The 288,358-nt window shown below is 40.0% G+C and overlaps 1 protein-coding gene and 1 pseudogene across 2 annotated transcripts; one reads left to right on the top strand and one right to left on the bottom strand.

Annotated features, from left to right (window-relative positions):
• Positions 63,288-193,030, top strand: ADGRA3 (adhesion G protein-coupled receptor A3). Of its 2 annotated transcripts, XM_018049336.1 has the most exons (19): positions 63,288-63,817; positions 98,708-98,779; positions 109,524-109,595; positions 114,342-114,413; positions 120,790-120,861; positions 123,665-123,825; positions 125,453-125,666; positions 130,466-130,630; positions 133,189-133,390; positions 134,599-134,754; positions 146,597-146,758; positions 149,300-149,503; positions 162,261-162,474; positions 162,682-162,890; positions 176,651-176,775; positions 177,835-177,958; positions 187,083-187,228; positions 191,219-191,314; positions 191,456-193,030. In XM_018049336.1, the coding sequence occupies exons 1-19, from the start codon at positions 63,579-63,581 to the stop codon at positions 192,696-192,698; spliced, it is 3,948 nt and encodes a 1,315-aa protein (XP_017904825.1). In that variant the 5' UTR covers positions 63,288-63,578; the 3' UTR covers positions 192,699-193,030. The 2 variants fall into 2 exon arrangements, with proteins under 2 accessions (XP_017904825.1, XP_017904826.1); XM_018049337.1 differs by lacking the exon at positions 98,708-98,779 and having other exon boundaries at positions 63,564-63,817; positions 191,456-193,026.
• On the bottom strand, positions 111,419-114,266 carry LOC102191687 (annotated as a pseudogene).

Genomic DNA, 288,358 nt, shown 5'->3' with positions numbered 1-288,358 from the left:
TTTACAGAATGATTGTAATAACGTGGTTCTAGGTATCAGTTCAGTTCAGTTCAGTCCCTCAGTCATGTCCGACTCTTTGCGACCCCATGAATCGCAGCATCCCAGGCCTCCCTGTCCATCACCAACTCCCGGAGTTCACTCAGACTCAGGTTCATCGAGTCGGTGATGCCATCCAGCCATCTCATCCTCTGTCGTCCCCCTCTCCTCCTGCCCGCAATCCCTACCAGCATCAGAGTCTTTTCCAATGAGTCGACTTTTCGCATGAGGTGGCCAAAGTATTGGAGTTTCAGCTTTAGCATCATAACTTCCAAAGAAATCCCAGGGCTCACCTCCTTTAGAATGGACTGGTTGGATCTCCTTGCAGTCCAAGGGACTCTCAAGAGTCTTCTCCAACACCACAGTTCAAAAGCATCAATTCTTTGGCGCTCACCTTTCTTCACAGTCCAACTCTCACATCCATACATAACTACTGGAAAAACCATAGTCTTGACTAGATGGACCTTTGTTGGCAAAGTAATGTCTCTGCTTTTGAATATGCTATCTAGGTTGGTCATAACTTTTCTTCCAAGGAGTAAGCGTCTTTTAATTTCATGGCTGCAGTCACCATCTGCAGTGATTTTGGAGCCCCCAAAAATAAACTCTGACAATGTTTCCACTGTTTCCCCATCTATTTGCCATGAAGTGATGGGACCAGATGCCATGATCTTCATTTTCTGAATGTTGAGCTTTAAGCCAACTTTTTCACTCTCCACTTTCACTTTCATCAAGAGGCTTTCAGGTTCTAGGTATAGGAAGAAGCAAAAAGGGAAAATATCTGCTGGGTCATAATTTAATAAGACAGAGGGTCCAGAGAACCTTTAATTAGCAACAGGGCTTGATCCAGAAACTGGCACCTGGAGTGGCATATCAACAAGAATTTTTGCTTGATCTGGGGAGAGACTCTTGGCACCGAGGGACAAAAATTAGTCATGAACTATCTCCCAAACACTGGTCAAATTTTGGACCAAGAAAAGGAACTGAGAAATAAAATAGTGCCCAGCATATCAGTAAGCAAAGGACGTTACAGTCAGCAATTGCAGCCCTCCAGTGTTCAGCCAGTGAGCCCTAAGGGAATCCTTGAAGGAAACAAAGAATACCTGCCATTTGGCAGCCATCAGACTACAGCCACTCTCAGCAGTGAGTCTTGAGGAGACTCAGGATATGAAAACACAGGATACAGCCCTGAAGAGCTGAGACACATACCAAAGGAATGATTTGCGTGAGCCCAGACTCGCATCTTCCCACACATAGAAAAGTGCTAAATTCTTTTATCTGGGATATTGTTTTCTTTTCTTAAAAGTAATCTTTTGTTCCTACTACCTGCACTTTGTTGCAAAACTCCTATATATTCTAGGTCTCCTCTTGCCTCCTCAAAGCAGTTTTCTCAGGGGTTACTTGAAATGCTGCTTCCTGGGCCTAAAGTCCTCAGTGGCGGTGGTGGTGGTGGAGACTGCATTGCAGGCAGTCTCCTGCATAGCATGTCTGCCAAATAAAACATAAGTCTCAAAAAGAAATGCAGAAACTAATAGAAGACACACACACCCACACACAAATGCCCTAATTCGGATGTCAGAGTAGATAATTTTAGCTATATAAAAGGTAAGACAATAAACATCCAATAACATAAGTTATGTATGCTCTAATAACTTAAAAGTGGATTGAGGATCTTTGAGAGCCTATAACCTAGAAAAGCATCCTTGCTCTATTTACATCAACATATTTTTGTGAAGATGAAAAATAATTAGCTAATGGTGGCTCCGATGGTAAAGAGTCTGCCTGCAATGCAGGAGACCGGGATCTGATCCCTAGGTTGGGAGGATCCCCTGGAGAAGTGAATGGCCACTCACTCCAGTATTCTTACTTGGAGAATCCTATGGACAGAGGAGCCTGGCAGGCTACAGTCCATGGGGTTACAGAGTTGGACAGGACTGAGCAGCTCAGCACACACAGACACAAAACACATCCAAACATTGTATGTCTTCCTTTATCCCCCGTACTCCAGCAAGAAGCACTAATTTGTAACTGGACATTCTTCTATGCCTCTAAGAAGGGAGAAAAAAAAGAAAGAAAAATTAATTTCATGGTCTACAAGATTTATTGCACAGAAAATTTGAGTCAAATTGTGAGCTTACAAAATTATAATAAGGTTCATAACCCTACTATTATCCTGAGTAATTGCCCTGAGCCTCAAATTTTATTTTTTAAAAATCTGTGAGGTATGAGGAATATTTTTAGGAATAATCTTACTTTGTTTATAATTTTTAAATATGTATATTGTACATATCCTAACTTTACCTGTTGATTTGTAAATTAGTTTTTATACATTCCAAAATGTGCACGTCCTAAGGGCTGACCTTAACACTTTGATCTTTGTGAACCTCTGAATGTATCATTTTCAATAGAGATTTTCTTTTAAATAAATGCATGATTTTCTATTATGAACAAGTAATGCCAATGTCCAAAAATGACAAGAAGAAAAAAAACTCAATGCATCTATTTAAAGCCAAGTCTGAGAATATGTCGTTTCAAAGTCATTTCATGTAGCTAGTAACTACAATTCTAAAATTAAGTAAATTTACATAGTCTAACACATTTTCCCTCTTTAAAAGAGTTATACAAAGAAATTGACTCTTTGGAAAATGTCATGCTTTGAACAATCATTTAAATTAATGTTCCATAAATCACAATCTTATTTAGCATATTAGTTCAGATAATTAGTTTATATACACATGATTGAAACAATAAAATGTTCTGAGTTATATAATTGTTCATAATTAGAATATTAAGTTACTGCCCTAGTTTTTAAATTTTCAAACAAATTGTCTCATCATTATTTGGTATTTATTTAGTTTGTGTTTTTATTGCTAAACTTGAGTTTCTACTTGGCAAGCTCAAATATAATTTGTTTAATGGAGTGAAGAAGATAAAACATTTAGGTAAATGTCAGTATAGCTGAATATGCAAATTTTAGAAATAGATGCAAAAGATTTGACTCCTTTCTGACAGCATCCTAAAATACAAAAAGGAAAAAATATATATGTATACATATATACATATCATTTTAAAAGGCTTATCCATGCTGAACACAGACTTATTACAGTTTTGTTTGAATCTGACTTTAAAATCTATGGTAATTCTATATCATTTGTCTCTGACAGTCATATCACTAGGGAAGAATTAATCTATCTGAGTTGCTGTCTGTTTCTCTTCTTTCTCTCCTCTATCTGCTGCTATTATTCTTTCTCCTCTCTTACTTTCCACTCTCTTTTTATCCTTTTCTTTCCTAATGCCAAAAAAGCTTATTTAATTAAGCCACAACTACCATGCCTGACCTCCTAGAATTCCATAATTAAAAGCTTTATCTTCATAGAAATAATGTGCCTAAGAACATATGGTAGATCTAATCTAGAATGTTTCTAGCATCCAATAAGAATAATCAAATAACAGAATTAGTCATATTTCAACTTTATTCCATGAATAAGAATTAAATACTGAAAACATGGAGATGTCATTTTTAGGGTCCATTTTAAGGCTCTACATGAAAGCTTTAGAAAACAATTTGATTCACTCTCAGAAGGTAGCTATTATGGATTCAGTTGTGTCCTCCCACAAATTCATATACTGAAGTCCTAACTCACAGTCCTTCAAAATGTGACCTTATCTGAAGACAGGGTCTTTATTGAGGTGCTCAAGTTAAGTGACATTAGGATGAGCCCTATTCTAACACAACTGATAAAAAGGAGAAATTTGGAGACAGATGCCACATTCACAAGGAACCCCCTGAATAGCAACACAGAGATCAGGGCGATATACCTATAAGCTAAAGAACCCTAGAGATTGCCAAGCAAACCACCAGAAGCTCAAGGACAGATATGGAACTGATTCTTCCTCAAAACTCCCAGAAGGGAAAAACCTTGCCAAAGCCTTGATCCTGAGATTCTGGCCTACAGAACCATGAGACAATAAATGTCTGTTATTTAAGCCTCAGTTTGTGGTATTTTCTCATGGTAGCCCTAGAAAACTAATAGAGTCTCTAACTTTTGTTATTTCCACGTGGTAACTTTGTGGCTCTAATTCTGACATGTTTTCATTTGCATTGAAGACTCATTATACCAGAAAAGAAAAAAATCAGAATGATAGGAAAAGTGAAAGTGTTAGTTGCTCAGTTGGCTCTGACTCTGCGACCCCATGCAGCCTGCCAGGCTCCTCTATCCATGGAATTCTCCAGGCAAGAATACTGGAGTGGTTTGCCATGCCCTCCTCTAGGGGATCTTCCTAACCCAGGGGTTGAACCTGGGTTTCCTGCATTGCAGGCAAATTCTTCACCATCAAGCGAATCTCAATTCATAGTTGGATTATCAAATATATCCTACATTCAGACTGGAAAGGCTCAACAATCCATGCATTATAGAAAAAGTTATACTACATTATTACAGCAGCTGGTATTACTGATGTTTCAGCATTATAGTGTCAAAAAAACATAGGTTCAGAACTTTAAAACAAGACTTGCCCCAGGTTGCAAGGTTTATGTAACATCCAAAACTTAGATAATGTAATATAGTCTTTCAATATAATTAAGGACAAAAACCAAGCAGGCATCTCCATAGACATAGAAACGTCATTTGACAAAAATCAGCAATTTCCCATAAGGACAACCAACAAACTAGGAAGAGAGGGTAACTCCCTTAACTAAGTAAAGGGTCCTACAATAAAATCACAAATAACATCGTACTTAATGATGGTATATCAAATCATCACACTCACAATTCCTAATTTCAAACTTATTATGAAACTATGGTAATCAAGACACTGTTCTAATGTCACAGTAGACATGTATGTTCTTGGAATAGAATAGAAAGTCAAAATAAATGAACGTCCATATTAGTGGTCAATTGATTTCTAACAAGGGTGCCAAGACAATTCAGTGGACAGTGAACTGGATACCCAAATGTAAATGAATGAGGTTGGAACCATTCTTTACACCATATACAAAAATTAACTCAAAACAGACCACAGTCCTAAATGTAAGAGCTAAACTATAAAATTACTAAAATATAATATAGGACCTTGAGTTAGGAAAAGTCTTCTTAAATATGACATCAAAATCACAAACAATGAAAAAAGAAATTAATTAAACTGCATTACTCAGGATTGTCTGGAGAAATATAACTGACAGGATATATACACATATAGAAAGATATTTCTATACATATATAGAAAGAGAAAAACATTGGCTCATGAAATTATAAAGACTAAGGGGTCTCAAGATCTTCAGTCAGCAAACCAGAGAATCTGGAGAATAGATGAGTTAAGTTCCAATAGCTCATATGCTTGAGACCCCAGAACAATGCTATTTTGGTTAGAGTCCAAAGGCAGAGAAAGATTAATGGGCCAGCACAAACAGTTAGGCAAGAGGACTTCATTTTACTCAATGGAGGGTCAGGTTTTTTGTTCTACTTAGGTCTTCAGCTGGTTAGATGAGGCCCACCCACAGTAAAGCTTTTCCCTGATAGCTCAGTTTGTAAAGAATCCGCCTGCAATGCAGGAGACCCTGGTTTGATTCCTGGGTTGGCAAGATCTGCTGGAGAAGGGATAGGCTACGCACTCCAGTATTCTTGGGCTTCCCCTGTGGCTCAGCTGGTAAAGAATCTGCCTGCAAATGTGAGAGACCTGGTTCAATCCCTGGGATGGGAAGATCCCCTGGAGAAGGGAAAGGCTACCCACTCCAGTATTCTGGCCTGGAGGATTCCATGGACTATACCTGGGATCACAAAGAGCCAGACATGACTGAGCAACTTTCACTTTCACTCACAGTAAAGAGGGTAATCTGCTTTGATCAGTCTCAGAATGTTTGACCAAATATCTGGGCAACCCCTCCACCATGACCTAGTTAAGTCGATATGGTATTAACCATAGACTTTACTGAAATTTAAAATTTTTGTGCTATAAACATTAAATTAAGAAAGTAAAAGATGAGAGAAATGAAAGAAAATTAGAGAAAACATTTGCAAATCATATCTCTGATAAAGGTCTATAAATCCATAAAGAACTCTATTAATGCAATAATAAAAAACAAGATTAAAAATAGACAAAGTATCTGAACAGATAGTTTTCCAAATAAGATATACAAGCGTCCAGTCAGCACATGAAAAGATGATCAACAACATTAGCCATTAGGGAAAATGCAAATCAAAACTACAATGAGATATTTTATAGCTACTTTTGTTGTTCAGTTGCTAAGTCATGTCCATCGCTTTTGTAACCCCCATGTCAGGCTCTTCTGTCCATGGGATTCCCCATGCAAGAATACTGGAGTGGGGTGCCATTTCCTTCTCCAAGGCATCTTCCTGACCCAGAAATCAAAGCGGCGTCACCTGCATTGGCAAGTGGGTTCTTTACCACTGAACCATTTACACCTGCTAGGATGGCTATAAAAAAGTAAAAAGAAAAGAATAAAAATAAAAACAAGATTTGGAGAGGATGTGAAGAATTTGGAACTTTCATAAATTGCTATGAAAGTGAAGTTGCTCAGCTGTGTCCAACTCCTTGCGACCCCATGGACCATGCAGTCCGTGGAATTCTCCAGTGCAGAATACTGGAGTGTGTACCCTTTCCCTTCTCTGGGGGATCTTCCCAACCCAGGGATCGAACCCAGGTCTCCCACATTGCAGACAGACTCTTTACCAGCTGAGCCACAATGGAAGCCCTCATGGGAGTGCAAAATGATGCAGTTTGGCATTTCTCAAATTTTAAATATAGAGTTATACCAGGTGACCCAGAAATTCCATTCCCAAATACATTCACACAAATGTCTATGGCAGCATTATTCATAAGAACAATAAATGGAAACAACTCTAATTTACATCAACTGATGAATGGATAAATGAAATAAATGCATCTATATGATAAAAGAGTATTCAGAAATAAAAAGGACCAGAATACTGACGCATGCTACAACAGAGGAATCTTGAAAACATGTTAAGTGAAAAGAATCAGTATCAAAAGACACTTATTGCACAATTCCATTTATATGAGATGTTCAGAACAGGCAAATCTATAGACAGAAGGTAGACCAATGATTGCCTAGGGCAGAGGTGGGTTGGAAGGGAATGGGAAGTGATTGCTATAGGGAAGGAATTTCTTTCTAGGAAGACAAAACATTCCAAAATTGATTCTGGGAATGATTTCCCAACTCTGTGAACATAATAAAAGCCACTTCATTTTGCACATTAAATGTATGAATTGTATAATCTGTAAATTATATCTCAATAAAGCTGTTAAAAATTAAAATAAAATTTTAAGACATTTGCAATTGATTTGTCCCATTTCCAAGAATAGCATTGAAGAAGGAAAATGCTCATCCATGACCATCTCCTAGTTTTTGAACACACCAAAATTATAAAATTTTTTTTAGTACCTTAGTATGTCCAAGACCCTCTTCAATATCTGTCCTGTACTCTGCAAGAGAGAGGGTCTCTGAGATACTCTGATGTTTATCAGTGGAAGGGAAAGTTAGTCGTATCCTCAAATATTATCTGATTTCAAAAGGATGATTTTAACATAGATTTGAAAGAAGTCACAGGATTGGTCCAGAGAAGTAAAATTGTCACTCTTTTTGATGTTTGAGATTTTTCAAATATTCTACTTGTAACTCTGTTGTTTATGAAAGTTCTGATAACCCTGTCAGTCTCCCCGCTGGAAGTGTACAGATACACATATTTTACCATATATTCTTTTATTCTATATATTCTTTAATTATAAATATGTCTTTCAAAGCACTGTTGTTTCTCACTATAATTTTAAATGTAACTTGAGGAAATTGGGCATGGCAAGAGGTGGTGGGGGGAATGTTTCTGTAGGGAGCAGCAAACTTCAAATGCAAGCAAGGTAAAGACACGTCATGACATCTCTAGTGGTTTTCTAAAGTAGTTGTAGGGAGCTTCTCTGGTGGTGCAGTGGATAGGAATCCACCTGCCAATGCAGGAGACACAGGTTTGATCCCTGATCCAGAAAGATCCCTCATGCCGCAGGGGAACTAAGCCCTTGCACCCCAACTACTGAACCTGCGGCTCTCGAGTCTGGGAGCCGCAACTTCTGAGCCCATGTACCACAGCCCCTGAAGCCCATACACCCTGGAGCCCATGCCCCGAAACAAGAGAAGCCACTGCAGTGAGAAGCCTGCACACCACAGCTAGAAAGCAGCCCCTACTCTCCGCAGCTAGAGAAAAGCCCAGGAGGGAAAGAAGACCCAGCACAGCCAAACATAGATACATGCAATAAAGATTTTAAAAATTAAGATTGAAAAAATCAATAAAGTAGTTCTGAGGTCAATTCTGCTTCATCAACAGGTAGGTCTTTGAAAGCTGGGGTAACCACCTGGCAGCCTTTCTTCAAGGCTAGAGCTATGTGCTACACAGAAGTGAAAATGTGGGGATTGGCCTTAGGCCGGGGCAGTAGGACCCTTGCCCTCTGTTTCACGGTTTAGAAGATGACTATAAAACACTCCAACCCCTAAAAGAATGAAAGAGAACTTGGGTCCTGCCTCACTTAGAACTTACTACTGCTAGATGCTCAGCAGCCTCTCTTGTGAGTAACACTGCTCAGGGCCCAGGAAAATACTTTTCGGTACTTCTTCCTTTGTGTTCTTGGTGGTAGGGATAAGGGTGAAAATTTGTGATTGTAAAGCTGATGATATTGAAGACAGACAATGCTTCAGTGTGCAGGAAGGATTCCCTCTCAGGGAATCAAATTAATCTATCAGATTCTTCCTCTCAGTGTGAATGCCATAGATGCTCCCATAGCAAAATACAATTTCCAATCAGTGTTCCAATATGTGCTTCAGGAACTACCCAGGAATTAATTAGCGTAGTATTTGCAACATTGCACAAGGCAGCTGATGGACATTTTGTAGTAGTGATTAATACTGCTCTCAAAATTGCATTATATAATTTGAGACTCAAATGTGTGAAGCTTGACAACTTTATGTTAGAAATTTGATGGACAGTGAACACAAGGAATGTGAATAGTTTTATTTTTATAAATGTATTTAACATGATTATATTTTCAAAAGTTAATACATTTCAACTTTAGTAATTCTGAGTTAAAATATTGATGCTTATTATTCTTTGGATTTGGATTTTGGTTTTAAATAATCTAAGCCTAAAGCAACTTTTTCAAAACTTATGAAAATTATTGAAAATATTTGATATTTATTTTTTATTAATATGAAAATATATTGAAATGTATCCATTTTGGATACAATGAAAGTGAAAGTAACTCAGTCATGTATGACTTTTTGTGACCCCATGAACTGTATCCAGGCCAGAATACTGGAGTGAGTAGCCTATCTCTTCTCCAGCAGACTTTCCCAACCCAGGAATCAAAGTGGGGTCTCCTGCACTGCAGGTGGATTCTTTACCAACTGAACTATCAGGGTACAATAGAATTTTTTAATTTTTTATTTAACTGCTATTAATAGACTATAATTCAAAGGAGAAATAATGATTATAATAACATAATTATTGATGTTGCTGAAATGGAGGCAAGAGAAAGAAATTTCATGGAAGAAGTATATAATAATTTATAAGTTTTAATTTATTCAGTCATCCAAAATCACCATTCAATCAGCATAACACCTAGACACATACAATTAATAGTTAAATTGAGTTGTCTTCGTCTTTGGCTAAAATCATATAAAAACTATAGTTTTACACATATATTTGCTTCTTATTATAAAAGTGTAGTTGTCAAGATAGGCAATTAGAACGTGTTTTACATAATATAGCTGGTTGGCTTAATTTAGGACTTTTAATTCTTTAAACTACCTATGGTTCGGTTCAGTTCAGTTCAGTTCAGTTGCTCAATTGTGTCCAACTCTTTGTGACTCCATGAATTGCAACATGCCAGGCCTCCCTGTCCATCACCAACCCCTGGAGTTCACTCAGACTCACATCCATCGAGTCGGTGATGCCATCCAGCCATCTCATCCTCTGTTGTCCCCTTCTCCTCCTGCCCCTAATCCCTCCCAGCATCAGGGTCTTTTCCAATCAGTCAACTCTTCACATGAGGTGGCCAAAGTATTGGAGTTTCAGCTTTAGCATCATCACTTCCAAAGAAATCCCAGGGCTGATCTCCTTTAGAATGGACTGGTTGGATCTCCTTGCAGTCCAAGGGACTCTCAAGAGTCTTCTCCAACACCACAGTTCAAAAGCATCAATTCTTCGGCGCTCAGCTTTCATCACAGTCCAACTCTCACATCCATACATGACCACTGGAAAAACCATAGCCTTGACTAGATGGACCTTTGTTAGCAAAGTAATGTCTCTGCTTTTGAATATGCTATCTAGGTTGGTCATAACTTTTCTTCCAAGGAGTAAGCGTCTTTTAATTTCATGGCTGCAGTCACCATCTGCAGTGATTTTGGAGCCCCAAAAACATAAAGTCTGACACTGTTTCCCCATCTATTTCCCATGAAGTGATGAACTAAAATTGTGCCTCTGGACCAGGGTCCCAAAATGTTAGGGGCAAAACAATTCCCTTCTAAAGTTTGGAGGTCATAAAAGTTACTTTTTATTTGCACATTGTTTTGGTGATAGTTGTAACACGTGTATGTGTGCTTAGTCGCTCAGTCGTGTCTGACTCTTTGCGAACCCATGGACTGTAGCCCGCCAGGCTCCTTTGTCCATGGAATTCTTCAGGCAAGAATACTGGAGAGGGTTGCCATGCCCTTCTCCAGGGGATCTTCCCAACCCAGGGACTAATCCCAGGTCTCCCATGTTGCAGGTGGAATATTTACCATCTGAGCCATTAAGGGAAGCCCAGTAGTGGTAACATAATTTGCCTCAATTTCCATGACTTTCTTGCTCATTACACCAAGCAGACTTTCAGTGAAATTTATGCATCCACAGGCATGATCAACTACACTATATAGTTCTGGAAGTTCACAGGGCCCAGCTAACCCAGGGCAAGGCAGATATATCTCTGGAATTTTTGTTGACATAGACCTTGGCTGCAGACTTGTGTCAATTTGGAGTTCAGAGTTGGCCCACCCACTCACATGCTGAAAATGAACTTAGAATGACAATGCATGTTTGACAGGGGCCACAACCTGCCAGACAGTTGTTGGAGGGAAATAGTGGGAACACATGCTGAGGCCCATCTGGTGATGATTTCATATAGTCTGAGGCCCATAGTCCCTTGAATTGCATTTCCCATGTTCACCATGTTAGTTGAAATTACTTCAAGCCTTTTACAGTCTGGTTTTGTGGGGTTTTTTTTGTTTTTTGTTTTTTTTTTTGCAAAGTTACTTTGTTTCCTATGGTTGCTGTCATAATTTTGCAACAGACTGTGTCATACAGCAGAAATTTCTCTCTTATGGCTCTGGAGGCCAGCAGTTCGAAATCAGTTGCACTGGACCAAAATCAAAGTACCTTCAGGGGCCTCTTCCCTCCAGAAGCTAGAGGAGAGATCTGTTCTTGTCTCTTTTGGTTTCTGGTACCTGCCAGTACACCTTGTCTTGAATCACATGACCAGCTTTATGGCCAACATCTTCAATGCCCTCTCTGCTTTGATCATACAGCTTTGTTCTGTGTGTAATAAAGTCTCCATCTGCCTCCTTCTTCCATGGGTACACATGATTGTATTTAGAGTCCACCTGGATAATCCAGGATTCTCTCTCCTCAACATTCTTCATATCATCCCATTGACACAGACTTTGATATAATAAGTAACATTTATAGGTTTTAGGCGGAGAAGGAAATGGCAACCTACTCCAGTGTTCTTGCCTGGAGAATCCGAGGGATGGCAGAGCCTGGTGGGCTGCCGTCTGTGGGGTCTCACAGAGTCGGACATGACTGAAGTGACTTAGCAGCAGCAGCAGCATAGGTTACAGGAATCAAGACCTGATATATTTGAAGAAAACATTTTAAATCAACAACAAGTACACAGTCCTTTCTTAATGTCATTGTTTCTCTATTCTACTTTATCAGAGTTTTTAGGGTAGTATGAGGTTCAGTTCAATTCAGTCGCTCAGTCGAGTCTGATCTTTGCGACCCCATGCACCGTAGCACGCCAGGCCTCCCTGTCCATCACCAACTCCTGGAGTCCACTCAAACCCATGTCCATTGAGTCGGTTATGCCATCCAACCATCTCATCCTCTGTCTTCCCCTTCTCCTCCTGCCTTCAATTTTTGCCAGCATCAGGGTCTTTTCAAATGAGTCAGCTCTCCACATCAGGTGGCCAAAGTATTGGAGTTTCAGCTTCAACATCAGTCCTACCAATGAACACCCAGGACTGATCTCCTTTAGAATGGACTGGTTGGATCTCCTTGCAGTCCAAGGGACTCTCAAGTGTCTTCTCCAACACCACAGTTCAAAAGCATCAATTCTTTGACACTCACCTTTCTTTATAGTCCAACTCTCACATCCATAAGTGACCACTGGAAAAATCATAGCATTGACAAGACGGACATTTTCTGGACAAAGTGATATTTCTGCTTTTTAATATGCTGTCTAGTTTGGTCATAACTTTCCTTCCAAGGAGAAAGCATCTTTTAATTTCATGGCTGCAATCATCACTTGCAGTGATTTTGGAGCCCCCAAAATAAAGTCTGACACTGTTTCCACTGTTTCCCCATCTATTTCCCATGAAGTGATGGGACCGGATGCCATGATCTTCGTTTTCTGAATGTTGAGCTTTAAGCCAACTTTTTCGCTCTCCTCTTTCACTTTCATCAAGAGGCCCTTTAGTTCTTCTTCACTTTCTGCCATAAGGTGGTGTCATCTGCATATCTGAAATTATTGATATTTCTCCCAGAAATCTTGATTCCAGTTTGTGGTTCATCCAGCCCAGCGTTTCTCATGATGTACTCTGCATAGACGTTAAATAAGCAGGGTGACAATATACAGCCTTGACATACTCCTCTTGTTTGGAAACAGTCTGTTGTTCCATGTCCGGTTCTAACCGTTACTTCCTGATCTGCATACAGGTTTCTCAAGAGGCAGGTCAGGTCGTCTGGTATTCCCATCTCTCGATAAATTTTCCACAGTTTATTGTGATCCACACAGTCAAAGGCTTTGGCATAGTCAATAAAGCAAAAATAGATGTTTTTCTGGAACTCTCTTGCTTTTTCCATGATCCAGCAGATGTTGGCAATTTGATCTCTGCTTCCTCTGCCTTTTCTAAAACCAGCTTGAACATCTGGAAGTTCATGGTCCATATATTGCTGAAGTCTGGCTTGGAGAATTTTGAGCATTACTTTACTAGCATGTGAGATGAGTGCAATTGTGTGGTAGTTTGAGCATTCTTTGGCATTGCCTTTCTTTGGGACTGGAATGAAAACTGACCTTTTCCAGTCCTGTGGCCACTGCTGAGTTTTCCAAACGTGCTGGCATATTGAGTGCAGCACTTTCACAGCATCATCTTTCAGGATTTGAAATAGCTCAACTGGAATTCCATCACCTCCACTAGCTTTGTTCATAGTGATGTTTCCTAAGGCCCACTTGACTTCACATTCCAGGATGTCTGGCTCTAGATGAGTGATCACACCATTGTGATTATCTGGGTCATGAAGCTCTTTATTGTACAGTTCTTCTGTGTATTCTTGCCACCTCTTCTTAATATCTTCTGCTTCTGTTAGGTCCATACCATTTCTGTCCTTTATTGAGCCCATCATTGCATGAAATGTTCCCTGTATCTCTAATTTTCTTGAAGAGATCTCTAGTCTTTCCCATTCTGTTGTTTTCCTCTATTTTCTTTGCATTGATCACTGAGGAAGGCTTTCTTATCTCTCCTTGCTATTCTTTGGAACTCTGCATTCAAATGGGTATATCTTTCCTTTTCTCCTTTGCTTTTTGCTTCTCTTCTTTTCACAGCTATTAGTAAGGCCTCCCCAGACAGCCATTTTGCTTTTTTGCATTTCTTTTCCATGGGGATTGTCTGGATTCCTGTCTCCTGTGTAATGTCACAAACCTCCGTCCATAGTTCATCAGGCACTCTGTCTATCAGATCTAGTCCCTTAAATCTATTTCTCACTTCCATTGTATAGTCATAAGGGATTTGATTTAGGTCATTCCTGAATGGTCTAGTGGTTTTCCCTACTTTCTTCAATTTCAGTCTAAATTTGGCAATAAGGAGCTCATGATCTGAGCCACAGTCAGCTACCGGTCTTGTTTTTGCTGACAGTATAGAGCTTCTCCATCTTTGGCTGCAAAGAATATAATCAATCTGATTTCAGTGTTGGCCATCTGGTGATGTCCATGTATAGAGTCTTCGTTTGTGTTGTTGGAAGAGGCTGTTTGCTATGACCAGTGCGTTCTCTTGGAAGAACTCTATTAGCCTTTGCCCTGTTTCATTCCGTATTCCAAGGCCAAGTTTGCCTGTTACTCCAGGTGTTTCTTGACTTCCTACTTTTGCATTCCAGTCCCCTCGAGTGAAAAGGACATCTTTCTTAGGTGTTAGTTCTAGAAGGTCTTGTAGATCTTCACAGAACCATTCAGCTTCAGCCTCTTCAGCGTTACTGGTCTGGGCAGAGACTTGGATTACTGTGTTATTGAATGGTTTGCCTTGGAGATAAACAGAGATCATTCTCATAGTTTAAAATTATCTTTTGGGTCTATGTGCATAGTTATGGAAAATTTACTATCAAAATGAGAATCTTGGTCTTGGACTATGTTATAAGAAACTCTCCAGCAAGTATTCTTGGAGTTGTTTTTGTTTTTGTTTTTTTTTTCCCCTCCTACACTAAGGCATTTGCTTTTTGACAGGAAAATTCCTGTGGCCACTCAGAGAACAGGTGCGTGATAACTAGGACATGGGAATATCCAGCCTACTGGGGAATAATAGTCAAGTTAGTCTGTAGGTGGATAAGGAATCCTACCTACTTTCCCAGTGGTTTCTGCATAAGCTTTGGTCTGGTTTCTCTGAGTTACACACAGCAAAAGTAGGGTAGCATGCACATATATCGGAAAAGCCAGGCCTGGATCAGTCACCTTCTCCTCTTCTATTGTCTTATCTCTGCCTATGGGTGCCACTAGCTTGAATGTCCGGGTGAGGACAGGAATGACGGTCTGGGAAGTCATGGAAAGACCACGTGGGAATAGCCAGACATCTGAAAGGTAGACGAAGCTGGCCTCAGACATCCAGGCAGCATTTATAAATCAGTGTCCATTTCATTCAGTTATTGAGTGTTGGTTTGTCTGGGCTGATAAAACACATTCTGTAGTAACTGTACTTACCACTAGGGCACCAATAAATTTCCCAATATTTTAAATCAGATTTTGAAATATTAATATAAAACATATTTTTCCAAGAATCCAAAGTTGAAGTACTAGTTGTAGAAAATAAAAGAGTTTTAAAAATGAGTCATTTAACCAAAAAGAAAGTTGGTTTGATTCAACACGCCCCTTTCTCCACCTTTCATTCTAAAATCTGGACTTTTTGCTATTAGGTAGGAGCTGAAGAACCCGCTCCAGTGTTCTTGCCTGGAGAATCCCAGGGATGGGGGAGCCTGTAGGTTGCCATCTATGGGGTCGCACAGAGTTGGACACGACTGAAGTGACTTAGCAGCAGTAGCAGCAGCATGAACTGAAGATGATTTTCTCTCTCTTTTTTTTTTTTTCATTTTTTTGTGGTAAAATACACATAACATGAAATTTACCATCTCAATCTAGACAAGATTTTAAAGCATCATTTTTTTCATTCCATTTGTGACCCTGACTTTCAGTCAAACCTTTTATCCATTAGTTACTGTATGGTTTATTTTTAGCTGCCAAAAGTTAAATTTGTCATGTTTGAATTTAAAATTCTGTGATAAAAATAGAATACTGTTTTTAAAACAGTTTATTTCCTATTGATTTAGTATCAGAGAAACAGCATCTTACCATGTGTATACCTCAATTCACATCCCAGTTTAACACTTCAAAGCTAAATTATTTTTGTTTGTTTAGTTTTGGGGATTTTTCTAATACCCAATGTAGTCAAGAAGTCCCACTCCCTTTTAGATCTGCCTTGTAATCAGCAGAGGAGGAGACCTGTGCCCCTCAGAAAGTTGAGATTTTGTGGCATTCAGCAAGAGATGGGGAAAGAACTTACTGTCATGAGCGCTTTTAAACTTCAAAAGACCATTTGAAAGGAGTGATGGCATATATTTGGAAAACTGTATAATACTTATTAAGTAAAACAGGATCTGTAAATGGATTATAGTATTTGCCCACTGAAATAAAATATTGAAGATTTAGGAGTTGCATGACTGTCCAGGGAGCAAATAATTAAGGATCTCTTTATTCTCTGTGTTTTTTAAATTTTAGAATATGTGACACCAAGTTTTTTGATTATAGAGTGGTTGATTTTCTCTTGAGTGTTGTCTGTTGAGTTTCACTTCTGCCATGTTAATTGTAACCTACTTAAAAGTCTTTGAACCCAAAGGCTTCCAACATGGAATATTAAAACCAACAAATGCAGGAGTATTCAAACAATGTATAACTTACATCTGATTCATGTGATATATTAGGTACTCAAATACTACATTAAATGGGGTCCATGAAAATACTTAGGGTCTTAGAATAAAAAATAATCTGGCTTCCCTCTTGAGGAGTCCAACTCCTGGTTAAAAATCAATGTGTGATTTTTCAGTTCTCATCATAGCCAATTATAAGGTCCTACCTGGCAGGTCTCATGGGGGAGAGCTGCCTGCCCCACTCCAGACTCGGTGCACAGCCAGTGCACTGCCATTTTTCAAAGGAGTTACAGTCAGAAACTCAGGCACCCTCTGGTTGGTCATGCTCTTATGTTTATCTGCATTCTTAGACCAGGCTCCTATATTCCTAGGCTTCTTTGTTTGAAGCCTTGGGCTATGGTCCTTTTAGGGTGCCTCTTCCAAGGTCTTCTTATGGAGTGAAAAGGCAAGCCTTGAAGACATTTTATTTACTCTTAGTATTGAATAATTTCCCCCCTGAGGTCTATAAAAACAATAGAGCCTTTTTGTTCAGGGCTTCCTTAAAAGTTGTCCCTTCCACTCGGCTCTGGACCATCGCACCAATTCATAGGGAAAATGGAACAGGAGAAGTCGGCAATTTCTCTGATTTTAGCCTCTTTGCTTACATTATCTCAGTAACTGGTTAAAGACTTAACTCTTGTATCTTTCCTTGCTGCCTTAAATTGGTTACTCTGAAACCTATGAGTTCAGCTCTCTTTTTCCCAGCTCAGCTGAGCTGCTGATATCCCTTTGGGACATTCAGGTTATTAGATAACATAAGCAACATTATTAAATCAACTTGAACATCCTTTACTTGAGTTTGTCAAGGGTGATTCTTCCTAATAAAGAAACCAGAATGGACATGGAGCAAGAGCTTATGATGTGCAAACCTGGCCACATAGTCTACGGAGTTGGGATTTCCTAGTGTGGCTTTATTATTTATCTTGCAATACTATGGATCAAACACATTTGTATTCAAACATAAATACCAAGACATATTTCTTGTAGTCACAGAATCTTACGTTCTCTGCCACACATTAATATGAATATATCAGAATGGTTTTTGTCTCAAGTTAAAGAAAACGCAGGGATTTCCCTGACTGTCCAGTGGTTCACACTCTGTGTTCCATTGCAGGGAGTGCCAGCTCAATCCACATGCTGCTTTTGCGGTACAGGCAAAACACACACACACACAAAGTGACCAAAGTAATATGGAAATTTTTTGACTGCTCTAAATGACAGACCATCAGATTTGCAGCCTGGAATATACAAGCCTGGACTAAAATTTCAGACAAACTAAGAGTAAAAGCATGACTGAGTTCTTGACTGCAACTCCCTTCGCAGAGTGCTATGGCCGTGCACCAAGTCTGCTGTGTGGAGGGCAGCTCTCCCCCTGTGAGACCCGCTAAGTAGGACCTCTGTAATTGGCTTATGGTCAGGCATGAAAAATCACACATTGATTTTTAACCAGGAGCTGGGCTTCCGGTCTGTCATTTAGAGTAGTTACGGTTTGATTAAAATGTTATCCGTCTATATCTCAGTCTTACTGTGATTCCTTTACCCTTTCTTTCTCTGTACATCCTTCTTTACTGTAGATCGGCACAGAATCTTTACTAAGGAAACAATATGGCTTTCAGAATTGTAGACTTTGTATCTGTGGGTCGTTCCATCCAAAGGAAAAGAAAGTCTTAGTTTTACCAGCATTCTCTCTCTTTAATTATATTATCTTTGGTCATATGCCAACTCCTGAGCCAACCTTGGTGGTGAGGGGAGTGCATTATTCCAACTGTCTTGGTCAAGGTGGTGTGCTCTATTCTTAAAGCTGATGGATGGAGTTATCATCTTTCCTAAAACTGCATGGAATCCCAAACAGAAATCAGGAGTTACTAAGAAAAGGTGAATAGGTACTGGAGAGGCAGCTGCAACTATCAAATAAATTGGGTAATAAAGAATTGACTGCACTTTCTAATTTGGTCCAGAAATTAGCATAATAATCACAAATTCTCATAATACTTCTAGCTTGCTTAATTAGTACAATGCATTTTGCACAATCACTATTTCAGAGCCATAATTAAAGTAATGTACATCAAAACTCTTTTTAAGGAAAATGTCTTTGCCATCAACAAATTACAAAACACATCATCATTGTCATTACTTTCGGGGGGAAAAAATCTTTAAATTGCTAAAGTATTATTGGATAAATTAATGTAAATAGGATTATAGCAACTTCAAAAGTATCTGTTGCTTCCATTGCTGAAAATAAGTTGGTGATGAGAGATGACTTGAAATAGTCAATAGATGACAGTGTCAATTGTATGTGGATTAATCTATGTACAGATTTGAACAAAAATAAGTAGCATATGATATGTTTGCAGTATGTAAGGCAAGAAAAATTAAAGGAAGAGCTTCAAGACCTCCATAACGTTTTTATTAGCTTGCCCTGAACACTGAGTACTGGCATCTCCTGCATCAGCAGGGAGTTCTTTACCACTAGCGCCCCCTGGGAAGCCCCATATGTAGATCTGTTGCTGCTAAGCAGCTTCAGTCGTGGCCTACCCTGTGCGACCCCATAGACAGCAGCCCACCAGGCTGCCCCGCCCCTGGGATTCTCCAGGCAAGAACACTGGAGTGGGTTGCCGTTTCCTCCTCCAATGCACGAAAGTGAAAAGTGAAAGGGAAGTCGCTCAGCCGTGTCTGACTCTTCGCGACCCCATGGACCACAGTCTACCAGGCTCCTCTGTCCATGGGATTTTCCAGGCAAGAGTACTGGAGTGGGGTGCCATCGCCTTCTTCCAATAAATGATGTTACTAGCTACTTCTTCCAGTTAATGCTGATGGCATAACATTTAAACAATTTTAAGTTGTCCTTGGTATAAAATATATAACCAAATTATTATTCTTATTCAATCTATCTAATTCAAAGATTTTCACCTCATAAAAAGTTTCAAAATATACTTAACATGTCAATAAACAAGGATAAGTAATGACATCCTTAATGAAACTGAAAAAATATTGTCAACATGTAGCCCCCTTTCATATAGCAAGGGTTCACCTGTATATTTTTTTTAATCTGAATCAGCCATATGAATGATTTTATCATCTGTAAAAGCAGGTATTTATAAAATATCTCAATGCAGTAACACTGGGAATACAAAGATAAACAAGGCAGTTTCTGTGTTTAAAATTCTTATAATCTACTTTTAGAAGCAGAGATGTGAGCAAAAATTAGTCCCAAGAGCCCAGGAGATGAAAAGACTAGTTTTACCTAAATTTATAAAAGCCACACAGAGGAGGTAACACTTGAATTAGGTCTTAAAGTATAGGTAAGACTTTTACAGTAAGAAGGGAGAAGGAAGGCAGGGAATTCATTATAAGAAGAAAGACAAACGCAGGCAAAGAAAAGGGGAAGTCTGGAATTTCTGCAGCAAAGGATCTCTGGAGATTTCTGAACACTGAATTATGTTGGAGTCTGAAAAAGACAGTTCAATCGCTCAGTCGTGTCCAACTCTTAGCAACTCCATGGACTGCAGCATGCCAGGCTTTCCTGTTCATCATTAACTCCCAGAGCTAACTCAAACTCAGGTCCATCGAGTCGGTAATGCCATCCAACAATCTCATCCTCTGTATCCCCTTCTCCTGCCTTCAATCTTTCCCAGCATCAGGGTCTTTTCCAGTGAGTCAATTTGCATCATGTGGTCAAAGAATTGGAGTTTCACCTTTAGCATCAGTCTGCCCAATAAATATTTAGAACTGATTTCCTTTACGATGGGCTGGTTTGATCTCCTTCCAGTCCAAGGGACTCTCAAGAGTTTTCTCCAACACCACAGTTCAAAAACATCAATTCTTTGGCACTCAGCTTTCTTTGTAATCCAACTCTCACATCCATACATGAATATTATGACTAATTTTGACTAGATGGACTTTTTTGGCAAAGTAATGTCTCTGCTTTTGAATATGCTGTCTAGGTTGGTCACAACTTCTCTTCCAAGGAGCAAGCATCTTTTAATTTCATAGCTGCAGTCATCATCTGCAGTGGTTTGGGAGCCCCCAAAAATAGTCTCTCACTGTTTCCATTGTTTCCCCAACTATATGCTATGAAGTGATAGGACTGGATGCCATGATCTTAGTTTTCTGAATGTTGAGTTTTAAGCCAGCTTTTTCATTCTCTCTCTCTTTCATCAAGAGGCTCTTTAGTTCTTCTTCGCTTTCTGCCATAAGGGTAGTGTCATCTGCATATCTGAGGTTATTGATTGATATTTCTCCCAGCACTCTTGATTCCAGCTTGTGCTTCATCCAGCCCAGCATTTTGTATGATGTACTCTGCATATAAGTTAAATAAGCAGGATGACAATACACAGTCTTGACATACTCTTTTCCCAATTTGGAACCAGTCTGTTGTTCCATGTCCAGTTCTAACTGTTGCTTCCTGACCTGCATACAGGTTTCCCAAGAGGCAGGTCAGGTGGTCTGGTATTCCCATCTCTTTAGAATTTTCCGTAGTTTGTTGTGATTGACACAGTGAACAGCTTTGGCTGAGTCAATAAAGCAGTAGATGTTTCTCTGGAACTCTCTTGCTTTTTCAATGGTCCAACAGATGTTGGCAATTTGATATCTGGTTCCTCTGCCTTTTCTAAATCTGGAAGTTCACAGTTCAGGTACTGTTGAAGCCTGGCTTGGAGAATTTTGAGCATTACTTTATTAGCATGTGAGGTGAGTGCAACTGTGCAGTAGTTTGAACATTGTTTTGCATTGCCATTCTTTGGGGTTGGAATGAAAACTGACCTTTTCCAGTCCTGTGGCCACTGCTGAGTTTTCCATATTTCCTGGCATATTGAGGGCAGCACTTTCACAGCATCATCTTTTAGGATTTGAAATAGCTCAACTGGAATTCCATCACCTCCACTAGCTTTGTTCATGGTGATGCTTCCTAAGACCCACTTGACTTCACATTCCAGGATGTCTGGCTTTAGGTGAATGATCATACCATCGTAATTATTTGGGTCATGAAGATCTTTTCTGTACAAGAAAAAAAAAGAAATCGAGTGTCAAAACATTAAAGCTTGAGACTTGATTTTACATGCAGTGAGGGGTAATAAAGTATTTAAGAAGGAAATGGTACAATAGTTTTGCTTTTAAGGATGACCCCAGTAGAGTGTGACTGTCAACTGTAGTAAGAATGGAAACCAGCCAGGGCCAACTTTTAAAATTTAGGTGAGAGATCAGCTAGTTCTGCATTAAGTCCACGGCAGAGTTCAGTAAAGGGAGATTAGAAAGCAGAGATGCTTCTGAATTTACAGCTAATAAGACTTGGTAAATGAATGAAGAAGGAACATTGAGTAGGAAAAAAGAACACTAGATTTGCAGCCTAGGAGACCTGGGTTGACTTCAGGTTCTGCCATTAATTTGTTTTTTGATCTCATAAATTATTTTACCCTTCTTACTTATAAGATAGATATAACCATACCTCTCAATGGCTTACTGTGATAATTAGATACAATATTTATAAATCTCCTCCATATCATTAGTTTTATTAATCATAGTATGAGAGAGAAGGAAATTCTGGGATGCCTTCTAGGTTTTTGACAGAAGAATGGATGATAAAGTCAAGAATTTAAAAAGTGATAGAACAAGTTCTTGAAAATAAGACTGAATTATTTCCATTCTCTGTAGGACTCCAGATTGAGGTGCCCAGGCATAGTTATTAACATGGGCCAGAAACTTGGGAAAGAAAGCATGAGATTTAAAATACTATTTCTAAAATTTATCAGTGTGTACATAAGGTTTGAAGTGGAAGTAGTGGATGAAGGTGGTCAAAGAAAGAAGAAATAGCTAGAAGGAAGTATTTTGTGAACTAAGCTTATGTTGTATGACCTTGTGTCCCACCCTCTCCAAAAATTATCTATGAAGTTCTTTAAGAAAGGTTTGTCACTTCAAAACTTCATTTTATACTAGCATAGGCTTGCTTTTTCCTTTAGGGAATCCAGACTTTCAGTTTGGGTAACTACTAGCTAGAAAAAATGCAAAAGTGGAGGCAAAGCCCTGTTCTGGTAGTTCAGGCCCTTGAGAAGCCAGGCTGAACTGTGTAATGTAAAAAGTTGTCCTAGTTGGGTGCAAAGAGATGACTGCAGAGATAAATAGAGTGCCACATGGTCTTTTCCTTCAGAGGTCCACAGTGGTCCTAAGTTGCAAATCAGTCGCCTGACCTGGATATAGTGGCAAAAGACTAGTGAAACCATCTAGTATCTGGTTCCCTCTGAAGTCTCCCTCAGGATAGCTGGCGCTCTCGCATGAACCATGCAGTTTATCTAATTAAGCAAATGATTAGAGATCTTGGGGCCCAAACAATCTCAACCTATTCTAAAACTTTAAATGGGTAAGAAGCCCAGCTCACTGGCATGGAGTTGGGCATGGAATGCAAATGCCTAGTGGACCACTCTTGGTCTTGGAGGACTCTTCTCATCAACTGAGTCTTCTCGATATTCAAAGAGCCTGATATGCCACTGAACTGAAAAAGAAGAGTCTCTCTTTGCCCGGCGAGTCTTACCTCTGGATGTAGGTGACGTGGCCAGTCAGGCCTTCTTTCACAGTGAGCTGTCTAGTGCTTTACAATCTTTCGGATAGTTTGGAGACACTACCTCCCCCCCTCAAGTGGAATGAAAGGTGGGAAGTCTTGTTGACTTAGAATGCACTTTGAGATAGGGTACAGAGAGCCCCTGAAACAGCTCAAGTGAAACTGAGCCTCACAGGAAATGGACTGAATCCAGTATCGAGGAGATGTCCAAACTGACCTTCATGCCAAGGCCGCAACAACAGCTTCTTGAAAGATGATTACTGGGGGAAGGGAGCGCATGTGCATCAAGTCCGTTCTGTCCTTTCAACAGTCAACAAATGGTCGGGACTATGGGAGGTTCCAATATGGCTGCTGGGCCAGCCACTCAGGTGGCCTCCATTTTTCTCAGCCAACTCTCTCCCCACCCACCCTCGCACCCAGCCACTCCTCCCTGCCTTCCTTCACTTTCATCAGACATGGTGCTTTAAGATGACTCTGATTGTAAATAGGCATTAACAGGAAGATTTCTTCAGTCTGACCTGTCATTCCTGTAACCTGGGGTGGGGAGGGGATTATTTTTGTCCCCAAAGGCCTCAGACCTCCTCTTTCTCTGGACCCTCTGAACCCTGGCCACTGGACTTCATTCAGCTGCCATTTAGAAAGGGGGTCATTCAAACAGTCTTGGTATGGTAGGTATGCTTTCTGTGTGGGTTGAAGCCTTCCCGCACTCATTGTAAGCTTTAAAAACCAAATAAACAGACAATAAGAACAAAAACTAAAAGGCAACAGTGTTTGCCACTTGGGGTATACCTTCTGCAGTCTCCAGTGATCAAGACACCCACTTCACTGGGCAAATCCTAGGAGCCTTCTCTTGCAAAATTCTTTGGAACCATCACTCTTCCAATTACCCTCAATCATAAGACGACGTGTACAGAACCGATGGAAAAATTGGACTCCAAGAACGAGGATGACTTCCATGGGGTTGGATGAACTGATAAGTAGGATGATAAAATGTATGATTTTTTGTCTAAAATAGAATTGAGTGTGAAAGTAGCAGCAGGGAGGCAAATTTAGGAGGTTGGGATGAACATATATACATAACGATACATAAAATAGATAATCAACAAGCACCTACTATATAGCACAGGAAAGTATACTTAGTACTTTGCATTAACCTGTAAGGGAAAAGAATCTGGAAACCTGAAACTAACATGATTCTGTAAATCAACTCTACTTCATTTTTTTTTTAATTCAAAAAAATGAGAATTCAAAAGGCCCCTTCATTTTTTTTTTTTTTTTAACTAGTACTCTTGCCTAGAAAATCCCATGGATGGAGGAGCCGGGTGGGCTACAGTCCATGGGGGTCGCACAGAGTTGGACACGACTGAGCGACTTCACTTTTACTTTTCACTGTCATGCATTGGAGAAGGAAATGGCAACCCACTCCAGTGTTCTTGCCTGGAGAATCCCAGGGACAGGGGAGCCTGATGGGCTGCTGTCTATGGGGTCTCACGGAGTCGGACACGACTGAAGCAACTTAGCAGCAGCAGCAGCAACCTGAGTGAAAAGCGAGAGAGGGACAGACAGACAGAAGAAAAAGAAAATAGGATCTACTGTTAAATCTTTTGCTTTCCAGGTACAAGGAAAAACAAACAAACAACCAAAAGAACACAACTTTTAAATTTTTAATTTTGAAAGATGGACATCCATTTGGTCACTTAATACCCTGGCAGCAGAATGGAATCATTTATCTTTTTCTCCCTACCTGGTCCTTCCAGACTTCAGAAACTCTCAGTGAAGATTCTCATCTCCTTGGCAATAGTTATTTTTATACATTCCTTAGGGGCCCAAATGATGTTTCCATGAAACAGGGATACACACTTCTGAATAGGAGATTCTGGTGCTATTTGCTTTCCTTTGTGTGTTGTTCTTAACCTGAAAGCAGGAATGGATCTTGAAGTTTTCCAAGTTGCTTCCAATATCTGGATACAACCCTCTCCATGCACATTTACCATTTTCTCTTACCCTTCTGATTTGGCATCACTGAGAACTCAAAAGGCCCCGTACCTAAAGCCCTGGAAGTAGAAACTAGAGGACCTGGTGAAAATTTCTGAAAGAGCTTCCCTGGTGGCTTACACAGTAGAGTCTGACTGCAATGCAGGAGACCCAGGTTTGAACCCTGGTTCGGGAAGATCTCCTGGAGAAGGAAATGGCAATTCACTCCAGTATTCTTGCCTGGAGAATCCTATGGACAGGAGAGCCTGGCGAGCCCCAGTCCATGGGGTCACAAGGAGTCGGACATGACTGAGCGACTCACACTTCACTTTTGGTCTTTTTCATCTGTGAATTTATCATAAAAATGTTTTTCCCTAGGTTAGCACAGTCTACAGAACTTCCGGCACACACTCTCACTTAGTGATCACACCTAGTATCATGGCTTTGAATACAATGTAAATAGTGATGACTTTCAAATTTTTATTTACAGTCCAAACTTCTACATAAGCTCCAGACTCCTATATCCCACTGCCAAATCAACACCTCACTTGGATGTCAAAGAGGGATCTCAGAGTCAACATATCCAAAACCTACCTCCTGATTCCTTCCTCCTTCTTCAAACTCTTCTTGCAGAGTCTTTTCCATTAATAATTCAGAAAATGATAAGTCCATCTTCACAGTGGCTCATACTAAAAACACCATCCTTGATTTATCTTTCTCTCACAATCCATAGCCAATGCCTCAGTAAATATTATCAGTTTGAATTTCAAAATAAATTCAAACTCTGCATGAGAAGTAGAGCTTTGGGAACTATTTAGCACCCCACACCATAAACTGCAGAAATCTCACTAGCCATTAACAATGTACCAGTAACATCCTAACTGAACTCCTTGTACCTGTCTCTCCTATGACAGCAGCTGCTGCTTTGCTCCGAATGATCCCACTTTCTGATAGCCACGCCCACAAGTAATCCCCTTCCCTTGATTGGGAACTGGACCTGCCGGAGTGCCCCAACCACAATAGAAGCAATGGGATGGAATGTTCCTTCTGTGACTAGGTCACAAAGACTCTGACTTCCACTTGGCTGAGATTTCTGCCTCTGGCTCTTCGTGCTTGCTTGCTCTAATGGAGAGGACTACCTGGCAAGGAAGTGAGGATGGCCTCTGGCCATCAGCCGGGAAGTGACCCAGGCACTCATTCCAACAGCCCATGAGGATCTCAACTCTCCTCACAGCCACTGAATGAGCTTGGAAGTATATCCTCACCCAGTTGATCTTGAGATTACTGAAACCCTGGCAACACCTCGACCACAAGCATGGGAGACCCTAAAGCAGAGGCCCCACCCAGCTAAGCTGTGTCTAAATTTCTGGCCCCTAGAATCTATGTGATAACAAATGGGTGTTGTTTTAAGTTGCTAAGTTTTGAGCAAATTTGTTACACAGCTAACAAATCTCAGTGAAGTCAATTCTGAAACAGCAGCCAAACTGACTATTGTGAAAATCACATCAAGGCACTCCTCCACTTAAAATCATTCAGTGGCCAGAGATGAATCCACACACCTACGGACACCTTGTCTTTGACAAAGGAGGAAAAAATATTCAATGGAGAAAAGACAATCTCTTTAGCAAGTGGTGCTGGCTGTTTACAATAGCCAGGACATGGAAGCAACCTAGATGTCCATCGGCAGAAGGATGGATAAGAAAGCTGTGGTACGTATACACAATGGAATATTATTCAGCTATTAAAAAGAATGCATTTGAATCAGTTCTAACGAGGTGGATAAAACTGGAGCCTATTATACAGAGCAAAGTAAGTCAGAAAGAAAAACACCAATACAGTATATTAATGCATATATATGGAATTTAGAAAGATACTAATGATGATCTTATGTGCAAGACAGCAAAAGAGACACAGATATAGAGAACAGATTTTTGCATTCTGTGGGAGAAGCCAGGGTGGGATGATGTGAGAGAATAGAATTGAAACATGCATATTAGCATATGTGAAATAGATGACCAGAGCAAGTACAATGCATGAAACAGGGCACTCAAAGCCGGTACTCTGGGACAACCCAGGGGGATGGGATGGGGTGGAAGGTAGCCGATTCATGTCAATGTATGGCAAAACCCACAATATTAAAATTAGCCTCCAATTAAAATTAATTAATAAAAAAATAAAATAAAAATGAAAAAAATAAATCATTCAATGGCTTCCAATCTCGCTTGGGATAAAAGCCAACATTCTGCAATAGCCAATAGGATCCTACCTGATGAGGCCTGATTCTACCTGATCCTCCTTCCTTAACAGTCTTGGTTTTCTCTGACTGTATCTGTGACTGCATCTCCTATGAGTCTTTCTCTCTCTTGTCTTTGCTTCACACTGACCTCCTGGCTATTTTTGAACAGGCAAGCATCCACACTTTTTCAGAGTATGTGCGCTTGTAGTTTTATCTGCTTGGAAGACTTTTCAAATATCCACACGCTTCTCCTCTTCAGTCTTCTCAGTCTCTATTCCAAGGTCTCCTTACCCAATAAAGCCTTCCCTGATGACCTACCAAGTATCAGCCCTGATGACCCTCCCCTGGCATGTTCTACTTTTCCCCCATACTTTTAAAAAAGCATTTTTACTGTGGTAAGGTCACATAATATAGAACATAGCATTTTAACCATATTTAACTGTACAGTTCAGTGGTACTAAGTACATTCACATTGCTGCGCAATTCTCACCACCCTCTATCTCCTGAATTTTTCACCTTCCTAAACTGAAACTCTGTCCTCATTAAACACCATGTCCCCATTCCTATTACCAACCCCTCACCTCTATACTGTTTGTCTACCTATTTATAACATGTAACCTATATCTTTTGGGAAGATCCCCTGGAGAAGGAAATGGCAACCTACTCCAGTATTCTTGCCTGCGAAATCCCATGGACAGAGGAGCCTGGCAAGCTATAGTCCATGCAGTTGCAAAGAGTTGGAGATAACTTAGCAACTAAACGACAACAACAGCCTACACCTTTATTTGTATATGAGTATATCGTCCATCTACCCTTACTAAAATAAAAGCTCTAGGAATAAAAGAACTGATTTATTCACTGCCATATCCCCAGCACTAGAACAAGACTTAATGCACAGTTAGCACTCAATTTGCTGAAAAACCTTCTCGTCCTTCTGCAGTAGAGTTGGTACATTTGAAAGTTGTAAATGTTTAATGGGAGAAACACGAGGATGGCACAGGGCTCTACTCAGGACCTGCCTAGCAAACAATATGTAAATAGCCATAGGAACATGAATTGCTATGGACAACATATCACTCATTAGGATACAAAAAGAAAGAAAGTGTCAGTCGCTTATTCGTGTCTGACTCTTTGCGATCCCATGGACTATAGCCCACCAGGCTCCTCTGTCTTTGGGATTTCCCAGACAAGAACACTGGAGTGGGTTGCCATTCCCTTTTCCAGGGGAATTCTCAACTCAGGGATCGAACCTGTGTCTCCCGCCTTGCAGGCAGATTCTTTACCTCTGTGCCGCTATAGGCATTAATTTAATGCTATTACAAGCAAGTAATTTTTCACAAAAAGAAAAAAAATTGGTTCCATAATCACAGACTGTACCCCTAACCTTGGCTAATCATCTTGCAAATGCCTGTGATTAGTCACAATGGGTAATGTGAAGGGGAGTGCCTGAGGCTCAGGCAGCACCATCCATCACCAACACAGGGGACATAACTCACATATCGCGTCCTACTAATGGCAGGTCAGTTAGCATCAATTTTGTACTTGAAGGGCAATTCAAACCAAATTCCTTAAATGCAGCAAAATTTTGATAAGTATTCTCTGCTAATACTAACATTATCTAGCAAAACTTTAACATGGGAAGAATTTGTAGCTGTTGGGAAAGCAACTGAATTAAAAGTATAAAAACAAATCATGCAAGGCAATCTTGCTAGTTGTTTTGATGGAACGTCAAAATGTAATGGCTATTTAAGGGAACAGCATTTTATCAAAATGTCAGAAAATCTTACTCTTTTTTTTTTTATGGATACTAACAATTTGATTCAAATTGCCCTTCAATACAAATACCGTATATCGAAAATGGGTCAAAAGGTATGATATTTATCCCTGTGTAGAATTACCATTGTATCTACCTTAGGATGTAACATTTTAAGGCTGGAGAATGAATATAAAAGAGTAAGAACACCCTCTAAGAATACTCAACAAGGTAGAAAACGAAGTGAATCAGGGTATCTACAGACATTAAAAATGACAGAAAGGAAGTTTTCAATTGTTGAGAGCAAGAAGTAATGATGGGATGGCCGACTGTTTAAAGAATATAATGTTAACAGGTGATAGAACACTAAAAGATTTCTATTCAGCCTCCTTCGAGTTGGAAAGGTCCAATTTAAAGAAAGAAATTATAGCTCAAGATAGTTGAAAAGATAGTAAAAAGGGCACATAGGCACTTCAAGTGAATTTAAGTTTCTAAGACCAAGCAAATTACATCCTCAGAAGCTAAAGGAATTTGTAAATGGAATCTCAGGACCACTCTTTGACATGAAGAAAGGGGTAGAACCCAGACAATTGAAGGCAGCTCTATGTTGCTCTGTTTTCTAAAAAATGAGAAATATACACATATATGTATAGACATATATTTAAGTGGTAGACAGAGACACAGACTGTGGGCAAAATCCAAGAGTGGATTTATTAAGTACGGCCATGTTAAACCTTTAGAACCTAATGCAGTGATAGATGTGCTGTGGCCAGAATTTATAAACACATGGTCTAACTGAAGTGGCTTGCATTATTGTTTTGCCTTTTTTTTTTTTTTTTTCAGAAGTTTCAGGTTTGCTAGAAAGAGTTTCAGAGGCGGGGAGCTGATCATGGATATAAATGCTGGTTCTACCACTGTCTTCCTGGGAGCTCTTGGGGAGTTCTCTTCACTCTCTCTGAGTCTTGTTTACTTATAATATTGCCTCAAAGAGCTATTATGAAGGTCTTCAGGCTATCTATTGCACCTTGCATAGATGACTTAGTGTTATGTGTTAGTACAAATCCTCCATTTCTGTGCTTCTCTATTTCCCTGGAGAGAGACCAGCTATTGCAACTTTCCTTGCCTCTCTCATCCTGTCCTTATTCCCCTTATTTTCATACATGGGAGAAGGAAGTGGGCCTGTCCAGTTCAGACACTTCTTTTTCTCTTTTGGAATCAGAATATTGAAGGACACATGCATTCTGGTCGCCTTTTCTGCCAAGAAGAAAGATTATTCAGGCAGGTTTGGTTTGTACAAAGGGGAGGCAGGTGATTACCCAACCATGCCTGTGACTAGGTGGGTACCATGACCTATTGTAGAGATTAGAAGCCCTGGTGGCCGCAGATTAAAACACACTCTTTGGTTCAGTTTTTCCAACAATAAAGTTGATATTCTGATCTCCATCCGAGTCTGATTCTTGTATCTCTGTCATTGAGGGAAATTTTTAAGGTTGGAGATGGAGAAAAAAGTGTTAGTTAGCATCCCCCTAGAACCTCAGCAAGATGATGGCAACAATGGTGATAAAGCAAGTCAGCTGGGACACTGTAATCCTTAGGGAGTTTAGACTTGCATCCCTATTCCTTAAATGACAAAATCACCTGCCGCATTTTGATGAAGCAAATTGTTAAATGTCTGTCAACTAGATAAGTAATACTTCCACAATACCAAGGAGGATTGATTAATAATACAGAATAGTTCCTTAGCATTTAAGGAACCCTAGAGACTAAGTTCTTCACATGTACCATCTAATTCCTCTCTGCAGTCACATGAAGCAAATATAATACCGCATTTTATAGGTGAAGAAAGGAGAGTTCAATGGTTAAATGATTTGTCTAAGGTCATGCAGTTAACAAGGAGAAAAATAGGATATAAACTCAGATCTAATTTCCGAGTTCATATACTGATCCAGGGCTTGGCAAAACCCTGCATCCTGCACGCCAAACTCAGCCAAAACCATTTGTTACAGATTGTTTATGACTATTTTTGCACTATGATGACAGAGTTGAGCAGTTGTGACAAAAAAACATATGGCCTGTAAAGCAGAAAATATTTACTATCTGCACCTTAATAGAAAAAGTTTGGGCCTTCTGCTCTAGTATAAACCATTGTGCAACATTCTTTCAGTTTAAAATCTTGAGGGTTCCCATCGCATGCCAAAAACATGCTGTGAATGGTCCTTCACTTAACACTGGGAGACAAGGTAAAATTTGAGACTCTCTGAGAGATAAGAAAGTCTTCCTCAGCAATCAATGCAAAGAAATAGAGGAAAACAACAGAATGGGAAAGACTAGAGATCTCTTCAAGAAAATTAGAGATACCAAGGGAACATTTCATGCAAAGATTGGCTTGATAAAGGACAGAAATGGTATGGACCTAACAGAAGCAGAAGATATAAAGAAGAGGTGGCAAGAATACACAGAAGAACTGTACAATAAAGAGCTTCACCACCCAGAAAATCACAACGGTGTGATCACTCACCTAGAGCCAGACATCCTGGAATGTGAAGTCAAGTGGGCCTTAGGAAGCATCACTATGAACAAAGCTAGTGGAGGTGATGGAATTCCAGTAGAGCTATTTCAAATCCTGAAAGATCATGCTGTGAAAGTGCTCTGCTCAATATACCAGCACATTTGGAAAACTCAGCAGTGGCCACAGGACTGGAAAAGGTCAGTTTTCATTCCAGTCCCAAAGAAAGGCAATGCCAAAGAATGCTCAAACTACTGCACAATTGTACTCATCTCACACGCTAGTAAAGTAATGCTCAAAATTCTCCAAGCCACGCTTCAGCAGTACATGAACCATGAATTTCCAGATGTTCAAGCTGGTTTTAGAAAAGGCAGAGGAACTAGAGATCAAATTGCCAACATCTACTGGATCATCAAAAAAGCACGAGAGTTCCAGAAAAACATCTGCTGCTGCTGCTGCTGCTAAGTCGCTTCAGTCGTGTCCGACTCTGTGCGACCCCATAGACGGCAGCCCACCAGGCTCCCCCATCCGTGGGATTCCCCAGGCAAGAACACTGGAGTGGGTTGCCATTTCCTTCTCCAATGCATGAAAGTGAAAAGTGAAAGTTAAGTTGCTCAGTCATGTCTGACTCTTTGCGACCCCATGGACTGCAGCCTACCAGGCTCCTCCATCCATGGGATTTTCCAGGCAAGAGTGCTGGAGTGGGGTATCACTGCTTTCTCAGCGATAAACATCTACTTCTGCTTTATTGACTATGCCAAAGCCTTTGACTGTGTGGATCACAATAAACTGCGGAAAATTCTTCAAGAGATGGGAATACCAGACCACCTAACCTGCCTCTTGAGAAATCTGTATGCAGGTCAAGAAGCAACAGTTAGAACTGGACATGGAACAACAGACTGGTTCCAAATAGGAAAAGGAGTACGTCAAGGCTGTATATTGTCACCCTGCTTATTTTACTTCTATGCAGAGTACATCATGAGAAATGCTGGGCTGGAAGAAGCACAAGTTGGAATCATGATTGCCGGAAGAAATATCAATAACCTCAGATATGCAGATGACACCACCCTTATGGCAGAAAGTGAAGAGGAACTAAAAAGCCTCTTGATGAAAGTGAAAGAGGAGAGTGAAAAAGTTGGCTTAAAGCTCAACATCCAGAAAACGAAGACCAAGTGATGGCATCTGTTCCCATCACTTCATGGGAAATAGATGGGGAAACAGTGGAAACAGTGTCAGACTTTATTTTGGGGGGCTCCAAAATCACTGCAGATGGTGACTGCAGCCATGAAACTAAAAGATGCTTACTCCTTGGAAGGAAAGTTATGACCAACCTAGATAGCATATTCAAAAGCAGAGACATTACTTTGCCAACAAAGGTCCATCTAGTCAAGGCTATGGTTTTTCCAGTGGTCATGTATGGATGTGAGAGTTGGACTGTGAAGAAAGCTGAGCACCGAAGAATTGATGTCTTTGAACTGTGGTGTTGGAGAAGACACTTGAGAGTCCTTTGGACTGCAAGGAGATCCAACCAGTCCACTCTAAAGGAGATCAGTCCTGGGTGTTCTTTGGAAGGAATGATGCTAAAGCTGAAACTCCAGTACTTTGGCCATCTCATGCGAAGAGTTGACTCATTGGAAAAGACTCTGAAGCTGGGAGGGATTGGGGCAGGAAGAGAAGGGGACGACCAAGGATGAGATGGCTGGATGGCATCACCGACTCGATGGACATGAGTTTGGGTGAACTCTGGGAGTTGTTGATGGACAGGGAGGCCTGGTGTGCTGCAATTCATGGGGTCGGAAAGAGTCGGACACAACTGAGCGACTGAATTGAACTGAACTGAGGTATACTTTTCTATTCAGAAACATTAATTTAACAAAAAATTCAATGGTCCTATAACATTTTAACTTTTTCTCCCTAGAGCCTCAGCATTGTTCTTAAATTCCAATAAATCTCTTAGCAATACCTCTTGATTATACCAGACTTTACTTTTTCAACAAACTAAGATAATTCCTAAACAGTACAGCTGTTAGGAACAGCTTTCAAGTAGCAGGTAGAGTTTTATCTACTTTATATTATAAAAGTTTTCAGATATATACAAAAGTAGAGAGAACAGTACTATTGTTCCTTGTATCTATCACTCAGCTTCAAATTACCATCTTCAAGGCTAATTTTATTTCACCTATAAATCCTTCCTCCTCCCCAACTCCCACCAGACCATTTAAAACAAATTGCAGACATCATATCATTTCAGCCACAAATGCTAAAAATGGTTTTCAACACAGAGGCAGGGAAAATATGCTAATAGGATACCAGCACATAGAACCATATAATCCTTATATGGTTATATATATAATTATAATTCTGCTCAAGTTGAGAGTTTATACTAATTCTTTGCTTATAGGCACAATGTTTACTACATATTTTGGTCAAAACAAGATAACCTGCTATTCAAACTCCATTAAGGAAAGGAGTTCAGGAACCATGATAGCAGTTTATGTCATATGGCCTCAGGTGATCTCAGTCATTCACCCAGCAGTGAATCTTCAGAGGGTCATCAATAAGACAGAGTCCATGTAATAAATGAACATCAGGGCAAGAAAGATGTCAACCCTGGTCATGGTATGCCAACAAAAATAATAAATATACTGCCTGCCATATATTCTTGAAAGATCCTGTACCAAGGTTACTGAAACCATTCATTATATATTTTCAAGATTACAATAATGCAACTGTTGCTGTTGGAAGCTGGCTTTTAAGTATGTAGGGAGAAGCTATACTCTATTGTTTAAAGAGGTCAGCACAAGTCGGTCATTTACAAATGTTCTTGAAAGCTACAGGTGTGATCTTACTCTATGCAAAACAACAGAAAAGAACTTGGTCAATGCTGGTTTCGCCAGTGTCCCCAAATACAATTTGTGAGTAGGAAAAGCTAAGTATTTTGTTTAACATATTAATAGAAAACAATCCTCCATGAAGTTTTGGTTAAGTCTCAGTAGGGGAACAAAGTCAGAATTAATCAAGAATTGAGAACTGGAAGTTTATTTCTTTAGTTTAGGTTTTTCAGTGCAACAGGATTTGGCAAGAACGGTGAAAGGAGTAAGATGTAACAGTCCAGTACTGTTGAAACCAGGAAGGCAAGGATTTTTGAGGTATGACATTGAGAGCATCTTAGAGTACAAACGGTCTGTTGATACTTTCTATTGTAGAATGGATGGGTCTTTTGAAGGTCATGCTAATGAAGGCAATGGAATAGTAAGGCCATTTTAAAGTAAACAGCTGTAAGGAGCGTAGAGAGTAAGCATTTTAATTCCTCAACATCCAACTATGGGTAAAAGTTGGTATTTCCAGTTCTCAACTTTCATCTTCAAATTAGAAGTGTGCATGCGTGCACACTCAGTCATGTCCAACTCTGTGACACCATGGACTGTAGCCCGCCAGGCTCCCCTGTGAATGGAATTTTCCAGGCAAGAGTACTGGAGCAGGTTGCCATTTCCTTCTCCAGGGGATCTTCCCGACTCAGGGATCGAACCCGGGTCTCTTGTGTCTCCCGCATTGGCAGGCAGATTCTTTGCCAGCTGAGCCACAGGAGATATAGATAGTAGATAAGCTACGTAATGAGAGATGAATCGAGAGACTCTATATATACATATTTGTTTTAATATACTGAAGTCCATGTAGTGTTTTGTCTACCATCTCTTTAAGATGCCAGTAAAGAGACTCTGACTATGATTCATTAGGGATCTTTCTTCTTTATTTTGGAGTTCTGCCAATCATTTTTTGCCTGTGTGTCTCCAAGGGTGTAGCCATCAATATCCTTCATCAGAGGTTTCTTGCCAGTTGGGAAGAACACCCAGTATTGACAGAAAACGTTCAGTCTCTGCATCTGTACTTGCTCAAAGTTCAGATGTTAATGGAGATGCATCATCAACTGTAACAAAAGGTTGGATCTTTAATTTAATTCTTTCCTTCTAAAGTTTGCTCCTAGTACCTGAAAGGTCGGGCAGGGTCGGGCATGTTGAGGCATGCCCGGACATGTTGAGGCTTGCCCGGCCGTGTTGAGGCATGCCCCGAAAAAGTGCCGCAGACAAGTCCCGGAGGCGGGCCGACAACCAAGCCGTCCAATTAGGTGCCGACCTGGAGCCCTTGGACACCAATCACCGCTGAGCCCGCGCTTTCTTCCTTATATGGGAGCCCGGCCCTGGCTATAAAACCCTTCCTCACCCCTCATACCTCACAGACTCCCTTCGCTTCCTTGCTCACCCGCCCCCAGGAGTCCTGCCCGAGAGCGACCGCCCAATAAAGGCCCTGATCAATGGTCCATAGGGGTGGCTCTTTCTTCCCGTGGCGTTTCTTATAGTACCCAGAACCCAGAAATGTATTTTTATTCCTTTGTGCTACACAGCATCTCTGAGATGTCACGGATATTAACACTATTAAACATTGTGCATAAACACAGCAGTTTAAGGCTTAGAACTCGGTGCTTCTGTTTAATGTTGAGCCCATATTTCTTCACTGAATTTCTGGTATTAACAGATGACAAATTACAGACACATTTGAGAGATCCTAAATCATTTTGGCATATCAGTTATGAGTGGGAAATTTTTTTTTTTTTAATTTCCAGGGTCACTTCCTTTAGCTAATGTTCACCCTTATTCAAGATTCATGCAATGTATATTCCACCTACCTTTGAAATGAGAAAATTCCAAACTTTCCTTAAATTGTTAGCATTTTGGCTTCAAGTCCAGTTCATTGGCTTCAAGTCCCATTCAGCTGGAGGATTCAGACTCTTCAATCATGAGACAACTAACTCCTGAAGTGGGACTTCTACTGATTTCTGAACCAACTCACTGTACAGCCTCCAGTAAAGGAAGGTACTGGTTACTGTGAATGCCTCCCACAGCAGCCCCTTTCAATTGCCTTACCTGACTAACCCAGCTTCTAGCTTGACACTCTTACCCCCATTAACAGGTCATACCTGCCTAGTTATCATGTTCTGTATTTATCCTGTACAGCCTCTCAGTATTCCTAATACTCAGATCATGCTTCCAAATCAGTAACTTTTCCTTACTGATTGAATGGTTGGTCTTGACTTTCCTTAAAAGAGGAAAAAAAAAAAACAAAACCCAATTCTCCATGTAAGGAGCCACAAACTCTATTCTTTTCTTGTGTAAGGAAACCATTTTTATTTGTAATGAAATTCAAATTCAGCTAACCTCAAATTATTGATTTGGGAATAATATTTGATGAGGCGAGACAGCCATATCTCAGAGACCCAAATCTTGTTCTTGGAGATTTCTCATTAATTTCTCCTGCCACTTAATGAGAATGCTGCTCCCTCTTTGACATTTTCTTCCAGGATGGAATATAAGACTCATCCCTTAATTCTCCATAGCACAGCAAGAACCATGTTGAAAGATTAAAAATAATTGACTGAGTACTAAACAGGTATAGAAATACCAAAAGTAACTTGGTACAAAATAATCAATATTCCACTATATAATCTATCTATTTTCTACTAGGGCTTTCTTATAGAAATTAGTCCTTTACTCATTCCTAGTCCCTGTCTAGCCCTAGATTTGCCTCAAGGGAACAAAGGTAAGTTTCTCCTTGTTTGTCTTGTTAAGTCGCTAAGTCGTATCAGACTCTTTTGCAACCCCATGGACTGTAGCCCTCCAGGCTCTTCTGTCCATGGGATTTCCCAGGTAAGAATACTGGAGTGGATTGCCACTTCCTTCTCCTTGAGATCTTCCTGACCCAGGGATTGAACCAGCGTCTCCTGCATTGGCAAGCAGGTTCTTAACTACTGAGCCACAAAAGAAGCCAAATTTTCTTCCTACTGCTTGGAAAGATAATTCTAATGCATGACTAGATTCTTTGGAGACCAAAGCCAAAGAAAGGTGAAATGCTCCTTCACACTTGTCTGCTGCTACTGCTGCTAAGTCGCTTCAGTCGTGTCCGACTCTGTGCGACCCCACAGACAGCAGCCCACCAGGCTCCACCATCCCTGGGATTCTCCAGGCAAGAACACTGGAGTGGGTTGCCATTTCCTTCTCCAATGCATAAAAGTGAAAAGTGAAAGTGAAGTCACTGAGTCGTGTCCAACTCTCAGCAACCCCATGGACTGCAGCCTACCAGGCTCCTCTGTCCACGGGATTTTCCAGGCAAGAGTACTGGAGTTGGGTGCCATTGCCTTCTCCTCACACTTTTCTAAGACCTGTCAAAGACAAAAACTGGACAAGCATGGAGATTGATTTTATCCATACTATTGCAACAGGGAGAACAACCAGATCTGAAGATCAGAGCTTCTCATCAGGAGTAGTATACAAGTATCGGAAGGTCATTTACAGTTGAAATTGTTTTATAGTCAAGGAAAGTCAATCAGCTGAATAGGGAAAGGTTTCTTGTCTAGTTAGTTTCAGAGGATATATATATATTTTTTTTAATTGTCAATTTTTTTTAGAATATTTTTATTTAATGTATTTACTTGCCTGTGCTGGATCTCAAATGCAGCACAAAGCATCTTCGACCTCCATTGCAGCATGCAGGATATTTAGTGGCAGCATGTGGGATCTAGTTTCCTAACCAAGGATTGAACCCAGGCCCCCTGCACTGGCAATGCAGAATCTTATTCCCTGGACCACCAGGGAAGCAGAGGATACATAGTTTTAATCTTAGCTAATCACTCATGAGACAAAGAATGGGAAGTTGGCAAAGGGGGAAAGGTCTGTGTCTGGCCTTGTTAGCAAGTCCAGACAATAGGGGAAAGTTATGTTTGGCCTTGCCACACTTCTTTCCCTTCTTGTTGAAGACAGCCATAGGTTGTCCTTAAATAGTTACATCTGGAAACAAGGGGATGAGGGATGTCTAGCTCTATACCATTGTCAGTTCAGTTTCGATCCTGATGTGTAACAACTATCAGTTGAAACTCAGCTTCTGCATGAGAAGTCAGTTGAAAATGGAGTTGTTTTTAACTCTGATAGATCATAATACACTGCTGAATTTTGTTTCAAGATGATGGCTGCGCGATAGTGTTAGAACTTAGGACTCTGAACAAGACTCATCACCCAACTGCAAGGCATAAGATTACAAGCAAAAAGACTGATAATCTTTGCAATATACCTCAAAGCCAAGATCCTGCTTTCCATTTCCTGTCCAGGAGAACACGTCCTATTGGGCATTTGGCTCAACCTTAGAGAATCAAGTAGCCTTGTCATTCAGTCTAGTAATTGATGACTCGACTTGGTCTGTGACATTAATCCAAGTGTAGCAGGAAGTGTTGGCCATGAAGCAGGCACCTCACAAACTAGAAAGGAGAAAGCCCAGTGCTGTGTCATTGTCCACAACACTGGCCAATGAGTTTAGGCTTATCGGCAGTGCTTCCATCTGCGGTCCTGTCTGGCTTAACGAGAGAGTTCTAACCACCTTTTCAAACTGTGTAATTCCCAGAGTGGGCACCATGACCCTCACAGCACACATAAAGAGAGAATTGACGTTTCCTAGGAGTTTTCCTGAATACCCTGTAGTTTTCTCATCTGGAAATAATCATTTAAATCTCCAGAGGGACACATGATCAACAGGTGGGCTGGTGATTTTGAATAAATGGAAGTCCTAGAAGAGAGCTCCCATATAAGGTAATGACATAGGAAAAACGGGTATATGTGGGAAAGGCAGGGGTAGTCTTGCTGACAAATAGTAATATCTCGGGAGGAGGTGCCCACAAACAGCTTGGGGGGATAGAAATTATTAATAATACCTGGGGTTAACCATGGGGTATATCCCTCAGGAAGGCAGAGTCTTGCTTAGAATTAAGCAAAATTTGTAAGCCTGGCTGAAATGCGGTGGAGGAAAAAATGGTTATTAGGGATAAAAAAAAAAAGTGTGTTTTTTCCTACATCCTGAGGAATTAAAGCTGTGAAGCTTGGAGACTTCAAGAAAAGTATTAATTACACTGGGAATTAAGTTTCAGTTAGCATCTACTGAGAGGTTGAGGTTGGTGATATGGGCGTAGTTGAAATGCCAATATGATCATTAAGGGGAAAGTCTCCCTGAGACGTGTTGAAGGGAATGACAATTGGGTGTTCATCCTGGTGTCAGGTGGGGGGATGAGTGGAGAATGTAGGGATAGTTTGAAAAAATTGAGCCGACTTAACAAAGGAGTTTGCCCTTCCTGTGATGAGGATGCAAAGGAGGGAAAGGACAGAGCAAAGAAGGGCAAAGTCATTGGTTTGTATTTTTTCAATTATGAAATATGAGCCCAAGATTGTACTTCTTGCAGTTTTGTAGCAGTATTGGTAATTAGGAGAATAAAGGTGGGTCCCTTTCACCTGGATTCAGACTCAATCTTTCAGGGCTATCTCTTCAGGAAGACTAGGTCTCCAACCTGAAAGTCATGTAAGAGCTGTGGGGGATGTCCAGGGGAAAGACAGAACTGACCTGAATGTATTGAATAAATGGGAATATATTTAATAAGACCTTGGCAGTGTTGAAGCGCAGTGGACCCTTGAACAATACGGGGGGTTAGGGGTGCCAAACTTTTGTGCACTCAAAATTTCCCCATATAACTTCACATTTGGCCTTCTGTATCCCCAGTTCACATATATGGATTCAACCAACCTTGGACTATGTAGTACTGGACTAGGTGCTAATTGAAAAATCCAGATTTCCCTGGTGGTTCCAGAAGTTAAGAATCCACCTGCCAATGCAGGAGACACAGGTTCAGTCCCTGGTCTGGGAAGATCCCACATGCCATAGGGCAACTAAGCCCTTGTGCCTCAACCTGCTGAACCCGTGTGCCACAACTAGAGAAGCCACCGCAACTAGAGAGTAGCCCCTGTTCACTGCAATGAGAGCCAGCCTGCACGCAGCGCTGAAGACCCAGCATAGCCAAATAAATAAATAAATGAGAAAAATCCACTCCGTGCATAGGTGGACCCTCAAAGTTCAAACCTGTGTTGTTGAAGTGTCAACTGCATATTGGATTGAATCAGATTAGAGTCTCCCAAGGTGCAGGATGGGAAAAGGATCTTCCTTGACCTGTTGTAATTACTTCACAAGGGCCCAAGCAGGAAGAGCAAATGATTATCAGGGCTAATAGCAACACTTTGAGCCAGGCAAGTTGAGTTCCTCAGAAAATCTGAGGAACCATTGAGAACTGAAAACAATCCATTTACCAATAATAGAGAGACTTGCCAGAGGGAGCTGGCTCCCATCCTTGTTTCTCCTTTACATGTTTACCAGGATTGTGTTTCTGGTGGATGATGCCAGTTGAGACTACCTGCCAATATGAGGGCTGATGCAATCTCATTATGATTTCTGCAGGAGACTTTTAAGATTTCCTTTGCTATACAGGGTAATCTTACAGGGGGCTTCCCAGGTGGCTCCAGTGGTAAAGAATCCACCTGCCAATGCAGGAGACACAAGAGACGTGGGTTCGATCCCTGAGTCAGGTAGATCCCCTGGAGGAGGAAATGGTAACCCACTTCAGTATTCTCAACTGGAAAATCCCACGGACAGAGGAGCTTGCAGGCTGTAGTCCATGGGGTCACAAAGAGTTGGACATGACTGAGCAACTTAGTAAGCATGTAGTCTTCTGGAGTAGTTGTTGTTCAATCACTAAGCTGTGTCTGACTCTGCTAGCCCTTGGCCTGCAGCACACCAGACTTCCCTATCCTTTTACCATCTCCCGGAATTTGTTCAAACTCATGTTCATTGAGTCAGTGATGCCATCCTACCATCTCATCCTCTGTCGCCCCCTTCTACTCCTGCCCTCAATCTTTCCCAACATCAGGGTCTTTTCTAATGAATCAGCTCTTTACATCAGGTGGGCAAAATATTGGAACTTCAGCTTCAGCATCAGTCCTTCCAATGAATATTCAGGGTTGATTTCCTTTAGGATTGACTGATTTGATCTCCTTGCTCTCCAAGGGACTCTCAAGAGTCTTTTCCAGCAGCACAATTTGAAAGCACTCAGTCTCACAGAGGCTATGGGCCTCTGTTCAAGTGAGAGACAAAAACAGACCAAGCTGGTGTCTCTAAAGCTCACTGACTGGATAAAAATCCATCCTGTTTTCAGGTAGCCTTTCCAGCTTCAGGTACCAGCAGTTATGCCTTAAATTCCCTAAATAGAGTTTCTGTGACCAAAGGAGGTTGAGCAAGGTGAACTATGTTGAGGAAGAGTTTTCTTGGAAGCAGTTCCTTAGCATATTGTCAGTCAAGGAGTTTTCCTTAGCTTCAGGGGTCTGGCTACTAGTCTGAGGTTCGATTTTGAAAATATTTCTTAGAAACTCTGGAAATTACAGATTTTTATTGTGCCCTTGTCTTCAGAGTCTGAGGACCTCTTAATGGTTATGTCTTTTGACTGATCCTATTACAGAATTACTTTTGTAGAAGGCCCCATTTTGGTCTATATCTCAAATTAGGTAAGGACTGGGAATAAGAAATAAAGACTTGAACCCAACTCATAAGTTATTTTTACATAAAGGATGAATTTTATGGAGAAATAATGTTGATTTTCTAAACGAGGATCATCAGATCACCGTTGGTGTAAATGTTCAAAGGAAATTTGAATGATCTCATTGCTTTAATTTATGTCAGGTAGCCTGGAAGAAGCACAGATCATAAGAAGCCTGTAAAAAGAGATGAATCACATTCTATCCTACTTGACATTATACTGGCCCAAGGTCCCTTCAGGTTAAGGGCTCCGGAAGCATTTAAAATGCATTTCAAGGATTCATGTTGATTTTTCAGGCAGACACCAAAAGAACTTCTTGGGTCAGACATCCTTCCAAAATGTCTCTAAGTGCTTATAATTACATTTCAAACATCTGCTGCAACAATCAGCTAGTTTTTGCAACACATGGATTGACAGACAACTGTTCTGATTCAACCTCAGTTTGAGTGGTAAGAACTTGTAGTTAGGAGCCCTATCTGAGCTGTTACCATTATGTCTTATCAACTCCAAGCAAATGGCCACCCCTGGATGTTACAGACCACTAAAACTGTCTTATATAAAAATGTTGGAAGAACTATTTCCAACATTTTCCAGATTTATTTATTTTTGTCCCCAGGGTTTATCATTTCCATTTTCAACAACTCAAATTGAATTTTCTAAATTAATTATTGTGGAAAGGGAAGGAGGTGGTGACAACTCAGGTTAAGACTTGCTGTGATGGTCCTCGTCTAAAGCAGAGGTCACCGCATCATCCAAATTTATGATGCCCACAAGCTAAGGTGGCTTTTGCATTTTTAATGGATGGGGAGAAAAGAACATTTCACAACACATGAAAATTACATGAAATTCCAATTTCAGTGCCCATAAATAGTTTAATTGAAACATGGTGCTCTTTAATTTATGTTATTCATCACTTTTTTTCACCACAGTAGTTGTAACAGAGACTATAGAGCTGACCCAGGCTAAGATATTTACCATCTAGCCCTTACAGAAAACGTTAGCAGACCTTTACTCTAGTGTTAAGTCGCTCAGTTGTGTCTCTTTGTGATTCCATGGACTGTAGCCTGCCAGGCTCCTCTGTCCATGGAATTCTCCAGGAAAGAATACTGGAGTGGTTAGCCATTCCCTTCTTCAGGGGATCTTCCCTTCCCAGGCATCAAACCCATGTCTCCCACATTGCAGGCAGATTCTTTACCATTTGAACCACCAGGGAAGCCCTTTGCTCTATACTGCTGAGGAAAAAAACTCCTTCTGGAAATCAGCCCTAATATTTTTACCTACTTTTGTCCATAGGGAAAAATTTTGCAGGAGACTTATAAAGGACTAGACTAGATATTCATCTTTAAAAGACATCAGTGGGCAAAAGATGGCCCTGATTGAATGATTGATTGATAAAGTATTTTTCCACTATGGCTTGATGGCAACAGAATCTTTAGAGCACCATCTGGCATGGAATTTTTAGCTCTGTCTCCAAAAAACTGAGTTGAGACACAAAGAATAGAAAATAATAATTCTCTTGATTCCTGCAACAGCTGAAGAGAAGCCAGCTGGAATTTCCATACTTGCTAGGAAAACTCAGAGCAATCTCATAAAAAGTTGTACCACCAACAGTAAAGGATTTTGTTAGCACAGTAGTAGGACTGGGGGTGGAGGATAGAGTGCTGCTGGGTTTGGCAGATAGAACAGTTGATTTTGTGCTTTTAGTGTTGTTTTTTCCTTTGGTGTTTAATTTTGTGTTCCAGAAGGCAGTTTAAGAAGGGTTACATTAAAATAATAGATCTTGCTCCTGATAAAGTTTTCTTCAAATCTTATTTACCACTAAGTGATCACTTAGTAGAACAATAATTAAGTGACCTTACGGATTTATCACCAATCACTTATTACACCATCAGTAAACAAAGGATGTTACAGCCATCAAGACTTCAGCCACGGCTCCCCCTCCATGGTGCACCCCGAGGGGAATTCTGGATGTGGAAACACAGGATACTGGCCCTAGATGGCTAAGATACACATCAAAGGAACAATTTTAATGAGCCCAGACTCTTGCATCTTCCAATACTTAGAAAAGCTCTAAAGTCATTAGCTGGAGGTGTCTGTTTTATGATTAGTAGTAATCTTTTGACATTTGACAACGTATTTGTTTTCCCAGCAAAACTCTCCTGTATCCTGGTTCCTCTCCTACCTTTTCGGAACAGTTCATCAGAGTTGAGAGGCCGCCTTCCTGGGCTATGTGTATGTTAGTCGCTTAGTCCTGTCCAACTCTTTGTAACCCCATGAACTGTAACCCACCAGGCTCCTCCGTCCATGGGATTTCCCAGGCAAGAATACTGAAGTGGGTTGCCATTTCCTTTTCCAGGGGATCTTCCCAACCCAGGGATTGAACCTGGGTCTCCCACATTGCAGGCAGACTACCGCTGAACTACCAGGGAAGCTCTTCCTGGGCTATAGTTCTCAGTAAAGCCCCAAGTGAAACATAAAAGTGAATGTGAAAGTTGCTCAGTCGTGTCCAACTCTTTGTGACCCCATGGACTATACAGTCCGTGGAATTCTCCAGGTCAGACTACTGCAGTGGATAGTAGCCTTTCCTTTCTCCAGGGGATCGTCCTCGAACCCAGGACTCCCTCATTGCAGGTGGATTCTTTACCAGCTGAATCACAAGGGAAGCCCAAATGAAATATAATTCTCAACTTTTAGATTTTGCTTTTTTTTTTCAGTACAAGTGACTTTCTCTAGTTACTCTGGTGCCAGCTCTTCTTATTCCTTATCTGCTGCGGCCTCCTCCCCTCCCAATATTCAAAAGCAGACTTTCTTTAGGACAGATGCCTGCTAATCCCTACTCTTTTCTCACTCTGACCTTTCTATTTAGGAAATCTCATCCTCACCTATGCCTCTAATAATGTTTATAGGCTTTGATTTATGGGCTTCCTTGGTGGCTCCAAGGGTAAAGAATCTGCCTGCAAAGCAGGGGACCCAGGTTCGATCCCTGGGTCAGGAAGATCTCTGGAGAAGGGCATGATTATTTCCAGTATTCTTATCCAGAGAATTCCATGGACAGGGGAGCCTGACGAGCTACAGTCCATGGGGTCACAAACAATCAGACATGACTTAGCATTCACACACACATTCTTGCCTGGAGAATTCCATGGATAGAGGTGTCTTGAGGACTACAGTCCGTGAGGCTGCAAAAAGTCAGACACCACTGCGTGATTTACACTTTCACTTTCCCTTATATTAAAAAAAAAAAAAATCAGTGGGAATGACCTGGCAGCCCAGTGGTTAGGACGCTATGCTTTAGTTACTAGTGGCAAGGGTTCAATCCATTGTCAGGGAATTAAGATTCCCACAAGCCATTTCTTGCGGCAAATATATATATTTGTCTCTCCAGCCCTTGTTGAAAACTCCAGGTGCACATTCAAAGCATCACCTGAATGATTAAAACAAACCTCGGTCTCAACATGTCCCAACAGCGCTCGTGATCCTCCCAGGGAAACTGCTCTTCCTCCAGGGTTTCTTGTCTCGGTGAATGGCATCATCACACACTCAGGTAAACCAAAACCTGGAAGGTATCTGACATCACCCCTGTCCCTCATATCCCCAACCAGACAACCGCAGAAGTGAGTCCTGTGGTTTCTTAATTACAGTGTCATTCATATGCATCCTCTTTTCATCTCCATTCCCAACATCTTGGCTTAAGCTACCAGAATAATCTCTCACCTCTGGCTGAAGCACCTAATTATTTCCCAGAATCTAGTTTTCTGCAGTCCCCCATTCTCCAAGGTGTAGGAACCAAAGGAAGTACATAAAACTGTAACCTTTATGGTGTCTTCCCTCCACTTTAAACCCTTCAATGGCTTCCAAATGTTACTAAGGTGAAAAACAACATTCTCTCCATGAACAAAGCCACAGTCCCTGCCAGACCTTACCTTTTCTTACCTCACCACTGTCATTGGCTGGCTCCCTTCCTTCCATTTGAGGCCCTGCTAGATTTGCCTTTTAACTTTTTCCAAATGTTCCATTTTCTTTCTAGCTGCAGGAGCCTTCCACAGGCAGTTCTCTGTCCTCTCAGTTCAGTTCAGTCGCTCAGTCGTGTCTGACTCTTTGCGACTCCATGGACCGCAGCACGCCAGGCCTCCCTGTCCATCACCAACTCCCGGAGTTTACTCAAGCTCATGTCCATTGAGTCGGTGATGCCATCCAACCATCTTATCCTCTGTCGTCCCCTTCTCCTCCCCTTCAATCTTTCCCAGCATCAGGGTCTTTTCAAATGACTCAGTTCTTTGCATCAGGTGGCCAAAGTATTGGAGCTTTAGCTTCAGCATCAGTCCTTCCAATGAATATTCAAGACTGCTTCCTTTAGGTTGGACTGGTTGGATCTCCTTGCTGTCCAAGGGACTCTCAAGAGTCTTCTCCAACACCACTCTACTTTATAGTCCAACTCTTACATCCATACATGACTACTGGAAAAACCATAACCTTGACTAGACGGACCTTTGTTGGCAAGTAATGTCTCTGCTTTTTAATATGCTGTTTGGGTTGATCATAACTTTCCTTCCAAGGAGCAAGCATCTTTTAATTTCATGGCTGCAGTCACCATCTGCACTGATTTTGGAGCCCCCCCCCCAAAAGTCTGTCACTGTTTCCACTGTTTCCCCATCTGTTTGCCATGAAGTGATGAGACCAGATGCCATGATCTTCGTTTTCTGAATGCTGAGCTTTATGCCAACTTTTTCACTCTCCTCTTTCACTTTCATTAAGAGGCTCTTTAGTTCTTCTTTGCTTTCTGCCATAAGGGTGGGTGTCATCTGCATATTTGAGGTTATCTCTGCCTATCTCTGTCCTCTGCATATCTCTGTCCTCTGAGTTGCACTAAATATTACTTAAATGCCTCAAAAGTACCAAAGTCCTTCAAAGACTGAAAGCCTTTGAGCCTCAGAGAGGGATTTCCCTGGTGGCTCAGATGGTAAAGAATCTGCCTGCAATGCGAGAGACCTGGGTTTGATCCCGGGGTCTGAAAGATCCCCTGGAGAAGGGAATGGCCACCCACTCCAATATTCTTGCCTGGGGCATTCCATGGACAGAGAAGCCTGGAGGACTACAGTCCATGGGGTTGCAAAGAGTTGGAAGGGACTGAGTGACTACCATTTTCACACACAGAGCCTCAGAAAGGTGCTGGTCTTAAGAGTCTGCATCCCTAGGTGTTCAGGAATCTTCTTTGTTCCTATGCAGATTTACTCACCCTTCCCCCAGTGACCTGATCTACATTTGAAGGGATATTAAAAACAGAACTTTTGGTCATAAGAAAAAGGCCTCCCTTGGGGCAATGGGTACCTGCTTGCTTTATAGTGTTTATACTTACATAATCATATTTTTTACATTTACAAAATTAAGAGGATTTCTTCAAGAAATTTTTACTGGGGAAAAATAGGACATACTTTGATAATTTGCAGTCTACTAATGTCAAAAAATTGAATGAAAGTATACTTATATTTTTGCTCTCAATCTTTAAAATTATCTTGCCCTTTAAGAGTAAATGGGTGGCAAAGTGGTAAAGAATCCTCCTGCCACTGTAGGAAATGCAAGAGACATGAACTTGATCCTTGAGTTGGGAAGATCCCGTGGAGTAGGAAACAGCAACTCCAGTATTGTTGCCTGGAGAATCCCATGGACAGAGCAGCCTGGCGGGCTACAGTCCATGGGGTTGCAAACAGTGGGACACGATTGAGTGTGCAGACGCGCACGCACACACGCACACGCACACACACACACACACAGGTTTTTTAAAAATAAAATAATAAAAAAAAGTATAATGAAATGTAAGTCTCCTCACCAACAATCCCTTTCCGAGGTAAGGTGGCCTTTATAACTGTTTCTTTATATCCTTCTAGAAATATTCCATATACTCATACTACAAATAGACACACATACACACATTATTTCTAGAAATGAGGATCAATGGCTTCTTTCACAGATCAGCAAACAGAGATCTTAGTCTCTTTCCTCAGGTCTTCACTTGAGGTGAAGTGCTCCCCATTTGTAATTTGTTATAATTTACTGAACCCATTTTTCCATTCAACTTATTAATAGACATATTATTTCCAATTTGCCATTATAAAAAATGCACTAAGTTGTATCACTAATTTAGAGCATATTGATTACAGCTAATAATAATGTATCATAGATTCTATAGCCAAGAGACTAAATCTTTAGCATTCTCACTACAAAAAATAATGGTAACTATGTGATGAAGAAGACAGAGGTAGCAGCTAATATTTAGTAATAATCACTTTGCAATTTATAAATGTATCAAATCAACATGTTGACACAAATGTACACAATGTTATGTGTCAATTATATCTCAATAAGCTGGCATCTGGTCCCATCACTTCATGGGAAATAGATGGGGAAATAGACAGTGGAAACAGTGTCAGACTTTATTTTGGGGGGCTCCAAAATCACTGCAGATGGTGACTGCAGCCAGGAAATAAAAAGACACTTACTCCCTGGAAGAAAAGTTATGACCAACCTAGATAGCATATTGAAAAGCAGAGACATTACTTTGCCTACTAAGGTCCGTCTAGTCAAGGCTATGGTTTTTCCTGTGGTCATGTATGGATGTGAGAGTTGGACTGTGAAGAAGGCTGAGCGCCGAAGAATTGATGCTTTTGAACTGTGGTGTTGGAGAAGACTCTTGAGAGTCCCTTGGACTGCAAAGAGATCCAACCAGTCCATTCTGAAGGAGATCAACCCTGGGATTTCTTTGGAAGGAATGATGCTAAAGCTGTAGCTGCAGTCCTTTGGCCACCTCATGAGAAGAGTTGACTCATTGGAAAAGACTCTGATGCTGGGAGGGATTGGGGGCAGGAGGAGAAGGGGACGACAGAGGATGAGATGGCTGGATGGCATCACGGACTCGATGGACGTGAGTCTGAGTGAACTCCGGGAGTTGGTGATGGACAGGAAGGCCTGGTGTGCTGCAATTCATGGGGTCAGAAAGAGTCGGACACGACTGAGCGACTGAACTGGACTGAACTGAAGCTGGCGGGGGCGGGGACTGAACTGAAGCTGGTGGGGGCCGGGGTGGCAGGGTGGGGGGAGAACAACAACAAAATTGTATCAATTTGTATTGCCTTCAACCATGTAGGGAATTGTTGACTTCTCCACACAAGGAAGTCATGAAATGCTATTTTATTTATTTCACGAAATGCTATTTTATTTTTTCCAATTTGATGGCTAAAAATTAGTATTTAGATTTTGGTTGGTGGGTTGGTTTGCTTGCATTTCTTTTTTGTGAGGCTGAACATCCTTCCATATTACACCTTTTATTTTTCCTTCTGTGAGCTAGCTCGTCTATATTTTTCTTAAGTAACTGAAGGTTTTCTTACTGATTTGTAAGCTTTGTAAATATAATAAAGAAATTATTCCTCTACCATATATACATTGCAAAGCTTTTTAGCAGCTTGACTTTGATTTTTTTTAATAGTATTTGTTCAGCCAGAATTTGTAACCTTATGAGATAAAACTTACCAATTCAAGCTTTGTGTCTTGATGTGGTACATATATGCACACACACATATACATCTATATGATCATATATATGCATATAAAGACAATGTTTAAAACACTTTATGATTATATTTTTATATATTTAAACCTTTGATCTCTGTTGCAGAAGAGAGGAATTTGGTGATAAGCAGTAATAATAGCTGGCAATTTTTAAATAGTAATTATCCTTTGCTGAAGGAATTTAAGGACCTTTACAATAGTAATTAAAGGATTATATATTTGTCCTTCCCATCTGACAACAAATGCCTTGAAGGTTTTACCAAAGGCTTTTTTGCACAATGCAGCAAGCCAGACACTGAGAAGCCAAGGTTTGCCTCAAAGCGAGGATTTATTCAGGAGGTAATCAATGGAGGAGAAAGAGAATGCATCTCAAATCTGTCTCCTCAAAAGCAAGGGTCTTGGGGTATTTATAGGATAAAGCTGAGGTGTGGGGAGAGGGGAAAGGTGATTAGAGTTTAGTAAAGGCTGAGCCAAACATTCTGTACAGGCGCAACTAAGCTACCTGCTTCTCCATGAGTTTTTTTTTTTTCTACCTTTAATAATATATTTGGAGAGAATTCCCTGGTGACCCAGTGGTTAGGACTCCAAGTGTGGGTTCTATTCCTGGTTGGGGAACTAAGACTCCACAAACCTCAGGACACAGCCAAAAGAAAAAAAAAAAAGAAGAATATATTTGGAGAATTCAGCTGATTCTACATCTGTTTCGGAGGTATGTTTTCAATTCAGATTAGGCAGTCAGAGGACTTCATTGTCTCCACCCCTTCTTCAGGGATGTGTGACACGGACAGGCCAGTCACATCCCTCACTGGGAATCCTGTGTGTGGAGGGGGGATTGTTGTTTTTGTTCTGTTGTTATTTTTATCTTTTTGCTAGGATTTTACAACGTGAGGATGATGTAAAGGTGAAGCTGTCTGTGGCTCTCCAATTATGAGTAATTCTTGCCAGACACCGAAGCCAATAAAAGTGCTAAGAAATGAAGAGAGAAAACTGGGGACATCATTTCAGCTCCTTGATCCAGCTATGCCTGAAGCAACATTCTAGCTACATGAACTAACATATTTCTTTTTGTGTATAAACTATTTGGAATGGTGTTTCTGTTACTTTCAGCTGAAATGATTTTGACTAACATAAGACTAGTTTTGATCGCATTTCATGGTGCTTTGGCAAAGGATCTATGAATGCCTGACTCTTGACTCCCTCCTTTCAGAGTTCGAGTACAAGAAGGAAAGGAGGGGAATGAATATGCACACAAAACGAAATAAAAGCAGGAAATATTCTTAGCCAACTGAGTAATGAGTAACCCTGAAAGGCTCAAGCACGGTGAGATACAGTATGGAATAGAATCACTCTCTCCCCTTAAGACTTTGCATATGCCCATCAGAAGGGGCTGAGTTTTATCTAATGAAGATTAGAGAAGCTAATTAAGTGAATTTAGAATTTATATACAAAGCTTTCACAGCCAAATAGGTTTCATATAGATGAATAAGTTTCCTGATGGGGAAAGACTAGAGTCAGACTGTTGGGGTTTTTAACATTTATAATCTATATCATCAAACATTCACTTAAGGAGTAAGTGCAAGTATGAGAAATTTCAATGCAGCCAGTTGAGCTAAGAGATGAGCTCATAAATATAAGTTTTGCTTGACTTACCATATAGCAAATAAGTTATGGTTATTTGGCAGTCATGAAAAGACAAATTAATGAGTGGAGAAATATTCTCTCTTCTTTTGTTCATGCATTCATTATTCATTCAACAAATATTTATGGAGTGCCTTTTGCAAGTGCGGCACTGTTCAAGGTGCTAGGATATAGTAATAAACAAGGCAAAAGCTTTCCCTTCATGGCAAGTACCTAAAGAAGCATCTTGATTATACTGAACTGAACTTGGAAAATATACACATTAATCTGTATGTGTGTGCTTAGTTGCTCTGCTGCTGCTGCTGCTAAGTCGCTTCAGTCGTGTCCGACTCTTAGTGACACCATGGACTGCAGCCCACCAGGCTCCTCCATCCATGGGATCTTCCAGGCAAGAGTACCAGAGTGGGGTGCCATTGCCTTCTCCTACTTGCTCAATTATGTCCAATTCTTTGCGACCCTTTGGCCTGTAGCCCTATAGGCTCCTCTGTCCGCGGAATTTTTCAGGCAAGAACACTGGAGTGGGTTGCCATTTCCTCCTGAACCCAGTCTCTCAAGTCTCCTGCATTGTAGGCCAATTCCACTGAGCCATCAGCTGCTGCTAAGTCACTTCAGTCGTGTTCAACTCTGTGCGACCCCAGAGACGGCAGCCCACCAGGCTCCCCTGTCCCTGGGATTCTCCAGGCAAGAACACTGGAGTGGGTTGCCGTTTCCTTCTCCAATGCATGAAAGTGAAAAGTAAAAGTGAAGTCACTCAGTCATGTCCGACTCTTCGCGACCCCATGGACTGCAGCCTACCAGGCATCTCCATCCATGGGATTTTCCAGGCAAGAGTACTGGAGTGGGTTGCCATTAATCTGCACAGTGATGGTTATTCACTTGCAAAGGGATGAGGATGATTGAGGTAATTACTGGACAAATAGAACTGTAAAAGTCGGGTAGAATGAAGAAAGTCGGCTGGCTTCCTCCTGAATTTTCTGTATGATTGTCTTGATTCTCCATTTTATCTTCCTAGTAGAAGCACTGTCTGAGTGTTCACAGCGTTTATTTTGGAGGAATTTAGAGCTCCAGAGATGAAAAGAATTGATACATATATAATTGTAGTGTTATTAAAGATGAAATGCTTTTGTAGCTTATAAAGTTTATAATAATATGCTATAATTACATGGAATGTTTTCCCCAGTGATTTCCTTCACACATCACATATCACTTCTTTACATTTCCAGTAATACTGGAATGTGTGTGCGTGGGGGGCAATTATTATTTTTCTCAGTTTTGCAGGTAGGGAAATAGATATTAAGCAAGTGATGTTTAAATCATAACTCATGACCAGGTTTATAAGAAAGCTTGGTTACAGGTTTATAAGGAAAACCAACTACACCTGCAAAATTTTCCCAGCTCTCTGGTTCAGGCTTCCATATGCACAAAGGGTTTGACCTTAGATTCATTTAACCTCCTTAGATTTCAGCTTCATCTGGAATATGAAGCAATGGACTAGATTCAGGATCAGCTAACCTTCAACAAGTACTTACTATGTGCAAGTTGTGTGTTAGGAGCTTTCAATGTAATCATAATAATTCATATTAAATTTAAAATTAAACCCTATAACAGGTGAAGAAACCTAGGCCCCAAGAAATTAAGCAGCTTGCTTAAGTCAAATAATTAATTTGTATCAATAATAATTAATTCAAATCAAAATAATTTAAATTAATTTATTTAAATATAAATTAAAATACACTAATTTAATTAAAATTTATTAATTTGGATTAATATATTAATCCTATCTCCCGACTTAAAAAAATCAATGCTTTTCCCTCTATACTTTCACTTTCCTCTGTATTTTAGCATTATATACAGTTATAGAAAAATGTTTATGAGCTTTGATTTATTTATACATAAACTAAAGTATTCCTATTACCCAAAATACACACGAGTAAAATAATTAATATATCTAAATTGAAATTTTAAAGTTTGATTGAGGTTATATAATCAAATTGCTTGACTTACTACTGTTTGAGGTTTCTGAGTAACATGCGAATGTGTTTTAAAACATATTACAGAAATCCAAACAGCAAGAAAGTCCATGTGTTATCAACATACAGATTCAGAGATTGAGCCAAACTAGTGAATTCTTGATTGAGAACTGCATAATTTCAAATATACATTCTCATTCTGTTCAGCTCCATTAATGGGTTTTAATATGTTAACTGACCCTAAGAAGGAAGAAGACTACTATTTAAAAAAAAATTTTAGATGGAAACTTCATGATTGGTATATTTGCTATTTTGTTTATCATTAATATTACTAGTTGGCTGATAGATTTTAATCATTGTATTGGCACATAGGAATACAATTTATAAGAGTACAGCTGATATAACAAGACATACATCATATTTGAGAGATAAATATTCATGAAATACTGCTATTTGGGAAGGCAATGTACATTTCTGGTGTGGACTCTATTTCTAAATTTCCCCAAAGTCTGCTGTTTCCTCTATTATGTACTGTGTTTTATGTTATGCATTATGTTTTAAATATTTTAAAACATATAATTCTGCTATAAAAATAATAGGCATAAAGGAAGGAGAGTTGATGACACTAAGTAGAGAAGCAAAGACCATGTGAGACGTGGTAGATAAAGAAAAAGAAAGTTGAGTCCATGTGTGATGAGCAGACAAAAATGATGGGACAAAAGAGAAAACCACTTATTTAGAAAAGGATGAAAGGATAAATCTTTATGATTCACTAAATGTGCATATGGCATATGAAACACTCAATATTTATTGGATTGAAAAGCAGCTGCTCATTTGTGACATCAGATTTGGCCCCATGTTCCCTCTGTCCAGGAAGCACAAATAAAGTCCGTAGCTGCTTACTGGGCAAGTTATAATTGTGGCCAGGTATAACTGCCCCTGCATCTCTAACAAAGCAGTGAGATGTTGGTTCCAGACATCGTAAATCTGTTAGGTTACCTTGCTTAAACTTCAGCTCTGGTCCTTGGAACTACACCAGCAGTGGGGAAAGTTGATGTGTCTGAGTTGGAAGATAGGCAGATGGACTAACTCAGTTCATATGCACATTGTATATGTTGAGGTGATAGGTCTTTCTTCTGTTTGCATCCTAATCCTTGTGGGTTAACCTAACCCAACTCTTTCCCTGCTTCTCACTGGTCCATGTGTTTTAAATGGATATAATAAACTGTGATTTGAGCATCTTAATTTGCACTGTGAGCCTTCCCGTTCCACCACCTCTGTGCTAACCTGCCTGGTCATGTACTTGGAGGCTCCTATTACATCAAGGTAATTCCCCACAAGGCACTGCTGCCCAATTTTTGCCTCATATTTCTTCTTTATATTTACAACTGATGGTAATTACACTGCAGTGGGTAGAGAATATACCGTTTCAGAAAGATATTTGGTCACCTAAAAAGAGCATTTAACTGTCACAAGGATACATTCCAATAATAGTCTGGCTGTAGCAGACAAACAGTAGAAGAATTCACGGTTTAGCAGGATAAAGTCAGAGCACTTTAAAGCTGGTTCCAGTTCAAATTCTCATTTCAGAAAGATGAGATTTAGTGACTTGCTGAAGGTCACTATTTCTAGTAACTAGTAAGCCAGAACAGGAGCCAATGCTGTCTAAAGAGGTTATGGGGTTACTTGAGCTACTGCTGTTTCTAGCTGGGTCCTGCGTAATAACCAAGCATGCATTCCAGCACATGCCATGTAATGACTAAAAATATAAACTACAGCTGTCACAACTAATAGATTAACATTAAATGATGCAAAAATAAACAGAGAATGTCTGTTTATTAACAGGGTTTATAGAGGTGTCACTGAGACATTTCAAGTGCTAAAAATTGCTGTTCTTTCCATGTCAGTTTAATCATGACATTACACATTTCCCTTTGATTCTGGAAGACAGGACATTAGTCAATCTTTTCAATGCTCACTAGCTAATATATTTGAAGAACTGTGTTAGATGTGTGCCACATAAAAATGAGTAAGGTATAAACTATGAGAATCAACACTTTAGACTCCCTTCCATGTGCCACGCACTGTTGTAGGAACCAGAAAACGAAAACAACAGTGGCTTAAACCAGAGAACATTCATAATAAAAATAAGTCCAGAGGTTTCAGAGGCAGCTCAACGATGACCTCGGGGATCCAAGTGTTTTTCTCTGTCTTTCCATTTCCTCCTATTATTTCAGAATTTTCCTTTGTTCCTTTTGCCTTGTGGTTTCAAAAGGCCTTGCCTCATGTCCTCACAATACCATTTCCAAAGCAAGAAGGATGAGGGTGGTGAGACAGATCTTCTCTTGTAAGTCTCTATTTATTATGCACAAAATTTCTATCCTGAAGTTTCTTGGCAGACTCCCCTCAGATTGGTGTTGAAGAGTAGAACTTTCTGTGAGTTGAAACTCTTCCATAATTTGTGCTACCCAAAATGGTATCCACCAGCCATGTCTGGGTAGTGAGCACTTGAATTATGACTAGTGTGACTGAGGAATATAATTTTTAGTTTTATTTAATTTTAATTAATTTGAATTTAAATTTAAATACATGTGTCTAATATCTACCATGTTGGACAACACTTTGACCATTTCTGGGTAGAGCTACAATATGGCCACCAGGAGTTCCCATATTGTGTAGCTTTTTCAGCCTCCAAAGGAGAAAAAGCTGGGGAATGGCCCTTTGGCTGCAAGTAACAGAAGAATCTTTCCTTTTCTCCTTTGCTTTTCACTTCTCTTCTTTTCACAGACAGCCATTTTGCTTTTTTGCATTTCTTTTCCATGGGGATGGTCTTGATCCCTGTCTCCTGTACAATGTCATGAACCTCCGTCCATAGTTCATCAGGCACACTATCTATCAGATCTAGTCCCTTAAATCTATTTTTCACTTCCATTGTATAGTCATAAGGGATTTGATTTAGGTCATACCTGAATGATCTAGTGGTTTTCCCTACTTTCTTCAATTTCAGTCTAAATTTGGCAATAAGAGTTCATGATCTGAGCCACAGTCAGCTCCCGGTCTTGTTTTTGCTGACAGTATAGAGCTTCTCCATCTTTGGCTGCAAAGAATATAATCAATCTGATTTCGGTGTTGGCCATCTGATGATGTCCATGTGTAGAGTCTTCTCTTGTGTTCTTGGAAGAGGGTGTTTGCTATGACCAGTGCATTTTCGTGGCAAAACTCTATTAGTCTTTGCCCTGCTTCATTCCATATGAAGGCCAAATTTGCCTGTTACTCCAGGTGTTTCTTGACTTTCTACTTTTGCATTCCAGTCCCCTAAAATGAAAAGGACATCTTTTTTGGGTGTTAGTTCTAAAAGGTCTTGTAGGTCTTCATAGAACCATTCAAATTCAGCTTCTTCAGCGTTACTGGTTGGGGCATAGACTTGGATTACCGTGATATTGAATGGTTTGCCTTGGAAATGAACAGAGATCATTCTGTCATTTTTGAGATTGCATCCAAGTACTGCATTTCGGACTCTTTTGTTGACCATGATGGCTACTCCATGTCTTCTAAGGGATTCCTGCCTGCAGTAGTAAATATAATGGTCATCTGAGTTCAATTCACCTATTCCAGTCCATGTTAGTTCGCTGATTCCTAGAATGTCGATGTTCACTCTTGCCATCTCTTGTTTGACCACTTCCAATTTGCCTTGATTCATGGACCTGACATTCCAGGTTCCTATGCAATACTGCTCTTCACAGCATCAGACCTTACTTCTATTACCAGTCACATCCACAGCTGGGTATTGTTTTTGCTTTGGCTCCATCCCTTCATTCTTTCTGGAGTTATTTCTCCACTGATCTCCAGTAGCATATTGGGCATCTACTGACCTGGGGAGTTCCTCTTTCAGTATCCTATCATTTTGCCTTTTCATACTGTTCATGGGGTTCTCAAGGCAAGAATACTGAAGTGGTTTGCCATTCCCTTCTCCAGTGGACCACATTGTGTCAGACCTCTCCACCATGCCCCACCCGTCTTGGGTGGCCCCACAGGGCATGGCTTAGTTTCATTGAGTTAGACAAGGCTGTGGTCCTAGTGTGATTAGATTGACTAGTTTTCTGTGATTATGGTTTCAGTGTGTCTGCCCTCTTGCAATACCTACCGTCTTACTTGGGTTTCTCTTACCTTGGACACGAGGTATCTCTTCATGGCTGCTCCAGCAAAGCGCAGCCCCTGCTCCTTACCTTGGACGAGGGGTATCTCCTCACCGCCCCACCTCCTGACCTTGACAGTGGAATAGCTCCTCTAGGCCCTCCGGCGCCCGCACAGCCACTGCTCCTTGGACATGGAGTTGCTCCTCCCGGCCACCGCCCCTGGCCTCGGGCGGGGGCAGCTCCTCTCGGCTGCTGCCCCTGATCTCGGACGTGGGGTAGCTCCTCTCAGCCATGCTCTGCACGTCGTCACAGCTAACAAAAGCAGAAGATATTAAGAAGAGGTGGCAAGAATACACAGAACTATACAAAAAATATCTTCACGACCAAGATAATCATGATGGTGTGATCACTCATCTAAAGTCAGACATCCTGGAATGTGAAGTCAAGTGGGCCTTGGGAAACATCACTACGAGCAAAGCTAGTGGAGGTGACGGAATTCCAGTTGAGCTATTTCAAATCCTGAAAGATCATGCTGTGAAAGTGCTCTGCTCAATATGCCAGCACATTTGGAAAACTCAGCAGTGGCCACAGGACTGGAAAAGGTCCGGTTTCATTCCAATCCCAAAGAAAGGCAATGTCAAAGAATGCTCAAACTACAACACAATTGCACTCATCTCACATGCTAGTAAAGTAATGCTCAAATTTCTCCAAGCCAGGCTTCAGCAATACGTGAACCGTGAACTTCCAGATGTTCAAGCTGGTTTTAGAAAAGGCAGAGGAACCAGAGATCAAATTGCCAACATCTGCTGGATCACTGAAAAAGCAAAAGACTTCCAAAAAAACCCTCTATTTCTGCTTTATTGATTATGCCAAAGCTTTTGACTGTGTGGATCACAATAAACTGTGGAAAATTTCTCAAGATGGGAATACCAGAGCACCTGACCTGCCTCTTGAGAAACGTATATGCAGGTCAGGAAGCAACAGTTAGAACTGGACATGGAAAAACAGACTGGTTCCAAACAGGAAAAGGAGTATGTCAAGGCTGTATATTGTCACCCTGCTTATTTAACTTATATGCAGAGTACATCATGAGAAAAGCTCGGCTGGAAGAATCACAAACTGGAATCAAGATTGCTGGGAGAAATATCAATAACCTCAGATATGCAGATGACACCACCCTTATGGCAGAAAGTGAGGAGGAACTAAAAAGCCTCTTGATGAAAGTGAAAGAGGAGAGTGAAAAAGTTGGCTTAAAGCTCAACATTCAGAAAACTAAGATCATGGCATCTGGTCTCATCACTTCATGGGAAATAGATGGGGAAACAGTGGAAATAATGTCAGACTTTATTTTTGGGGGCTCCAAAATCACTGCAGATGGTGACTGCAGCCATGAAATCAAAAGATGCTTACTCCTTGGAAGAAAAGTTATGACCAACCTAGACAGCATATTCAAAAGCAGAGACATTACTTTGCCTACTAAGGTCCGTCTAGTCAAGGCTATGGTTTTTCCAGTGGTCATGTATGGATGTGAGAGTTGGGCTGTGAAGAAAGCTGAGCGCCAAAGAATTGATGCTTTTGAACTGTGGTGTTGGAGAAGACACTTGAGAGTCCCTTGGACTGCAAGGAAATCCAACCAGTCCATTCTAAAAGAGATCAACCCTGGGATTTCTTTGGAGGGAATGATGCTGAAGCTGAAACTCCAGTACTTTGGCCACCTCATCGAAGAGTTGACTCATTGGAAAAGACTCTGATGCTGGGAGGGATTGGGGGCAGGAGGAGAAGGGGACGACAGAGAATGAGATAGCTGGATGGCATCACTGACTCAGTGGATGTGAGTCTGAGTGAACTCTGGGAGTTGGTGATGGACAGGAAGGCCTGGAGTGCTGCGACTGATGGGGTCACAAAGAGTCAGACACAGCTCAGTGACTGAACTGAACTGAACTGAACAGAAGAAAGTGAAAGGGTTAGTCACTCAGTTGTGTCCAATTCTTTGCCTCCAAGGGACAATGATTGCATAGCTTTTTGAGCCTCCAAGGGAGAAAAAATTGAGGAAAGACTCTCTGGCAGTAACTAACAGAAGAAAGTGAAACTGTTAGTCACTGAGTTGTGTCCGACTCTTTCGGACCCCATGGACTGTAGCCCACCAGGCTCTTCTGTCCGTGGAATTCCCCAGGCAAGAATACTGGAGTGGGTTGCCATTCCCTTCGCCCAGGGATCTTCTGGACCCAGGGATCGAACCTAGGTCTACAGCAGTGCAGCCAGATTCTTTACCATCTGAGCCCCTAGGGAAGCCCAGAAACTGAGTCTGCCTTAAAAAGTAAATAAGACAAAGTGTCATAGAGCTGGTATGTAGTGGGGGAGGCTAACATCATAAAACTATAAACAGACTTTTAAAGGGAGCCATCTTCAGGTTGGAACAAGCTATGTTATCTAGATTCAGTCTAGATGACTGGTCTAGATTTTAGAGTGATGTAATAGGGAGTAACTGAAGGTAGGAGGGAGTAATTTAAGAAGGGGTGGGAAAAATCTCAAGAAGCTCATCGTCTGGTAGATAAATAGGTTGATATATATATATATATAAATCCATGTATGTATTGCATAGTAAATATATATACATATGTATTTACTCATGTACATAGCTAATACAGAGTGTGTACTAGGAGGATAAACAAAACATCTTTGAATGTTTCCCTGGTATCTCCTACAAGCTTTACATAACATAGCAAGACAGGATTCGCAGCATAGAAGCCTTGGAATGTGGTCTATCTACCATCCTTAAAGCAACAGTTGACGCAATACAACTTCACAGGACTATGTGTACAGGAATATGGTTAATGAGTGTTTTCTCAAACAGTTCCTATAGGATGTTCTAAAGTGGGATAATCAACAACACAGTGAGGACTTTGAAAGGACCTATTAAGTCCTGTAACTTCAAAAGGTATAATGTTCTTGATGCCTGAGGGGGGATCAGCAGTAGATAGACCTGTCTGACAAGACACTGTCAGGGCTGGGGTATCTTAATTAAAGCGAAGATTTTGGTGTGACTGAGGGTAAATGATGGTAAGTTTCAGACAGTGTCATCCTCAGAGATCTTCGTAACTGGGGAAAGGACCATTTGCCATGTCCTTATGAATCCATGCTGGTACAGAATGATGTAACCCAGGGTTGTGTGCTTTCCAAGGACTACAGGGTTGAAAGATACACTTTCTAAAGCCTTTTCCAGTTTTAATATACTGTATTATTATTTTGTGATTTGTAGTGATTTCTTTCATAGACAGAGTTAGTGATTTCTGTGCCAGAATGTTTGAAATCATCCATGTATTAAAACATGTCCTCCATAGTTTTCCTTGGATTCAGGATATTACTTGAGATATCTCTGTGATAATTCTGTGCTTTCTACAGCTTTCTCAACTACAGTGAGGTAAAAAAGAGGATATGTATCAAATTGGTGTTAATACGGTAAGCAAATTTAAAAACAGACATGCAAATTTATTTCAACCATAGGCTGAAGTAGAGTGTGTGAAGATACTCACAGATTCTGAGTTCACATGACAATTGTGGCTCTGCCAATAGTAATATGGCTAATAAACTTCCATTTAGCTGTGAAGTTTTCATCTTTATAGAGAAAACAGATGACGATGATGATTTTGTTAGGGAATAAGAATTCTTTAAATAAATTCAAATGAATTTATTTAATTTCACCACTTAAGCTTATTTGTAGGTTTAAAGCTACTTAATGGTGATGATGATATCCCACTTTTTCTATCCATCAGTGTCAAGAACGGCACCGTTCAACAAGGTAGTCACTAAGCACCCTGGACTTGAAGTTTGAATTAAATTAATTAAAGGTAAAGTGAAAAATTCTCTCTGACCTCACACTACATTTCAAGTATTAGATAGCCACCATACTGGACAGTGCAGATCTAGAATATCTTATTTCAGAACGCACTGTTAGCAATAGACACCTTCGGGTTCACATCATTGGTTTTCAAAAAATGTTGATCAAACAAAGCGCTATTCAATTTAATGCAACAGTGTCTGTTAAATAGACATCATTTATTTACCAGCGAGAAAGTTTTAGTCATATAAAGAGATTCCTAGGAACTGGTGCCTAAGATAAATTCTGTAGGGGCCTTAGTAATGACCTTAGACTTGGGGAAGAAAAACCCCTTTCTGGCTCTGCATGTTATTTTATTTTTGCCTTTATTTTCATTTTTTAGCTGTACCTGGCAGCATATGTGATCCTACTTCCCCAACCAGGGATTGAACCTGTGCCTCCTGCAGTGGAAGCCAGGAGTCTTAACTGCTGGACCACCAGGGAAGTCCCTGGGTCTGCGTTTTACAGGGCACCAACCAAGCTCTCCTCCCCAAAGGGTGAAAAATCTCCAGGGCCAAGGGACTTATTCCCTAAGAGCCTGTGTCCCCTTTCTGTCACTAGACCTTGTCCAAGGAGCCCAGGCTCCTGGAATTCAGTGACTGAAAATTCCCATTGCTACTTCCAGGTCCTGTGAGCTGTGCGCTAAACCCCTTCAGTCCAGTTCAACTCTTTGCGATTGTATGGACTATAGCCCGTCGTGCTCCTCTGTCCATGCCATTCTCCAGGCAGGAATACTGGGTTGGGTTGCCATGCCCTCGTACAGGGGATCTTCTCCATCTTGGGATCGAAGCCGCTTCTCTCGCGTCTCCTACATTGCTGGTAGATTCTTTGCAGCTACTGCCACCTGGGAAGCTCTATCAGGGCTTGAGCAGGCCTCTTTCCAGAATTTTCCTCTTAAGGGAGGGCCAAACAACTGGTGTTTGCACTCCTAAGCCTGAAGGGCTGCCAATACCACTTGAGGGTGTGCACGTGCTGCTTGAGGGTGTGCATGGAGTTTCGTTGAGAGGCTGGTGTGTCCACAAGCGTGCAGAAAGCTCCTCTTGCTCATGAATGGAGCGGGCACAGAAGTTAAAGTCACCTAAGTGTGTAGACCAAGTGCTGGGGTGTACGTCCTTCTTCCCTACCGCTTATGAGGTGTAACTCCAAGGTATTTGAGAGCTCGGTACACACACCTGGCTTTCCAGGTTGTTATTAAGGAGTATTTCTCAAGATGAGAGCACAGAATATATATTTTTTGAAGGTTTGACACACTCCTTGTAAATATTTAAATATAGGGTAGGTGAGCCTGGGTGTTGCAAATGTTAGCGCGGGGTTGGCAGCACTGCCTAGAAGACAAATAGATTCCTCTTGAGTTTCTTGGCTGGTTTGCTCGCAATTGATCTAACCGGTTATATCTCAGGTATCTTTGGATACCAGAGGGAAATTTCCTTTTCCAAAGGCTGCCGGTCCATCGAGGCCCCAATGCATCCTTTGCAGAGGTTATAAGTGGAATTGCTGAAGGCCAGAAACGGCTTTGGAGGGTCCTTTTCTGGGACAGGACCCTGTTCCCAGCTCGGCTGTATCTGGGACAAATGGGTCTACGGAGTGCCTAGAGGAGGTTCGAGAGGTCTACAGAGGAGGGAAGGCGATTCCTTTGAAGACGTTGGTTTGCGGCACTCTCTTCTTTCTTGGGTACTACAAAGAAATTGAATCCTGCTCTCCTCCCCTTCCCCAAGCCCAGGACTGGGGCTCGCCGGGCGGAACGCGCGGCCCCCAGGGACACACGGGGCGCCTTTGTCTGGAGGGTTGCGGCAGAAGAGTAGAGAAGCGTGCGAGAGTGGCCACCGTGGCTGGAGTTTGGACTAGAACTTTCTTCCGCCCTCCCTACGGGTTACGGTACTCCCGCAGCCCCCAACGCCGGCCCAGAAGCCGGGAGCGCCTAGGTACCGGGGGTCCGGCTCCGCGGCGGGCGGCGCACATGTCCGAGCACGCCCCTCCTTCCCCGAGCGGCGCGCGGCGAGGGGAGCGGAGCGGCCGAGGTAGAGGAGGAGGAGGAGGAGGCGGAGGGGAAGGGGCGGGGGCGGCGGGCGGGGAGGAGCCGCCGCGGGCAGTGGCCGGGGGAGGCGGCGGCGACTGAGGAGGAGGTGGAGGAAGCGGCGGCGCTCCCGCCCGGCCGTAGAGCGGCGCTGGGACTCACGCGGCCGTGACCCCGCGGCTCCCCGGAGGCCGAGCGCAGCAGCTGCGGACAAAGGAGCATGTCCGCGCCGAGGAGGGCGCGTCCTCCGGCCACCACGAGACTCCGGGCGCCGCCGGGCCCGCGCTGCGCTCCAGTCCGCCGGGACACCGGGGCGGCCCGCTAGGCCAGCGCTGCGTCGCTCGGCCCGCAGGCCCCGGCCGGCCGCCCGGCCCGCAGCATGGAACGGCCCGGGCGCCCGCGGGGCCGCCCGCCGTCGCCTCTTCTGCTGCTGCCGCTGGCGCTGCTCGCGCTGCTGGGCGGCGGGGCCGTGGCGCTGCCCCCGGGCTGCAAGCACGACGGGCGGCTCAGAGGGGCCGGGAGGGCGGCGGGCGCCGCCGAGGGCAAGGTGGTGTGCAGCAGCCTGGAGCTCGCGCAGGTCCTGCCCCCGGACACGCTGCCGAACCGCACGGTCACCCTGTGAGTAGCCCGCGGAGCGCCCCTCTGTCCTGGCGCCCGGTCTCCTCGGTCCCAGCGCTTTCCGTCGTGCTGCTTCTTTCTCGCAACTTGGAAGAGGGTCCCGTCGCCACCCCCGCGCCTTTGTGTGCATGGAGCCTCTGGCGGGGGTTGATGCTGGGGAACGGGGGGGCGGGGGGCTCGGCCCGGAGGCGTTTCTGTGGCTGGCAAGCGGATGTGTGTCCGCGTCGCTCCGCTAGTTTACAAAGTAAAAGTTTTAGGGTTCCCCCGCGCGGTCCCGGCGCAGTGCTTGTGAGCTGCGCGGTGCCACGTGAGGATGCGAGTAAACATGCAAGCGGCGGAGTGAAAGCTCATTCATCCTGTGCTTGGGCGGCAGGAAAACAGAGCTGGGCTAGAAGGGCCAGCCCTTCAGCTTGCACGTTAAGTTACTGGGACGCTAGTTTGCAGGATACTAATGCCACACAGGGACTTTGAACGCCCCTGTGTGTGATCTCCAAACTTCCAGACTGTTTCCTTTGCTTTTGCTAGCTGAGTTTTATTACATTAAAGAGCACCTTGTAAAATAAGAGTTATTTTTAAGGGCCCAGAAATATATTTGAGATGAAATTGTGCACCTTCGACCCCCGGTTTCTTGGGTATGAGAGCTTATCTTTAAAGCCGAGAACTTCAGATTTGCAAACTGGGTTTGTTGAGCCTTCCATCTCAAGGGACTTGATTTTCGGATTGAGTTTCCACCTGGAAAGAAAAATTTTTGGTCTCGTAACTCAGTTTGTGTTACGATTCACTGTCCAGTTTTACAAGCGTGGTTCTGCCAATTCTGGCTGAACCCTTGGCCCCGGTGACTTTTGATTTTATTTTCTGAACAATGAATTGGTTTGGGAAAGTTTAAAAGTGTTTCTAATGGGTATTTTGTCGAACTGAAATATGAGTCCCTCGGCGCTGTGTGCCTCTGTGTTGTTTTGGTTGGTTTCCTAAAAAAGAATCAAGGCTGCCACTATAAAAACATGAAGGCAAGAGGAACAGCGTGACCTGTGAAAGAACTTAAAATATGGTTTTTAATTTAGCCCAGAAATATGGTTTTTAATTTAACCCAAACTAACCCTAGCAGGATTTATGAGTAAGTACAGATTTCATTACTAACACCTTTGTTCTTCGTTTCCATTTGTTTGAATTAGGAAAGGTTTAACACAGGAAAATTGTGTGTGTTTCTGTTTATGGAGGCCTGAAAAAGGTAAAAGAGTTTTTGTTTTGTTTGATTCTTTTACCAACACTTGACCACTTGGTAGTGGCAGCAGCTGTATTTATTTCTTAGCCAGATTCTTTGAAGTGGAAATCTTGAGTATGGGCCCATAATTACAGTCTGGAGTCAAGTGGAGAAAACCTTTGTTTTGGAGATATCCCTTGCTACTCTGAAGAAATTAGTCATATATTTGGCTTCTGAATCAGTAGCACTTAAGCTGATTCAAGTTTAGGTCGATATTTCCTAAATTGTTGATTTCACAGGGGGGAAAAAAGTTGATATTGTAGAAAATAACTTTTCAGCATATGATCAAGCTATTTCATTGAATGTTAACAAACTGATTAAAATATGTGCCTTTGAAATGTCATTTTAATCTTTTTTTTGCACCTGAAAGCCCTTTAAAGTAAAAATAATACAATTTAGTGAATGAGAAGAATTATAATTAAGGATCAGATAAAGTTGATGTTCTGGATGAAGTTGGTTTCAGGTGTATCAGAATGGTGTGTGTGTTGCGGGGGGGGGGGTGTTCTGGGCCAGTTTCCTTGTTTTCCTAGAGAATAAATTAGAGGGTCATAGTAGATAAGTGACCTGCCCAAGTTCCCATGATAAATGTATAGCGAGGGGGTCTGTGCCCTGGATTCTTGCCCTGCAGTTCACATGCTTTTCATCTTCACTCCCTGTCTTCATCTTCTTTAGTTCAACACAATTTTTTTTTTCTTTATTAAATCGTTTCTAGATCATTGGCAGTGTGTTGAGGTTTGGACTAGGTGTTATTTTCCTAGGACTGTGGTAGATTAATCACTAGTTTGATGGTTTAAGACAGCAAATTTCTTCTCTCACCATTCTGGAAGCCAGAAGTCCAAAAGCAAGGGTTTTAGCAGGGCCATGTTCCTGCCAAGGCTCTGGAGAATCCTTGCCTCTTTCCAGCTTCTGACTTTCCTTGGCTTGTGGCAGCTCAATTCCAGTCTGTTTCTCTCTTCCTGTGGTGTTCCCTGTGGTGTCTTTCAAATACTCTCCTTTCTCTTATGAGACACCAGTCTTTGAATTTAAAGGTCCACTGGAAGTCCACCAGGCTCTTTTCTCAAGATTCATGACTTGGTTCCATCTGCAGAAAAACCCACAAAAACCAACTCTGTTTCCCAGCAGGGTTGTTTTCAGAGGTACTAGGGGTGAGAACTTGGACCTTTGGTTTTGGGGCACACTCACTTTTCAGTTCATACGAATATAGACAAAAACATTGTCTTTCTTCTCCAGGAACTCACAGAGATTTGAGGAGAAAGTTTCATGAAGTCTCAGGACAGTACGGTTAACACTGTAATATCAGGGAGCACAGTTAGCAAAAGGAACCCATAAGAGGGCAGTCGAGGTTGCTCTGGGGCATAGTGGGTGGGGTCAAGGATCTGAGAACCCATAGCCAATTTGAGAAGTATGAGAAAGATACTGTGGAGGAAATGGGATGAGAGCGGGGGAGTCCCCGGCAGGCCCAGTGTAGTGGAGATGCTTGAGGAGCTGTGCATTTGAAGTTGCTGGAATGTCAAGGACACTTGTCTAGTGCTTGGAATGGTGGTGGTGGTGGTGGCAGGGGTTAGGGGTGCTCTGGGGACAAGTCAAGGACAGGCAGGCTCTCTAATTCCTTCGGTGTGGCCAAACGTTTACAGCTGAGTTGTGATGTGGCTGCCGAGTGGGGGGTTGAAAGGATGGCAAGGATTGAAGTTTTCTTTTTCTTTGATAATGAAAAATAAGATTATTTATTCTTAGTGGATGAACTGGACTTCAATGTAGCGTAAAGCTCAGATCCTTCTGCTGCTGCTAAGTCACTTCAGTCGTGTCTGACCCTATGCGACCCCATAGACGGCAGCCCACCAGGCTCCCCTGTCCCTGGGATTCTTCAGGCAAGAACACTGGAGTGCGTTTACATTTCTTCTCCAGTGCATGCATGCACGCTAAGTTGCTTCAGTCGTGTCTGACTCTGTGCGACCCCATGGACAGCAGCCCACCAGGCTCCTCTGTCTATCGGTTTCTCTAGGCAAGAATACAGGAGTGGGTGGCCATTTCCTTCTCCGTCAGATCCTTCTATGATCTTAGTGAACAACGGTTATTTTCATAGCTGTGTTTCTAGAGAGGTTTGGCAGAAATCCTCAGCTTGACCACTCTTGTTCCTTGTATCCTATGTAGCCTTCTGCATTAAAGGATTACGTTTCATTTATTATTTTTATGCACAAACGGAATACAAATTTAACTGCATTAATGCTTTTGTTGGAAGTCTGTTTATTCCTGTGTTTCGTGTGAAATGCTCAATATTAAGTTTTTAAAATTCTGAAGACATCAGTGGTAGAAAGTTTCACAGATTTAGTCTTGGTCTTCCAATAGTTAGTGTTTTCCTGGTGATGCTACATGGTGATTGTAGATAAAGGTTTCTTTCTTAAAAAATTTATGATATGTTAAGTAACTTTGGAACAAAATCCAGATGTTTTTCGGACTGTTTAACAGACTAAAATAATGCTTGGGTTTGGTTTTTACTTTTATAAAATGTTACATTCTTTTGCTATCAGAGGACTGGTAATTGGACATCACCAGTGTATGCAGCTCAGCGCCAGGTACACAAAAAGAAGTGCTGGTGTTTGGAAACTTCAGTCTGGTTGGAGAGGGACAATTTGCATCGAAGCAAAGCAGACATCTAGGGAACAATCTCAGAATGTCTGTAATTAAGTAATAAATTCTGTACTGCTGATTGTTTAAATGCTTTAGGAAGCCTGTTAAGAGGAGAGAACTGTGGGTGGGTCCGTGGAGGCCTGGGAACGTATTAAAATTTTCCTGGAGAGGTTAAGACTTGAGCACGGCCTGAGGGAAGGGAAAGGTTTGGGTTTTGAGCTAGGGGAGAGAGGGCGCCCTGCAGTTGCAATGAGGCGTGGTGATGAATTGGCCCTGCTGAAAAGAACCATTGGTCTGTCTGTGGTGTTTCAAGCACCAGTCTGGTCGAGGTCAGTTTAGGGGAGTGTGTCCAAATGGGAAGGAGGAGGGGCCCAGGCTGAAGTCCCCTGGAGCAGTGGAGGGGCCTGAGAAGGAAGGAGCAGCTGGTGAGGTTGGGGGGCAGCAACCGGGGAGTATTTGGTCATAGAAGCCAAGGGGAGTTCAGGTTTGAAGACAGGAATGGAGGTGCCCCAGTGGAGAGATGCTGCGAGGTCGGGAACAGTAAGAACAAGCTGGACTTGACAGCTTTGGTGCCCTCCATGGGCCAGAGGCTGCAGGAGGCAGATTGGGGTGGATTAAAAGGAGATCTGTGTGAGGATGGTGGTGCTAGTACCTTGATGAGGAAGAAGTTTGGTGTGAGGAAAGAGAATCTTTGCATCCTGCTGAGTATAGTTGGGAATAGTTAGGAGAGGGAGAAATGGATGGTGGAAGGTGAGATATGATGGGAGCTGGAGCCCAGGTTGGGTGTTAGGCTTTTAGATGGAGGGGGGTGTTCCATCCCCAAGTGGTGACTGGAGGGAGCTCAGGCAAAATGGTGGGTGAGAGACCGCGGAGGAGGGCATGTGGGATGCAGAGGGCTTTGCTGCCCCCTGGCATTTATTTTCTCAAAGACCTAGAAGCAGAGTGCGGGAAGAGGGTGAGGAGATGGTGTGAAGAGAAAGTGAATGAAGAGTGAAGTGGCCCTTTTGGAAAGGACCTGGGGGTTGGAGAAATGTCACCCCGGTGGAGTGGTGTCCATTTTTGCCTTGTGATCCAATTCAGAGGCAGATGGTCAGCATTTTTTTTTTTTTTTCCTTCTCTTCAGCTGCTTTCAGCTTAGAGATGAGAACAGTGGATATTAGCCAGGCTGCTTCGCCAGGTGAGGATAACAGAGGACGAGAAGGACCAGGGAGATTTTAATGAACATCACGGACAGCTGCTGTGGTCTGAATTCATGTGGATCAAGGTTTTTATCATGAATGAAAGGTCTTCTCTGTAGCTATATTTTCCCATTCTCAGCACAGCCTTTTTTCCCCATCCACATCTTTTGAGACACTATTAATATTGTACGCACAACTCTGAGTGCTAGGGATGGCTCTGAGTGCTAGGGATGGCTAGAATAAGCCATAATTCTTTCATCCGAGGATCAATAATATACCCAAATTCTCTGCTTGTCCCCTGAGCAGATTTTTATGTATTTTGCCTCCTGTATGCCTCGGCTAAGTTTGCCAGTCTTGCCTGATGCCTCTTTCCTGGTAAAAATCTGGGTCCTCATTAATCTAGCCCAGTTGCTGTGGACTCTTGTGTGCCTCTTCCACCGCTCTGAACCTTCTCTAAACTTGGGAAGTGCTTCTTATCTGTGCTCTTGTGTCACTTTATGGGATACTTGACGAGTTCCTAAAGCATTTCCTGTCAAAGGAAGGGCTCTGAGACCTCAGTGGGTGGGAATGTAATCACTCTTAATTGATAAGAGTAATGCCAGCAATGATAGGACTATATGGTGGGAGGTCAGGACAAGTGGAGCGATGTGAATTCAAAATTTTACCCTTTTATGGCCAGTGAGAACATTTAGGTCAGCATTTCATGGCTGTTGGGTCCCCGATTCAAGAACAGATATAAATATGGGCAGTTACGTTTGACCCACATCATCTTATGTGTATGGTAAGCACACATTGCCAACATCCATTGGATCATAGAAAAACCAAGAGAGTTCCAGAAAAGCATCTACTTCTGCTTTATTGAGTACGCCAAAGCCTTTGACTGTGGATCACAACAAACTGTGGAAAATTCTTAAAAGAGATGGGAATACCAGACCGCCTTACCTTCCTGAGAAATCCGTGTGCAGGTCAGAAAGCAATAGTTAGAACCAGACATGGAACAACAGACTGGTTCCAAATTGGAAAAGGAGTATGTCAAATATATTGTCACCCTGCCTATTTAACTTCTATGCCGAGTACATCATGAGAAACGCTGGGCTGGATGAAGCACAAGCTGGAATCAGGATTGCTGGAGAAATATTAATAACCTCAGATATGCAGATAGCACCACCCTTATGGCAGAAAACGAAGAAGAGCTAAAGAGCCTCTTGATAAAAGTGAAAGAGAAAAATGAAAAAGCTGGCTTAAAACTCAACATTCAAAAAATGAAGATCATGGGATTCGGTCCCATCACTTCATGGCAAATAAATGGGGAAACAATGGAAACAGTGAGAGACTTTATTGTCTTGGGCTCCAAAATCACTACAGATGATGACTGCAGCCATGAAATTAAAAGACTTTTGCTCCTTAGAAGAAAATTATGACCAACCTAGACAGCATATTCAAAAGCAGAGACATTACTTTTCAGACTAAGGTCCATATGGTCAAAGCTATGATTTTTCCAGTAGTCATGTATGGATGTGAGAGTTGGACTGTAAAGAAAGCTGAGCACCAAAGAGTAGATGCTTTTGAACTGTGGTGTTGGAGAAGACTCTTGAGAGTCCCTTGGACTGCAAGGAGATCAAACCATTCAGTCCTAAAGGAAATCAGTTCTGAATATTCTTTGGAAGGACTGATGCGAAAGCTCCAATAATTTGGCCACCTGATGTGAAGAACTAACTCATTTGAAAAGACTCTGATGCTGGGAAAGATTGAAGGAGGAGCAGAAGGTGACAACAGAGGATGAGATGGTTGGATGGCATCACCACATCAGTGGACATGTGTTTGAGTCAATGGACATGTGTTTGAGTCAATGGACATGTGTTTGAGCAGGCTCTGGGAGTTGGTGATGGACAGGGAAGCCTGGTGTGCTGCCATCCATGGAGTCGCAAAGAGTCAGACACCGACTGCGTGACTGAACTGAACTGAAACATGTAAAACAGTGTTTTGGCAGGTTGATCAGAAATACTGAAGAATTTTGGGCGGACTTAGGCATTTGGTCTATGAATGCAAGTCTTGGTGGTGGTGGTGTAGTCGCTGAGTTGTGTCTGACTCTTGGGACCCTGAGTAGCCTGCCAGGCTCCTCTGTCCATGGGGTTCTCCAGGCAAGAATACTGGAGTGGATTGCCATTTCCTTCTCCAGGGGGTCTTCCCAACCCAGGAATCGAACCCTGGTCTCCTGCATTTCAGGCAGATTCTTTTCCAACTGAGCTACAAGGGAAGTGTTTTTCCAATCTGGTGAAGTTTTGCATGACCCAGCCCCTGAATCCTGTTGCTTTTTACCTGCTTTGGAGTCCTCCAGCATCGGGAGTATTTGATGAGGAGATGGTGGGTTTGGCAATAAATCAGAAATAAAATACTAGAAAGAGACATAGGAACTTTCCAAACCTATAAAGGTGTTTGTTTGTTTTTTTTTTAAATAGGCAAAAACAACAAAGTAAAAACTCCTGAAAGTACTCAGAAAACAACACAGGGTGAAATTTCTTAGAGTTGCATGTAGGACTTCTTTTCCCTTCCTATTTAGTTGTGTCTCTGAAAATAGTTGTTTTCTGTATTGGCTCTCCTCCTATGGAGGAATTTTTTTTTTGTTTGTTTAATTATAGCAGCTCTATTCAGCTGTGTCGAGTCTTAATTGTGGCACACAGGATCTTCGTTGCATCAGGCAGATCTTCTGTAACAGAGCACTGGCTTCAGTAGTTAAGGGCTCTGGTGCCTGAGGGATCTTAGTTCCCCTGCCAAGGATCAAACCCGAGTCCCCCGCATTGCAGGGAGCATTCTTAACCACTGGGCCACCGTGGAAATCCCTCACATGGAGAAATCTTAAGTGCAGAGAACATAACTAATTCATTGTTGTCAACATTTTTCTCAAAAACAGATGAAAATATAGAATACAGAATTCTTAAAATTTTAGTAACTTATTAAGTCAGTTTTTTTTTTTGCCAAAATTAGGAAGCTGTAGATGCAGACTTGCTCAATGAGTTTTTAATAGTTGCCTGACTAAATTTGTTTTAATAAAATTTTTAATGCTTTATGGATGGTTTAGCTTGTTTTTATGTTCACACGCAGATAATTTTAGTCTAAAGAGGGAGTTTTAAATTAAGCAGTCTCTCCCAAGCTTTTTTTTTTTTTAAATTTTGCATGTGTGGTGAGGGAAACTCCTGCATGTTGGGACAGAACAGAGCTGTAGTGGTCACCCCACAGAAGAGACAGGTCTGTCCTGGCCACTAGTAGTGCCATGCTGATGTTTACCTTGCAAATATCGGGCATTTCACTCAGGTAACCTTTTCTTGTCCTCAGAGCCTGAAGGGAGTAAATGGAAGGGGTTGGTATAAGAATCATCTAGGACTTCCCCCATCCCCCTGTGCCCACCTAGCTTCCCCCCAGTACCCTTTGTCTGCAGGCTGCAAGCCCAGGTTTAAATCTGCTTTCCCACACACAGCAGGGGCCTTCCAAAGGCCAGGCTTTTGGTAATCACTCTTCTCTAGTGGCTGTCTTCATAATTCCTATCCTAGTTTTTCAAACTGCTTGCTTTTGTGTTTGCTCAGCAAATAGTTATTCAGTGCCTACTCTGCCTCTTGTCGACGTAATTTTCGGTGGGCTTGTGTGATGGTTTTTGGCTGTTAGACCAGTTTTATCCTAGTCTCATGTGCTTGTATTCCTTTCTGGAACTCCACCTCTTTCTTGCCTTCCAGAAACACAACATCTCCCTGGTCTGCCTCTTAGTGACACAGTTTAACCCGCATCCTCTTCCTTTGCTATACTCTGCTATGAGAGCCGGAGATAACGGGGGTGGGGGTGGGAGGGGGAACTGGTGGACTTGCAAAAATTATTATAGGCGTTGAGGTTTCTGAAGAGAGATCTGCAAGACTGGTTTAGGAACAACATAACCAATGGGACTGATAGACCATGGTGGGCAGGGGCCACCTTTGCTTTTCCCTCACATCTGTCTGCTGGGCACAGAATCTTTCCTTCACCTCATACGTCTCTGATCTCCTGTAGCACGTAATCACCTCCAGTACTCAGAGCAGTTCTTTCTGAGGATTTTCATATTGTGACACACACACAGTGGTAAGGTTTGTGTGGAGGGTGCTGCAGGTGGGAACCCCACTGAGCCAGACCCTGTATCCCAGCCCAGCTTGGGGAGGGATTTGGGGGAACAGTTATTTCCACCTTCCTGTAACCTGGCTGCTGAGTTTGCTGTTAAGACTTTTCACCTTGCTTTGAATCATCTGGGAGCATTAAAAGCTCAGATGTCTGGGCCATAGGTCTCATGATCTGATTTGACTGTTCCAGGATGGGGCCTGGAAGCTGGTATTTTTCACAGCTCTGCGGGTGATTCTCTTATCACCTGGGCTAAGAACCTGTTTTCTAGGTGTTTTCTTCACCACTTGTCATCTGCTGCAACAAAAGAAGGTAGAAGAGCGAGCAGTGGAGCAGACTGAGGACAGCTGCCTCAAGGGGAAGGGGGCTGTTCCAAGTGGAGCAAGGATGAACAGAAATCAGGAGATGTTTTTAGGACAGAGAACTGAGAGCTTTAGGTTGGGGTCTTATTCATAAGAGAGGAGAAAGGTGACTATATGTAAAGTGGGGAATGATATGCTGAACTAGGATTTACTATCAAGCTGTGAGGTTAACGACTTCCCAGAGGGCTCAGGGGTAAAGAGTCCGCCTGCGGTGCAGAAGACGCAGGTTTGATCCCTGGATTGGAAAGACTCCCTGGAGAAGGAAATGGCAACCCACTCCAGTACTCTTGCCTGGAAAATCCATGGACAGAGGAGCCTGGCGGGCTATAGCCCGTGGGGTTGCTAAGAGTTGGACACGACTGAGCAGCTGAACAGCAGCAGCAGCAGCAGCATGGGGCTAAGGACAGGAAGGTTGTGGGGACGCGTTGTGCCACTGAAAGGATGAACGGAGAGAGTCTCAGGGCAGCAAACCGGTATGTGAGGGCCTGATGCTCAGGTGGAGCAGTCAGCGAAGCACGTAACAGCCCCTGCCTTGGTCTGCCTTAATCCTTTGTTGTATATTTAAAATAGAGATTTATTTCTGATAATAAATCATTATTAATATAAAATAGTAAAAAAGTGTAGAGAATCCATGAGAGGCCCAATTCCCCAAGTATCTACCTATTGAGAATTTTTTGTTTGATCTTGTCTAAGTTATTAAAAAAAATAAAAGAGCTTATTTTAATTTATATCCTCATTGTAAGTGCAGTTTCATATATTTTTGAAATGTCTGCAAAAGGATCATTTGTATTTGGTCAACTTCTCTGTACATGTTTGGTTTCCACTAGTTGTTTTTACCACTCAGCTGACACTTAGATTTTTTGAGTGACCACTCATCATCTGAAAATGTAGTACTTTCATTATTTTCTTGCTGCTTTGGCTGGGACTGAGGAGGCAGGATTGTGGACACCTTGGTCATGTTCTTGACTTGATAATGGACAAGCATGTTGGGCAAATGAGGACAAGAGATATTTCCTGGCAGGACACTTGATTTTGTTGAGAGGCTAAATCCACTCATATAGAAGGCATATGCTAGTTGCTTTTAGGTCTTTATCAATTCACATGACTGACATTCTTGGTTCTTAGGTTAAATAACAGATATCTTTTGCCCTTCTTTTCCTTCCCATATTTTGCCATGTTATGTTTAAATTATGTAATGGTTGAATTGTACATATTTGAAATCTTTTCTTCCTGAATAATCAGTATGGAGGGGGGAAGGGCATGCTTGTGGAATGCAGTCTTAGACAAAGAAGGCTCAATTGACAGTCATCCTCACTCTCTACTTCTTAGGCTATTTTTATTAAATTCTTTTGGATGACAGTGGCATGAACATGAAGAAAATCTTTTGGCAGGATTGCTGGCTCTACAAGCAAAAGCAGTGCTTCCAACTAGTCAAGAATTGTACAGTAATCCTCCTTTACACCCAGTTTCAGTTACTTGTGGTGAACCATGGGCCACAACTATTAGATGGAAAATTCCAGAAATAAACAGTTCATAAGTTTTAAATTGTGCACCGTTCTGAGTAGTATGATGAAGTCTCGCTCTCTCCTGCCTGGGATGGGAATCATCCTTCTGTCCGGCGTATCTGCCTGTTAGACACTTGGTGGCTGTCTGGGTCCTGTGTCCTCAGATCGACTGTCCTGGAAGCTCGTGCCTTCTGTTCCAGCCACCCTTGTTTTTCTTTGTAACGACCCCGCACGTCTAGGAGTATTGATGCTGGCAATGCAAAGGTGCCAAAGAGAAATCTGTAAAATGCTTAAGTGAAAAAGTGAAAGTTCTAGATTTAACACAGAAGGAAAAATAATCAAATATAATGAGGTTGCTAAGATCTACAGTAAGAACAAATCTCTAGCCATGAAATAGTGAAGAAAAAAGAATCCGTGCTCATTTTACTGTTGCACCACAGACTGCAAAAATTATGGCCACAGTGTGTGATAAATGCTTAGTTAGATGGAAAAGACCTTTTTCATTTGTGCAATGAGATCTTTTGAGAGGGAGACCACCTGCATAGAACTTTGATTACAATGTGTTGTCATAATTGTCTTAGTTTATTGCTGATAATCTTACTGTGCCTTCTTTAAAGACTAAACTTTATCAGAGAATGTATATATAGGAAAAAAATAGTGCATAAAAGATACTGAAGTTGGAGGCATCCGCTGGGGGCCTTGAAGCGTATCCCCTGTGGATAGGAGGGACTCCTGTACTTGCAGGCCAAGGTGTTTCCCCAGAATAGGAACAAGCATGTCCGCCACCCAGGCTGGGGAGAAATAAAGACCCCTGTGGGTAATCTAAGCTCCCCAAGCTGCACCCCTACTCCTCCCCTGCATCCTCCCAGTATGGGACATAATATACAGTAGGTGATTGTGAGTTAAATTCATTCCCTATATGAAGACATTGCTGAATTAGAATAAATAGTTCCATCTATGTGATCTTGCCTCCCCTAGATAATGGAGCTTGGAGACTTTTTTGTCCCCTCCCGCCACTCTCGCACCTAGAAGAGTGGTAGGCTTTTCATTGGCCTTTCTGTGATCGCCTCCTATCGTGAGCTGGATAGAAAGCAGGTTGTAAATTGTGTTGGGGATGACACTTCAGTCTGAACCCTCCTGAGATTTAATTGAAGGAAGCTTAAAGCGGGCTTTGGAGATGCAGCTGTAACACAGACTCTGTGATGCAGTTGCTAAACTTCTCTTTCTTCAAGACTGCTTGAATCTAAGTCTAATTAAGTTGATTCATTTCCCATCAAGATAAGACTTAAAAGCATTCTTTGTTTTATTGTGCAGTTCTTCCCAACTCTTTTCTCGGGAAAGGCAAAGAGTAATTGACTAGGGGTGTGTTCATCTCTAGTACCATGTTTAAGGCAGATGGGCTTTCTATTAGATTAAAAATTTTTTTTAACCTTCCTTTTGTTTGTTTGAAACAAGACCAAGTGTAAACTCTCCCTTGCTGGTGAAGATTTGATGAGATTTCTAAACTCTTTCCAATACCATGGAATTTGCAGTCCACCTTGGCAATCAGTGCTAGGCTGGCCCCTCCATTCCTTGTACCCGCATCCTGCCTCACTTTTGCTTGCATTACTGCAGCTGTCATAATCTTTGGAATTATTTATTTACAATCCTTCTGTCTTACCAGATCGTGAACTTTTTAAAAAATTGATGTAATGTATAGTTGGTTTAGTTTCAAAATGTCCAACATAGTGATTCAGTATTTTTGTAACTTTAAATGGACTATGCCTGTGTATATACTAAGTCACTTCAGTCATGTCTGACTCTTTGCAAACTTATGGATTGTAGCCCGCCGGTTTCCTCTATGGGTTTCTCCAGGCAAGAATACTGGAGTGAATAGCCATGCCCTCCTCCATGGGATCTTCCCAACCCAGGGATCAAACCTGTATCTCTTATATCTCCTGCATGGGTTCTTTACCACTAGCATCACCTGAGAAGCCCTTAAATGGAGTATAATCTATAACAAAATAATGGTCATATTTCTCTGTGCTGTACAATATATCCTTGTGGCTTATTTACTTTATATATAGTAGGTTGTACTTCTTAATTTCCTACCCCTATTGTGCCCCTTGCCCCATTTCTCCCCATTGGTGATCACTAGTTTGTTCTCTGTTATCTCAAAGTCTGTTTTTTGTTTTGTTACATCCATCCCTTTGGAAGTTAAACCAGTCAATCCTAACGGAAATCAACCCTGACTATCCCTTGGAAGGACTCATGCCGAAGCTCCTATGCTTTGGGCGCCTGATGCGAGAGCTGACTCATTGGAAAAGACCCTGATGCTTGGAAAGATTGAGGGCAGGAGGAGAAGGGGACGACAGAGGAAGAGATGGGTGGATGGTATCACTGACCCAGTGGACATGAGTTTGAGCAAACTCCAGGAGATGGTGAAGGACAGGGAAGCCTGGCGTGCTAGTCCATGGGGTCTCATAGAGTGGGACTCGACTTAGGGACTGAGCGACAGTGAATGATAACATAGGGCGTTTGTCTTTCTGTGTCTGACTTACTTGTCTTAGCGTGATATTCCCTAAGTCCGTCAACTTTGTTGCGTTTCCTTCTATTTTGTGGCCTAGTAATGTTCTTGTATGTATGTACCACGTCGTCTTTATCTGGTCAACTGTCGTTGAACACTTCAGTTGCCTCTCTGTCTTGGCAATTGTGAATAATGCCGCTACGAACGTTGGGTGCATGTATTTTTAAAAATTAGCGTCTTTGTTTTCTTTAGATGTATACCCAGCTGTGAAATTTCTGAATCATGTGGTTCTGATTTTTATTTTTAAGGAACCTCTGTAGTGTTTTCATAGTGGCTGCACCAGATTGTAAACTCTTGATGGTGATTTTTACCTCTGTATCCTCAGTGTCTATCACATAAACACTTAATAAGTCTTTGTATAAATAAGGCCCATGTTCCCCATTGTTTTTCCTTTTTTCCTCAAGTAGAACTGGAAGAAGAATCTTGCATTATTTTTAACACAGGATGATGAATCTATCACTGATAAGCTTGAGAGTCTCCAAAGCGGAGTACCCAACCTACAAGGTCGAGGCTTAAACTCCCACTCCGTATTTGATAGTGAAAAGCCTTTCTCTCTTACACATATTACTTTGTTCCCCCCCCCCACCCTTTTCTTGCTCTACTTCCCTTCTACTTTTTGAGAGACTGTCACTTACCTTTTCTGTGTTTTAAGCTTTTCCCCTCGTTTGTGATGTTTCTCCTTGGCATACATGAAAGTGAAGTCGCTCAGTCGTGTCCGACTCTTAGCGACCCCATGAACTGTAGCCTATCAGGCTCCTCCGTCCATGGGATTTTCCAGGCAAGAGTGCTGGAGTGGATTGCCATTTCCTTCTCCAGGGGATCTTCCCAACACAGGAATCTAACCCGGGTCTCCCGCATTGCAGGCAGACGCTTTACCGTCTGAGCCACCAGGGAAGCCCCTTGACATACATAGCCTCTGTTAAAACAAACAACAAAAATCTCGCCTCCCTCATACCACCCTTAACGCAGCACCATGTAGTTACTCTTCTTATTTCACAATTAAGCTTCTTAAAAAGCAAGATGAATTCAGCCCGGCATTTCCTTACCTTATTTCAGTTTCAGTCCATTGTCTAATTTCTACACTGTGCCTTGCCTGAAATCAGCTAAACTCGGAGCTCTTTCATTCCTCCATTACCATGTCACCATGCTGACTTAATCAGTAAATTGCAGCGGTGTGACGTGGTTTGGGCTCAGCAGCTCCTGTGAGGAAGTGGCTAGCTTGGCTGCATGGTTTCCTGCCAGGATGACCACAGACAGCAGTACCTCCTTAGGGGATGGTGTTTTTTTGAAGGCAAAGCCCTACGGAATGCGTATTGTCCACCCTGAAACACCATAAACAGAGATTGTCTACTTGAGATTATTGCCAACTTAGAGAAACGTAGTTAACTGTCTGCCTTGGCTTGATTTTTTTTCAGGGATCCTTACTAGGGGCGGGAAGGGAGCTGTCTTGGAGTTTTTCCCCCAGGGATAAAGTTGAAAAACTTGTCCATCAGCTTAACTAGAACAGCTTAGCAACCACAGACTGGAGCCATGATGTAAGGACTTTGTCAGACTTCCCATTTTAAGCTTTATTAGTGTTTCCATTGTTTTTCCTTTTAGTGTTTTATAGAACTTTAAAAATTGCAGATGTTTCGTTGTCGCTGCATGGAGCAGAGATGAGGGGGGATTTTGGAGACCTCCTACACTAAGTCTTAACTTAAGTCTTACACCATCTTAGAGTAGATAGTGACAGTTTATAAATGGAAAGAAACTATTTATTTTTCTGTTGGGAGGTTGATAGTAGAGCCAGTGCGAAGAACCTTCTTGTAATAGGAGAAGTAGGATCTCAGAAAACCTCTCAGCTTTCTGTTGACATTAATTTGGTAAACCTGCTGTTTCTACTTCTGATGTAACTGTAAAGAATCCATGACTGAGTTGGCTAATGTAGGTGGTTAAAAACTTTTGTTTTAATGCTAGTTCAACTTTCTCCCCAAACCAGCTCGATAATTGGCCTTAAACTACCATGAATAGCACAAACTAAGGTGTAGAACTCTGTCGAACTCCTTGGCGTGCCGAACTTTATATAGTTGACCTTTGAACAACAAAAATTTGAACTTTGTGGTTACACTTAATGAGTGGAAGTTCTTTCAGTAAGTACTATAGTACAACGTAGCACTCAACATTCAAAACACTTAAGATCATGCCATCTGGTCCCATAACTTCATGGCAGATAGATGGGGGAAAAAGTGGAAGCAGTGACATTTTATTTTTTTGGGGGCAGTGACTGCAACCATGAAATTAAAAGATGCTTGCTCCTTGGGAGAAAAGCTATGACAAACCTAGACAGCGTATTAGAAAGCAGACTAGAAGTTTCATCTAGTCAAAGGTATGGTTTTTCCAGTAGTCATGTAGGGATGTGAGAGTTGGACCATAAAGAAGGCTGAGCTCCAAAGAATTGAGGCTTTCGAATTGTAGTGCTGGAGAAGACTCCTGGGAGTCCCTTGGACAGGAAGGAAATTGAACTGATCAATCCTAAAGGAAATCAATCCTGAATATTCATCGGAAGGACTGATGCTGAAGCTCCAATACTTTGGCCACCTGATGCGAAGAGCCAACGCATTGGAAAAGACCCTGATGCTTGGAAAGATTGAGGGCATGAGAAGGCGTGACAGAGGATGAGATGGTTGGATGGCATCACTGACCCAGTGGACATGAGTTTTAGCAAACTCCGGGAGATACTGAAGAACAGAGAAGCCTGGTGTGCTGCGGTCCATGGGTTGCAAAGAGTTGGATACAACTGAGTGACTGAACAACAGCAGAAGAACTACGTGGTCTGAGGTGGGTTGAATTCATAGATGTGGAGGAACCATGTATACTGAAAGCTGACTGTAAGTTGGATTTTCCACTGAGTGGAGGGTTGGTGCCCTAACCGCCATGTTTTTCAAGGCTCAGTTGGGTATAAGTGCCCTTAACTGATTTTGAGTTCAGTTCAGTTGCTCAGTCGTGTCCAACTCTTTGAGACCCCATGGACTGCAGCACTTCATGATTTATTTAGAGCTGGCTGACAGATGGGGAAATAGAATAACTGAGACTTTAAGTACTTACTGTGTCCTAGTAACTCAGGTTCTAATTGCGATATTTATCACGTGCTGGGTTCAGTGCCAAATGCTCCACATACACATCTTAGTCGTTAAAATAACTTCATAAGCTTGGCATTGTCCCCATTTTTCAGGTGTGCCATCTGAGCATGGACAGGTAAATTGATCCTCTCAGGTTACATGCTGTGTAGGCTCTGGCCCAGGAATGTGGCCTTTAAGCTTGTAATTCTCACTATTGTTCTGTTCATAAATGCTCATAATGGCAGTAGGGGTTGAGGGTAAGCCTTTGCAGAACAAAAGAGATGGGGAACTTCTTTACTTTGAACCATTTCTTTAGAGTTGGCTGACATGGGAAAATGGAATAATTGAGATTTCTCCTTCAGTACTTACTGTGTCCTAGTAACTCAAGGACAAATGTAGTGTCTCGTTTTACTATCAGCAAGTGGTTATGGGAATGATCAGAGCATCATACTTAGGATTGCCCTGTAGTATTATTGATTATTAAATACTCCTCTTACCTGTGTTCCTGAGATCGAAAATTTTATCTTAGAGTGACATCTTCAAGTAATAAATGACCTACCTCAGGCATTGCTGCTCTGTTAAGATGAAAGGAATAGTGACATCATAGGGGATAGTTGCATTTTTGATAGGTCTCCATGGGACGAGACTCCATCTCACACTCTCTTGTCAGGGAGCACTCACATCTACCTGTAAGAGTTGTGCCTGAGTAAGCAGGGAGCTGGCATGCCTATTCCATGTTTGACAAAAATGCTTAGAAAGCAGGATACAGAGGAATTAGCAACAAGACTCAAAGTGTTCAGGGGCTCTGTTAGCTTTGCTGCTGAGTAGAATGTGACCCTTTACACATCATAATTTTTCTGGCTATCACTTTGCTGAAGAGTGAAATAAGATTTTGAACTAGGTTATCTTTAATTCTTTCTAACTGCTGAAATTCAAGATTACTGAGATATTTTTAAAAATCCTCAGAGTTAATATGCTCATTTGATGAAGGTCAAATTGTGTATTAGAAGGGGTTTGTTGCATTATAATAGCAGGGCTGTTTTCTTGGCAGATGTTGGGGCTGTGCAGTCCTTAGTATCTGGCCACATGCCTTTTCTCACCATTCTTAGGCTGATTGCCCCTCAGTTGCGGGCTGAGACCTGCCCTCGTTCCTTCCCTAGGGCTAAACCAACATGGAACTTTGTGCTTTCATCCTGTTAGCTGATTTTTTTTTTTTTTTGGTCCCTGAGTTAGATCTGAATCCTTTAGCTCTAGCACTGAACTCTGGCTATCTCTTTGCACATCCTCATTCTTTTCCTCTGTTAAAGAAATATAGATTATTAAGTCCCAGCCCAGTTAGTCTACCAGTCTGCTTATCTGAGTTTCTGAGTATCACAGGAATGTACAAGGTGTCCATAAAGTTCAGAAGCATACTTTTTTAAAGCAAGGTGAAAATGCTTTTTTTTGACTTTATACATACACAGACACATAGATATTTTCCCCTTTTATTTCCAGACTGTATGGATACGCTACAGATTTTATATCATGTGATTATTTTTCTTGCCTGCATGCTCCCCCCACCCCCTTACTGCTTTGCCCAGTTGCCACAGGTTTGTTTACGCATCCTCTGATGCCAGTGTTCTGACTGATTCTACTTCACAGCACTTCCCTGTTGACTCTCTCTCTGTACACAGTTCACCTTCAGTGGGCAGGTCAGTTCCTGGTCACGATGCCTCCACCAGTTATAAAAAGTACATTGAGGTCATAATTGCTGTGATGGAGTTTCTGTTGTAGAACCAGTGTGGTAAACAGATTCCTTGAATGATAACATCTGTGAATTGGGAGCAGCCATCAGGAGTGTTGTCTGAGCTTATCAGGAAAGTGCCAGTTCAGATGCCTGCTCTGGCACAGGGTGGGGAGGTGGTGGCACACATGCCCTCATTTGCCAATGGTCCTGGAACCCCAAAACTCTGTTAGTGCCTGGATTGTTTGGTTTTATAATCTTGGGGTCATATGGGTTTTTGTACATATCCAGGTTCTTTCCTGTTTGATACAGTTTCAGTAGCTACATGGAAAGAGTGTCTCTGAATTTTACAAAAGTCTCAGGAGATTTCTTTTTTTTTTTTTTTTTTGAGGCACGTGGGATCTTTGTTCCCCAAAGTATGAAAGTCGTAGTTGCTTGGTGGTGTCCAGCTCTTTGCGACACCATGGATTGTAGCCTGCCAGGCTCTTCTGCCTACGGGGATTCTCCAGGCAAGAATACTGGAGTGGGTAGATATTCCCTTCTCCAGGGATCTTCTGACCGAGGTATTGAACCCAGGTCTCCTGCATTGCTGGCGTATTCTTTACCATTTGAGCTACAAGGGACACCCCCTGCCCTAGGGATCAAACCCATACCCCCAGGAGTAAAAGTGCAGGTTCTTAACCATTGAACTCCCAGGGAAGTCCCAGTAGATTACTTACTGAAAGAATTAGACAATTCTTTGCTTAGCGGTGAGCACTATGCTTGTCAGAAATAATAATTTCACTCCTTGGTAATAGTTTCTGAACTCTTAAGTATCTTCTAACAGAGACTGGCACACAGCATTTGGGCCAGCTGCCTAAGAATTTTTGGAAGATCTGTTGGAAATTGCTGGTTCCCATGTATTAAGAACCTTCTACCAATTAGTGAGAAGAGATAGATAATCCAGTCGAAATATGGGCCAGTAATAATTGGTAATGTTTGTTGAGTGTGCCAGATCCTGTCGTAAGTGTTTTTAAGGGTTGTGTTATATTAGTTGATTCTCATAATTCCCTCATGAGGTCATTATTATTATGATTCCTCTTCTGTGCCTGAGCAAGGGAGGCATAGAAGCTCATTAATTTTCCCGAGGTCACCCGGGTAGTAAGAGATGGAGCCAGGCTGTGAGCTGATGCAGTCTGACTTGAGAGTTCACACTTAACAACCCGTATGTTATAATGGTCAAAAGACATTTGTACACCTTCACAGGAAGGGAACACAAATTCACAATGGGAAGTGTAAATTACAAGGTATCACTTTTTTTTCTTTTCTGTTCAGATTGAAGCATGACTGGCAAGAATATTTCACAGGTGATATGTGCACTCATTTCCCTCCTTCCCTCCACCCCATTCATTAACTTAGGAGCATCCTTTCTATCGGTACCCAGGTGCTGTGCAGCCAGCTCCCACCGTGAGCAGAAGACCCACATGCTCTGGGCCTGGGCTTCTGACCTGCAGAGTTGCATGCTAAGTAATAGGTATTGATTTAAAGCATTAAGTTTGTGGTGATTCGTTATGCAGCAAAAGAAAATAATAAAGAGTTTATCTCTGTTTAAAAACATTTTTCCCCTCCTGTCTGCACTTGGAATTCTTCCTCATTTAACGACAAAGTTCAGAAATGTCTCCCTTATTCATTTGCATTTCTGCAACATTTAAACTCTGTATTTTCTTTGAATCATACAGTCCTCTTGTAGCACTTTATACCAAGATTCATGTATTGTATTAGTCCTTGAGACCAATTATTGTGTTCTTTAGTGTAACTCCCAGCACACAATAGATGTGCAAATACACTCAATTAATGCATAGTAGGTTCATCATGAATTTCAGCTTAAAAATCAGGCTCAAAATCCTAGAAGAAACTCATTCTGTTCCCAGGAGAGAGCTCTCTATTTGATTAAAATGCCAAATAAGCATGCTTTTATTGTATTCATAAATATTAAGTGTCCAGTGTTCTTTATGATGTTAAAGACACCTTGAAAAATAGGCTACCTTTTCTCATCGAGTTAATGTGTTCCTAAGATAAAATGAAGTGTTATTTAATAAGCAGTTTTTCATTTTTTGGCATTTTGGAAACAATCAGTTCAGTTCAGTCGCTCAGTCATGTATGACTCTTTGCGACCCCATGGACTGCAGCACTCCAGGCCTCCCTGTCCATCACCAACTCCCGGAGTTTACTCAAACTCATGTCCATTGAGTTGGTGATGCTGTCCAATCATCTATCCTCTCTCTTTCCCTTCTTCTCACACCTTCAATCTTTCCCAGCATCAGGGTCTTTTCAGATGACTCAGTTCTTTGCATCAGGTGGCCAGAGTATTGGAGTTTCAGCTTCAACATCGGAGAAGGCAATGGCAACCCACTCCAGTACTCTTGCCTGGAAAATCCCATGGTTGGAGAGCCTGGTAGGCTGCAGTCCATGGGGTCGCTAAGAGTCGGACACAACTGAGCGACTTCACTTTCACTTTTCACTTTCATATATTGGAGAAGGACATGGCAACCCACTCCAGTATTCTTGCCTGGAGAATCCCAAGGACAGAGGAGCCTAGTGGGCTGCCGTCTCTGGGGTCGCACAGAGTTGGACACGACTGAAGCGACTTAGCAGCAGCAGCTTCAACATCAGTCCTTCCAATGAATATTCAGGACTGATTTCTTTTAGGATGGACTGGTTGGATCTCCTTGCAGTCCAAGGGACTCTCAAGAGTCGTCTCCAACATCACAGTTCAAAAGCATCAATTCTTTGGCACTCAGCTTTCTTTATAGTCCAACTCTCACATCCATACATGACTACTGGAAAAAAACATAGTCGACTGACCTTTGCTGGCAAAGTAATGTCTCTGCTTTTTAATATGCTATCTAGGTTGGTCATAACTTTCCTTCCAAGGAGTAAGCGTCTTTTAATTTCATGGCTGCAGTCACCATCTGCAGTGCTTTTGGAGCCCCCCAAAATAAAAAGTCTCTCACTCCACTGTTTCCCCATCTATTTGCCATGAAGTGATGGGACCGGATGCCATGATCTTCGTTTTCTGAATGTTGAGCTTTAAGCCAACTTTTTCAGTCTCTTTCATGTTCTTCAAGAGGCTCTTTAGTTTTTCTTTGCTTTCTGCCATAAGGATCGTGTCATCTGCATATCTGAGGTTATTGACATTTCTCCTTGCAATCTTGATTCCAGCCTGTGCTTCATCCAGCCCAGCGTTTCTCATGATGTACTCTGATATAAGTTAAATAAGCAGAGTGACAGTATACAGCCTTGACGTACTTCTTTTCCTATTTGGAACCAGTGTGTTGTTCCATGTTCAGTTCTAACTATTGCTTCCTGATCTGCATACAGATTTCTCAAGAGGCAGGTCAGGTGGTCTGGTATTCCCATCTCTTTCTGAATTTTCCCCAGTTTATTGTGATACATGCAGTCAAAGGCTTTGGTATAGTCAATAAAGCAGAAATAGATGTCTTTCTGGAACTCTCTTGCTTTTTCAGTGATCCAGCAGATGTTGGCAATTTGATCTCTGGTTCCTCTGCCTTTTCTAAAACCACCTTGAACATCTGGAAGTTCACGGTTCACATATTGTTGAAGCCTGGCTTGGAGAAATTTGAGCATTACTTTACTAATGTGTGAGATGAGTGCAATTGTGCAGTAGTTTGAGCATTCTTTGACATTGCCTTTCTTTGGGATTGGAATGAAAATTGACCTTTTCCAGTCCTGTAGCCACTTTAGAGTTTTCCATATTTGCTGGCATATTGAGCAGAGCACTTTCACAGCATCATCTTTCAGGATTTGAAATAGCTCTCCTGGAATTCCATCACCTCCACTAGCTTTGTTCATAGTGATGCTTCCTAAGGCCCATTTGACTTCACATTCCAGGATGTCTGGCTCTAGGTGAGTGATCACACTGTTGTGATTATCTGGGTGGTGAAGATCTTTATTGTACAGTTCTTCTGTGTATTCTTGCCACCTCTTCTTAATATCTTCTGCTTCTGTTAGGTCCATACCATTTCTGTCCTTTATTGAGCTCGTCTTTGCATGAAATGTTCCCTTGATATCTCTAATTTTCTTGAGATCTCTAGTCTTTCCCATTCTATTGTTTTCCTCTGCTTCTTTGCACTGGTCACTGAGGAAGACTTTCTTATCTCTCCTTGCTATTCTTTGGAACTCTGCATTCAAATGGGTATATCTTTCCTTTTCTCCTTTGCTTTTTGCTTCTCTTCTTTTCACAGCTATTAGTAAGGCCTCCTCAGAGAGCCATTTTGCTTTTTTGCATTTCTTTTTCTTGGGGGTGGTCTTGATCCCTGTCTCCTGTACAATGTCACGAACCTCCGTTCGTAGCTCATAAGTAGTATGGCATTAAAAAAAAAACCAACCCTTTAGTTTTTTAAAATTAACCAAATGCTATTTGATTACTGGAGAAGGCAATGGCAACCCACTCCAATATTCTTGCCTGGAAAATCCCATGGATGGAGGAGCCTGGTGGGCTGCATTCCATCCGGTTGCTAAGAGTCGGACATGACTGAGTGAATTCACTTTCACTTTTCACCTTCATGCATTGGAGAAGAAAATGGCAACCCACTCCAGTGTTCTTGCCTGGAAATCCCAGGAACGAGGGAGCCTGGTGGGGTGCTGTCTATGGGATGGCACAGAGTCAGACACGACTGAAGCAACTTAGCAGCAGTAGCAGCAGCATTTGATTACATGCGAACTTAATGCTTAATGCAAAAACAGAAAAATAGATTTCCTTCCTATTTATAAAACTACTGAATAAAGTGGAAAAAAATGGAAGTGTTAAGTTGCTCAGTCTGCTCGTGGCAGCCCCAGGGACTGTAACCCGCCAGCCTCCTCCATCCATGGAATTCTCTAGGCAAAAATACTGGAGTGGGTAGAATTCCCTTCCCCAGGGCATCTTGCTGACCCAGTGGTCAAACTCAGGTCTCCTGCTTTGCAGGCAGATTCTTTACCATGTGAACCACCAGATCTGCTCTTTTATTTATAAAACTACTGAATAAAAATTCTGAAATAATTATAAGAAAAAGCAGGCCTTAAAATGTCAATCTTTGATAGAAATGCCTGGAAACTTGAAAGGTTATTTAATGAACCATTTGAGTATTAAGGATGACCATATGCCCAGGTTAACACCTGTTGTCTTGCTGTAATTATTAATGTGTCTGGTGATAAATTATATTGTGACCCTATAATAATATGTTAGTTGGTGATATGTTTGACTTGCTGTCTAATTTTTAAAAATTATTCAGGGACTTCCCTGCCAGTCCAGTGGTTAAGAATTCATGCTTCCATTGCAGAGGGCGCAAGTTTGATCCCTGGTCAGGGAATCAGATCTTGGTCTCTTGCACTGCAGGCGCTTGCCTGTAGCTCAACTGGTAAGGAATCCACCTGTAATGCAGGAGACCCCAGTTTGGTTCCTGGGTTGGGAGGATCCCTTGGAAGAGGGCATGGCAACCCACTCCAGTAATTTTGCCTGGAGAATCCCCATGGGCAGAGAAGATTGGCAGGCTACAGTCCATGGGGTCGCAAAGAGTTTTACAGGACTGAGTGACTAAGCACAGCACCTGCACTGCAGGCAGATTCGTTACCGTCTGAGCCACCAGAGGAGCCTGAATAAAGCCAGTAGGAGCTTTTAGAGTGGCTCAGTTGAGCCTTGTGCTTTGATAGTGGCCAGGTGAGGGAACAGAACTGCAGCTTCCCTCTCACCCCCTCCCCCATATGACTCCGCACCCTTGTTTAGCCTTTGGCGGTTGGATGCTGAACCACATGCCTGTGGCACTCACGAATGGGTTTCCTCCGCGACACCTGATTGTTTTACAGGGCACCTGGAGCTTTACCTTTGGTGGACGTATGAGGCATGGTTTTAAGCAGGTACCCTTGTGATTAAACGTCATCTTTCTTCCAAGTGAAAGGTGGTTGAGATTTTTCTTTGGGTTTTGGCAACGCAGAGGGAAAGGCTAGCCTCCCTGTGTGCAGGGCTGGGATGGGCCAGACAGGAAGCCTGACCCCAGTCGTGTAGCGTCCAGAGAGGACGCAGCAGAGGGAGGGAGCCCTCCACTCTTAGGAAATGACTCTTTTACAACCCCCTCAGTGGATATACATTGAACCACACTTGTTTACTTTTTCTTCTTTGCTTCCAAAATTCTGTTGAAAATGACAGAAGAAACATGAAAATAAGAACAGACCCGTAACTAAGGGGGCTGAAAACTGAGAAAGGTGCTGCAGTGCTCCAGGCGCACTGAGGATGCAGTGGAATAAATAAAACAGATGGGATCAGATTGATGGTGAAACTGCACGGCACGGGAACTTACGACCCAATAGAGACAGAAGAGGGAGTAACTGCGCAAATGAAGTTTTCTTCACAGGATCCTGGAAGATTCCCAAGAATTGAAACTCCAGGGAGTGGCAGCAGAAGTGGTGAGGAGAGTGATGGCCAGGAATGAATAGCTCGGAACCAGCTCTCGTTGTATTCGACTCAGCGGGCTTGGTGGTAGGGTTCACTTCTGCAGCAAAGCCCTTTAGCGGAGTTCTTAATAAGCTGGGAGATTTGTCCAGGCAGAATACCAGTAGCTTACTGTAGCCAGAAGTTGAAGTTTTCGTCATTGGGGACCCCAGGTTTGTGTCCCTACTCTCCAAGGATTATTAGACTTTGTGCCTTGAGATGAATGCTTTTTGCTCAACTCCCTTTCCTGCTTATTCCCCATTATTTTCATATGTGCTCAAGAAACCGCCTGCAGCGGGGAATCTGCATTGATCCAGACCTCCATTTGTAAAGATGAGCAAGCAACCATGAGTCATCAGGCATGTGAGAGGAGATCAGCAGGATGATCAAGAAGTTAATACAGGAAACTTGTAATCCCTAGTCTCAGATCCAAGAGAAGGACAAATCCAGAAAGCAACAGCTGTTGCAGGAAAGGAGTTATAGAGAAAAGGAGGCAATTGGAGACATTAACCCTGAGGTTGTAATGTTAGACTGTGGCGGCTGGGGGCAGCACATGGGCTCGAGATTAAAATAGGAACCGCATCAGATTGAGAAAATTAGTGGTCAGGAAAACTGAGCCAAGGATTTCTTCTAAAATTCAAAGCAGAAGGTTTAAGAATTATGAAGAAGAATTAAGAGATGTGAGGGATGGGTCTACGAGCGCCTGTATCCAACCAACTTGAGGAACAGATGGAGAAGAAAAAAGCAGCCAATATTTGCTGCTAAGATGCCATCAACAGTCAGATGCCTGTTTCCAAACAGCTTTTTTTCTAAGGGAGGTAATTTCTTTAAAAATGTCAGTGTTTTTTCCCCACACCGTGAAATACCACTTCTTCAGTACTGAAGTGGACACCCAGCCATCTCGTTTAGAAATCTTCTGAAGCACTTCACCGTTGTTGTCATGCAAAGTGTCATTTTAATACAAAACTTTTTATACTGTTCTTTGAAAATAATTTCAAACATGAAAGTTGAAAGAGTATGAATAATGGGCAGAACCCTCATTTTATACCCAGATTTGCCAGTTTTGACTATTAATAACATTTTACTCCTTAATCAGTCCCCTTTTCTTTTCTATGTATAAATGATAAATGTATTTTAAGATATTGGACAGCATGGTGCATGTATTGTAAACTACTGAGCTTTTTATAAGTGATCTTGACTTTTTCTTTTGCATCTTTAGACTTGGCAGTATAATTTGTCTGTTTGTAAGGAATATTAGGGTTTTATTTGTACTTTTTATTTGGTTGATTTAACAAACTTCCTCCAACTCCACTGAATCATGTTTCATTTAAGTTTAACTGCTTCGCTTATAAATTAGCTGGCAGCTTATGAGAGATGTGAGCTGCTTGAATAATAGTTCTCCATGACACATGAATGAATCCCACCAGCCTCTCCTAAATGTTAAATTCTGGGAGATTTAACATTTCTGCTGCCTTTAATTATGCTGACTGTCATATAATATGCAGTCTCCCATTACATGACTTTTTATTTCAGTGCTGTATCATGGTGAAACCTTAATGTATCAACATTAAGCCATCATTAAGGATCCAGACTTCACATTCACCCACAGTTTGTGTATTTGCCAGTAGGAACAGCTACTGATAACTGATTCCTTTTTCTAGCAGCTGGACATTTTTTTTAAATTTCCATTTTAAGATGGTCCTAATTTTAGAAGGGTTAAAATGTGGGGGAAAGTATATTAAGACAACTTTTACTGCAGTATTAAAAGAGGAAGGGGCTTCCCAGGTGGCTCAGTGGTGAAGAATCCGCCTGACACGCAGGAGATGCGGTTTCCATCCCTATGTTGGCAAATTCCCCTGGAGGAGGGCATCGTAACCCACTCCAGTGTTTTTGCTTGGGAAATCCCATGAGCAGAGGAGTCTGTGTTGGGTTGCAAAGAGTCAGACACAACTGAACACATGCACATAAAAGAAATCTAGGCATTTTCTGGTAGATATTTTTTTTTATTCCTGCCCCTGCCCCCTCCAAACTTTTTTCGGTAGGTCTCAGAGAAGAAGAAATGAGCATGGGACTGAAATTTTTGTCTCATCTGTATGACTGGGTGCTTGGATATTGTAGATGTTGTATCATTAATCCCTTATAGAGGGATCTTTGAACACAGAACCTTAAACCCAGCCATAATTTTATTTCACTTATTTACCGAGCAGATATTGTAGGTGTCTTATCAGTTGGATCTTGTGGGAAGCACATGCCGGAGCGGGGTTAGAAGAGTAACTCTGGAAACTAACTCGGGGGGTAGGGGAAGAAGGAGATGAAGCAGAAGTTATGGAAAGCCTCTGGATTGGGATGCAAGTCTAGCTCCTGTGAAAGGAGAGAGAAGGAAGGAAGATTGGGTGGTGCAGACTACCTGCAGCTATGAGAGGGTTTTAGCCGCCCGGCAGGAAGCACTGGTGCAGAGCAGGACTACTGGGCAGTCTGTACTGACCAGGGATGGAGAACCTGCTTATCACTGTGGAGCTCAGTCCTGGACTGGCATTGCCTGCAAAGTGGGTGGCCTCCTCTTGGAACTGAGGCAGATCTTCTGGACAGTCACAGCTGGAAGTGGTCAGTTGCCTGCTCTTCTGCGCAGGCTCTGTCCAGAAGGGAGATCTTAGTACTGCACCTCCCTTAGCCCCGTGAGTCTCTCATGTATCAGGCACTGTTTGACTCTTCACTCTGCTACTTGGTCTGAATATAATCTGCGCAAGTTGCCCAGCTTGCAAATTTTCTGTTGTTACTGTCTTTGAAAAAACAGTAGTGCCTGTTTCATAGTGTTCTGTGAGGAGTGAATGAGTGTGTATCCAAATAGAAAAGAATGGCTGCAAGATAGACTCTCTCCGGTGTTCACCATTATGACCTTTTTTTGTGGGGATGTGGTGATAGTCAAGTTGAAAAAGATCCCCTATGCTTTATGGATTTTACCTTGTCATGGGAGACATGTACATAGACCAATATCTGAGCAGAGTAATTTCAGATAATGAGAAGTGCTGCTAAAACAAGATGATGTGACGGAGCAAGGACAAAACATTTTTTGACCCACAGAGACAGAGCATACCACCCAGAAGTCTTTCTGCAGGAATGAATGAATGCATCCAGTTAACAGAAGGATGCACTGATGAACAGATAGCATGTGGGGGCAAAATGTGTGTGATTGCTGATGCCTTGCAGAATTAAATGTGATTTTAAAATAAAGATTATTCAAATCAATGGAGAGTTTTGAAATGCAGTAGATACTCTCATTCTTACTTGGTAGGAAGAATTAATTTAGAAATTAGCATTTGATTTTCATTTGCCTGAAAACAGAGAATAAGCTGAGACAGAGTACACTAAGACAAGAATTGGCAAACTTTTTCTGTAACGCGCCAGACAGTAAATATTTTAGACTTTCCTGGCCAGTCTCCTTCAGCACTCCTCAAGTCTGCTGTCATAGCATCAAAGCCGCCACAGACAATATGTGAACAAATGGGCGGCGTCGTGTCGCAATAAAACTTTAAGAACACTGAAATTTGGATTTCACAGATTTTTTCATGTATCATAAAGTATCATTCTTTTGGTTTTCTTTCAGCCACTAAAAAACATAAAAAACCATTCTTAGAGCCCATGGGTTGTCAGGAAAACAGGTGGCGGGTTGTATTTGGCTGCCCCCAAGAGAACATGGGAAATAACCAGTTTTCATTAATGGGATAAATGAAGCAAAGTACTAAACATTCACTTTCGAGGAGTTAACGTTTCTGGTTTCAGCTTATCGCAGGGGGCCTAAAGGTTTAGGCAGTGTGCCCACTGTGTAAGTTAGCAGCTCAGAAGCATAGCCTAGCCGTATTGTCTATTTTTCTTGCACTTGATAAAGATGTAGTAACAGGTGCTATTCTACATGGTAAATCTAGTAGAAAATCAATTTGTATTATTATTTCAGCAAATCAAAAATGTCAAGGGATGGAACCATTTAATATGTAAATATATGTCCTCAGTCTTCAGTGTGTCTGATCTGTATGAATAGCTGAAAGCTTCCTCGCCACCACCTCCACGCCCCCATGCCCCGTTCTGCATGGTATCCATTTAATGGATGACTTAAACCAATTCCATATTCCTGGGGCCAACGTAAATATTCAGTAATTAGCTTTTATAAACAATAGAGCAATGCATAATTCTGTTATCTAAATATATGAGTATATAATATTTAACATGTACTACATTTTGTACATGTGCAGGTATGTCTTTTGGAGAAGGAAATGGCAATCCACTCTAGTATTCTTGCTTGGGAAATCCCATGGGCAGAGGTGCCTGGCGGGTGGGCTACAGTCTCAAAAGTGTCAGTCATGACTTACTGACTAAACAACAGCAACAAAGTATGTCTGTTGGGTAAATTTCTAGAAGGGGAATTAATGGATCACATATTATATATGCATTTGTACTTTTGCCCTCTGTAGTGATTGTACTAATTTATAGCTAAATGTGAGTGGCTATTCCCGTCTGAGTCCAAATGTGTTACCACATTTTCCCCCATTCTGATAAGTGATTTATGGCATCCTGTTTTAGTAAGTTGCATTTCTTTTGTAATTAAGGCTGTGTATCCCTTCATGTGGTTGTGATCCACTAGTGTTTACTTTCAATGAACTATCTGTTGGCCTTTGCTAGATTTTCTATTGGGGATTTTTTTTTAAAGAGCTCTTTATATATTTGGGAAATCAGTCCTTTGTCTTTGATAGTGGTTGTAAATATTATGTATCTTTTAACATTGCTATGGATTTTTAAAAGTAAAAAAATAAGCTTTAAAAATATACTACATTTAAGAACATAGTTTTGTTTGCACTTTTCCCTAGATCTGGAAAATCTTTGGTTATTATGCCTGTATATTAGGTATATCTGCCTATCTTTCATTTTCTCTTTTTCCTCTTTTTGAGGTTGCCCTTGTTTTCACATGTGCCTCTGAGTCCTCTTTTCTTTCTCTTCTGGGACACTCGTCACTGTGTTTAGAGCCCAGCCTAATCCAGGATGGGTTTTATCTTGAAACCCTTAACTTCACTGCAGATAGCTTTTTTCTAATTAAGGTAGCATTCACAAGTTCTCGATATACCTTTTGGAGTCTTCCCTGCTGGCTCAGTATGTAAAGAGTCTGCCTGCAATGCAGGAGACCCAAATTTGATCCCTGGGTTGGGAAGATCCCCTGGAGAAGGGAATGGGCAACCTACTCCAGTATTCTTACCTCCACAATTCCCCAGACAGAGAAGCCTGGTCGGCTACAGACTGACAAAGAGACAGACACGACTGGATGCCTAACACTTTCACTTTCACACGTTTTTGAGGAACACCATTCAACCCACTCTAATGACCCTATTTATCTTTTTCTTATTTATCTTTTTTGACTGTCTTCTTTTCTTTCAGGAAATTATATTGATTTTAAGAGTTATATTCCTAACGTTTGCTCTGAATGCTCTTGAAATATATTTTCAGTTCCTCTCAAAAGGAAAATGATTCTGTGTCTTCTGCCATACAGAATGTGATGCTATGAACAGCATTCCATTCTGGGAGTTGAAATAGCATGCAACTGAGAAATTGTAATGCTGAATTTTTATTTCTTTCTGCTCCATAACCTTTTGATTTAAAAAAAACATGTCAGCATTTTGTCGTATTCCTTTTTTTTTTTTTCATGTTTCAGGCATAGATTACACACCGAACTAACTTGTTTCTGGGGGGTAGCAGTGGACATCAAACTCTTCTTGTGTGTGAATTCCAGAGGCATGAACCCATAAAAGCATTCTTGAGTGTTGCCTGTAGATCATGCGGTGGTAACATCATCAGCATAGAACAGAAATGAGTACATATAAGCTTTGTAACTCTGGTCAAGTTTTACAGTTTTCATTTAGTTACCTCCTAGAAAGTTTGAAATTTCAAAGGTGTCAGCAAAAATATTGATTATGAATAGGTTTTAGGTTTATAATGATACATGATATTATGCACTTCCTAATTCCACAGTCCCTCTATCTCAAAATTGAGTATAAAAACTGTCTGCAGAGTAGATTTATTCATACCGATGCTGTTTTCTTGCAAAAATCCTTAAACACATCAAGTAATATGTAGATTGAATATATTAACATGAGGTTGTAAACTATATTTTTAAGGATACAGTTATAACTCTTTAAGTGTGATAAAATATCTTCCTTTTACTCTCGTCAATAAAGTCTGTCATTTATTGTACTAAAGCCTTTATGACTGAGCGAATGACAGGCCTTTTGCTAAAGCAATACCAAATCTCACTGAGTGTAATTCAGTCCCCATCCTGGCAGTTTTTCCCAAGCTACTTCTGTGTGTAGGTTTCATTCTTCATTCTGAAACAGCATAGTGGTTGGCAGTGAGCTTGGTAGCTTTGTGTAGTTTTCCTTTATTTCCTTACTTTTGGTTCATTGCTTGTAAATTCTCAGTCACCATCAGTTTCTTCAGCTTTGCTCATTACAACATGAATAATTATAAAAAATTAAAAGAAGTTGGAAGGTGCTTCTTTTAAGAATGGAGATCATTTTTGCCTAATCTCTTCTGTCTTAAAAATGATGAAACAGAAGTCTATGTAGAAAAGTGAAGTGACTTGTCAGAGACTGAGTCACTTATTACTGGTGAGGTCTCGAAAGCTTGAGATAGCAACCACATTATTCTTTGCACTACTTTTAACTGCCTTTTAAGTTGCAGTCACTACATAAATCTTTTTTGAGTGTAAATAATGAAATGTGAGCTTTTAATCTCAGAAATAAAGTATTCCTTACTTCAGTGTTTATTTCTAAGATACACTCAAAATTAGCTCAATTTCAAGCTATACTTGGTAATTAAGATTCTTACGTTTATCATCGAAGTCTATTTCAAAGAGAAGAGTCATTCTAGATATTTCAAAATACTGCAAGATTATAAAGACTAAGAGAGAAGTAGGAGCCTCATCACCAAGATAGTGATCATTGTGATATATTTCTTCCAGATCTTTTTGTCTCTGCATTATATTCATTCCAGTCAATGGTGTCAGTTTTGTTCTTTACTTTTGAACTGATTATAAGCATTCTCCTTTTTATCAAATTTCCTTTAAAAGGATCATTTTTTAATGGATGAGCACAATTTTGTTGTTTGGTATACCATCATTTGTTTAACTCCCCCTCTTACAAAAGCTGAAGTCTTTGGTATAAATCATGCTTAAATTAGATCATTGAATATATTTCTTGTTAGATTTGGTGGCTTCTTAGGCTTAGGACCCCTGCCTGTTTAGGAAGGCAAGGTTGGTAGCTCTTGGGTGTGGACTGCCGGAGAAATGCTGTTACAGTGGCCTTTGTGGCCTTGTCCAAGTCCAAGTTTGCTTTTGCCCATGCCTGCTACTTTACTTAAAGTCCTTTGGCAGCTTTGATTAGAAAAAATGATGTTTTAATTGGCACGTTCTTGATCACCATGTTTTTCTTGGTTCCAGTGGTTCAGGCCTTATCCTTGCTTTAGTAACAGGTTGGAGGAGAGGGAAAATGCTACATAGTGGTATGCTTTGATTGCCAGATACATTTTGACTTCAGAAACATTAAAATGAGGGAAGATGTATGTCTTAGAACCAAGGAAATAGAATTTGAAACATTATAGTCATTGAGTGTGATAGGTGTTTTCTGCTTTCTTTCTAGAATTATGTGAGGTATCAATAGTTACTGTTCTTCCCATTTATAAATGAGGAATTGTATTACAGAGAAATGGAGTGACTTGCTCATGACCAGTGTAATTGAACATGATAGAGCTGGGCTTCAAGCACACGTAAGCTTGACTTTATCACAGAAATGCTGTGAAATGCTAATTTGCATTAGCTTTTTTTTTTTTTTAACTGCAAACTAAAGAAAATCAGTCAAATGGCTGTTTCTTTTTGCTTGCTTTCATACACATAATGGACTCTTTTGTTTTAAAGAAAGATGAGAGTAAACAAAATTAAGATGAGTGCCTGAAACCTTATGACCCAGGGGTGTTCTGTTAACATTTGTATGTACAGTGTTGCCCATTGTGGATTGGGGGCAGCCCTCAGCCTGTACCCAGTGTGAAGAGTCTGCCCCTGAAGTTGTACAGCACCTTGTGGGATGGAGAGTTTTCAGCCTAAAATGCCAGTAAGGGTGTCTCTTGACCAGCATTGGTATATATTGAAGAACAGGGGGTTTGGAGTGAAGTGTACCAGGGTTCCTATTCCAGCTCTGCCATTTCCCAGTATGGTCTTGAGCCATTAATTTAACTCTTCTAAGGCTGGTTTTTTCATTTATTTTATCTCATTATTTCCACTCTCCCAAGTTCAGTTCAGTTCAGTCACTCAGTCGTGTCCGACTCTTTGCGACGCCATGCAGCGCAGCACGCCAGGCCTCCCTGTCCATCACCAACTCCCGGAGTTCACTCAGACTCATGTCCATTGAGTCCGTGATGCCATCCAGCCATCTCATCCTTGGTCGTCCCCTTCTCCTCCTGCCCCTAATCCCTACCAGCATCAGAGTCTTTTCCAATGAGTCAACTGTTTGCATGAGGTGGCCAAAGTACTGGAGTTTCAGCTTCAGCATCAGTCCTTCCAAAGAAATCCCAGGGCTGATCTCCTTCAGAATGGACTGGTTGGATCTCCTTGCAGTCCAAGGGACTCTCAAGAGTCTTCTCCAACACCACAGTTCAAAAGCATCAATTCCTCGGTGCTCTGTCTTCTTCACAGTCCAACTCTCACATCCATACATGACCACTGGAAAAACCATAGCCTTGACTAGACGGACCTTTGTTGGCAAAGTAATGTCTCTGCTTTTGAATATGCTATCTAGGTTGGTCATAACTTTTCTTCCAAGGAGTAAGTGTCTTTTAGTTTCATGGCTGCAGTCACCATCTCTCCCAAGCAAGGTAGCTTTAACATTTTCACTTTCTGTGTGGAAATTCCTTATTGGCATCCAAGATGCAAAAGGAGCATAGTTACAAGGCCTGGAGAGGAAGCAAGACCATGTGCGCGTTGTCTGCTCTTGGGGCAAGTTCTGCCATGGTGATGGCTTGACCAGGACTTCTTTTAAATCATTCTTTGTTTCCAGTTTTTTAAAGAACATCACCCTAACCCATGAGTTGTAGTATTGCAATACAGCTACCTGTGTCTGCCTGTGAATGTGTGCAAAAAGTATAATATTTTCACACATACAGATTTGTATACAAGTTAAGTTGCAAATAATATTCAGTATTATTGAAATGGCATCTGGAAGATACTGTATTTCTCTTTTTGGAATCGTTTTTCATTTATTTATCTGTTATCGGCTGTGCCGGCTCTTTGTTTCTGTGTGGGCGCTCTAGTTGCAGTGAGCAGGGGCTGCTCTGGATGCGGTGTGTGGGCTGCGCATTGCGGCAGCTTCTCTTGTTGTGCGGCACGGGCTGTAGAGCACGTGTAGGCTCAGTAGTTGTGGCTCACAGGCTTAGTTGCTCTGTGGCACGTGGGCTCCTCCTGGATTAGGGAACAAGCCAGTGAGTGTCCCCTGCGTTGGTAGGCCGATTCTTTACCAGTGAGCCACCAGGGAAGCCCTGTATTTCTTTTCAAGTCAGTACTTGGTAGAGCTCTTTTTGTATTAAGTTTTCAGTTTTTAAGTAGATATTCAGTTTATATAAACTAATTTTTGTGAATGTATAGACATTCTTTATTCTTACACTGAACTTAGAGCTATTTTATGTTGACTTTTTATTTCAAATATCTTGGTTTAGGGTGACAAGAATTTAAGATGTGACAAGATGTGCAAATTAGCTATTTTGGGTTGTTTCTCAAAGAGAGGGAAGCTCCCATTTTTTCAAACATCTCAAAAATTCTTCGGGTAATAAGTGACTTCTTAGAGTTCCTATAGTTTAAATATAACAAGCTAAATTACTTTGATATTGATGATGTACATATATTAGGCAACTTACCTTTTTTTTTTTTTTGTCATTTTTTAGGATTTTGAGTAACAATAAAATATCCGAGCTGAAGAATGGCTCATTTTCTGGGTTAAGTCTCCTCGAAAGATTGTGAGTATTCTTTTATTATCATCTCTTATTGGTATTTTGTTTAATACATCTCCAATGTAAGTCTGTTACTGAGCTATCAACTTTTCAAAATAAAATTGTTTTCCCAATTATGAAACATCTCAGAATTTATTTTCTTTTTTCAGAGTTGAATTTTAAAAAGCAATACATTAAAGCAGAGGAGGGCAAGCTTTTGGTAAGGGCCAGATAGTAAATAGTTTAGGCTTTGTGGACCACGTGGTCTCTGTCACTGTGACCCAGCTATGCCACTGTCTGGAGAAAGCAGCCGTAGACAGAACATGCACGAATCAGCGTGGATGTAACTTTGCTTACGAAACAGGCTGTGCAGCATAGTTTGATGACCTGTGGCTTTTAAAGCCTCAGTGCTGTTTTGAAATTCTGTCACGAAATGTGTGTACCTTCTAAGTTAGTTCAGTAGAATTAAACCTCATCCAAGGGGAAGTACTTTTGTATAAACTTAATATTTTATTCAGCCGTCTTTGAATGTGATCCTTTTGTTTTGCTTAACAGTTAGGCCTCGTTTTGCTTCTGACCAGATGTGTGACAAGTATCACTTATTTTTTGCCTTGGTGAATTTTGCATGGTGGATCTTTAATTTGCTTGTATGCTGAATGCTACTCTAGAATCATGTTTCCAGTTCCCATGTTACTCATACGTTTCAGACAACATTTCAGATACAGCAGGGAGCCGGTCACACAGTGAGCATCTCTGTGTCTGTTGGATAACAGACTTTCCTCATTTTCTTAGTTCTCATTTCTTCCTTTTCTCTACTTCTTTGTGGCTTTTCCTTGACTGTTTCACTTGGTGTCTTCTCCTACAACTGATTCTCACAGGGCTTTATTGCTTTGATCTCAGATGTGTTATTTAAGCACATAGCATCTAGAATTCTTCGTCTTTTTTCTTTCACTGAGATCAAATGTCTTTGAATTAGGTTATATTGAGGCCTTCCAGCTCCCCTCTACTCATTTATATATACATATATAGCAATGCATTTACATTTACCCATGTAATATATGCATTTACATATATATATGGCACTGGCAACCCACTCCGGTACTCTTGCCTGGAAAATCCCATGGATGGAGGAGTCTAGTAGGCTACAGTCCATGGGATCGCGAAGAGTCAGACACGGCTGAGCGACTTCACTTTCACTTTTCACTGTCATGCATTGGAGAAGGAAATGGCAACCCACTCCAGTGTTCTTGCCTGGAGAATCCCAGGGACTGGGGAGCCTGGTGGGCTGCCGTCTATGGGGTCACACAGAGTCGGACACGACTGAAGCGACTTAGCAGCAGCAGCAGTGCCCTCATGTGTGCATGTGTACATATAATCGTGTATACACACATATGTGTACACGTACACACCTATAAAATGATCTTTACACAGTGGTGCTTAATTCTCAGATTTTTGTTTTGTCTTCTGTTTTCATTCGAGGCTTCCTGTCTTGTTCCACATTGTCCGTTTGCTTCCGAGGATGCTAGCTGCACCTCGTGTCCAAGCCTTTCCTTGAGAGACCCATCCACACACATTCCATGGTCACTGGTCCAGTAATGGGTATCTGACCCAGTTGAATCCAGTTGAGATTTGCTTGGGGCTTTGGGGAGAGGAGTTTCCTCCCTGTCATCAGAAAGATGGTTGGACTTCTGGTACAGAAGCCGCCATGCTGCGGGCTTGGGCCAGAGCTGATGCGCGGAGGAGAGTTGGGTAGGCCCGTCGGGTGAGTGGAGGGGAGCTGGCATGACCTCCCTGAAGCAGGACTCCCTCTGGACTGTTAGAGTCGTAAGAGGTGGCATGATCCTGTTTAGTTTTCTGTTCCTTGTAATAAAAGTCATCGTGCCTGACGGATACTCTGTCACACACAGCACAGTATCAGGCCCTGCATGTAGGTGCTCAGTGATGCAGGATTAGCGAGGTTTGCCCTTTCCAAGGGAAGGGTAATGGGCACTCCAGGGTGCTGTGGTGTCTCTTGTGTTCAGAAACATAAGTTACTTTTGGCACCAGGATTGCTCTGGTGGTTCATGCACATCAGAAGTGTGGACAGCATTGTGGTACTGGGGTTTTGACGTCAACGTAGGAAATCCAGGGGTACACAGTTCAGCCTGTGGCAGTGATGTAGTGTTTTGATAGATTAACCCATGTATATTTTCCTTACCTGTTTCCTAATTGCTCTGCCTCTGGAGAATGGATAACAGAACAGAAAAAACGACTCTTTGACCAATGAGTTCCTGAAGTCCTAGTCCAAGCGTAGAAAAGAGGTTTCAATAGATGTGAAAAATTATTCCTTACCTTGATACATACTCTGTGGGCTAATTGGAGAGTGGAGGGAGTATAGATAGAGCTTACATGCTGGTGGGTCCCCAGGAAGGGGCTCTGTCTTTGCTTTCCTCCCTGTTCCTACCTGGGATGAGGGGGAGACAGGGATAAAGGCAGGGAAAAAGATCACGTGAAGTCAATATACAGTTCTGGATCCAAAGGGGCATCTGAGGCCTCTTTCCTGGGGAAGCAAAATCTCAGATTTCCCAGGACCCAGCATGGCATGGGAGCGGGAGAGCTGATCGTGTAGCCACTGAAGTGTGTGGGCTAGGACTGGATATCGAAGGGTTTCCCCAGGGAGCAGCAGGATAGGCTTGGGGCTTGTTAGCAGAGAGTGGGCACTCTCTTTGCAGAATCCTGCTGGTTGCCAGGAAGTACTTTAGAAGCGTCCTGGGCTGCTTCTGGGAACCCAACTTAAGACCGAACTAGCCGGATAAATGACTTCTGGTTTGTATAAATGACATCATTTTCAAATCTTTCAAAAATTACCTGAAAACACTGTAGCAGACTTCTTCCTTTAACACTTCCCAGAATGAGATGTGGTATGAAAAGCAAGTGGTAGGTCAAGGAATTATTCAGACTAGGGCCAAAGCTGTAAAAGTCTGGCCTTAAAGTTCCTGTAGCCAAGCCATGCAGAATAAGAGATGGGCTTAGTAGTGCTGGGTAGGGTGCTTGGAGTAGAATAGTAGGGGCTGGCTGGGTTAACTAGCTAGCATGTGTGCCCCAGAGATGGAGTAAAACCTGCAAGGCAAGCCGTCTTGGCAGTTCTCTTGGGTTGAAGAGTGGATTTCTTAAGAGGATTAGTTTTCTTTTTTTTTTTCCCACAAAGTAAAATTGCTGTGGGTGGACACACTCCTTCTTACAAACTCCATCTAGAATGGAACCTTTTTTCTTTAGGCTTACCAAATTGTTCCTCCAAATGTTTGGTTTTTGTTTGGGAGCTTTCTTGTTTTCCATCATTTGTATTTGCTTTTGTCCCTCATAAGAAAGTAGCAGAGTGTGTGGTGTGTGTGCTTGCCTTTAAAAATTTTTATTTGAGTATAGTTGATTTTCATGGTTGTGTTAATTTCAGGTGCACAGCAAAGTGAATCAGTTATACATATACATACTCTTTTACTTTTTTAGATTCTTTTGAGTTTTTCTTTAGGGTTTGGGGTTTTTATTTTTAGGACATAATACCTCTTTCTGACATCTTGGAAACTAGTTTCCTAGTGATGATCTACATTTTTTAAAGATTAGTTGACATTCTTTTAAAAGTGTGTGCCATGGATAACTGATGTAGATTTATTGTATCATGTTAATTAAAACTGTTAAAAAGGTAAATGGTCTAATATCAAGGCTTGGTACAAGTATTGTCTCAATCATTATTGCGTCTTTCCTGAGTAGCTAATCTAAATTTGTTTAGCAGATATTTATTAATTGCCCACACTGTCTTAGGATTGGGATTCATTAGTGAACCCAGTCCTTTGTTGTCAAAGGTCCTGTCTTTAAAGAGTTTATGTTGTGATGGGGAGAAATTGAATAAACATAGCAAGCAAATTGATAGCATAAGTACAAGTCCCCCTGCTCCAGGTTCCATCCTGCATGGTATGGAGGACTGACTCCACTATACCATTTTACATAAAAGACTCGAATGTCTGGATATTGGTGTTTGTGGGGGTCCTGGAACTAAAGGAATGACTGTACTATGGGTAAAGAAATATACAGCAGGGAGTGGCGTTTGCACACCTATGTACTATGTATGTGAGTTTTGTATGGTGATAGTGTGAAGGCTTAGAGCAAGTCATTGAGCCTTGAGGAAAGAATATTATAGGCAGCCGGACCTGTAGGTGCAAAAGCTGTGCTCTGAAATGTGTTGCCTGTTTTTGAGGAGCAGCAAGGAGACCAGAGTGAGGCCAAACAGGTATTGGTGGGACAAATTCTAGAGGGTTATTGTAAGGACTTTGGCCTTTACTGTGAGTAGTGGTCATGTATGGATGTGAGAGTTGGACTATAAAGAAAGTTGAGTGCCGAAGAATTGATGCTTTTGAACTGTGATGTTGGAGAAGACTCTTGAGAGTCCCTTGAACTGCAAGGAGATCCAGCCAGTCCATTCTAAAGGAAATCAGTACTGAATGTTCATTGGAAGGACTGATGCTGAAGCATCAATACTTGGGCCACTTGATGGGAAGAACTGACTCACTGGAAAAGACCCTGATGCTGGGAAAGATTGACGCCAGGAGGAGAAGGGGATGACAGAGAATGAGATAGTTGGGTGGCATCACTGACTTGATGGACATGAGTCTGAGTAAGCTCCGAGGGTTGATTATGGACAGGGAGGCCTGGTGTGTTGCAGTCCTTGGGGTCGCAAAGAGTCAGACATTACTGAGCGATTGAACTGACTGAGTGACTGACTGTGAGCAGAGGGGCTTCCCAGGTGGCGCTAGTGGTAAATGACTCATCTGCCAGTGCAGGAGATGAAAGAGATGCAGATTTGATTCTTGGGTCCCTTGGAGAAGGGCATAGCAACCCATTCCAGCATTCTTGCCTGAAGAATCCCTTGGATGGAGGCACCTGGCAGGCTTTGATCCATTGGGTCTCAAAGAGTCAGACATGACTGAAGTGACTTAACACACACGTACAGTAAGCAGATGCTCCGGCTGCTGGAATGAGGGGTTGGGATAAGCGGAAAGTAGGGAAGTGAAATGAAAGTCGCTCAGTTGTGACTTTTCACGATCGCATGGACTATACAGTCCATGGAATTCTATAGGCCAGAATACTGGAGTGGGTAGCCTTTCCCTTCTCCAGGGGATCTTCCCAACCTAGAGATCAAAGCCAGGTCTCCTACATTGCAGGCAGATTCTTTACCAGCTGGGCCACAAGGGAAGCCCAAGAATACTGGAGTGGGTAGCCTAACCCTTCTCCAGCGGATCTTCCCCACCCAGGAATCGAAACGGGGTCTCCTGCATTGCAGGCAGATTCTTCACCAGCTGAGCCATCTGTTCAGTTCAGTCACTGTCCAACTCTTTGCGACCCCACGAACCGCAGCACACCAGGCCTCCCTGTCCATCACCAACTCCTGGAGTTTACCCAAACTCATGTCCATTGCGTCGGTGATGCCATCCAACCATCTCATCCTCTGTCGTCCCCTTTCCCGCCTGCCTTCAATCTTTCTCAGCATCAGGGTCTTTCAGATGAGTCAGCTCTTCACATCAGGTGGCCAAAGTATTGGAGTTTCAGCTTCAACATCAGTCCTTCCAATGAACACCCAGGACTGATCTCCTTTACAATGGACTGGTTGGATCTTGCAGTCCAAGGGACTCTCAAGAGTCTTCTCCAACACCACAGTTCAGAAGCATCAATTCTTAGGCACCCAGCTTTCTTCATAGTCCAACTCTCACATCTATACATGACTACTGGAAAAGCAATACTCTTTACTAGACAGACCTTTTTGTTTTTGAGCCTTCAGGGAAATGTTAAATCTAAGGTAATTTAAAGCCCATAGTCTCTGTTTGGAGACTAATGCCCTCACCTGGACTGGTGGTTGTTCAACTTTGTGTGCAATAGAATCACTTGGGAGGACTTGATAAAGCACAAACTAGAGCTCCTGACACTGTGTTGGTTTCTGACGTGGCTGCGAGATGTCCCGATGTAGGTGCTGAGTTAGACAGCTGTGTATGCAGTAGGGAACTCAAGGGAATGGTGAGGGTGGGCTACAGATACAGCTGTGAGCCTAGAGAGGGGTGGTGATGATTGCCTCAGAGAAAGTAGTTGTGGCACACAGGCTTTAGTGGCCCACGGGGTGTAGCATCTTCCCAACCTAGGCATCGAACCCACATCCCTTGCATTGGCATGCAGATTCTTATCCACTCCCCCACGGGGGAGAGTTAAGATATTCCTTTAATTTTGTTTATGCAATTCTTGTGTGCCTTTTCATTTATATTTTAATCATGCAACATTCAGATTTAGCTGTATATCCTCAACTTAGACTTATGTTCACTAGGGAAGTTGTGGGTTGGTAAAGGCAAGGAGGGAGGGCAATGTTAAATGAAAGAATTTGACTATAAATATCTTTTGGCAATGCCTGATTAATATGGCTATTATTAAATATTATATAATATGTCAAGGATTTTTTTATTATTGAAGAAAAAGTGCATCTTTAAATCATATTATAGTCCTCAGTTATTCATGAGAGGTATTTTGTAGAAACACATGCAGTACATCATTGACCACAAATTTATGTACTGCTTTGACTAAATCACTTCCTGTTGTAGATACTCTTTAAAATCTGATAAATGAAACATATGTTTAAAAAAAATAGAACTGACATTGTTTATTTCTTTTTGCAGAACTTTTTTGCTTATATAGGTCAAAAACATTGATTTAGTTTTTTCCTAAAATCATATCTTTGCAATAAAGAATTGGGGTCGGCTGTGGTGGGAGAGGGGGGCAGGGAGATGAGAACTAATAAATTGAGCCTGAGGGCTAGTTGTAATTCATGGGATTGAAAATAGTGGGAACAAAATTTGTATTAAAATTTTCAACATACAGAAAATTGAAAGAGTGATGTAGTAATCTCCCACATTACCAATTTACCTACTCAGTCATTAATAACAACACATCATTATTGTTTTCCTTTATATGGGAGTGTGCCTACATATACATGTTTGCTGAATTACTTGAAAGTCAATTGCAGACATCATGACCTTCTACTTTTATTGAGAAATATTAGTGCTTATGAATGAGATGCAGCAATTTCTACACTGTCTGAGTGTGAATTTCCTAATGATTTTGTGGCTAGCTCTAATTGACTAAAAAGACTTGCATGGTGAAGATCAGGTAGTGTAATCCTGTCTCTCAGCCATGGTTTACTTTTCCATCCATTTATCATCTGTCTCAGCCCGTTCTGGCTGCTGTAGTGAGATGCCATGAGCTGGGTGGCTTATGAACAGCAGACATGTATATCTCTTAGTTCTGGAGGCTGAGAAGTCCAAGATCAAGGCTCTGGCATGTTTGGTGTCTGGTGAGGGCCCACTTTCTACTTGGCCATCTTTTTGCTGCAGTCTCTCTCATGTAGTGGAAGGGGAAGCAGGAGCTCTCTGGGTCTCTTTTACAAAGGCATTAACCTCATTCATGAAGTCTCTACTCTTAAAACCTATTCACCTCCCAAAGGCCCCATCTTTGTGGAACATAAAATCTGAGTTCTGATTAATGAAATACTTACTTAGTAATGGTAACCAGAATAGACTCTATACTATGTTGAAAGAATGTTTCCTATGTTTATAGAATTGCAAGGTACTTGGGGGTTCAGTTTCATTTAGAAGACCTTGGCTCTGATTTGTAGGAGGGGGTGGAGTGGGATTGCAGTTTTGCTGCTAGCTTACAGAAGGCTTAATGCATAAGGTTGGGAGTGAGACATGGAGAAGGCAGAACAGGGTTTGTTGGCAGATGTTTATGTGCACAGGATTCACTGGTTGCACTTCCAGAGAAGAGTTCTTGAGAATTTCTGGTCAACCTCCATCGCCCGGTATGAAACAGCATTGAGAGGACAGGAGGCCAGTGTGGATGGCACATGGAGAGTGCTGGGTTTACAACAGGGACTGACCTGTGCTGTGAGGAGCAGAGAGCCAGTTTCATCAGACTGTTTTTGTGAAATTGCCAGGAAACCTGCCTACAAACCAGTCCTAGGGGTGCAGCTTTGTCTGTATTGATAGTTAGAATGAGCCATTAAGGAAAGAGCATGTTATGAAGCAGGCCAAACAGCGGTTAGTTTTCATCAGCTGATGTCAGTAAAGTTGCACGTGCCTCCCTCACCGGATGACAGGAAGCACGTGGGTGTGAGTCCACTGTGGTGAGACTTCCTCAGTGTCCTTTTCTTAAGCACCAGTAGACCAAACAGGTCGGATGCTTGAGGAAGTGAACTGAGTGTTTTTTTGCTGAGTAGCTTAGGCTGCTTCTCACAGGCTAGACTGCCCACGATAGGGCAGTAGTGACAAGTGATCCCAGAGACATGTCACCTCAGTGTTGTGATAACAGGCAGCACAGGTGGTCCAGGATCTGCTTTCAGGAGAGCTTTTTATTTCTCAAATGAGCGAGGTACTAAAGGACCCGAGAGGTACATGCTACCCTGGATTTGTATTGCCCTTTGCTCTGCATTTTTGCATTGTTTCACCAACTCAGTGTGTGTGTGTGTAGGGGGGGTAGGGGGTGTAAGTCACTTTAGTCTGTCCAACTCTTTGAGAGCCTATGGACTGTAGCCCATCAGGTTCCTGTGTCCATGGGATTCTCCAGGCAAGAATACTGGGGTGGACTGCTATGCCCTCCTCCAGGGATCTTCCTGACCCAGGGATCAATCCTGTATCTCTTATGTTTGCTGCACTGGCACGCAGGTTCTTTACCTCTTGCGCTACCTCGGAAGTCCAGTTATGAGAATAATGATGGATACTTAGGAGGGTTGATGTCAGAAGCTCACACATACATGGAAGGGGCAATGTTGCCTTTGTTTGGGAAAGACTCCTGGTGAAGAGAAGTTGGGAAGGGTTTCTGTTCACAGTCTGACCTGAGGTTCTGAGAGATGACCAGAGGCCACTCAGGCCTCCAGTGGGCAAGGTTATGAGTGAGTCCTGATGAATGGGCCCAGTCTGGGTGTCTAGTAGAGCTGAACTGTGGGCCAGCCATTGGCTGGCCTGTGGGAAGCAGACCACTGTTCTCCTTCTCAGTGCTCCTGTGGCTGAGGATCACTCTCTGCAGATGTTAGCTGGACGCTTGTGTGGGGTGACTGAAGAGTTTCAGCTGAGCTCAAGCAGAACCTTTGAAAGTGAAAGTTGCTCAGGTGTGTCTGACTCTTTGCGACCCCATGGACTATACAGTCCATGGAATTCTCCAGGCCAGAATACTGGAGTGGGTATCTTTTCCCTTCTCCAGATCTTCCCAACCCAGGGATTGAACCCAGGTTTTCTGCATTGCAGGTGGATTCTTTACCTGCTGAGCCCAAGCAGAACCTTTAGTGATGGGCCAAATCTGCCCTGGAGGAAGGATCTGGCTGTGATGCTCACTGCTGCCCCCAGTGGTGGTGTGCTGGCATGCTGGCATGGAAGGGCCAAGCACCAGAGGAGAATGGGGGTACAGTAGCCCCCCGCCCCATCTGAAGTTTCGGTTTCCACAGTTTTATTTACTCATGGTCAACTACAGGTGGAAAATATTAAATGGAAACTTCCAGAAATAAATAATTCCTATGTTTTAAATTACACACCATTCTGAATAGTGTGATGAAATCTCACACCATCCCACCCAGGGCATGAATCAACCCTTTGTCCTGCACATCCTGCTCCTCAGTCCCTTAGTAGCCATTCCGGTAATCAGTTCTACTGTCAAGGTATTTCAGTTTGTGTTCAGGTCACCCTCATTTTACTCAGTAACAGCCCCAAAGCACAAGAGTACTGATGCTGACTGTTTGGATGTGCTGAAGAGGCTGTAAGTTAAGCTTACAGCTTAACTTCCTTTAAGTTAAATGGCGAAGTTCTTGACCTAATGAGAGAAAAAAACTGTATGCTGAGGTTGCTAAGATCCATGGTAGGAATGAATCTTTCTGAAATTGTGACCAAAAAAAATTGTACTAGTTTTGCTGTTATATATCGCATTGCAAAAGTTACGGCCACAGTGTGTGGTCAGTGCTGAGGGAGAAGCATTGTGCGCATGTGAAGTCACTTGGTTGTGTCCGACTCTGTACAGCCCTATGGACTGCAGCCTGCCAGGTTCCTCTGTCCGTGGGATTTCCCAGGCAGGAATACTGGAGTGGGTTGCCATGCCTTCCTCCTGGGGATCTTCCTGACCCAGGGGTCAAACCCTTGTCTCTGTTATCTCCTGTATTGGCAGGCGGGTTCTATACCACTGGGAAAAATGGAAACGGCGTTGCATTTGTACAGTAAGATATTTTGAGAGACAAAGACCGATTTTATAAACTTTTATCATACTGGTATAATTCAAATATTAACAGCCAAATGACGTCAATTTTAGAGTGTATAGTTTTGAAAACAATTAAAAATTTTTTAATTTAATTATGCTTGTCACCAGTACAGTCTGATTTATTTTGATAATTAAAGTGTAACATACTAAGGAAGAGACTGTAAAAATAATGTATGATTGTCATTTAGTCATAACTTTGAATTGGAGTAATACTAAGATGCATATCTTTTTGACATATACCTTTATTCTATATTGCCCCACGCAAATGGCTTCAGAACCAGATTTCTTGATTTTGAATTCTTGCTCTGCCACTTACTACTGGGCTGATTTTGGCTTAGCCTGTTTGGCCTCAGTTTCCTCCCATTCCTATCACTATCATTGCTGTTTACTGTATAGCAGGTACGTGCAGTATGCCTAAATAGTTCTTACAGTGTTGAGATGTAAGTAACTTTTATTTTGTCTTTAACAGGGACCTCCGAAACAATCTTATTAGTAGTATAGACCCAGGTGCCTTCTGGGGACTGTCATCTCTAAAAAGATTGTAAGTGTTTGAACTGCTGGCTTATGAATTTGAACCATTCCTTTTTAAGTAACTGTTAACGTACTTCGAAATTTAACACGATAAAAAAGTGGCTTTTTAATAATTTTTAGAAGTTCATCTAGCCGGGTCTAAGATAGAAAAGCAGACTGTTTAATGTAAGTAGCTCAGAAGGCAGTTTATTTATACAGCAGTTTGATTTGTTGGTGGTAGATGGTTACATCCCTCTTTTGGTAATAAAATCATGATGGTTGGCTTTGCCAGCAGGCATAATCTGTAGATGAGTTTCAACTTACGAATGCATTTAAACAATCTATTGTAAATGCCCTAAAAATTGAGGCCTCTTTCTATTAGTGATTTCAAAATCTTGCCAATTTCCTATATATTTTATCCATATGTTATTTCAAAATCTAAAGACCAGTGTTTATTACTTCCGAGACTAAGCACTCTTGCTTTCCTTATCGTGTTCTTGTCACAACTACTTTGTGAGAGTGCTCATACTTTAGAGGTCACCTGGTGCTTAAGCCATGTGGACTGTGCCACTGCCCTTCATTCCTTCTGAATGCATTTATTGAGTGCTGACTGCTTACTATGCTTGAACTTTCCTGGAAGAACTCACAGACTCGTAGGGGCAAATCGATAGTGAATATGCATCCTAAATAATAATAATATTACTAATCTGCCGGGGAAAGGAGGGACCACCTGAGATGGGAATGACCTGCCGTGAGAGCAGCCAGCCTTTAGACTTGACCTTGCTCCTGAGGGGTGAATATGTGTTGAAGAATAACAGAAAGAGCACTGTAAGCAGAGTGGACACAGGTGCGAAAAGAACATGCTCTTTGACCAAAGCATTAAGTAGAAAGGGGAAAAGAACATTGGAATGTAAGGTTAGTCAGAAAGAGACCAGGCTTTTGATGACCTCCTGCCATGTGGAAGAATTTCGAATCTATTATTTAGACAGTGGGGGCCTGGCAAAACTTTTTCAGTATGGAGTTGATGTGATCAGATTAGTGACATCAGGGCTGCAGTGGATCAAGCTGGGTTTAGACTTCAGTGAAAGTATTATCAACGTATAGAAATGTAATTGAAGTGGAAAGACAGATCAGCATCAGTTCAGCTAAACAAAAATTTATCAAGTCCATCCTCTGTGCCCAGTAGTGAGCCAGCCTCCAGAGATATAAAGGTAACTAACTCAGGAACCCCTTGGAAGGTTTGCAGTCTAGTGGAATTATGTATACCAACCAAGATCTTGGATATGGGTTTGGAATATACTTCCAGAGAGATGGAGCCCTAGCTGGTGTTCAGCTGTTAAGGGTCTTTGAAGCTGTTGGGACTTGCCAGACTGACACAAGCAAGGGCATGAAACATGGCCATCAACAGGCTACATGCATCTCCAGAAACAGTCCTCAGGGAGTGGAGAGGCAGCAGCTAACTGAGCTTGATTTATAACAATGAGTCATTTTCTCTGTGCTTCTTACTAGGACAAACTGACACCTTGTTTGGATGGAATGTGAGTCTTCACATAGGGAGAAGGAGTAGGAATGTAGCTGCTAGAGGGGCTGAGGCTAAAGCATTTTTGTTTCAATTGTTCCTCCTGGTGATTCTGATGCTAAAGCTGGAGAATTACTAGAACTGGTTGTTCCAAGAGGAGGGAGGAGGGTGGTGGTATATGGCCAGACAAGTCCACTTATTCTCTCCTTCTCTGATCACGTGACCGTCCATATTCTGTTTTCTGATAATAGGGAACTTAATATGATAATATCTGCATGTTGAGGTAGAGATTGAAGGAAACGCAACTCTTTTTTTTTTTGATGGTTTAGTACGGTTTATTAAGCTGTGCCTTAGTACAGATGCTGGGGTTTGCCCATGGTGCTCTTAATGTACAAGGCCCTGACGTTCTGCCAATTTTTCTTGAGCAATGACACCAGGAGGTTGACAGCTAAGTGGATGTTGTACACAAGCTCATCATCTGTCATCTTCATGTGGCCAACAGCCACTGCCAGACACAGCACCTTCTTCATCTGGAACTTGATCGTGGACTTCACTTCATCAGCTCTGGCCACCACATTCTCATTGTGGGTCAGCAAGGAAGAGAACTTGCCAGCTTTGTTCAGGCCTGGGCCCAGGAATCAGGGGATCTGCTTGATCAGAGACTCTGAAGCCAAAAAGGCACCATATTTCTTGGCCAGCTTCTTGACCAGTGTCTTATACTTGTTGAGTTTTTTTCAGTGCCTCGATGTCCATGTGGGGGATATCCACAGCCTTGGCCTCATCACAATGCTGCCGGTACCCCAAGACACATACCGAGAACTTGGGGCGGGGAGTGGACTTAAGCCTGATGGTGCCTGAGAAGGGTTTGTCCTTCTGAAGGTCATAGCTCTTCAGGCTGATCTGAAGCTCCACCGTCTCCAAAACTTTCTGCGCTTGCGCTGGTTCCCGTGCAAGACTTCCCGCACCACCTTGTAGAGAGTGTCGGGAGACTTTGCTGCTCATAGTTCCCTACGCCGTGATAACCGGAAAAGAGCGGAAACTCAACTCTTAATAAAAAGCAGCTTCATCAGGCTCTTTCAAGCATACTGCAAAATATCCTATGTTCTCCATCAGTTCTTTATCCTTCAGTAAATAATTTTTCACATATTGCTATCCAAAATAAATTAAAAATTTTCTTGTTCAGTAGCACTTAATTTAATTACCATGATTGTCCCAGATGTTGCCTTACCATTTTTTCATTGCATTCCACATTAAGTAGTCTCTGGTGCTCATGTCTAGGAAGGTAATTGTCGTTTATAGTCTTCCCACTAGAAAATTCGTTCTTAATTCCAAACAGCTAACTTGGTGTACAGGTTGCAAGCTGAGAGAGTTCTGAATGAAAACTCAGTGAGATAGAAAGGTATTCTGCTAGTCACTTCTTGAGTACAGGCACTTTTTCTTACGAGGCCTTTAATCATTCAGTTGTGCATCTCGCTCGGCAACTACATATAAAGTGTTTTTGTAAGTGTCCCGAGCCTTTGCCTTTTCTTTATAGATGATTTGGATCAGGAAGATTAAGTCAGTGGCTTTCTGAAGAATAAACTACCAGAAGTAGGTAAAACCTAGACCCATTCAGTTTCTCTTTTGCTTTATCAACAAAATTCAAGCTGATTCTCAATTCAAATGAAAACTCATTATCAGTACCTAAATTCCATTTTAAATAGGTATAGCTATAATGAAATTGTTTCCCAGAGAATCAATGGTAATTACACCATTGAAAACTCAGAACTGAGACAAGATAATGAATAGAACTTAGAAGTGCTTGTTTAAGCAACACTTCACAAGATGATGCCTCATTTTCTTAAATAATAAAGCCCAGAAATAGAAGGAAAATCAGCCGGAATAAAGAAAAGTCCCACACGATTAAATACTTAGCTTAAATATTCTGAGGAGCTAGAGCATAATGAATGTAGATAAAAACTTGTATTGCTTAAGATTTTTTTTAAATCAAAAGTTGCCATAAGAAAGGGAAAACAGAGCTATGAAATTTTTGAATACTAGGGATTACCTAAACTAGCTTTAAAATATCTAAAGGAAAACATTAATGAGTAGGTACTGAATTCGAATATGAAGTCTTTGTAATTTCTATCAGACCTAATACCTTTTTTTTCCCCCCAATTACCAAGTGTATAATTTAGAATCTGACAGTTTTAGTTTAGAAATGGTTGGTATAAGTCTCTAAAGAGTAACTCAGTGAAATTCAAAGAATATGTCCTTCTCTATTATAGAGAATAATACAGACAGTGAAGAAAATATGATAAAAATATTTTTTAAAGTTTGGCTTAGAAAGCCTGTTTTACTTCTTTTATTGAAATTAAAAATGACCAATAATCCCAAATCTTAACAACTGAGAAAAACAAAGATTCATTGTTTTAGGGCTTTCATACTAAATCCACTGATGGGAAATGATGAAAGCTATGCTCTCGTATTTGAAGAAATAGTCAATTGCCTCCTAATTAAAATAAATCTAATTGAAGTATAAAATTGTGTTCACTGTGCTTGGTATGAAGAAAAATAGTGTAGAAAGAACAAAATACTAAACTTACTACAGATAAAAGGGAAAAAGTTAGGTACATTGAGGAGAAGAAAAAATGGTTTCAAATCACATTTGATAGGAACTATAAGAAGTTTAGGAGTGACTGAAAAAATACGGCTATTGTTATAAAGTAATTTGGCTTGGAGCCTAAATGGCAGATCTGAAAAGTAAAAGCTAACTCAGTTGTTTTTTCATTACAGCCTAAACTTCTGAGTATTTAAGGAATGAAGTGAGCATTAAGTTTCACTTGTTCTTGAGGAAGTAAAGGTTTTGGGATTGTGATAATGTACCCTGTTAGCCGTTGCCTCTTGGATGTTGCCTTAGATCAGTTCTGATCCCTTATTTACCCAGTATGATTAGCTGTGTATATCATCATAGGCAGTAAGATAGATTGAGTCTCGTTTTTACTACTTTGGTTTTATCTTGAGTCATTTTACAGGAGTAAATGCTTTAAATATCAAGGGCACTGTAATTAAAAAGCGTTTAGTTTGTACATGCCAGAAGTAAGTGAACGCAGGGATTATTTCTTCTCTCAGTGCTGTACTTGAGATAGGTGAATAGTTTAGAGATGCTTAAAAGAAAAGTCTTGTGTGATACCTGGGTGCCATTCTTGAATATCAAATGTATGAAACCTTCATTAACCAGGAGAACTAATTGAAGATACTTTTTCCCTTTCTCCTTAGGGATCTGACAAACAACCGAATAGGGTGTCTAAATGCAGATATATTTCGAGGACTCACCAATCTGGTTAGGCTGTAAGTATCTCTGTCTTTCGTATTGTAATACAAGGAAGCATTTGAACCAGTACCCACATTTTTATGACCACTTATATGTTTAACATTGAAATAGCAACTGTAGAGGTTATAGAACTGGTAGGGGGATAGTTCAGTTCTTAGTCACGTCCAGCTCTTTGCGACCCCATGGACTGTAGCATGCCAGGCTTCTCTGTCCATTACCAGCTCCCGAAGCTTGTTCAAACTCATGTCATCGAGTCGGTGATACCATCCTACCATCTCATCCTCTGTCATCCTGTTCTCCTGCCTTCAACCTTTCCCTGGGAAAGATTGAAGGTAGGGGATAAGGAACTGGAAATTTAATCAGGGAGATGTAATGTCATCAGAATATAATACTGCATTACATCCACTGCTCCACACGTACTTGCACACCTGCGATGTAGTATATACCCTAGAGAATAGGTCCATATTGAGACACATGATCAAAAGCTCTGATGGTTTGGGGAAATTTCTTTGAAGAGGTGAATCTTGAGCTAATGGTCCAGATCCTTAGAAGGGAAAAGAAGTCAAGCAAATGATACAGGGAGGTAGCAATCAGAGCGAGGCCAGTTTGTCAAGGTGAAGGCTAATAGTCTTATGCATAGATTGACCGTTGAAGTCACCTGTCTGACCTTGTGGTTATAGGTGACCTCTCGAGCTTTTCTGTTTTGCATCTGTACAGTAGGATTCATAGTACCTCGAAGTTATTATAAGGATGGATTAGCATTTGAATTATCTATACCTGTTATAATTTATATCTAATATAAATGGAGAACTTTGTATATACCATCAAATATATTTTAGTTTTATTGTTAAAGTAAAGAATCTGAGAGTAACTAGAAGTAAGGACAGTTACCTGTAATAGAGCTTTATACAAGAGTGTATGAAAGGCAGACTGAAGCTTAGAACTGATTCAGTCCTAGGAGGCCGCTGGAAGACATTGATGTGGGGAAATGGCATAAATCATGATTTAGAGAAGAGCAATCTAGAAATAGGGGTGCAGCATGCAAGGCAGGATTTTGAGGTAGAAGTTCTAGTTCTGAGATTGCCTATGCTTGACTCTTTCTCTTTGTAGCTTTTTAGGATGTTTCATCTGTTTTGTTCAAGTTAACTTTGAAAGCCGTATGGGCTTAAGTACTGAGATTATTTCATCTCTACAGTAAGCGAAGGGTCTTACTTGTCAGAATAGAACAAAGTACTCCTGCTTCTCAGTCAGCAAATTCGTATTTTTCAGTGTGTCCTTTAGCTCTGGGGGAAAGATAGATGGCCCAAGTATATGTTTTTAAATAAAAGATTGATTTGGTATACAGCTTTACTCATTGCTAGAAATCAGTTAAATCTGTTATGGTTTTCTTTTTTTGTAACTGGATTACAAACAGTTTTGTTTCAGTGCCTTTATTATCTCGAGAGTTTTTAATTTTTGGTTTTGAGGAAAGTATAAGAATTGGCAACCTGAGGCATTTATGGAGAAAAATTTGTTATGTTTTTGAGTAGTTATGAATCAAATAGTGAAAGAGGGAGTCTGAAGTTTACCATTTTCTTGACTTTAGTTCCAGATGGATTTATAGCTTTGGTCTAGGGATTTTTGACCCAACAGCAAAAGTTCTTTAGGCAAAAGTGTTGTTTTGGACAGTGCTTTCATTAAGGCAGGTTACTATACACTTACTTTTTTGTTTTTGCCTCCTGCCTTAAAATCTAATATTGTTGCAAATTTTAAAGCCTGGATTGTCTCTTACATTTTTACCAATTCTTTGATACCTGTTGTGAGAATTTACAGGAGATAGAACATAATGGACATATATCTGGGTGAACCATTAAAACATAGAAATAACACTACCAAGTTTCCTACTTTGTGATTGATTGAGATAATTTTGTAGTCCGTGTAATCGTAGATGATAGCCCTCTTAAATGCAACAGTATGGCACATATAGAACTATACCTGACATATCCTTTAAATACTGTTCTAAGAAAATATTTAGGCTTCCCACATGGCTCTTTGGGTAAAGAATCCGCCTGCAATGCAGGAGACCCAGGAGACATGGGTTCAATCCCTGAGTCGGGAAGATCCCCTGAAGAAGAAAATGGCAACCCACTCCAGTATTCTTGCCTGGAAAAGTCCATGGACAGAGGAGCTCGGTGGGCTACAGTCCATGGGTTGCAAAGAGTTGGATACGGCTGAGCGACTGAACTGGACTGAAGAAAAATTATCAGTACCAAACACATAAACATAAACACATAGGAAAAATTAGCAGTTGTGGTAGCTTCTTAACATTCAGGAATGCATTGCAGTGGAGTTGCTTGTGATCATTTGGGTTGACATAGTTCTCGAGCATTGGATCAGGAAGCTTTGGATGGGTGTTCTGTGTGGGCTGCACAGCTTTCTGGGCTCTCTAAGCCAGGTTGTATGTTGCTTGTAAAGGCTGATAGCATTTGGTATTTCAAATACGGAGAATAGCATTTTCATTCTAGCAGGTGGAAAAGAGAGTCTGATTAGTTAAGGGACATGTAGTACATTTTTAGGTTAAGAGTCAGAGAAGCTCTCTATTACTACTATTTCCCACCCAATAGAGTAAATGTGTGAAAGAAATCAGTTTAGAGTAGATTACTGTTCTAGCTCTTTCCTCTGTTACCTCTTCAGCTTAACTCCTTGGGTTACCCTGGAACTTTGGAACCTTAGACTCACTTGGCCTCTTAGCCAGGGAGCCTGGAAACCTTGGCAGAAGGCCTATAGCATTCCCACCCAGACTTCTCATTGGCGATTTAGTGTAAAAATTGAAAAATGACATATGTCAGAGTGTTCAGTGGACTTGGGTGTGGTAGGTAAATTGATTGAATCTGTGTATTGATCTCTGCCTTTATTGATGGAGAAGTTCTGGGAAGTGAAGCCATCCTCCCAGAGGTTCCCACTCTAACCCTAGGAGTAACTGGGAGAAAAAAGATGGAACTAATAATGGACTCCAGTGAAGTCTCTGTCCTTCACTTACGAAGTTAGCTTACAGAGTAGTTGTTAGGAGATTCCTTTTAATTTTCTTTATGGATTTTGATCAATTTAAAACCTGTGTTTTTCCCCTAAGAATTATACCTTTAATATCTTTCTGTTAGTGATATTTATAAGAACTTCCTTTCTACAATTTAAAAATTATTGATGTTGTTAAGAAATAAAACCATATAGAAAGATATGCAGGAAGAGTTGAATTTCCCCTTCGTCTCTTCAGACACACCCTTCTGAGATAGCATATACTGTCCAGTGTATATATTCTCAGATTTTTCTATTGCCCCTGCAAATGTATAGGCATCCACACAGGGCTTTAAAAATGTGCTTTACTCTGGACTTCCCTGGTGATCCAGTGGTTAGGACTTCACCTTCCAGTTCAGGGGGAAAGTGTTTGATCCCTGGTTGGGAAGCTAAGATCCCACATGCCTTGTGACCAAAACCCCAAACATAAAATAGAAGCAGTATTGTAACAAATTCAGTAAAGACTTTAAAAATGATCTACATTAAAAAAAAAAATCTTTAAAAAGTGTGTTCTGCTTGACAACTTACTTAAAAAATTTTTTACCAAGGTACCGTTATCTTTTTAGGAGAATACTATTATCTTTTCAGGAGGACGTTTTTGTTCATGCTTCTGACTAGCTAACAACAGAATATTCCACAAGTATAGAACAGTATGCTGTGCTTAGTTGCTCAGTTGTGTCCAACTCTTTGCGACCCCATGGACTGTAGCCCTCCAGGCTCCTCTGTCCACGGGGATTCTCTAGGCAAGAATACTGGAGTGGATTCCCATGCCCTCCTCTGGGGGATCTTCCCAACTCAAGAGATTGAACCCAGGTCTCCCACACTGCAGGTGGATGCTTTACTGTCTGAGCTGTGAGGTAAAAGAACAGTATGATTTAGTCAATTATTCCTGAGTTAAAGGAGGTACCATTTGATTCATTACCTCTTCCTTTAACAAGTTTGCCCTGGTAAACATGCCTGTACATACACAGATGCTGCATCGTACCCATTTAACTTACAGGAATGCAAATATCTATTTAACAAAAAGTAAGTAAATAAATACTAAGTGAGAGAGTAAGAAACAGCATGAGTGGGGAATTCACCTGTCACTCCATTCAGTGAGCTGTATTTGGACACGAGAGAGTGACTTTGCTGTGAACATTGTCATTCTCAGTCCCATGATGCTTTTTTTGGTATAAGCATCTCAGAGTTGGAATGTGCTTTTAATGTATTAAGGGCTTCCCTGGTGGCTCAGAAGGTAAAGTGTCTACCTGCAATGTAGGAGACCCAGGTTCGATCCCTGGGTTGGGAAGATCCTTGGAGAAGGAAATGGCAACCCACTCCAATACTCTTGCCTGGAAAAACCCGTGGACAGAGGAGCCTGGTGGGCTACAGTCCACAGGGTCACAAAGAGTCGGACACGACTGAGCGACATCACTCTCACTTTAATGTATTAAGGTATGTGTGAATTTTTATGGTCATCAGCCAGTTACTTCACTTGGTGTCTAGCCAATCAAATAGCAGTTTGTTCCAACACTGGAGGAAAGATTGCTTTGTGTTGGGATTTACTGGGAGGATGGCATGTCTTTCTCCAATGTGATTCCTTCCTCAGTGACTTCCAAGGAAAAACAAATTAATAGTACCTAATAATTACCATAAAGTTTCCTAGCAATTAGAATCTAATGGTTCCTATAAGATACAATCATTTTGTTTATACTTAAATCCTATACTTGTAATGTATATTTTTATTTCCAACTACTACACTCTTTCAAACATCTAAAAATTACAAATAATTGTACAAGGAATCTCCGTACCCATCAGTCAGTTTCAACACTTAGCAACTCATAACCTATCTTGTTTTAGTTCCACGTCACATCTCTTATCTTCCCACCTATATTATTTACAGTAAACCCCAGTAATCTTATAATTTCACATAGGATACCTTGATAAAAGTACAGTTGTTCATTTTAATTACATCCAGGTTACTTTCTTAAACTGTTACGAGTTGCATTCCGTCAGCCGTAATACCCTTTTCAAAATCCACATTTGGTGTTCACTCTGATAGGCCAAAAAGAAAAAGGCATTGCTTTCATGATTCTTCTAATGTGAAAGCATTCTTTTTATTTTTTAAGTTCCTTGGCAATTCTTTTATGAAGATCAAAATTATTTTACCCAGCCTCTTTTCTATTAAAAAAAAATCCTAAGATATATGTAAAATGAATTCAATAATGTTTTTACTGAAGTCCACTATAGATTACTTTTGAGGGATTGGTGTTTGTGCAATGTTAAGTCTTCCCATCCAGAAATACGTTATTGCAGGTGTCATGGAAACAGCTGACCTCTGCCCCCTTCAAGTCTCTTCCCTCTCCCCACTGGGGAATCCTTTTACCCAGCTGTCACTTTTTTCCATGCTTAAAGGATTTAACTCAGCCTCTGGAGGCAAGGCAGGCCTCCCTGCGGGTCTCAGGACTTCTTTCGTGAGAATTCTAGGTCCAGACTATAGCATTCTTGATACAACGACAGGCACTGAACAGATCATGTGGTGATTGGGTCATCCTGCCATTTTCCTGGAGCCCTTGGTAGCAGCTCCTAAAGCTGGGGTCTATATTCTGAAAGCCAGCTGCTGCAATTGAGCACCTTCTGTATACTCTGGCTTCTTACTGGCTGCAAGAGGTACCCAAATAAAAAAGACACACAAGTCCTTTCTGTCCTGGAGCTTATGAAAGTCGAGCATGGAAGAAATCACAAAAAAATGATCTGTACAAACTACTCATATAGTAGCATAAGGTGTTCTACAATTTATAGCAAACTCTGCAAGTGTTTATATATTTATTAAAGCCACGGATACAAGGGGAAACCAGAGAGGTAAATAATCTGCCCAAGGGCAACACTGAATTCTATCCCAAATCTTTGATTAAACCCTGGACCCATTTCACTCTTCCAATATATTTTAGTAGGTGACTGTCAGCTGCTGCTGCTTATTCGTACCATCCTTTCCTTTGTTTTTAAATTTTTGTTTCCTTAAATGAAACTGAGTGAACTCCTGAAGAGCAGTTTTAGTTGCAATTAGAGCATGATTAAAAATCAGGTTCAGGAATGTAACTTGGAGGTTCTACGTGTTATTGAACAGAAAAATCCTTATCTAGCAGTAATTTTAAGTAATTTTATTTATTGCTTTATATAAGGTTAATTTTCTTCTTCAACTTTGGAGAAAATATTTACTAGATACTTCTTTCTATGAGATTTAAAACAACTTTCATAACTTCTTAGTAACAGTATTTAATGATAGGATGTTTTAGGAAATATAAAATGATATATAATTGTTCGCCTTTCTTACAGTGAAGTTACTTCCTTTTTTTCCAGAAACCTTTCAGGGAACTTGTTTTCTTCATTATCTCAAGGAACTTTTGATTATCTTGGCTCATTACGATCTTTGTAAGTAAGAATTTTTTCTTCCTGCTTTTGTAAATGTGTCTTGGTGTCTGAAAATTAAAAACAGCTATTATATGGCTTAAGAGACTTCATGGGAAAATCTTGTGATTTTGCAATAATTAGAATCTCACTTGAGAGTTTGCATTCACATTGAAAAACATACCATAAACCTTAATAATGTGTGTCAGGCTAGAGCAACCATTTTCTTCTTAGAATACTCTTCTCTTTCTAATTTATATTTAAATAGGTTGGTAATTTTTTTCTTTGTGTTTCCAAATTAGAAAATATTTTGTTTACCTAATTAAATCTCCAAAGTATAAAATAAGCCTCCCTTCTTATGAAGCGTTTATAGTTAGGACTTATGTTGTACTTTGAGAGCTTTCCTGGTGGCTTACATGGTAAAGACTCTGCCTGCAATGTAGGAGACCTGGGTTTGATCCCTGGGTTGGGAAGATATTCTGGAGAAGGAAACAGCAACCTGCTCCAGTATTTTTGCCTGGAGAATCCCATGGACAGAAGAGCCTGGAGAGTCTCAGTCCATGGGGTCATAAGGAGTCAGACACAACTGAGCGACTAACACTTCACTTCATTTTATGCTTTAGAGATTAATTTTATCCTGTGACTCCATTCCCAAACTGAATTCACAGCTTATTACTGATATTTTTAGGCATGCTTACATAGAATGTCTGCTTTAGGAAGTCAGTATATGGTCATATTTACACAGTTCTCTGTAGCTTTAAAATTGGTTGAGTTTTTTTTTTTTTTAAACCCCAAACCTGTTCTGTTAAGTGAGAGATTAGATTGTCTAGGAGTTACTTTCGAAGCTTACTGTATTTTCAGTAGACTTTAATATGTCTCAAAGCATAACTTTTACTGATTCCTATTGGAATTACAGTTAAATACAATGGTTTTTCAAATTTTTATTGCATGTGACATACAGACTTGAGTCTCTTTTTCCAGTGAAAGATGTCTTCTCTGCCAGATGCCTGTTTGATGTGTGCTCACTTCTTACGTTTCCCCTCTTCCCCTCCCCTTTCTTTTTCCTTTCCCTGCCCTCCTCTTCATCTTTAGTTTTATAAATTTATCATTTCAGTTTCATTTAGCAGCTTTCATTGGAATAAAGTCAATGGGTTAGGTGCTCAAGGGGCTCCTCACCATCATGGCAGACATATGTATGTACTTCTAGAATCCCTACATCAAACTTTTTTTTTCTTTTTTTTTAATTTAAATTTAATTTTATTTTTAATACCCAAAGTATTTTTTAATTGAGGTATAGCTGATTAACAATGTTGTGATAGTTTCAGGTGAACAGTAAAGGGACTCAGGCATACATATGCACGCATCCATTCTCCCCAAACTCCCCTCCCATCCAGGCTGGCACATAACATTGAACAGAGTTCCATATGCTATACAGTAGGTCTCTGTTGATTATCCATTTAAAGTATAGCAGTGTGTACATGACCTTCCCAAAGTCCTTAACTGTTCCTTCCCCCCAGCAACCATGAGTTCTGTTTTCTAAGTCTGTGAGTCTCTTTGTGTTTTGAGAGTAAGTTCATTTGTATCATTTCTTTTTAGATTTCACAATAAGGGATGTCATGATATTTCTCTTTCTCTGAGACAGATAATAATTATCTCATAATTATAAAAATAAATTTTTTGACAGGTAATATTTTCATATGCTTAAAAACCTGCAATCATTTTTCAGATCAAAGTAAAAGCCACTAACTTGCTGTAGTGAACAGGCTTTGGATCATCTTGTTCCCTGACTCTTACCTGATCTCAAGTCCAGTCAAGTCCCCCTCTTCCATTGTAATCCTCCAAGATGCCAGGCAGGCATGCTTCTGCCTCAGGGCCTTTGCATTTGTGGGGCCCTTTGCCTGGAAAACTCTTCCACCGAGTGTCACCCATGGCTCTGGGACTTCCCTGGTGGTCCAGTGGCTAACAGTCTGTGTTCCCATTGCAGGGGGCCTGGATTCAATCCCTGGTCAGGGAACTAGATCCCACATGCCGCAACTAAGAGTTGTGGCTCCTACACCCTGCATCAAACTCTTATCTGGTCTTTTTGGTACTATTAACATTCTTACCCAGAAAACTGCTTTTTAGTGAAAACATCTCCTTTTAGTGGGCTTATGTCAGCCATTTCTGTGAAGTTTAGGAAAATAAAGAGTGCAAAAATGATCTGACTTTTGAAACCCTAGATAGCAGGAATGTAGGAGGTATTTTCATGCAAAAATTGAGCAAAATTGTCAGTGTTTATAAAAGATAATGCTGTAAACTCACCAGAAAGTGGTTTGTAGGAATTAGAAGTTAGTCATCCTAGTCAGACAAACAGGATATAACCATGCGAAGCAGTCATATGTTGCTTTATGCTGTCAGAATTAACAGGGTTTGCAGACATTAAGCCAAGAACATGGCAATAATGCTGGAAGAAATGGGGAAAGCATCCATTTCCAGTAATAGTGCCATGGACTTGATGACATATCCGTAGAAGCTTAATAGACAAAAGAAATGTGGATGTGATATTCCAGTACCCTGGGCTTCAGAAGTGTGTTTCATAGATGATGAATCGATTTTGTTCACATACCATCTTTGATTGAAAGCAGAGTCAGTCCAGGATCAGGTGGGAAGGGGTTTTGGGGTCAGACATTCGACATCATCTCACTGGGAAGGAAACCATAACCAGCTGATGTGCCCTAGGTGAGACTGAGCAGCTGTGTGCTTGCCACGAAAGACTAAGCCAGTGTAAAGCAGAAGCGCAGTTTAATTCATTTACCATACTGTCTAAATTGCATTTTGTGTGCTGCAGAGAATTTCAGACTGAGTATCTGCTGTGTGATTGTAACATATTGTGGATGCATCGCTGGGTAAAGGAGAGAAACATCACAGTTCGGGACACACGGTGTGCTTATCCCAAGTCTCTTCAAGCCCAGCCAGTCACAGGTGTGAAGCAGGAGTTGTTGACATGCGGTAAGGAAGAGCAACTGAGAAAGGGTTAACTGAGTTTTACTTGCTGCCACGTGTTTCCTGACAAACTTCAGGATTCTTTTTATACATTGGAACCGACTGTAGCCATCACTCTTGATGAATTTGATAATATTTAGTTTTTGTCAACAGTTAAGTCAGTTGGATTAAAAAATGTTTTTTTCAATTGGCATTTAAAGTTCTTCGGTTCTGAACAGCTTTCTTAATGAAATTCAATTTCAATAAATAGTATAGATCTTCACATTTTCTAATAGCAAGTCAGTAATTTGTTGATAGTACTAAAATCTCAGGATGCAATCATGCATTTTATTGATAGGGTATGAATTGATAACAGCCTTTTTGAAGGGTGGCTTGAGAGTATGTATCAGTGTTCTTAAAGAATTGGTGCAACTTGATATAGCTAATTCTGCATGTAGGGCTTAATTCTTGCGAAATCATCGGCTAGATTTTATATATGAACATATCTTAAATTCTGAAAAATAGGGCATTGGCTTACTTATGACCGTCCATTCAATGAAATAGCATAAAGCTATTGAAAATCATGGTTTTCCAGAATACCTGAAGACTTGAGGGAAATAATACATTTACCATGTGTTTAATGAAAAACAAAACACAGAAAAAACAAGAAACAGTCCTTAAAATGATAGAGGGAGGTTCTTCTTTAGTCTTTGTGCTTGGAAATAAACAACCCTATCAGTTTTTTCCTTTTATTTTCATCATTATTATTGTTTCACGTGTGAAGTGTGCTCATTGGATTCAAGATTTATGAAAAGAAATAATGTGTACACATAAGAAATCACCTTGGTGTACACTTTAAATGTCTTATAATTTTGTTAATTATACCTCCGTAAAGCTAGGGGGAAAAAATGAGAAAACTGAAAGAAGGAAAAAAAAAACCTAAAACCCATACTTACATTCTTATCACTCATAGGTAGCTAACATAAAAGATACCTTGGTATACATATCAATTTTCTACCTTTTTATAAAAATGTTTTATCCAAAGTACCATACTCTAGTGTTATTTTGTATCATTTTTAAACTTCCTAAATAATGCAAACTTGTTTCCTCATCATACTGATATAAAAGGTGCATACCAATTCATTTATAGATATATAGCCATAACTTTAACTTTTACATTATAGGGATATAGCCACAATAATTTCCTTACTACTGCATATTTAGGTTGTTAATTTCTCACTCCATAAATATTAAAAAGATTAATTTCCTTATGTACGTCTTTTCGTGTTAGCTATTTAGGATAGCTTGCTACTAAAAGTAGAATTATTGTGTTAGAGACTGAATATCTTAAAGGATTTTAATGAGCCATGATATTTGTGTACGTTTTTGCATGTGTAGTTTAAAATTTCCTTCTTTTATTTTTCTTATTGGAAAGAAATATATCAGCTTTGTAAAAGTGACATGAAATGGTTTAATTTTAATTTTATTTAACGGTGTTTTCATCTGGGATCCTCTTAATTCAGCGACATCTTTGTTGATGGTAAAACTAGAATGCTGATTACTGAGGGATTTGTCAATTAGAACTTCTATAATTTTGAGTTCTGTAGTGTGAATATAGTCTTTGTTTACTGAGTCTTTATGCTGCTGTCTCTAGATCCTCCCCTTGAATTACCGTCTTTCTACATGACTCCGTCTCATCGTCAAGTTGTGTTTGAAGGAGACAGCCTTCCTTTCCAGTGCATGGCTTCATATATCGATCAAGACATGCAAGTGTTATGGTATCAGGATGGGCGAATAGTCGAAACTGATGAATCCCAAGGTATCTTTGTTGAAAAGAACATGGTTCACAACTGCTCATTGATTGCAAGGTAAACTTTTTTAGATGAGGAATTGTCTCTGTAGATTTTATTTATCATCTCAGAAATTATACTGTTTAGTTGGTGTTTAAATTAGTATTTTGCTTTCTTGCATTTAAAAAGCAAATGTCTGACATTTCTTTTTCTGATTGTTATTTATCTTCGAAAGTTATCTTTTCTTTATCTTTTCCATCTAGTTTTGGAGGTAAAAAAAGCATAAGGTAGAAGGGAAATACTTTAAAAGTTGGAGACTTTTCGTTTAAAGTTTCAAGAGGAAAAAATGTAAACTTTTTTTTTTTTACCAAACTTAATTTCCTGCTTTACCAAACTATTTCCTGCTGCTATTAATAAGGTCAGAATTTCACTTTTAGGAATCACCTAATTTTCACTGTTTTAGGATTAATGTTGCATTTTATGATACTGCCTTTTTTCATCCTGTTAGTATAAAACAGTATACCACCTGTTAACCTCATGTTTGGTGCAAGTGCCACAATAGTTAGTTCGAATGAAGTTAAAGTACAAAAAACAGGATAAAAATAAATATGTTATCACTCATTGTATTTTATTTTGGTGATATGGTAATCTGTAGGCATTGAATTTTATCTTTCCTGCTCTCTGCCTCTGTTTCTGAGTATCTCTCCAAGCCTTTTCTATGTTTCTCTCTTCTCTTTTTATCAATTTTATGAAGCTAGACCTCAACTTGAATATTTAAGGATAGAGCTATAACTTTCTACTGAGGCACTTTATGTAGTATTACAAAAGTACCATGAAAAAACTACCAAGAAACTCATAGTTCTCTGAGTTCAGACACAGGTCTGGGAATTTTGAGGTTTGAATATTCTATTTCATAATTTCTCTTTCTCTTCTGTGATTTCCTTAGAGGCATATTTTCATTTATGTCTTTGAACTTTTATAGTAGAAACCCTTATATCCTTGCCTCTTATTTTAGTGTCTGGATTATATGGAGGTCATCACCCTGCTTATTTTTTATGAATAAGGTTTATATTTTCTACTTTAAAAAGTATTATTTATATGTTTGGTAATATGGGATTGTATCCTAGATACTGTGAATGATTTGCTGTGGAGAAGCTGACAAGGTACAGCTTATGGGACAAATCCAGCCTATGAATTTTTTTTTATAGTTTTAAATGGTTACTTTTCAAATGGTTATACAGATAACCTCCAGAATAGTACTGCTTTTCGGCAAGCAAAACCTAAAGTATTTACTGTGTGGCCTTCAAAGAAAATGTTTGCTGACCCCGACTCTGGATTCTTTTGTATTCTTCTCAAAGACAGCTGGTTTTGTTTCATTTAGCAATTCACTTTTGGTTAAGCTAAAACTCCTGGATCTAGCTTTTGTGTAGTAGGCAACCACTGAAATCTGCTTGGTGTTTGCCGTGTCCGCATGTAGGTCAGGGATCAGTTAAAGAACTGGGTGAATTATATATGCACAAGTTTGGGCTTCTAGCCAGGCTCCTTTCACCTCTGTCTTTGATTTCTCAACCACTCAGATTTTGAGTTTCTTTTTGAATAATGCCTGCCCTTGGGCAAAAGTCATTTAAAAAATTTCCCGGTTACTCCCCAGGGCCAATCTCTTCTTCCTAAAGTCAGTTCCTCTTTGGCTTATGCTGGCTTTGGATCACTCACCACATGTTCAAATAGTTGTCCTGCTGTAGTTTGTCTACAGCTTATAGCTGTTAAATGTAGGGAGTGTGGTTTGATAGGAGCCAAGGAAGGAATGGCAATCCACTCCAGTATTCCTGCCTGGAGAATTCCACGGACAGTCCATGGAGGGCTACAGTCCATGGGGTCGCAAAGAGTCGGACATTGAGCAACTCACACTTTCTCTCACTCTGCTATTACCAGAAGCAGAGTTCGCTTGCTAGGGGTTAAGACTGTTAGGAAAGTTTTGTGTGTTCTTTGCATTAGTGTCTTAAGTTCCAGTGGGAAGAGTCTGTTACATTGTTTTTACTGTGGTGATAATTTCACAAGTGTATGCATATATCTGAAGTTACCAAATTGTATACTTGAAGTAGTTTATTCTCTGAGTGGACAGTAATGGACATACAGCACAACAGTAAAGCTTTAAAAGTATAATAGAACTCTTGTCTGAATAAAAGCTGTATTTTTTAAAATTTTACTGACGTTTAGTTAATTTATAGTGCTGTGTTAATTTCTGCTATACAGCAAAGCACCTCACACACTTTTTCAGATTCTTTTCCATTATGGTTCATCACAGGATATTGAATATAGTTCCAAGAGCTTCAATTTAGGCTTCTTAAATTTTGTAACAAGTAACTAGATTTACTTTATAAATTCATTTCTGTAAGTTATGTTTAACTTAATCTAAATTCCTTTAGCATTAAAAAAAAAATTAATTCAAAGGATAGCAACTTCGCATAATGGTTTTTTGTTGGTAGGAATACTTACCAAAGTGGAAGTCTTTTGCATGAAGACTGGGACGTCCTTTACCTGGAGTTAGCTCCAGAATAATAGAAAATTGTAGGAGAAGGAAATATGTGGTTATTGGATTGGTTAACCTCATAGACCTCTTGATTCTTCATTGGTCTTTGCATGTCACTGAGCCTTCATTAATAAGAACTGGAGTTTGTATTTTTCCTGGGCATTGCAATTGAAGCTACCCCCTTCTTCTTAAATCTCCTAATGTATTGTGTTGAGGATTCTTGAAAAATTTATTTTGATAATTGGTTTTAGACGTTGAAGGTATTGCTGAAAGTTATCTTTAAAAAACGTTAGGACCATTTTCCCCAGAGAGTGTGCTCTGGGATGCTATAGTGAATGGACAGAGGTGCTGTGGGGTATTCTGAGTGTTTGAGCATAGTGATACTGGACACTTCTGGACATCTCACAGCTACCAGCTCTGGGCAGTTAGGGTGTTGACATTACATCATGCTGCCTCCCTTTTGTTTGTGTCATATCTTAGATACTGGTATTTTGACAATAACTATGGTACAATGCAAGTACTGTATAAAAATCATTTTGGAATAAGAAATAGAGATATCATTGTTTGTCTGATCCGTATCTGATTAATTTTGGAGTGCCCAGTAAGCATGCACAACCCATTAGGAAGCAGCTGTGGTTATGTAAGAATGAAATATTTATTTTAAATTGATTTTTTTTTTCAAATGGCTCTTAGGTATTAGGACATATATACACAGTTTTAGGATTTCTTGTAGTCATTGCAACCACCGTAAGTGTTTCTTTTAGGCTAGGGGCACTGTGAAAGTTATCTAGTCAGTGAAGGTACCATGAACTGAGAGAAAATATGGGGACTTCTGGATTTGAGAATGCTTTTTATTGCCCCAAATTTTTATATATTTCCTCCTGGTTCAGTAGTCATATAAAGTAGAATTCTAGTTGGCAAAGTTTTGGTTATTTAAATTTAATGTCAAACTCTTCTGTGTCATTTTACCTTGAGTATATTTATTTTATTTTATTTTATTTTATTTATTTTTTTTTTTTTTGAGTATATTTATTTTAGTAAGTTAGTTTGTTTAACTTTGTAAAGATGATAAACATTTTCTTTGGTTCAGAATCACAGTCCCTCAAAGTCTTTATTAGAGCATTTGTTTTGTGTAGCCGTTAATGATTCAGGAAGCTACAAAAATGGGTATTAACTTCAAGACATTCTTTAGTGAGTTAATTAAAATGATACATGCTTTATGTCTAATGATTTATCTGTATCTACATAAAAGCAAAGTATAGTAGATCATGTGGGGGGAATAAAGGTTAATTGAAGATTCTGCCATTTGCTCTTTAATTAATAGGTTTTATATTAGAGAATTATGATGTCATCTTGAAAGTTGAATTTTTTGACAGCTGTTCAGAAATATAGCTGTTATTAGAAGATGAAGTATACTTCTAAATGAAAAGCTACTTTTTTAAAAGCCTTAATTGGTAATTTATTAAATCTTTTTAGAGACTTAATAGGTTTCCCCCCTTTTCCATAAGATATTTCATTTTAAGTATTAATTACGCACTTTATATTAGTCTCCTTCATGCTTGAATATTTTCCATAGAATCTGAATATTTTCTGTAGAATTCCCAAGATATAACCTGGTAACTTCTCTGTTAGTTTTTTTAATTGTTAGGCTTTTGATTTTTTTTTCTCTTTTTTTGATTGTAGTGTAGTTGATTTACAACGTTGTGTTAGTTTCAGGTATACAAGATGATTCATACATATATTCATTCATATGTATACCTGTATATATATATATACATTTTCCAGATTCTTTTCCCTTATAGGTTATTGCAAAATATTGAGTTCCCTGTGCTATACACTAGGTTGGTTACCTGTTTCATGTATAGTAGCATGTATATGTTCATCCCAAACTCAATTTATCCCTCTTCCCTCCTTTCCCTTTGAGAACCATAAGTTTGTTTTCTATGTCTGTGGGTCTGTTTCTGTTTTTATCCCTATATGTGAAATCTAAAGAAAAAGATATGAATGAACTTAGATACAAAATGGAAAACACACAGCGTCTCCGTTAGTTTTGCTGAAGGCAGGGCCTTGGAGTTTCTGTTCTGGAGCTTGGTCTCCCTCTGTGGCATGGCCTGCCCTGCCTTTTCCTGGAGTCTCAGTGCCACTGCCCTCCATTCATTCTTACGTCACACCTCTTGACTTGCTGCTGAAGTGCTTAAACGGAGGGATCATTTTTTTTATTCATTTTTATCTAGCAAGCGCTTAGCCTCCAGCGACAGTCATGTTTGCCAAATGCATGATTAAAGCACATGTTGTCTCCCTTCTTGCCTAACCAGATTTTCTCTCTTTAAACTCTTTCTTCATGCAGTGCCCTAACCATTTCTAATATTCAGGCTGGATCGACTGGAAATTGGGGCTGCCACGTCCAGACCAAACGTGGGAACAATACAAGAACCGTGGATATTGTGGTCTTAGAAAGCTCTGCGCAGTACTGTCCTCCTGAGAGGGTGGTGAACAATAAAGGAGATTTCAGGTCAGTGACTTGGAGAGTGCGGAAAGGGGCTGATTTGCCTCAGTTCTTTCTGTTCTCAAAGGCATAGATGTATGTAATTGGTCTCCTGTCTTCAGTAAGAATTTGAGAAATGTATTCACATATATATCCTTATATTTCTAAGGACTACCCTTAAGAATGGTGATTTCAGAATCATTTATGGGAACTAAAAGTAAAAACAGGTGCCTGAACTTTATCTCAGATCTGTTGATTGATGAGTCCCTGAAGGTTGAGCCAGAAGTGTTTATTTTTATTTTGTAGTTTTGTTGTAGTAGTTAAGACCACTACTTTAGGAAACATTTTGGAAATTCCACTCAAATAGTGTGAAATTCAGACAGGTTAACAGCATTTCCTGTTTCTAAGGGGCTTTTTTTGGATGGCCTTTGGAAGGTTTTGTTGTGTTAATTCAGTTTTAACTGCAGACAGTTGGTAGACATTGTACTTAGCAGAAACACACACCCAATTTCCCTCCCCTATGTGGTTCTTCTAGCAATTAAACGAGGGCACTTTGAGAAATGAAAACTGTTGGGTGGCCTGAAAGCTGGGAAGCCAGTAGTGTTGGATTATGTTAGGATAAGCAGATTGAGTTAAATGAATTTGTGAGCGGTAACAAATTTTACTTTAGACTCCCCTTACTTTCAAAGTTGCTTTAAAACATTATCTTTAAACTTATTATTTGTCTAAAATGCTTTATGTTCAGGATTTTAATAATCAGTTTATAGTTAATATAAATGAAGGGAAATATGTAGCTCTTTAAAGCAGCATAGAGATTTTTGAATACACGGTTTAATTTACACTGTAAGTGATTGGTATTTTTGCTGCCTTGTGGCTATAAGTCTTGATTTTTAAGGATAAGAAAAAAAACCTCTGTTGTTATTCTTTCAAGTCCAAGGTGAAGAAGCAGTAACAACTTTAGCTCAGCTAGTTCTTCATTGATTTTTTTTTGAATTATATTAAATGCCTTTTGACATTCCTTTCTTCTCCCCCATTTAAAATTTTTCTGGATATGAGTATGTAGAAATCATAATTTATTGTTGCCAACAGATAAGTCTTTTATGTGGATTAACTGTTAACTTATAATATTTATACAGTATACTTTGAAGTGAAATAGATACCATTTGTTAATTTTGTTACATTCAATGCCTTTATTAAATAATCATAGTATATTTTCTATTTATGGTGTATTATCTGTCTTTGCTCATAGTTTTGGAGTGTTTTCATTTTTAAAAATAGAAGAAGAATCTGTTTAACTGATTAATGAATTATTTATCTTTTGACACTCCTTAAGATATAATACAGTTAGAACTTCCACTGCATTAGTAAGATTTAGTTTAGCATTGCTTGATCTATTTATACAGTTTTTGATAATGCATTACATTTTGGTGTGGCTGATATTATAATTTAGAAGTTCATATGTTGTAAGTCATCTGTAGCTTTTATTAAATACACTATTTTCATTCCCAGTTTTGGAGAAATAGAGCTCAAATAACAAAGATTTCTCCCAATCCAGTTAGTGCTGATTTCATGCCAGCAGGTTGGTATAGTCACTTGCACAGTACCTATGCAATTTATCTGGGCTTCACTCAGATAAATTCGGTTGTATATGTTATTGAATGTTTTCAAGACCACCCCCCAAGTGCAAAAGTTTGTTGAAAGGACTCACAGGACTCAGCATGCAGCTGTGGTCACAGCTCAGATATAGTGATGTAGTAATATACCTAGCTGGATAATAAGGGGAGAAGACACAGATGGATTCTGGGGTGATCAGTGTGTAAGCTCTTGATTATCTCTGCCTCCCAGGAGGCTCATGCAGAGCCTACCCCTCCTCCAGCCTTGAAAAGGCAGCAGCCTCTGTATAGTGTTTTTCCCCAGGAAAGTCCACTGGAGTCTCAGCATCCAAAACTCCTTTTGGGAAATGTTCATAAAGGCAACCTCTGTCTATCTCATTCCAAAACTTTAGACCCCCAGGATGAAAGCAGGTGCTCAGCGCACACCATATGGCTTCCCCAGACTGTCTAGGTAAAGTGAATCACTCTTACCAGTTAACTGTGAACACAAAAAGCCCCAAATTCCTGGGTGCCACCTAAGGGCCAGCATTGCAGGCAGGCCACTTTAAGGATGGCAGTCCTTTCTGCAAGTATACTAACTCTCTTTCTGTGAAAGGCCAAATTTTATTCGTATTGGAAAAGATTCTGACCTTATATACCTAATGGTTATATAAGCCAACGATACAGTAACAATAATTAAAGAAACATAAGACCGTTTGGTGCACCATTTTTCTGTTCTGCTTGATAAGGTACAGTTTCCGTGGTTATATTTAGAATATTGTAGGAAAATGTTCTGTTATGGCATTAAAATTTATTCAGCTGTTACCTTACAATGGTTTTAGTTCATTTTAACTTCTTTTGTGTTTGTCTTTATTATTAAAGGAGTTCTGTCTCTTGAGTTTCCTCTGATTCTGTGTGACATGTCCCGATCCTTGACTTTCCCCTGCTGCTCCTCGTGTCAGCGTAGGTTCTCTTGTGTCTTCGTCTCTCTAGATGGCCCAGAACACTGGCAGGCATCACCGCGTACCTGCAGTGTACTCGGAACGCCCACGGCAGTGGGATCTACCCTGGGAACGCACAGGATGAGAGAAAGGCCTGGCGCAGATGTGATCGAGGTGGCTTTTGGGCGGATGATGATTATTCTCGCTGCCAGTATGCGAACGATGTCACTAGAGTTCTTTATATGTTTAATCAGGTAACTGGAAAGTCTTCAGATCTGCTGAGGTTGCTAATAACACGTGGTGCTCACACCAAATACATAAGTTTTTTAAATACCGGTAAAGCGTCAGGATTTGGTGTCTATACTTTCATGGACTGTGTCTTCGGGATCAGACCTGTTCTTCTCAACCAGTATTCAAGGCCCTCTCTGGCATTACTCTTCCTTTCCAGGCATGGCCTGGCTTTATGCCTTTGCTTGAGTAACTTAGCATCTGTATCCCCAAACAGAATCCCAACCATTCTTCAAGAGCACCTGGGAGGCCCCCTCTTCAGTTCCTTGTATAATCCCTTTGTCACAAGAGATGCCTTGTTGTGCTTGTCCTTTTAGTATGCCTTTTCTCATCTCTGCTTCTATGTCTTTTTTAAAACCTTAGCCGATTATAAGCAGCTGGCAGGTGGTTTCTTTTACACATTTTTAAATGCTTCTTTGCACCTGACATACACTTTTTGTAATGGTTGGTGCTGAGTTGTGTTTAATAATAAACAAACGTAAAACATTACAGGCCGTGCATGGCAGTATAGATATGTGCTAAATAAGTGGTTTGTACTCCCAGGAGGCAGGAGTTCCAGGAGAGATATTGATCCCTCCTGGCTGGAATACTTGGGAAAGGTGTTACTAGGCAATTAGAATTGAGTGTATATAGGATTTAGATAGATAGAAATGAAGAGATGGTGCAGGCTGCTTCCCTGATTTTTCTTTTTCTTTTTAAACTTTTAACTTTGTTGATTTTTATCTTTTGGCCGTGCTGTAGCATGTTCAAACCCACATCCCCTGCACTAGAAGCACAGTCTTAACCACTGGACCACCAGGGAAGTCCCTCCCTGATGTGTTTTTATGTATTGTTTTATTTCATTCTAAGTTAAAGAAAATTCCTTCAGTTAGTTTCCAGTAAAATTTGTCTTCTCAGTTTTGGAAAAAGCATTTTAGGAAGGTCATAGTGAATCGGTGATAAAGAGTTTTGAAATTGCCGTGTTTTGAAATGCAAAGGTAAGATGCAATATGGGAGACCTGTGTTCGATCCCTGGGTTGGGAAGATCGCCTGGAGAAGGGAAAGGTTACGCACTCCAATATTCTGGCCTGGAGAATTCCATGGACTATACAGTCCATGGTGTCACAGAGTCGGACACGACTGAGCGACTTTCACTTCACTTGCTAAGTGCTTCTTTTTTGCCTTTTTAATACAGATGCCCCTCAATCTTACCAACGCTGTGGCTACAGCCCGACAATTATTAGCTTACACTGTGGAAGCAGCCAACTTTTCGGACAAGATGGATGTTATATTTGTGGCTGAAATGATAGAGAAATTTGGAAGATTTACCAAAGAGGAAAAATCAAAAGAGGTATTTTCTGGTTTGGATTTGTAGCATATAGTATGTCAGCAAATGGTCGTGTGATAGAGCTGACTCTCTATTTTTAAAGCCTACTTATGTTTGCTGTATTTGAACTAAATATACCTTTTAATTTCCAGAATTGTCATTGAGAAACCTATGCTCCATCTGTCATGGGGACTTGTTGGGAGGAGTAGAGGTGGATTGTTAGTTCTTGGAAATTAGGTACCAGGGTAGGGCAGAACCAGCCTGTGAGAAAGCAGCTTTTTCTGCATCTATGGTGTGTGTGAGTTGGGCTGCATCTCTCAGGCTGCCTGGGATTTCCCTTCTCCCCACTGGTGTGTTTTCATCTTTCTTCTTTGTTTTTTTCTCAATCACCACTTAAATTTGTTGGTTGAAGAAATCTTTGTATGCTCAATAATTTACGATGTTCAGAAAGTAGAATCTTTTTTATTCTATTAATTTTTTAAATTTAATTTTAAATTAGAGGGTAATTACAATATTGGGATAGTTGCTGCCATACATCAACATGAGTCAGTCATATGTGAAAATATGTCCCCTTCCTCTTGAAACCCCCTCCCACCCGCTCCCCACCCCAGCCTTCTAGTTCGTCGCAGAGCTCTGGCTTTGGGCTCCCTGTGTCATACAGCAGACTCCCACTTGTTCATCCTTCTTCATGAGAGTTTTAGTTCCCCAGATCTTGTGTTAAATTGCTTTGGGAATGTCCTAGAGAAAATGTAAGACTATTTTAGCACTTTTAAAACAAAATTCCAAATGATTAAGATACACGAGGCATGAAAATTTAGTGACTTTGAGAAGGGGCCATGTTCAAGCTATGATATTCCTGTCCACATGATACCCTTCAGGTGAAGACATTGACAGCTACTGTTTTCAGAATGAGTGAGCGGCAAATAATGTTTTGAATAAGTTTTTAGCTGCAGATTAACATGTTTTTAAACTTTATTTCCAGCCAGGTGAGAACTTTTATATAAACTGTTTCTCTTGTGATGGAATCACATAAAAATGAATTTTTGAGCTAGAATAAACCTAGATTAGGTCATACACTGAAGCCTAAAGAAAATTAAATAATTTCTCTAAGGTTTTAGAGCTAAATTATGTAGGGCTGAAAACAACCCAAGAACTTTAGCTGTCTAATCGAGCAATTTTCTACTGTATCACATTTACTTTCTAGAAGAGCTTTGCTCTGTCATGGATTTCAAAAGTATTGTGGGGAAAACACTGAACTAAACAAAGTCTTAATATATTTCTTTATGTGGGGCATCTCAGATTCATTAATGTGCTAAAAGGTGGTATTGATTTGGCCAAAAAATTCATTCAGCTTTTTACGCACAGTGGTATGGATAAACCCAAATGAACTTTTTGGCCAACCCAATAATATTCCTTGTTTCTCTACATAATTTAACCAAGGGAACTTTCTGCGTGTGGTATCTATTAATATCTGGCATTTCGGTGATAAATTTTGAAATTGCAGCTCTAGTACATTAGATACTTTACTTGATGTAGGATAGCTGACAAAGGAAAGAAAATAGTGACATGTTTATAAATGGGATTCAGAACACCAGACCACCTAATGATGACATGGCATTTCGCTGTTGTTATCTGAACTTCAGACTTAAGATTCCTAACGAATTGTTCCTTTGCTTGATTCTGTCCTTGGGCCATAGCCCGCTTCCCATGATGAGTTTTTCTGGTGCTGGGAGGAGCCGTGTGAATCCTGGCTCTGTGGTAATCCTGCTCTCCCTTGTTGATTATAATCACAGGTTAGGTGCCCACATGATTAGAAGTCATTCATGGAGGCTGGATGTTTCAGGTCACTAGAGTAATTGGAATGGCTTTTGGAATTTGTACATAGGGAAAGTTCCTGCCATCATGTGACAGACCAAAGTTTATCCCCTTGCGGCCCTCTTCTGGTGTGAGGGACTCGTGTACTCCTCCCAGCTCGGGAGCAGCGGTGTGGTGCCCTGAGGTGTACGTTTCATTGTTTTGCTGCTGTGTGGGAAGAATGGTCTGAGTTTTTGTTGCTTTGTCATGTTCTTAAGGGGAAGCATCTTGTTGAAGACTGGAAGTGGACCTAGTTTGTGAGTTGTTAACCATGGACCCTTTATTTTTAAAATGAGACATGATGTTTGCCCTGTTTAACTTGCAGAGTTTATGCAAGTGAGAAAATATAGGTGAAACTATTTTTATCATTGCAAAGCTAGGATATACTTTTTATAGGGTTAAGAAATTAGCATTCTTTTTTATACGTGTGAGGAATTTTCATTTATTTATCCGTTTTAATTGAAGTTGAGTTGATGTGCAATACTGTATGTTGTAGATACACAACAGCAGTGGCAGTTCAGTCGCTCGGTCGTGTCCTAGTCTTTGCAACCCCACGGACTGTAGCACGCCAGGCTTCCCTGTCTATCACCAACTCCTGGAGCTTGCTCAGACTCACGTCCATCAAGTCAGCTATGCCATCCAAACATCTCATTCTCTGTCGTCCCCTTCTTCTCTTGCCTTCTATCTTTCCCAGCATCAGAGTCTTTTGCAATGAGTCAGTTCTTTGCATCAGGTGGCCAACATATTGGAGCTTCACCTTCAACATCAATCCTTCCAATGAATATTCAGGACCAATTTCCCTTATGATTGACTGGTTTGATCTTCTCGCAGTTCAAGGGACTCAAAAGAGTCCTCTCCAACACCACAGTTCAAAAGCATCAGTTCTTTGGGACTCAGTTTTCTTTATGTCCAACTCTCACATCCATACATGACTGCTGGAAAAACCATAGCTTTGACTATATGGACCTTTGTTGTATATATACAACATAGACATTCACAGTTTCTTTTTTTTTAAATTTATTTATTTTAATTGGAGGATAATTAATTTACAATATTGTGATGATTTTTGCCATATATCAACATAAATCAGCCATAGGCATACACGTGTCCCCTCTGAAAAGTAACCTTCTTATTATCTCAGAAGCTAAGAGAGAAATCCTTTAAAAAAAAAATCACCAGACTGCTTTAGTTACTTATCTAAAAACTTACTTTGAAGGAGATTGTTGTCACCTTCACTGGCTGACATAGAAGGTGAAATTTTAACTATCTTTGGCAACAAATGATGGCAACCTATTAAGTATAAATAGAAAAAACAGAAAATTATTCAGGATTGAACAATTGAGATATAAATGTAATATTACCTTTGATGCAGTGACAGACATTTGATTCTTTGGAAGCTTAAAATGGCAGGCTAGAGCTTTCCCTGTTTATTGCTATGTTAAGAGTTCATAAGGCTTAAGGGCTCCATTTTAAGTTAATTAACACTGCATAAAATTATGCTAAGGTATCTTAAAATGCATAGAGCATAATTGGACAATTAAATTGACTTTTGTATTATATCCAGAAAGTTGTTGTGCTGTGGGTTGTTTCATAAACAACCTGTGATTGAGTCTAGCCAATACAAGCTGGTACTCTTGTCGTCTTAGGGTGGGTGCTGAAAACTAGCAAACTGCCAGATCTAAATGAGGTATTTACTAGGGTCTTTTAAAAAGAGCCGAAGGTTATCTGTCAGATAGTGTGTGTTCCATATTTACTGTAGTGATTTCTCTTATGAGAACAAACATATATATCCATTTTAAAGAGAACATCTATGAAGATTCGAGTTAGTTATGTGTTATAGTTTTCTTACTGTGCTCTAGTTTTAAATATGTAAGGCATGCACCTCACATTTTTATGTATAGAATTTTTAAAAATCTTTCATTTACTCACTTTAAGGTATAATCACATCTGTACTGGTGAGTTTCTTTTTTACTTTCAATATTTTAAATGTTTTTTTCCTTGATCTTACTTGTCAGGCTTCCTGATATTGTTAACATTTTCAAAGACTCAGCCTCTGGCTTTTTGATCCTTCTGAGAACATGGTTTCTCAAACTTGAATGGGGCCCATGATTCGTACCAGGTTCTGGGTGCGAGAAGCCTGAGGATTCATATTTCCGCTAAATTCCAGGTGATACTGGGCAACGTCTTTGGCACAGACTTTGAACACCATTGTGAAGTGAAGTGAAAGTCCCTCAGTCGTGTCTGACTCTTTGCAACCCCATGGACTGTAGTCCATGGAATTCTCCAGGCCAGAATACTGGAGTGGGTATCCTTTCCATTCTCCAGGGGAACTTCCCAACCCAGGGATCGAACCCAGGTCTCCCACTTTGAGGACCACTGTATATTTCTTTTCTGTCCTTACCTCTTTTAAAAAAAATGTTCTCTTTGGGTTTAAAACTTTTTAAAAACTTTTTTTTTTAATTAGAAAATTCCTAAAGTGTATAGGAGAAGGAATGTTATTATTAACACTTTTGTTTTACCTTTCACTGAGTTTCGACAATTTTCGGTGCTTACCAGTCTTGCTTCATCTCCCCTCTCCACTCGTTCTATGTTATCTGCCCCTCCTTCTTTCTCTCTTCCCCTCTCCCTGCGTCTCTGTGTGTCTCTGTCTTACTCTGTGTCTTTCTGTCCTTCAATGCTGGAACATTTAAGAGCACATTTTAGGTGTCATATTTCATCCATAATTTTTTTTTAATTGTAAGGAACTTTAAAATAGAACCTTGGTATGGTCATTATATCACCCAAATGAACTCAAGTGCTTAGTGTTATAAAATATCTAATCCGTGTTCAGTTTTCCTTGATGATTATTATTTTTTTAAATGTGGACCTTGTGTCTGGTTTCCTTATGAAATTCATTCATATAATTTTCTAGTTGGTTTTGTGGGATTTTCTAGACAGGTGATTTTTGTCCGTAGACAGTAGATAACAGTTGGTTTGTCTGTTCCCGTATAAAACACATCCTGTTTTTCTGGTTATACATCGGTGAGGACCTCCAGAACTGTGCTGATGCGTGTTGGTGACGAGTGGTTTTCATGAGAATGGTATAGTGTGTCATTATTATGACATGGTATATGGTATGATGTGATACTTATGTGCTTCTGCTAGGTGCCGGGGGGCTATATCAGTGTTAGGGGGTCACGTTGAAAGTAGTTCTCAGCTTGAGGTTTCTCAGACCACAGAAAAAGTGAGAACTCTGTTCTCAGTCCTGTGTGAAGGTCGACTTGTGTTGACAGATTGACAGGGAAGAGTTTTTTTTACCTCCTACCTTGTGCCAAAGTCAAGATGGACAAGTTTCAAGTTTCCTTGCGATTCCCTTCCTTCCAGGAGGCTAGTTTAATGCTGGTTGGCCCTGACCCTGCTGGTGTCCCCTTTGGCTTATCAGCTTTATGCTGTGGTTTTCTCCTGTTAGCCTGTGTTGGCAGGGCCTGGGTCTTACATGGAAGTCAAAGCATAGTCTGTGGTCAGCCGAGCTCTGCCTCAGAGCTCTTCGGATTCCTGTTGTTTTGCTGTTGGTCCCTCGTGGAGCCTTTGTTTTCTGAGTGGTCAGTGGTGCATTTAAAAGGTAACTTTTTTCCTTTACCATTTTTCACTTTTATCAGGAGAGTTGTCCATAGTACTTAGTCCTCCATGCTTCCAGAAAGGGAGATGCATGTACATTTTTGTCATTGGAAAAAACAAGATCTGCTTCCAGTGGGAGAGTTGGAGGGATTGTAGAAGTTAAGCCTTTCTGTTTGTTGTGAAGGTATGGCTGAGGATGTTGAGCATTTCACTTGGTATCTCTTTAATAGTGTTCTTCACGTGTTCTAAGAATTTTCTTTATGAAAGTGACTGTCTACTTGGAGGAAATATTCTCCTTTTCAGTAATAATTGAACAGTTGTCTTCACTGCCTTGACTAGAAACATGTCAAGAATCAGTTTTTGCCCAGTCCCATTAACTTTGCCATTGATGTGTATTTTAACTTATTTGAGTCTTTTTTTAAGCATGTATTTCCCACCAGGACTTCCCTGGTGGCTCAGACAGTCAAGAATCTGCCTACAATGCAGGAGACCATGGTTCTATTCCTGGGTCGCGAAGATCCCCTAGAGGAAGGAAATGGCAACCCACTCCAGTATTCTTGCCTAGAGAATTCCGTGGACAGAGGAGCCTGGCAGGCTACAGTTTGTGGGGTTGCAAAGAGTTGGATATGACTGAGTGACTAACACACTTTCTCACTCTCTGTGTATGTTTTAATTTAAAAAGAATTATCTCTTAAACTTTGTTAGGCTATTTCAGATACTTTCTATAAGGCAATAGAGGATAAATGCAACTTGTATTCCCTGTGACATTATTTTCAATCTTTTCCCCTTCCCACTTATTTTCCCATCACCATCCTCTTTATTTTTGTACCAGAGTGACATCAGAGCTTTCATCTTTGCCATAGTCCTGGTGACCATCACATTTGGGCCTTTCGAGCACTGACTACTTATCAAGCTGAGCAGCGTTCAGTGGGGTCCCCAGGCCCTCAGGATGCTGAAGCTGGTTAATAATGCCATAAACACACTCTTAAAAGTTGACTTTCAGAACAGAGCAATTCCCTCATTAAAGTAATCAGGGCAATATAGCATACTTTGAGATGGGAATGATATTAATACAGTTATTTATAATTAGGAAAAACCATGACGTTTACTTGAACTAAAATAATGACATCATCTGAGTTATTATTTAGTCGAGTTTGAACTGTGTGTCAGTTCTGTACTTTCTGTCTCCATCTCAGCTGTCCCCAGACGACAACTCAGCATACTGCCCTGTGGTATATGTGTCTAATTCTTGCTTCTCTGGTTATTAGAATTGCCGAGGTACCCCCTGCTGACTTTGTGCTTGAAACAAGAATGTGGGAAGGGGCCTAGATTTCTTGGCTTTTCTCAAAAACTATATGAATTGCTTAATGAAGATATTTGCCTTCTGTTCTCTCTCTGTGTGTCTTTCTTAAAGAAAGACAGTTTTCATAGGGTTCTTGGTCTCATTTTGCAAATGGGCAAGCAGAGACTTGGAGAGGATAAATAATTTGCTATGGACATTTAACTTGTAAGGGATGGTTGAACTCTTAACCCAGGAGAACTTAACTCCAAGGCACGTAAGCATTCTCGCTGCAATGTTATTTTGTACGCCTGTTACGTTAAGATCAAATACCATCAAGTTGAGTTTATGTATTGTGTGTTAACGTGAACCAACATCAGAAATGCATGAAATTTACAGGTGATTTTAATCTAGTTTTGCCCGGGATTGCAAACATAAATATTGAGAAGAGCATGAAATATTCTGCCTCTTACCACAGATGACATTTAATGGTTTCATTGTTATTAATGTGGCATTTTCATTTCTTTACCCTTTTATCTTGGATGAAGTGCATTCACAGTGTTTTCATTTGATCCTCATCCTTTGGTATGACAGATTGCAGAGCAGGTGCATGACTCTTCCGACCCTTCCATGGCCGGCGTGGCCTTCAGGGAATGCAGTTGAAGAGAAATACGGTGCTTCCCAACACATTGGTTGCAGTTATTAAACTGTACCTGTGTGTCACATTTCAGGGATGCTTTTTTAATCCAGTGTAATTTTTCATGTACTGTTATTCTTTTTGTGTCCTTTTTTGCCACCATGAAGGATTCAGAACTACTTCCATAACCAAGCTCCAGAAGCATGTAGTGTTTCATGATTGCTTGCCATAGGGGATATTTTGGCTACAAAACTGTTTCTTTAATTCATAGCCATTTATAATGAAATAATGGTGGTGGGGGGGAAGCTTATCCTCAGCTAAGGCAACCACTTTTATTAGCTCTATACCTTCTTACAGATACTACTACTTCTTTTTTTTTTTTTTAGCAGTTATTGACACATGTCAAATTCCTTGGCTGGCATTATCTAGTGACCCATAGCTGTAGTTTCTTGATTAAAAAATAAACAGCTTTTCAAAAGAGATGATGTATCAGTTAGGTCTCATGTTAGATTTTCATAAAGCCCATACATGTAGAACTTGTAAAGAAATTTCCAAACTAGTTGTAAAATTGCTGATTTTTTTGAATACTTCATAAATATTTGAGAAGTGCCTTAGAGGAGAATTGGTATTTTCTTGTATTTTATCTTTTAAATTTTTGCAGGCAATGGCCATTTCTTTTCTGATAGCTATAGAACATATCATACAGTGTCATCTCTTATTTATTTTTGTATACAGTTTTGAAAATACAAATTTGAAAGGTAAGAATAACAGGTAAAAATGTAACCAAATTCTCTAGCTTCTCTGAATTCCCATTAAGAGGTGGTGGTTATTGTTCTAGTTGCTGTAAAAGTGGCTGATATACAAATGCAGGAGTCACCACCCATCTTCATAACTCCAGAAATAAGCACTTCTGTTAAAGTGAAATTTACCCCCATACCTACTGTTTTTAGGAATATATTCTGAGATGCTGGTATTTTCTTTTTTTTTTTTTAATTTTTGCTTTTACTTTATTTTACTTTACAATACTGTATTGGTTTTGCCATACATTGACATGAATCCAACCACGGGTGTACATGCGTTCCCAAACATGAACCCCCCTCCCACCTCCCTCCCCATAACATCACTCTGGGTCATCCCTGTGCACCAGCCCCAAGCATGCTGTATCCTGCATCAGACATAGACTGGCGATTCGATTCTTACATGATAGTATACATGTTTCAATGCCATTCTCCCAAATCATCCCACCCTCTCCCTCTCCCTCTGAGTCCAAAAGTCCACTATACACATCTGTGTCTTTTTTGCTGTCTTGCATACAGGGTCATCATTGCCATCTTTCTAAATTCCATATATATGTGTTAGTATACTGTATTGGTGTTTTTCTTTCTGGCTTACTTCACTCTGTATAATTGGCTCCAGTTTCATCCATCTCATCAGAACTGATTCAAATGTGTTCTTTTTAATGGCTGAGTAATACTCCATAAAAATGGGATCTAATTAAAATTAAAAGCTTCTGCACAACAAAGGAAAATGTAAGCAAGATGAACAGACAGCCTTCTGAGTGGGAGAAAATAATAGCAAATGAAGCAACTGACAAACAACTAATCTCAAAAATATACAAGCAACTTATGCAACTCAATTCCAGAAAAATAAACGACCCAATCAAAAAATGGGCCAAAGAACTAAATAGACATTTCTCCAAAGAAGACATACGGATGGCTAACAAACACATGAAAAGATGCTCAACTTCACTCATTATTAGAGAAATGCAAATCAAAACCACAGTGAGGTACCACTTTACACCAGTCAGAATGTCTGCGATCTAAAAATCTGCAAGCAATAAATGCTGGAGAGGGTGTGGAGAAAAGGGAACCCTCCTACATTGTTGGTGAGAGTGCAAACTAGTACAGCCACTATGGAGAACAGTGTGGAGATTCCTTAAAAAATTGCAAATAGAACTAACTGTCTTATGACCCAGCAATCCCACTGCTGGACATACATACTGAGGAAACCAGAATTGAAAGAGACACATGTACCCCAGTGTTCATCGCAGCACTGTTTATAATAGCGAGGACATGGAAACAACCTAGATGTCCATCAGCAGATGAATGGATAAGAAAGCTGTGGTACATATACACAATGGTATTTTCATGAAAGTGAAAAGAAAGTGAAGTCACCCAGTCGTGTCAGACTTTTTGTGACCACATGGACACAGGTTTCTCTGTCCATGGGATTTTCCAGGCAAGAATACTGGAGTGGTTTGCCATTTCCTTCTCCAGAGATCTTCCTGAACCAAGGATTGAACCCAGTCTTCTACATTGTAGGCAGACGCTTCACCATCTAAGCCACAGGGAAGCCTGGTGTTTTCATCAATTGTACCAAATGAACAAGCTCAGTATTCTACATAGTTTGGTTGTAGGTTCTTCTTAATTCTTTGTCAGTTGATCTTGTTCATATCTTGGGTTTAAATGAGTTGCCTCTTGAGAGAATATATGAGTCCATTAAAATTGGGTTTTGTGGTTAAATTCCATTACTATCTGTTATTTATTACTCTGTTTTTTTCATCTCTTGGAGGTATCACAACCTAGTCACTTTAAAAAGAAATGTATTTAGTTGCTTATTATATATTTCCTTGATAGATACAGACTCCAAAATAGATCTTCTATGTTTCTTTCACTGCTGTATCTCCATTGCTTGGGATAGTGTCTGGCTCACCTTGGTCCTCAATAAATATTTAGTCAGGGAGTGAATGGGTATTATATAGCTACTGGCTTTTATAGAGAAGTTACACTAATGAATGAGTATGAATGTAAGTAGGACATTGTGCTGTCCCTGCCCCCAAGATGTTTATATTGGAATTAAAATAAGGACAGAATTGTGACACACGATAGTAACGGCAGTATGAAGTCAGTTAACTGTATTTGAATTGGATAAGATGATGGGGCTTTACAGAGGAAATAGAGGCAGTTTTGCTGGGTACATTGTTCCTCTTTATATATGAACATATAGACTTTAAAAAATGTACCCTTCTTAACACTTCTTCTAGAGCCTGTCATTCTCAAAGAGACTTATTTTGGGATGGAAATAAAAAAAAAGAAAAAGGAGCAGTAAAATTAGAGCTGTGTTTTGAATGCCTGCCATGTGTAAGGCATAGTTTGAGGAGCCTAATAGTTATTAGTGGAGCTTAATCTTCACAACATTCAGAAAAGACAGGATGGTTATTATCCTTGTTTCACAAATAAAGGAAGGTACGGAAGGTGCCAGCCCTGTTCCATGGCTCGGGGGTGGAATCCGGTAGATTTCCGCTGGCTTGTCTTCTTCCTGAAATGAAGCATGGGTGGAAAGGACTGATCTTTTTCCAGACCCACCTTAGCCCTCATAATTACATACCCTGGGAAGAGTATTGGAGGCAGAACAGGGTTGAAAAGCTCAGCTGGACTCTTCTAGGGTGATGAAAAGACATCTGCTGAAATGTCCTTGGCAGTCTGGCTTGGCTTTGGGGCTTTTGAGGCTTTTTTCTTGGTTAGAGGACCTGCCAGCTTGTCAGTCCTCCAGTGCTACCTCCACAATGCTTGTGTGCTCCAGTTCTCGTGAACAGTTTGCTCAATAGTAGACCCTCCCGGGAACAGGCTGTCTGCTTATCCTGGACTGTTCAGTGCACTTTTCTGATATGAGAACACCAGCAATGACAGCCCGTTGATAGTTCACTGGTGTTGCCTGACAGATGTTTACATCTGTAAGTTATGAACTGAGCTAATGAAAAGAATTCAGGAAATGAAACAAGCAGTGGAAAAGTGGACACTTCTTGGGATTCATTTGTTTCTGTGACCATGTAAATCTAAAAGCATCCCTTGAGTTGGGAGACGGGGAAGAAGCAGCTCATTCAAGATAAAGGGGGAAACGTGTGCACAGACTCAACGTGATGGCCCAGCGCATGCAGAGAACTCAGAGTAGTTGGACATACCTAGGGTTTTAAACATGACAGGATGCTAAAGAGGTCACCAGTATATTCTTCTATTTTTAATTAATTGAAGTATAGTTGATTTAATGTTGTGCCAGATACTTCTTGATCATATTAAGTAATGCTTATGCAAAAAGAAGATAAGTGTTTTTCCAGACAGAGTTGAGATCTGTTTATTCTGAGAATCATGTGATTTTCTTCCCCTTGATTAATATAAATGCCTTTCTCCCCCCACTCCCTGACGGCGCCCCCTACCCCCACCCCAACCTGTCAATTTGAGTACTACATGTCAGTCTTTTCCCTGATGATTTGGTGGTTACATGAGTATAGTGTTTTGAGCTAAATATTACCGAATGGTTATAACGACTGTGCTCTTCCTATCTGAAGATGCCTTAATGAGAAATGAGTCAAGCACTTGTTGGGTTTTCCTGTGAAAATTTAGACTGAATGCTCATCTTAGTGTCTCATTAGAATTTTGGTGATGTAAAGCCTCCTGTGTGGGCTTTAAAGATCTTCCTTTTCTCTCTTGCACGCCTGCTAGCTTGGCGATGTGATGGTTGACATTGCAAGTAACATCATGTTGGCTGATGAACGTGTCCTGGGGCTGGCGCAGAGGGAGGCCAAAGCCTGCAGTAGAATCGTTCAGTGTCTGCAGCGCATTGCCACATACCGACTGGCAAACGGAGCTCATGTTTATTCAACAGTAAGTGTCACGTTATCCTAGATTTCTAAGGAAAAGGTTCATTGAAAGCAGCTCTAATCTCAAAATAGATAGGTTTCATCCCATTATGGGGTGAGTATTTTGTTACTGCTGATTATTACAAAATTTCCTGTTCTCAGACATTTAAAAAGACAGTTTTGCTTCTGAGTAGTCTGTTTTCTTGGTAACTGGGCTTAATTTGTAATTTGAACAGTTACCACCATCTCATCCTCTGAAACTTTCCACAACACAAATAAGAACACCATAGCCTTGCCCCCCTGTCACATGCCCATCACACATCCTAGCTGATGTTGTCTTCTGGGCCCTGAAGGATGTTTTGAGACAGTGCTTGATTGCTTGCCCAGGTTTCAATTTCAAAAGGGAACTAGGATTTCCCCCAACTCATGTGAACCTATTGACATTTTTCAGTCAATTCCACTTTGGGGGAAGTTAGTTATTTATATGTAATAACCAATCTTGGGCTTCCCTGGTGGCTCAGTGGTAAAGAATCCGTCTGCCAATGCAGGAGATGCGGGTTCGATCCCTGGGTTGGGAAGATCCCCTGGAGAAGGAAGTGGCAATCCATTCTAGTATTTTTGCCTGGGAAATCCCATGGACAGAGGAGCCTGGCGGGCTACAGTTCAGGGGATTATAAAAGACTTGGACACAATTTAGTGACTAACCAACAGCAATGATCACTCTGTTAAATAATCTTAAATTTTGTTTGTGCAGAATTTCTTGGTGTACTGCTTTACTTTTTCTGTTCTAAAATGTAGATATGATAAATGTGGAAACTATGATAATGTTTTATTTTATTCTTTTAGCAGTCATATTCTGCTCTGGCCCATGATTTTCATTTTCTAACTATTTTAGTGGGTTCATTGAATGTTTTCTACTTCCTCCTATGATTTTATACAATTCAAAATTACCGTCTTTCCATTAACTGATGGAATCTTTTTGATGAGACCGTGTTTTATTGATCCTTTTGTTCAGTTAAGTTTAGTATTCCTTTCTTGAATAATAAACAGAATGGAGGCCTAGACTGGCTCCTGTCAGGACAACGTAGTTTAGGGTAGGTGCTCTCTGTGACCTTACTTGAAATGAGCTTGCCAGTTTGAGGGCCACACTTGGTCCTCCCAGATCATTTAAACCCATTTTCCATCCTGTGCTTCACCCTTGCTTATTACTCAGCACAGAGAGCTTCCTTCATTCTCCTGAGAACCCACAGGTATAATAGAGGGTGCAGGGGGAATTTGTACATCATTTCAAAGCATAAAAACGTTCCTGAGAAACAATATATCTGCTTAAGACATGGCTTCAAGGGCACTTCATAGTAGCACCTTTCTTTTGACTGAGGTTTCACATGTTTATCATAATTCTAATGTGTCTTTGATTAATAAAAAATTTCAAATAAACTTTGCTGGTAAGTATGATTGAATTTAGTAAGATTTTTCACACTCTGTCATCTGTGGGGCAAAACTAAATGCAAAGATTTCTTATCCTTAAAAATTTGGGGAACCGACAGATATTTTCTACTATATATATATGGTACTTGAAAAAATTCTACCTTCATATATTTAAAAATTTTAATCTTCCTGATAGATTTTGGACACCTTACATGAAAGTCCTATATGAAAAAAAAAAAAGTTTAAAGGAGAACTTTGTCCACATATGGCACTTAGAATGGTGCCCTGCTTCCATAGTAAACGTAGAATTAACCATCCTTAAAGGAGGGAGTTTACCGCACATCCTGTCGTCTTGCTGGATGTAAACGAAACCGGTCAGCCTGTCACTTCTTATGTTAGCCCTGTCGTGGTTCTGACAGGTGGGAGTGGTGCCAGAAGCTCCTGGACATGGGTGGATGGTTGTTTGTATCGGCAGACCATAGGTTTTGATAGACTCTCAAGTTCAGTCGCACTCCTGCATTGCTTAAAATTGTCAGGACAAGTGCCATCTTTTTCAGGTGATTTTTCTGGCCTAATTCGCCCTTCAAAATTTGTTCGTTTATTTCTGTTTGGACTAGCACCTCCATTCCTTTGCTGAAGAAAACTTTGCCATAAGTCTGTATAAAGATTTTATTGGTGAAACTTAATGCTAAGTGTTGATGTTCCTGTGAAAGGAAGAAGTGTAAAGATGTTATGAAGCATTGAATAAGGCAGCTTTTAAGTGTACTAAGATCATTAAGGGGGTCTACTGATTTCTCTAGCTGTTTTTTCTTTTTCTTTTTAATCAGGATACTTCCATTTTCAACGTATAAATTCCTGCAACTACTCTTCAAATTATTAATTGACTTCTCATTTATATCTGATCTTCCATACTTCGTGACTTACTCTTTTCCTCTTGGGTATCTTGCTGTTTTAGGACATCCCAGATGTAGCTGGCATCTTTTTTGAATCTGCCAGTTATCTGCACAATGTCTTTGTTTAGTAAGAGCTCAAGCTTTGTCTTCTAGCTTATGTAGTATTTTGTGTTTGAAACTCTTTGAAAGTGCTTTTCCCCCCCGTTATAAATCTTTTGTAACTCCTGTTTGATTGACTTTTGAAGTATTCACCCAATATTGCTCTGGAAGCTTATGTCATCAAGGCTACTGGCTTCACTGGGATGACATGTACCGTGTTCCAGAAAGTGGCAGCCACTGACCGGACAGGCCTTTCTGACTATGGGAGGCGAGATCCGGATGGAAACCTGGATAAACAGCTGAGCTTTAAGTGCAACGTTTCGAATACATTTTCAAGTCTGGCTCTGAAGGTACGTTATATTCTGTAGTCATTTAAGACTTTGTAGTTAGATTAGAATACAATACCTCCATATCCATAGGTTCAGTATCTACAGATTCAACCCAACTGCAGATTGAAAATATCCAATTTAAAAAAATATCCCGAAAAGTTCCAAAAAGCAAAACTTAAATTTGTTACATGCTGGCAACTATTTGCATAGGATTTACATTATATCTACGGTTATTTGTATAACACCTGCAGTAGGTATTATAAGTAATCTAGACATCATTTAAAGTAAGTATACCAGAGGGTGTGCCTAGGTTATATACAGATATTAGGCCATGTTAAATAAGAGACTTGAGCATCCACAGGTTTTGGTATCCAAGAGGATCCTGGAATCAGTCCTTTGAGGATATGGAGGGTGCTGCACTTAAATGCTCTGCTTTGCAAAATAATCTTACCAAAGGTTGTTTGGAGGGAGAAGTGTATTAGAATTGCCTTTGTTCTTGTTTTGAAAGAAATTCAGATGAAGAAGGAACACATCATGGCCTTCATGGGCCTAGCCATTTTTGCCCTCTGGACCCCTTTCTGCATATGAATATATCACAATTAAATTTTATGACTGGAGTGGTAAAAGCATGAATATATTAGTTACATATTGAGACATTTTCTTTGACTTTAAAGTTCATTTTTATGCTGCTGATTTTAAAGACATGAAGACATTTTTGTAGACTTCCTAAAAGTATTCGGTGCCCGTGGCTCTGTGCTCGTGGGCCTAATGGCAAAGTCCAGGCATTTAATCCAGCCAGCTATATATCAAGATTTTTTGCACAGAAGTGCAGACACGAGTGTTTGTAAATTGGGGCTCCCCTGGTGGCTCAAATGGTAAAGCATCTGCCTGCAATGTGGGAGACCAGAGTTTGAGCCCTAGGTTAGGAAGATCCTCTGGAGAAGGAAATGGCAACCCACTCCAGTACTCTTGCCTAGAAAATTCCATGGATGGAGGAGCCTGGTAGGCTATAGTCCATGGGGCTGCAAAGAGTCGGACATGACTGAGCGACTTCACTGCAGCAAGCAAAATTAAAAGCATTTTTATTGGTTTTTAAAATTGGGGGTTTAGGCGTGTTTTATTAAACTACATTGAAGCAAATGGTGGAAGTACAGTTTGACCCCCTAATGGAACTGTGTTTTTTCATTGAGTTTTGTGTGGCTATGTGTAATTGTGTTCTTGGTGGTTTTTAATTACACAGTACTTTTCTTTTTTTATAGTTCGTTTCTTAATTATATTGCAAACGATATTCCATCCATTCCAGTGTTAATGCCTGCATAGTAATCAAATAGGTCTTAGGTGTCCTGGTACACTGGAAGCACAATGAATATTGAATGAATGAGTGAATGGATAAATGAAGAATTAATATATTTTGTCATACTTCGGTGGTTTAGTCTGGTGGTGGTTTAGTCGCTAAGTCATGTCCAACTTTTGCAGTCCCATGGATTGGGAATCTTCCAGGCTCCTTTGTCCATGGGATTCTCCAGACAAGAATACTGGGGTGGGTTTGGAGTCACGCTTTACACTTGTGACTTCCATAAGGAGAGCCAGTTTGCCTAATTTAGAAATAATCTTAACTTCTCCCACTGCCCAAGACAGCTATCTCAGCTATATCAGAATGTCTAATGATAATATATTTACTTGATGCCATATATTCAGAGGAAAATTAGCAAGATATATTTATTACTCTTGGCTCTGGGAGAGTGTTTTGCACCTAGCAGTGCAACTCCTTAATGTCTGTTCCTTTGCTTAGAGTATAGTATTGGTAAAAACATATTGCAAAAGGCATCGAAACAGCATCACACACAAGCCCACAAGAGAGGGGTGTGTGTCTTTGAGGAACACTTAAAATTGATGAACCCTTCTATCTTAGATGATCACAGTTGGTAGGAAGGGATTAAAAATGATGAAACTCAACATTTCATCAATTTCACAACCTACCCCTCTGGGTAAGGAGAGTTTCTACCTGCTGAAGTAGAAAGCTTTAAATGAACACTCTTAAATTTGTCAATTTCATACTGTTCCATCATTTTAAGATCATCTTGTGGCCAGAAACCAAGGATGCATCACACTATTATTCATGCTTCATAGGTGGACGTGCTTACACCGAGTGAAAAAGGACCATATCCTTTGTGATACAAAAGTCAGTTAAAAATTTTTGCATTGACAATGCAAAATGCCTTAGCATTTTAACAGAAAACTTTTACAGTTTAGACTTTATATTATGGCAGCTTTTACTCTCTTTGCTTGTGCTTGTTTTTTTTTTTTTATGCCATCAATGGACTAACTAGATCTTGAACATGTCATAATTGATTGTATTGCCCTTAGATGGGAGAACACGCTAGCATATAAAGTTAAGCCCATAAGAAGGCAGTCCTTAGCTGTAGGAGCCTAACTGGAGTTGTTTTCTACATATTTTTTGAATCCCTATTGTCCTGTCTTTGCTCTCTTTATTACCATCACAGCCCAGTTTGGACTTTCATTCTGTATTGCCCATACCATTGTGAGCTTCTGTTCAGTCTCTGTGTCTCCAGGCTCTTCCTAAAAATCTATGCTTTTCTGAAGCAGGACACCCAAAACTGGTGCTCTGTGACCACCTGGAGGGATTGGGTGGGGATGGAGGTGGGACGGGGTTTCAGGATATGGGGGGAGACATGTATACCTATGGCCAATTCATTTTGATGTATATATGACAAAATCCATCAAAATATTATAAAGTAATTATCCTCCAATTAAAATAAATTAATTAAAAAAAAATATCCATGCTTTTCATACAGGTTGGTCTGCCTAGGGCAGTATTCAGCCAATGCATACCAGTCCAACCATGAAAGTTAGTAAAATATTGAAGTGCTTCCTTACCCTTTAGTGAATAGCTGTGCTGTGCCCCTGTGCCACACCCCCCACCCCCCGGTCCCCTGAGTCCCTCCATAGCTGACATTCTGGTCCTTCTTCTGGGAACACTCTCCAGTCTCTCCGCTCTTTAGCAACTGAAGGGCCTGCAGAGCCAAGGACCTTTAGGACCTTCCCCTCTGTTCACACTCTTTGATTGGGAATGTTATCCCTGGGTCTGTCCCACATGGAGATGACCTTGCAGATCCCACGATAAATTCTTCATGTCCTTTGGGAGGCTGGCTGTCAGTAACTTAATAATTTGGCATTTATCTGCCCTTGTCTACTTTGTTGTCTCTTCCAACCACTGACCAAGTTTACTTAGGCCAGCCCCATGCTAATTCTTCTACTAGAATCCCTGCTCCTCTGCTCCCCTCCCTTCCCCAGCTGCTTGGTTCTGTGATAACACCCAGCAGAAAGATGTAAGCTTCGAGAATCCTAACTAATTCCATCTGGTCAATCCTTGCCTCTCCCATCCTCATCTTCATTTCTCTTTCTCACTTTGCCCATAGCATTCTGCTCATCTCTGTCATTGCATGTTACATACAGGGGCCCAATGGGCTTCTTATTCCTGCCCTGGACTGAGGGTTGCTTGAGGTCAGAGCTGCTCTTTACATCACTGATGAATTCCAGTGCTGGCCCTCAGTCATTCAACCATTTGGAGATTGAATCACCTGTGGTATGACTCTTTCAGCACCTGATCTAAATTTTTTATTTACCAAATGCTTCCTTCCACTGTTGGTACCATAAGTCAGATTTGTTAGCATCACAAAATATTGGCTATTTTTTGTTAAATATTAAGAGCTTTTAGTAACTGTTGGTGTTTTGAATTCAGTAATTATTGTAGCCAGAACGAATTGGTTTTTTAAAAATTTTCTTGGCAGGAATTTGGAAATCAGGTTTTCTTTATGTACCCCACGTTTCTGTTGTCCCATCAAGGGCTTTAGCCCAAATGAAGTTTTCATTTCCAAGCCAGTCGTGTACATCTTCACGCTTCCTTCCTTCATGTGTGCCCCTTTTCAGGGCCTCAGTCACCCCCCTGCTCAGGGAAATCCCTGTTACTCTCTTCTAAGAACCAGTTCAGATGGCAGCTTCCTTTTTTTTCTCAGACAGAATTCATTGTGGCCATTAGTTCATAGTGCTTTGTTCATTGTCTGGAATAAATAGAAGCTGATACGCTGGTGAGTTGAGTTATACTAAGAGGCTAGAAGATATGGCTACTAAAATGTGTTCATGTTCTGCTCCCCCGCTTAAAAGCTGTGCAAACTTGGGCAAGTACCTTAACTTCTCTGAATGTCAGTTCCTTTCTCTTACATAGGAATCATGAAGCGGTGTTAAACTCAAAAGGGTTATTGAGAGGGTTTAATGAGGCAAATATGTAGACATACACAACAGTGCCTGGTACAGGACAAGCACTTAATAAATGTTAAGTTTGTATTGTTTCATTATGGTTATTGTCTCTTCCTTGCTAAATTTTGAATATTTGAGGTCAGGGGACCGTGGCTTATTTCATTGTTTATCTCCAGATTCTGCACAGGGCCCTGAGTAGAGGAATGAAACATCTAATAAACATCGTTGAATAAAAATTAACAGCCAAGCTTAATTAGTGAAGTCAGTTAAAAAAATTCTAAAGGCAAGCATAATCCTTGTTAATCTTCAGCAGTGAGATAATCAAAAGGTAGAATGCAGTTAATAACTAATTATGCATAAGAAAATAATTAGGATGTATCTGAACACCTATCTGTTTAAAATCCAGTGAGTAGATAGTCAAGAAAACATGAACAAATTACTGTTTCAGTCAGCTAGCTCTTTGGCCCATTCTAATTTTATTGTTAAAATTCTAGAGACTTAAACAAAATGAGGATTTCAGAAAATTTTAATTTATCAATTACGTAGTTTTCGGAGTCAAGATTATTTCACAAGGAATGGTAAAATCTAGTGGAAATATTTGAGTTAACATCCCTTATGATACTTAACCATGTTCTTCTCAGTGTCATTCTAAATAAGCAAAAATGCATGCAAATAAATTCATGATGAAAGCTCAGTGATGACATTAATTTCATGTGTGTTTATAGTTTGTCAGTTTTGATTATTTAAAACTAATTCTGAACTGTGGAAGTCAGAACGTGAGGTTCTAGGTGATTGTTGGTAAGTCAGTTACTTTAAGGCATTTTTCTCTCCCCAGCCTCCAGATAACACCTGCCACCCTACAGCGGTATAGGCAGATCTTTGAAATATTGTGGGTTTGATTCCAGATAAGTGCAGTAAAACAAATACTGTAATAAAGCGAGTTACATGAGTTTGTGGTTTCCCAGTGCATATAAAAGTTATATTTACACTATACTATGGTCTATTAAATGGGTGATTGATTATGCCTGAAAAATAGTGTTGTTCTTCAGTTGCTTAGTCCTATCCATCTCTTTGCGACACCATGGACTACAGCATGTCAGGGTCCTCCGTCCTCCCCTATCTCCTGAGTTTGCTCATATTCTTATCCCTTAAGTCAGTGGTGCTATCTAACCACCTCATCTTCTATCGCCCCCTTCTTTTGTCTTCAGTCTTTACCAGCATCAGGGACTTTTCCATTGAGTTGGCTCTTTGCATCAGGTGGCCAAAGTATTGGAGCTTCAGCATCAGCCCTTCCAATGAATATTCATGGTTGGTTTTATTTAGGATTGACTGGTTTGAGCTCTTTGCAGTACAAGGGACTCTCAGGAGTCTTCTCCAAAACCATAGTTCAAAAGCATCAATTCTTTGGAGTCCAGCCTTCTCTACAGTCCAACTCTCACATCCATACATGACTGTTGGAAAAACTATAGCTTTGACTATACAGACCTTTCTTGGTAAAGTGATGTCTCTGCTTTTTTTTTTTTTTAATACGCTGTCTAGGTTTGTCATAGCTTTCCTTCCAAGGAGTAAGCATCTTTTAATTTCATGACTGCAGCCACCATCCACAGTGATTTTGAAACCAAAGAAAATAAAATCGGTCACTGCTTCCACTTTTTCCTCTTCCGTTTGCTATGAAGTGATGAGACCAGAAGCCATGTTCTTAGTTTTTTGAATGTTGAGTTTTAAGCCAGCTTTTTCACTCTCCTCTTTCTCTCTGATTAAGAAACTCTTTAGTTCCTCTTCATTTTCTGCCATTAGAGTGGTAGCATCTGCATATCTGAAGTTGTTGATATTTCTCCCAGCAATCTTGATTCCAGCTTGTGATTCATCCAGCCTGGCAATTTTGCATGATGTGCTCTGCATAGAAGTTAAATAAGTAGGGTGACAGTATACAGCCTTGACATTCTCCTTTCCCAAGTTTGAACCAGTTCATTGTTCCATGTAAGGTTCTCATTGTTGCTTCTTGGCCTGCATACAGGTTTCTCAGGAGACAGGTAAGGTGGTTTGATATTCTAATCACTTTAAGAATTTTCCATAGTTTGTTGTGGTTCACGTAATCAAGGCTTTCATGTATTCAGTGAAGCAGAAGTAGATGTTTTTCTGGAATTCCTTTGGTTTTTCTATGATCCAGCAGATGTTGGCAATTTGATCTCTGGTTCCTTTTCCTTTTCTAAATCCAGCTTATATATCTGGAAGTTCTCAGTTCATATATTGCTGAAACCTAGCTTGAAGGATTTTGAGCAGAACCTTACTAGCAGGTGAAATGAGCACAATTGTATGGTAGTTTGAACAGTCTTTGTCATTGTCTTTCTTTGGGATTGAAATGAAAACTGACCTTTTCCAGTCCTGTGGCCACTACTGAGTTTTCCAAATTTGCTGGCATATTGAGTGCAGCACTTTCACAGCATTATCTTTCAGGATTTGAAATAGCTCAGCTTGAATTCCATCACCTCCCACTAGCTTTATTTATAGTAATGCTTCCTAAGGCCCACTTGACTTTACACTCTAGGATGTCTGCCTGTAGGTGAATAACAGCACCATCATGGCTATCCAGGTCATTAAGACCTTTTTTGGACAGTACTTCTGTGTATTCTTGCCACCTCTTCTTAATCTCTTCTACTTTTATTAAGTCCTTATTGTTTCTTTCCTTTATTGTGCCCATCCTTGCATGAAATGTTCCCTTGATAGCTCTAGTTTTTTTGAAGAGACCTCTAGTCTTTCCCATTCTGTTGTTTTCCTCTGTTTACTTGCATTGTTCATTTAAGAAGGCCTTCTTATCTCTCCCTTCTCTTCTCTGAAACTCTGCATTCAGTTGGGTATATCTTTCCCTTTTTCGCTTGCCTTTCACTTCTCTTCTTTCCTAAGCTCTTTGTAAATCCTCCTCCCAGCCCCTTTTGCCTTCTGGAGTTTCTTTTCCTTTGGGATGGCTGTGTTCTCTGCTCTGGCTATGTTCCTGTACAGTGTCTCTGTCCATAGTCCTTCAGCACTCTGTCTTCCAGATCTAATCCCTGGAACCTATTAATCACCTCCACTGTACAATCACAAAGTACTTGATTTAGGTCGTACCTGGAAGGCCTAGTGGTTTTTCTGACTTTCTTCAGTTTAAGCCTGCATTGTATAATAAGGAGCTGAGTTTCAGGTCTTGTTTTTGCTGACTTTATAGAACTTTTCCATTTTCGGCTGCAAAGAATATAACTGACCATTTGGTGATGTCCATGTATAAAGTCATCTGTTGTGTTGTTGGAAGAGGACGTTTGCGATGACCAGGGTTTTCGCATGACAAAACTCTGTTAGCCTTTGCCCTGCTTCATTTTGTACTCCAGGGTCAAACTTGCCTGTTACCTCAGGCGTCTCTTGACTTCTCCTTTTGTATTCCAATCCCCTGTGGTGAAAAGGACATCTTTTTTTAATTTACGTTAGTTGTACGTTTTGTAGGTTTTCATGGAACCGGTCACCTTTAGCTTCTTCAGTCTTAGTGTTTGGGGCATAACTTGGATTACTGTGATGTTGAATGGTTTGCCTTGGAAACAAATGAAGATCATTTTGTTTGGAGATTGCTTCTGCATTTCAGACTCTTGTAGACTATGGTGGCTGCTGCATTTCTTCTAAGGGATTCTTGCCCACAGTAGGTAGGTCATCTGAATTAAGATTCACCCATTCTCGTCCATTTTAGTTCACTGATTCCTAAGATGTTGATATTCACTCCATCTTTCCATCTCCTGCCTGACCATGTCCAGTTAACTTGGGAAGCCTGGAATGGTACAACTCATGGGGTCTCAAGAGTTGGACACAACATAGTGACTGAACAACAACAATGAACCGAACATTCCAAGTTCCTATGCAAAGTGGACCACATTTTGTCAGAACTCTCACTATGACTCATCCATCTTGGGTGACCCTGCATGACATGGCTCCTAGCTTCATTGAGTAATGCAAGCCCCTTTGCCTTGACAAGGTCATGATCCATGAAGGGGAAAAAAACAATACACATACTTTGAATTTAAAAAATGCCCTTTTTTTGCTAAAGATTGCTAACCATCTGACAATGTAGGATTGCCACAAACATTCCATTTGTTAAAATCAAAGCAAACAACTCCTCCCACCCCCAAAATGCAGTATCTGTGAAGTACGATATAACAAGCTATGCCTGAAACAATAATAAAAACACCACCCACAGTTCCATTCCCTTTCATGCTTGTCATGGTTATGATCCCATTTGGTCCTCACAAGTATTTGTTAGGAAGGTCATTAGGTATATGTAACAAATGCAACTCAGAGGGTAGACAAAATCTTGCAGTGTCTAGCCACTACTTTCTGGTGACGCTGGGACCCAAATTCTGGTTTCTTGTTGCAGATCCCATGTCTCCGCCCCCCCCCCGCCCCCCCCCCCCCAGGGATGGCATATAATCTTCAATATATATTAGACTCCAAAAACATACCTTTCCAAAAGAGTTGGTTGTTTGTTTTTTTTTAATTGAAGGATGGTTGATTTATAATTTGTGGTAATTTCTGCTGTACAGCAGTCATTCAGTTATATCAATACATATATATATATTTATATTCATTTTCATATTCTTTTCCATTGTGATTATCACAGGTTATTAAATGTAATTCCTTGTGCTATACAGTAAGACCTTGTTTTACCTAGTCTATATATAAAGGTTTGCATCTGCTAACATGAAAATCCCAGTCCATCCTTCCCCGAGTCCCTTTTGGCAGCCTTAAATCGGTTCTCTTTGTGTGTGTGTCTGTTGCGGTTTTGCAGGTAAGTACATTTGTGTCATATTGTAGATTTCGTATGCAAGTGATATCTGTGATATTTGTCTTTCTGACTTCACTTAGTGTCATAATCTCTAGTTCCTTCCTTGTTGCTGCAAATAGCATGATTTTATTTTTTTATGACTGAGTACTATCTCATTTGTATGTATCCACATCTTTCTTTATTCATTTCAGTGGGCATTCAGGTTGTTTCCACATCTTGACTATTGGGAATAGTGTGCTATAAACATAGGCGTGCAGGTATCTTTTTGAATTTTGTTTTGTGAGATATATGCCCAGGAGTAGGATTGCTGGATCATATGGCAACTCTATTTTTTAATTCTTTAAGGAACCTCCATACAGTTTTCCATAGTGACTTCATCAACTTACATTCCCACCAACAGTGTAAGAGAGCTTCCCAAAGGTTTTGAAAAGAAAGTTTTCTGATTTAGTAGCTTTAATTCATATGTTTTATGTCAATTTCCATTGCTGTAATCCATACATTTTAAAATGAATATATGGTTAAATGAAATTATTGCCTTTGTGTTTTTGTCTTCAGGCTAAGTGGCAAATGTATAGCCACAATAAATGTATCAAATGTGTCCATTAGTTTTGGACATGCCACATAGCATGTGGAATCATAGTTCCTCACCCAGGGATTAAACCCTCACCCCCTGGATTGGAAGCACAGAGTTTTAACCACTGGACTGCTGGGGATGTCCTCCTTGGTGAATTTTTTCATTAGATTTCAACCTTTCTGTAATAAATGATCGGGACTTCTTTTAAAGAGATCAAATATGCAAGTGTTACATATTTACTATAAAAATATTTTTGATACAGGTGAAGTTTGCTTTTCCACCTTCCCTAGGCTATGCCAAGGGACCTATAATTATTAATTTGACGATACTCTTTATTGGACTTTGAAGGATATCTTATAAATTATAAGCATGTAACAGCCTTGAATTTGTAGCTCTCATCTCTCAGGGATTTGTCCTTACTCTGGAGTTTTTTAAATTTGTTGTTGTTCGGTTGGTTTTGCCAGTTTAAATTTGTATAGAAAAAAAATTGGACTTGTAGAAACTGTAATTGTCATTTCCTTTTTCAGCTGTCTTTTAGAAAGTAAAGTATGACTTTCTTTATTTAAATTAATTTGATTTATCATAAGGAATACTTTCCCAGAGAGCTGTGCTTTGTTTTCAAGTTATTTTGTGTTCATAGTAGAATTATTTTATGGACTTTTAAGTACTTAAGTTTTAATAAATGTCCAGCATGTAACATTTCATCAGGATTTTGACCTTCTAATTAAATTGATCTATTGATGTTTTTCTGTTTTGGCATGCATCTTTATATACTTAGGATAAATTTATATACTTAATAGAAATGTACTATGTTAGTGAATGAATTGGTAATATCTTTGTTTGCCTATCAAGTTGTATTTGGGAGAATAGTAGAAACATTATATGTTTTCTTAGATGTAATATTTTTACTAAATTTTTTCTTGTTATCTGCAATTTAAAAGTAATGTTCACCTATCAATATTTAAACTTCAAAAATGCTTTCAGCAGATATTTATGGTTATCTGCTGTGTTACAACACTGTTTTAAGCACAGTAGTTAAGAACTAATTCTGAAGTCAATCGTTTGCTTCAGTAGAACCTTAAAAATGCCACACAGACTTTCAGTAGTTTCATAAACAATGGGCTATTTTATTAATGCTAGTGCCAGGAGCTATTATTAACATAGGCAGTCCCCAAATAAATGAGATGATCTGCATTCGAAAGTTCTCTCACCCTAGTTAAGAGGAGTAGACAGTCAGTTACACTGGGATACTTTAGGACTTTCGTTATGCTGTGCTCTGTGCAGAATGCTGCCCGAGTCCAGAATAGGGAGCAGTACCTGCAGTAGTGATGTAATTAATCACCCCCCAAAGCCCTATTAATAAAACCTTGCAAAGTCGTTCTCTTCTTGGCTGCCAACCTTTCTCATCCTGATCCATCCTTTGCAGAAGCAGGAGAATTAACTTACTAAAAATCAGATCTGACCAGTTTGAGCTTACTAGATAAAAGAATCATGGGGCATTTCAGCCATAGATACTGGCATGTGCGCAGTGGCATTTAAGAATCAGGGGATGGGGCTTCCCTTGTGGCTCAGTGGTAAAGAATCTGCCTGTCAATGCTGAAGACACGGGTTGGATCCCTGATCCAGGTAGATGTCACATTGAGCCTGTCCTCTAGAGCTCAGGAGCTGCTACTACTGAGCCCATGTGCCACAGTTACTGAGGCCTGAACACTATAGAGCCTGTGCCCCAGAACAAAGAGAAGCTACTGCAGGGAGAAGCCTCCACTCTGCAACTAAAGAGTAGCCCCCACTCGCCGCAACTGGAGAAAAGCCTGTGTAGCAGTGAAGAGCCAGCACAGCCAAAAATAAGTAAAATAGAAAAGGGAAAAAAGCAGGGGATGTCAAAAAGTGATCAACTCGAATCGTGTGTATTATCATATGTGAAACAGATCGCCAGTCCAGGTTCGATTCATGAGGCGGGGTGCTCAGGGCTGGTGCACTGGGATGACCCTGAGGGATGGGATTGTGATGGGGAACACGTGTACACCCATGGCTGATTGATGTGAATGTATGGCAAAACCACTACAATATTGTAAACTAATTACCTCCAATTAAAATAAATAAATTAAATATATATATGTATATATTTTTCTGTCAATGTGACACCCCCCCCCCAAAAAAAAAAGTGATAAACTCACTGTGGCCTAGTCATAGGTTGTGGTGTAGGGAGTGTTAGGAGATGAATTTGAGGAAAGGATTTTAGCCAAATTATATGGCATACTTAAGAATTTTTGGCTGTATTTTCTAAACATTTGGGAGCCAAGGTGTTACTTGAACGAAATAATAACAGATTTGTTGGAGAGGAAATTCTGTTGGCATCATGAGCATTGGGTTGGAGAGAGAGGTTGGTGCCAAGAGAAAGGCTCTGTGATGAGTCCTTAAAATAGGGAAGTTTTTAGATTATTATTTGCCTCCTTGGTGTACAGATTTATTTTTCATTAAATGCTGAATAATTTATAATTTAAAAATCCCTAATAAAGAAATCTGAAGAACATTTAGTGCCCAGCCAGCATTTTCACTTGTTCCTCTTTGTAACTGTGTTTTTGTAAACCTAATGTGTTTCTGAGTCTAAAGTTCTGTTATGTTTTTGTATAATTTCTTCTGTTCTTTGACAGTCGGAATCTATCATGAATCACCTTAAAGTTTCATAAGCCCAAATTAATTATACTCACATTTGTGATATGCTCCCTTTGTGCTCATTCACCATATTTTGTCATTGTAAAATTCATAGGCAGAGTGATTGCTGAGATCTTGTTCTGTTTAATGCAGTTTACTTCAGCAGTATACAGTATCAGGGGAAAATTCACTTTGAAATAATCCCTTGTTTACTACTTTAATGCTTTGAAATAGAGTTTGCGTTTCTCTTTATTTTCTTCTGCTTTTGTTCTATGCTGTTATATGATCTTAAGGCATTTCACTTAATGAATAAATTGTTTTAACTACTAAATCTCACTCACATATTTAAAACCTGTACTCAGCATGTAACTAGTCAGTATTCATAACTGTCTAAAATGTTTCTGGTTTTAACCTACTAAGATGTCAACTCTTCTATGTTTCTGTTTTTTCTTTTTTAAATATATTTTCAGAACACTATTGTGGAGGCTTCTATTCAGCTTCCTCCTTCCCTTTTCTCACCAAAGCAAAAAAGAGAAGTCAGACCAAGTGATGACTCTCTCTATAAGCTGCAGCTCATCGCATTCCGCAATGGAAAGCTTTTTCCGGCCACTGGGAATTCAACAAATTTGGCTGATGATGGAAAGCGGCGTACAGTGGTTACCCCCGTGATTCTCACCAAAATAGGTTTGTCTGTGGCATATGTCCTCCTGTAATCACTGGACAGCACGACTCGATCATTCGCTGTTCCTAAAGATGCTTATTTTTGTTCCTTCTCATTTTAATGAGTCACTAGAGAAAAAAAGATATTTGCAGATGCCCATTCGTGTATGTTGACATTTAATTGTTCATGAAATTTGTTTCAGAAATATTTTTATTTCCCATTTCCTCCAGATGGTGTGAACATTGATACCCACCACATCCCCGTTAATGTGACGCTGCGTCGAATAGCGCATGGAGCAGATGCTGTGGCTGCCCAGTGGGATTTCGACTTGCTGAATGGACAAGGAGGCTGGAAGTCCGATGGGTGCCATATACTCTATTCGGATGAAAATATCACTACCATTCAGTGCTACTCCCTTAGTAACTATGCAGTTTTAATGGTATGGCAGTTGTTAATGTTAATGCGTAAACACTAAGCATTCGAATTTCTTCCCTATGCATAGTTAAGCTCAAATGAAGATTTTTTTTAACTTTTAACATGAATTGCTCCCTTAATTAAGGAAGAGGTGACATTTGGTGTCATTCTGATTTTAAAGGGAAATTGAGTTACTACTAAGTGAAATGTATGGGAATTTTCAGTAAACTTTAAGCCAGTCAATTCAACTAGACCTTGACCTTAAAATTTGGAAACATGCTGTCCAACTCTTAATCAAGAGTGATTCATTTGCCCAAAGATACACAGTAAACAGGGCTTCCCTGATGGTTCAGCTGGTAAAGAATCCGCCTGCAATGTGGGAGACCTGGGTTTGATCCCTGGGTTGGGAAGGTCCCTTGGAGAAGGGCCAGGCTACCCACTCTAGTATTCTGGCCTGGAGAATTCTATGGACCATATAGTCCATGGGGTCATGAAGAGTTGGGCAAGACGGAGCAACTTTCACTTTCACTTTCTTCACCCAACGAATGGGGCTTCCCTGGTGGCTCAGATGGTAAAGAATCTGAGTGCAATGCAAGAGATATGGGTTCGATCCCTGGGTCAAGAAGATCCCATGGAGAAAGGAATGGATACCCATTCCAGTATTCTTGCTTGGAGAATTCCGTGGACAGAGGAGCCTGGAGGGCTACAGTCCATGGGGTAGCAAAGAGTCAGGCACGACTGAGCGACTAACACTTTCATGTTCACACAATGAATAGTGAGAGATTTTCCTACTTAGTTATTTAGTGCCTCATCCCACTACACATCATAATTTTTTAGATTCCTTTTGTATTTAGAGTAATGGTGATAATTTCAGTTTAGTTGCTGCCAGCAGCAGCGCTGACACAAATGTCTTCAATTTTAATGCTAATCAAGTTAATGCTTTCTGTTATTTACTATTTTTCTATTTATTAATCTTTTGTGAAATAGCTAGTTATTAACGTATCTTTTATTAATGAATCATTTATGTGAAGCTGATCTCTGAGTTGATAATTATGAAATTAGCTGTACTAGTTTTTATTGCATATTGTGGTTATTCTAAGATACTAACATCCTGAAGCATGTATACATGCATTTAGAGCAGAGCGGAAGAAATTACTGATGAATATGAAGGACATTTCTTAGCAATGGCTTGAGGCTAGCCTGGGAGTGAGGATGCCTACGTTTTGATTTCTGCCACCAGCTCTGAATCTGTTATCTAGATAATATTTTATCAAAGCACCACATAATCTTGAAACATGATATATTTTACTCTAAGTGAATTTTCTTTTCTTAAAACTACAAAAGAGCATTTTCACTGGAAATGGTCTTAAAGCATACTTTAATTGGAGTAGATTTTCTTCAGCTCTATATTTTGGTTTTCTCTTTGCTCCTCAAATTAGGCTACCTACCTAGTGTCCCGAACAGATGGAGGAGTAAGTAGATTATCAGGCAGGGCAGAAGGATTAATGTGTGTGTTATTTAACCCAGCAGGCAGTGGGTGGGGTCTACACTAGGAAGGAACTCAGCTGTTTTGACTAAGTCGTCTGTCCTTTTGAGTTTAGTGTTAATAGTATAGGATTCTCTTCACAAATAGATGTTTGAGTTCTGTAAGTCTAAGTCTGATTTCTGTAAGTTCACATTTTATTGTTTTGTAGTCAGCTTTCAAAGAATGCTTGAAGCAGTAATTAAAATATGAAGCATTTGCTCTTTCAGTTTAAAAGTGTTTTCTCATTCAGGTTTTGATTATAAAGTAACGTGGAACTGAGAAGTACTGAAGGAGAAATAAGAGATATAGCATCATTTGAAAATTTTTTAGTAGTTACCTAGAAAAAGTTGGGCAAGAGAAATGAAATGCAAACACAACAAAACGCATTTTATAAGCTTCAGTGTTCAAGACATGATACTGTACCATGTGAAACTTATTTAATACCAGTTAAAATATCTATTTTTGAACTTCCTAGCTGTTCTTCTCCACAGTTTAAATTAGTATAATCCTTTTCTTGAAGAAATAAGCTATTCTTTTATCTTTCATACTTTTAATCTTTTAAAAAATGTAATACACAATTCTTAAAGCTAAAAGACAGCACTAAGATTTTTTTTTCTATTTTCAAAGAATATCCTTTCTCTTTTCTTAAATATAACTGTGCCACCTAGAGGTAGCAAGGTGAAAAGGATCTGAAATTGTTGACAAAACTGTATGGCGTTTTTAGAGTTGCTGATGAAATGTGAAGGAAAAGTTAATGAAATCATACCTACTCTTAAATAAAGTCATATCTGAGTTAGAAAACATAGCTTTAGAAATTGGAAGTCAACGTCTTTTTTTCTTTACCTGGCACTGTTTTGAATAATAGATAAAATCCTATTATTATTCTTATTTTTTTTGGAGAACTGCTTTAATGTAGGATTTTATTTAGCAAGTCTAAATTCCTTTATTGGCAGCTAGCTCATAAAACTTTCCCTGCTGTGGTTTAAAAAAAAAAATGTGTGTTTAGAAAGTGAAATGAAAATAATATATTTGTTTTTAAATCTCAAATAGATATTCATAGTTCTAGACAGATAACATAGCTCAGTAGGCATCCTACAATAACCATTTATATTGTAAGTTCTCAGAGGAAAAAGTTAGGTAGAAATTGAGTTTGTTTGAATTATGTGATCAGAAATAACCAATTGACCAGAGGTCAGTAGGGAACAAATAAAACTGAATGAGGAGGGCCAGACTATTCATGGTAGTACTTACTACTTAATTGGTATTATAGTGAAGATAAAATAACCACTATATCTTGATTCTCCTTTGTTACTGTATTCACCTAGAAACATGAAACCAGAGAGCACTCATTTGTTTTTACATCTCTAGTTTTTTTCCAAGACAAACTGGTTTCATTTACTCTTCTTTCATTTACCAAGGGCTTCTCTGGTAGCTCAGTTGGTAAAGAATCTGCCTGCAATGCAGGAGACCCAGGTTCGATTCCTGGGTTGGGAAGATCCCCTGGAGAAGGGAATGGCAACCCACTCCAGTATTCTTGCCTGGAGAATCCCATGGACAGAGGAGCCTGGCGGACTAATGACCGTGGGGTTGCAAGAGTCGGGCATGACTTAGCAACTAAACCACCACTAAACCACCAATGTACAGTGAGAAATTAAACTCCTGACACACTATTGTCTCTTCTTCAAAGAGTCAGTTCAGTTCAGTTCAGTTGCTCAGTTGTGTCCAACTCTTTGCGACCCCATGAACTGCAGCACACCAGGCCTCCCTGTCCATCACCAACTCCCGGAGTTCATTCAAACTCACATCCATCAAGTCGATGATGCCATCCAGCCATCTCATCCTGTGTCGTCCCCTTTTCCTCCTGCCCCCAATCCCTCCCAGCATCAGAGTCTTTTCCAATGAGTCAACTCTTTGCATGAGGTGGCCAAAGTACTGGAGTTTCAGCTTCAGCATCATTCCCTCCAAAGAACACCCAGGGCTGATCTCCTTTAGAATGGACTGGTTGAATCTCCTTGCAGTCCAACGGACTTTCAAGAGTCTTCTCCAACACCACAGTTCAAAAGCATCAATTCTTCGGCGCTCAGCTTTCTTCACAGTCCAACTCTAGCATCCATACATGACCACTGGAAAAACCATAGCCTTGACTAGACGGACCTTTCTTGGCAAAGTAATGTCTCTGCTTTTGAGTGTACTATCTAGGTTGGTCATAACTTTTCTTCTAAGGAGTAAGCGTCTTTTAATTTCGTGGGTACAGTCACCATCTGCAGTGATTTTGGAACCGCAAAAAATAAAGTCTGACACTGTTTCCACTGTTTCCCCATCTATTTCCCATGAAGTGATGGGACCAGATGCCATGATCTTTGTTCTCTGAATGTTGAGCTTTAAGCCAACTTTTTCACTCTCCTCTTTCACTTTCATCAAGAGGCTTTTTAGTTCCTCTTCACTTTCTGCCATAAGGGTGGTGTCATCTCCACAGAATAGATAACCCTTAATAGTTTTTTTTTATACATTATTAAAGGACTTTAACATATGTTACAATGAAATGAATACATGATCCTATTTTCTTACATTTTTATAAGAAGGTAGCATGCTACAAACATTCTAAACCATGCTTGTTTCCATGAAGCAGTATATCTTATATAAGGATGATGATAACCATGGAACAATATATCTTAACACTGATGCTGCTGCCTTGTGTTGGTGATATTCTTAGGATGATATGAGGGTAGTGATGACAGTGGTTAATTTTTATTAAGTACTTAATGCACCGAGTTCTCTTAAATCTTTACCTACAATTAACCTATTTGGTCATCATAGCCACATCATAAAATGTGGTGCTACTGTTATCACCCCTAGTTTACAGATGGAGAAACCAAGGCATAGAGAAGTGAAGGACCATGACTAGGTTGACACAGGTAGTTAGTGTGGAGTTGGAGTTCAAACTCCACAAATGTCTTCTTAATCCCACTACTGAATTTCCTTTCTGAAAACTTCCTTATCAGTGTTAGAGAGCTTTCTCATTCTTTTTTGTCTCTGAATATTACTTTATGACCTCACCATCATTTATTTGGGCGTTCCTCTGTATTGTTTGTTTCTAATAATTTCTGTGTATAGAATGATTTTACACATTAGAAAATCTGTATCATAAATTATCTGAAGTAGAATTAATAATCAAAGGGAAACCAAAACTTTTCCTTCTTTTGTTAAATTGAGCTATTGATCGATGTTCACAGATCTTAACTATATAGTTTAATGATATTTTTACTTGTAAACCTACATGTTTAGCTGCCATCAAGGTAAAATTCTTTTATTTGAGCACTCAGAAGCTCTGATACGTTTCTTTCTAGTAAATTTTCACTGTCATTTGAAGAAATAGCCTTCTGATGTGTATCACTAGATAAGTTTCATCTGCTCTTTAATTCTGTATAATTGGAATTGTACAGCTTGCACTCTTTGCGTCTGGTTTCTTTCCCATCATATGTCTGTGATATTCATCTTTGTTTTTACATGTGGTAGCAGGTTATTGTTTTTTCCTTTTCCTTCATAGTAGGCCATTCTGTGGGCTTCCCAGGTGATGCTAGTGGTAAAAGAACCTGACCGCCAATGCAGAAGATGTAAGAGACATGGGTTCAGTCCCTGGGTCAGGAAGATCTCCGGGAGGAAGGCATAGAAACCCACTCCAGTATTATTGCCTGGAAAATCTCGTGGACAGAGGAGCCTGGTGGGCTATAGTCCATGGAGTCACAGAGTCGGACACGACTGAAGTGACTTGGCATACACACAGGCTATAGTATGAACATATCAGAATTTGTGCATTGATGGATTTTTGAGTTGTTGTGACGTTCTAGATATCAAGAAAAAGCTGTTGTAAATATTTGTAGATGGTGACTGCAGTCATGAAATTAAAAGACACTTGCTTTTTGGAAGGAAAGCTATGACAAGTCTGGACAGTGAATTAAAAAGCAGAGACATCTCTTTGCTGACAAAGGTCTGTCTAGTCAAAGCTATGGTTTTTCCAGTAGTCATGTATGGATGTGACAGTTGGATCATAAAGAAGTCTGAGTCCTAAAAAATTGATAATATTTTTGAACTGTGGTGCTGGAGAGGTCTCTTGAGAGTCCCTTGGATAGCAAGAAGATCAAACCAATGAATCCTAAAGGAAATCAACACTGAATATTTATTGGAAGGACTGAAGCTGAAGCTGTAATACTTTGGCCACCTGATGTGAAGAGGCAACTCATTGGAAAAGACCCTGATGCTGGGAAAGATTGAAGGCAGGAGGAGAAGGAGGTGACAGAGGATGAGATGGTTGGATGGCATCATTGACTCAATGATTATGAGTTTGAGCAAACTCCGGGAGATAGTGAAGGACAGGGAGGCTTGGCATGCTGCAGTCCATGGGGTTGCAAAGAGTCAGACACGACTGAGTAATTGAACAACAACAACAAAATAATTTAGGAACATGTTTTTTGATGGATGTGTGCATACAGGATTGGAATTGCTAAGTTGTAGGCATCTGTATGCTGTGAGAAGTAATGCTGTGCAGTTGATCAAACTGGTTTTATTGGTTTATAGTCTCACCAGTAATGAGTGTTAATTGCTCTCTATCCTTCCCAGTGCTTGGTATTTTCAATCTTTAGTTTTGGTCTTCTGGTGGCTGTGCTGTGATAGATCATTGTGGTTTTAATTTTTTAAGTTTTTTCAGTTTTTAAAATTTTTTAAAATTTAAATAAGATAAAAATTTTTTAAAAAATTTTGTTTTTCTGTAGTAACTGATAATATTGAGTACCTCTTCATTTTCATATTACAGTTTGGGTAGCCCTTTTGTGAAGTTATTGCTCAAATCTTACAGATTTTTAATTTGATTGTCTGTTGTTATCTTACTGGCTTATAGGAATTCTTCATGAACTCTGAATAGGAGCTCTTTGTTAGATTTATGTGTTGCAAAAATCTTCTCCCAGTTCATGACTTGTTTTAGTCAGTTCAGGCTGCTACAACAGAATATCAAAGACTAGGTCATTTATAAACAGAAGAAAAAAAATTTTTTTACCATAGTTTTTGTAGGAGACAGGAAGAATTAAAAAAACAGCAGGCCCTGGCAAGGGCTGCAGAAGAAATTTATAATTATTGATAAACTGGATGCTATAAGGCATGAAACTCTTGGAACAAGTCCAGAGAGAACAGTTCATAATCTTGAAAACAAGATATGATCCTGATGTCAGAAAACTGACCCCAGACTGTTTCTCAGCTGGCGTCTCAGAGTCACATGTTTTACGTATCTGGTGAAAAATCTGTAGATAAAAATATTAGTCTTAGTGACTGATTTGTTATTGATTACTGTTTCCTAATTACTCAATGGTTAATAATCATTTTGTTTTTTGGCCCTGAAGGCCTCATGAGTTATAGTTTAATTCCCCACTTATTCTTTCATTCACAGCTGAAAGTATAATAAAGCTGACTTGGATTCAGTTTCAGCACCTTCACCTTGGAGCAGTATTGGTCCCCTGATCTTTGTTTTTCTCTAAATTCTTGTGTCTTGTTTTTCATTCTCTCGCCGTATCATACTTTCAAAACCCCTGCTTGTCGAGCTGGTCTCAACAGTTTTGGAGGCTTAAGTCCATGATCAAGAAGCTAGCAGATTCTTCGTCTAGTGAAGCCCTGCTTCCTGCTTCATAAATGCTGTCCTTTCTCTGTATACTCTTGTGGTGGAAGGGGCAGGGGAACTCTCAGGTATCTCTTTTATAAAAGGACACTAACAGGATACAGGATGCTTGGGGCTGGTGCACGGGAATGATTCAGAGAGATGATATGGGGTGAGAGGTGGGAGGGGGGTTCAGGATTGGGAACTCACATACACCTGTGGGCGGATTCATGTCAATGTATGGCAAAACCAATACAGTATTGTGAAGTAAAATAAAGTAAAAATAAAAATTAAAAAAAATATATAAAAGGACACTAATTCTGTTTATAAGGGCTCCACCCTCATGACCTAATCACCTCTCAGAGGCACCAACTCAAGATAATATCACATTGGAGGTTAGGTTTCAACATGTGAATTTTAGCTGGGTGACATAAACATTTAGTCTGTGGGCATGCCTTTTTTCTTCTTTTTCTTAATGTTGTCTTTTTATAAGCAGAGTTTCTAATTTTTCTAAATTTTTTTTAGTAGTTAGTGGTTTTTATGTCCTATTTAAGAAGTCTTTGCTTACCGCCAAATTATGAAGTTATTGTCCTTTATTTGCCTTCAGTTCAGTTCAGTTGCTCAGTCGTGTCTGACTCTTTGTGACCCCATGAATAGCAGCATGCCAGGCCTCCCTGTCCATCACCAACTCCCAGAGTTCACTCAGACTCATATCCATCGAATCAGTGATGCCATCCAGCCATCTCATCCTCTCCCGTCCCCCTTTCCTCCTGCCCCCAATCCCTCCCAGCATCAGAGTCTTTTCCAATGAGTCAACTCTTTGCATGAGGTGGCCAAAGTACTGGAGTTTCAGCTTTAACATCATTCCTTCCAAGGAACACCCAGAGCTGATCTCCTTTAGAACGGACTGGTTGGATCTCCTTGCAGTCCAAGGGACTCTCAAGAGTCTTCTCCAATACCACAGTTCAAAAGCATCAATTCTTCGGCGCTCAGCTTTCTTCACAGTCCACTCTCCCATCCATACATTACCACAGAAAAAACCATAGCCTCAACTGGACGGACCTTTGTTGGCAAAGTAATATCTCTGCTTTTGAATATGCTATCTAGGTTGGTCATAACTTTCCTTCCAAGGAGTAAGTGTCTTTTAATTTCATGGCTACAGTCACCATCTGCAGTGATTTTGGAGCCCCCAAAAATAAAGTCTGACACTGTTCCACTGTTTCCCCATCTATTTCCCATGAAGTGATGGGACCAGATGCCATGATCTTTGTTCTCTGAATGTTGAGTAAGCCAACTTTTTCACTTTCCTCTTTCACTTTCATCAAGAAGCCCTTTAGTTCCTCTTCATTTCCTGCCATGACGGTGGTATCATCTGCATATCTGAGGCTATTGATATTTCTCCCGGCAATCTTGATTCCAGCTTGTGCTTCTTCCAGTCTGGCATTTCTCATGATGTACTCTGCATAGAAGTTAAATAAGCAGGGTGACAACATACAGCCTTGACGTCCTCCTTTTCCTATTTGGAACCAGTCTGTTGTTCCATGTCCAGTTCTAACTGTTGTTTCCTGACCTGCATATAGGTTTCTGAAGGGGCAGGTAGAAGATTTAAATATGTTTTATCTTTCACATTTAGGTCTGTGATTCAACTGGAACTGACGTTCGTGTATGGTGTGTGTTAGGAGGATTAAAATCTTGAAATTATTCCTTGTTTCTTAGGGGAAAAATTAAAAGAAAGAGACATGGTCTCAGTTTTTTTAAAGACATTTTTTATTTTAAATCTATTCTAAAATTTTATTTTATTGTCAAACTCTTTTAAAAATACTTATACTCTGACAAACAGAGGGAAACTGAGATGTTTTTCTTTGGTCTTCCTTCCATTGTTTAGATCTTGATGAGTTTAAACCATAATTAATTTATAATTATTATTGATGTGATGCCAATGAATTATTTAAAACTGCTAGTGATTTTATGTTTAGTAATTTTCAGGCTAAAGCTATTGTAAATGTATGAATCTCTATCAGGTTAATAAAAATTTCAAAAGCTCTTCTTCCATTTATTTGGTTCCTTAATAATAAGTACTTTTGCAGTTTTTAACACACTTTTACATGTTTTAATATTCTCTGAATTGGTGCAGTTTATTTTGGTGAACTTTACTTTCCGTTTTCTGGCCTGTTTTCTTAAACTTAGTAGTAGTAGTAATAACACTTCATTTGTGTCCGACTCTGCAACCCTATGGACTGTAGCCCACCAGGCTCCTCTGTCCATGGGAGTTTCCAAGAAGACTGGAGTGGGTTGCCATGCCCTCCTCCAGGGGATCTTCCTGACCCAGGGATTGAACACACGTCTCTTATGTCTCCTGCTTTGGCAAGTGGGTCCTTTACCACTAGTCCTACCTGGGAAGCCCTTTCTTAAACTTTGCACCATATGTAAGTGTGACTAAGATCACCATTTAGTGATAGACTGTGGTTGAATAAGCACCAGAGGCAGACTTTTCCTATTTTATGTATCACTGTATTGCGAATGTGAATGACACTTTTTACTTTTCTTCCATGGGTATCTCCTAGTGGCCATTTGGACAATGTATTTGGTAATTTTTTTGTAATGGAAGTGATTTCATTTATAAAAAGAGAATAAAAGCAAGAATCATGGGTTTCTGTGAAATTAAAGAGATTGAAATCTTGATATGTGTCTCCCTGAACAGGTAGATTTTTTTCAGTAGAGGTATAGTTGACATACAACATTTTATTAGCTTCAGGTATACAATGTCATGATTCAGTATTTGTGTATAGTACAAAATGATCAGTACAATAAGTCTAGTTAACATCCATCAGTATGCAGTTACAGCTTTCTTCTCTTATGGTAAAAACTAGCTTTACTCTTTGAGCAGCTTTCAAACTTCTGTATTATTAACTGTAGTCCCTTGCTGAATGTTGCATCGCCAGGGCTTCATTTATTCTATATTTGGAAATCTGTACTTGTGGACTCCTTTCACCTATGTTTTTGTTACAGTATCACAAAGCCTGCCTCTATTTGTTGATGGATATAATTGAAAATAATTTTGACTTAAGATTTCTACTTTACCTCTTTTGTATTAGTCTTTAACTTCTCTTAACTTTTTTCCTATCCTGATCTCCTCAGTTGTCTTATATGGCCTTAAATTCTCTTATATTTTGTCATCAAGATACAAGATCAAATTTTTATTAACTTGATTTGTCTCCTTTACACCAGGAAGGGCGTCTGCAATCCCTGGCAAATATTTGATCCACAGGCCTGTTCCAGTCAGCTCTCATTTGGTTGTTTGATGTTCTAAATGCTGGAAAGCTAGAAGTGGTTTCCAAGTTTTAAAGGTTATATTTTAAGTGGTTAATAAGTACCTGCATAATAGCCTCAATTTTGCCTTTGGCCTGCCAAGCCTGAGCTCCTAACTCTCTGGCTCTTCACACCCTGCCAGGGGTTCTCTTTCCTTTGGAAATATCTGTTTCTTGTGACAACAAAAATGCCCCTGTGCCGCAGTCAGTAGTGCTTGCTCCTTCCTCCTGGACTGCTTTGGAGTTTTAACAGTCTGGAGCTTCTGTGTCAACATCCAGCTTCCTGCTCATGCTATGTCACATTCATTAGCTTTTGAAAAAACTGAATTGTTTTAACCATAAATATTGTAAAAAATGTAAGTCAAAGAGGAGAGTGAAAAAGTTGGCTTAAAGCTCAACGTTCAGAAAACGAAGACCATGGCATCTGGTCCCATCACTTCATGGGAAATAGATGGGGAAACAGTAGAAACAGTGTCAGACTTTATTTCTGGGGGCTCCAAAATCACTGCAGTTGGTGACTGTAGCCATGAAATTAAAAAATGCTGAGTCCTTTGAAGGAAAGTTATGACCAACCTAGATAGCATATTGAAAAGCAGAGACATTACTTTGCCAACAAAGGTCCATCTAGTCAAGGCTATGGTTTTTCCAGTGGTCATGTATGGATGTGAGAGTTCGGCTGTGAAGAAAGCTGAGTGCCGAAGAATTGATGCTTTTGAACTCTGGTGTTGGAGAAGACTCTTGAGAGTCCCTTGGACTGCAAGGAGATCCAACCAGTCCATTCTAAAGGAGATCAGCCCTGGGTGTTCCTTGGGAGGAATGATGCTAAAGCTGAAACTCCAGTACTTTGGCCACCTCATGCAAAGAGTTGACTCATTGGAAAAGACTCTGATGCTGGGATGGATTGGGGGCAGGAGGAGAAGGGGACGACAGAGGATGAGATGGCTGGATGGCATCACTGATTCGATGGATATGAGTTTGAGTGAACTCTGGGAGTTGGTGATGTACAGGTAGGCCTGGTGTGCTATAATTCCTGGGGTCACGGAGAGTTGGACATGACTGAGCAACTGAACTGAACTGGCAGTTTGTCTGATGTTTTGTTGGATATTATTCAGCCACCTGTGTTTTGTTATTCTCTGCAAAGGCCTGTGGAAGGCAGGCATACACAGGTTCTGCCCCTTCCCCATACTTTGCCAGATGAGATGACTGTGGTGTCTCCGTTTTACTGGGGTAACTGCCCCAGATCATTCAGCTAGTGGTGACAAAGTATTCTTTGAACATTTCCTGAAGGATTGGAAAGCAGGCAGTGCACAGAAAGAGTGAAGAACCACATCCTAGACACTGAAAGTTTGTCCTCAATTATTTATTCTCCATGGGAATAGAAGCTTTTCATAGAAATGAGGGAGAATATGTCTACTCCAGCCAGCGTCTAAATGGCTCTCATTGCCCCGATCTTCTTTGAATTTCTCTTCTAACATTCTGGATTTTTAGCAGAATGCAAGTACTGATATGTTGAAACTGTATACGATAGACCATGGGCATCTTACAAGGACATGTTGTTCAGAATGGTGGCTGTAGGTTTCTGTCTTGTATTTTCCCTTTCAGGTCTTAGTTTATAGACTGTCAGCCCCCAAGAGATCCTGTGTTTCCCTGAATACCTGGTACTTGGCATAGTGCCTGGCCATGGTGGTCACGCAGCTGGCATTTATCAAATACGTAGATGAGACACCCGCTTGTGACTCCTGACTGTCGGCTGGAGTGGAATTTCCCCTGTTGTACCTCCAGTTTCTCATTAACTCTGACTTTTGTCAGGCTTTGTGGCCTCTGTTAGTCATTTGTTAACGTGAGGGACTTGTGAAGGTGTTCGGATAGATCTTTCTGGATGTGTTACTATACAGAGTTGACCACTGACTCTTCCCAGGAAAACATGCTGCTTCCTTCCCTCCTCCTCTTCCGTTGAGCCATCTTCAGTGTCAGTCACCCATTCCTTCCTGTCTTCATCATCTCGGTTTTTCTAGTTTCAAGAATTAATCTTAATAACTCCCTGAGTAGAGGTGCATCCCACTGTGAACTCCTTCCCACGTCCAGCTGTCATGTTGTAGCTTTCAGAATCGGTTTAGAAAAGAGAATTTGGTGACGAGCTGGTGAATCTGCGGCTTTGTCTCCTGACAACCTGGTTGTCTGGCTTGGTGTCCGGGAGAGACATCTTCCAAGCCTGCCCCAGTGCTTTGTCAGGAATGAAGGCTTCAGGTAAATGATGTTTTCATTTTAGGAAGTCACTGTCTGCTTTGTTTTAGGGAGCAGAGCCTTGGCAGCCACAAACTGTTTCAGATCGGATCTTCCCAGCCCTTAACCTCTTTGTGCCTCAGTTTTTCAAGCTATAAAATGGGAGTAACGATATACCTAGTTTATAGGTTATTCTGTGTAGGGTGCTGGCACAGTGCCTGGTTTATGATAAATGCTCTGTGAGTGATCTGCTATTATTTATTATTACTGATATTTGATCTCTAAGCTCTCAGTCACAGGGCTGCCCTTATGTTGATCAAACATTGTTGTGATCTCATTGTGTGTCTGAGGACCCTGTGACTTCTCAGCTCTTCAAGAGCAAGAATCATGGGTTAGCATTACATCGCTGTCCTTTGTACAGTGTCTGGTCCATTCATATTTGTTGAACTTGACTGTGGGAGGTTAGGCTCTGTTGACTTGGAGATACTGCTGTCTTGTACCTTATTAGCTGGTGAATGTGCAGAGTGACACGTTGGGTGAAAGTCAAGTGTTAGTCGCTCAGTCACTTCTGACTCTGCAACCCCATGGACTGTAGCCCTCCAGGCTTCTCTGTTCATGGGATTCTCCAGGCAAGAATACTGGAGTGGGTTGCCATGCCCTTCTCTAGGGGATCTTCCTGACCGAGGATTCGAACCTGGGTCTCCTGCATTCTTTACCATCTGAACCATCACGGAAGCCAAGGGCATTAGAAAGGCTGAAGTCTGTGGTTGGCCTTCTAAATCACTGCTTTCCCTCTCCACTACCCTCAAAGGAGAGTCAGTGTTCACATTTATAAAGCAGATGGTCTTTGGTAAGAAGAGTGTATGTGTGCATGTATGTGTCTGTACATACTACATGAGTAGTTAACACCGTGCAAGCTAGGAGGGCATAGTAATGGGTGAGGGAAATAACATGAAGCAGCCCTTGGATACAATGAAGAGATCCAAGGGCCAGAGTTCTCTTTATCGGTATATTTTAGCCCCTGAGAAAATCCCAACAACTCTGTCCAGAGGAGCATTCCTAGAATAATGCTTTCATTCTCCCTTCAGGATCTGACGGGATCCGAACTCTATACCCAGGCAGCCCATCTCCTGCACCCTGTGGTCTACACGACTGCTGCTGTTCTCCTCTTGTGCCTCTTAGCGGTCATCGCCAGTTACATATACCATCACAGGTAAGAGATGAAACTGAGACTGCAGAGACCTGTGGACATGGTTTCACATTTAATTAGGATAAAATTTTATCCTAATTTTATACCTAATTTAATACCATGCTGTCCTTCCAAAGTAAGGGCAGTTACTTCAGAGTATCTCCAGGCCTTCTTCATGCAAGTCGAGACATAAATAATAAGTGCACGTGGTAATAAACTCATCTTCTGTAGCATCCAGTCATCCTGCTGGGTTTGTACCTGGCAAAGAACCTGGGAAGTGTGTGTTGGGGAGTGGGGCATGAGGGTGAGGTAAAGTGGAGCCTGGTTACCTGCAGAGGTGTCTTCCAGAACCAGACTGTGGTATTATTTCTATTTTCATAAATTTTTGCCTGTTGGGATAGTCTCTTTTACAAATGGCATTTAAGAAAGCTTGTGGCATTTAAGTGTGGGATATGGTTTTTGTTAATTAGAGGCAAAGGTACAGAAATTTTTATTTTATGGTAAGATATAATGAACTGAAGGGATTTGCTAAGCAGAAATACACTTTCAAGAGGTTTTGCTAGAATGTATTTTCCTCTTTAAGCTGGACATATATGACATTTCTTGACATTTAGTTAAGAAACAAGGAGATTTTGATTTGAAAAAGAAAGACTTGAGCGTTTCATTATGAAAGGCCACGAGGAAATGCATTGGTTGTTTAGACCGTGTTATTCTAGTAGGTCAGGAAAAATAGAGATTGGCACCTTGCAGAAATTTCTGGGAAGCAAACAAGTAATCCATCTGTCATAAGACATCATAACTAACAAAAGTGGACATATTTCTTATTATTTAGAATTTGTATAGCCTTTAGTGGATGTAGTAGTTCCATTTGACTTGTGTTTTTTAGTGTATAAAGTTAAATGTTAAGAAATTGTATTGTGTTGAGGGATTTCTCAAAACCTGTATGTGTGTGTGAGAGCATGTTTTAATAAAATGTTTACACATTTATATTTGGCCTTGTATGAATTAGGTATGTTAACTTGGAGATGTCCAGCTTCAAGTATATTAACTCCACTATTAATTTTTTCCCTTTTGTTTCAACAGTTTAATTAGAATCAGTCTCAAAGGCTGGCACATGCTTGTGAATTTGTGCTTTCATATTTTTCTGACCTGTGTGGTCTTTGTGGGAGGAATAAGTCAAACTAGAAATGCCAGCGTCTGCCAAGCAGTAAGTCAAAGTGAAAAAGTAAAATAAAAAAAAATATACTGGTATTAAAAAGTAATTTCATACGTTTCATTAGCTGTAAAAGGAAAACTGTTTCTTTAAAGCTTTTTTTCTTTAGCTAATTAACGTTAACCTGAATGTTTCTTAAATAATTCAGCAGTATACTTCAAGTTCTGAATTATAATTTTACAACTGGATGTATGACTTATGGAGCTTGTCTTTTTATCTTTGGGAATTTTGTGCTACTTGTTATGTCTGTTATAATGACAAACATTGAATTTAAAAAATGTATAAAATTCTGATATACCTGAAGGAAGTAACATTTTCTGACAGGATTTTAAAAATTGTTTTATCTGTTTATGGAAATGGGAATTATAAAGATTTTAACCATAAGATATAAAAACAGACTTCCTAGGTATGGTAAATATGAAGAATTTAAAAATCTTAAACTCTTATTAATTTCAAGTAAATGATTACATATATAACATTAGTAAACAGTATTCTAATAGTATAACTTAATATATGAGTAGGAAATACATAAAATTGTATTTATTTGCATATTATTTTCTGTGTGCCTCATAGCAAACAGTGTCACATAGAAATTCACAGTTCAGACTACATGGATTTGGATGTCAGTTCTGCTTTTCCAGTGTTTTCATGGGCAATTTGTTCAACTTTTAAAAATTGCATATAATGAGATCTTCCCTCTTAACCAATTTCTAAGTGTGTTGTATGGTGATTAACTCTAAGGACATGCAAGTTATATATGTATGCTGGGTTTGTACCTGGCAAAGAACATGGGAAGTGTGTGTATATGTAACTGGCGATGACCGCTAAGAGGCACAGGAGGAGATCATACAAGCAGATCTTTAGAACTTTTTCATTTTGTGTGGCTGAAACTAGACCTACGAAACGGACACCTCCTGTATCCCTTCCCCTCACCTCCTGGCCCCACCATTCTACCTTCTGTCTCTGTGAGCTTGACTTCATAAACACCTTATATAAGTGGAACCATGCAGTACTTTTCCTTCCATGGTTAACTTATTCCATTTAACATGACATCCTCAAGGTTCATTCATGTTGCAGTATGTGACAGGACTTCTTGCTTTCTAAGACTGAATACTTATGTCATTGTATGTATACACCACGTTTTCTTCATCCATTCATCTATCAATAGACATTTAGATTGTTTCCGATTCTGGAATGTTGTAACACTGCAGTGAACATAGGACTGCAATTATCTTTGATCCTGATGTCAATATTTAACATTTCTGTGTCTCAATTTTCTCACCTGTACGTTAGGAATAATAATTGAGTTGTTATCAAATGATGTGACTGTTTACATTAGAAAAGCTAAAGTAATTTACAGATAAATTATTAGAAAAATAGGAAAGCTTAGTTTCCTATGTATATAGTTTTTTTTTTTTATGTAGTTTAATATACAGAAGTGTACTGCTAGGATGCAGAAACGTAACCAAGAGAAAACATAATTAATGAAAAGGTAACATTTATGTAGTATCAAAAAAATATCCAGTACTTAGAAATAATAAAAAATATTCAAGATTTGCAGGTAAAATTTTAGTGTATATTAAAGAAGACCTAAATAAATGGAGAAATACACTAGGTCCAAGGATAGGAAAAGTTAAAGTCAGAGAGGTAGCAGTTCCTCCTAAATAATCTGTAGATAAGAGAATTTTTCATGAAACTCAATAAAATGATCTTTATATGAAAGTAAAGAAGGATCAGTGATTGATAGGATACTCCTGAAAAATAGTGGAGTAGGAAGTCTTCTAATCACCCAAACTGTTGAGGCTGTTGGAATGAGAACTGTGCATCAGAGTAGGGATAGATAAATTGACCAGACCAACACAGTAGAATAGCAGCTTTGGAAGCAGACCCACACAGAGCTTTGGTATGAGACAGATGTCACATGTCTGATCAGCTAGGTAAAGACAGACCATTGTCCAGTTAAGGGAGCTGGGGAAAATCTATGTGGAAAAAAAGATTAAAGTGGGTCTGTACTTCATGCCATGTTAAAAAAGTCAGCTTTGGGTAGATTAAATATTACAAGTCTAAATGAAAGTGTTAAAATTTATATTAGAAAATATCATAATCCTTGGGATAAGGAGGGATTTCTTAACTATGACTAGAAAAGAAAGGATGTACTTTTGACTAAATTAAAAATAATATCTTTTTCTTTAAAAAATGAAGATTCCTAAGGAAAGTGAGAAGACAAGTTCCACATTAGAAGACACTATTCTCAGTACATATGGGCTTCCCTGGTGGCTCAGATGGTAAAGACTCTGCCTGCAGTGCGGGAGACCTGGGTTTAATCCCTGGGTTGGGAAGATCCCCTGGAGAAGGGAAAGGCTACCCACTCCAGTATTCTGGCCTGGAGAATTCCTTGGACTGTACAGTCCATGGAGTCACAAAGAGTCAGACACGGCTGAGCGACTCAGCATATCACAGCACGAATTCTCAATACATAACCACTGACAGAGCATTAGAATTAAAAAATATATACTTTAAAAACTAATCAGTGAGAATGGCACAAACAGCCCAGTTGGAGAAGTGGTGAGAGGGACAGGCATTTCATAACAGAAGAGACACAGGGCCAGGGTACACGGCATTGGTGGTGACGGAGATACAAATTCAGATCGCTACCATATTATGCCTTTTCTGTCAGCAAAAATTAAGGCTGGCAGTGCCAAGTATTGAAGAACACGTGGATCCACATATTTTATACATACTGGGTAGGAATGTAAGCGGATGACTCTGGGAGGCTTTACCTTATACAGGTAAACATTCCCACAGTCCCACTACAGGGCTTAGAGTGAGTGCCTGTGAATATTCATAGCGGCACTCTGCACAGTAGCAGAAGCCTGGAAGCAGCCCAAGTGCCCATCACTGAGAGAGTGAATGAATAAATGGTGATATTATGCAAGAGTCAAAATTAATGAATTACAGCAAGGCGCAGCAGTGTGAGTCAGTCTCAGGAATGTAGGTGAAAAAATTAAGTCCCATAAATTACATTCATCCTGATATTTTTCTTTATAAAGATAAACATAACTAAAATGAAACAGCATACTTTTAATGAAAATATGTAGGTACAGTAAAACCGTATATGAAAGAAAGCAAAGGGATGATAAACACAGGATAAACGGTGATGATTACCTTGGGTGAAGGGGTTCTTATGTGCTAATACAGGCTTTTGTCAAGATCTTGCCTTTTGTCTTATTGATAGGTTCATAGACATATTAATAACAACTATTTAAGAAACTAAATAAAGGCAGGCCACGCTTGTGTGCTTGGCTCAGTCATTAGAATGTGTCATTAACCTAAGGTTGATGATGAATCCAATATTTTCTTCATGTAAAACAGTTTCAAATATGTATGAGTGTGTATATATAAGAATTGTTGAGAGAATTAAATGACTCCAGAGTACCAGGTATACAGTAAGTGCTCAGTAACGTAAGCTATTATTACGATGGTTATTGGTATAATTATCTCTTAGCTGTGCAGAATATTCCCCTGTATTAGGGCCATTACTATACATCTGAAATCAAACTTGTTTGAAGCCTACAAGAAGTTAGGTAATTGATCCCAAATCAACTTAATACGCGTGCAAAAGATAGTGCTTCTCTTTTCTTTGTTTTCTCCCTTCTTCACCTGGGTGACTCCCACTTTGTAGGTCTCAGTTTACTGTTTTAGAGATGTAGTCCCTCCACCTCTTCCCTTCATTATCCTCTGCTGCTGATTAACATTCCATAGTGCCTGCAAAACTTTGTAATTGACTGGCGTAATTGACTGGCATTTACCTATTTGTTGTCCCTGGACTCGAAGCTCTACAGGGACGGGGATTATACCAATTCGATTCACCAGTGTTCATCCAGGAATCAGTATAAGACCTGACGCACAGTAGGTGCTCAGCAGATACTAGGTAAATGAACAGGAAAGGCCTCTGTTTTGCAAATAGTAGAACTCATTGAACCCTGGAGTTATTTTGAACATAGACTGTTAGAGTACTCAACACACAATGGTGGTAATAGTCTCAATTCGGTCTGAAAATACTCATTGATTTCTGGAAGTAGACACATAAATTTATTTCACTAAGGAAATGAACAGAAAGAGGCCATAGTAGAAATGACTGCCTTTCATCATGCTGAATGGTATTTTATACCATTTCTAGAATGAAAAGGATAGGAAAATGCACTGAGTTTTCAGGGCCTCCAGAATGTCTATTAGGTAAAGAATTACCTGAAAAAGTGTGGGGCAGGCAGGCTTCTTGATGTTTTCATATTTTGTTTTCTTCTGTTTTTTTTACAATGGTCTTCCTCTGTGAAAGACATAGCATCATTCTTATTATTTCTGACTCAGACATGACTTGCTTCACTTTATCTTTCTAATACTCATTCAGTTAGTAGCCAGCTGTGTCTGCCAGAACGGCCTGTGTGACTCGTCTGTTAACCTCAGTTCCTTTCAGTTGCTCCTTTATGTCCGACTCTTTGCGACCCATGGACTGCAGCATTCCCGGCTTCCCTGTCCGTCATCAACTCCCAGAGCTTGCTCAGACTCATGTTCGTCATGAACAGACCGAGTGGTGGTGGTTTGTTCATTCAGTTGTGTCTGGCTCTTTGTGACCCCATGGACTGAACCTGCCAATCTCCTCTGCCCATGGGACTTCCCATTCAAGAAATGCTGGAATGGGTTGCCATTTCCTTCTCCAGGGGATCTTCGCAACCCAGAGATCAAACCTGGGTCTCCTGCATTTCAGGCAGACTCTTTACCTACTTAGACACCTGGAAAGCCCCTTAACCTAGTAGGGGCTTCACGTTTCTTCTGCAAAATAATGAGGTGGGCTCGTCTTCCATCTCTAAAACTGAACCCTGAAGCGTACATTTTCTACACGCATTTCTTACGTGCACGTGATCAGTGTTGTCTTTGGCCTATCTCCCTTTTAGAGCTCATGTATTTTATAAATAGTGTGAGCAGGTTCTAATGCAGTTTCTTCCCTGAAGTAATGGCTGAGGTTATTAAAGGCCCCACCAGCCAGGGACTCCCCACTCTGGTTCGTACGTCATCCTTTCTGGGTGGTGCCATGGGTGCGTGCTCTAGCCTTGAACTTTCTTTTGCAGAAGGAGCCAAAGGGAAACTGAGAAGTTGAGTGATAGAGTAGGAGAGGCTGTTGACTCAGCAGGGTTTGGAGGAGATCTGGGTTCTGGGTCAGGATGTGCTGCCAGATAACAGTGTGATCGTTAGTTTTTGGTCCTTAGTTTCCTAGCTATGCAGTCAAAGGATTTGGCTGCAGATATTTAGGACACCGTGTTGCTTGCTCTACCACTCCATGATTTCATCTGTTAACTATTGTGCCAGCTGACCTTCTCAGGTGTCTTCTGGTCTCCGTTATCCAGAGGACTGCTGCAGGGGCACATAGGATACACAGGGAAAGATTCAATCCATGGATGTTAAGAGCTTTCTACTTGCCAGCTACTGCAAGTATGTTATCTTAACTTTCACATTAACCCTAGGAAGTAATTCTTACTCATATTTTATTAGTACAGAAATTGAGTCTTAGAGAACAGAAATAACTTGCCCCAAGTCTAGGGCCTTTGGGTGGCAGAGCCCTGATTCAAATGGGTCTCTTTGAGTATTCCTTGCCAATCCCCACCCTTAACACTGCCTTCTTATTATTGAGGACAAGGATGATGTAATAGAAGAGTCGCAGGCTTTGAGTTTGAGTTGCTGCCCCACCACTGACCATGTGACCTCTGGAGGATGATTTAACTTCTTTCAGCCTCCATCTCCTTGTCTGTAGCACTAAACAAATTGTGACACTAAGAGGATAAAATAGAAGCACGTAAAAAATTGTCTAATACATTTTGGCGTACATAGCAGGCATTCAGTAGTGGGTGCTCTTAATTTTTATATATATTCATATCAGACTGAATATTAAAGATGATTTTTTTTTTGCACACTTGCTGTGTATGCTGCACTATTGTAGGTATTGTTGGTGGTTAAAAACTGAGCTGTTAAAATGTCTGGTCTCTGGTATGTGAATGTTTATGGATAGGTAACATATAAAGTCCAACACTTCAGGATAATTTTTTGTATCCATTTTGTAGCTTTGAAAATTGATGTCTTGAGGTAAGGTGACTTTCTTAAGTTCTAATCTGTTGCATTTAATGAACCATTTACATGCCCTGTAAATTAGATTATTTCCAAACTATTTACAAATTTCCCACATTTATCTGATTTATTTGGCAAAAATTGTGACAGTGAGGTTATATTTCAAGTATAGCCCTAGTGTCTGATGGAGAATAAAATAGGAAGCACATATGTGTGCTCAATTGTGTCCAACTCCTTGTGACCCCATGGACTGTAGCCTACCAGGCTCCCCTGTCCATTGGATTTTTCAGACAAGAATTCTGGAGTGGGTTGCCATTCCCTTCTCTAGGAGATCTTCCCAACCTAGGGATCAAACATGCGTCTTTGCTTCTCCTGCATTGGCAGGTGAATTCTTTACTGCTGAGCTGCCTGGGAATCCCAAAATAGGAAGCAACTCTTTCCAAAAGATAGGAACACATTGCTGCTAGACTAGATCTCAGTGCCTCCTTTATTCTTTCTTATGGAACATTTGGTGATTTGCTTATGTGACTATTACCAGGTGCCTTTAGACCCCTAAAATTCCACTATGGCAATAATTGTTTAACTGGAAGGCTTTAGGATCTTTTAAGTATGAACACTTCTCTGCAAATTTTGAAATGCCATAGGAAACACTTCAAAATCTAAAGATTGAGTTTTACCTCTTAGATCTAAAACAAGAACATTCTCCATCTTGCACCTTCTGTGTTGAAAATATTTTTAACTTGTGTTTTGAAGCTTATTTACAGCCTTGTCTCATTCTTTTGACTTCTACATCGGAGAAAACTGTAGAAACAGTAGAGGATATCATTTTGAGTCAATATCATTGATTGGTTTTGAATGTTTTGGTTTTTATGCACCAAATCCAATTATATTATTTTTATTTACAACATCTGATGTGACTCCAGATAGCTCAGAGGGTTATTTTATGCTTTTTGTTCCACTTGCATCTGTAAGCTTTGCTTTTATAGTGCAGTGAGTAAAGCTAGTATGAACCATGGAGCAACTTTTCTGCTTAAGAAGAAGATACTGTGAGGACTTCCCTGGTGGTCCAGTGGTTAAGAATCCATGTTTCCATTGCAGGGGATGTAGGTTCAATCACTGATTGGGGAACTAAGATCCCCTGTGTTGCACAACACTACCAAAATATAAATAAATAAAAATTAAATTAAAAAAATTTTTTAAAGATGAAGATACTCTGACCATCTAGTTCGGCCAGGCTGGATCACCCTCCTAGCCCTTTCAGCCATTGAGAGGGTAGTGACTTCCCTGGACAAGTGACCACCCTAGTTTTTGCCTTGCAAAATAATCTGTGTACTTCCATGTCACCAAGTCTAATGAGGTTCATGTCTCATTAACATGAGCCTTAGCAGTCTAGATGCTTCTGTTACTTACGTAGGATTGATGATGTCAGTCAATTTGATTTTCTTGAGATTGGAGAGTCATCCTTTTTGAATTAAAAAAAAGTTTGTTTTTTTTTTTCCCTTGGAAATTTTCATTCATAGAATTTCACCTGTAATCGTTGTATAAGAAGAAAGGATCAAAAGATAGAATTAGATAAGAAAGTTGAATTATGTCCTTGCTGCTCCATGCATTTGTTTTTCTTAAAATAGATTTTAAACCTCTCTTATCTCATGTTTATTTTTATCTAGAATTTTATCTTTAACTGCTGTTGCTTCAGACACAGTTCACAAGGGAAACATGCCCCCTATCATCCCTCTGGGAGGAACTCAGTGTTATCACTTACCTATATTGCAGTTCTCCATCGTCTTTCGAGTACTTATTATGTCCCAGATGTTGTGCCCTTTCAGTCCCTACAAAAACCCCTAGGGATGCTTATGGATAGTCTTTTTGCTGTTCAAATGAGGAACATTAATTTCAAGAATGTTGACGTTATTTTCTTAAAACCATACTCCTAATAATAATAAAAATATTGCTGTATTCTTAATCATGTATAATGTACCAGGCAAAGTGCTAAATGCTTTATATAGGGTGTTCTATTTAAAGCCTTATGGTACTTTGATATTATCCTCAGTTTACAGATGAGAACAGTGCTTGAGATATTCTGCGAGTTTGCTAAGGTGTCACAAGGGGTAGATTCTGGTTTTAAAACCAGGCAAAATTGTTAATTCTAGAGCTCACTCATTTCAAATAATCACCGATCTGTTATACTGCTCACTTGCCATCCATTTTGATACATAAAAGCTGTGAATTAGAACTATTCAGGTCTCTGACTCCAAAGATTATTCTCTGTGCTGTGACTTTTGCCCTCCAGTTACCCTTGACGTCCTCCTGATAGCTCAGTAGGTAAAGAATCCGCCTGCAATGCAGGAGACCCCAGTTTGATTCCTGGGTTGGGAAGATCTCCTGGAGAAGGGATAGGCTACCCATTCCAGTATTCTTGGGCGTCCCTTGTGGCTCAGCTGGTAAAGAATCAACCTGCAGTGTGGGAGACCTGGGTTCGATCCCTGGGTTGAGAATATTCCCTGGAGAAGGGAAAGGCTACCGCACTCCAGTATTATGGCCTGGAGGACTCCATGGACTGTATAGTCCATGGGGTCGCAAAGAGTCGGACACGATTGAGCGACTTTTGCTCTCACTTACCCTTGACATCTGCATTCCTCTTTAAAATAGACTTTAGGAACTCAACTCTGATTTATAACATAGCATCTATGGGAAACATGGCTTTGGTTTACTGTTGTCCAGGAATGAATTCCATGGTATGTTTAGTGTCATCTTAGGTATAAGTTGTAGTCCGTGGGCCTCCTGTATTCAACTATAAATTCAGTCCTCTATTATATGTCTGTTAGAGTGCTTTCTTTGTTCATTAGCGGGCAAAGGAATGGATCATTAGAATATACCTTTGTACAGTTTTTGAGTCAGATATTCAAAATAACTTACCAGTCTTTTTGAGGAAGCTTACTAGCAATTATTATATTTTGATTGTAAAGGGGAATTCATTTAGTTCATGTATTCTTCTTTCTAGGTTGGAATAATTCTTCATTATTCCACTCTTGCTACAGTACTATGGGTGGGAGTGACAGCTCGGAACATCTACAAACAAGTCACTAAAAAAGCTAAAAGATGCCAGGATCCCGATGAGCTGCCACCTCCCCCAAGACCAATGCTCAGGTATCCAGTATCTTCGTGTACTATCTTCTGTTACATGTCCACACATATTAATTTAATGAAGTATGGTCATATCAAAAAATTACTGAGTGAACTTTGGAAGGTGGAAGAATAGACTTGTAAGCAGCCTTGCAGCTGGGAGTTCTTTGTGAAGTTCTGTATCCTCTCTTGTCTTTCTGTCTTATCTAGAAAGTGGGAATGATTCTCTTTCATAGACTCTTGGGAGGCCTAAGTGACTTAATGTGTAAAGCACTTCAGACGGACGGTACTGGCCGTGGAATAGACTCTGAAAATATTAGTTGTTTTTATTTCCTTGAGGTCATTTAGTAGATTTCAGTCTTCTCAAGTATGTATCAGTGTCGTTATTCTCCAAGAAAGAAAAAACAGTTTTGGTGTTGTGCCGTTCCTAATATCATAATTTAAATCAGTTGTCAATGAACTATTATTCTGGACGAGTAGAGGAGACAGGTGTGGGAAGAGCTACTGCAGCTGTGTGAGAGCTGGGGTGGAAGTACATTCTCTGAAAGCGCCAAAAAGGAACTGTAATTCTGAGGGGTCAGGGAGAGGGGGCGGCTATTAAGAATAGCTTGACTACCACATAAAGGGCAGAGGTGGCACTTCAGATACAGAATCATATCTCAAGCTGAACAGATTTGAGAAGTGCGGTTTGACTGTGGCTGGAACCTAGGATTTATGGTGTAGAGTAGCATGATTCAGAGTAAAAGCTGAGTTTCAGGTTTTAGAGGGCCAGATTAAATTGTGGGCTATACATTAGAATGCCCGAAAGTAGGAGACATCTACAAATAATTCTGCTGAGGTCATTAGGAGATCCCCATGATTACTGCATAGGGTCTTCTGCCCATTTCAAAATTGGGAAAGGAGTATTTCAAGGCTGTGTATTGTCACCCTGCTTATTTAACTTATATACCGAGTACATCATGTGAAATGCTGGGCTAGAGGAAGCACAAGCTGGAATCAAGATTGCCAGGAGAAATATCAATAACCTCACATAAACAGATGGCACCACCTTTATGGCAGAAAGTGAAGAAGAACTAAAGAGCCTCTTGATGAAGGTGAAAGAGGAGAGTGAAAAAGCTGGCTTAAAACTCAACAAAAAAACTAGGATCGTGGCATCCAGTGCCATCACTTCATGGCAAATAGATGGTGAAACAATGGAAACAGTGACAGACTTTATTTTCTTGGGCTCCAAAATCACTGCAGATGATGACTTCAGCCATGAAATTAAAGATGCTTGCTTCTTGGAGGAAAAGCTATGACAAACCTAGACAGCATATTAAAAAGCAGGGATTTTGCCGACAAAGGTCTGTGTAGTCAATGCTATGTTTTTTCTAGTAGTCATGTACAGATGTGAGCGTTAGACCATAAAGAAGGCTGAGTGCTGAAGAATTGATGCTTTTGAACTGTGGTGTTGGAGAAGACTTAAGAATCCCTCCGACTGCAAGGAGATCCAACCAGTCCATCCTAAAGGAAATCACTTCTGAATATTCTTTGGAAGGACTGATGCTGAAGCTGAAGCTGAAGCTGAAGCTCCCAATACTTAGGTCACCTGATGTGAAGAACAGACTCATTAGAAACGACCCTGATGCTCAGAAAGATTGAAGGCAAGTGGAGAAGGGGGTGACAGAGGACGAGATGGTTGGATGGCGTCACCGACTGGATAGACATGAGTTTAAGCGAGCTCTGGGAAATGGTGAAGGACAGGGAAGCCTGGCATGCTGCAGTCCATGGGGTTACCAAGAGCCCGACACGATTGAGTGACTGAACAACAGATGAGGGCTGCCACCGGCACAGCGGCATGGAGGTTAGAGAGGACACATGTTCAGAAACTTGAGGCAGTTTCTTTAGGACTGATGACTAGCTGCATTTGGGAGCTCTGTACGGGAATTTGAAGGTGGCTGCAGGTTGTCTGCTCCAGTTCGCTAGGGTCCTTCTGCAGATGGTGCATCCATCAGCTGAGAAAGTCACAGAGGAAAAGTGGGTGGGGGCACCCAGGGAGGGTAAGCACAGGGGAAGTGGGCTCACCCATACTTTCTCATGGAAAGTTTACATTTGCGGAGTCTGGTGCTCAGCAGAGAGGACACACTCTGTGTCCCCTTGACAGGACAGGAGATGTGTTCACATGTGTTCACGGAAGCAGTGATAAGGAATGAGCTCTCCCAGGGAAAAGTCAGTTAACAATGATCCCTAGGCCATATCAAGTATGGGCCGTACTTGAGTAGATGGGCCATAGCAGATAAAGAGAAGAACTGAAAGAACACTGAAAATTGAGGGGAGAGTGGTTCACTGAGCGGCAAGGAACAGAAGGAGTGCTTGGCCACAGCCAGAGTCTAGGATGCGATTTGTCAGTGGTGTTAAAGGGCCTGAGAGGGATGGTGTTTGGCTAAGAGACAGGGATCCTTCCTCATGCAGCTGTTTGTTTCTGTCGTGTTTCCTTTCTTTTAGGTGGTTAAAAACACAAAGGGTTTAGTAGAAGGCAGTCTGAGCGCCAAAGCCTATGTAGTCTCCTGTGGCCGGCGGGTATGCCCTTTGCTGTAGACGGTCAGGTTCACCCTGTAGGCTGTCCTCCTTCCCCCGGGTTCTGGAGCTTAAGGAAACTCAGCATCTGGGCTACGTGGATGATGGGCACAGACTTGTCTTGAGTCTGCTGGCCCCAGAGAGGGCAGTTTCAGTAGCACAGTAGGTTGGAAGCAGCGTCACCTCACAATAAAGGTGAGGCACATGTTGGTGCTGTTGTTTCCAGGTGTTTGTCACCAAAGGGAGCAAGAAAGAAGGTGGTAAGTTGAAGAAAAGTTTTAGAAGATGGAGAAAATGTGAACGTACCTATAGGCTGGAAGGAAAAAGCTGTGGAGAAGTAGATTTAAAGCTTTAAAATGAGAATTAGTTGGTAGCAGGCAGTCCTGGAGTGGAGGTGGGGAAGGAGTGGCAGAGAGTACTGTGGGACTCGAGACAAATTTGGGTGAACTGATGCTTCTTTGTCAGGTCAGAATCAGCAATGAATTGGTTCAACAGGAAGAAGGGCAGGGTCACAAATGTTGGCCTTCCTCTAATCTGTGGAATAAAAGACATGGTTATAGTTTTATGGGAGTAATTAGCTGTCTTTTTCAGCAGTAATATCATATTGAAGATTTTTAGTACCCATAAGCATGACTAAGAAAAAAATACACGGGAAAATGCATTGTGAACATTGCCTTTATCCAGCCAATTCAGCATGTGGACTGGTCTCTGGACCTGGCAAACACAGAGTTAAGACTGGCTGTAGCTCACCAGGCCAGGAAGTTCCCTAGGATCTTTTCAGAGAACTCAGAGAAGCTGCTCCCCTCTGCCCCATAAGTTGTTCTTCCGAGAACCAGCCAGCACTCTGTCTCCCTCAGTTCCTCCCAGCAGGTCTGTGAGCAGTTGGTGAGGAAGAGCCCAAGCGCTGTGGGCACCTGGGATCCAGGTACCTTCCTTACCCCCATTTCAGCTGACTGAGGATAAGCATACACAGCAGCAGGACATTAGATCTAGCAGGTCCTGCTAAGCATTAATATGCAGGTTTAGCCTGGCATTAATGAATAAATGATGTTGTTACATTTTTAGTGTGAACAGTGGCACAATGGGATCTTCAAGTCCATTTTGCAGTGGACTAACTTTCTGCTCCACTGGCTGAATCTAAAAGAAACAAGTATAAATTAAAGCCCTACCTGCAGGAACTGGGTGTTACTTTGCCTGCCCACAGGGTGGCAGAAGCTGACCAGCTTTCCTTCAACTCAAACGTGGTAGATCTGCTTTTTTAAACTAAACAAATCAAGAATAAATAAAAACTTAAAAAGTTACTGTTAACAAAGGAGCCTGCAAATGTTAACCTCTCCTGATTTATTGAAATAGTGATTAATCCTTAAGGAATACCTTCTGCAGAAATGAGATCCTACAATGTGTACACCTAAACAAATTAGATTGATGAGCTATTGTTTCCATCATTGCCCCTGCTAGGTTCTACCTGATCGGTGGTGGTATACCCATCATAGTTTGTGGCATCACTGCAGCAGCAAACATCAAGAATTACGGCAGTCGGCCCAATGCACCCTAGTGAGTATTCAGTGTTCTCTTTGTACCTGAGTTGGTTGCTTCCCCTTGAACTGTTTCCTAGGAACTAAAGCTTAGTGCAACTTTTTAAACAGTTCCTTGACATATGGAGCATCTGAGCTGGTTCTCCATTTTCTTTCCTAGTTGCTGGATGGCGTGGGAACCCTCCTTGGGAGCCTTCTACGGGCCCGCCAGCTTCATCACTTTTGTAAACTGTATGTACTTTCTCAGCATATTTATTCAGTTGAAAAGACATCCTGAGCGCAAATATGAGCTGAAGGAGCCCACCGAGGAGCAGCAGCGGCTGGCAGCCAATGAAAACGGAGAAGTCAGTCATCAGGACTCCATGTCCCTGTCCCTGATCTCCACATCGGCCCTGGGAAACGAACACACTTTCCATGCTCAGCTTCTGGGGGCCAGCCTTACCTTGCTCTTGTATGTCACCCTGTGGATGTTTGGGGCCTTGGCTGTTTCTTTGTATTACCCTTTGGATTTGGTTTTTAGCTTCTTTTTTGGAGCCACGTGTTTGAGCCTCAGTGCGTTCATCGTGGTTCACCATTGTGTCAACAGGGAGGATGTCAGGCTCGCATGGATCATGACTTGCTGCCCAGGACGGAGTGCCTATTCAGTCCAGGTCAACGTGCAGCCCCCCAGCTCCAGCGGGCCGAGTGGGGAGGCTCCCAAGTGCACCAACAGCAGCGCAGAATCTTCATGCACAAACAAGAGTGCTTCGAGCTTCAAAAACTCCTCCCAGGGCTGCAAATTAACCAACTTGCAGGCTGCCGCGGCCCAGTGCCACACCAATTCCCTACCTTTGAATGCCACACCTCAGCTCGACAACAGTCTGACAGAACATTCAATGGACAATGATATTAAAATGCATGTGGCGCCTTTAGAAGTTCCATTTCGAACAAATATGCACCCAGGCCGCCATCATAAAAACAGAAGTAAAGGGCACCGGGCCAGCAGACTCACGGTCCTCAGAGAATATGCCTACGATGTCCCCACGAGCGTGGAAGGCAGTGTGCAGAATGGCCTGCCGAAAAGTCGGCTGGGCAGTAATGAAGGACACTCTCGGAGTCGGAGGGCGTACTTAGCCTACAGAGAGAGACAGTACAACCCCCCCCAACAAGATAGCAGTGATGCCTGTAGCACGCTTCCCAAAAGCAGCAGGAATTTTGAAAAGCCTGTTTCAACTAGTAGTAAAAAAGATGCGGTAAGGAAGCCAACTGTAGTTGAACTTGAAAGTCAGCAGAAGTCTTATGGCCTGAACTTGGCCATTCAGAACGGACCAATCAAAAGCAGTGGGCAGGAGGGACCCTTGCTGGGTACAGATAGCACTGGCAATGTGAGGACTGGGTTATGGAAACACGAAACTACTGTGTAGAGTTGGTGGGCTTCCTGGGTAAGAAACCCATATAAACTGTGATAGTCACATTCCTTTAAGCTATGAACATGTAAAAGCAGACTGTTTACAGCCACCTTAGGGATTCAAAAGAATTTTGAATAAACTTTTAAGTTTTGGATTTTGTGTATTTTATATCCCCCAAGTGTTGCTTTTTTATGAATTTTGGAAAAAGGCCCTAAAACAGTGTTTTACATGTCAAAGCACCAGCAAGACATTGGGAATCTGAAATGTAATTTTCTTGAAATCTGTAATATCTACTTAACGTTTCAGGCTTGTATTTAATACAATAAATAGGTGTTTGTCATTGTGTCAGTCTTACGTTTTTACATTTTACAGTCCCAGAAGCATTTAGTTCTAATTTAATGAAGTTTGTGCATTGGGATAGTTTAACCTGAATTATACATAAATCAATTATCAGATTTTTTACATGATCAGCTTCACTGATGATGGCATGTAAATCAAATGGCTTCTGGAGTGACATAATTTATAAATACTATTTTAAGTACTGTAAGTTTTTTTTTTTTAATCTCACAATCTTTTTTGAAAATGCAAATGCCTAAAAACTTCCTAAATTACCTTATTTTCACCCTATCACTTTGGTCTTATTAATACTACTTTTTTATATTTTTGTGGCTTTTCAGTGGTTTATATATTGGTTTACTTATTCTTTTTTTTTCAAACGTTATTTTTTTGCTTTTTAAAAAAAATATTTGTTTGGCTGTGCTGGGTCTCAGTTGTGGCATGTGGGATCTTTAGTTGCTATTTGGCTTCACTGGGTCTCATTTCCAGCATGCAAGATCTTCAGTTGTGGCATACAAACTCTTTAGTTGCGGTATGTGGGGATCTAGTTCCTTGGCCAAGGATTAAACCCAAACCCTCTGCACTAGGAGGAAAAAGTCTTAGCCACTGGACCACCACCGAGATCCCTGTTGTTTCTTATTAATTGCAGTATAATTTGACTTACAATATTATATTAGTTTCAGATTTTTATACATTACAAAGACAATGATCACCACAGTAAGTCTAGCTACCATTTGTCATTATAAAAGCACTTAAAATATTATTGATTCTATCCCTTATACTGTACATTGCATCCCCATAACTTACTTGTGTTTTAACTGAAAGTTTGTGCCTCTTAATCCCTTTCCCATGTATGAACCTGAATGAAGAAGAGTTATCATACAAGGTTCACATTCATTTATTTTGGATTCTTTTGTGTTGGCAATTGCTTTGTCCTTAAACAGGTAAAGTTGCTCAGGTTCATGCTAAAGTGCTAATTTTTAAATTCCATCCCAAGGGCAAAAACAGGTCTGATCCAGAAGTTATCATTGGTTGTTGATGCACCCCAGTCCTTATCTGTCTTTTGTCTCCAGTCTCACTGCAGTCCTTCCTGCAAAAGTTAGATGGGTCTTCTCTGACTGCCTTATGCATGTGCTTACCTCGATACGCAAGACAATGCCTGAAAAGATTGGCATAGCTTAGACCTGTTTTTGGCAGCAGTCTCAAGGTTTGAATCAGATTAGATTCAAAAGTATTGGGTGGCCAAGAAGTTCCTTTGGTTTTCAAGTAAAAATAGAAGACACATTTTAAATTTTCATCAAGAACTTTATTAAACAACATATTCACTGTTTTGTTCTACTACCTTCTGCCATTTTTCAGGCGACTTCACAGTTCTATCTTCCCCCAATTTTTTATCTTCTTGAGCAAAGAACTGTTGCAGGTGCCTTTTACAGTCTTCCAGGGAATGGAAATTGTTTTTCATTAAGAAAACTTTGTAAAGATCGAAATAAATGGACATTTGAAGGCGCAATGTCTGGTGAATATGGTGGATGAATCAGAACTGTAGCAGTTTTTGCCTGATTATCAGTGCTTGATTTGAATAGTTTGAGTGTGTTGGTTACCTCTCACATGGTATAACATCGATTGTTTTCTATTGCTGTCTCGATCGCTATCAATTTCAAGTGGTTTACCTGACCGTGGAGCATTATCTATCAAGAAATCTCCAGCATGAAACTTCACTAACCACTTTTGACACAGTCAGTCACAGCACCTTCTCCATACACTACACAAATCTTGTTTTGCGTTTTAATTGCGTTTTTACTGGTCTTGAAATAATAAAGCATAATATGCAGAAAATGTTGCTTGTTTTCTTCCATCTTCAATATTAAAATGGCTACAGAAAAATCCACAAATTTTGTAAAGTTTTTGTAAAATGCATGCTGATAAGACAACTGTCACAATACAACCTACAAAATTGTTTTGAATGAGGTTAAAGGAGCCATCCTAGGAAAAAACTGAACCAACCTTTTGTCCAACACAGTATATGTTCAAGAAATGCTAAAATCAAGAAGCTTGATAAACCTCAAAACTGAGAGACTCAGAATTTTCATGCATCAAGTAATTCTCACAGGGGATGACAGGCAATCACTCATTATGGTGAAAATGTTCACTTTTCATTGAGTTACTACCTTAGAAATAAATTATTTTGTCTTAATAAAACTGGTAGTTCTATATAGGCCTTTTGTTAGCTGTTGGTTTTAAAAAACATTCATTTTGGTGGGGAAAAGGCAGTTGAGTGAATAAATTTGGTACCTGTTCATTTAACTACTTCCTGGCCCAGGGTCTCCAGGTAAGTTGATAAATTTGTGCAGGATTATGTTTAGAAATGACCAAGACAAACTAATAAGAAATGGAATAAATAATTCTTATTTATTTGAATTGCTATTTAAATTTTGCTCTGTTATTTTGCAATATGTCATCCCAATGTTTAATCTGTTTCTTTGACCCATAGATCAAATAGAAAAACAACTTTTTTCTGCTTTTTCCTTCCTCCACAGGAAGTGAGAAGTTGCCCTACCTGCAAGTGTTCACTCTTCAGTAAGCACTTTTTAATTTAAGCTTTTTGTAGGTAACAGAAGAAAGAGAAGCCTGGAACTTGGAGAGTTGGAGACTGGAGAGAAAATTTAGAATGAAATGAAGATTCCACTAAAAATATTCAGAGTGTTTTGATGCACAAAGCATAGGTGATGAGCAATGACTTAATGCCTTATATTCTTAGTATTTGGATTGAAATTTGATGTTTACAAATAAGTAAATAAAACATTGCATCCTCTGCATATTGTCTTATAAAAGACAAATCTTTGACTTCTTGCTAATTGAGATTTCTCTGTTTTTCATAGAATTATAAAGTCTTAAGATACGTTTCAGTTTTCTTAAGAGATCAGGTCATTCATTTTTCTCATTTAAAATTTTTAGCAACTGAGGCTCTAAGGGCTTCTGACCTGCTGAACATGCCAGTAGGTTACGTCACATCCAGGACCAGATCTGTGTTCCCTGATGATGGCCACTGTGTTTTGCACATTGACTGCTTCTGTGAAGGCAAATACTGTTGCTCTTCACAGTGTCTACTACCTATAATTTTACTAGACTTCTTTCTCATTCCTAATATTATGAGTTAATTTCATATTGTGAAAGTGAAAGTTGCTCAGTCATGTCTGACTCTTTGCCACCCCATGAATTATACAGTCCGTGGAATTCTCCAGGCCAGAATACTGGAGTGGGTAGCCTTTCCCTTCTCCAGGGGATCTTCCCAACCGAGAGATTGAATCCAGCTCTCCCTCATTGCAGGCAGATTCTTTACCAGCTGAACCACAAGGAAAGCACCATAATAAGGTATAATTGGTTATATTCAACTTAAAGAAACATATGCTTTATTTCATAAAAATTTTTTCTAAAAATCTGTTACGTACTATGTAAGGTATGTAATAGGCATATTATATATATATGTATGTGTGTGTGTGCATATATATATACACATATAAAAAAACTTATGCTAGTGTATGCTAATCTATTTTTAGGTAACAGATTTGTGTGTGTATTTTTGTGATTTATGTACGTGTGTAAATGTTAACATTTCAGATTGTTACTAGGTGGCAACTAATTTCTAAATCTCAGGCTATTTTGTACATGTAACTTAATTTAACTACATCTATGGTTAATCTACTTATATAAATAGGTATACTTTTATAAAGAAGGCAATTTATGTGTAGATGCTAAGGTTTAGGTTGTATTCTTTATTGAGAAATAACAATGTTAAAACATTTAGATCTATGTGTTTCAGGCATTTAATTCAAATCCCCAAACTGAAGTTGATTGAGACCATAAAATTGAGGAATTAAAAAAATTAACTGAAAGCATTTGATGCAGGAATTAAGCTAAATCATCAAGGAAAGTGATGCATACACAGCAATCAGAAGTTTAAAACAAATGTTAATTCTGTTTTTCCTTTCATATTCCCAGAATAATTTAATTACTTTAATATTCACTTCAAAGCTCTTAGCTAAGAGATGACTTGATTATTTATAACTACTTATGATATTTTCCAGACGTAAGTAATTCTATCAGTTTTGCCAATTTTGACATATTTTCCCTAAATTTACATTGGGTCAACTCACATTTTCCCACTGAAACATAAAAATAAACCAATAGATTTATTTGTATAAATAAAGCACTCCTGAAAGAAATGTGTAACTATAAGTTTGTTGGTAGTAAGAAATCTCTAACTCTGATGCTTGATTTTAGACAAAGATGAGATTGCAATAAGATTTTCTTTTTAAAAGTTCATATTAATTGAATCTTCTTCCCAACCTACCTGCAGGTTTCCAGTCTAGAACTATCCATTAGAAGCTTCAAGCCAGTGGTAGTTTTGAAATTCTGGAGACCTCAGTTGAGAAACACAAGTGAAATATTAACTTGATCACTGTAGGTTAATAGTCCTTCTTTCTAGCTTCTCTGGTATATTGTGCTCTGTGTATGACGAAGTCTCAGGCAGCCTGTGGTTATAGGTTTTTTTCAGCCTCTTCAGTGGGAACATCAGTGCCTCAAAGGTGGATACTAAACGTGAACTTACAGGACCATATTATTAAGAAACCCCCATTTATAAGGTCAGCGATGGTCCCCTATCTTTGCTTATAGAGTTAGATGCTTAGAATTAATTCCTGGCCAAAACCTTGTTAAACTTTTGTTTGAAATGCACACTGTCCTGTGTCATGTGTATAAAATAGTATTCAATAGAAGGAAACAGTTCAATCTGTTTTCTGCTACTATCATCTAGTTTGAGTAGATACTGATGAAGGCTTTGATCAGAGTATTCCAAGTATATTCAAAAAGTTCAAAATCTTTTCAGAGGGCTCATTTCCAAATAGGTGGTTTAAATAAATAATTCAGCTAATCACATTTTCCGTTTTGTAAACATTGTGTTCATTCTGTCTTGGCATATACTATTGATGACATTTTGTGTGTACAGATAAATTGAATGTTCTGTGTGCAAATACATGCAAGTTATGATTGCTTGCAAAGCCAGGTACACTCATGCACCAACTCAGGTTGAAGATTGCGGCTAGGAAGGTACTTCACGTGAAAGCAGTGAACCCCAGTTTTAAGCAGGTATTTTGTTATCAGTGTTCGTTCCTTTATGAAACTAAGTAAAAATGTTAATTTAGTGGTCAACCATGATTAACAATATTTTTACCGCTTAGTTTTTTTGAAATTTTCATGTTGAATCTGGGTGAACTTTTTTTTAAAATATAAACTTATTTATTTTAATTGGAGGCTAATTACTTTACAATATTGTATTGGTTTTGCCATACATCAACATGAATCCACCACGGGTGTACACATGTTCCCCATCCTGAACCCCCCTCCCACCTCCCTCCCTATACCATCCCCCTGGGTCATCCCAGTGCACCAGCCCCAAGCATCCTGTATCATGCATCAAACCTGGACTGGTGATTCATGTCATATTTGAAGTTATATATGTTTCAATGCCATTCTCCCAAATCAGCCCACCCTCTCCCTCTCCCACAGAGTCCAAAAGTCTGATCTATACATCTGTGTCTTCTTTTGCAGTCTCGCATACAGGGTTATCATTAATCTTTCTAAATTCCATATATATGCATTAGTATACTGTATTGGTGTTTCTCTTTCTGGCATACTTCACTCTGTATAATAGGCTCCAGTTTCATCCACCTCATTAGAACTGATTAAATGTATTCTTTTTAATGGCCGAGTAATACTCCATTGTGTATATGTACTACAGCTTTCTTATCCATTCATCTGCTGATAGACATCTATGTTGCTTCCATGTCCTGGCTACTATAAACAGTGCTGCGATGAACATTGGGGTACACATGTCTCTTTCAATTCTGGTTTCCTTGGTGTGTATGCCCAGCAGTGGGATTGCTGGGTCATAAGGCAGTTCTATTTCCAGTTTTTTAAGGAATCTCCACACTGTTCTCCATAGTGGCTGTACTAGTTTGCATTCCCACCAACAGTGTAAGAGGCTTCCCTTTTCTCCACACCCTCTCCAGCATTTATTGTTTGTAGACTTTTGGATCGCAGCCATTCTGACTGGTGTGAAATGGTACCTCATTGTGGTTTTGATTTGCATTTCTCTGATAATGAGTGATGTTGAGCATCTTTTCATACGTTCGTTAGCCATCTGTATGTCTTCTTTGGAGAAATGCCTGTTTAGTTCTTTGGCCCATTTTTTGATTGGGTTGTTTATTTTTCTGGAATTGAGCTGCATAAGTTGCTTGTATATTTTTGAGATTAGTTGTTTGTCAGTTGCTTCATTTGCTATTATTTTCTCCCATTCAGAAGGCTGTCTTTTCACCTTGCTTATAGTTTCCTTTGTTGTGCAGAAGCTTTTAATTTTAATTAGATCCCATTTGTTTATTTTTGCTTTTCTTTCCAATATTCTGGGAGGTGGGTCATAGAGGATCCTGCTGTGATGTATGTCAGAGTGTTTTGCCCATGTTCTCCTCTAGGAGTTTTATAGTTTCTGGTCTTACATTTAGATCTTTAATCCATTTTGAGTTTATTTTCATGTGCGGTGTTAGAAAGTGTTCTAGTTTCATTCTTTTACAAGTGGTTGCCCAGTTTTCCCAGCACCACTTGTTAAAGAGATTGTCTTTACTCCATTGTATATTCTTGCCTCCTTTGTCAAAGATAAGGTGTCCACAGGTGTGTGGATTTATCTCTGGGCTTTCTATTTTGTTCCATTGATCTATGTTTCTGTCTTTGTGCCAGTACCATACTGTCTTGGTGACTGTGGCTTTGTAGTAGAGCCTGAAGTCAGGCAGGTTGATTGCTCCAGTTCCATTCTTCTTTCTCAAGATTGCTTTGGCTATTCGAGGTTTTTTGTATTTCCATACAAATTGTGAAATTATTTGTTCTAGCTCTGTGAAAAATATCGTAGGAAGCTTGATAGGGATTGCATTGAATCTGTAGATTGCTTTGGGTAGTATCCTCATTTTCACTCTATTGATTCTTCCAATCCATGAACACGGTATATTTCTCAATCTATTAGTGACCTCTTTGATTTCTTTCACCAGTGTTTTAAAGTTTTCTATATATAGGTCTTTAGTTTCTTTAGGTAGATGTGTTCCTAAGTATTTTATTCTTTTCGTTGCAATGGTGAATGGAATTGTTTCCTTAATTTCTCTATTTTCTCATTATTAGTGTATAGGAATGCAAGAGATTTCTGTGTGCTGATTTTATATCCTGCAACTTGACTGTATTCATTGATCATCTCTAGTAATTTTCTGGTGGAGTCTTTTAGGGTTTTCTATGTAGAGGATCATGTCATCTGCAAACAGTGAGAGTTTTACTTCTTCTTTTCCAATTTGGATTTCTTTTGTTTCTTTCTGCTCTGATTGCTGTGGCCAAAACTTCCAAAACAATGTTGAATAGTAGTGGTGAAAGTGGGCACCCTTGTCTTGTTCCTGACTTTAGGGGAAATGCTTTCAATTTTTCACTGTTGAGGATAATGTTTGCTGTGGGTTTGTCATATATAGCTTTTATTATGTTGAGGTATGTTCCTTCTATTCCTGCTTTCTGGAGAGTTTTTATCATAAATGGATGTTGAATTTTGTCAGAGGCTTTCTCTGCATCTATTGAGATCATCTTATGGCTTTTATTTTTCAATTTGTTAATGTGGTGTATTACATTGATTGATTTGTGGATATTGAAGAATCCTTGCATCCCTGGGATAAAGCCCACTTGGTCATGGTGTATGATCTTTTTAATGTGTTGTTGGATTCTGATTGCTAAAATTTTGTTAAGGATTTTTGCATCTATGTTCATCAGTGATACTGGCCTGTAGTTTTCTTTTTTTGTGGCATCTTTGTCAGGTTTTGGTATTAGGGTGATGGTGGCCTCATAGAATGAGTTTGGAAGTTTATCTTCCTCTGCAATTTTCTGGAAGAGGTTGAGTATGATAGATGTTACCTCTTCTGTAAATTTTTGGTAGAATTCAGCTGTGAAGCCGTTTGGACCTGGGCTTGTGTTTGTTGGAAGATTTCTGATTACACTTTCAATTTCTGTGCTTATGATGGGTCTGTTAAGATTTTCTATTTCTTCCTGGTTCAGTTTTGGAAAGTTGTACTTTTCTAAGAATTTGTCCATTTCTTCCACGTTGTCCATTTTATTGGCATATAATTGCTGATAATAGTCTCTTGTGATCCTTTGTATTTCTGTGTTGTCTATTGTGATCTCTCCATTTTCATTTCTAATTTTATTGATTTGATTTTTCTCCCTTTGTTTCTTGATGAGTCTGGCTAATGGTTTGACAATTTTATTTATCCTTTCAAAGAACCAGCTTTTGGCTTTGTTGATTTTTGCTATGGTCTCTTTTGTTTCTTTTGCATTTATTTCTGCCCTAATTTTTAAGATTTCTTTCCTTCTACTAACCCTGGGGTTCTTCATTTCTTCCTTTTCTAGTTGCTTTAGGTGTAGAGTTAGGTTTTTTATTTGACTTTTTTCTTATTTCTTGAAGTAAGCCTGTTTTGCTATGAACCTTCCCCTTAGCACTGCTTTTACGTGTCCCACAGGTTTTGGGTTGTTGTGTTTTCATTTTCATTCATTTCTATGCATATTTTAATTTATTTTCTGATTTCTTCTGTGATTTGTTGGTTATTCAGCAGCGTGTTGTTCAGCCTCCATATGTTGGAATTTTTAATAGTTTTTCTCCTGTAATTGAGATCTAATCTTAATGCATTGTGGTCAGAAAAGATGCTTGGAATGATTTCAATTTTTTTGAATTTACCAAGACTAGATTTACAACACAGGGTGTGATCTATCCTGGAGAAGGTTCTGTGGGCTCTTGAGAAAAAAGGTGAAATTCATTGTTTTGGGGTGAATGTCCTATAGATATCAATTAGGTCTAACTGGTCTATTGTATCATTTAAAGTTTGCGTTTCTTTGTTAATTTTCTGTTTAGTTGATCTGTCCATAGGTGTGAGTGGGGTATTAAAGTCTCCCACTATTATTGTGTTATTGTTAATTTCCCCTTTCATACTTGTTAGCATTTGTCTTACATATTGTGGTGCTCCTATGTTGGGTGCATATATATTTATAATTGTTATAGCTTCTTCTTGGATTGACCCTTTGATCATTATGTAGTGTTCTTCTTTGTCTCGTTACAGCCTTTGTTTTAAAGTCTATTTTATCTGATATGAGTATTGCTACTCCTTTCTTTTGGTCTCTAGTTGCATGGAATATCTCTTTCCAGCCCCTTCACTTTCAGTCTGTATGTGTCCCCTGTTTTGAGGTGAGTCTATTAAAGACAGTGTATATAGGGGTCTTGTTTTTGTATCCATTCAGCCAGTCTTTGCCTTTTGGTTGGGGCATTCAACCCATTTACGTTTAAGGTAATTATTAATAAGTGTGATCCCGTTGACATTTACTTTATTGTTTTGGGTTCGAGTTTATACACCCTTTTTGTGTTTCCTGTCTAGAGAAGATCCTTTAGCATTTGTTGGAGAGCTGGTTTGGTGGTGCTGAATTCTCTCAGCTTTTGCTTGTCTGTAAAGCTTTTGATTTCTCCTTCATATTTGAATGAGATCCCTGCTGGGTACAGTAATCTGGGCTGTAGATTATTTTCTTTCATCACTTTAAGTATGTCTTGCCATTCCCTCCTGGCTTGAAGAGTTTCTGTTGAAAGATCAGCTGTTATCCTTATGGGAATCCCCTTGTGTGTTATTTGTTGTTTTTCCCTTGCTGCTTTTAATATTTGTTCTTTATGTTTGATCTTTGTTCATTTGATTAATATGTATCTTGGAGTGTTTTGCCTTGGGTTTATCCTGTTTGGGACTCTCTGTGTTTCTTGGACTTGGGTGATTATTTCCTTCCCCATTTTAGGGAAGTTTTCAACTATTATCTCCTCAAGGATTTTCTCATGGTCTTTCTTTTTGCCTTCTTCTTCTGGGACTCCTATGATTTGAATGTTGGGGCGTTTAACATTGTCCTGGAGGTCTCTGAGATTGTCCTCATTTCTTGTAATTCATTTTTCTTTTTTCCTCTCTGATTCATTTTTTTCTATCATTCTATCTTCTACTTCACTGATCCTATCTTCTGCCTCCGTTTTTCTACTATTTGTTGCCTCCAGAGTGTTTTTTATCTCATTTATTGCATTATTCATTATATACTGACTCTTTTTTATTTCTCCTAGGTCCTTGTTAAACCTTTCTTGCATCTTCTCAGTCCTTGTCTCCAGGCTATTTATCTGTGATTCCATTTTGATTTCAAGATTTTGGATCATTTTTCACTCATTATTTGGAATTCTTTCTCAGGTAGATTCCCTATCTCTTCCTCTTTGGTTTGGTTTGGTAGGCATTTCTCCTGTTCCTTTACCTGCTGGGTATTCCTCTGTCTCTTCATCCTGTTTATATTGCTGTGTTTGGGGTGGCCTTTCTGTATTCTGGAGTTTGTGAAGTTCTCTTAATTATGGAGTTTCCTCGCTGTGGGTGGGGTTGTACGGGTGGCTTGTGAAGGTTTCCTGGCTAGGGAAGCTTGTGTCAGTGTTCTGGTGGGTGGAGTTGGATTTCTTCTCTCTGGAGTGCAGTGAAGTGTCCAGTAATGAGTTATGAGATGTCAGTGGGTTTGGAGTGACTTTGGGCAGCCTGTATATTGAAGCTCAGGGCTGTGTTCCTGTGTTGCTGGAGAATTTGCATGGTGTGTCTTGCTCTGGAACTTGTTGGCCCTTGGGTGGTGCTTGGTTTCAGTGTAGGTATGCAGGTGTTTGATGAGCTCCTGTCGATTAATGTTCCCTGGAGTCAGGAGTTCTCTGGTGTTTTCAGGATTTGGACTTAAGCCTCCTGCTTCTGGTTTTAGTCTTATTTTTACAGTAGTCTCAAGACTTCTCCTTCTATACAGCACCATTGATAAAATGTCTAGGTTAGAAATGAAAAGTTTCTCCACAGTGAGGGACACCCAGAGAGGTTCACAGAGTTACATGGAGAAGAGAAGAGGGAGGAGGGAGTTAGAGGTGACCCAGATGAGATGAGGTGGAATCAAAAGAGGAGAGAGCAAGCCAGTCAGTAATCACTTCCTTATGTGCACTCCACAGTCTGGACCACTCAGAGATGTTCACGGAGTTATACAGAGAAGAGAAGAGGGAGGAAGGAGACAGAGGTGGCCAGGAGGATAAAGTGGGGAATGAAAAGGAGAGAGACAGATCCAGTCAGTAATCAGTTCCCCAAGTGTTCTCCACCGTCTGGAACACACAAAGAGATTCACAGAGTTGTGTAGAGAAGAGAAGGGGGAGAGAGCAGATAGAGGCGACCTGGTGGAGAAAATGGAGAGTCCAAAGGGGGAGAGAGCAGTCAGGTCAGTAATCTCACTCCCAAGTAAAAATGGGTACTGAAGATTGGGTTCTTAAAGGTACAAAATTGATAACAAATACCAAAGAGCAAAGATTAAAAATCTAGAGTAGAGGTTGGGTTTTCAAAAATACAATATTAAAGAAAAAGTCACAAAAATTATAAATATATATGTATATATATGAAGTTTGCTTTAAAAAATAGGGTCTCTCTTTTTTTGGCAAAGTAATAGTAGGTTATAAAAATGAAAAAGAAGTAATATAGGACTTAAAAATTTAAAAAAAATTTTAAAAAAGAATGATAGTAAAAAATAGTAAAAATATATCTAGGACTTTCTCTGGTGGTGTTGTGAGCAGTGTGGGGTCAGTTCATTTTTAGATAGTTCCTTGGTCCGGCTTATATTTCTCAAGATCTATAGGCCCCTTCCTATGTAGTCGGTACTAATGACAGGGTTTTAATCTATTGCACCTGTCACTTCCAAGGCGGTTCCCTCTGTTTTAGCTTCTTCTGTTTGCTGGTCTCTTCAGTGTCTGATTCCCGCCCTGACACAAAGGGGGCGGTGGTGGACACTTTTTAATGCTCACTTGTTCAGTCGCGCTGTGGGCAGGGAGGGACGCTGCAAACAAATAACACTGGCGTGTGCTCACAGTGTCTCGGGCACACTGGGCCTGCCCCCACTCTTGGTGCGTGTGCCCTCCCTGCCCACACAGCTCAGGCTCTAGGTTGCTCCGCCGGGAACCGTCCGAGGCCAGCCCTGGGCTGCATGCACCTCCCAGGTCTAAGCCGCTCCGGTTCAGGCACTCGAGTAGTCCTCAGAGGCGCAGACTCGGTTGGGCCCACGTTTTGTGCCCTTCCCAGGTCTGAGCAGCTCAGGTGATGAGGTGTTTGGTGAGTGCAGTGGCTGCGACTTATCGCCTTCCCGGTCCATGTTGGTCGGTTTTCTGGGTGTACAGCTGGCGCACCTTCTCAAGTGGATGTTGACTGTCCAGAACCCCAAGAAGTCTTAGTTAGCAAAGAAGCCTGCTTGCAGTTTGGTAGATAATATCTCTCTGGGGCTGCGATTGCCCCCTTCCGGCTCTGGCTGCCTTTGACCGGAGGGGGATGGTCTGCAGCCGGCTATCTCTGTTCAGTCCTTTGTTCTGTGCGCGGGCTTGGCGGTGTCTTAGGTTAGGGCTGGCTTTTCACATGGTAGCTATCCCACAGTCTGGTTTGCTAGACCAAGTTAGTTCCCTCAGATTGCCCTCGGGGCAGTCAGGCCGGGTCCTTACTTTAAGCAGTGCAGCCCTTGCCTCCCTGCCCAGCCCCACTTGCCAGCAGCGGGTGCAGGTGTCTGTGGTGCTTCTCCACTGGGGGAGTTACCATTGGGCTCATAATCTGTGGGTTTTAATTGTTTATTTATTTTCCCTCCTAGTTATGTTGCCCTCTGTGGGTTCAAGGCTCTCCACAGACTCAACAGTGAGAGTGTTTCCTAGTGTTTAGAAACTTCTCTCTTTTTAAGACTCCCTTCCCGGGAAAGAGCTCCGTCCCTACCTCTTTTGTCTCTCTTTTTGTCTTTTATATTTTTTCCTACCTGCTTTAGAAGACAATGGGCTGCTTTTCTGGGTGCCTGATGTCCTCTGGTGGCATTCAGAAGTTGTTCTGTGGCATTTACTGAGCGTTTAAATGTTCTTTTGATGAATTTGTTGGGGAGAAAGAGGTCTCCCCGTCCTATTCCTCCTTCATCTTAGGAGTGCCTCCTAGATTCCACATATAAGTAAAAATATATAGTATTGGTCCTTCTCATCTCTGATTTATTAATTTTTCACTAAGCACAATAGAATGGGAAAAACTAGAAATCTCTTCAAGAAAATAAGAGATATCAAGGGAACATTTCATGCAAAGATGGGAACAATAAAGGACAGAAATGGTATGGACCTAACCGAAGCAGAAGATATTAAGAAGAGGTGGCAATACACAGAAGAACTATACCAAAAAGATCTTCATGACCCAGATAGACACGATGCTGTGATCACTCACCTAGAGCCTGACATCCTGGAATGTGAAGTTAAGTGGCTTTAGGAAGCATTACTATGAACAAAGCTAGTGGAGGTGATGGAATTCCAGTTGAGCTTTTTCAAATCCTAAAAGATGATGCTGTTAAAATGCTGCACTTAATATGCCAGCAAATTTGGAAAACTTGGCAGTGGCCGCACGACTGGGAAAGGTCAGTTTTCATTCCAATCCCAAAGAAAGGCAATGCCAAAGAATGTTCAAACCACCACACAATTGCACTCATCTCACAAGCTAGCAAAGTAATGCTCAAAATTCTCCAAGCCAGGCTTCAACAGTATATGAACCGTGAACTTCCAGATGTTCAAGCTGAATTTAGAAAAGGCAGAGGAACCAGAGATCAAATTGTCAATATCCGTTGGGTCATAGAAAAAGCAAGAGAGTTCCAGAAAAACATCTGCCTCTGCTTTATTGACTATGCCAAAGCCTTTGACTGTGGATCACAACAAACTGTGGAAAATTCTGAAAGAGATTGGAATACCAGACCACCTGACCTGTCTCCTCAGAAATCTGGATGCAGGTCAGGAAGCAACAGTTAGAACTGGACATGGAACAACAGACTGGTTCCAAATAGGAAAAGGAGTACGTCAAGGCTGTATATTGTCACCCTGCTTATTTAACCTCTATGCAGGGTACATCATGCAAAATGCTGGGCTGGAGGAAGCACAAGCTCGATCAAGATAGCCAGGAGAAATATCAGTAACCTCAGATAATCAGATGACACCACCCTTATGGAAGAAAGTGAAGAGGAGATAAAAGTTTTTCTGATCTAGGAGAAACTTTCAGTTTTTCACAATCAAGTATGATACTATCTGTGGGCTTTTCATATATGGATTTAGTTATGTTGAAATAGTTTTCTTTTATTCCTAGTCTGTTGATGTTTTTTTTTCAGAAAAGGTACTGAATTTTATCAAGTGCTTTTCCTCCATCAGTTGAGGTGATCCTGTTTTGTTCCCCTTTATTTTATAAATGTGATATATTACATTGATTTTCATGTATTGAATCCTCCTTTCTTTTCAGGAATAAATTGTACTTGGCCAGTGGTGTATGTTCATTTTTATGTGCTGTTGGTTTTTTGTTAGTATTTTATTGCAGATTTTTACACTGATAGACCTGTAATGCTTCATCTTTTGATATGCCATTGGATTTAGGTATTTTGTAAATAACTTTTATGATATTAAAATTTTTTTCTTACCCCTCACTAGCTAAATTTTAACATGAATGAGATTTGGATTTTCTCAAGTGTTGAAATATTTAAATTGTTTTCTCTTTATTCTGTTACTGTAGTCAAAAACCTTGACTGAATTTTGAATGTTAAACCAACCCTGCATTTCTGGAATAAATACCATTTGATCATAAAATATTATCTTTCCAATATATCACTGAGTTTTATTGCCATATATAATTTTTAATTTTTTGCACCTGTGTTTATTAGAGAAATTAGTCTATAATTTTCTTTTAATCGTAATTGGGTTTTAGATGAATATTATACTGCCTCCTTAAGATGAATTGTGCTACTTTAGTTATTCTCTGTTCTCTGAAAGAATTTTTATAAGATTCTCATTAGTTACATACCTTAATTTGGCAGAATTTTCAAGTGAAGTTTTCTGGGCCTCAGTTTTTCTTTAAAGGGTAGTTTTTTTTTAATTACAGATTAAATTTTCTGAAAGATACTGAGTTATTAAAGGTTTTCTATATCTTTTCATTCAGTTGTAGGGAATTGTATAATTTTCTTTGGAAAGTGGAATGAAATCTGTCCATTTCACCTAAGTTAACACATTTTTTATCGTGAAGTCCTTCCTAATATCTGCTCATCCTTTAAGGTGTGTACTAATTTCGTCTTTCATATCTGATAAAGCTATTTTGTGTTTGCTCTATTAAAAAAAAATCCATGTCCCTAGAGGTTTTGCCACTTGTGTTAACTTTTTCGGGAAATCAGCTCTGGTGTTGTCCATCTTCTCTGCTGTGTGCTTGCCTTCTCCTGTCGTGTCTTTTATTCATTATTTCGTGTTTTAGGGGGGCTTACATTGCTGTTCTCGCTCTAGCTTTTTTAAATGGAGTTAATTCTGTAATGTACACTTAGAGCTATAAGTTTCCTCAGGAACGTTGTTTGAAAACTGTGAAGACCGAAAGATTATCCATCGAAACCTTGTAAACTATACATAAATGCCTTCATGTCATTTTCTATTTTGTTTGTTTATTTTGAGGAAAATATTACTCTATTTACCCTACTTAGAGTGAGAAATTATTATTTAAAGTTTAATCCTTTATTTTTAACCCTCCTGCCTAGGATCCTCTTATCTGCTTACATTTTGTAATTCCTTATTTTGATAGTTTTTCTTCCATGCTGTTAGAAATTACTGGCGTTGGGCGCGGGGTGGGGGGCGGTGTTATTCCGTGGTTTAAAGATGCCTGAATGTACTCCTGTTTGAAGATACATCGCATGGGTGTCTCCTCAGTATAGGCAGGACACTAAGAGACTATCTCGCTGTAGACCAATTCTAACTATGTTTCTGGAGACATTTAGATCATCTTATATAGAATATTACCTGAAATAGCAGCTTTATGAGAAGCTAAAGAAAACCCTGTAACTTTATAAATTATAATCAACAACAAAAGGAACCTTGAAAAGACTGATTCGAGTCAAGTATATAGATTTTATGTTACAACTTAAGTGTTCCTAACATTGAATGCAAATTGTGTTTGAAGTGGTTTTTACATGAGATTTCCATACATTTTACTGCTTTCAGGGTTAAATTGGCAACCTGATACCATGACAGGCCTGGAAGATTTGGCTGGTTTTGTTGACTGAAGGACTTGGCATTCATATAGGGATAGGACAGAAGGCCTGGTGCTTAGAGAGAATGGGATTTGCAGCCAAGATGACTACACGAAGCTGAATCCTTCAATGTGCTACATCCGCAGGAAGAGATCCCACCCACATTTCGAGACAGAGAGCAGGGGAGTTTATCAGTCCAGGCCTGGGCTGCAAGTTGATAGCCACATAGCTTTATTGTTCACATTTTTACTTCTTGCATTCTTCTCTGCTTCTCCCCAACAAGAGATGGTAGCATGAAAACATGGCCTTGCTGGATGCCACTTCAGCAGATGGAAGAACACTCACCCAGTGACCTATAGGTTTTATGTGCACAGGTGTGAACTGTCTCTTACTTAGGTATTCAGCATCATTCTATCTGAACACTTTTGGAATGACCTGCTGTTTTTGTCTTTATTGCACCCCTCCATTTCATCGATACCATCTTAATGCAGTGGGATCTGCCTGTAGTTAATTATTTCAGAAATGGATACGTGGCCCCAGCCAGGGCAGGCAGTCTCTTCCCTGGGAATTGGAACAAATAAGTTTCTCCCTTGATAATTTGAAGACCTACGATCCTTTGGCTGTTGTATATTCTGTCGTATAGCCCTTTTACCAGAGAGAACGATGCAGAAAACCAGAGGGAATGAAGACCAAAAAAAAAAAAGAGAGAGAGAGAGAGAAAGTTTCAAAGGCTTTAGAGTGCCTGGGTTTAGAAATATCTTGAAATCTAGTTGCAGTCTCTACTTCCCAGGTGGTGCTAGTGGTAAAGAATTCTGCCAGTGCAGGAGGTGCAAGAGGCAGTAACTGATTCCTGGGCGGGGAAGATCCCCTGGAGTAGCCAACAGCAACCCGCTCCAGTATTCTTGCCTAGAAAATTCCATGGGCAGAGGAGCCTAGCAGGTTACAGTCCATGGGGCCGTAGAGAGTCAGACACACACCCGTGATTTCCATGACATCCATCCTATCGCCCAGTTCCTCTACCACTGGGTCCCTCCCACTGCCGTTTTTGTTGTTTTTCAGTCGCTAAACTGTATCCGACTCTAAATGAAGTTATAGCTGATTTCTGTTATTTACATTTCAGAAGAGTTCAAGCTAATACATCAGTAGAACCTCCATCTCATTTTTTGGTGTACTCTCAAAGGTTAGACATCTGTTTTTGATGGAATGTTTGGAAGAAATACTCCAGATCTGACAAGCAAAGGCTGAAGCTGCAATTGCATTTTTGGATAAACACTAATTCATTTTCATCATTTGAGTAAAAATGCCTAAAAATAATGTGAATGTAACTTTTGGCACCATTATTTTGTGGATTTTATAAATGAGTTTAGCCATTATGCTAATAGAAGTTTAAGAATGAAAAAATGCATTTCTTTAGGCAAAATAGTGTGCCATCGTCACGTTGCACATTTAATATTTTGCAGGTGAGATTTGCTCTCCAGCTAAAATTATTTTTCATATGAACAGAAGATTGGTTGAGTGATAGTTCTTAATTCAAGTAGGAACATCATAACTGAAAAGCTATTCAGAAGCAAAAATACTCTCCTAAAAATATTTTTGCATTCTGTTAAATGTTGTTCATTTAATATTCACCTTTGAATATTGAAGCTCCTTTTGACTCATCAAATATGTTTATTCTGTCACAAAATAAGACATGCTTTAAGAATTTAAAATTCTTGAAGGTCTGGTTATAATTTCATGTTACTACTTGAGCAAAATAGAATATTAGAATGGAACTCTTAGGATATTAGAATGGAACTCTCCCTGCCTCAGTTTCAACTAAGGTGCCAGTTTGATAAATTAGGATAATAAATGGAGTGAAATCATCACATGTAAGTCTTATTAAAGAACTGTAAAGACATGTGTTCCACAACTCTGTATCCATTTGACAGACCTAAGGATCAAAGAAAAGGTCAGGTAGGCGCTTGTGAAGAGACTGGAGAAGAGACCTTTGGAGGACTTGTTACCATCCTTGGACAGGGAGTGGAGTGTGCTGCCACCTGTACCTTGAGCCTAGTGGGAGTGATTTCCATGAGGAAACCTAGAAAGGCTACTTTAGGATCCAACTCACCCCTACCTCTCAGAAATATAGTAGACAGAATGCATCAGCAAAATAATGGACCTCCTAAAGATGTCTACATGCTAATTCCTGGACCCAGTGAACATGTTACTATACATGGCAAACAGGACTTTGCAAGTGTGATTAAGGATCTTGAGATGGGGAAGTTATTCTGGATAAGCCATGTGAGCCCAGTGTAATTAAAAGGATCCTTTGGACAGGGAGGCAGGAGGATCAAAGGAGGTGTGATGATGGAAGTAGTATGAGACGAGCCAAGGAAGGCAGGTAACCTTCAGAAGCTGGAGAAGGCAAGAAACTGGTTGTCTGTTTCCTCAGCGACTTCAGAAGTATCACAGCCCTGCCAGCACCTTGAGTTTAGCCCTGTGAAACTGACTTTGGACATCTGACCTCCAGAATTGTAAAATCACAAATTTGTGATAATAGGAAACTAATGCACAGAGTGATGCTTTGGTGACAGAGTTCAGAGAGTTCTGCTGCTGTGAGGTAGTCAGCAGGCTCAGAAAGTGGGGAGAAGGATGGCTGAGTATTTCCCATGGACCAGATGGGGACCTCAAAGGAGAGAGACCTGGCTGAGTATTTCCTGTGGACCAGATGTGGACCTCACAGGAGAGAGATCTGGCAAGGGGTTTTCATTAGACTTATCCAGTAGTGCCCTCTGTAGGAGCAAGGCAGTCTCAGCAGGTGGTCTGGAGTATACCGTTGACTTCCTGTTATTAAGAAGGAATTCCGAATGACTGTGTGCATCTATACATCAACAAAACTGTAACAAAGTATGGGCCCAGACAACTTAAGGCCAGCATATGACAGTTCCAATTAAAATTTCTCTTGTCCCTTTCCCTGACGTGTCATTTCTGATAGAAGCTAAAGCAACCTTTAGGTAGATGGGGAGGATAAGGTGCAGAAATAGAGAAACTGGTCTCCCATGCCTTTCCTATTGCTGGTTTGGAACTATTGTAGTTACAGCAGCCTAAAAGAGAGTAGAAGATTAGACACTAAAGCAAATTCACAGCTTTATTATCTTGAACTGGACTTTCTGGCTACTTAATAAAAAGTTGTTAATGGTTTGAAGGGACTGTAGAACCTTCTAGAGTTTTCTCTCAGGAAATAGTTTTGTCTCTCACCAAACAGTGTAAACAAACAATAGGGGACAAAATACAGTTATATCTTTTAAATTTTATGAAAGTTTCCAAACACGTAAAGAATTAGAAATAATAGCATGAATTCCCCTTTATGATGGACTGAATTGTGTCCCCTCTTCCCCTGCCTGGCAAAATTCATACGTTGAAGACTAACTCCAATGTGACTGTATATGAAAATAGGATTTCTAAGAGGTAACTAAGGTTAAGTGAGGTCATAGGACTAATATCTTAGGACCTTAGATGAAGAGAAAGAGCAATCCCCTCCCTCCCTTACTCTCTCAGTCCCTCTCTCTCTCAAAATCCTCTTTCTCTTCCCCCGACCCCCTGCGCACAATCTAAGGAAATTCATGTGAGGACACAGTGAGAAGTTGGTCACTTACAAACCAGGAAGAGCTCTTTCCAGAGAGCAATCATGCTGCACCCTGACCTCAGACTTCCAGCCTCCAGAATTGTAAGAAGACATCTGTTTGCTAAATCTGCCGGTCTGTAGTGTTCTGTTATTGCAGCCCAAGCAGATGAGTCTGCTCTTGAACCAGCCCTCAAAATCAGTTATCATTATTCTTCGCTGACTTTTTTCCTTTTTGTACCCCCTCATCCCTACTGCCCATTTTATGAAAACTATTTTTATATCAAACTTAGACATCATTGGGCTTCCCTGGTGGCTCAGAGGGAGCTACCTGCCTGCAATGAGGGAGACCTGGGTTTGATCCCTGGGTGGGGAAGATCCCCTGGAGAAGGAAATGGCAACCCACTCCAGTATTCTTGCCTGGAAAACCCCATGGTCGGACAAGCCTGGTGAGCTACAGTCCATGTTGTCACAGAGTTGGACATGACTTCACCTTCACTTTCTTTTGGATATCATATAATATTTGCTTCTAACATCTGCATCTCCAAAGAATAAAGGGCTTACACCCAACCCTTGAGGCGTCATCCTTGCTATCCATTAGGATCTTGCTTCCCAAACATGCTGGATATGCTGGTAATTGAAGTCAGTTGTGGCCTTGCAATTTGTTTTTACTTCTGAAATGAAAACACAAGTAACATGTATCAGGTAGCTATTACTGTGTAATAAACCACGCCAGAACATAGTGGCTTAACAGGCATTAATTTTTTTCACAATTCTGTGGGTTGGGTGGGCATTTCTTTTCTTTTGAGACAGTTTGGCTTATCTCTATAGTCAGCTGGCAGCTCTGTGTGTGGCTGGATGGTGCAGGAAGTCCCCAGTTGGGGTGTTCTGTTTGACCATATGTTCTTTCCTATTAGTAGACTAACTTTGGATCTTCATAGTGTGGTTCAAAGAGCATTAAGAGAAAGTAACCTCCAATGCAGACGTGGTTTTGATTCCTTTTGATCAATTTACTAATGTCCCATCCACCAAAGTAAGTCATATGGCTGAGCCTAAATTTAAGGGGACAAAAATAGACTCCCTCTCCTGTTGCAAAGAGCTACAGCATCGTCATGTTTCACAAGAGTGTGCATACAAGATGAGTTAATATTGCAAAGCAATTATCCTTCCATTAAAAATAAATAAAAAGATGGGAAGAATTTGTGGCCATTTTTGTAACCTACTACAGTGGTGTGAGACTCTTCCTGAGTGATAATTAACTGAGGGTTTTGTTTTGCATATAGTGCATGTAAAGTCTGGATAACAAATTAACAGTTGAGAATTGGCAGTGGAACAAAGCAAAACAGTGTTAAGAGGAAAGAAAGAATGCTTTCTAACCATTCATTGATGGTATATAGAAAAATTGTATGTATGTAGTTATATGTATGTTCCTGAAAACTTGCTAAATTTGCTTAAAAATTATAGCAACTTCCTTAAGATCTTCTATATACATGATCATGTGGCCTACAAATACAGTTTTAACTCTAATGTGTATGTGTTTACTTTCTCTTGCCTCATTTCTAATATAGAGGAAAAGCATTTAGTTTTTCAACATTAATTATGTTAGGTATACAGTTTTTATAGTGTCCTTTATCAAGTTGAGACTATTCCTTTCTGTTCTTAAGGTGGAAGTTTTGTTCATTGATATTTTTTTTTTCCTAAGCATTTAGAGCTACAGTTTCTTCTAAATTCTATTTTAGCTTGTACCTCACAATTTTTCTGTTTTCTTTCATTTTTGGTTGTTTAAAAATATTAAAAAAATTTTTTTCTCATCATTTCTGTTTTGACCATGTGTTCCAGAGAAGTGTGTTGGGAGATTTTCCAGGTATCTTTACTATATTCCTAATTTAATTCCTTTATCATCAGAGAACACACTTTGTATATCTTAAGTCCTTTCAAATTTGACTTATTTTATACTCAGCATATGATATGTCTTGTTGAATATTTAATGAACATGTGTAAAGAATGTACATTCTACTGCTGTTGGATCGAGTATTCTATAAATGTAAACTAGGTTAGTTAGACTGGTGGTATTTGAGAGGACTATATTCCTGATTTCTGTCTGGTTGTTCTATCACTTGCTGAGAGAGGGGTATTGAACTCTTTAACCATGATTTTGGATTTGTCTAATTTTTTCCTTTCTGTCATTTTGTTGTTCATGTATTTGAAACTTTGTAATTAGGTGCATACACACTTAAGACTGGTATGTTCTTTGAATTAATTTGTTATAAAATATTTGTGTTTTTATTTCTGATTACTTTTATGATTTTCTTCTGTCATTGGTTTTCAGAAATTTTATTATATGTTTGGTGTGGTTTTTGTTATGTATATATTTGTTGGATTTGTGCAATTATTGTCTTCATAAAACTAATAAAATCTGTAGCCTTATTCTTTTGAATATTTTTCTTTGTCCTGCATATGAGTTAGCCCACAACTGCCCCCAAATCCTCGGAGTTCTGTGTTTTGTTTTGTTTTTTGTCTATTTTTCTCTCTCTTCTTCAGTTTGGATATTTCCTATTGCTTTATCTTCAAGTTCACTGATTTTTTCTTCTAGAGTTTCTAATCTCTCTTAAACTCATCCAGGGATTATTTATTTTAGATACTGTATATTTTGTCTCCAGAATTTAATTTGAGCCTTCTTTGTATTTTTTCATTATGTGTATGGTTTTCTTTACACTATTAATTATATTTATAATAACTCTTTTAAGTCTCTGTAATTCCATCCTGTGAGTCATCTCCAGTGATTTTTTTTCTATTGGCTGACTTTTTTCCCAGTTTTTGAAGCACATTTTTCAGCTTCTCAGTTTATTAATTTTACCTGAAGGTTGTGCATTGTGATTCTTTGCTTCGAGTGTTTGATGCTTTTGTCTTGAGGAGCATTCCTTTTTCCTGGAAGACAGCTACGTCTTGTAGGTTTGTTCACTTCTCCAGATGGTTGTTTGTGAGGGCTTGTCTAGTGTGCTCTTCACTGTAAGGCTATTTCACCTCTACCACTCAGCAGTGACACTTCTCAGGCCTCCGCTCTCAGTGGGCAGTGCTCTCAGTGGACACAGTGGCCTGTCTACACTGGCAGGCTAAACTCAGACATCTCTCAGTCCTACACAAGAGGTGATAAATTCTCAGTTCTTTCCCGATTTCGTGAATTTCAACCTAGGTGCATTAGGGTCTGCAGAAGACTCCTATGCAGATTCCTGAAGCTCTTTCTTTGTGTAACAGCCTCCTGTATGGTTCTTTCCAGAGAAAGAACCACATGAGCCTCTCTGAATTCCCATCTTCCTTTCATGAACACAGTGACACTTCTGAGCTATTCTTGGGTTCTCTCTTCCAGTGTGGTCTATAAAGTGCCTCCAGGCAGAAAGCTGGGGTGACTATATTGCTCATTTTGATTGTTTTTTGGGGGAAGTCATAGTTTTATGCTTTATGTTCTCTAATGTCCAAAAACAGTTGTTTCAAATATTTTATCCCTTTTTCTAGTTCTTTATTATGGTAGATGAGTCTGATCCCAGTTACTCTAGTGTAGGTAGAAGGGAAGACCTCATTCCATTAGACTTTAAGAGAAATTATTAAGTGTCTTGAAAATTTTCTCCAAGGTATATCAAACTGCTCAAAATACATTTACTATTCATAAGCAAACATTTTATCAATTCTTTTGAAAATCAGAGGAGCTAATTGTGATAAAGCTATAGATCTTACAGTAGAAATGGAAGTCTCAGTAATTAACAAGAATGTTTTTATTAATGAGACAAAAGCATACAATGAAGTACCATTTAACTGGTCATGGAAGCATAACTGTTGAGGATCTATGTAATTTTGCTATTCTCTTCTGAATTTAGCAAAACTTCTTTTTTCTGTTGTCCATGGGGATTATAATAATATAATAATGTCATTGACTTTCATATTTTTTAAAGGCTGAACTTGGTTATATTTGGGGGACTCATTAATTTCTATGCTTTTAGAAACATACTTTTCTGGATAAATTTGACTAATTTGAATTGATATAAATTTCTTTTCTCTCCTTTCTTTAGTTTTATTTAAAGACCCTAAGGGGACATATTTGAAATTATCCATTCATTTAGAGAAATCAAAGAAAGTCTGTGAGAGATTTGGTTTCTTTTCATCTTTAGTTTTAGAAATTATATTTTCACAGATTTTGACAATATTGGACTCCTACAAGACTAGAATTTTTGTATGAATTTTAAAGCAAGTAGAATCTTTAAAGGGCTTCCCTGGTGGCTCAGAGGTTAGATACAAAACAAACATAAACATTAAAAATGCTAATAAGTGTCCCAGATTCTACATTTCTTATCATATTCATCCCTGACATCTCATACCCAATAGAATTCTCTTAATGAACCGATCATAATATTGAAAACCCACCATTTACACTGCTGCCACTAGTATGGACACAATCATCCAAGAACAATTGAAACCAGAACCAGGAGCAAATTCAGCCAAGAATCAGATTTTGCACTCTCCAATTGCCCAGTTACTTAACCTGTGGCTCAATACAAGGAAGCGTGTATGGAAAAATCGTGGATGTGACTTTTAGGGTGCAGAGTGAACCCAGATAATGTTCAAAGGACATGCACATGCAGTAAATATCTTCAGATTTGGGGACTTCTCATCTTCCACAGCCACGTGTACCAATTCTTCATAACAAAATTCTCTCTCTCTACCTTAGAGAGGTACAAAGTCATCGTCATGGATGTATATCTGTATATCTATATCATATTGGTTCTCTTTCCCTGGAAAACCCAGAGTAATGATAGCTTACGGTGAAAGATGTTGGATTTGTAATCTCCGAAGATTTAGCTTTGTGACCAGGGACCAGCTTGATCACTCAAGAGCTTTTGTGTAGCAGAGTTTTATTAAAGTGAAAAAGGGACAGAGAAAGTTTCTGACAGAGACATCAGAAGGGAGACAGAGAGTGGCCCCACTTGTTAGTCTTATCAAGGCATTATATACTTTTACCAGACCCACTCCCACAACATGCATCTTAAATTAACAAGATTAGAACTAACAACAGAGAGGTCTTACCAGACCCATTCCCACAGTATACAAGTTTTAAGATAATACGATTAGTCAGAAGCGTCTTGTTAAGGAGAAATATATCCTCGAGCAAGATATATTGTTATATTGACTAAAACCAAGCAATGTAGAAAAAAAAAATGTCTTTTTCTCCTCCTCTAGAGCCTTGGACTCCTTTCTCCTTTTCCAGGGCCCTGGACCCCTTTCATCTCCTCAGGGATCCAGGACTTCTTATCAACCTGCCTAGGAATTGACTCTCTCAGTAATATAAGTGTTAAACCACTTCTGAGTATTAAGATTAGGACCATCCCAGGAATGGGAAAACACCAAGACAAAAGGACCTGGAATCACCATATTACCTTGTGGAACAGAGATTCCTACCTACCCTGGACCACGTGCCACCTGAACTGCTGTATGACGGAGCTGGGATCTTCTGTCTTGTTGAAGCCATTGTGTTTGCTTCTCTGTTAGAGTTGCTTAGCTTATGCTCCAACATGGTGCCAACAGTCAAGCTGGGCACATTTGTTCTTCTTCAGGTTAGTATTTTTCTTCCCTTAAGTTTGCATCTTTGACTACAAAAATTGGGAAATTAGACTAGCTATGTGTCCATGGCCTCTTTGCCCAACTCCGTAACCCATTTGAGTAGCTATAGTAAATTTGTAAAGAAATTCATGATGTGTTCTTGCAGTTTGTAATTGTAATTCTTGTACTTATTAATTCACACTTCTACTGTATAGTCATAAAGGATTTGATTTAGGTCATACCTGGAAGGACTAGTGGTTTTCCCTACTTTCTTCAATTTAAGCCTGAATTTTGCAATAAGGAGTTCATGATCTAACCCACAGTCAGCTCCCAGTCTTGTTTTTGCTGACTGAATAGAGCGTCTCTATCTTTGGCTGCAAAGATATAATCAATCTGATTTCAGTATTGACCATCTAGTGATGTCCATGTGTTGAGTCTTCTCTTGTGTTGTTGGAAGAGGGTGTTTGCTATGACCAGTGCATTCTCTTGGCAAAACTCTATTAACCTTTGCCCTGATTTATTGTGTACTCCAAGGCCAAATTTGCCTGTTATTCCAGGTATCTCTTGACTTCTTACTTTTGCATTCTAGTTGCCTATAATGAAAAGGACATCTTTTTTGGGTGTTAGTTTAGAAGGTCTTGTAGGTCTTCATATAGTGGATTATACAGTGACAAATAGATTCAAGGGATTAGATCTGATAGAGTGACTGAAGAACTATTGATGGAGGAGGTTCTTGACATTGTACAGGAGACAGTGATCAAGACCATCCCCAAGAAAAAGAAATGCAAAAAGGCAAAATGGTTATCTGAAGGTGCCTTACAAATAGCTGTGAAAAGAAGAGATGTGAAAGGCAAAGGAGGAAAGGAAAGATATACCTATTTGAATGCAGAGTTCCAAAGAATATCAAGGAGAAATAAGAAAGACTTCCTCAGTGATCAGTGCAAAGGAATAGAGGAAAACGATAAAATGGGAAATACTAAAGATCTCTTCAAGAAAATTAGAGATACCAAGGGAATATTCCATGCAAAGATAGGAACAATAAAGGACAGAAATGGTATGGACATAACAGAAGCAGAAGACATTAATAAGAGGTGGCAAGAATACACAGAAGAGCTATACAAAATAGATCTTCATGACCCAGATAACCACAGTGGTGTGGTCACTCACCTAGAGCCAGACATCCTGGAATATGAAGTCAAGTGGGCCTGGAATTCCATCACTATGAACAAAGCTAGTGGAGGTGATGGAATTCCAGTGGAGCTATTTCAAATCCTAAAAGATGATGCTGTGGAAGTGCTGCACTCAGTAAGCCAGCAAATTTGGAAAACTTGGCCATGGTCACAGGACTGGAAAAGGCCAGCTTTCATTTCAGTCCCAAAGAATGGCAATGCTAAAGAATGTTCAAACTACCACACAATTGCACACATCTCGCACACTAGAAAAGTAATGCTCAAAATCCCCCAAGCCAGACTTCAAGTATGTGAAACATGAACTTCCAGATGTCTAAGCTGGATTTAGAAAAGGCAGAGGAACCAGAGATAAAATTGTCAACATCTGTTGGATCATCAAAAAAGCAAGATATTCCAGAAAAACATCTACTGCTTTATTGACTTTGCCAAAGGCTTTGTGTAGATCACAACAAACTGGAAAATTCTTAAGAGATGGGAATACCAGACCACCTGACCTGCCTCCTGAGAAATCTGTATGCAGGTAAGAGGCAACAGTTAGAATCAGATGTGGAACAACAGACTGGTTCCAAATCGGGAAAGGAGTATGACAAGGTTGTATATTGTCACCTTGCTTATTTAACTTATATGCAGTGTATATCATGTGAAATGCCAGGCTGGATGAAGCACAAGCTGGAATCAAAATTTCTGGGAGAAATATCAATAACCTCAGATACACAGATGATACCACCGTTACGGCAGAAAGTGAAGAAGAACTAAAGAGCTTCTTGATGAAAGTGGAAGAGGAGAGTGAAAATTTGACTTAAAACTCAACATTCAGAAAACTAATATCCTGGCATCTGGTCCTATCAATTCATGGCAAATAGAGGGGGAAACAATGGAAAGAGTGAGAGTTTTATTTTTGGGGCTCCAAAACCACTGCAGATGGTGACTGCAGCCGTGAAATTAAAAGACGCTTACTCCTTGGAAGGAAAGTTATGACCAACCTAGACAGCGTATTAAAAAGCAGAGACATTACTTTGCTAACAAAGGTCCATCTAGTCAGTGCTATGGTTTTTCCAGTAGTCATTTATGGATATGAGAGTTGGATTATAAAGAAAGCTGAGTGCTGAAGAATTGATCCTTTTGAACTGTGGTGTTGGAGAAGACTCTTGATGTCCTTTGGATTGCAAGGAGATCCAACCAGTCCATCCTAAAGGAAATCAGTCCTGAATATTCTTTAGGAAGACTGATGCTGAAGCTGAAACTCCGAAATTTTGGCCACCTGATGCAAAGAACTGACTCTTTTGAAAAGACCCTGATCCTTGGAAAGATTGAGGGCAAGAGGAGAACGAACAACAGACGATGAGATGGTTGGATGGCATCACTGACTCTATGGATATGAGTTTGAGGAAGCTTCAGGAGTTGGTGATGGATAGGGAAACCTGGCATGCTGCAGTCCATGGGGTTGCAGTTTCTTTTCATTTGAAATATATTGCAAACTTCCAGTTTATATGCGTTAATGGAATAGGGCCTCAGTGTAAGTATCCTAAATTCAATTCAACCGGTATTAATTGGGTAAGTAAAATATGCAAGCATCCAGTTGGTCCTATTAGGGGACACAAAGTATTATAAAATAAATCTCTCATCCTCATAGGGAGTTAATATTTTAATGGAGAAAGGATATTCATAATTTTACTGTAATTTCCCCAAATGGTTATTTCAGTAAAAATAATAATAATATTCAGTTTTAGAGGGAAATGACAATGATCCTGCATTATCAAAAAATAATACAAATGTTATTTCTATACAGTTTTTGGAATGCATGAAATTTTCATGGAATCACATGGAAAATTTTAAACCTGGGTGCATTCAGACGGCACAGAGAGGGAGATAGGAACATGACCTCAAAGGTAGAGAGTTGCTCTATGAAGTGTGAAAAGTCACTATTAAGGGCTGTAGTTGTTAACTGAGAGTTAACTTATTTACCTCCATTATAGCTTGCTTTCTTTCATTCTTTTTTTAGGCATCTGTATCATCATACCTTTCTTTACTAAAGTTTTACTATTCAAGTACTATGAGTAAGCCTTACTCAATCAGAAATGATATGCAGAATAATTAGCTTAGAGTTATAATATTTTCTTTCTGATATCATGAGAAAGAGAAAAATAATTCTTATTAGACTCACATCTGGATTGGTAGAATCCTTACAATACCTCAAATATAAGAAAAGTTTGTCATAACACGTTATTTTGAGTGCAGTTTTTAACCTATAAATTTTCCTTTCTTCCTTTTGTCTGGTGGTATAATGGTGAGTGAAGTTTGCATATGCAAAAAAGTCTATATGGTATGAAATTAAGTTCAAAAGGATGAAAAGATAAGGCAAGGAGCAACAATCAGCTGCTATAAATTATAACTTCCTGGCCACAGTGACTTGCAATGCAGGCAACTAAAATAAATTGTGAGTGAACCCGTCAAACTGCTGTTTGAGGAATTCTGAGAAATAGAAAATTCAGGAAGAATCAGAGTTGGGTAAGTTTATTTCTGATTTTTTTTTAAACGAGATCTTCCACACATTGTCAAGCTTACCCACACTCAGAAGACAAGGAAAAGCCAAGACGTGACTGATCAACCAGTCCAGATACAATGAGGCATTTTTAGGATTAGACCATCTATTACTTACAGACAGTGGGGAGCTGAGTAAGCCAAGGGACTGGTGCCAAAGTCTTTGGCCCCTGCACCAACAGGAAGGGGCAATGAATCCATCTCTAGGGTACTCCATTGCTAAGTTGCCTGTGCTTCATGAGATGGTGAGAATCTCATAGTAACCTTTCAGGGAGGTAGGGAGGTAAGTGGGAGATGGCTTCATAACAGCTCATTAGAGGCATCCAAAATTTTCTCCATTCCAGGATGGCGTTCAGCCAGGACTCAGATAATCTACAGTTCAGGCTTTGTTTATACCAGTTCTTGCAAGGTTGCCAGGGCAAAGCTGTTCCTCTACACAAATCAATAAACTTGAATGGGTCTAGAGTAAAATCTTAAACATATTATTTATAAGTGAGATGACTTGCAAACACAAAGATAATGATGAGATGATGATGAAGATGCTGACAAGGTAAAATTTAATATAAATAAGTATGTAATTATGGCTTTGTTTTAGGGAACTGACCTTCCAAAATGAGAATGAAAATGGGTTTCTCAGAAATCCTCAAAGAAATGGACTTAGGGGTTTACAAAACTCAAGGGTTTTACTGGATAACTTAATAAGAACATATTGTGATCTGAGTGCCAAGAGAGTAAATGGGCTCTTAGGTCCTAGAGATTAGGATATTGTTTTTAGCCCCATGGAAGTGATACGCTTTGTCTAACTCATGTACAGGAACATGACTAGGGGATCACTTGAAGAACACACAATTTAGGTTGAGGGGGCTGAAACCACACTAGATAGGAAGTAAGGATTTTGTAGTTCAGAGGAGAATCAAGAGGAGTTATCGTTGTTGTTAATTAGATTCCTATCATGTTCGAGATACTGTGTTACATGCTTTACGTGAATTATGAATGAAAGCCTCACAATACCAACAATTATTACCCTCATTTTCCACATGAGGCAGCGAAGACTCTATGAGGTTAAATGGCTTCCCAAGGTTGCCATGGTGTTAACTAGTGCCTGAGTTGGGGTTTGAACTCCGGTGGACTACCCCGGTTCACACTCCTATGCAGTATACTGTGATATCTCACTGACACTTGACAGCATTTGAAGGGCTTTAATATTTAAATGGAGTATTAAGGACTGAATGGTGTTCCCCCCACATTTTTATGGTAAACCTCTAACCCCCAATGTGACTGTGTTTGGAAACGAATCTTTAAAGAGCTAATGAATGTGGAGTTCCTAAGCCAATAGAACAGATGCCCTTTTAAGAAGAGATTCCAGGGGTCAGCACAAAGAGAAAAGGCTATGTGAGGGCACAGCGAGAAGGTGGCCTCAGCAAGCCAAGGCCTCAAACCTACCAACACCTTGATCCTGAACCTCAACCTCCAGAGCTATGAGAAAATACATTACTACCATTCCAGCTACTGAGTCTGTGGTGTTTTTATATAGTAGCTAGAGAACTAGCATAAGGGGTTAGATTACTTTCATATTTGACAAGCAGTGAGCTGAAAGTATGAGATAGTATGAGATAGGGGGACCCTGGCCCTTGATGTGGTGGCCTACGAGGACCCCAAGGGAAGTGCCAAAGTGGACGCTGTAGAGAGACAACTTTAGACTCTATAAAGGGAAGAACCTTCTTTAAAGGGGCTCCAAAAATATCCTTATTAAGTTGTCTTGGCTTTGAGGTATTTCTGATTAAAATGCAATTGAATTGTATTTAGCCTGAATGAATTATATAGTTGATGTTGATGAAAAGATTTCAATGTTCAGCAGTTGGTTGGACTAGATAATCAGGGCTTCCCTGGTGGTTTAGTCAGTAAAAAAAATCCAACTGCAATGCAGGAGAATCCAGGCTCGATCCCTGGGTTGGGAAGATCCCCCAGAGAAGGAAATGGCTACCCACTCCAGTATTCTTGCAGAATCCCATGGACAGAAGAGCATGGTGGGCTGCAGTCCACGGGGTTTCAAGAGTCAGACGCAACTTAACAGCCATTCCACCACCAGATAATCTCTAAAGTCTCACAATTCATGCCTCTCTTATCTTTGCACTTTGTACCCACTGAGGTTTGTTCAGAAAGATATATTTCGTTAAAATAGTTTTAGATTTACGAAAAATTGCAAGGACAGCACAGAGTCCCTTCATATCCACACCCGGTTTTCCCTTGTGTTACTGTCTTACATTACTGTGGTACTTGTCAGAATTAATGAACCAATATCCCCACTGAACTTTCAAACTTCTTTTTTTTTTTGAAAAAATTTCAACTTTGACTTTAGTTTAATCAAATGGAATCTTTTCTTTGTATTGAAAGTAACTGTTGAAAATATAAAAATACCGGTTGCTTCTGAGAATTCTATCTGGCCAAAAAATTTTGAGGAAAAAAGTGAAAACTCACTCCCCAGATTTTAGCCAAGTGGGCAGGACAAAAGCTTTAGAATCTTGAGAATTATTGGATAGCTCAAAAATGGACACTGGGTAGAACTTGAGAAGCTCCTCCTCTTCTTCTTTTTTTTTTGGTCATTTGTTAAAAAACATAGAAAATCCATGGGAAAGCCAGATTTTATTTTGCTTTCTTTGTGCTTAGGATAGCAGTTGTCTCCCCCTGAGGAGAGGGGGAGAACTCTGGAAATTCTTCCTGATTGGCAGCAGGAGCCTCTCAGGCTTTGGGGGCAGGATTTCTGACTCTGTGCCCTGTCACACAGGCTGCAGTTCCTGTCATGCAGGTTCTGTAAGGGTCCTTCTCTGGACACCATTTACCTGGCATTTTGACACATGAGGTGCCTGTTGCAGAAGCACAAGGGTAACTGTCTGACTCTTCCTTTCAGCACTATTTCTGTAGTAAGAATTTTTAAAATTAAAAACTATACAGGGAAGGATATAAGATTTCATCCCATGATTCATTTATTTTCCTAGAGAATTATGTGTTTGAAAAATTGTCACTGTCTCTCTACAGGTATTGGTATGTTGAAAACTTAGCCTAAAAGATGGTGTACTCCCACCTAAAAAATCTAATCTATAAAATCCCAAAATTTCCCACAATACTATAAACATATTTTGCATCACAAACAGCATCCCCAAGAGGCAGGTCTGAATGCAGTTCCGTGTCATAAAAGAAGCAACATGGTAACATTAACTCAGCTGATGAAACCCCTAGGAGGAGGCTATAGTATGTTTAAATGGCAGCATCCAGTTGGGCACTGAATTATGTGAAACGTCCTAAAGTAAAAGCTTTCTGCCCATTGATGGAAACTCAGACATCACTCCATTTAGCAGCCTTTCTTTTCCTCTAAAATGGCAAAGCTATCTCTTCTTCACTTTGTCATAGCAAAGATGATACCTGTTCCCAGGCAGTCACACTGGAGATGGCTAACATGTTCACCAAACTGGAAAACAAGCACATTTTCATTCTACACAGACCTGTGCAGTAGTTAAGAAAAATATGAATATCCAGAGTTACAGATCCATAGTTGTGGAAAACCTTAATGATTGATTGAGATAGTTGAAAAGTATTTTTACATTAGCAATCAGCAGAATCAGCTTTACCACCTATGAGACAAGATGGGAATCAGCAGATTCCATGAAAGTAAGACAAAGAAAGAGAAAGATTTATGCATAACAAGACAAAAATGTGCCCCCAAACTCACCTGGATACAATTTCCATTAATTCTTGAATGAGGAGGGATTAGATATTAAGCATAGCTCCTAAACATCTACTGTAAACATGTATTCCTACATTAACTATTGAATAAAAGGCAAGCGGTGAGTTCATTCCATATTTCAGATTCAGTCCTTCTTAACTAATCCTTGTACTGGTTTCCAAAATCCCTTCATTGAATCCCTCAGCAGCGGTTGCGAGAGGTCCCTCGACTATGTCCTCACAAACTTGCCCATCAGTCAATGGCTGGTCTGCAGAGTAGGCAGAACCAGGCACATGGCTGGCTGTCTAGGTTCTCCCTGCACACAGGATCCATGTCAGGACACAGCCATATGGCTCTCTGACATCTTTGATCTGCGTTTCTCAGGCTGTGGTGGGCGGATCGTGTGCATCAGAATTCCCAGAGGGGCTTATTTAACATACAGACTCTAAGTCCCCCTTCCTGCATCCCAAGTAATGAGTCAAAATCTCTGGGAGTGTCATTTTAAAGACAATTAACTGCTCTCAATGAGCAAACAAGATTGAGAACTACTGTTTCAGGTTCTGCCAACATTAAAGGGAATGTTATATAGAAATTCTTTGGGAAACCGAGAGATAATTGCCAGTTTTTAATATTTCCCTGGGAACTCTTCTACTTGTATCCATAAATGATTTTCTCGGGAAGGCTTCACTTGGATGCTGAAAATATTTATAGTATGTGTAGGGAGGTTACCTATAATTACCTACCTGAGAACCCATAAGACAGAACCATGTTATATATCTAGAGAGAATTTTTCTAATTGCTCAAGCAATGTGGAAAGCACTTACTTAAAAGCTAAATTGAAGTCATACAACTAAGACAAATATATTTTGTTGGTTCCCACATTTCTCCATATATCTAAACCCAGTACACATTTCCACAGCAAGTTACATGTGGTTTTATAAATCATTAATGTAAATCAGAGTAATGTACTAATATTGTTCCACTCAGAATCTTACAGAAAATATTTTCTATGATTATGTTCACTTGACAGCAACAATTATACTGTGTACTTCTGTAGCTGGACCAATATATAAACCAAAAATCTTGATTTTTAATTGACTGACTTGTATGAAATGCTCTTTGTCTACAAGGTCATAATATAAAATTATATATGTATTTTGAAATATAATCCAAAAGTACTGTGTTAGGAGAAACAGTATTTCAGCAAAACTAAAAATATATTCTTGAAGTATGGTGTGATGATTAAGAGTATAGACTGTGGAACTAGGATTTCTAGACTCAAAATTCCAGTTCTCACATTTCTTAGCTGAACATCCTTGGGCAAATAACTTCTCTATGCCTAAGTTTTCTTATCTGTAAAATAGCAAAAATAATTGCACTTCTCTTGTTGGTTTGCTGTGATGGTTATTTGAGTCTTATATATAAGACCAATAGAACTCAGTTAGTGTAGTATTATTATTAATCTATTTGATGACATGCCAAAATTATGCTTCAAGTCATTAATCCGTTTTCAGTGTATTTTCCTTCCCCATTTTGCTCTTGAGGGTTCTTTTCAAAATTATTGAAATCAACAACATAACATTGATTTCAGATGTATAATATTAGTTATGATATGATATTGTATATATTGCAAAGTGATCACTGTAAGTTCAGTTTGCATCTGTGAATAACATTTTCCCTTGTGATGAGAACTTTGAAGGGCCATTCTCCTAGCTACTTTCAGCTACGCAAACAGTGAAAGTGAAAGAAAGTGAAAATCATTCAGCATGTCCAACTCTTTGCGACCCCATGGCCTATACAGTCCATGGAATTCTCCAGGCCAGAATGCTGGAGTGGGTAGCCTTTCCTTCTCCAGAGGATCTTCCCAACCCAGGGATTGAATCCAGGTCCCCCACATTTCAGGCAGATTCTTTACCAGCTGAGCCACAAGGGAAGCCCAGGCAAACAGTAGTATTAATAACTATGGTCACAGTGTTGCACTTCATCCCCCTGACATATTCACGCTGTAACTGCACATGTGTACATTTTGACCCCCTTCGCTCATTTCACTCACCCTACCCCCAACTCTGGCAACCAGCAATCTGTTCTCTGTGTCTTATGAGGGTTCTCCCCCTACCCCTTCAGCCCATATCAATGCTGAAAAAAAGATTAAAAGTTACCACTGACTTGAATGCTAAAGGAGGATTCTTGGGTCAGTTTTTATATTATCAGTGAGAAGCTTGAGGGCTTGGGGCTGGGGAAAGGCCATAATGGTGACTAGAGGGAAAGAACTGGAGGAAGAGATTGGGAGTCCGCAGAGTCGGAGGGAAAGAAAAGGCCCTTCATCTGGAGACGACTCCCAGTGAGCACGCCACCCATTGTGGACACCTGTCCTTCGCATCCCACAGGCAGAAAAACTGCTCCCCAGCATCCCTGACACGTAGAAGCTTCTGCTAACAGGCTGGGGAACCTGGCCACCTTGCATAGGTTTAGGCGTTTGAAGGGAGAACCTCAACGTTGCCAACTCAGTTGTGTATTGAGCCAGTGGGGATGTTCCTAAGAATGGAGCAGTGAACAGACAATTGCTGTTACAATTCAGATACATGCATCTACCTACATACTGGAAAAATGCTACATTGCAAAAAGGTTAAGCTGGAGTTTGGGTGTTTTTAATTTCCATATTCTAGAATTATGAGAATTAGGAGGCTACACTGATTAATTATAGAGTAGTTTTGAGTAGAGTAAAAAAAGTTCCTGCTCAAATAATTCTTCCCTAGAACTTTTAATATTTCCCTCTTAAATGAATCACTTCCCTTTGTCCTTTAACAAAAACAGGCTTTTAAAAAAATCTCACAAATTTCTTTCTCATGACATAAATCTCAACCTCCCACCACCAGTTACCATGTCTCATAGCTTCTATTTGCACTTGGGATGACTAGTATCACACTGCTAGTTTCATATTTCCACTATTTATTCCCTCCTACATCTGTACATAGACAGAAATATAGGAGTATATGTACATATTATATAAGCATGATAATGTTTGGAAAATTACATTTTCCAAATTAATTAAGCCCTTACCTGTTCAAGTTGATTTCATTCATTGCTTTCCTTGACTTTTCAGAAATATCTGACACCAATTCCCTTGTCTACTTTCTTGAAATTATCTTCCTTTCCAACATAGTAATATGATGATTTTCTTTCTTTCTTTGTAATTCCTTTGTGGAATCTTAGGGGTCATCTTTGACCTCAAGAAACAGTCTAGTGCAAAAAACCAACATTCTGATGGACACTGCTGAATGGCTGACCCAGTCTCAGTGCTTAAACCTCTTCTTCTCAGCCATTTTCGTTTATATAATCTACTAGCCGTCTATGGGGTCACACAGAGTCGGACACGACTGAAGCGACTTAGCAGCAGCAGCAGTACACAATTAAGTATAAAATCTGTAAGCAGTAAAACTATCTACCAAAAGAGCAGGGACGGGGAGAAGTCATTTAAATGGCAGAGATGGGGAAGCTTTCTATAGGAGGTGACACTTGGGATGAGGGAGAGGGAGAGGGTGGGATGATTTGGGAGAATGACATTCTAACATGTATACTATCATGTAAGAATTGAATCACCAGTCTATGTCTGATGCAGGATACAGCATGCTTGGAGCTGGTGCATGGGGATGACCCAGAGAGATGTTATGGGGAGGGAGGTGGGAGGGGGGTTCATGTTTGGGAATGCATGTAAGAATTAAAGATTTTAAAATTAAAAAAAAAAAAAGATGGAGAAATTTCAACAGTAAGAAGTAAAGATATTCCACATGGATGAAACCACTAGAACAATGGCACAGAAATAGAAAAATATTAAAAATTCTTAACAGTTCTGGGATGAAGAATGATCACCAGGATGAAGGGACAGATGTGAACCGTGGTAGGCTGTGGGGGGTGGGGAAAACGTAGATCATAGCTAAATGCTATGGAATCTGGCTGGCTTTATTTAGATAAAAGGGAGTCTCTGACAGTTTAGGGAGAGGAGTATCATGATAGAGCTATGTATTAGAGAGCTTGAGTATCAGTGTGGAGAACACAGTGGAGGATGAGAGAGTAGAGGTGGGGCATCCTTTTAAAAAAATCTCAGTTAATATCAGTCATACATTATTCTCCCATATTTCTATGCTAAATATTTAGTCATGCCTTGCCTTCTAAGAGCATAAGCTCCTTAAGTCAGAAGCCATATCATGTTTTTCTTTCAAGTATACTAGCTCAGATATTATCACCCTGCCTTGTGCATTATCTTCATAATTTTCATTGTTATGTTAAATAACATTGAGCATTTGCCACATACCAGTTGTTTGTGTCTAGTCACTAAGTTGTTGACGCTTCCCCAGGGACTATAGCCTACCAGGCTCCTCTGTTCGTAGGATTTCCTAGGCAAGAATACTACAGTAGGTTGCCATTTCCTTCTCCACATACCAGACACTATGCAAAATCAATTGCATGCATTATCTCACTTAATCTTCAAATATGATTGTCCCCAATTTACATATGTGCAAACAGGGACTTAGAGAACTTAGTCCTTTGCTCCTAAGCATGGAGATGGTAACCAGTAGAGCCAGGTTTCAAAACAAGTTCTCTGTGACTTCAAAGTTATTAACAACAATGTTAAACGGACTCCCATGGTGGTCAGTCAACGAATACTTTTAAATGGTTGGGTAAATAAAAATGGTGGATCACAGAATGAAGACATCAACTCATCATTTGAGCTGATCTATATAGGCAATTAAACATATCCATTCATATTGGGAACACAGCATGTGTTTGAATTGTGCAAAGTATCTCTCTCCTGTATTTCTAGAATAATACGGTTAATAAACAATGGTATAAAATATTACTTATGTAAATGAACATCATTAAGGAATCAAATAGTAAATAATGTCAGTACTGTATCCATATTCCCTAATGTCCCTTTTCCTGTTCTTGTGTATCCCCAGACTTTAATATGCTTTTATTCCCATCATTCCATAAACTATAGCAATTTGGGATGGGACTTTTCAATCTACTGGTGGTTTCTTTGACTAAACACGTGGGAATTTATGTCCTCCTGGGTTGAACCTTTGCTGATGACTCTTTGCCAATGAATTTGAAAGTCAAGCACACTTGACTCGGATAACTCTAAATAACTTCCTTTCTAAATAGCATTGAAACATGTATATTACCGTATGTAAAATAGATGACCAGTGTGAGTTTGATGCATAAAGCAGGGCATTCAAAGCTGGTGCTCTGGGACAACCTAGAGGGACAGAGTGGGGAGGGAGGTGGGAGGGGGCTCAGGATGGGCAGGACACATGTATACCTGTGGCCAGTTTATGTTGATGTATGGCAAAAACCATCACAATATTATAAAGTAATTATCCTCCAATTAAAATTAATTTTTGAAAAAACTTCCTCTCTAGAGTGTACCATAGGAGCAAACTGAAGCTACCCTGTGCAGGACTTTGAGATCACACTTTTATTTGACTTCATTCCCTTCACTTCCTTGCTTTCTTAAGTCTTTTATTGGTTTTGCTAATGAGATTTCCTTGATAAATCACTTGCATATGAACCTTCATCTCAGGATCTGATTCTAGATATTGACATATGAAAAATAATATATTAAAATCTACTGAAAATGTTAATGTTTCTCTTTAAAACAAATAATGGTTTCTTTTCAATACTTAACATGGTGCCTTCTTCATTTTAGGTGGGAAAAAATCAACAGTATCATGTTAGGATGCCCTCTATTATCACTTAACTTTTCATGAGATTTGATTTTACCTATGATAATTTTTGTAGCAAACGACATGGAAGAAAAGTTTTCTGCTGTGTTCCTGTATAAAAGTGCAACTTATAGACATTTTATTGTATGAAAACTAGAAATTGCCTTAAATTTTTCACTATTGAATTTGTAGGAGTTTTAAATTCTAAGTTCTTTAATTATATTCCAAATATAGCAAATGTGTTTTAAGTGAGTACATTTTGAATTCACATTGTTCATATCATTCCATTTCTTCCAGCATTATGAGCAAAACATTAATATGTTTCTTTTCTTCATTTTCTAAGCTGAACATTTTATTTCCTCCAGCAGGATCACAGATAAGCACATCATTCCAAATTTAGTACACTGGAAACCTCTCATGTTTAAATCATAGATGGTATTTATGGGCTTTGTACCTTTTGCTAATTTATTCCACAGTTTGCTTCAGGTAACATTCTGAATGATGACAGTTTCTTCTGCATCCAGACTGGTGAGGGTGTTGAAATCTCCAAATGGCCAGGCCATAAATATAGACTCAGTAGTCCTCATGATTTGCAAACTCACTGGCCCCTCTTCCCTCCAGTCACCTTCCTTAAGTTGTAAGTGATTCATGTGCCCATCTTCATCTAATCCTACTTATGTGACTGACTACTGCTGACATGGAATAAAGCTACCTAACCTAGAAATTCTCTTTGAACTTGTAATGAAAATAGACATGGTAATTTTTAGTTAAAGATATATTTTTATATTTAAGCCCTTTGAGATATATCATGTTAGCTAATTTCTGTGTCTTGGAGATTATATATTGAATCCAGATTAGAGTCTACTCTAAAGCCTTTAAGTGGAGTGAATGTTCTTCTCTTAAGTGTTAGCTGACCTTCCAGATAGAAGGCCAGGGTATGGGAATGCAGAGAACCTACTGTAAGATGGAGAAGCAGATGGAAGACAGAAGACTGATATGCAAAAATGACCAAGGAGAAATCTATCACCAAGTTCCAGGGCCTATTGGATGCTGGGCAAGAAAGAAGAAGCTAAAAGGGCAGAAACTGAGGGAAAGATGAAGGAAGTAGCAGGAATAAGGAAGAGTTGGACTTTTCCAATGTACTGAGCTGAGATGACTGCCTTCTGATGCCTTGGTGGTTTGATTCATGTTAAAACTGTGGGATCAGGAAAACAAGTACTATATTAAAATCCTCTTATACAACAATTAAGAATGATTCACTCTTTATAATTGAAGGGCACTGCAGTAGGCAACGGGGTTGCAAATAATAATAATGATCATCATCATCATTGTAATAATAGTAACAAAAATAGCTCGCACTCCCATAGAGCTTACTTGTATGGTGTATATTGTGTGCCAGATTCTCCCCTAAGGGCTTCACATGGATTAACTCCTTGCAACAACCCTATGGGGGTGCTTCCATTCTCTTATTTATTTATTTTTTTGTTTTTCAGGTGCTACTGTTCTAATTACCATCTTATGAGTGATGAATCAGAAATACAAAGAGGTAGAGCACTTTGCTCAGTGTCACTCAGCAGGTAAAAAAGCAGAGTCACAATTTAAATCTCAGGAAGTATGGATTCAGGATCTGCAATAAACTGCCTTCAAATAAGGTGCTGTTAGATGGAGAGGCAGGAAATGTCCATAACCATATAAATGACCATAAAACCCATTTTGTCCTAAATATTAAATTAATGCTACACACAGTGGATGCCTCAGAGGTCTGGAGCTGGGAGCCAATGTTGTGGTTGGCTACTTGTACAAGTTATAGAACATCCAGGAGTCAAATACCAAACCCAGACTTTGAGAAACAAAGGGGGTTCACTAGTGACATAACTTAAAAACCCCAGAGTTTTGGCACGACTGTCATAGAATGCAAATGATATTATCAAAATATTCTCTCCCTTATTTTGGATTTTTTTCCTTCTGTCAGCTTAATCTCAGCAAAGTCCTCTTCATGTGGGCCAGATTGATCCTAGCAACTTCAGAGTTACATTCTGCCTGTTTACCAGTAGGGAGGTTGTCTTCTTCTGTGTTTCTAGAAACATTTCCAGGATTGATACTCACAGATTCTAATTTCCATGGCTTTAGTGATGTATCTGCTTCCTGAACCAATTACTGTGCATGGTCTGGTTTATTTATTCACTCCTCACACCAGAAGTGTGCTCCTCTGAATCTGTATGGATTAAAAGCCTAGGAGAGATGGTTTCCCAAAGGAAAATCTAAGTGCAGTTGCTGAAGGAAAGGGAAATGATGAACTTTGGAAGAAAATAAAGCAAAACAACAGATCCCTTGTCCCTAAATTACCATGGGACATTGTATTGTCTAGCCAGGTTAAGTACACAGATAACTATAGTTCATAGTTAAGTTGCTCAGTCGTGTCTGACTCTTTGTGACCCCATGAATCACAGCACGCCAGGCCTCCCTGTCCATCACCAACTCCTGGAGTTCACTCAGACTTGCGTCCATCGAGTCTGTGATGCCATCCAGCCATCTCATCCTTGGTCGTCCCCTTCCCCTCCTGCTCCCAATCCCTCCCAGCATCAGAGTCTTTTCCAATGAGTCAACTCTTTGCATGAGGTGGCCAAAGTCCTGGAGTTTCAGCTTTAGCATCGTTCCTTCCAAAGAAATCCCAGGGCTGATCTCCTTCAGAATGGACTGGTTGGATTTCCTTGCAGTCCAAGGGACTCTCAAGAGTCTTCTCCAACACCACAGTTCAAAAGCATCAATTCTTCGGTGCTCAGCCTTCTTCACAGTCCAACTCTCACATCCATACATGACCACTGGAAAAACCATAGCCTTGACTAGACGGAGCTTAGTCAGCAAAGTAATGTCTGCTTTTGAATATACTATCTAGGTTGGTCCTAACTTTTCTTCCAAGGAGTAAGCGTCTTTTAATTTCATGGCTGCAATCACCATCTGCAGTGATTTTGGAGCCCCCAAAAATAAAGTCTGACACTGTTTCCACTGTTTCCCCATCTATTTCCCATGAAGTGATGGGACCGGATGCCATGATCTTCGTTTTCTGAATGTTGAGCTTTAAGCCAACTTTTTCGCTCTCCTCTTTCACTTTCATCAAGAGGCTCTTTAGTTCCTCTTCACTTTCTGCCATAAGGGTGGTGTCATCTGCATGTCTGAGGTTATTGATATTTCTCCCGGCAATCTTGATTCCAGTTTGTGATTCTTCCAGCCGAGCTTTTCTCATGATGTACTCTGCATAGAAGTTAAATAAGCAGGGTGACAATATACAGCCTTGACATACTCCTTTTCCTATTTGGAACCAGTCTGTTGTTCCATGTCCAGTTCTAACTGTTGCTTCCTGACCTGCATACAGATTTCTCAAGAGGCAGGTCAGGTGGTCTGGTATTCCCATCTCTTTCAGAATTTTCGACAGATAACTGTAGAGAAGGTAAAGCTGAAAATTTTTATTTTGGCCAGATTATAGAGAGACTAAGATATATGTAAATTTTAATTTGTAGGCAATGGATAGATAATCATTGCACGTATTTTTGCAGTAAAGTAAGTAAATCCAACACTAATGTAAGAGAATTAATCTAGAAGAGATAGCTAGGCAATCATTGGTTCCCAAATCATTTACTAATTTTATGAGATTTTCAGAGGAAATCGCACAATATATCAGATTGATATATTGATAAATTCATGTTCATAAAACTCAAGTGGATACACAAAACTGCTCTGAAAATCTTATTTCACTGTCTTGAGCAATGGTCACTTTCTGAGAGGGGTATTTCATACTGGTCCCTCCATTGTCTAAACTCTAATCCTTTCTCTTGCCCGTCAGGCCTTCCTGAAGGCCTCCGTCCTCACTGCCACCACATCAGTTCAAATTCCCTTCACTCCCACTTGAACTATTGCAGTATCTCATTAGATGCTGATGCCACCCTTGTTTTTGTTATGGCCCCATTCCATGGCTCTAGCCCATTGTGATGGGTACTAGGTCCTAGGGGTTATGTGGTAGAGTTGGTCATTAAAAAATCATTTAATGAAGTCCCACAGTAGAGGAAAGGAAAGGAACAAAAAGGTGAATGAGGGAATATTGAGCTTGTTTTTTGGCTGAAGAGAGGAAACCAGTAGAGAGAATTATGATGCAAAGAAAAAGAAGGGGAATAATTAATGGACCAAGGCCCCAGAGTGTAGAAATGTATTTCAATAAAGACATCTTACTCTGAAACAGGGGAGAAATAACAAGGACTTGTTGAGTGTTGTTTTGACAAATTGATGCACTTACCTGTTCTGCTGGTTTCCTACCCTGAACTCAAATCTGAAGATGCTGTGGGGATGAGTAGGTACTAGACATATTTATTCAGTGCTTTTTAAATCACTTCCTAGGCCTTTCTATACCTATTGGAATTTATGACCCACTGAATGTGAATCATTGTAGAATGTACATTGTATTAGAAACTGAAAAACTAAAAGAAATTTAACTCAAAACCACAATGAGTTATTACATCTGTCAGAATGGCTGTCATCAGAAAGAACACATAAAAAATATTAGGGAGGATGGGGAGGAAAGGGAACCCTCCCTCACTGTTGATAGGGATGTGAATTGGTGTAGTCACTGTCTAAAATAGTAGAGAGGTTTCTCAAAAAACTAAAAATAGAACTATCATATGATCCAGCAACTCCACACCTGGGTATATATCTGAAAAATGCAAAAATAGTGATTAAAAAGATACATATACCCTAATGTTCATAGCACTATTATTTACAATTGCAATAAAATGGAAGCAAACTAAGTGTGTATCAACAGATGAGTAGATAAAGAAGATGTAATATGACAAAGGACTACTATTCAGTCATACAAAGGAATGAAATCTGGCCATTTGCATCAACATGGATGGACTTAGAGTTCATTATGCTAAACGAAATGTCAGAGAAGAACAAATACTGTATAATATTGCTTACATGTGGAATCTAAAAAATACAACAAACTACCCTTATTAACTTGATGGCTTATTGTTTATGCCTGAACCATTGCAGAGCCCCAAAGCCACAGATTCAGTTCATCTTTGGGCAGGTTCTTGACGTACTGTTTTTTGTAAACAACATGCATGAACCTTTAGTTTTGGGGTAAAAGTTTTAATGGTTAAATGGTGCTGAATTTCAGCTTAGTATGGGAGCACTGAATATCAGAAGCAGGCAAAGAGATTGGGATCAACAGCAACATTGCCTATAAAAGGACAATAGAATTGTAAATCCACTCTACTTCAGTTTCAAAAATGACAGAGGTAGTATATTAGTACATGTTTCTTAGAAACTTAAGGATCAAACAGACATTAGCAAGCTAGAATGTTTGAATGACATAGTTAATATATCCAGGATAATAGATTTATACAGAAATAGAAACGTAAAATATGCATAGAAAATTTTTGACATTGTTAAATCTTCATAAAACATTAATAAAACTGTATAAATACTATGTGACAAAGAAATTTCCATAAATAAAAGAGTACCACACAAAATAATTCAATCATATTAGAAATCAGTAGCAAATGGAAAAATAGAAAATTGGCACATTTAGAAACTAAAATCATACCATTCAATATCCTTGTTTAGATATTTCATAATTAGAATAATTATTAATTATCATTCACAAATTATTAGTACTAATAATTTCATAATCAGAATGAATATATGAAATTGTTACATGATAAAATTTATGGTATATAGTTAGAGATAATGTTCAGTAGAAAATTTAGAGCTTTAAAACATTTACTACAGTAAAAACAAAAGTCAAATGAACTAATTGGTCTTCTATAGAAAGAATTAACAATGTGTGAAAGAGTTAAGCCTAAGTAAGAAGTAAACAAGAAAATTAAAATTATGACAATAATTTTTATATGTAGCATTTATTGACCCACTTTCATGTTTTACTCGAGTCACAATAATAAAGACAAATGCAGAAATTAATGAAATTGAGTAAAAATGGTAGAAAACATTAATCAAACCAAGTTTAGCCATTTAAAAATATAAATTAATTTAAATTGAATAAAATCATTTTTCTGTTGAGCTTTATCAAATTATCAAGGAAAAGATAATTCCTACCCTACTAATTTTTTTTTGGAAAGCAGATATATGCCTAATTCATAGTATAACTGGCTAGAAAAACCATTCTTCCAAACATGAAGATGATATGAAAAAGAAAATTTTAGGCCCCTTGCACTTAGAAATGTAAGTGCTAAAATGTAGTAAGATACTAATTAAATCTAACAATGTAACATATCATGATTAAGTAGAATTTATTCTAGGAATTCAAATGTGATTTAATAACAGGGTTTCTATGCTAATGGATTAAAGAAAAAAATTACATTAATTGAAATAAAAATGGTATAGAAAATGTATTTGATAGCATCCAATTACTGTTTGTGATTTAAAAGGTCTGGACAACTAGATATAAGTGGAAAATTATATAACTCAATAAAAATCAATAAACATTTCTTATTGATGTTTAACAATACGAAATTCCCCACTTCCGTCATTCCTCTCATCACTGTATTGGAAGTGCTGACCAATGCCCCAGATAAGGTAAACGAATAAGAGACATGTCAATCAGGATAGGTTAGATTATTCTGCAAGTCATAATAACTAAACATTTTAGTTGCTTAAAAGCCACAGAGTTTATTTCTTGCTCATGCTAAATGTTCTTTATGGGTTGGCAGAAAGCCTGGACTCATTGACACTCAAAGAGGCAGACTGGGGAAATAGCTACCATCTTAAACATTGCTAGTCGTTGTATCTGAGGAACAGGGCAACTTGGGAGAGTCTGGTGAAAGTGTTAGTCACTCAGTTGTGTCTGACTCTTTGCAATCCCATGGACTGTGGCCCACCAGGCTCCTCTGTCCATGAAAAGGTCTGATATCCACAGTTAAATGTTCTGATTACAAAGTGATAATGTGTCAGCTGTCTCAGAACTCAGTTGGCCAGAAATAGTCATATGGTTCCACTCAATAAGGTCCAGAGAGGTAAGATATGGAAATATTGGTGGATATTACTAATAACTACAACAGAAGGGTATTAATTGAAAAAGAAGACCAAAAAACTTTTTTTTGTAGACTTAAGAGTGTTTACATAAACCGACAAGAAATACAAAATAATTGACAGTCCAACTATCATAACTAATAAGATCTTGTAGCAATGTTGCTGAAAATACATGATCAGTTTACAAAAGCAAACAGTAGTGCTAAACATCACCTGTGCATATGTCCATTGCCTTTTCTCCGCTAACTGTGGATGAATATTTATCTTTCATGGCCACTTTAGAGCCAGATTCTAATTTCTCTCACTTATTCAAACAGATTACAACTCTATTTTTATTCATTCTGGAATATTCCCAGAACTCAAGCATTCTACAAGTTCTTGCAAATCTTAAATAATCAGCAAAGTTCTCAAACTTTCTACAAATGCTCACATCTTAAGAATAATCCTGTTTGTTGATTGCACATCCACCTCTAACTCCCATCCCATTTTATTGTTACAGTTAAGAGTAAAACTTGAAAGAGCTGTCTGTTCTTGCTATCTCCAATTACTCTTCTTTCTTTTTATCCTGAATCCATAATCTTTTACCATTCTTTCCATGGTGGTTAATGGCTTCTGTGTGGCTAATCCAGTAGTTACTTCTCAGGTCTTTACTAATTTGACCTATCACTGGTATTTGATAAAATGAATTACTTCCTCCTCTAAACCTCTGTTCACTTGGCTTCTACAAAATAGTAACCTTGTAAGTTTACTCCACTGTCGCATGTCACTCTTTGTAATCTTTGTTCATTTTCTCTGCATCTCTGGAGATATAGATGTGGGAGTATACCAGGATCAGTCCTTGGACTTCTTTTTTTCCCCCCTTTTCTCTGTTCCTTGGTGATTTACTATAGTCTTATAAGTTATATGGTAATGTTACTCAAATTTATATCTTAGAGACAGATCTTGCCTCTGAACTCCAGACTTACATATACCACTGTCTATTCCAGTCTCACTTGAGTGTTTAATGACATCTAAAATGACCTTTTATATCCCTTTAAAAAAAGACATCTAAAAGATGAAGGGAATTTTTCTCCCTAAATTTGTTCTTTAAGTAGTCTTCCATTCAGTAAATAGAAACTCGATTCTGTAAGTCATTTCAGGATAAAAACTTTGAGATCATCAATGTTTGAGATCATCTTTCTCTCCCATATTCTAGCTGACGAGTTGTCAATGAATCCAGAATCTGACCCCTTCTTTCCTCTTCCATTGCTACTAAATCGTACAGATCACCATCATCTCTTATTTGCCCTGTTGAAATCATCCCTAACTGGCCTTTCTTTTCCTACTCTTGCCTCACTTGCAGCTTAATTTCAACACAGTGTCCAAAGTAAGTCTGACATGTGGATCAGTTATGGTTCTCCTCCTATGTCCCGGCCCACTCAAAGGCAGTGCAGGGCAGTGTGTAAGAGCAGAGGCTCTAGAATTAGACTGTTGGGTTGGAATCCCAGTTCTGTCACTCACCTGCTGCATGACCTCAGGCAAGTTCCTTAGCTATGAATGTATGTGCATGGTTTCTTCACCTATAAAGTAAGGAATGATAGTAGTAACTATCTCACAGTGTTGTTGAGGGGATTCAGTTCAGTTCAGTCGCTCAGTTGTGTCCAACTCTTTGCGACCCCAGGGACTGCAGCACGCCAGGCTTCCCTGTCCATCACCAACTCCCAGAGCCTATTCAGACTCATGTCCATCATGTCAGTGATGCCATCCAATCATCTCATCCTCTGTCGTCCCCTCCTCCTCCCACCTTCGATCTTTCCCAGCATCAGGGTCTTTTCAAATGAATCAGTTCTTCACATTAGGTGGCCAAAGTATTGCAATTTCAGCATCAGTCCTTCCAATGAATATTCATTTATTTCACTGATTTCCTTTAGGATGGACTGGTTGGATCTCTGTGCAGTCCAAGGGACTCTCAAGAGTCTTCTCCAACACCACAGTTCAAGAGCATCAATTCTTCGGTGCTCAGCTTTCTTTATAGTCCAACTCTCACATCTATACATGACTGGAAAAACCATAGCTTTGACTAGATGGACCTGTTTTGGTAAAGTAATGTCTCTGCTTTTTAGTATGTTGAAGGGATTAGATAAATTAAAATGTTTAAAACCCTTGGAATATTGCCTGGCAAATAATACAGGATATGTGTTAGCTGTTAAGCTGTTTTAATAAATACTTATATTGACTTTTAAGACTTTATACCATCTACCCATCCTAAGATAAGCTCTGTGGTAATCAGAAACTTTTGTCTGTTTCCCCAGTACACAAAATAATGTCTGTTTAATAAAAGGTGCTCAATAAATGTTTGCTAAGTGAATTAATGGATAATAGAAGAAATGAATTCAAAAGGGCCAGTTCAATATAATGGAGATCCCAGGATCTAGTCTTTATTAAATGCTGTAAATTGCACCATGAATCACAGGAAACAGGACTTTTTAATTAATATTGTCGAAAGCATTGGCTTTTTATGTAGAAAAAACGAACATTGGTATTTTTAAAACCTACACCACATAGAAACCTAAATTTGAAAACTGTGATTTTTTTAGATAAACCCCTAAATCACAAACCCTAACAATCAAAAGTGGGTTGGGCAAAACTAGCAAAAGTAAGAAAATAATGATTAAAGCATAGATAAATAGAGAAAAGAAAACAGTAGGAAAAAATAGCAGTTAAACCAAGAGCTGGTTCTGTGAAGAGATCAGCAAAACTGACATTGAGTAAAGTCACTGAAGAATCTTGGGGCAGGAGGCCTAAGAAGGAAAACTGTATGTTCTGTTGGTGTAGTTGCTCGGTTGTGTCCAACTCTTTATGACCCTGGTCTGTAGCCCACCAAACTCCTCTATTCATGGAATTCTCCAGGCAAGAATACTGGAGTAGGTAGCCATTCTCTTCTCCAGGGGATCTTCCTGACGTGAGGCTTGAACCTGGGTCTCCTGCATTGCAGCAGATTTCTGTCTGAGCTACTGAATAGGATTGGGGTTATTATAATTTGAACAATAAAAGAAAAATGACTTTTTATACCCAAACTGATGAGGGAATACTTGTTACTGATCTTGTGAGTCATTTTATATAAATAGAATCATAATATGCATACTGTTTTATAATTTACTTTTTTCTTTAACAATATGTTGTGAACATATTTCCATGAAGTAAATATATAAATGTGAAAAAATTAAGGATCTCAGAAAAAAAGTAGGTTGGATTGACTACATTTAAATTTAAGAGTTTTGTTTGTCAGTGAAGGACATTGAAGATAGCAGACAACTGACAAATTAGGAGCTGAGAACCATAATCAGAACACTGGAAACCAAAGGATTATTATCTAGAACATAATAGAAATATCTGAGTATCTTTGTATCTGCAGTTAAAATAAAATAGAAAATATTCACAAACAAGGAAATTGGAATGTCTTACAAGAGATTCTTACCCTCATTAATAATCAGAGAAATATAAATTAAAAATCATATAATCCTTTATACTTTTCAGATTGGTGATATAATACTGATACCATCATTAAAACTCCTCAGATTGGTAATTAGGCATTAGGATACTAGCAAACACTGATGGTGGTAATGAAATGGGAACCCTCATATTCTGCTAGAGAAAGTATTCAGTTCAGTTCAGTTGCTCAGTCGTGTCTGACTCTTTGAGACCCCATGGACTGCAGCATGGGGTCCATGGGGAAAGTATAAATTGGTTGAAACCTTGAGGGAAGAGAAATCTGAAAATAGCTCATGAAATAACATATGTGTGTCCTCTAAAACTCCCACAACCCTGTTCTTGGTTACAGACTCCTCTTCAACATGTCTAAGGATGTGTCCTGTGTCAGTCTCTATTTGTGGTGGTGGAAACAGGAGGAAACTGTCACTGGGGAAATAATAGGTAAAATGAGGCTGATGCACACAGGGATCTGTTGTGTAGCATTTAGGAGCAATAATTAAGTAGCTATCGATCGCTCGATCGATCTATGTATACATATATATTATATATTTAACTATGTGTTATAGTTGTTTTTATATATCTATGTATTTTGAAAGCATATTATTGAGTGGAAAATAACAGAACCATATTCAATGCAATTTATTTAAAGTAAAACCATATATTCACATGAAATAATCCCTATTATCTTATAAAAATATATACGTATCCCAGGTAACATGTTAGAGATACAGAGACCAGATGGAGAAGGAATGTGGTGAAGGTGAAATTCCCAAGTTGAGAAAGCCCTTTGGAGATCTATGGTGTTGGCAAGGTGTATACATCTACTATGGAGAAATGAAGGACAAAAATGAAGATCATCTCATGGCATAATTCTCCTGATTCTTCTTCAGTGATTTTGTACCTGACTACTTCCGTGTGTGTGGGTCTGTGTGTGTGTGTGTGTGTGTGTGTGTGTGTGTGTGTGGAGTGACACCTCCAACACTAGACCAAGCTGCAAGGCCAGTGCTGTATCTGATCTGCTTATTATGGCTGAGACTTGAAGACCATTGAGAAGATCTCTGCCCATCAGTGCAAATAACATACCTGATCCTCCAAATGCCTTAGTCTGGAATTCCTTCAGAAATGAGGATAAGAAGTACAGATTCACAAGAAATCACATTTTGGGCCAGAAAAGAAATTGAAAGCATAAGGAAAAAAGACCTCTGCCTTTTCATGTAAGTAATTAAAAAGGGCAACAATTTCAAATCTTTACAAAGTTCAATATTTAAAAACACCCCCACCATGTCTTAGATTTTTCACATCAGACATTAACCACAGTTTTGGACTTTGTCATTCTTAAGATTTAGCCACTATTGCTTAAGTTCTTACTGTGCTCTGGGATACACAAGCTAAAAGCCATCCCTTCTGCCCATATTTCAATAAAATCAATGTAAACACTTCATAAATTGCCTAGAATACCTGTCAGCACACGTCTCTACCAGTTTGACCTGTGATTGGGCTTGTGTTTAAAAATTTAAGTCCCTAGTATTATAGGCAACTCCCAAATATTAAATTGATTTTACTTCAAAATTTATTTTATGACCTTATTGTTTGGAAACGAGATTGTCTTATCAGACAAAAGGATTGTTATAAATGGTGTAACCCACTTGCCTGGGCACTGGGCCCGCTCTGAGCAGAATTCTGAACGTATGAATCTTGGCAGTTCCTGTGACAGGTGATGCTTCAGGTGCCTGGCACACCCATCCATGCACACACCTACCCACGGGGAAATCACACCGATGCTTCAGCTAAAGAGCTGTTCTGGAGGAATTGCAGGTGAAGAAATGGGATATACTGTTTTTCTAAATCCCTGGATCTCAATCCTGCTTTTCGAAGGAGGAGATCAGAATCTTGGCAGGTGAGTGTTAGGTGCAGAAGCTGCTCAGGTGATTCTGGGTCCCACCGTGTTGCCAACCAGCACCAGTCATTCCAACACTGTTTTCTTTCCTCCATGCCTGTGGTGTCCACCAGGGCTGCAGGAGCAGCAGGCAGCTCAGGAGGCCTCCGGCCTGAAACCCGATGTGCAGGGGAATTTAAGACCTCACCCCTACTGGCTGTGGAATCTGGCATGTGTCCAGAATGACAAAGTCTCATCCACAACTTTACCCTCACCTTATTGTCTGGTGTAACACTGAGGTTCTCAGAACACTACACCTTCTCTGGTTTTAGAAACAGGTGATCAGGATGTGACTTTTGTTTCCTTTTTCTTACTTTTTTATTGGGATATAATTGTTTCACAATGTTGTAAAACATATATATCCCCTCCCTCTTAAACTACCTCCCTCCCACTCTGCTCTCCCACCCCTCTAGGTTATCGCTGCAGGTTCCCACTAGAAATCTATTTTATGCATGGTATTGTATTTATGCCAATCCTAATCTCCCAGTTCATCCCATACTCCCCTTCCCCTTGCTGCCATATCCACAAGTCCATTCTCAACATCTTCTCTATTCCTACCCTGCAAGTAGGTTGTCTGTACCATTTCTCTAGATCCCACATGTATGTGTTAATATATTTGTTTTTCTCTCTCTAACTTACTTCACTCTGTATGACAGACTCTAGGTCCATCATAGAGTCTGATGAGCAGAAAAAAAGAAGTCAGATCACATTGTCTGAAATGAGAGGGAAGGGGTCAAATTCTGATACGGGTTCCCAGTGGACAGCCAGGTCACCATTTGTGCATTGATTCACGCAGTCTGTCAACAGCAGTGAGATAAACAAAAAGTGCTCCCGCCAAACACTTCTCTAGGTTCTGGCAATATGGAAGGGAGCAGAGCAGGTGCAAGTCTGCTTATAAGCAGGTAAAATAGGTGAAATATACAGCAGGGAGCACTAAGTGATAAACAGAAAAATAAGAAAGGGCCCCAGGAATTTCCCATTTGAGGGGGGAGTGATAAAGAAGGCCTTGCAAGAGGGTGACATTTGTGTAAAGACTTAAAAGGGTGAAAGTGAGCCATGCTGCAAAGGCAGGTGGCATGTCTGGTATAGGGGAGGGATGTCAAGGAACTTGGAGAGGCCTGAATGGGAGCGAGTGAGGAAGAATCTGAATAGAAATAATGAGAAAGGAGGTTTATTTGATTTTGAAAAAAAAAAACAAAAACCTGCCATGACAGCAAGAGGACACGATTCCCTTTCTCTTGCCGCTTTCTTGAGTTCTGGAGCTTTTGCAGCAAGACTGAGATGGTCTGCATCCCTATTTCCCCATCCCCTGAAAAGGCACTCTATTAGTTTTTACCAGGACTTAAACTTTCTTCCTCCAATACCCTCATCCCCAAATGTTTTCTTCTCTTCACATTGAACAATATTCCTTGCTTCCGTGAAGATGAAAACAGCTATGTTAGAAGAAACCAGTAAAATAAGAGTTCTCACTTATGAGCTTGTCAGTAAGAATAAATCTCTAATTGATGTACCATCCAGCACCAGGAGGAACAGGGTTCCTGACCCATTGCCTTCACCTGTGAGTCGTTTCTGAATCAGGGGCTGTAGCTGGTGGTTCAGTGTATTTTCCGGTTGTTTACTCTGGAACCCCCAGGCTCATCAGGAACCCTGCTTGATGTCTTTTGGAAGTGATGGCACGCATTTTATGGTGGGAAGGGGCAAAGATGACAGGCCTTGGACCAAAAAGGGAGCTCACCCGTCGGTTGGCGTTTGCAGTTTGCTGCCTGCTGTGCTTGCGAGCTAAAGGCAGGGCCTAGGGGAGTTCAGGGGCCCATGCGCCTTCTGAGAGCGGACTTCCCAGAAGAAATGCCCTGGACCTTTGCTGTTACAGTGGTGAGTCAGGGAGCAGGAGGTGGGGGGCACAGCTGGCGTGAAAGCAGAGAGGATAAATTAGTCCAGGAAACAGCAGGCCAAGGCTTCCAGAGGAGCTGCTACCGCTACCTACTGCTTTGAAGTGAAAGAAGGCCGAAAAGCGTCAGATGGCTCAAAGGGACCTAGAGGTGAGAGAAGAATCATTCTCAGGAGCCTCAGCACCAAAATAGTTGCATTCAGGATGACCCAAACCAGATTTAGAGTCAGCCAGGTCACACCTACCCCCACCACACACACCCACACCCACACCCACACCCACCCCTACCCCTACCCCCATCCCCACCCACCCACTCTCTTACTCTCTTCTATTGTCTATCAGTTATCTATCGGTCTGTCTGTCTACCTACCTACCTATCAAGCTATGAAAAAACATAGTCAAACCTACATTGTCAAACCTAGAATGAGGAGATATTGGTCAAATCCTGAAATCCGTTATTTTGGCATCTAGACTGGAATTAAGAGATTCATTATTATGTCAACAAATATTTATTAAGTGACTAGTGCATGTCAGTAAACACACACACAAAGATATATCACTTTTCAGTATGATATCAGTAGAACACACACACATTTGTAAAGACTCAAGGTCAAGAATCTGCCTGCAATGTGGGAGACCTGGGTTTGATCCCTGAGTTGGGAAGATCCCCTGGAGAAGGGAAAGGCTACTCCAGTATTCTGGCCTGGAGAATTCCATAGACTGAATAATCCATGGCGTCTCAAAGAGTCAGACACGACTGAGCGACTTTCACTCACTCAAGGTCATTTCTGAGCCTCAAGTGAAGAGCCGTTTTCCTAAATTGTATTTTAAACTCAAGGCTTTAGCCAGGTTAAGCAGAGGGCTGGAGGGACACTGCACCTAGGAATGAAGACATTTCAGAGCCTTATCTCCTGGGGGTGTTGCAAATTATTAGCAGGAAACACACTTGGGGTTTGTGATCTAAGATAATTTGGGGAAGATATACGAAGTGTATGGAGGGGCTTTTGATAATGAGAGGAAAAAATATGTTGGAAGACCATGAGTAAACATGCTGAATAGTTGTTTTCATTATAGTAAAGGACTGTTATGCACAAAAACTTTAGATTATTCACAATACTTAATAACAGATTTGAGGTAAGAAACTTGGTTTAATTGATTTCCTTAATATTCCCCCCTCCAACATACTCCCCATCTAGAATTCCATACTTTGAATAGAATCTCTGAATTTAACCCAAAAATCCAACCTCAACTCAGCAGTCAGGCAGTGAAAGTGAGGGAGGGGACAGGTGTGCAGGCTGGAAAGCTGGTGACCCTCATGTGCTGTGGCAGAGTGGGCATAACTTCCTTGTGATACCTTGGAAAACTGACCACACTCTGACTAAGCCTGCAGCTTTAGGGAAAAGGAAAACATTCAGAATTCTGAGCTGCCAGAGCAACGCACTGAGGCCAGAGCACAGCATGGGGAGAACAGAGCTTGGGGAGGAAAGAGGTGCTCTTCTTGCAGATTAAATCCTCGGTGACAGAGTTAAGTCAGGTGAGGTGCAGCAGAGCTCCACACCTCAAAGGAAACAGTTAACAGGTGGCTCTGAAGAGTTTACTGAGCAGAACTGGCGTCCCTAACCTTCTCCCCAAACCTCTTGTTAAAATCTCTGGAAGGCCAGATGAGACAAGCTTGCAGCAAACATCAGATTTAGGAAGCTTCCTTTTCTATCAAGCCTCATTTTTCACATAGCCTTTGGGTGCTTAGTTGTTAAGGCCTTTGGGTACCCACACGAAAAGCCAAAGGGTCAGAGAACAGGCAGATCTTTGAGTCTAGCAAATGAAAGGGCAGCGCTATCTCCGCTGGCTCAGCGGGTAAAAGCGTCTGCCTACAACGTGGGAGACCTGGGTTCGATTCCTGGGTCGGGAAGATTCCCCTGGAGAAGGAAATGGCAACCCACTTTAGGACTCTTGCCTTGAAAATCCCATGGACGGAGGAGCCGGGTAGGCTACAGTTCATGGGGTCATAGAGTCTGACACGACTGAGCGACTTCACTTTCACTTTCAATCCTAATACATTGTGAAGATACAAGCGGCTATGAGAGGGAGGTTTAATCCACTTTGAAATCCAGGAATGTTCTGACACTCCATCCTTTTTCCATGTTTAACTTCTTGATGAATCAATGCTTGAGCTGAAACCTGAAAGACAAGTTATCAACAGAAATTAGCCAAGGAAAAAACAAACTGTAAAGAGGGGCACACCTAAGACCAGAGACCTGCTCCAGCGTACTGGATTTTATTGTTGGCTCTGGTTCTGACGCTGGCCGTGGTACAGGGCATCACCCTGGCCTTGAGAGTGCTCCCCCTCCTGGAAGACTGGAAATGGCACAAGGATTTCAGATAATTATGACCACTGGCCAAGGTCATAATTTTCACCGCTTCACTATCACCATCTGTCAAATGGAATAGTAATAACTACCTTGTGAGATTTAAGGGAAATTACATGAAGGGCGCAGAAAGGTGGAAGGCTCATAGCAGCTGCGCAGTAAGTGTTGGCATTTTTTTCTTTTTTTGCTGTGCTGGGTTCTTGGTTGTTGAGAGAGCTTTCTTTACTTGCAGCGAGTGGGGGCTACTCTCTAGTTGCGGTGTGCGGGCTTCTCATTACGGGGGCTTCTCTTGTTGCAGAGCACAAGTGATAGGCACACAGGCTTCAGGAGTTATGACACATGGGCTTAGCTGCCCTGCACCATGTGGGATCTTCCCAGACCAAGGAGCGCACCGATGTCCCCTGATATCTTTATAATATCACCCATCCCTACCCAGTTTTCATGGCCAAGGTGAACCTTACTGCTTTCATAAACCCTTCCTTCTCTGCAAATTCCAACTCCTCCCCCACTACCCCTTCTTTAAACTCCTGTATTCCCTTATCTTATTGTCAACAAGTTTCATTTTTCTTCATACTTTTTCATTAAAAAAAGCTGACAGAAGTTTGAGATGTGTGAAATAGTGATTCGGTGTTAAAAAAAAATAAAGTTATTGTCAAATAATGGCTTTATTCCCCGTGCTGTATAGCTTTTTAACATTAGCCTTTATTCACCAACATGCTTGTAACCCTCTAAGAAAAACTTGTCATAAACTCCAGGGTACCTAGAAAGTTAATGAGCACAGAGTGGGTGATTTATAAATTTTCAGGGCTAGAAAGCCCCGTAACAGTATGGTTGTTGAATTACCATAAATGCTGAACTTCATGGTTCTCATATAGGTCTCAACCAGAGTACCTGAAAAGTGGACCAGAAACACACTCAAGGAATGCATTCCCACAGGAAATATTTTGCTGTGAACATGTATGCATGTCTGCTCAGTTGCTAAGTTGCATCTGACTCTTTGTGACCTCATGGACTGTAGCTTGCTAGGACCCTCTGTCCCTGGGATTTTCCAGGAAAAAAATATTGAAGTGGTTTGCTATTTCCTCCTCCAGGGCATCTTCCCAACCCACAGATCGAACCTGCATCTCTTGCATTGCCAGGCAGATTATTTATCACTGAGCCACCTGGGAAGCCCCATGAACACACATATGTGCTTGTGTTCCTGCTTAGTCACTTCAGTCGTGTCTGACTCTTTGGGACTGTATGGACTGTAGTCCTCCAGGCTCCTCTGTCCATGGGATTCTCCAGGCAAGAATACTGGAGTGGGTTGCCATTTCTTCCTCCAGGGGATCTTCCCGACCCTGGGCTCGAACCCACATCTCTTACGTCTCTTGCATTATCAGGCAGGCTCTTTACCACTAGCGCCACCTGGGAAGTCCTGTGAACATGTATACATAGATGCTAAATGCTACAGACATTTAATAAATTTGGGTGGAGAGGAAGAATAATGCTATCTATTCAAACATATGGCACACAGGTAACAATGGACTCTGTTACACTGAGGTAGTCTACTTACCTGATTTGCCCCTCTGGGAATGAGAACCCAGCTGCCATGATCAGGTGGGTTAGTTCATTTCAGGTGCACATCTCAATAACACCCCAAATGGTGGTTTGCTTGGTACCTTATAAAGACAGCAAGGATTAGTTGAGAAGAACTGAAACTAAACTTAGAAAGAAACTGTGTTTACTGAATAAATAAATGAACCATAACAAGTACTCTAGCACATGCCTGTTCTCAGGATGGTTTACTTCTAGGAACCGCTAAAACCCTTAATAGCTGTGGCTAAGGGTGGTGGTTCTCTTCTGATTGTTGCTTGGGCCCTCAGACATAATTTGTTTCTGCATCATTCACTACTTCAGGGTATTGTATTTGGATCCAGGTGTGTTTGTGTTTGCATTCTGGACTGCCTTTTACTAGAAATTTAGTTTTGAGCGAGTTTATCCACCATTTTTGAACTGTTGTTTCTTTCAGTCCAAAGTGGGAGAAATAAATTTCCCTTATGGGATGATTGTGGGAATTGGTGATAAGAAATACACAGCTTACAGGGATGTGTATGATACAAAGATCATGTTTGTACAAAGATCTCATGAATGACGCGGTTGTTTATTATCACTGTGGTTGTTGCTTTTCTTCTTCATCCTTTTCTGTGGCCCACCTACTCCCTGGTAGATCAGTCAGGTCCTGATAGACAGGAAACTAGCCTGCCTAAAGGTAAATCACAGCCTGACTTACTCACGTTTCCATCTCTTAACCACAGAGTCATCATCAGCCCTGTTTCCCCATCTTGACTCTTGTATTTCTTGTCCATTAACTACTGTGATGTTGACACTAGAGGAAGACCAATATTTTTTTAAATGTGTTCCCTGCTGCAATCAGGTAATTATTTCTCTCTGCTTTCTGGTAGTAGTTGTGTGAGAGGCAATTTTATAGAACACTGTAGGACAGGAAAGGGGAAAAAATCAGGGTTGCATGCTACCTCAAGATTTCTCCCATTAATCAAAAACTGACTTATTATTTATTTCAGTATCACACTGCCTTTTATACCTGTCAGCTGCAACTCCTGGGATTTTGTGGTTTAAACATTTCATTTTCTTTTAAGTCAGAGATACAGTGGAGTATAACAACAACAAAAACAGTAAGTTACACAGATGAACACCATACCGAAATAGCAAATGCAGTATGGTGCCAGAAAGTACCATCTCCAGTGGTCAGTTCACATGAAAAGCGATTGTTTGACTTGTGGACACAGTGGGGGAAGGAAAGGGCAGGACGAATTGAGAGAGTAGCTTTGGAACTTATACATTGTATTACCATATGTAAAATAGGTAGCCAGTGGGAATTTGCTGTGTGACTCAGGGAACTCAAACCAGGGCTCCAGGACAACCTAGAGGAGTGGAATGGGGAGGGAACTGGTAGAGGGGTTCAGGAGGGAGGGAACAAATCTCTGTCTATGGCTGTTTCATGTTGATGTACAGCAGAAACCAATGCAACATTGTAGATCAATTATCCTCCAATTAAAAATAAATTTATAAAATGTGGCTGTTTCCTTACAAGCACCTTTAAATATAAATGGCTCTCTCTCCCAATATATTTAATTCCTGATATTTTAATAGTTTATTCCAAAGGATTCTGCTCATATATAATTTTAATAGACCAATGGAGACTTTTAGGTAAAATACTCTATTGTATTCAATCTCATTTAGTAAATAAATATGTATTGAAACCCTACTAAATTCAGAGGGACTAGCCTAAACCCCTACAGGGCTCCAAAGATTTCCTGTTCATAAACAACTTATTTGCTCTCTTCTCTACATGAAATACAGTCTATTTTACATATAAATAGAAGTTTCTTTTAATTATGGCACATCCAAATTGCAATCATAGCTCTTTTTATTTTATATAGCGTGTATTTCCCAGGGTGAATAAAATACTTCATAAATCAGAGTAGAAGGATATACTCAATTATGCAAGATGCTACTTTTCCAAAAATGCAAGCAGTTGAATTTTAAATATTTTACTTCAATTTGTACATTTATTAAATAAGTATATTTTAGCACCTACTATGTGAAGAAAGCTGAGCACTGAAGAATTGATGCTTTTGAACTGTGGTGTTGGAGAAGACTCTTGAGAGTCCCTTGGACTGCAAGGAGATCCAACCAGTCCATTCTGAAGATCAGCCCTGGGATTTCTTTGGAAGGAATGCTGAAACTCCGGTACTTGGGCCACCTCATGCAAAGAGTTGACTCATTGGAAAAGACTCTGATGCTGGGAGGGATTGGGGGCAGGAGGAGAAGGGGATGACAGAGAATGAGATGGCTGGATGGCATCATGGACTCGATGGACGTGAGTCTGAGTGAACTCCGGGAATTGGTGATGGACAGGGAGGCCTGGTGTGCTGCGATTCATGGTGTTGCAAAGAGTCGGACATGACTGAGCAACTGAACTAAACTGTACTGATGTGCCAGACACTTTGATAGTATCTGGATTATGAATAAAACAAAATCCTTACTCTCTGAGGACTCAAAATCTATAAAACATACAAGTCACAGTTGGCTTAGATAGTAAAGAATCTTCCTTTAATGCAGGAAACCTGGGTTTGATCCCTGGGTCAAGAAGATACCCTGGAGAAGGGATTGGCTACCTACTCCAGTATTCTTGCCTTGAGAATTCAATGGACAGAGGAGCCTGATGGGCTACAGTCCATGGGGCCACAAAAAGTCGGCCATGGTTGAGAGACTAACACTTGCATATGGTATACACAGTAACAAAGGTGTGTTTAAGGTGTGGAGGAGGCTACTGCTGATATAGAAGACAGAGTTGGGGAGGGATCTCTTGATTTCCTGCTGCATCTTCTCCAAATTACCTATTCCTGTCTGGGTGTTCCCAGTTGGTGAAGCCAAAAATCTAGGCATCATCTGTGAATCAGTCCTTTCCTTGATCTCCCACTTAGTCCACCAGATGGTCCAATCAAACCTTCCCCTAAGCTGTATTTTTAAATCTGCCAAGATTTCTCTCTCCTGACTGTTTTACCCCTCAAAGGTAAGCTCCCATCCAATCTCCTCTGGTTCTCTTCAATAGCCAGTTTCCCTGGACTACCTGCTTCCATCTTTGCCATCTTACAAAGCATTCTTTACACATATAAGTCAAATGATGCCATTCTATTGCCTAAAGTTCTTCAGTGGCTTCCTGTCACACTTAAAATTCAACCCAACATCAGACCTTGGCCTGCAAGACCCAACATGATTTGTCCCAAGCCTTCTTTTCCTTCTTCATCTCCTTCCCTTTCCCACGCAGTTCCACTTTGTAATAGCCATGAAATTTACAATTAGCACACCATCTTGATTGCTACAAGATATATTAATTACTGTTTATTTTCATATATTAATGTAGCTGTGTACATCAACCTTCTTTCTGTTTTTGAATATATTGAGCTTGCTCTCATGTTCAACTTTCTGAATGAAACTCTCTTCCCCAGATATTCTCATGGAGGGATCCTTGTTTGTTTGTTTGTTTGTTTGTTTTGCAGATCTTAGCTCAGAAGTTACCTCCTCACTCTCTTTCAACTCACTCTTTTCAATTCTCTGCAACACTTTCTTTTATCTGAAATTATCTTAGTCTATCATTTCTTTATCTTTTCTTCCCAATCCCTCCTTACCCTTGCCTTTTACATATACACTCAGATATGATTCACAAGATCAAGGACCTCTATCCACCTAGTGCTTAGCATTAGATATTTGTTGAATGAATAAATGAATGATTTCATAGGGAAGATGACATTAGAACTAGGTAAGATTTTGTTATCTAAAGGAAACCAATCCTGAATATTCATTAGAAGAACTGATGTTGAAGCTGAAGCTCCAATACTTAGGACACCTGATGTGAAGAACTGACTCATTGGAAAAGACCTTGATGCTGGGAAAGATTGAGGGCAGGAGGAGAGGGGACAACAGAAGATGAAATGGTTGGATGGCATCACTGACTTGATGGACATGAGTTTGAGCAAGCTTCGGGAGTTGGGTGATGGACAGGGAAGAAGTCTGGCATGCTGCAGTCCATGAGGTTGCGAAGAGTTGGACATGACAGTGAGTGAACGGAACTAAAGATTTTGCTAGACCAAGGAGGTGGAGTATTCGAACACTATGAACTGTTGTTTGTTCCCAAACTGCCTCATGGGAGAGAAGTGTAAAGATAAGAAACTGGCAGTACCGTGGCTAATATTCCAATTGGAAATAATTTCCTGATCAGTAGGCATAGTATTGATTGAAATATGCTTCACTCGTAGCCAGAATAAGAGTGCTAACACTTGGAACATGTTTCCATTTTTTAAAAATTTGGGGTGTTAGAACTGGAGTTTATACTCAGGAGTTATCACATGGTTTATATCTTTCCAATTATATAATCACTCTCTGGATTTTTTTTAAAAGTGAAATTGTAATTTAAATACTTTTGTGGGGGTTGTGTGTGTGTATGTGTGTTTGTGATTGAGAAAAGGGGTCATGAGCATTCACTGGCAAATCTGGTATCTATGGAACATACTCAATGACAAGATCACAAATTGTTTGCAAGAGTCTCACAAATAAAATCTCATTTAATTTTCTGTCACTAAAGCTTTTTTTTTTATTTTTTATTTTTTAAAATTTAAAATCTTTAATTCTTACATGCGTTCCCAAACATGAACCCCCCTCCCACCTCCCTCCCCACAACATCTCTCTGGGTCATCCCCATGCACCAGCCCCAAGCATGCTGCACCCTACGTCAGACATGGACTGGCGATTCAATTCTTACATGACAGTATACATGTTAGAATTCCCATTCTCCCAAATCATCCCACCCTCTCCCTCTCCCTCTGAGTCCAAAAGTCCATTATACACATCTGTGTCTTTTTTCCTGTCTTGCATACAGGGTCGTCATTGCCATCTTCCTAAATTCCATATATATGTGTTAGTATACTGTATTGGTGTTTTTCTTTCTGGCTTACTTCACTCTGTATAATTGGCTCCAGTTTCATCCATCTCATCAGAACTGATTCAAATGAATTCTTTTTAACGGCTGAGTAATACTCCATTGTGTATATGTACCACAGCTTTCTTATCCATTCATCTGCTGGGGGACATCTAGGTTGTTTCCATGTCCTGGCTATTATAAACAGTACTGCGATGAACATTGGGGTACATGTGTCTCTTTCAATTCTGGTTTCCTCGGTGTGTATGCCCAGCAGTGGGATTGCTGGGTCATAAGGTAGTTCTATTTGCAATTTTTAAAGGAATCTCCACACTGTTCTCCATAGTGGCTGTACTAGTTTGCATTCCCACCAACAGTGTAGGAGGGTTCCCTTTTCTCCACACCCTCTCCAGCATTTATTGCTTGCAGATTTTTGGATCGCAGCCATTCTGACTGGTGTGAAGTGGTACCTCATTGTGGTTTTGATTTGCATTTCTGTCACTAAAGCTTTTAACCTAGGGAGATTTGAGCTAACAGTGAAAAGAATCTGGAAAAAAAAAAACAACAACCCACCATTTTTAATACATTTTCAGGGGGCCATTCCTGTTCTTAATTGAATCTGTCAAGTTTTCTTATGATTTGTGGGGCTTTTGGAAATAAATCAGTTTCTATCTTCTCATTGTCTTTATAGGGAGTTTACCAGTTTCCCAGGAATTGTGAGAATTTGTCAGGTAATTATGGAATCTGATCTCTTCCGAGTCCAAAGTGTTGACCTCTCTAGAAATCACGAAATTAGAATGTGGACAACTTAATGAAGATGTTTTTTTCCCCCTTCAAATTAGCATTTACATTTACCCCAAGAAATTTATAACCATAATAAGTGTCTGATGTTAATGGATTGCATAGACATTCTTATCATCTGAATTCTAATTATTCTATTTTCTGTTTCTAGTAGATAATTAGTTATTGCTAGCTTTTAAATGTTTTCTGAGAGTTTGGGTTTGTCTCTGCATCCCCTCATCCATAGAGCTCATCCGTTTTCAGAGCTACACAATCACTTCTGTCTCAATGACATTCTCAATTTTCAGTCCAGACTTCTTACCCAAGCACCAGACTTTAAATGACCTGGACATTTTCATGCAAAATCTCAACCACTGTGTAAAATTCAACAAACTCAACTTAACCAAAACTCTCCTGCCATTCTCTTGTGTTTATCTTTCACAGCTTCATCCCCCACACTCCCTCGCCTACATTACCTTCCATCATTCCCTCATCCCTTCTGTTCAGACTGTGGCTCTGTCTTACGTATTATCTCTTGGATTTGTTTCTTCTAGTCCCATTGGGTACACACTTGTACAGACAGCATCACACCTAAATCAAGTCATTAATGTCCCCATCTGTCTCCCTGCCTCTAATTCCTTTGCCCTTCAAATCCAGATATATTTTCAAAAATAGCATTTGTAGCATAAAAATGATAGAAAAGGATCCAAGAACTCTTTCACGTACCACAAAAAGGAGAACTTTGCATTATTTGTGAAAATAATTTTTAACAACTTATCATAGCACTTAAGGCCCTCTTCCCTTGTTTTTGGCAAGCTTGCAATCTAGACAATCAGGTCTCTCTGCCATCCTCTCCCCAACCTTTTCAGGTGATCTTGTGCCATTTTTCACCTTGGATGACCTCTCTCTCCTAAATACTTTTCCAAGTTTACTTTTCCTTCAAGTCACTTTTCAAACCTCATCTTTCCAAAGAGTCTTCCCTGGACACTCAACTCTATCATCTTTCCTTTTTTGACAGTGTATTCTCATGTGTTGTTTTGTGTACGTTGATCGTATCTCCTTCCCGAGAACATGAGTTCTGCAAGGCAGAGATGTTATTTTTTGCAATCTCTGTGTCTTTTACAGTGCTAGGCATTTTGTTAAACCTTAGTAAATACAGCAACAAAGAATCAGTCTAGTATGGAAGCTCCATGAGGACTGGTGTCATGCCTGCTCTGTTCCCAGATATATATCCTGTAGATAACACAATGCCTGGCCCGTAACACGTGTCCAATATAATTTTTTCAGTTGAGAGAATGAATGAATAAGAGCTGAGTGTGAGAATCACAAGTCACTGTGAAAACCTTCCTATGTCAATTTTTACCCATAAAAATTGTAAGGGTAATTAAGAGAAATAAACAAGTAAGGGTAATTAAGAGAAAGAATACCTAGGATAGAATCTCAAATTCAAGGCTATGTATCCATGGGTTAAAATAAAAGCCGCAGCATATATATGGGTTAAAAAACTACCGTAGGAGGATGACTCATGACAGTCAGAATCCAGTCACTTCAGCAAGCTCGAAAACCTTGAGATTTCTGTTACCTTTGGTGTGTCATGGAGGACAAAACGTCACAGAGCAAGAGCGTACAGTCGCTTCAGGCAGTTGGAAACCAAGGGTAGGGGAAGCAGTTCCCACCACCAGGAAGCAGGTGGGAAGCCACAGAGCAAGCTCTGCAATATGTTCTTAACAAAGAAGATATTTGAGTTTTCTTCTGCTCAGTCTTAGTGTTAGGTCCCCATGCTAGTAGCTGTCATTTCATCCTACGTTCTACATTTGCTTCAAATGTAATAAGATGATTTTTTTGTGTGTATGCTGTTCCTTTAATATCTGTTATTCCTGTAAAGTGCAAGCTTCAAGAAGGCTTCTCATGTCTCACCTGCCTGGACTAGAGCTCACAGCATAACAGGTGCTCAGTATGGGTTTGTTAAATGAATGAGGAACTCTACGTCTGTACTCAGATGAGTGCGCATACGTGTGTATGTACGCTCATGCGTGTGAGAGACATATAGACAGATATTAAGGTGCTGGATAGACTTGAAAACTGCAGGACAGTCTCAGAGAAAAACACTGAAACCCATTAAAGGAATGGAGAAGAGGTGTTAAGAGAAGAAAATGTCACAGTTGACGTTGCAAAATTTAGAGATAAGAATGTTATATTAATAGAATGAGGCAGCTCTGTGACGTGACATGACTCTTAGCTGTCTTACTTCATTTATATTTATAAAATGGGGATAATAGCCATTTTCTTTTACATTAGAGTCAATTGGGGTTATGTGTGTGAAGCATTAACCCAGTCCCTGGTTCCTACACAAGAAATTACTCACCCTCTGGACAGTTTTTCTTTAAACTGAAGTAGAGTTGATTTACAATATTATGTAAGTTTCAGGTATACAGCACAATGATTTATATAAATTTGTATGTATATACATATATACACACACATATATATTATTTTCAGATTCTTTTCCCTTATCTGTTATTATTAAATATTGAGTACAGTTCTCTGTTCTACACAGTAGGTACTTGTTTATTATCTATTTTATACATAGTTGTCTGTATATGTTAATCCCAGCCTCCTAATTTATCCTTTTCCCCACCCCCTTTTTCCCTTTGGTAACCATGAATTTGTTTTCTATGTCTGTGAGTCTCTTTCAGATTTGGAAATAAGTTCATTTTTGTTGGTTATTGTTTTCAGATTTCAAATATAAGCAATATCATATGAGACTTGATTTATTTTATTTAGTATGATAATCTATGCCTATTTGTGTTGCTGTAAATGGCACTATTTAATTGTTTTTTGTGGCTCAGTAATATTCCATCATATATATGTACTATATCTTCCTTATCCACTCCTCTATTGATGGACTTTTAGGTTGCTTCTCTGTCTTGGCTACTGTAAATAGTGTTGCTGTGAACATTGGAGTGCATGCATCTTTTCAAATTATGGTTTTCTCCAGATGTATGCCCAGGAGTGGGATTGCAGGATCATATATATGGTAGTTCTATTTTCAGTTTTTTAAAGAACTTACATGCTGTTCTCCATAGTGGCTGCACTAATTTACATTCCCATCAACAGTGCAGGAGGGTCCCTTTTCCCGTCACACCTTCTCCAGCATTTACTGTTTGCAGTCTTTTTAATGATGGCCAAAACTACCTCATTGTAGTTTTGATTTGCATTTCTCTAATAGTTAGCAGTGTTGAGCATCTTTTCACGTGCCTTTTGGCTGTCTGTAGGTCTTTCTTGGAGAAATGTCTATTGAGGTCTTCTCCCCACTTTTTGTTTGTGTTGTTTGTTTGTTTGTTTGTTGATATTGAGCTGTATGAGATGTTTGTATATTTTGGAAATTAAACCCTTGTCAGCTGCATCATTTGTAAATATTTTCTTTCATTCTCTAGGTTGTCTTTTCATTCGGTTGATACTTTTCTCTTAATTCATAAACTCATAGGCTATTCTTTTTTAAAAATATTTATTCACTTATTTTCAATTTTGTCTGTGCTGGGTCTTCATTGCTATATGGGCTTTTCACTAGATGTGATGCTGCTGCTGCTAAGCTGCTTCAGTCGTGTCTGACTCTGTGCGACCCCATAGATGGCAGCCCATCAGGCTCCCTGGTCCCTGGGATTCTCCAGGCAAGAACACTGGAGTGGGCTGCCATTTCCTTCTCCAATGCATGGAAGTGAAAAGGAAAAGTGAAGTCACTCAGTCGCATCCGACTCTTAGTGACCGCATGGACTGCAGCCTACCAGGCTCCTCCGTCCATGGGATTTTCCAGGCAAGAGTACTGAAGTGGGGTGCCATTGCCTTCTCCCTAGTTGCGGTCAGCAGGGACTATTTTCCAGTTGAAGTACATGGGCTTCTCATTGTGGGGGTTTCTCTTACAGTGGAGCACAGGCTCCAGGGTGCATGGGTTCAGCAGTTGTAAGGTATGGGCCTAGCTGCCTCACAGCATGTGGGATCTTCCTGGACCAGGGATTGAACCCTACACTGCAAGACAGATTCCCAACAATTAGATCACCAGGGAAACCCCTGTAGGCTATTGTTTAAGAGAATATGATGAAACAAACCTGAGAAAAACAAAAAAGCAGGAAATACAAAACATAGTTTAACTGAATCAATTGTACATATTTAAAAGTCATTCAAAGCCTTGCAAAAAGAAACTAGAAAATGTTTCTTCTGATGTCATTACAGCCTAAATACTATATCTGTGTGTACTTATGTATCTATATCTATTCCTCCATTTATATCTCAGACAGCATGTGCCCATATCGGTTCATGTATTTTAATTAGTGGTAGAATTTTTAGCAACTGACATGGTAAATAAGTAAAAATCAACATTTTGTAAAAAAGTTGAAATCTCTTCCTTCTCTTCCTCCTCATTCATGGTTGTTTTGAAGTGATCAGATATCAAAACAGATTTTTCCTATAGCCTTGGAATATCTTATACTGTTTTGATGAATTTAAAATTTACCTTTAGGTATTAAGGGCCATGATGAAGTTTTTAACGTAAGTGCCAAGGTAACTTCTGCAGACTTTGACATCTGGTAAGTGCTGGGTATTTTCCTTTGCTCTTCATAAAGATATTCCTCTATGACCCAAGTGCCCAGAGTGATGATGAGAAACAGAGAGCAAACCAGAACTTGTGCTGGGATCTTTTCCTGAAGTGTATAGGCAGGGACTTGAAATCTCGCTCTTACAATTAAAATCATTGAATAAATGAAGTGAAGTGAAGTGAAGTCACTCAGTCGTGTCCGACTCTTCGCGACCCCACAGACTGTAGCCTACCAGGCTTCTCAGTCCATGGGATTTTCCAGGCAAGAGTATTGGAGTAGGTTGCCATTTCCTTCTCCAGGGGATCTTCCCAACCCAGGGATCGAACCCAGGTCTCCCACATTGGAGGCAGACGTTTTACCCACTGAGCCATCAGGGAAGCCCATAAATGTTGAGGCTTAAAAATGTTGGGGTTTAAAAATGTTGAATAAATTTTGGGGTTTAAAAAAAGATCTCAGTGGTAAAACTGACTGTATCAATTCAAAGCTCCTTTCTACCAAGGTCCCAAATGAAGCTCCACTGTGCTATCAAAACAACAATGTTTAGAGGTCAGTCTTAGGAGAGGGTGAAATGTGAGCAAAACTTATAAAATAAGAACACTTCCCTTCTAATAGCTTCTATTAGATTTTGTTATGTAACAATAGGGTGACAATATTTATTGCACATATAACATGATTTAGGAATTTTGGATATTATTTAACCTTTGCATCAGCTGTACAAAGTCTTATCTTTCTTATTGGTCTTTTACAGATGAGCAGACTAGGGTACTGTGAGGTCGAGAAACAGTCTCATGTAAGGCCAGTAAGTGGCTGAGCCAGGTTTTTTTTTGTTTGTTTGTTTTTTGAGCCAGGTTTTAAGTCCAGCTAAACGGGTTCCTCAGGCCGTGAGCTATACAGAGTGCCACTGCTATTTCATCTTGCTAACAAAATCTCTCCTTAGGACAGGGGTTACCAGTGGACTGATTATACATAAATGGGAGATTAAAATTTTTTTTACATTTATTTTTACTTTTTTTCTTCTAGTTTTATTGAGATATCATTGACATACAGCACTGTATAAGTTTAGGTTGTGCCTATGACTCTGCCATTCCATTCCTGGATATTTATCTGAAGAAAATGAAAACACTGATTGTAAAGATATGTGTACCCCTATGTTCACAGAAGCATTATTTACAATAGCAAAGATATGAAAGCAACCAAAGCAGCCATCAACAGATGAACGGAGAAAGAAGATTCTATTCTAATAGAATCTATTAGAAGGGAAATGTTCTTATTTTACAAGTTTAGCTCACATTTCACCCTCTCCTAAAATGCTGGACTGGATGAAGTACAAGCTGGAATCAAGACTGCCAGGAGAAATATCAATAACCTCAGGTATGCAGATGACACCACCCTCATGGCAGAAGGTGAAGAAGAACTAAAGAGACTCTTGATGAAAGTGAAAGAGGAGAGTGAAAATGTTGGCTTAAAACTCAACATTCAGCAAATGAAGATCATGGCATCTGGTCCCATCACTTCATGGCAAATAGATGGGAAAACAATGGAAACAGTGAGAGACTTTAGTTTTGGAGGCTCTAAAATCACTGCAGAAAAAAATAAAAAAATAAAAAATAAAATCACTGCAGATAGTGACTGCTGCTGCTGCTGCTAAGTTGCTTCAGTTGTGTCCAACTCTATGTGACCCCATAGATGGCAGCCATGAAATTAAAAGATGCTTACTCCTTGGAAGAAAAGTTATGACCAACCTAGACAGCATATTAAAAAGCAGAGACATTACTTTGCCAACAAAGATCTGTCTAGTCAAAGCTTTAGTTTTTCCAGTAGCCATTTATGAATGTTAGAGTTAGACTATAAAGAAAGCTGAGCGCTGAAGAATTGATACATTTGAACTGTGGTGTTGGAGAAGACTCTTGAGAGTCCCTTGGACAGCAAGGAGATCGAATCAGTCCATCAGAAAGGAAATCAGTCCTGAATATTCCTTGGAATGACTGATGCTGAAGCTGAAACTCTAATACTTTGGCCACCTGATATGAAGAACTGACTCATTTGAAAAGACCCTGATGCTGGGAATGATTAAAGGTGGGAGGAGAAGGGGATGACAGAGGATGAGATGGTTGGATGGCATCACTGACTCAATGGACATGAGTTTGAGTAAGCTCTGGGAGTTGGTGATGGACAGGAAAGCCTGGTGTGCTGCAGTCCATGGGGTCACAAAAAGTTGGACATGACTGAGTGACTAAACAGAAGTGAACTGAAGATTGACCTCTAACCATTGTTTTGATAGTACAGTGGCACTTTATTTGGGACCTTGGTTGAAAGGAGCTTTGAACTGATCCAGTCAACTTTTCCATTCATTTGCTGATTGCCACATTGGTTGATACACACACACACACACACACACACACACACACACACACAATAGGGTATCACTCAGCCTTAAAAATAGTGAAATCTTTCCATTGTGACAACATGAATGCACCAAGAGGGTATTATGCTTAGTGAAATGTCAGGTAGAGAAAGACAAATAATGTATGACTTCATTTATGTGTGGAATCTAAAAAACAAATGCACAAACAAAAGAAAACTGTAACGGAATCGTAAACACAGAACAAACAGGTGGTTGTCAAAGGGAAAGGAGGTATGGCGAGGAGAGACATAGGTGAGGGAGATTAAGAGGTATAAAATCCCAGCTGCAAAATAAATGAGTCATGGGTATGAAATGTACAGTGTGGGGATAATAAGGTGTGGGGAATATAGTAATAATTACTATGTAATATCTTTGTATGGTGACAGATGGTAACTAGACTTGTGATGATTGTGAAATGTATGGAAATATTGAATCACTATGTTGTGTAACAGGAACTAACGTAGTGTTGTGGGTCGATTGTGTGATTTCTTTTATGATCCAGGCAGACGACTGACATCTCTTTATTCACTTCTGATGGAAAACAGGTGTGTTTTCTCCTGAAGAAGGAAGACCCTCAACCTCACCAAAGGCTTTACTACCTGATGTGGCCTGTGTGATAATTTACTTTATTTGCACTTTCCTTGTCACTGACCTCCAATAATAGCACCTAGTTTTGCTTACCAAAAAGCAACAGCTCATATTAACTGCCTTTGACTGTTCTTTTCCCAAAGTCATCTGCGTCTGTGGTGGTTTGCAACTGAAATTTCCAAAAAGCAGCCCCTCTTGACATAGAAATCAGGTTTCATACAAACAGGAGTTCCACCTCCAGAAAGAAAATGAGTGGAGGGTGAGGGTGTCATAAGTTAGTGCTAAGTGTTCAAGGAAGCAGGACCCCAAATATCACATAGACTGAATCTGTTCAGGTCACACACCTAAAACAGTATTTTAACAGATGAAATGACTTTCCTTTTCTGGTTTCCTTGAACATGTGACATTATTGACAAGCCTGTTAGAGTGCATTTGGGAATGTGGTAGTGATCTAATAGAAATCAGCAAGCCCTTCCCAGAGGACTTTCGATGGAAGAGAACCTGTCAAGGCTAGAATATGAGAGGGGTGATGTGCTTTTAGGCAGAGGGAAAACATGATAAAAAGATAGAGATATGGGAAGAAATAGAGTTTTTGAAGGCTGGAATGCCAACTATGAGAGGTGGAGTATCTAGCTAGGTGACTCAGAGGCAGCTTGGAAAATCATATGCACTACACAAAGAAGCCTAACTTCATTCTTCAGGTAAAAGGAAACCATGAAAAATGTTACGTATAGGAGTAACATGATTAGTTTCAGATTTTAGAAAGCTCACTGGAATTATGCTGGCCACTGGATTAGAAGTAAGAATGGAATAAGGGAGGGCTAGTCCAGAGGTTATTAGAATAATCCTTCTAAGAGAGAATGCTGGCTTGAATTGAGGCAGTAGCAATGAATTAGACAAAGGAGTGGATGTAAGAGGTCTTCGAATCTGTAAATAGGATGACTGATTGTATGTGGAAGTAGAAGAGCCAGTGATAAGTATTAGGTTTCGGACTTGGATACCAGGAGAGAAACTTGCATCTGTTTGTCTGCTAATAGAGTAAAGACCCCAGGGTGGTGAAAATGTTGGCTAGACAGGACAGATGGAGGCTGACGTCTTGAGGTCCTGGGGAAGCAAGAGGACGTGCGATGCCAATGGAAGGAGAAATACCCCTTCCACTGAGGATGGAGAACAGAAGATGAAGAAAGAGGATGTGGGTAAGTTTGTGCTCGCTTAGCAGATAGGGTAGCAGTGCTCAAAAGGTTGAGAGACTTTTTGAACTCTAAGAGGCAACAGACAAGATTTTTGGATAAACATGTTTGATAAAAGACTTGGAGAGAGTGAATATTTGAACTGTTGGCACACAAGAAAGGAATGTTGCCAAGGAAGAGACAGAGAGTGGCTCTGAAAGGGCTAAAGGAAACCACGGACTGGCAGTGGTAACATTCTGCTCAGCTCGTGATGCGTAGCTTGATCCTGTAGTGTGTTACGACTATTATCATCAGGGCCGCAATGATGGCAGGGAGCATGTTTCATTTAACCTGAAGATTCTCCAGTGTTCAGAAAGGGCATGATCCATCTTAAATGCTCAATATAGTTTTGTTGACTTGAAATCTGTGGAGCTATGGAGCAGTAGACATGAAATACTATTAGCAAACAGAACTTTTTTTTTTTTTTCCAAGCGCATTAAATGGCAGTACCTTGGAGAACACTAAAAGTAGAAGCGTCAATATTTTAGGATGGTTCTCCCAGGAGTGATGGTTCTTTGTGTGAACAGGTGTATCTGAAAAGACCAATTTGCTGCCAACAGTTACTTTCCTGCTACAGACTCCGGGTTTCATGATTTAAGGTGAGACAGAACACCTGGCATTATTTACAGCACTCTTTCTTCACGGTGACAATCTCAGAGTCTATAATGATTTCAGGAAGAAAAGTGAAGCGAATTGGAAAAATAGTGATGCAAAGGGATAATGAAGGAGAAGAGTGAGCTGAGGTCAAGTGCCAAGTGGAACGTTGCTGCCTGACACTTAGTATATGCTTTAAGGCAAGAGCGCACAGCTGGACTTACAGAAAGGAAAAGCTCTAGGTTCTAGTTTGAGCTCAACCTCTAACTAATCATATCACCTATGATCTTCTATCAGTTTTCTGAGACTCAAGGTTTTTTGTTATCCAAGGGGAGTCACACCTTTTGGATCAGATGACTCCTTTAATAAATATTTTGTAAACTGCCAGCATTCTACAAATGTGTACAAGGCTACAGAGGAGAACCCTGATGCAAAGCTGACTTTTACATCGCATGCATGGGATCTTTGCCTCATGGCTTTAACTTTGCTCCTGCCCACCTCAGCCTAAGCTGTCTGTTTTTCTTTCTTAAATTCTTCAGAATTTTATCTCCAGAAAATCCTTATGTACAAGGAGGATTTATGTTGCAACTTAAACCTAATACAGTGTTTACTCCCCAAGGTATCCTTTTCAGTGTACCCAGTATGATTATCGACACATCACTCTTTTAATCTCTCAGTATTTGCAAATATGAGGTCATTTGTCAATGCAATTCAATGAGTGCTTATTGAGTAGCTATTACATGCCAAGCCCTGTATTAGGTTCAGGGAATACAGGGATGAGGTACAATAGAAGAGATGCTTCTACTGATTCTACTCAAGTGGATGCTAAACATTCATATTAATATAGATTAATAGAGACACAGGAGAGAAATTGACTAATTTTATCTGGGAAGTTTAGAGAAAGCTTTCTAAAAGCTGTGATATTTGACCTTGGCCATGAAGAATGAACATGATCGACACAATTTCACCAGATAGAGAAGGAGGGAAAAGACATTTCAGGTAGAGAAAACAGCCTGGTTAAAGCCTAGAGCTGGCAAAGGGTGCTGTGTGTTGAGGGGAATGACAAGTGACCCAGCCCTAGGCCACTCATTCTCCAACAAGAAATTCTTTGTTGTTCAGGCACCCAATCATGTCCAACTCTTTGCAACCCTAGGGACTGCAGCATACCAGGCCTCTCTGTCCCTCACCATTTCTTGGAGTTTGCCCAAGTTTACGTCTATTGAAATTCGTACCAGCATTTAAAAATCAGATATGGACACAGTGGCCTCAAAAAATGGTTATTTCCATTGCTTTTGGAGAGTTATGGCTGCCAGAGAACTTTGAAACTGTGGTACAGAAGGGTAGTGATAATTGCTATTAAACATATAAAAAGAGCTGTCACCTGGGAGAACAGAGATTGTGAAGGGCAGTGTTAATAACTTATGAACATATAACCAGAGCCATCCCACCAGCAGATGTTAACCTGACTCATTGTGGAGCCCATTTCTCAGGATATGCAAATATAGTATCATTATGTTATTCACCTGAAACTAATACAATGTAACACATCAATTATACCTCTCTTTTTAAAAAAGTAGCATTGCAAAAGACCAGTGGACTAATTAGTTCCATGTTTTGTGGAGCAACCAAAGATTTGCCATGATTTAGGAAATGACTAATAAAGGAGAAGAAAGCATACGAGTTGATGTTTTTCAGACATCACATGGAAATTCCTAATCACTGGAGATGTTCAGATACCGGCAAGGTGCATGAAGCCCTCTTCTTCCACCTAAATCTCATGGCTATTGATTACATAGCTATAACTTGTTTATAAGAGTCAGAGGGAAGCTGGCTTAATCACAGCCTTTGCTACTTGTTCTATGTGGAAAGTATTTGATATCTATAAGTACTATAAATCTCAGTTGGTTCATCTGTTTGAAAAGGTAAGAATAAGAACATTTATTTCGTGAGTTTACAGGATTTACAGTGATGTACATAAGGCAACCTGTAGAATGCCTTAAATTTGCAACATGCACAAGATGAATGGTCCCCATTATTACTTTTGTCTTAATTCTATTGCCTTTTCTCTATATTTAAGTATTGCGATGGTTTAATTTGGCAAATTTCACCACCAGATCTCAAACTGTATTTTAAATGCAGTAATTCCCACCTAACTGGCCTTGTTGGAGCCAGGTCTCCTGAATAGAAATTGATGTGGGTAATAATTTTCGTGTGAGAAGATAGGTGAAGAGTTGTGCTTTACCTATTTTATATGTGCCCACATTGAGGCAGAAACCCTGGATGTGTCCCAAGAAATTCAGACTCCAAACTAAAACTATAATTAAATGCCTTTATCTCCAAGCCTGCAGACTCAGTCATCTGCTTCTGCAATCTTGTCCATACAACCTAAGTCATCAGAGTACTGAAAGGAGCAACTCTCATAAAGCTGTCTGGGCACCAGCCAGCACCTCCATGGCTAGCATTTCACAAAGATCGAGTCCCTTAGAAAAATCCAATTTGATAGGAGCAAGAGTAATAACAAAACAAGGGATTATAATTTAATCATATCAAATCAAAGATATATATATATGCACATATATATGCATTCATTATATGGTAATAGCAAAAGGAAAAAGTAATTCATTTTTGTGGTTCTAAAATTGAATTTTTCCCAAAGATCAAAATAGAGCTCATTTTTTTGGACTTGGGTTAACGATACTGTCGCTAACAGAAAATGCTGGGAGAAAAAGCTGAAACCATTGCATGTTGAATAGCTTCCCTAAAATTGATAGTCCCATTTATGCATTTGAAAATCTGAATTATAAAAGAAATGATATATGTCTCAGTTAGGTATGGCCTTATATAAGGTTTTTCATTTTAGAAATTTATTAATATTCCTTAGGCAATTCTTCCTTTATGAGAAAGGCAGCTGTGGCATGGCATTTAATAAGTTTGCAGCAACATTAAGCTCGATTGATCTGAATTAGTATATCTGCCTTTTGCTTTGATAGTTTATTACTGTGACTCACAGGTAGAGAGATGTACAGTCACCCAATTTCTATTGACTATGCTAGAAAATGTATTGCATGCCACTGACTATATTGCAAGTCTTTGGGATAATTTACACAGTGTGTTTTGTTTTTGTATATCACATTTTTTGTCCTGGCATTAATATCAGTACATAGACATGTTAAACAATACTGTGAACATTGAGTGAGTGAATGATTGAGTTAATAGCTTGTATGACATCAGACAAAGTAAGTGGTGGATTCAAATTTCAAGTTTTAAGCTTGAGAACATTCAAGCCTTCTGGCCAAGGAGAATCAGGAGGATTGGTTAGGCCAGAATTCAGCCCAGCAGCTCAAAACTCAGATCTTGATGTACTCATTTTGGCTGTATCTCTTAATTAGTTGTTCTAAGTTGGGAGGCTGATAGAGTGAATTTGAATCAGATTCTCTGAGGCAGCATCAAGAGCTAGAGAGCAAAGTGATAGAACATGATCCTCAATAAGAAACCTGACTTGTGAACTGGGACCATGGTGCAACAGATTCAGAATGGCTTAATCTAGGAAGGCTCCAGGAAATTGCTGTTTGCAGGGGTGTATGTTATAGTTTTTACTTCTTAATATATGTACAGGTGTGGCAGAGGATGAGAAGCTTGGATGGTATAAACTTGAGCAAACTTTGGGAAATAGTGGAGGACAGGGAAGCTTGGCATGTTGCAGTCCATGGGGTCACAAAGAATCAGACACAACTTAGGAAATGAACCACAACATATGTACATGGTTATGCTCTATTGGCTGAAAGTTTATCAGTTTGCAATGGACTGAAAATGTTTTAGAATTTAGTTTAAACAAATGATAATAGTGGTGATTGCTATCTACCAGGAAGAGTTCTAGGCTTTTACATAGATTATCTTACTTAAATCTGGTATTTTTACCCTCATTTTATAAATGGAGCACTGAGGCCTAGAGATTTTAGGTATCATGCACAAAGTAAGGAAAGTTATAGACTCCGGACTTGTATCTTTGGAACCTGATGCTCAAGTCTGGGCTCTAAACAAGCAGTCTACAAAAGAAGGGAGTACCATGGCCTCATTATTGCAAAATTCAGACTTAAAGAAAATAGGAAAACCCCCAGGCAATTCAGGTATGACATAAATCAAATCCTTTACAATGGTACAGTGGAAGTGACGAATAGATTCAAGGGATTAGATCTGATAGAGTGCCTGAAGAACTATGGATGGAGGTTCATGACATTGTACAGCAGGCAGTGATCAAGACCATGCCCAGAGAAAAGAAATGCAAAAAGGCAAAATGGTTGTCTGAGGAGGCCTTACAAATAGCTGAGAAAAGAAGAGAAGCAAAAAGCAAAAGAGAAAAGGAAGATACGCCCATCAGAATGCAGAGTTCGAAAGAATAGCAAGGAGAGATAAGAAAGCCTTACTAAATGAACAACGCAACGTAACAGAGGATAACAATGGAATGGGAAAGACTAGCGATCTCTTCAAGAAAATTAGAGAAACCAAGAGAACATTTCATGCAAAGATGGGGTCAGTAAAGGACAGAAATGGTATGGACCTAACAGAAGCAGAAGATATTAAGAAGAGGTGGCAAAAAGACACAGAAGAACTATACAAAAAAGATCTTTATGACCCAGATGGCCACGATGGTGTGATCACTCACCTAGAGCTGGACATCCTGGAATGTGAAGTCAAATGGGCCTTAGGAAGCATCACTACAAACAAAGCTAGTGGAGGTGATGGAATTCCAGCTGAGCTATCTCAAATCCTAAAAGATGACGCTGTAAAAGTGCTGCAGTCAACATGCCAGCAAATTTGGAAAACACAGCAGTGGCCACAGGACTAGAAAATGTCAGTTTCTATTCCAACCGCAAAGGAAGGCAATGTCAAAGAATGTTCAAACTACCTCACAATAGCACTCATTTCACATGCTAGCTAGGCTTCAACATACATAAACTGAGAACTTCCAGATATACAAGCTGGATTTAGAAAAGGCAGAGGAACCAGAAATCAAATTGCCAACATCCACTGGCTCATAGAAAAGCAAGGGAATTTCAGAAAAACATCTGCTTCACTGACTACGCCAAAGCCTTGACTGTGTAGATCACAACAAACTGTGGAAAATTCTTCAAGAGATGGGAATACCAGACCACCTGACCTGCCTCCTGAGAAATCTGTATTCAGGTTAAGAAGCAACAGTTAGAACCCAACATGGAACAACAGACTGGCTCAAAATTGGAAAAGGAGCATGTCATGGCTGTATATTGTCACTCTATTTATTTAATTTATATGTAGAGTAGGTCATGCGAAAAGCCAGGCTGGATGAAGCACAAGCTGGAATCAAGGTCCCCAGGAGAAATATGCAGATGACATAATGTGCAGAAATTTTCAGATATGCAGATGACACCACCCTTATGGCAGAAAGCCAAGAGAAACTAAAGAATCTCTTGATGAAGGTGAAAGAGGAGAGTGACTAGCTGGCTTAAAACTCAACATTCAAAAAACTAAGATCATGGTATCAGGTCCCATCATTTCATAGCATATAGATGGGGAAACAATGGAAACAGAGTCCGACTATTTTGGGGGGCTCCAAAATCATTGTGGACAGTGACTTCAGCCATGAGATTAAAAGATGCTTGCTCCTTGGAAGAAAAGCTATGACAAAGCTAGACAGTGCATTAAAAAGCAGAGACATTACTTTTCCGACAAAGGTCGATGTAGTCAAAGCTATGGTCTTTCCAGTAGTCATGTATGGATGTGAGAGTTGGACCATAAAGAAAGTCCAACTGAAGCACTGAAGAATTGATGCTTTTGAACTGGTACTGGAGAAGACTCCTGAGACTCCCTTAGACTGAAGGAGATCAAACCAGTCAGTCTTAAGGGGTATCAACCCTGAATATTCATTGGAAGGACTGATGCTGAAGCTCTAATAATTTGGCCACTTTAAGCTAAGAGCTGACTCATTGGGAAAGACCCTGATGCTAGGAAAGGCAGAAGACAGGAGGAGAAGGGGACAACAAAGAATGAAATAGTTGGATGTTATCACCGACTCAATGAATGCCAGCTTAAGCAAGGTCCGGGAGATAGTGAAGGACAGGGAAGCCTGGCATGCTGCAGTTCACGGGGTCTCAAAGAGTTAGATGCAGCTGAGCGACTTTTCCTTTTCCTTCTCTCGCCAACACTGTCCCACCCCCTAAATATTCTGACTTTCTCTTTCTCTGAGATGTTGAAGCCTAGGACTGTCTTAGACCTTGGAGCTACAGGTTGGAGGTTTTTGGTAAAAGGTACATTAACACAGAATGAAAATACTGATGGCCTGTTGCTAAATGCAATATCTGATGGGTATTTACTTGCTCTGCAATTAATAAAAATAATGAATGATTACTTTGAAAATATAATATAGAAGACTAAATATTTTAAAACCTATCTTCTTTGGAGGGAATACCCATCAATAAGATGAGGGCAGCTTCCATTTCAGTTTACAAGTTTTATTACTGCTCTCTTTCTTCAATCATGCAGCTTTTTTCTTCAATTGGTGCTGGCTATTTGTCTGCCAAGCTGTGGAATCAGAGTAAAAGCTAGCACTGACAAGAAGATAGTCATAACAGGGTCATTTCTTTGTTGAGTTTGGGTTGACAATCCAGTAGAAGAGATTTTTCCTTTGCAGAAACTTATTCCTAACCTAGCCTTCCTGACACAGGTTTGTTTAGCTTCAGGCAGTTGTCAAGTACCAGCAAAGCCTCTGAAGAATGCTGACATGGACCCTGTTCAGGACCATCAACCCTTAGTGTCAAGCAGATGAAAATGGATTTTTTTTTAATGTGTGCAGTTTGGCAGCAACTTTACTGATTGTCAAAGCTGATTTTTAGTTATTCATAAACTCTTCTGTGAATAGATAGAGTGCATGTGTGTAGTATTTTGGGTTTGAATCTCTGATGAAATCTTATATTAGAGCAACTCAGGATAAATGAGAGAGCTTTCTGTCTCAGATGTGGTTGACGAGTTGGATATCACGGTTGATAGAAAGGAGAGATTTTGGAGTCAGGCAAAAACTGACTTCAAAGGACAGACCCTCTTTTAGACCGACCGGCTTTGTGATCATGGGCAAATTGCTTAAATAAACTGCAGTTCCCTGACTTCAAGAATCAGTATTGCAATACCTCCCACCCTGTAGTCTTCTTAGAAAGAATAAATGAGAGTAGATATGGGTAACGAGGTTAAAAAAAATCATGAACTCATCCAAAGCTCTTAATTTATGATTGAGAAAACTGCAGCTGATTTGTTTATAATGTGCAAACCCGGGACTCCATCTTCCTGTGTTTAACTCAGAGCACAGTAGTCTTTCTGCTACAACATGTTCAAGCAAAGGAAATACTTATAAAGAGCACATGTTACATAACATAACTATATATAACTGTGCTCAAAAGAACCCACATTATCTATATAATTCTGACTATATGAAGCTGGATTCCAACAGGCTAAACGGATGTAGGATGTGACCACAGCCAGCTGGGTTTCTAAATGATGCATTATGGACATAGGATGAGATAGTGACTTGAGTCACAGTCTCCAAAAAGATGTCTTTGACCAATCCCCAGAACATGTAAGTGCAACCTATTTGGAAAAGGCTCTTTGAAGATGTAATTAAGATAAGGATCTTGAGATAGAGAGATCATCCTAGATTATCCAAGTCCTAAATCTAACGACAAGTGTCTTAATAAGAGACAGAGGAGTGACACCAGAAGAACAGGAGGAGGCAGTGTGACCCAGAGGCAGAGACTGGAGTCATGCAGTCCCCAAGCCCAGAAACACCACGGCCACCACCAGAAGCTAGAGGCGGCACGGGGTGGAAAGTTCCCTAGATCCTCTGGGGTGACCACAGCCCTGCCAACGTTTTGATTTCAGTCCTGTTATGTGGATTTCAGACTTGAGGCCTCCCAGAACTCAGACAGAGTCAATTTCTGTTAAGTCACCAAGATAGTTTGAATTTTGCAATACACTATAGCAGCTCGAGAAAACTAATACAAGAGGTTAAAAATCTGAGACAAAGAATTGAAAGTAAGTCGTGTGCCAGCCAAGATGTAACTCACATGCAGACACTGGCATATGGAGAGGATGAGAATCCCCTGTTTTTTAAATCTCTCCTTGTTTACCTACAAGACCTTTTGGAACTAACACCCCAAAAAGATGTCCTTTTCATTATAGGGGACTGGAATGCAAAAGTAGGAAGTCAAGAAACACCTGGAGTAACGGGCAAATTTGGCCTTGGAGTACAGAATAAAGCAGGGCAAAGGCTAATAGAGTTTTGCCAAGAGAACACACTGGTCATAGCAAACACCCTCTCCCAACAATGCAAGAGAAGAGTCTACGCGTGGTCATCACCAGATGGCCAACACCGAGATTAGGTTGATTATATTCTTTGCAGCCAAAGATGGAGAAGCTCTATACTGTCAGCAAGAAAAAGACCTGGAGCTGACTGTGGCTCAGATCATGAACTCCTTATTGCCAAATTCAGACTTAAATTGAAGAAAGTGGGGAAAACCACTAGACTATTCAGGTATGACCTAACTCAAATCATATGATTTTACAGTGGAAGTGAGAAATAGGTTTAAGGGACTAGATCTGATAGACAGAGTGCCTGATGAACTATGGATGGAGGTTTGTGACATTGTACTGGAGATAGGGATCAAGACCATCCCCAAGAAAAAGAAATGCAAAAAGACAAAATGGCTGTCTGGGGAGACCTTACAAATAGCTGAGAAAAGAAGAGAAGTGAAAAGCAAAGGAGAAAAGGAAAGATATAAGCATCTGAATGCAGAGTTCCAAAGACTAGCAAGGAGAAATAAGAAAGCCTTTCTCAGCGATCAATGCAAAGAAATAAAGGAAAACAACAGAATGGAAAAGACTAGAGATCTCTTCAAGAAAATTAGAGATACCAAGGGAACATTTCATGCAAAGATGGGCTCGATAAAGGACAGAAATTGTATGAACCTAACAGAAGCAGAAGATATTAAGAAGAGGTGGCAAGAATATACAGAAGAACTATACAAAAAAGATCTTCATGACCCAGATAATCAAGATGGTGTGATCACTCATCTACAGCCAGATATCCTGGAATGTGAAGTCAAGTGGGGCTTAGGAAGCATCACTATGAACAAAGCTAGTGGAGGTGATGGAATTCCAGTTGAGCTATTTCAAATCCTAAAAGATGATGCTGTGAAAGTGCTGCACTCAATATGTCAGCAAATTTGGAAAATTCATCTGTGGCCACATGACTGGAAAAGGTCAGTTTTCATTCCAATCCCAAAGAATGCTCAAACTACCACACAACTGCACTCATCTCACACACTAGTAAAGTAATGCTCAAAATTCTCCAAGCCAGGCTTCAGCAATATGTGAACTGAGAACTTCCAGATGTTCAAGTTGGTTTTAGAAAAGGCAGAGGAACCAGAGATCAAATTGCCACCATCTGCTGGATCATCAACAAAGCAAGAGAGTTCCAGAAAAACATCTATTTCTGCTTTATTGACTATGCCAAAGCCTTTGACTGTGTGGATCACAATAAACTGTGGAAGATTCTGAAAGAGATGGGAATACCAGATCACCTGACTTGCCTCTTGAGAAACTTCTATGCAAGTCAGGAAGCAATAGTTTGAACTGGACATGGAATAACAGACTGGTTCCAAATAGGAAAAGGAGTATGTCAAGGCTGTATATTGTCACCCTACTTATTTAACTTATATGCAGAGTACATCATGAGAAATGGTGGGCTGGAAGAAGCACAAGCTGAAATCAAGATTGCTGGGAGAAATATCAATAACCTCAGATATGCAGATGACACTACCCTTATGGCAGAAAGTGAAAAAGATCTAAAGAGCTTCTTGATGAAAGTGAAAGAGGAGAGTGAAAAAGTTGGCTTAAAGCTCAACATTCAGAAAACTGAGATCATGGCATCTGGTCCCATCACTTCATGGCCAATAGATGTGGAAACAATGGAAACAGTGGCTGACTTTATTTTGGGGGGCTCCAAAATCACTGTAGATGGTGATTACCGCCATGAAATTAAAAGATGCTTACCTCTTGGAAAGAAAGTTATGACCAACCTAGACAGCATATTAAAAAGTGGAGATATTACTTTGTCAACAAAGATCCGTCTAGTCAAGGTTATGGTTTTTCCAGTAGTAATGTAGGGATGTGTGAGTTGGACTATAAAGAAAGGTGAGCACCGAAGAATTGCTGGTTTTGAACTGTGGTGTTGGAGAAGACTCTTGAGAGTCCCTTGGACTGCAAGAAGATCCCATCCTAAAGGAGATCAGTCCTGAGTGTTCACTGGAAGGACTGATGTTGAAGTTGAAACTCCAATACTTTGGCCACCTGATGCAATGAACTGACTCACTGGAAAAGACCCTGATGCTGAGAAAGATTGAAGGCAGGAGAAGAGGATGACAGAGAATGAGATGGTTGGATGGTATCACCAACTGGATGGACATGAGTTTGAACAAGCTCCAGGAGTTAGTGATGGACAAGGAGGCCTGGCGTGCTGTGGTTCATGTGGTCGCCAACTGTTAGACACGATTGAGCAGCTGAACTGAACTGTTTGCACTCACCAATTTGTTGTTTGCTTTATCAGAGTTCTGTATTGGTGCATTAATTCAACCACTACTTGAGAAATACAGGATGCTTGCCTCCATGTAACTTAAGTCATTAATCAGTGAACAAACCAACCAACAAACAAGTTGTAGGACCCCGTGCTGAGGGCCCCCAGAGAGTGGTTAGGTGAATGCTGTGGGTCTCATAGAGAAGGGACGCTCAGGCTCTGATTAGGGTAGGGCAGCCCCCAGGACAGGCTTCTGAGGAGCATGGCTGTCTGAGCTGGACCTCCCCTTGGCTTGGAGACATGGAGATTTGGCTGACAAAAGAAACAAGAGTGCTATTTTCCCCACCCTTGAGGTGGAGGTCATAAAAGCTAGAATTCTATTATTATCATGTCTGCTTTCCTCTTCTCCATGACCTGGCGTGTATATATATGGAATGCTGTAGGTGTTGGCTGAGTTAAGATAAATGTTAGACAAGGAAGTGTGTGGTTAGCACACGTGAGCCAGGTGTTCTGGAAAGATAAGCTCAGAAATGGGTAAGGACAATGTGGTTGGGATGGAGGACTTCCCACTTTCACGGCCAGGTGGGAGCATGCCCAGCTCTGAGGTCGCCAGCTCTGCCGGTGGCTTAATTATTCCTAACTCAGAGCCTCCCTCCCACCACCCCGCCACCTCACCTCACCTCTCACTGCCCTTCAATTCATCACCTTAATTCCTGACAAAGAACCGAGTAGGAGAAAGGGAACAAACCTCTTTTTATGTATGGCAAGCACTGTGCTAATTTCTTTACATACGTGATCTGATTTTGCCCTGGCTGTATTCCACTGGGAAATGTATTGAAGAGGAAACCACTCTTGTTAGGTGAAGTCACTTTCCCGGAGCTGAAAGGCATAAAGACCTTTGAAACCCTGGCTTTTGCTTACTTCTCCATCTTCAACACCAGTCATTCTCTGTCTCCAGAGTGACCCTCTGACTATACCAACCTGCTTCAGGCTCTTCCTTCCATGTTTAATGTGATGGCTCTCAACTAGGGGTGAATTCATTCTCCAGGGAATTTGAGATTTGACAATGTCTGGAGATGTATATGTTTGTCACAGGAGAGGGAGGGGAAGCTACTGTCACCTACTGAATAGAAGCCAGCGATGCTGCTGCTAAAACTGAACTAGACAGGACAGCCCCTCCCTCAACCAGAAAAGAACTACCTGCCCCCAAAATGTCAGTGATGCTGAGCCTGAGAAAACCTGCCTCAGTGTTTATCATTCCCTCTGCCTGATCTTTTCTTATTTCCTTCCTCTCTTGGCTGGAGTTCTCCTACTCATTTATGACCCAGCCAGTGTGTTTTCCCCTCTAGGAAGCCCTTTCTTATTTCTCCAGTGTGGGCTAGGTGCTACCCTTCTGTCCTCCCATAGGCAGCCTATCTGTTATTGTACCTGTTATTGATTCTCTGCTGTCCTGTTCATGAATCTGAGTCTCCTACTGGACAGGGAACCACATCCCGTATAACGTTATAGCTCTGGAAGATAGTGCAGATCCCGGCAGGGATATTGGATATTAAAGGATATTAAAGGATATTGCTGCATGAATGAAGTGGTGATTTGGGATTTATACACTATATGGAAAGGGAAATGAGGAGAATTGAGATTGTTGTTCTCAGTGCAAAGTGACTGGCAGGAATTTCTGCTGCAGAGATCGAGACGTATTTCTTACTGATTTTAGCTCTGTTTTCCTGAGTCAGAACAGAAAGAGTCTCAAAACTCCAAGAAAGAGACAGAGGGCTTCTCAGAGAAAGGAAAAAGTAGCCAAATATAAAGATGCAAGTCTTTTTCTTCTTAAAATCCATTTGCCTTCCCAAGTTGTGAGAATTAAAAGAATGACAAAAACAACTTAACTTGAACTGAACAAAAATTAGGCCTGGCTGTTGTAGCTTGAACAGCTCTCAGATCCAGTGGAGGGAGCATGGGGAATGACAGTGTCTGTGCAAGGTCGTGGATGCAAGAAAACCTAGTTGGCCCTTCCTTGCTTCCCTCAGAGAAATTCAAATGACAGTAGCACTTACGCTGGCTGCCAAAAGAATTGGCTGAAAGCAGGAGATATTTGAGGCACTTGACATGTTATTTTTTTCTAAAAGGGAGTGTCCCTGACAGCTTTCCAACTCCTTGGCTTTCTTCAGCACTCAGCAGCAATGGCAATCAAAGAAAAGTTGAGGACAAATCCTCACTGCTTTTTATCTGCACAATCTTAGGATTTAGAATAGCACATGCATGGATAAAAAAGGTGGCTGCAACTGCTTTAGTTAAGCTCCTCTACCTGTAGCAGAAGAGACTCCAAAGATAAAACAGGACTTGCTTAAACATAAACACCCAGGAGTCTCCGCAGGTGCAGACTAAATTGAAATCTGGATCTAGGAATTCTTACAGTATTTTAAATGTAGGAATCTTTGGATATTATCTTTTATATTTTAAATTCACTGCTATTTCTAAACAGCTTAAATGAGGAACATAAAGTGATCATTGAGAACTCTTCATTTAGTGTCAGAGCAGCCTGATGGAAAAGATTGATGAAAATGTGTATCTTTTCTCCCATACTCATTTTTCCCTTTGATTGCAAATACACCACTTTCCAATGTTCTTTTTCTTCCTGAAGGAAAAACCTCATAGGAAAATTATTATGAGACTAGCCAAAACAGCTCTTTCACAGATAATATGCTACATGGAGCAGGCGCCGTCCAGCAGTCCTGAGAAGGAAATGATTATACAGTACGACTTTGAGTGCCTTCTGTCAGGGAGGATGTTGAACAGTGTTGAGTGGGAAGTGCATGCTGTCCATCTCCTATACAGTGGACCATCTGTCTTTATCAAATAGCCAGCCCTGAACGTATTACTTCTGGGAGGCCAGCATTTGACAGTCTCCTCCCTCTTGTGGCACTGACAGAGAGGTCAGATCAGTGGGGCATGGGCTGAATGCAGACACAGCTAAGTACAAGTCAAAGGGCAAAACCAGAGTTTAACATTTTAATAAAAGATTAAAATTTCAATGTGATTAACATTTCAAAATCTTCTTTAGGATATGCACTTAAAAAGTCCCTCATGAAATATCAACAACTTCGATATGCACATGACACTGCCCTAATGGCAGAAATTGAAGAACTAAAGAGCCTCTCAATGAGGATGAAAGAGGAGAGTGAAACAGCTGGCTTAAAACTGAACATTAAAAAAAACTAACATCACAGCGTCCAGTCCCATCACTTCATGGCAAGTAGGTGGAGAAGAAATGCAAGCAGTGATGAATTTTATTTTCTTGGGCTCCAAAATTACTGCAGATGGTGACTGCAGCCATGAAATTAAAAGAAACTTGCTCCTTGGAAGAAAAGTTATGACAAACCTAGGCAGCATATTAAAAAGGTGAGAATCACTTTTCCAACAAAAGTCCGTATTGTCAAAGCTATGGTTTTCCAGTAGTCATATATGGATGTGAGAGTTGGACCATAAAGAGGGCTTAATGTTGAAGAATTAATGCTTTTGAGTTGTGGTGCTAGAGAAGACTCTTGAGAGTCCCTTGGACAGCAAGAAGATCAAACCAGTCAATCCTAAAGAAAGTCAACCCTGAACATTCATTGGAAAGATGATGCTGGAGCTCTTAATACTTTGGCCACTTGATGCAAAGGCCCAACATGTTGGAAAAGACCCTGATACTGGGAACAATTGAGGGCAGGAGGAGAAGGGGGAAACAGAGGATGAGATGGTGGATGGCATCACTGACTCAGTGGACATGAATTTGAGCAAACTCCAGGAGGTAGTGAAGGACAGGGTAGCCTGGTATGCTGCAGTTCTTGGGCTCACAAAGAGTTGGACATGACTTAGCAACAACAGAGAGCTGAACAAACAACAGAGAGTTAACCAAAAAACTCAAGTAAACTAAATTATAAATGTTGAAGTTAAACTTTAAACCAATTTATTAAAAAGTAAAACTGTTATCATTGAAAACTACCTTCAATACAAGTCAAGTAGGAACTCTTGCTACCATCTTCACTTGCATGTGCTGTGGGGGCCTGAAAACATTGCCCAGAAGAATTATTGTCTACAACTCTAGATTATTCAGTTTGAATTCTGAGTAAGTGTAATTGCAAGTTATTTTTACCTTATAAATGCAAAGGTTTTTGAATTGTTAAAAAAAAAATCCCTCCATATCTCAAGGTTATGAGAATATTTTCCTGTATTTTCATCTAAATGTTTTGAAGTTTTGTGTTATCTGTATTTTTAATTTACTGAAAAAGGGAAAGGCTACCCACTCCAGTATTCTGGCCTCGAGAATTCCATGGACTGTATAGTCCATGGGGTTGCAAAGAGTCAGACACGACTGAGTGACTTTCACTTCACTCTACTTTAATTTACTGGAGTTTGGGGGATTTTTTGGTAGTGGTGATGTAGTCATTTATTTATTGATGTATAGTTTGTTTACAATGTTGTGTCAGTTTCAGGTATAGAGCAGAATGTTTCAGCTATATATATATATACATACATACATATACACACACACACACATATATATATTCTTTTCCAGATGCTTTTCCCTTATAGGTTGTTACAAAATATTGACTAGAATTCCCCTTCCTATACAGTAGGTTCTAGGTTATGTTATATATAGTACTAGTAATCTATTACTGTACTGGTATCAAACTGCCTCAATTACTATAACTTCGTAATGTTGCTTTGAATGATTGCCAAACTGAGAGCAGAGAAATGCACTCATACTCCCATACCCCCTCCTCCTTGGCTAGTTTGGAGTAAGCAATAAAATTTTATTGTGTTCAAATGAGATTTTTTAAAAAGTTTCTCACTGCAGAATACATTAGCCTGTTTGTTAATACAATGAATGAACATGTCTCCATTGGATTATTCTTATTGGATTGACCATGTAGTCATTAATATTGTTCTCCTAGAAAATACCCTTTCTCTTGGCCTCTGAACATCCTCTAGCCCATTTCTCTATTCAATGAAGCTCTGTGAGTCTTCTTCACTCAGTCTCTATTTCCTTTCTCTTCCATTAACTCCAAACCTAGTGGGCATTTCTCTGTCTTATTTAATTCTAATTCCTAGCAGCATTTGTAATGGTTGATCATGCTCTTTTCTTTGTTTTTTCTTCTTGCTGTATTGACCAGTTCTTTATTCTCTCCCCTGCTGGCTTCATCCCTTCTCAGATATTAAGATACAGATGTGACCCAGAGCTTCTACCCTTGGCTATCATATTCATGTGATCTCATCCATGTCTGTGCCTCTAAAGCATGCCATATTTGTGCTAGTAGAATCCAAACCTATAGATTTAGTCTAAAACTCTAACCTGAGCACAAGATTCATATATTCAACTATTTATTTAATATCTCTATGTGGAGGCCTAAGTGGTATCTGAAACTTAACATGAACAAGACAAAACTATTAATAGCCCTTTCCATCTGTTTTCCATCTCTGTAAATGGTATTGCTATTCTCAGTGCTTGAACCTAGGATTTTTGTTTGACTTTACTATAATTTACCTTTTCCTTATATCCCTTGGTCAGTTAACAATTTATCCTTACCATCATCCCTAACTAAACTATAATTCAAGCCACCATCATCCTTTTATTTTAAAATGCTTCATAACTGGTCTTATTGCTTTCTTCACAATTTCCTTAGAGCAGCCACTAGGATCTTTTGGAAAGAGAAAACATATAGTATCACCCTTTTGCTAAAGGTCTTTAGGATTCTCTGATTGTAACTAGAATAAAATCCAGATTCTTTACTTCACCTCACAGTGTCCTGCATATACTATCCCTTCCCTGACTTTCCACCCTCATCTTCCCCTGTTATCCCCCCAACATACTAAAGTTTAGTCTGACTATTCTTATTGTTGCCCAATCATGTCAAGTTTATTACTACCTCAGGGCCTTTGCACTTACTTTTTCTTCTTCATGGAATGATGTTTTTTTGGGATCTTTTTATGGCTTCATCCTTCTCATTATTCTGATCTTTACTCAAACGTCCTTGTCCTAGAGAAGCAAATAGACAATCCTTGAGTCATTTTCTATGCTTTTAACCAGTTCTATTTTTTTTATAACATGAATCTGAATATGAAATTATTATTTTTTTCTTTATGTGTGACTAATTCATTATCAGGAGGTTTGGATATATTTTATTTTATTTTTAATTTTTATTTTTACTTTATTTTACTTTACAATACTGTATTGGTTTTGCCATACATTGACATGAATCCACCATGGGTGTACATGCATTCCCAAACATGAACCCCCCTCCCACCTCCCTCCCCATAGCATCTCTCTGGGTCATCACCGTGCACCAGCCCCATAAGTGAAACATTTCCAGTATTTTAAACGATTATATTAATATTTATAAACAAGTAAAAGAAACTGGATGTTTAGCTTTTCTGCTAGGAAATGTCAAGCAGGAGCTAAATATAATGAATGTAGCAGGAATTGAAAAGAGGTGCTGGCTTTTGTGTGGAGAAACTTATTAAAACCACTGGTTCAAATCATTACTTAATTATAGCATGTCAGAGTTAGAATGCCCCCTGATTATGGCTCCATTTCAGTTTACCACCAAAATTCTGGTACAATTAGCATTTTGAAATGCCATTGCAGCATTGCCTGCTGGAGTATCTTATTCTTGGTGAAAAAAAATTTCTTTTTTCCTTTCTGGTTGCTTGAGCTCCACTTTCATTAAACTGCAATCAAGTCTTTGCCCTACACTGCATCTATTTTCAGAACCAGTCCCACCCTTTAAACATCCATCCTCTGCCTGGTAGAGCACACTTTCTCATTCTTTAAAGAGACTTATGCAGCCTGTCTGTGATGGAGCTGTTAGGTCTGACTGAAGTGCCCACTCTGCTCTGTGGACCTCCCCATTGGCAGCTCTTCCTTTTATTCCTGTTCCTGCTTTTGTCCCCCACGCCAAGTCCTGATGAACATGTGGCTCAGTTTTCTCAGCTGCAGCCCTCTTTTGCCAGCCAGGTACTTCAATGGTATAGCACTAGTCTGGTCACCTAGCTCCTCTTTGTTACAACCCTGGCACCTCTTATTCTTAGATGCCAGTTCTTGCGCAGTTCCTACCGAACACATCCTGGAGGGTTAGACTCAGAAATGGTCTGATTTTCAGTGCTCGCTTCGGCAGCACATATACTAAAATTGGAACGATACAGAGAAGATTAGCATGGCCCCTGAGCAAGGATGACATGTAAATTCGTGAAGCATTCCATATTTTTTAGGGCAGAAATAAATGCAAAAGAAACAAAAGAGACCATAGCAAAAATCAACAAAGCCAAAAGCTGGTTCTTTGAAAGGATAAATAAAATTGACAAACCATTAGCCAGACTCATCAAGAAGCAAAGAGAGAAAAATCAAATCAATAAAATTAGAAATGAAAATGGAGAGATCACAACAGACAACACAGAAATACAAAGGATCACAAAAGACTACTATCAGCAATTATATGCCAATAAAATGGACAGCGTGGAAGAAATGGACAAATTCTTAGAAAAGTACAATATTCCAAAACTGAACCAGGAAGAAATAGAAAATTTTAACAGACCCATCACAAGCACGGAAATTGAAACTGTAATCAGAAATCTTCCAGCAAACAAAAGCCCAGGTCCAGACGGCTTCACAGCTGAAGTCTACCAAAAATTTCGAGAAGAGCTAACACCTATTCTACTCAAACTCTTCCAGAAAATTGCAGAGGAAGGTAAACTTCCAAACTCATTCTATGAGGCCACCATCACCCTAATACCAAAACCTGACAAAGATACTACAAAAAAGGAAAACTACAGGCCAATATCACTGATGAACATAGATGCAAAAATCCTCAACAAAATTCTAGCAATCAGAATCCAACAACACATTAGAAAGATCATACACCATGACCAAGTGGGCTTTATCCCAGGGATGCAAGGATTCTTCAATATCCGCAAATCAATCAATGTAATTCACCACATTAACAAATTTTGAAAAATAAAAACTATACGATTATCTCAATAGATGCAGAGAAGGCCTTTGACAAAATTCAACATCCATTTATGATAAAAACTCTACAGAAAGCAGGAATAGAAGGAACATACCTCAACATAATAAAAGCTATATATGACAAACCCACAGCAACCATTATCCTCAATGGTGAAAAATTGAAAGCATTTCCCCTAAAGACAGGAACAAGACAAGGGTGCCCACTTTCACTGCTACTATTCAACATAGTTCTGGAAGTTTTGGCCACAGCAATCAGAGCAGAAAAAGAAATAAAAGGAATCCAAATTGGAAAAGAAGAAGTAAAACTCTCATTGTTTGCAGATAACATGATCTTCTACATAGAAAACCCTAAAGACTCCACCAGAAAATTACTAGAGCTAATCAATGAATACAGTAAATTTGCAGGATATAAAATCAACACACAGAAATCCCTTGCATTCCTATACACTAATAATGAGAAAGTAGAAAAAGAAATTAAGGAAACAATTCCATTCACCATTGCAATGAAAAGAATAAAATACTTAGGAATATATCTACCTAAAGAAACTAAAGACTTATATATAGAAAACAATAAAACACTGATGAAAGAAATCAAAGAGGACACTAATAGATGGAGATATATACCATGTTTGTGGATTGGAAGAATCAATATAGTGAAAATGAGTATACTACCCAAAGCAATCTACAAATTCAATGCAATCCCTATCAAGCTACCAGCGATATTTTTCACAGAACTAGAACAAATAATTTCAAGATTTGTATGGAAATACAAAAAACCTCGAATAGCCAAAGCAATCTTGAGAAAGAAGAATGGAACTGGAGGAATCAACTTGCCTGACTTCAGGCTCTACTACAAAGCCACAGTCATCAAGACAGTGTGGTACTGGCACAAAGACAGAAATATAGATCAATGGAACAAAATAGAAAGCCCAGAGATAAATCCATGCACCTGTGGACACCTTATCTTTGACAAAGGAGGCAAGAATATACAATGGAGTAAAGACAATCTCTTTAACAAGTGGTGCTGGGAAAACTGGTCAACCACTTGTAAAAGAATGAAACTAGATCACTTTCTAACACTGCACACAAAAATAAACTCAAAATGGATTAAAGATCTAAATGTAAGACCAGAAACTATAAAACTCCTAGAGGAGAACATAGGCAAAACACTCTCCAACATAAATCACAGCAAGATCCTCTATGATCCACCTCCCAGAATTCTGGAAATAAAAGCAAAAATAAACAAATGGGATCTAATTAAAATTAAAAGCTTCTGCACAACAAAGGGAAATATAAGCAAGGTGAAAAGACAGCCTTCTGAATGGGAGAAAATAATAGCAAATGAAACAACTGACAAACAACTAATCTCAAAAATATACAAGCAATTTATGCAACTCAATTCCACAAAAATAAACGACCCAATCAAAAAATGGGCCAAAGAACTAAATAGACATTTCTCCAAAGAAGACATACGGATGGCTAACAAACACATGAAAAGATGCTCAACATCACTCATTATTAGAGAAATGTAAATCAAAACCACAATGAGGTACCACTTCACACCAGTCAGAATGGCTGCCATCCAAAAATCTGCAAGCAATAAATGCTGGAGAGGGTGTGGAGGAAAGGGAACCCTCCTACACTGTTGGTGGGAATGCAAACTAGTACAACCACTATGGAGAACAGTGTGGAGATTCCTTAAAAAATTGCAAATAGAACTGCCATATGACCCAGCAATCCCACTGCTGGGCATACACACCAAGGAAACCAGAATTGAAAGAGACACATGTACCCCAATGTTCATCGCAGCACTGTTTATAATAGCCAGGACATGGAAACGACATAGATGTCTATCAGCAGATGAATGGATAAGAAAGCTGTGGTACATATACACAATGGAGTATTACTCAGCCATTAAAAAGAATACATTTGAATCAGTTCTGTTGAGATGGATGAAACTGGAGCCAATTATACAGAGTGAAGTAAGCCAGAAAGAAAAACACCAAAACAGTATACTAACACATATAGATGGAATTTAGAAAGATGGCAATGATGACCCTGTATGCAAGACAGCCAAAAAGACACAGATGTGTATAGCAGACTTTTGGACTCAGAGGGAGAGGGAGAGGGTGGGATGATTTGGGAGAATGGCATTCTAACATGTATACTATCATGTAAGAATCGAATCACCAGTCTATGTCCGATGCAGGATACAGCATGCTTGGTGCTGGTGCACGGGGATGACCCAGAGGGATGTTGTGGGGAGGGAGGTGGGAGGGGGGTTCATGTTTGCGAATGCATGTACACCCATGGTGGATTCATGTCAATGTATGGCAAACCCAATACAGTATTGTAAAGTAAAATAAAGTAAAAATTAAAAAAAAAAAAAAAGAAATGGTCTGATTTTCAGTATCATGTCCTCCAGCCCAAAGGCTGGGGACCTCATGATGATAAGAGAAATGAAAGTCTTTGGTGGCTTACCAGAGGACAGTTACATATTCTTTCTACAGAGTTCAATCCATTCACAAGAAACCTCACTCCTGTGCTGGTCAGGAAGCTTTCGAAGATGTCAATTGGGCCCCAGCTCCCAAAGAACTACTTTACTTCTAGACTTCTTCCCATTTGACCAACCCACTTGGTGAAAGTCCTGGGTGTCTAATCCAGATTAGCACTTACTGTCCGTTTGAATAGATCAAGATCTTCTAAGTATAACTTTTAAAATTTGGATAATAAGTAGATCCACCTGAAGAATTCTTTTTATTCTTGAGAATGATGTCTGTATTTAGTTTGCTTGGGTTGCCATCACAAAATACCACAGATCAACTTAAACTACAGAAATATATTTTTGCACCATTCTGGAGGCTTGAAGTTCAAGATCAAAGTGTTGGACTGAGTTGATTTCTTCTGAGGGCCGTGAGGTAAGGATCTATTCCAGGCCTCTCTCCTTGGCCTATTAATGACTGCCTTCTTTGTCTTCCCATTGTCTTCCCTCTGTACATGTGTACATGTCTGAGTCCAAATTTTCAGTCATATTGGATTAGAATCTACCCTAATAACTTCATTTTAACTTAATTATCCCTGTGAAAATTCTATGTCCAAATATAAGCACATTCTGAAGTACTGGGAGTTAGACCTTCATCATATGAATGAGGGTATGTGTGCAGAATCCATCCTACAGTAAGAATTTCAGCCTTTTGAGAAACACTATCAACAGTTACATTTTGTCCCATGATCACCTATAACTAAATAAGTGAAGGAATATGAACACCTTAGTTTATTACTGCCTAAGAGTGTTTCATTGGCTTTTCCCCTCACCTAGAAAGTTCTTCACAGCTATGTAGCTTGCTTCATCACTCTACTTAGGGCTTTGATTAAATATCACTGAAATAGAGAGGCCCTCCCAGGTCACCAAGTGTGCTCTTATCTTACCCCTATTGCCTTCCACTGTTTTGTTTATAGTACTTAGTACTACATGAAGTTTAGAACTTTTGTTTACTCTAAAGAATAAAGGATAGAATAAGAAAAACTATACCTAACATTCATTGAGTCTTTACCAAATGTTAGACGCCTCTAAGTACTTTTCATTAAATTTCATAGCAAACCCGTCAGGTTGTCATGATTTTTAACATTTTTGCAAATGTGCTTATTGTCTTACTTACCATGTTAGGAATTATATAATTTGTTGTGTGAATAAATTCATGATTACAAATACAAAGCTGAAATAATTAGAAAAGAACAAAGTCAGCTAGAAGAGCTTGGTTATCCAGATCAAAAATTAACTTAAAGAGTAATTGTAACACATTTTTATTGAAGTGAGATTACAACCTTAAAATTTCCTGGGTGTCTCCAAGGATATCTGAGAATGTGTACATGAACTCCAGTGTAACAGGATTACTAAATTATGTGATGAGCTCTTTCTTTTTAAATTGAAGTATAGTTGATTTAAAATTCTATGTTAGTTTCAGATGTACAGTGAAGTGATTCAGCTTCAGATTTTTTTCCATTTTTTATTTTTCCATTTTCCATTTTTTCCAATATTACAAGATATTGACTATTGTTTCCTATGCTATACAGTAGATCGTTGTTTATCTATTTTATATATAGTGGTATGTATCTGTTAATCCCAAACTCCTAATTTATCCCTCCTCACCTTTCTTCTTGGTAACTATTAATTTTTCTATGTCTGTCAGTCTATTTCTGCTTCATAAATTGTGTCACTATCATATTTTTTAGATCCCACTTATAAGTGATATCAGTAGTTCTTGATGGAGAGTGTGCATTGGAACCAACTGAAGAACTTTTGAAAACTCGACCTGCCTACCTCCCAGGCCCATTGCTTAGAATCCTTTGAGGAAAGGTCCAAGCATGTAAGTTTTGAATTCTAGACTAACACTTCAAACTAAACCTAGGGGTAGAGGAACAAACTTTACCTCCTTGGAGATCAGGGCGATCACAATTCTTTCTTGTTATGCAGAACATAGAGTAGCATATCAGTACCAGCATGGATTTTGAAAGTCATTCAGACCAGGGTTCAAATCCTAGCTTTGTCCTTACTTATAATGTAAATAGAAGCTTCCCAGGTGGTGCTAGTGGTAAAGAACCCATCTGCCAGTGCAGGAGACATTAGAGATATGTGTTCTATCCCTGGGTCAGGATGATCCCCTGGAGGAGAGCATGGCAAACCATTACAGTATTCTTGCCTGGAGAATCCCATGGACAGAAGAGCCTGTTGGGCTATAGTCCATAGCGTCACAAAGAATCAGACATAACTGAAGTGACTTAGCATGTATGTGTTAAGTAAATAACTTAAACTCCCT

The sequence above is a fragment of the Capra hircus genome, chromosome 6 (assembly GCF_001704415.2).
Source record: "Capra hircus breed San Clemente chromosome 6, ASM170441v1, whole genome shotgun sequence".
In the NCBI taxonomy this organism is placed as follows: domain Eukaryota; kingdom Metazoa; phylum Chordata; class Mammalia; order Artiodactyla; family Bovidae; genus Capra; species Capra hircus.
This window is presented reverse-complemented; position numbering and strand designations above follow the sequence as displayed.

What these genes read in the sequence shown, in the direction of transcription:
- ADGRA3 (XM_018049336.1), top strand. Translation starts at nt 63,579, where the DNA reads ATGGAACGGCCCGGGCGCCCGCGGGGCCGCCCGCCGTCGCCTCTTCTG. An exon ending in AACTGCTCATTGATTGCAAG is followed by an intron (nt 125,667 to 130,465) that starts GTAAACTTTTTT and finishes TTCTTCATGCAG; the next exon opens with TGCCCTAACCATTTCTAATA. An exon ending in GTAACTATGCAGTTTTAATG is followed by an intron (nt 162,891 to 176,650) that starts GTATGGCAGTTG and finishes TTCTCCCTTCAG; the next exon opens with GATCTGACGGGATCCGAACT.